General features: G+C 44.4%; 3 protein-coding genes and 1 non-coding gene across 4 annotated transcripts; 2 read left to right on the forward strand and 2 right to left on the reverse strand.

The window, feature by feature from the left end:
* The first annotated feature begins 364 nt into the window (after positions 1-364).
* On the forward strand, positions 365-139,588 carry LOC124612351 (UDP-glycosyltransferase UGT5-like). The gene is made up of 5 exons (XM_047140504.1): positions 365-400; positions 56,407-57,225; positions 106,426-106,648; positions 111,048-111,267; positions 138,193-139,588. Exons 2-5 carry the CDS (start codon positions 56,407-56,409, stop codon positions 138,494-138,496), a joined length of 1,566 nt encoding a protein of 521 aa, XP_046996460.1. The 5' UTR covers positions 365-400; the 3' UTR covers positions 138,497-139,588.
* Positions 139,589-152,371: 12,783 nt separating this feature from the next.
* LOC124613610 (transcriptional regulatory protein AlgP-like) lies at positions 152,372-166,353 on the reverse strand. Its single transcript, XM_047142325.1, has 3 exons — positions 166,334-166,353; positions 152,838-153,403; positions 152,372-152,388 (listed from the first exon to the last, which is right to left on the reverse strand). Exons 1-3 carry the CDS (start codon positions 166,351-166,353, stop codon positions 152,372-152,374), a joined length of 603 nt encoding a protein of 200 aa, XP_046998281.1.
* Positions 166,354-230,327: 63,974 nt separating this feature from the next.
* On the reverse strand, positions 230,328-230,401 carry Trnat-ugu. The gene has a single exon. It is a non-coding gene; the product is annotated as a tRNA-Thr (tRNA).
* A 7,934-nt stretch (positions 230,402-238,335) lies between these two features.
* LOC124612352 (UDP-glycosyltransferase UGT5-like) lies at positions 238,336-270,738 on the forward strand. Its single transcript, XM_047140505.1, has 4 exons — positions 238,336-239,145; positions 256,737-256,959; positions 263,516-263,735; positions 269,382-270,738. The coding sequence occupies exons 1-4, from the start codon at positions 238,354-238,356 to the stop codon at positions 269,683-269,685; spliced, it is 1,539 nt and encodes a 512-aa protein (XP_046996461.1). The 5' UTR covers positions 238,336-238,353; the 3' UTR covers positions 269,686-270,738.
* The last annotated feature ends 17,620 nt before the right edge of the window (positions 270,739-288,358 follow it).

A 288,358-nucleotide genomic window follows, 5' to 3' on the forward strand; every position in this document is an offset into this window, starting at 1 on the left:
CGTAGCAGTAACAATGGTTCACCACTGCTGTTCGTAGTGAATAAATGTATATACGTAGGAAATAAGTGTGATATTCTAGTTTCGATCTTAGCACAAAACGTGAAACAAACAGCGTTATGCTGAAGAACATAACGAATGCGGTTGGATGTTGATGACTGGTGCAGTGCATTACGCTCCTCCGACAGATATTTTTAATCTACAAAGTGAGATGCAGTTTTTAAACAATTGGTTTAGTCAACAGTCGAACCTGCCGCCGATCAGCGTTTAGTGTGGGGTGGGGCCGGGAATCACGCGTGACGTCATCAACGCCACATGGGTCGTGCGCTGCTGTACGCAAATCAGTACTTGTTTTGCAACGGCCACGGCCACGAGTCGCACTCCAGCGGCAGCAGTGGACAAGGTAAGTGCCGTACTGAGAGACGCGCTACACCCGGTATCTGTTGGCTGCCAGTGTAAGAGGAACTTGTATTGTTAATTATTAAGGAAAGAGTTAAGAGTTGTTACTGCTTTGTGACTAACAATTGTTACATTGTTAATCGAATTTTTGACATAAACAGTAAGAGACAGTTGCATGTGCCCCTTGAAAGAATGCATGTGCCCGTCTTACACCACATTATCCGGGTTCCAGTCAGATGATTTCAGGTAAATGATAGCGTTTAGAGGGTCCGAGTATTTCGGTTTTTTATTGCTGTTACTTTCAGCTATAAACACAGGCTTCGAACAAAGATCGAAAAATTCTAGTAAAGCTGACTGAGTAGCAGATCACGATAGATCGGTGAGGCTGCAGCAGAAATCTGTCTCTGGCCTACAGCAAAAATTGCCTGGTATGATGTCGCAAGTTTGTTGTGCCCTCCCCAGTCTTCAATCTTTTAAAGCAAAGGGAGCATTGTGCTTCACTGCTACCGTACTTCGTAAAATAATTCCAAACCACGGATGTTATTCTGAAATACGACTGATGTCAGAGGACGACAGCGAGAAGAAACTATCTTATAGTTCAGTTGGGGGCACGTCTTGAACACACTCGTCCATGCATACTCTCTATTAGGCTGCGCCACACGGCAACAGGTACATAATCATCTCTGCAACACACCACCGATTGTTATTTCGTGTTTGCTGCTGGTTTGTAACCGAAGGCGTTGTTATTGAAACGGTGCTGATCGTTTTTTCCCAACCTATAATACTCAAATATTTCAAGGCAATAGAAATATTATGAATAAACTTAGTTGTTTTATTTGAAAAAAGTTTTATTTAAAAACAATTTTAGCGCCGCTGCTGTGGTAAATTGGAATGCCGTATTTTACCCGGTTATTAGTTAAAAATGAAAATAACCTGTTATACACCTACACCAAAGAAATACCAAAAAGATATTCAGAACTGAAATACCGGTATCGGTATAACCTGTCAGTCCTTCCCATTCCTAGCTTGTACAAGCAAACCTCAGTTGTGGGGTAACCTTAGCGGCCTTATTTCGAGTAAAACGAGGCAAATCAATAGCAAATAGCTGGACAAGCTTATTAAAATAAACGAAAGAAAGCTTCGTTTCAACAACAGAGTCGAAAGCCTGTCAAAGGAAGGCAAAGTGGGATGTTGTACACATATTTTTTAACTGAATGGGAAGCAACTGACTGTCAAAGTTAGCATTATTGAAACAGTAAATTCTCGCAGTACCAATTACAGGAGGGGGGAAAATCGAAGGAAGAGATGAAGTGCCCAAGTAAACACTGGCGTATTGTAGTTGGATATAGGTGCATATTTGAACCTTCACAACCACTTTAGTGAGAAAAATCGCTATATTTTTCAATATTTGTTGTAGTATTAGTTTTTCTCATTATTACATCTTAATTTTTTATCCCAGTTGTTGCGAGTAATAGGAGGTCCAAATGTTGGAAATACGGAAGCGTCCGATCCCACCCGTCTTTGACCCATGACGTCACAAATATGGCGGAAACAAAAACACACACACTTTCCACAAGAAGCCTAATGACACTAACGGGACAAGCGCGGGAAATGGTGCGTTTTGGGTGGGGGGCAAACTAAATATAAACGAATTTAGACGCCTTGCGTAGCTACAACGTGTAAGTGAAGACAGCCATGCATGAATACCCACCCACCTCCCCAGGGGTCGTAACCCCTGCAACCCATAGAAGATAAAGATGCTTCAGTAGCTGATCAGTGTTTTTTCTTTTTTTTAAAAAAAAAATCTCACGGGATAGAACGAACAGATCAGAAAGATAAATATAATAAACTAAAACAGAAATTCGAGGAAACAGATAATTAAAATAAGTAATAAGTGTTTTTAAATTAAAAAAAAATCTCACGAGATAGAACGAACAGATCAGAAAAGTAAATAAAATAAGATAAAACAGAACTGGAGACAGCCACACTCAAACCAAACTCCGCGCCGTCATGACGTCACACACAACACCCTTACGTCACGGGTCAAAGCCGACGCGTTGGATCGGACGCTTCTGTCGACCCCAAATGTTTCTCTACTGATTCTGAAATAATTATACCAATAATGTGGCTATATCTCCAGCTCATAGCACCTTAATGGTAGTTTTTCGATTTATTAATCAGTCTTGATCCACCATATCATCTTCCCTTCTTGGCTTTTTCTTTCTTTTCCGCATCAAAATACGCAAAGCCGTCCAAACTAGCAAAATGGCTTCTCTCGAGCTCCACATAAACAAAAGAAACTGATATTTGTAAAATTCTTGGCCTGTGCGGAAGAGAGCGAATGTGTGCATGCTTACACAAAACGACTGATCATATGTTTGTCAAGCGTGCCATTATATTTGTGGCCATCTATAACCCCCGAACCGTCACAATGTACAAACTAACTTCTTGAAGCTGAAAGAGGCAGAGAACGCGCATCCCAATGGAGAGTAAAACACTGATTCTGTAAACAGCGATCAAGGAAATGTGAAAACTGTGCCCACTGTTGGGACTCAGGTAGTCCATGAGGGCGTTTGTTAGTCTTGCCAGTAACAGAAAACTTAGGCTTCCCTAAGGAAGGAGTGACAGTCAAGTTTCGGAAGATGTCGCATTAAACGTAGTGAGTTTTTAATTCGTGGAAGGTGGCACTTTAATTGACAAATATAAAGTGTGCTTGTTTTTGCGAGTAAGAAGTGACGCATTTGATTCTACATTTCATTTACGATGTAAATGGAATGTTTTGTGTTCTAACGATTGATACTGATGTTAAAACCGTATTTGTTGCAAATGTGATTGTACACTACAAACGCTGTGGCAAGACACATTTCTGGTAAATAAGCTGCTTGTTTGATGTGGTAGTTTTGTTCCCTGCGGAGTTGTGTGTGGAGTCTCCAAACCATCGGAAAACTTGATTTCGGTGGCCACCTCTAACTTCACTATCGGCATGGCTGATTTCGGTGTGCATTCCCATTCAGATACCGTAACTCTCGCGTTGGCTGTTACGTGATTACAGGTGGAACACAAACAACCGTAGTAATAATGTAAAATGTCCATGAAGTGATAGTGAAGGCGCATCTACCACTGATACCACAATCAACTCTTAAGTCGCAAATTTGATTAAAAAATATCAGAACACTGACTGAAAAACTTCAAAGTGAAAACAACTCTACTACTGCTGTGAAGCTAGACCTACTCACACGCTAGAAACAGGTAGATGGTTAGCAAACTAGTGGCTGGCGGTCCCGATTGCACAAACAGCCCGAATAAATTTGTTAAATCATACTATAAGCCGACATAAAACTAAAAGAAAGGACAAAGAGAGTATGGCATTAGAAAGTACATTAAAGGCTTTGTGAATCGCTCTGTCCATTTAACTGCAAAACTATTTAAATCAGTAAAAATTTCAAGCTATTAGCGTTTAAAATGACATTTAGGAACATAATGAAAACATAAAGATGTTAGTCTTTACTAAAATGAGAACCAAAATGTTCTGTGAAGCGGACATAAGATCCTACTGTTTTCACTTTCTGCAGGCTTTCCACGACAATCATATATTCCGAATATTTTAATATTACTTCAGATTTGATACAAATTATATGCTATTAATTAGTTAACTGTAGCCTATAGTCCCAGTAACAAGAGCGTAGATAGATTTACATTGAGTTTCTCTGAACCTGTACATTGACGAAGTTCAATGGAATATATTAATATGCATATCCCTGCATATTGTAGTTAAATTTGTAATTTAGTTTCTTTATTTTTAAACGTACTTAGTATACGTTGAAACAGCTAATGATACAATCGAGTGACTCGAGGTAAAAAATATACTATATTTTAAAGAAGAAAATTATTATTTCTCTACACTGCCTCAGGTGGGTTGAACCTACCGATTTCTGACGTCCGCTTTGATCCATGAAATATCTCGTTTAACTACATACTGACAGATCTGACCACTGATAAATTTTATAGTGGTTTTACATTTTCCATCGTTTCTTAATAGCTTCAAAATTTATGGAGATGTATTCCGCCTTTGCAGCTAAATGATAGAAAACTTTTTTGCATACTCGTTTCTCTTATTTGTGAAGCATCTTAAGTGGCCTGTAATGTTTTTGTATATAATAGATATGACTCTGTGTTACGTTTTCTCATGTTACTCCCTTTGTTTCTTGGTAGAAACAAACAACTATTGATAATTTGTGTGCCGTCCTCGAGCTGTATTTACTGGGTCTGCCTACTCAAGATGGCAGACTTTTGCCTTTTTTGCTCTCGTCTTCCTACTGTGTACTGATAATGGCTAGTGTGCAGTGTGCTTACATACACACACACACACACACACACACACACACACACACACACACACACAAACACAAAATGTAACCACGCCACGAACAAACGACGCGGAGGCCGAGCAAACGAACCTCCAGAACGACACACATGGATAACATTAGAAATCGTAACACCAAATTATAATTAAGCCTCACGAAACTTGTGCTCCAAAAGTAGTTTCTAACCCGAAAAACAAGAGAATAAAAACAAAACGTAATATAGTAACATATTTGTAACTGCTTTATAACATACTTATGTGTAAAACACCTGTATTACAAGCCGCTGAAGGTGCTCCAATCAAAAGCTGCGAAACACGTGTGGCAAAAACCAACTGCCTTTCATTTAGTTGGAAAGACAAAATACACTCCATGAGTTCATCGTGAGCTGTTTTTTTTTCTTATGTAGATCTTCAGCGTAGCTCGAGGTCTATGTTACGGTGAAATTTGAGTTTGGCTGAGACGGCGAGCCGCGAACGGGTATACGTAACCAAGTTTAAATAACATACTGGTGTGCAGTGTAGCCAGCGATCTACGTTGAAAGGTTATAGTACAGTTTATCTAAATGAAGGATTGGAACGTCATGAGAATAACCATTTCTCATCATGGTGCGTATTTTTGCACGTTTAAGATTTTGGTGTGTGTGTGTGTGTGTGTGTGTGTGTGTGTGTGTGTGTGTGTGTGTACGTACGAAATGGCACGTTTCATTACATTGTTTAAGCGGAACACAAGTATTACAAGACTTTATTTCCCACGTCCAAGAGTTAGTTTAAAGCCAATTTTTAATGTTCTTAGAGTTCATCATGCGCAACGTAACATTTGTAATGACGCAGGAAATTGTTATGCCTAAATACATGAAGACTTTACCGTTTACAATACATAAATGGAATAGCAAGGACACATTTTGTTTCCCACGCACCCACGACGGGTATGGGGTGGTTTTTACTACACACAAATTTCGGATTTTCGTGTCCTAGCATACCAACCATAAATTAACCAACACGGTAGTACTGTAAATATTAACACCTTCAACGTCTTTGGAAGATGTCCTCTTGTAATTACAATGTTTCGTCAAGAATCCAGTGTTAAGCAAACAATACAGGATTATTCGCAAATGTGATGCCAAACTCTCGAGATGTGAGACTAAATTCACGCACTGAAGTTATTTACTGGTTTAAATTTTCTGCTCGGTTGTCAGCGTCACGACAGTGCACACAGGACGAAGGGCATACCATGTGGCGTTCATAGTAAGTGTTGTAATAGTAGCGTACGTCGAAACAGGCTGTGTCAGTCTCCAGCAGTGTTTCGTGCTACAGTAGAATGTAGTGTTTTCAGCCATGCTGAAGGCATGCGCAGGTGCTCTTACCAAATACGTAAACCGTATTGTTGTACTGCAGTGCGTGAAATTTACGGCGTTTCACATAGCTAACACACACACATCCTGATTTTGTCGTTTTAGTAGGTACTGAGCAGTAACAAAAGCTGTCAAACTATTTTGTTTACACGGTTTTTAAAGCAGTAGTCGTATTGTACATTTCGTTATATTTAGCAATAATATAAAAACGACACGGGCACTTGTCACCTAGTAAAGATGTTTCTGACAACTTACATTTTGCGAAAGATGAACGTCCTTCAGATGGATGAATGAGCTATTAGCTAAAGTTTGGCAGAGATTTGTAAGAAATAAACTCAATTTCAAACCGTTAACGAAGATAAGGTAAGGTTCAAACTAGTGGCACCTCTAACTTGATCCTGCAAGTGTGGAGAGAGAGCGTAAAAATTAAACGCATCGATTTTGGCTAGGTTAGCTAAATGGAAGTGTGATACAGCGTGGATTAATGAAAGGTAACGGAAGCGTTCAAATGCCGACTTCAGACCAACTCCTAGTAATTGGAATTGGACACCTATACAGTTCCTGTTAGTCGATCATAAAATTGCTAATTTGATGGAATGTCACATGTTCTTCAGGAAATGACATATGAAGCTAGAGTATTTTATTCTAATTGACGTGGCTTGAAAATATTTTATTCGACATGGAGCTGTTGCAATGCGATCACTCGATGCAGAGATCAGTCTCTTGGCCTTTGTAACATATTACTTCGAAAATCTGCTACATTTAACAAGAAAAACCAATGCATAACTGAAAACCGCACGTGGCGTAGCTAAGGTCTGCAGTATTATACAGGCAGAGCTTGCAGCTGGAATGGTCTGGGCAAGAGCTTATCCAAGGAAATACTGACATTGGGACAGGATAAGGATGGTGTGCAAGCTATCAGTTGTTTAAGAAGTTTGAAGAATGTCAAGCCATCGTCATTAATGGGGCAAGAGGAATAATTGTTCTTTATCAGCGACGACGGTTAACTACGTAAGGGAAAATTTGTCGAAAATAGTTGGAAGAAAATCCGGGTAAAGGCGAGGACCACTCGCACTCGGAGGGTTCAATACAAACTTAAATATGTGTATAGCCAGTTAGTCCATCGCAGGAATCGTGATTCACTAAGATTTTTGCCTATTAACGATATGGAACCAGGCAAGATATGTCTACTCTCTCTCCTGAGGAAAAGGGGTCTTAAGGACAAACAGACCAGTCGGATATAAATGACATTTTTTTTCGTTTGATACACTCTAAAAAAGACGCACCACGAAGGAATGATCCAAACTGCACGAAATATGTGATGTACATGTACAAACAAAAAAAAATCAGAAGATTTGGATTATTTATTCAAGAGAGCTTCGCAAATTCAGTAAGGCATTGGTGTACATCTGGCCCTTACGCAAGCAGTTATGCGGCGTGGCACTGATTGATAGAGTAGTTAGGTGTCCTCCTGAGGAATATCGAGCGAAATTCTAATTGGTGCGTTAGATCGCTGTCTGGGACATCTCCAAGCACGACTCTGCTGGTCATCGGGGCTCAGTTCAAAGTGGGACTCATCACTGAAGATCACTCAACTGCAGTCAATGAGTCCAGGCCGAAGACGTGTCTGGAGAGGCCCTGGACAGCGGTTGGATATCAGTCTGTCACTCACCGTACGGCCCTGCAGCCTGAAATGATGGTCTAAGGCGCTATTTCTTTTCGTAGCAGGATCCCGTTGTTAGTATTCCGCAGCACCTTTACAGTACAGCGGTATGTCAACTATATTCTGTGCCCTGTTCAGTTGCACTCCATGGCAACTCACCATGGGCTTACATTTCAGCAAGATAATGCCAGTCCGCACACGGAGAGTTTCTACTGGTTGTCTTCGTGCTTGCCAAACCCTAACTTGGTCAGCAAGAATGCCAGATCTTTTTCCAGTTGAGAATGTTCGGAGCATTATGGGCAGGGGCAGGGCCCTACAACCAGCTCGAGATTTTGACGAGCTAACGCGCCATTTGGACAGAATTCGGCACGATATCCCTCAGGACGACATCCAACAACTGTAAAACTCAGTCAATGCTCTCATAAAGATCAGAGGTGGACAAACGTGTTATTGACTTCCTAAATTCGTGAGCTCTTTCCCTTGAAAAAGCATCCAAATTTTTTGAAATTATCGCTTGTATGCGTGTAAATGTACATAACATCTACGGATTTCCGTTCCATAAAAATTTTCTCCTCAGATTTTTCACTTAATATAATTAAAAATAAACGATTTTTGAATTTTTTCCTTTGATTGTACTGTAGACCTTTGATTCTAGCCAAATATCATGATTATACATCAGTGGGATGTATCATATAGGTTTTGATGAGTGAGTTTGAGTATAAAATGTGTATCTTTTGGTTAGACTGACGAAAAATGTCTTAACAACTTAAGGAAGGACAGTGTTTTCCCAGGGAGCTCCTCCAGCAGTGGTTGATTACGGATATGACGACCCCACGTTTTCTGAGTGGAGACTGGCCAGCGCTGCCGGACCAACTGCAAACTCTTGGTATACTTCAGGGACGGCGTGAAGGTGGAACGTCGTTTCGGAGAACAGGAGCGTTCTGGCTGCACAGCCTGGACTGTGAGGAAGGTACACACCTCTAAAAGACAGAGCCCAACCTCAATATGTGCTATATGCTGATGAGATGAATGGCTGTTGAGGTGTCTCCAGCGGGCAATCTCTTGTGCACCTGCCTGTCACAGTTCTAGAAGACTCAATCAGGAACACATGATGCTGTCTGGGTCGTCATTTGTTTTCCTAACGCCTCGTGCGATCCCTTTGGAGCTACCTACATTCACATCTACTCCTGAAGGGACTGGTATACCGTTAGGTAGCACGTACACCCACCTAGCGAAGAGCTCAGTACGTCAGTCTGCCTGAGGAGTACTGTCTTATTACAGTACCGCGACACAAATCGGTTATAGCATTTTAATTGTAATGAAGAGAGCAGAGGGAATCTTTGAGAAGGTTCCATTCACAAGGCATTGGTGGGTATTTCTAAATAGGTGTCGAACGACTTCGTAATCGAACTCGTCTAGCAGAAACTGCCACGTCAAACCAAGTATCTAACACTAAGGGATGCATGGTCCTAGGTGACTACCGTGTTAGAGCTGAGTTGCATAACGCCCTTAATTTCTGTAAATATGTGATTACCTGCTTAGGTATCATGGAGATGGACGCTGAAGGGTTACGTGAAGAGTGGAAAAATATATTTGTCATGGGAATGCAGAACTGAGAGTACATGAAGTCAGATGGAGAAAGCTGCCACCTTTATTCTAACTTTGAAGGCTCCAAATTACCTGAACATATTTTTGCAGGATTATCCGTCTTAAGATTCGATAGTTCGTTCGCAACACAATGCGATACTTCAAGCCACGTAGCTACATTCATACCACTATGGCATGTAATTGGAGAGCTATGTGTGAAAATTGTGGAGGCTCAGCTCACTTATCAGATCACTGTACATTTCCTTCGAAGTGTATAAACTAATCTGTGGATCACACAGTATATAGCAGGAAATGGATTTATAACGAGGAAAGAAAAATTTGAACTGAAAGCTAAGAGATAAGTAGCCTATAGTGAAGCTAAAAAACTTCAGACGCAACTTCATATGTCGCTACTTGTTTTTCATCAGCCCTTAAGAAACCAGTCTCGGTGTGGTACCCCCACATAAACCTAGATCACAGATTAAAGTAAGAGTACATGGATTTGTCAGTTTAATTTCGGAGAAAAATTGTTCTCGAGCCGAACATCATTTGGAAGCCGTCGACGACGGACGTGGAATCTCAACCACATACTGCTGCACAGCATCAGGAGCCTTCCTCTGTGCTCATACAAGCAGCCGGCCGTTGTGGTCTAGCGGTTCAGGCGCTCAGTCCGGCACCGCGCCACTGCTACGGTCGCAGGTTCGAATCCTGCCTCGGGCATGGATGTGTGTGATATCCTTAGGTTAGTTAGGTTTAAGTAGTTCTAAGTTCTAGGGGACTGATGACCACAGATGTTAAGTCCCATAGTGCTCAGAACCATTTTTTTTTTCATACAAGCATATGCTCCCTCAAGTGTGGAAAACGTAAACAGAAAGTCGTTCTAAAGCGGCAGCTAAACCTTCGGATCGGCGAGGACGTTAGAGAATTTTGATATACAAGCAGAGGAACTGGAGAGCCAGACACTGTCTAACGTTGCCCCTTAGGACTCGGGTAAATCACCAACGCAGAGGAGGACAAGGACAAGCACTGATAATGGCTCCCAAAGGGACTTTAGTGTTACAGTGGAACTATAGTGGATACCGATCACATTTGGAAGAATTAAATCTCTTGGCCCAGGAGACACCTTTATGCATCTGCTTGCAAGAAACTAATATTAATGTAATGGGCACAATTCCATTAAGGGGCTGCCGCCCATGCAGGAAGGATGACAGTGGAGACAGCGCTAAGGATAGAGTGGCTGTTCTCGTCGAGGACAGAAGCCACAACGCTCCTGTCCCCCCGTGCCCCCCCCCCCCCCCCCCTGCGGGTCCGGGGTAAGAATAGGCCCGAGGTATTCCTGCCTGTCGTAAGAGGCGACTAAAAGGAGTTTCAACCGTTTCGGCCTTCCATGTGATGGTCCCCCTTGGGGTTTGACCTCCATTTTTCAAAATTCTACAGAAGTACGAGCCTTTTGGGGAAGGACACCTTACATGGTGTACCACTGGTCCTAAGTGCACTAACACCTTGGCACTCAGCATTGTACCATACCCACAATTCCTCAAATTGGGCCTAAACGCCTGATGGGTTGTACCAGTTACGCCCATAGTGCGTCCCCATCTGCACCAGCGATCATGATGGACTTTCCATGGCACCAGAAATCCAGCACGCTAGCAAGCCCGTTGTGGTGGGGTCGTCATGTACCCTCTAGGTTGTAGCCCCCCTGACAACACAGGGATCGTACTGCCGATACCTGAGCTGCACCCTCCCCACGTCGGCCAAGGAGTAGATGCCCGTCTCCTTCGGGCATCAGGACTCCCGGCAACGGTCATCCTGCCAGGTGGCCCTTGCTGAGGCTGGGTGGCGCCCGTGGGGAGAGCCCCTGGTCGGAGTGGGTGGTATCGGGGCGGACGTTTCGCAGATGAAACGTCAACACGTATCAGGTCGCTCTGCGGCCGAGTCTTTCAAAAGAAAAGGTACCATTTCTAGTTCTGGTTCTCCTGCCCTTTCCCCCTTGGCCACTCCCTGGGAGGAGGGACAGGCCCGCCGGCTTGGGGCGAAGTACTTCCCCCGCTATTTGGTCTGTTCTCGAACCGATGGGGGGACGTTCGCCACCTCCAAGCCCATGTTCTTTGTTCAGCACATTGAGGACATCTTTGGGGAAATCGAGGCTCTCAGCAAGATGCGTTCAGGGTCCATTCTTATCAAGACCACTTCCGCCACACAGTCGGCTGCGCTCCAGGCGTGCGACCGCCTAGGGGACATCTCAGTGTCCATTGTCCTGCATCTGGCACTAAATAGGAAGCAGGGGGTTATTTTTCATCGTGACCTCCTGCTACAATCTGATGAGGAGCTCAGGGCCAACCTGGAGCGCCGAGGCGTGCATTTCGTCCGGCGAGTCCAGCACGGCCCCAAAGACCATCGCATCGACACCGGGGCCTTTATCGTCACCTTCGAGGGGGACATTCTCCCGGGGAAGGTAAAGGTGATGTGCTACCGGTGCGACGTGCGACCGTACGTCCTGCCTCCTATGCGCTGTTTTCGGTGTTTGGGCTTTGGCACATGTCGTCACGGTATGAGGCTGAGCCCCTTTGTGGCGATTGTGGACGTCCTCTTCGTGAGGAACATACATGCACCCCACCACCTCGGTGCATTAATTGTCCTGGCATCCACTCGCCTAGATCCTCAGACTGCCCCGCATATCTGAAGGAGAAGAAGATACAAGAACACAAAACTTTGGATCGGCTCTCTTATTCTGAGGCCGTGCCGTTGACCACTTCGTTTGCCTCAGTTGTGTCCACTCCTTCCGCGGTGTCCTCACCCCTATCCTGTCCCCCCTCCGCCTCCTCCTCCAATCAGGGGGCTCTGTCTCCGCCTCCCAAATCCCTCCCTTCCAAATCCTCCTCCCCCGTGGCCCCCACCCCCTCTGCCCCAGGGGCCACCCTTCCTCCTTCTCTCCCCCCGCCACCTGAGAAGCGATCCTCTTCTCAGGCGTCCATAGGGGAAACGTTTCGGACCCCAGCTTCCGAGGTCCGGTGTTCCAAAATGGACCCCGCGCGTGAGGACCTTGTTCGGGTCCAGCCCACCATCCCTGTGCCTCCTCAGCCTTCCAAGAAGGCCTCCAAGAAGGCCTCCAAGAAGTAGTCTCTATTCCCCTCTCCACCCCGGCGTGGTTTGTCTGACGCTCCATCCATGAGTCGCTGCTCCCGGCCGTCCTCAGTTTCGCCAGGACGCTCTGCTGCCAGGCGCTCAGCTGGCCTCCCGTCGGCAAATGATGCTGCCCCTCCTACACACCCAGGGACAGCGGCCGCAGCTGGCGACGACTCGATGGAACCGGATCCGCCTCCCGTCGGTTGTAGCGTTGTTCCCTCGCAACCTGGCCCTCCACGGCCGTCGAGGTGATCAGCTCTTCCCCCGTCTCGTTCCCCCAACTTTTTGACTAGCGATGGCCTTGTTACATTGGAACATAAGAGGTATTAGATCTAATCGGGAGGAAATAAAACTGCTCCTCCACCTGCACTGTCCGCTTGTCCTTGGTCTCCAGGAAACCAAGTTGCGCCCGACTGACCGTATTGCCTTGACCCACTATACCTCGGAGCGGTATGACCTCACCCCTGTGGATGGTATCCCAGCTCATGGCGGGGTCATGTTGCTCGTTTGGGACGATGTCTATTACCATCCCATCCCATTGAACACCCCACTCCAAGCAATAGCTGTCCGTATTACTCTTTCTGCTTTTACTTTTTCAGTTTGTACCATCTACACTCCATCGTCATCCGCAGTTAGTCGGGCTGATATGATGTACCTGATTGTTCAGCTTCCTCCGCCGTTTTTATTATTTGGTGACTTCAATGCAAATCATCCCCTTTGGGGCTCTCCTGCATCCTGTCAAAGAGGCTCACTCTTGGCGGATGTCTTCAACCATCTCAATCTTGTCTGCCTCAATACCGGCGCCCCGACTTTCCCCTCTGACTCTACTCATACCTACTCCCACTTGGGCCTCTCGATCTGTTCTACCACTCCAGCCCGTCGGTTCGAGTAGTATGTTCTTTCTGACACCTATTCGAGCGACCACTTCCCCTGTGTCGTTCGTCTCCTGCACCACACCCCATCCCCACGTCCACGTCCTTCGAGCTGGAACATACCGAAAGCTGACTGGGGACTTTACTCCTCCCTGGCGACCTTTCCGGACCACGATTATCTCAGTTGTGACAGTCAGGTCGACTACCTCACGGCTGTTATCATCAATGCTGCCGAACGTTCCATTCCTCGTACTACCTCTTCTTCACGTCGCGTTTCCATCCCCTGGTGGAACGAGGCTTGTAGGGACGCTATCCGTGCTCGCCGACGTGCTTTACGCACCTTTCGCCGCCATCCTACGTTGGCGAATTGTATTGAATACAAACGACTCCGAGCACAATGCCATCGAGTCATCAAAGACAGCAAAAAAGCTTGTTGGGCCTCTTTCACCAGCTCCTTTAACAGTTTTACTCCCTCTTCCGTCGTTTGGGGTGGCCTGCGCCGGCTGTCGGGCATTAAGGCCCACTCCTCGGTACCTGGCCTTACCTCAGGTAATGAGGTCCTTGTTGATCCTGTGGCCGTCTCCAACGCCTTTGGCCGCTTTTTCGCGGAGGTTTCAAGCTCCGCCCATTACCACCCTGCCTTCCTTCCCAGGAAAGAGGCAGAAGAGGCTCGGCGACCTTCCTTCCACTCGCTGAATCTGGAAACTTATAATGCCCCCTTTACTATGCGGGAACTCGAACGTGCGCTTGCACTGTCCCGGTCCTCTGCTCCGGGGCCAGATGCCATTCACGTTCAGATGCTGGCACACCTTTCTCCGGCGGGCAAAAGCTTCCTTCTTCGTACCTACAATCGCGTCTGGACCGAAGGTCAGGTCCCCATGTGTTGGCGTGACGCCGTCGTTGTTCCTATACCCAAACCCGGGAAGGATAGACACATTCCTTCTAGTTACCGCCCCATTTCTCTTACAAGCTGTGTCTGTAAGGTGATGGAGCGCATGGTTAATGCTCGGTTAGTCTGGATTCTTGAATCTCGACAGCTACTTACTAATGACCAATGCGGCTTTCGTCGCTGCCGCTCCGCTGTTAACCACCTTGTGACCTTGTCGACATTCATCATGAACAACTTTTTGCGAAGGCGCCAAACGGTAGCCGTGTTCTTCGACTTGGAGAAGGCTTATGATACCTGTTGGAGAGGAGGTACCCTCCGCACTATGCACAGGTGGGGACTACGCGGTCGCCTGCCCCTTTTTATTGATTCCTTTTTAACAGATCGAGAGTTTGGGGTACGTGTGGGTTCCATATTGTCCGACGTCTTCCTCCAGGAGAACGGAGTGCCTCAGGGCTCCGTCTTGAGCGTAGCCCTTTTTGCCATCGCGATCAATCCAATTATGGATTGCATTCCACCTAATGTCTCAGGCTCTCTCTTTGTCGATGACTTCGCAATCTACTGCAGTGCCCAGAGAACATGACTCCTGGAGCGCTGCCTTCAGCGTTGTCTAGACAGTCTCTACTCATGGAGTGTGGCAAATGGCTTCCGGTTTTCTGAAGAGAAGACGGTTTGTATCAACTTTTGGCGATACAAAGCGTTCCTTCCGCCATCCTTACATCTCGGTCCCGTTGTTCTCCCATTTGTGGAAACAACTAAGTTTCTAGGGCTCACGTTGGACAGGAAACTGTGTTGGTCTCCACATGTCTCTTATTTGGCGGCCCGTTGTACACGTTCCCTTAATGTCCTCGGAGTTCTTAGCGGTTCATCTTGGGGAGCGGATCGCACTGTCCTGCTTCGCTTGTATCGGTCTATTGTCCAATCGAAGCTGGATGATGGGAGCTTCTACTCGTCCACTCGGCCATCCCTCTTACGCCGGCTCAACTCCATCCACCATTGGGGGATACATCTTGCGACCGGATTCTTCTACACTAGTCCTGTGGAGAGTCTTTATGCTGAAGCTGCCGAATTACCACTGACCTACCAGCGCGACGTACTGCTGTGTCGGTATGCCTGCCGGCTGTTGTCTATGCCCGACCACCCCTCTTACCAGACCTTCTTCGCCGATTCTCTCGACTGTCAGTATGGGTTGTTTGTGTCTGCCCTGTTGCCCCCCGGAGTCCGCTTCCGTCGCCTGCTTCGACAAATGGATTTTGCCCTCCCTACCACCTTCAGAGGGGGTGAGAGCCCGACACCACCTTGGCTCCAGGCTCCGGTTCATATTTATCTCGACCTCAGCTCACTCCCGAAGGAGGGTACTCCGGCTGCAGTGTATTGCTCACGGTTTGTCGAACTGCGTGCTCGACTTGCCGGTCACACCTTTATTTACACCGATGGCTCCAAAACTGATGATGGTGTCGGCTGTGCCTTTGTCGTCGGGGCCACCACCTTTAAATACCGGCTCCTCGACCAATGTTCGAGCTTTACGGCCGAGCTTTTTGCTCTCCATCAGGCCGTTGAGTATGCCCGCCGCCACTGCCATTCATCGTATGTACTCTGCTCTGACTCACTCAGTGCTCTTCAGAGCCTTGGCGCTCCCTATCTGGTCCATCCCTTGATTCAACGGATACAGCAGTCCCTCCAGTCTTTCGCTGATAATGGTTCTCCTGTCAGCTTTCTGTGGGTTCCCGGACATGTAGGAGTGCCTGGGAATGAGGCTGCGGATGCGGCAGCCAAGGCTGCAGTCCTCCTGCTTTGGCCAGCCTCCCATTGTGTCCCGTAATCTGACGTTCGTGGGGATGTATGTAAGAGGCTTGTGTCGTTGTGGTGGGATGCTTGGTCATCCCTCCAAGGAAACAAGCTCCGGGCATTAAAACCGTTCCCAACTGCTTGGACAACCTCCTCCCGACCATCTCGGCGAGAGGAGGTACTTCTGACCAGGTTGCGAATTGGGCATTGCCGGTTTAGCCACCGCTACCTGCTCTCCGGTGACCCAGCCCTGCAGTGCCCTTGTGGTCAGGCGTTAACAGTGCATCATGTTTTATTGTCGTGTCCCCGTTTTAGTCAATTTCGTGTTGTCCTGTCCCTGCCATCTACTTTACCAGATGTTTTAGCTGATGACGCTCGAGCAGCTGCTCGTATTCTGCGTTTTATAACTTTGACTGGTTTGTCCAAAGACATCTAACCTTCTTACTTCTTTTATCTTCATCTTTGTCAGGTCCTTCTGGTGTCCCCCCATCCTTTTGAGTTTTACTAGGATTCCATGTGCTCTAACAACAGTGACTGGGCGCTAATGACCTCAGTAGTTGAGCGCCCTTAAACCCCACCAAAAAAAAAAAGCTCCTGTCCCCTTAGGATAGTCATACAACCAGCTGTAGTGGACGTTCTCACGTTAGTTAAAATCACAATGTATTCTTTATATCGGAAACCTCATGATCGGTTCGATGCAAATACTTTTCTGGATACTCCCTCACCCATTCTTTCTCGTGTGACTTCATTGCCCACAGTGTGCTGAGGGCTAGGCAACCACTTCCTTCTGGATCGATTTATAGAGCGCCACTACCTTTCAGAGAATATTTGCCTTTTTAACTCCAGTCAGGTGGTACATCTACAGCTACAGAGCGATTGACCTTTGCTTTTGCTGCGCAGCTATTGCAGAATTAGTTCAGTGGGACGTGGTCACATATATACATACCAGTGACCACTTTCCAGTTTAGATTCGTCTGACTCAGATGGTGGTCGACATGAGACCACTAAGATGGATGGTTCAAATGGCAGATTGGTTAAGACAAACGGATTAAGGTCAGGAGATGGACAAACCACCTGAGATCCAACAAGTTGCTGTAGATTAGATCCCTCGGTCCAACAACCCCCTCAGATACCCGTTACCATCAAGCCTCGTAAGAGCTTAAATATGGTGCAGGGTATTATATTCCACAGGTAACTTCTTTTGCAGTCCGATCACGAGCTGCACGCTAACTTACAGCGACGAGTAGTTCATTTCGTCTGGTGCGTCCTTCAGGGTCCAAGGGATGATCAGGTTGCACTGGTGCCTTCATCTTGGCTTTCATGGGTGACACATTTCCTGAGGTCAAGGTGATGGTCTACTGCTGTGATATCTAACCATATATCCCTCCAACGTGATTCCTTAAGTGCTGGAAGTTCGGCCATATGTTTTCCTGCTGTAATTCCAGAATCGCATGCCGAGATTGTGCACATCCAAACCATCTCAATACTCTGTGCCCCACCTCCTATCTGTGTCAACTACGGATAGCATCTTTCCCATTACTCTCCAGACTGCAGGATTTTACAGCGAGGAAGGAAAATCATGGAATAAAAGACCCTGGACTGACTGACCTACACTGAGGCTGAGGAAATTTTAGCACCTAAATCCTGTGGCTAAGACCACCTCTTACGCCACCGCTACGAGAACAGTTGTAGCCCCATCAGTTCCGCGAGTTCCAGTCGGCTTTGAGTTGAAAGACTACGCCTGCCCCCTTGGTGGTGGGGTGGAGGGAGAGGGCACTTCCTCCCAGTTACTCCTGCACCACCTACCTCAGGAACACTGTACCCCCAACCATCAGGAACACCAGTCCCCACTTCTGAGCCAGAGAAACGTAAGGCTTCTTCAGCTCCTCTCGCTGGGAAGGGGTCCCTCGAGTCACTCCCTTTCCAGGTTTCTGCTAGTGGGAAAGACGACACCTGTCAGTGGATGAAGAGCCCAAAAGCAGCTCATCATAGGGCTTCACGATCGTCTGTCCCAGAGACAGGATCAGTGATGCCCTCACAGCCAGAGAAACCCAAGGATCAGCGAGAGAAATCCAGAAAAAAGACACCCAAAACCAAGAGAATTGCGGTGGCACCCACACTACCGCTACCTACAAGCTCTGCGTCTGAGGATGAGGTGAAGATTCTGACCTCGCTGAGGACCTAGATCTCGTCAGACCGTAAGACACAATGTATATAGCCTGTTTAGGAAATATGTCGGTGGCAGCAGGTGACCCTGAGGTATAGACTGCCTCATGGTGTTTCATATCTTCCCAGTCTCACGATCGCGTCATCCTCCAGTGGAATTGTGGCGGTTTATCCACCACCTGGCTGAGCTATGGCAACTGTTAAGCTTTACACCTGATTTCTGCATTGCCCTCCAGGAAACATGGTTCCCAGCAATGCAGACCCGTGACCTTCGCGGCTACAGGGGATATTACAACAACCATACCGAATATAATAGTGTCAGGTGGAGTTTGCTTTATGTCCTGAACTCGGTATGCAGTGAACCTGTACCCCTCCAAACTCCTCTTGAACCTGTGGCTGTCAGGATACAGACAATGCAGGAAATAACTGTCTGTAATGTATATCTCCCTACAGATTGTGAGGTATCCCTGATCGATCAACTCCCTAAACCTTTCCTACTTTTGCAAGATTTTAACGCCCATAAATGAATAAAACATAGGAGTGCTGGTAAGCTACTACAAACAGCATAGAGAACGCACTATTGTTGCCAAGATAGACAAGAAGCCCATGCCTACTACAGTAGTACATGTTTGTATGCCAACTAGCTCTGCAGATGATGAAGAAATTGATGAAATGTATGATGAGCTAAAAGAAATTATTCAGGTAGTGTCGGGAGACGAAAATTTAATAGTCATGGGTGACAGGAATTCGAGAGTAGGAAAAGGGAGAGAAGGAAACATAGTAGGTGAATATGGATTGAGGCTAAGAAATTAGAGGAAGCCGCCTGGTAGAGTTTTGCACAGAGCACAACTTAATCATAGCTAACACTTGGTTCAAAAATCATGAAAGAAGGTTGCATACATGGAAGAATCCTGGAGGTACTAGAGGGTATCAGATAGATTATATAATGGTAAGACAGAGATTTAGGTACCAGGTTTTAAATTGTAAGACATTTCCAGGGGCAGATGTGGACTCTGACCACAATCTATTGGATATGACCTGTAGATTAAAACTGAAGAAACTGCAAAAAGGTGGGAATTTAAGGAGATGGGGCCTGGATAAACTGAAAGAACCAGAAGTTGTACAGAGTTTCAGGGAGAGCATAAGGAACAATTGACAGGAATTGGGAAAGAAGTACAGAAGAAGAAGAATGGGCAGCTCTGAGGGATGTAGTGAAGGCAGCAGAGGATCAAGTAGGTAAAAATACGAAGGGGCTAATAGAAATCCTTGGGTAACAGAAGAAATATTGAATTTAATTCATGAAAGGAGAAAATATAAAAATTCAGTAAGTGAAACGGGCAAAAAGAAATACAAACGTCTCAAAAATCAGATCGACAGGAAGTACAAAGTGGCTAAGCAGGGATAGCTAGAGGACAAATGTAAGGATGTAGAAGCTTATCTCACTAGGGCTAGGATAAATACTGCCTACAGGAAAATTAGAGATCTTTGGAGAAAAGAGAACCACATGTATGAATATCAAGAGCTCAGATGGAAACCCAGTTCTAAGCAAAGAAAGGAAAGCGGAAAGGTGTAAGGAGTATATAGAGGGTCTATACAAGGTCGTTGTACTTGAGGACAATATTATGGAAATGGAAGAGGACATAGATGAAATGGGAGATACGATATTGCGTGAAGAGTTTGACAGAGCACTGAAAGACCTGAGTCGAAACAAGGCCCCGGGAGTAGACAACATTCCATTAGAATTATTGACGGCCTTGGGAGAGCCAGTCCTGACGACCCTACCATCTGGTGAGTAAGATGTATGAGACAAGCGAAATACCCTCAGACTTCAGGAAGAATGTAATAATTCCAATCCCAAAGAAAGCAGGTGTTGACAGATGTAAACATTACCGAACTATCATTTTAATGACTCACAGCTGCAAAATACTAAAACTAATTCTTTACAGACGAGTGGAAAAAGTGGTAGAAGCCGACCTCGGGGAAGATCAGTTTGGATTCCGTAGAAATATTGGAACACGAGAGGCAATACTGACCTTAGGACTCATCTTAGAAGAAAGATTGTAGACTTAGAGAAAGCTTTTGACAATGTTGACTGGAATACTCTTTCAAATTCTAAAGGTGGCAGGGGTAAAATACAGGGAGCGGAAGGCTGTTTGCAATTTGTACAGGAAACAGATGGCAGTCAGAAGAGTCGAGGGACATGAAGGGGAAGCAGTGGTTGGGAAGGGAGTAAGACAGGGTGGTAGCCTCTCCCCGATGTTATTCAATCTGTATATTGAGCAAGCAGTAAAGGAAACAAAAGAAAAATTCGGAGTAGGTATTAAAATCCATGGAGAAGAAATAGAAACTTTGAGGTTCGCCGATGACATTGTAATTCTATCAGAGACAGCAAAGGACTTGAAAGGGCAGTTGAACGGAATGGGCAGAGTCTTGAAAGGAGGATATAAGATAAACATCAACAAAAGCAAAATGAGGATAATGGAATGTAGTCGAATTAAGTCGGGTGATGCTGAGGGAATTAGTTTAGGAAATGAGACACTTAATGTAGTAAAGGAGTTTTGCTATTTGGGGAGCAAAATAACTGATGATGGCCGAAGTAGAGAGGATATAAAATGTAGACTGGCAATGGCAAGGAAAGCGTTTCTGAAGAAGATAAATTTAACATCGAGTACAGATTTAAGTGTCAGGAAGTCGTTTCTGAAGTGTGTAGCCATGTGTGGAGTGAAACATGGACAATAAATAGTTTGGAATAGAGGAGAAAAGAAGCTTTTGAAATGTGGTGCTACAGAAGAATGCTGAAGATTAGATGGGTGCCGGCCAGGGTGGCCGAGAGGTTCTACGCGCTACAGTCTGGAACCGCGCGACCGCTACGGTCGCAGGTTCGAATCCTGCCCTCAGGCATGGATGTGTTTGATGTCCTTAGGTTAGTTAGGTTTAAGTAGTTCTAAGTTCTAGGGGACGGGTGACCTTAGAAGTTAAGTCCCATAGTGCTCAGATTCATTTGAACCATTTTTTTGATTAGATGGTTAGATCACATAACTAATGAAGTATTGAATAGAATTGGGGAGAAGAGGAGTTTGTGGTAAAACTTGACAAAAAGAAGGGACCGGTTAGAAGGACATGTTGTGAGGCATCAAGGGATCACAAATTTAGCATTGGAGGGCAACGTGGAGGGTAAAAATCGTAGTGGGAGACCAAGAGATGAATACACTAAACAGATTCAGGATGATGTAGGTTGCAGTAGGTACTGGGAGATGAAGAAGCTTTCACAGGATAGGGTAGCATGGAGAGCTGCATCAAACCAGTCTCAGGACTGAAGACGACAACAACAACAACACCTTTTGGGGTAGCACTATGTTTACTGCCGTGGCAGAGATGACGAAAATTCTGTCTCAACTCGAGCTATTCCTCTTAAATACTGGGGCCGCCAAACATTTCAGTGTGGTCCATGGTAGTTACTCAGCCATTGATTTATCAGTTTTCAGCCCAGGAATTGTCCCATCCATACTCGGGAGACGGAAGAGCACATGGCGGCCTGTGGGCTAGTGACCACTCCCCCGGCGTCATGCGCACGTATGCCTGCCCACATGGGCTTTAAACAATGCAGTGGATAGTCTGTCTGCTGTCACCGTTGACTCTCCCCCACACAGTGCCATCGATGTTGTGATTGAGCAGGTCACTAAAACGATCGTTTCTGCGGCGGAAAACGCGATCCCTCGTTCTTCATGGTGTCTCGGTGGTCGCCGGAAGTCGCTGAGGCAATTAAAGAGCCTTGGGGAGCTCTACAGCGACATAAAAGGCACCCTTCCCTAGAGCATGTAATAGCTTTTAAAACGACGGGAACAGGAGTGTTGGAACAGGTAAGTGTCGACCATTGGGTGCCATATGTTACCTTCCCAAGTCTGGACGAACATCAGTCATCTTTTTGGATACCAGACCCCAACAGGTGTCTCTGGCATTAACATCAATGGCGTGCTCTCTACCGACAAAGAGGCGTTTGCTGAGCCCTTTGCACCAGGGCGCTTTGCACCAGGGCCCTTTGCACCCTCAAACAGCGTATGGAAAGGAAAGTCCTCTCGGTCACTACATGCCACAGTGAAACGTGTAACGCCACCTTTACAGAGTGGGAGCTTCTCAGCGCCTTTGCACATTGCCAGACACAGTTTCTGAGCCGAATTGGAGCCCCAGTCAGAGTACTGAATATCTCTCATCAGACTACAAGCGATATCTCCTTGTCATATTCAACCAGATCTGGTACGATGGTGTCTTCCCACCACAATGGGGGGAGAGCACCATCATTCCCGTGCTAAAAACCGGTAAAAATTCGCGTGATGTGGATAGCTATTGGCCCATCAGCCTCACCATTGTTCTCTGTAAGCTGCTGGAATGTATGGTGTGTCGGCAGTTGGGTTTGGTCCTGTTGTCACATGGCCTACTGGCTCCATGTCAGGGCGGCTTCAGCCAGGTCGCTCTAACAGTTATATTGTGTCCCTCGAGTCTGCCATCTGAACAGGCTTTTCCAGACACAAACGTCTGGTTGGCGTCTTTTTTGACTTAGGTAAAGCATACGACACTACTTGGCGACATCATATCCTTGCTGCATTGTATGATTGCGGTCTCTAGGGCCTGCTCCCGATTTTTATCCAAAACTTCCTGTCGCTCCGTACTTTCAATGTCCAAGTTAGTGCCTCCCATAGTCCCCCCCCCCCCCCCCCCCCCCCCCCCCCCCCCGGCAGCGGAGGACCCGTGGTCTAGGGGTAGCGTCTTTGATTCATAATCAAAACGTCTTCAGTCCCAGCTTCGATCCCCGCCAACGCCTAAATTTTGATAATCAGCATTGGCGGCCGAAGACTTCCGGCATAAGAAGTCAGCCTCATTCTGCCAACGGCTTTGTCAAAGAGGGCGAAGGAGCGGATAGAGGTTCAGGGCACTCTCTTGTCCTAGGGGTGGGAAATTGCCACTAATTGCGGAAGAATCAGCAATGATCAACGACATGAGGATGCAGAAGGCAATGGAAACCACTGCATTAAAGACACGTAACGTGTATCCACAGGACATGTGCCCTGTAATTGAAGAAGTGTCATGATGATCTCTCCATTGGCAAAAGATTCCGGAATAGTCCCCCATTTGGATCTCCGGGAGGGGACTGCCAAGGGGGAGGTTACCATGAGAAAAAGATTGAATAATCAACGAAAGGATAACGTTCTACGAGTCGGGGGCGTGGAATGTCAGAGGCTTGATCGTGGTAGGGAAACTAGAAAATCTGAAAAGGGAAATGCAAAGGCTCAATCTACATATAGTAGGGGTCAGTGAAGTGAAGTGGAAGGAAGACAAGGATTTCTGGTCAGATGAGTATCGGGTAATATCAACAGCAGCAGAAAATGGTATAACAGGTGTAGGATACGTTATGAATAGGAAGGTAAGGCAGAGGGTGTGTTACTGTGAACGGTTCAGTGACTGGGTTGTTCTAATCAGAATCGACAGCAGACCAACACCAACAACGATAGTTCAGGTATACATGCCGACGTCGCAAGCTGAAGATGAACAGATAGAGAAAGTGTATGAGGATATTGAAAGTGTAATCCAGTATGTAAAGGGGGACGAAAATCTAATAGTCATGGACGACTGGAATGCAGTTGTAGGGGAAGGAGTAGAAGAAAAGGTTACAGGAGAATATGGGCTTGGGACAAGGAATGAAAGAGGAGAAAGACTGAGTTCTGTAACAAGTTTCAGCTAGTAATAGCGAATACCCTGTTCAAGAATCACAAGAGGAGGAGGTATACTTGGAAAAGGCCGGGAGATACGGGAATATTTCAATTAGATTACATCATGGTCACACAGAGATTCCGAAATCAGATACTGGATTGTAAGGCGTACCCAGGAGCAGATATAGACTCAGACCACAATATAGTAGTGATGAAGAGTAGGCTGAAGTTAAAGACATTAGTGAGGAAGAATCAATACGCAAAGAAGTGGGATACGGAAGTACTAAGGAATGACGAGATACGTTTGAAGTTATCTAACGCAATAGATACAGCAATAAGGAATAGCGCAGTAGGCAGTACAGTTGAAGAGGAATGGACATCTCTAAAAAGGGCCATCACATAAGTTGGGAAGGAAAACATAGGTACAAACATGGTAGCTGCGAAGAAACCATGGGTAACAGAAGAAATACTTCAGTTGATTGATGAAAGGAGGAAGTACAAACATGTTGCGGGAAAATCAGGAATACAGAAATAAGTCGCTGAGGAATGAAATAAATAGGAAGTGCAGGGAAGCTAAGACGAAATGGCTGCAGAAAAAATGTGAAGACATCGAAAGAGATATGATTGTCGGAAGGACAGACTCAGCATACAGGAAAGTCAAAACAACCTTTGGTGACATTAAAAGCAACGGTGGTAACATTAAGAGTGCAACGGGAATTCCACTGTTAAATGCAGAGGAGAGAGCAGATAGGTGGAAAGAATACATTGAAAGCCTCTGAGGGTGAAGATTTGTCTGATGTGATAGAAAAAGAAACAGGAGCCGATTTAGAAGAGATAGGGGATCCAGTATTAGAATCGGAATTTAAAAGAGCTTTGGAGGACTTACGGTCAAATAAGGCAGACGGGATATATAACATTCCATCGGAATTTCTAAAATCATTGGGGGAAGGGGCAACAAAAGGACTATTCACGTTGGTGTGTAGAATTTATGGGTCTGGCGATATACCATCTGACTTTCGGAAAAGCATCATCCACACAATTCCGAAGACGTTAAGAGCTGACAAGTGCGAGAATTATCGCACAATCAGCTTAACAGCTCATGCACCGAAGCTGCTTACAAGAATAATATACAGAAGAATGGAAAAGAAAATTGAGAATGCGCTAGGTGACGATCAGTTTGGTTTTAGGAAAAGTAAAGGGACGAGAGAGGCAATTCTGACGTTACGGCTAATAATGGAAGCAAGGCTAAAGAAAAATCAGGACACTTTCATAGGATTTGTCGACCTGGAAAAAGAGTCGGACAATATAAAATGGTGCAAGCTGTTCGAGATTCTGAAAAAAGTAGGGGTAAGTTATTGGGAGAGACGGGTCATATACAATATGTACAACAACCAAGAGGGAATAATAAGAGTAGACGATCAAAAACGAAGTGCTCGTATTGAGAAGGGTGTAAGACAAGTCTGTAGCCTTTCGCCCCCTACTCTTCAATCTGTACATCGAGGAAACAATGATGGAAATAAAAGAAAGGTTCAGGAGTGGAATTAAAATAAAAGGTGAAAGGATATCAATGATACGATTCGCTGATGACATTGCTATCCTGAGTGAAAGTGAAGAATTAAATGATCTGCTGAACGGAATGAACAGTCTAATGAGTACACAGTCTGGTTTGAGAGTAAATCGGAGAAAGACTAAGGTAATGAGAAGTAGTAGAAATGAGAACAGCGAGAAACTTAACACGAGAATTGATGGTCACGAAGTCAATGAAGTTACGGAATTCTGCTACCTAGGCAGTAAAATAACCAATAACGGACGGGGCAAGGAGGACATCAAAAGCAGACTCGCTATGGCAAAAAAAGCATTTCTGGCCAAGAGAAGTCTACTAATATCAAATACCGGCCTTAATTTGAGGAAGAAATTTCTGAGGATGTACGTCTGGAGTACAGCATTGTATGGTAGTGAAACACGGACTGTGGGAAAACCGGAACAGAAGAGAATCGAAGCATTTGAGATGTGGTGCTATAGACGAATGTTGAAAATTAGGTGGACTGATAAGGTAAGGAATGAGGAGATTCTACGCAGAATCGGAGAGGAAAGGAATATGTGGAAAACACTGATAAAGAGAAGGGACAGGATGATAGGACATCTGCTAAGACATGAGGGAATGGCTTCCATGGTACTAAAGGGAGCTGTAGAGGGCAAAAACTGTAGAGGAAGACAGAGATTGGAATACGTCAAGCAAATAATTGTGGACGTAGGTTGCAAGTGCTACTCTGAGATGAAGAGGTTAGCACAGGAAAGGAATTCGTGGCGGGCCGCATCAAACCAGTCAGTAGACTGATGACAAAAAAAAAGTTCCTCCCTGTATTCAGGAGAATGGCGTTCCACAGGGTTCTGTATTGAGTGTATATCTATTTTTATTGGCCATTAACGGCCTAGGAGCAGCTGCAGGATTGTCGATCTCCCCTTCTGTGTATGTGGATGATTTCTACATTTCGTGTAGCTCTTCCAATACGGGTGTTGCTGAGCAGCACCTGCAGGGAGCCATTTACAAGGTGCAGTAATGAGCTCCAGGCCACGGCTTCCAGTTTTCAACTGTGAAGTCGTACTGTTCATCCAGAACCTGAACTGTAGTATACCTCACCTTCGTCAGCTTAAGTGGGAGTGCTGGCAGCACTTTAATGCTCTCTGCTACATGAGCAACACCAACTGGGTTGCAGATAGCTAAACGCTGCTGCAGCTCTACAGAGCCCTTGTTCAATCCCGCTTTTGCTATGGGAGTATGGTTTATGGTTCGACAACGCCCTCAGAATTCCGTTTACTCGGCCCAGTGCGCCACTGTTACGTTCGCCTAGGGACGGGAGCTTTTAGAACGAGTCCAGTGACCATTGTCCTGGTGGAGCTGGAGTCCCTCCAGTGCAGATCCGACGAGCACAACTGCTCCCTAGTTATGTTGCAGACATTCGTAGTTCTTCTGAGCATCTGGATTCCCGTCTCCTTTTTCCACCCGCGGCAGTTCATCTCGCGCCTCAGCGGCCCAGGTCAGTGCTCAAGATTGCGGTTCCCAAGTGATCCCTTCTCTGTGGAGTCCTTCCCTTTACCACCTCTACTTGGGGTCCATTTACGTATACCTCCTTGGTGTACAACTCGGCCAAAGCCTCCTCTGGACCTTTTCCATGGCCGTAAGGACTCGGTTAACCCTACCGCTCTCACTTCCTCTCGATTCTTGACGTGTGCCAGGGCTCTGAAGTTGTTTACAGTGATGGCTCGATGGCTGTTGGTGATGTTGGCTTCGCTTATGTCCACAGAGGCCATATTGAACAATATTCCTTGCCATCTGGCTGCAGTGTAGTCACTGTAGAAATTGTGGCCATATCTTGTGCACTTCAGTACATCCGTTCCTGTTCTGGTGAGTCATTTCTTCTCTATTCGGACTCCTTGAGCAGCTTAAAAGCTGTCGACCAGTTCTACCTTCGCCAGCCTTTGACAGCGAACATCCAGTGCCCTGCAACGTTCCAGTCGTTCAGTGGTGTTTGTGTGGACCCCAGGACACGTCGGAATCCCAGGCAACGAACTTCCTGATCGGCTGGCCAAACAGGCTACGCGGAAACCGCTCGTGGCCATGGGCATATCTGAAAATGACCTGTGCTGTCTTAAGCCGCAAGGCTTCTCGGTTTTTGAAGACGGAGTGGCATAACAGTATGCACAACAAACTGTCATTAAGGAGACTGTGAATGTGTGGAAGTCTTCCTTGCGGGCTTCTCGCAGGAAATTAGTTGTCCTTTCTCGGCTCTGCATTGGCCATATGTGGCTCAAACATGGTTACCTCCTTCATCGCGAGGAACCACCTAAGTGTCGCTGTGGCTCCCAATTGACAGTCGTCCACTCTTGCTGGACTACCCACTTTTAGCTGCTCTGCGGTGAACTTTTAACTTTCCCAGCACTCTACTTTTGCTGTTGGGCGATAATGCCTCAACTGCAGCTTTAGTTTTAAGTTTTATTCGTGAGGTTGGGTTTCATCATTTTATCCAAGTTTCTGTTCATGTCCTTTGTCTCTGTGTCCTCCACCCTAGGGCTTTTAGGGTGGTTTCAATGTGTTGCAGAGTGGCTGGCGTCTCCTTTATTATTCTCATGGTCAGCCAGCCATGGTAATCTGTTTTCTTGTTTGTAGTCTCTTCTCCCTGCTGCTTGCATCTCTCTGGTTTTCTTGTCCTGTTCTGCCCATTGTCTGTCTTTCTTCCTTTCTCCTGTTATTGTGCTGTACGTCTTCTTTTTCTTTCCCTTGGGTAATTGTTCTACTGGGAACAAGGGACCGATAAAGTCGCAGTTTGGTCATTTGCTCTGCCCCCCTCCCCCCCAATCTTTTAAACCAACCAACCTCGGTGGAACGATAAATGTCGCTCAAGTCAGAATGAGGCTCGCAGCTTTGCGGAAATTGACTCATCCAACTGCAAAAAAATCTTTATGCGAGGTGATAAAAGAACAGAAGGGAACTCCAGGTAATAATTTCCGTTAATCAGTCCATTTGCGCTGCACAAGTGTGGGACTCAATAAGATGGATTTAAAGCAAGGGCACCACACCTCCCCATATGGCATTGTTGAGAAGTAGGGTCTTGGTGGATGTACCTAAGGGCGATGACTTAGGTTTTACCTGAACCCTTTTTCACTACCACTGCGTCATCCAGACTCCTAGTTCGAGGCGTACCATATAACTGACTTCTTCTTGTGTAATGAGGGCAAAATCTTCCAGCTATGTTCATGGCCAGAGGCATTGCTCCAGGACCTTATCAGATTCATTAGCCATGCTCTTGCATCTGTGCCCATAAGCCAAAGGCAAGTTTCTATCTTGTTTCAATCGTGGTTTTATGGACAGCACCTGCAGCTTGGAAGGAGGCGAAATTAATTTCATTATGGATGTCTGGCAAGGATCGTACCGACCCTAACAGTCATCAGAGTGCTGTCACTGCCATTGGTATGGGTAAGACTCTAGAGTGCATTGCTGATAGCTGCCTCGACTGGCTCCTCGAATCCCAAGGTCAGTTGCGCTGTTTCCAGTGCGGTTTCAGGCGCTGGAGACTGCGATGGATTCCTTCTTACCCCGTAACCATTTCGTAGGTGTAATTTTTGACCTCGAAAAAGCGTAAGATACCACTGAGAGGTACAACGTCCTCCTCCAACTTCCTGAATGGGGGACTGCCACTTCTTATCCAATCCTCTCTCGAGGACAGATGCTTTCGATATCCTGTTCTGTACGCCTTATTTGATACTATGTTCAGAAGGTCCCCCCCAATGTGCTCTCTATGGCATCTTCTCGGCTGTCAGGAGCCGTGTTAAACGCTCTTTGTTAGTGGACGACTTCGTAATCTTCTGATCTGCATCCAATGTCACAAGGATGAGGCGACTGCAGCTGACGATCAGGAGGCTGAAAGTTTCGGCCTATGAAACAGGTTTTAGATTCTGTTTTGTACTGCTTCGTACCCAACAGTAAGGAGAGGTGGGCTACAGAGTGATGCAGCAGCTATCGTCGTAGGAAAGCTGGTCCAAGTGTATGAAGACACTTTTTAAATGAACATGAGGCAAACTCCAGATAATGCAGTAGCAAAAAGAGCATCGTACAGTGAGGCTAATTTACCTGATGCATAAGTGATAGCGACAGGGCCGCGACTGAGCTGCGTCTCGGTGGCGACTCCATTGAGACCGGGCCGCACCTTGTTGCGAGTGGGAAATGTGGCTACCGCTGACCATCCTTCACTCACGGAAAGAATCGCAACACCAAAACAAAGTTAATGTAGAGTAATTATATGTCGAGACTAAATTTGTCTAGGTAACGTAGGTAAGTGATTAACATTGCAATATCATGGGTTAATGTAAAAGCGAGTTAAGCCATGGAAAATGTGAAATGACAGTACAAAACAACTGGTGTACTGCCAGAATGTTTGACTGCAAGAATGTTGTAAGAGGGCCAGATTTGTATGTGGAATAGAGTTCCATTCCTGTTGCACTTAGTCAGTCAATACAGGGACTGTTAAACCTGTCTGTGGTTGACGCTGGCGTTTTCGTCCGATGATGTCCCATATGTGCTCGATTATTGACACATCTGTTCATCGAGTAAGCAGTCTAAATGTCGACACTCCATATAGCATGATTGTTCAAAACAGCTGTTTGTGGGCGAGCGCATCCTGTGAGAAAACAGTTCCTGGAATGGTCCATGAAAGGCAGAACTGGGCGAATCATCATATTGACGTACAGTTTTTCAGTCAGGGTGCATGCGATAATGACAAGTGTTCTGTTGCTGTCGTACAAAGTTGCACTGCAGACCATAACTCCATGTGTAGGTTCGATAAATCTATCACAGACAGGTCTGCCCTCAAAATGTCTCCTTGTAACCAACCCATGACCGTCAATGATGGTACCGAGTCAGAACCAGCTTTCATCATAAAACACAAGAGACCTTCACCCTGCCCCCCCTCCCCCATGAGCTCTGCCTGATACCACTGAAGTTGCAAGTGGAGTTGGTTTGGGGTCAGTGGAATACGTGTTACTGGGTGCGAGGCTCAGAGCTGTCCTTCAAGTAACAGACTTGTAACAGTTGTCACTAAGGTGCAAACTGCTGCTGCGGATTCAGTACGATGCGCCAGAGCCAAACACTGGAGACAATGATCTTCCCTATCAGTAGCGCCATGTGGCCATATGGATTGCTATCTTCGTGTGACCACACATTGTCGTGACCACTGCTGACAGCATTTAAGTACAGCTATTACACTGCTGCCCAGACTTGCTGCAGTACTGCAGAAAGAATATCCAGCTTCTCATAGCCCTGTTACTCGATCCCATTCATTCAGTGAGGTGTTGACAATGACCTTTTTCACCTTAAAGGCATTCTTGACTAACATAAACTCTCCACATCCAGTCTCAAAGGTAACTAGCGCTCGCGACCGTTACAGCGTGTATTTGAAGGGAACCTGATTTGCATCCTCATAGTGGCGCTACTAGCGCCACTTTTGTGCAGCTGACATGAAATTTGGATTGACATTTCAGATGTGGCAAGAAGACTACGATCTTTCGTTTCCGGCGCACAACTCCTTAGTGCTCAGCTTTCTTGTCTGTCAATTGCGGCAGCAGTGAGTGCTCTTGGTACGGAGCCACTGCAGGTGTGGCTCAGTGGACACGCTCCATTAGGTCTACTCGATCTTACAAGACTGCTGTCAGCATTTGTTAGAAACTAGTTGCCATTGACAACTTTAAGACGCTGGTAGTGTTATACTGACATGTGATATCACAGTGTCTCATGGATAAGTCTTTGCGCATCAGTTTTAAATATGCGCATCAGTTTTACCCAACCTGAGCGGTCGATAGTGGACAATATTCTACATTTTAAGGTTCAGATGGCTCTGAGCACTATGGGACTTAACATCTGAGGTTCTGTCCCCTAGAACTTACAACTGCTTGAACCTAACTAACCTAAGGACATCGCACACATCCATGCCCGAGGCAGGATTCGAACCTGCGGTCGCGCGGTTCTAGATTGAAGTGCCTAGAACCGCTCGGCCACATCGACCGGCTTACATTTTAAGGACACTGTGCGCTTTTTGGGTCTACTGTTGGACTCGAATTGATCCTGGCTTCCACACCTGAAAAAACCATGAGTAAAGGACTTCAAATCATTGAATATTTTGAAATGGCTTAGCGGAAAGGTGTGGGGAGCTCGCAGGTCTCACCACCTGCAGTTTCATAGATCGTTTACCGGATCAGATTACAGCAATATTGTTTAATGATCAGCTCATATTCGTATCTCAAGATGCTGAGTGGAAATAAAACACAAAAGGCATCGAGGGATAGTGGATACCCTTTTATATCCAGGAGAAATGGTTAGGTTTCTGAAAAATTGCCTTCCTGGTGGCTGCTGTTAGTAATCAACAAAACTATTACTTGCATAGCCAGGAGTTGGGAACATTTGCAGATTTCTGATATACCGTAACACAGTGAAAGCCCAACACACTAGACAAGTGTCAGGTGCTATTTAAGTCCTGTTATAGACGTGCACAAAGCTTGCATTTTCAGAAGTACGCTGAACTAAACATCAGCGAAAATATGTACGGAGATACACGCAAGCAGTTTTAAATTGACATATGGTATACAAAAGTTGGATTTGTGTCTGTATTGCGAGAATCATTTTACGCAAATAGGTCGTGCTGGTTCTCCCGAGGAATTAGAAAACCTAAAACTGAAAGCTCAAGTCACCATACTAGGGCTGAAGCAGCCACAAAACGCTTGTCGCTAACGATGAGAAAATCGAAACGACAGCTAATATTGTGACTTCGTGTGTCCGTCGTAGGCTGTACTATTCTGCACACTATCCTGAATTTTATCAAGGCCAGTACACTTGTAACAACATGGCGATAGGTAACGCTGTTAGTAACAGGGCTTTACTGTGTTTCTGGCAAGAAAGCAGTGCCAGGGGAGGCTCAGTAGAAAGCTACGCCTGAAGCGCATTCTTAAACATTTCAATCCGCTCAGTGATAGTGAGTTTCGGAATCGGACAATGTGTCGAACACATCTGGCGGATAATTGTTTTCCAAAATCTGATAGTAAATGCTTCGCTCCTGTATACCAGAGATTTATCTTTATAGAGCGTCGTTTCCTACCATGTGAAAGGGATTCCGTCCTTGAGTAACACAGATGCTTACGTCTATGTCGCTCAGACGAATGAATTCTTGGCCGACTCAAAGGACAACGGACTTCCTGTTTGCAAGGTGGAACCAAAGGACTTCGGGGATCTTAGCGCAATAAACCAAGGTTTGCGTAGAGGCTCACTCAGAATTAGAGTAACACCCACGGGGTTCACGGTTCTTTCGTGAGTTCGTGTGTGGTGCACGCAGGACCTCGAGCTATTGTAGACAGTTCTTCCTTCACCCTGCCCTCTCCCTACCCTCGCTCCTTCCCCATTTCACCGTCCTTCGCCTTTCTCGGTGTTCTGATTTACATCGACCTGGCTATCCTTCTGGTTTCCTGTGTTGGTTGCAGTTTCGTTCCTTCTGTTATTTCATCCTTTTTGGATTTTAGGTCCCCATTTGAGTATTGACCTCCACTTCTAAATTTTCTGTTTTTAGTGTGAACCATTTGGAGGAAAACTCCCTCCATAGCATACATGGTGTGCATTCTTTTCTCCCTTCGTTACACGCTGTAGCCCCCTTCTTCCCTGCTAGGTCACCAGCACATGTAGCCAGTCTGTGGGTTGTTACATACCCATCTGGCTGAGCCCCTTCACAACACAGGGATCACACTACTGATATGTGGGCTGTTCTCTCCCCATGTATGACAAGAAGTTGTTACTTGTCCTCTTGGAGCATTGGAACACCCGGCAATGGCTGCTGTGTCAGGCAGCCCTTGCAGTGACTGGGTGTTGGCCATGGGGACAGCTCCTGATAGGAGTCACCTACTTCTACTATCGGGGAGGACGCTTGGCGCATTAAGTGTATCAAGCTGCAAAAATCTGGCTGTTATCAAACAGCTGTATCTTTGAATGGTGAAGGATCATTGAATGCTACTCCATATGACCCAGTAACTTTCCCTTTCCTAGCTACATCATGGGAGGAGGGCAAGGCTCGCCATCTTGGGATGAAACATTTCCCCATTTCCTTGTTTGTACTAGAACAGATGGGGACACGTTCACCACCCACAAAGCCATCGTTTTTTGTGAAGAATATTGAGGAGTTGAGGAGGATCTTGGTGGAGTTTCTTAGTAAGATGCAGTTCGTCTCCCTGTTGATGAAAGCCTCTTCTGTCGCCCAGTCTGCAGGTCTTCGTGCTTGTGATCGTCTTGGCAATATCCCAGTGTCTCCTTGCCAATCTCTGAATTTGGTCCTGTTAGTGATTTTTCATAGGGACCTCAACCTGCAAACCGATGAACTCTGGGCGAATCTAGAGTGACACGGTCTTCATTTTGTTAGATGTGTGTAGAAGGGTGGCAAAGATGACTGCACTGATAGTGGCGCCTTTACTCTGTATTTCGAGGGGGTACCCTCCCAGACAAGTTCAAGGTTATGTCTGCAGATGTGATGTGAAGCCATACATCGCACCACCAATTAGGTGCTTTCAGTCATTGCATGTTGGGCATATGTCTTCCTGCTGTATAGGAGACCCTCTGTGTAATGACTGGTTCCCCACTCTGAGGGAAACCCCCGAGTTCTGTCGCCTGTATGTATATTCTCATGACTGCCACTCCCCTCTCTCACTAGATTGCCTGGCTTACAAGAGACAAAAGAAGATTCAAGAATACAGGACCCTGGATCACCTGTCTTGTGCTGAGGTTCGCCAAAAGTGGATTTCTGCCTCATTACATCTTTCTCCCTCCAACCTCTTCCATACTGCAGACCCATCCCCCTCACCCCTTCCCCTCCCCTTCAGTTCCCATGATCTCTCATCTGGGAGCTACTGCTCCTCCCAAAACGAAGTAGTGTCCCCTTCTTCGACATCTGCCAGTGATCGGGCCTCCTCGTGACTGCTCTGTCTCTCAGGCCAGAAGCCCCCTACCAACACTTGGCTGCCAAACACACCATCTGTGTACCCCAAGGTAGCCCACTGTCCTTCGGTTCTGGATCTTGCAGACACCTTTAGTCGCTCTGTGCCCTGCCCTCCCCCATCTCCAAAGGACAGGAAGAAACTCACATCCCAAGACAAGGCCCCCCCCCTTTCCCGGTGCCTCCCCCCCCTCACAAACTGAATCTGACATCTTACTTACGGTTGTCACCCCATCATTGTTGTCGATGACCACTAAGTGACTCGACCTCTTGGCTACTCGGTATAACCTAGACCCTCGCCACATGATTATCCAGTGGAATTGCAACATATACTACCGACAACTAACGGAAATAAATCGTCCTGTCTCCTCCTATTCTGCATTCCATCTCGCTCTGCAAGAAATGTATTTCTGTGATGACCACTCTCCAACATTTCATGGATATCTGGCGTTCTGTCAGAACCATGCTGGCCCCAGATTGGCATCTGGTGGGGTGTGCACACTGGTTCGCTGTGATGTCATTAGTGACTAGATCCCACTGTGTACTAAACTGAAAGCAATAGTGCAAATGACTCCAGCTATTACCATTTGCAATGTCTACCTCCCTCCCAGGTACGCCACTGCCTCATGTTGAACTGTCTACCTTAATCTCCCACCCCCATTTCTTTTCCTTGGGGACTTCAATGCCTACCACCCACTGAGGGGAGTGCTACTTAAACAGGTAGGGGTCTCCTAATGGACCAATTTACTATGGATATCGGTTTGTGTCTCCTGAATGGTGGTGTCCCTACCCACTTCAGTGCCACTCATGGCACTTTCACAGCTATCGATTTCACGATCTCCTCCCCCGCTCCTGTGGCTTCGCTACATTGGTCATCCCATGATGATCTGAGTGACAGTGACCACTTTCCAATGATTCTATCGTTTCTTTGCTGCAGACAGGCGGAAAGGCCTCCACGTTGGGCATTCTGCAGGGCCAGGTGGCCTTTATATACGTATGCTGTGCACTTGGTCACCTCTCTCGCGAATTCCATTGATGAGGCCATCAAGGCGTCTCTGCCACTATTCTTCATGCTGCTGGTACTGTTGTTCCCGTACCCACAATTCTCCCTCGTCGTCCACCGGTACTGTGGTGGACCAAGGCTGTCACAGTCGCTGTCCAGAACCACCAACAGGCTCTGCAGAGATATGAAAGACAGCCTTCACGTATAAAACTCCTCATTGTTAAGCGTCTCCATGCAAAGGCTTGTTGCCTTGTCAAGTGGAGTAAAACGGAATGCTAGGAGTGCTAAGTTTCTTCCCCAGGGACGTATTCCCCATAGCAGGTTTGGTCCTAGCTCTGTAGCCTTCTGGGGCGCCAGCGAAAGTAAACTGTCCAGGGTCTTAACCTCGAAGGCGCTATGTGCACTGATCCATTGGTACTTGCAGAACACCTCGCGATGTACTTTGCTATTGCTATCCTGTTACCTTTCTCCCGCAGTAACGCCAAGTTGAACAGATCTCTCCTCCCCCCCCCCCCTGTTTCAGCCTGCACCATGCCAAACCCTATAATGAACTCTTTACTGAATGGGAATGCTTGCAGGCTCTTACCTCTTCACGAGACACAGCGCCAGGCTTAGATACCATCGGCAACCAAATGATCCAACACTTGGATGTTCCCCAGAGGCAACATCTTCTCTTGGTCTTCAACTGCATTTGGCCCACGGGTGCTTTCCCATCACAATGGCGACAGAATAATTATTCCCGTCCTTAAGCTGCGGAAGAACCCAACGTCTCTAGACAGCTACCACCTGATTAGCCTGACGAATGTACTATGTAAACTGCTAGAGTATGGTTAGCTTCAGATTATGTTGGGTACTCAAATCTCGGGGACTTGTGTCTCTGTATCAGTGTGCCTTTCGTGAATCACATCTCCAACTGACCATTTAGGCAGACTGAAATAGCCATCCGACAGGCTTTTACTCATCGCTGTTACCTTGTCGTGGTCTTCTTTGACCTACAAAAGACGTACGACACGGCTTTGCGTCATCACATTTTAGTTAGCATCCATGCTGCGGCTTTCATGGCCCTTTTCCGATTTTTACCCTCGAGTTTCTATCTCGCCAGATCTTCCACGTTCGAGTTGGCACCTCTCAGCGCCCTTCGGATTCAAAACGGTATCCCACAGGGTTCTTTGTCACACTCTTCCCCATAACCACCAGTAGGCTTGTCACCCCTGTTGGGCCTGTGGATACCCCAGAGTTGAACGTAGACAGATTTTGCATCTGGTGCAGCTCCCACTCGGTAGCATGTGCTGAGTGCCGGCTCCAAGGTGCCATTCGAAGGGTCTCTGCGTGAGCCCTCTCCCATGGTTTCCAGTTAAAAAGCTGACATGGCTGCCCCATATTCGCCTCTTAAAGATTACATGAATACTCTCTGCCTGGCACTTACATCTTGGAGTGCAGGCTGTACCACTCCTCTCAACAGTGCTCTGTTCTTGTCCAGACTAGATTATGGTAGTCAGGTTTATGGCTCTGTGGCTCCTCCCACGCTGCAACTACTTGACCCTGTTCACCATTGTGGGGTGTATCTGGGTACTGGTACCTTCATGCAAGTCCTGTTGACAGTCTCATCAGAGAAGTGGGGATTCCTCCTCCACAAATATGATAGAGCCAGCTCCTGGTGTCTTACACAATCGCCATTCGCCAATTCCCTGACCATCCTATGTACCCTGTCCTGTTTGTAAACCAGGGATGTCTCACTCCTGACAACTTCCCATGGGTCAGATTGCTTATTGGCATGTCTCACTTCCCCCATCAGAAATCCATATTCATTCACTGGAATCCACCCCATGTGTTCTCCGCCCCCTCCCCCTTGGATGATACCTAGACTACAGATTAGGACCGACCTATTCCAGGGTCCTAAGATCTCTGTCGCACCTATGGTTTTCTGTCATGTTATACATGCCATCCTTGCAGAGTTCCAGGGTGTTACCATCTTCTACGCTGATGGTTCTATGACAATCGTTAAGGTGGAATACTATTTCATGTCTGCTACTGGCTTAGAATAACATTCATTGCTGTGTCATGTAGTGTGCTCACAGCAGTGCTCCTAGCCCTCCATTTTGTTTTTGAGGCCTCCTTCCAGTGTTTTAATTTGTACTGACTCAATGAGCAGACTGCAGGCTATCGACCAATGCTACTCTTGTCACCCTTTGGTCTCTGTTATCCATGATCTCCCTGCCCTTGGCCATGCCACCTGCTCAGTAGTCTTTCTCTGAGTCCGAAGTTATGTGGGCTTCCCAGGGAATGAACTGGCTGACCGTTTGCCTTGCGAAGCAGATACTTACCTCACATTTCCTTTCATGATTCCAGCTGCGGATATACGGATTTGCGTCAAATCTTTGCCAAAAGTGGAATGCCTTATGGTGCGCTACTGCTACTGCTCATAGTAATATGCTCCACACAATCAAGGAGTGTACTGCAGTTTGTCGATCTTCCTTCCTCTCCCCTCGGAAGAAGCCACTGTTTTATCCCATCTACACGTTGGTCACACGAGGCTCACTCACTGTTTACTCCTGGGTAACGAACCACCTCAACAACATGGTTGTGGAGCAAGACATTTTGGTGCAATGTCTCCTTCTTTTGGCCCTTCATGCTTAAGTGCTGACTTCCAGATTGCTTAAATTTAATATTAGCAAATGATTCACTTATGGTCGAACTGGTCCTCAGTTTCCTCCATGAAAGTGGTTTTTGTTTCCAGGTATAAGGTTTTGCTTCACTCCTGGAGCAGGAGACAAGGGTGATTGTGGTTGAGACCTCTCTCCGTGTCTTCTAGGTCTGGGACCCCATGACCACTCCCCCATGGAAAGGCCACCCCTTTTTTCCAGTTTTTGGATTTGGCCTCATCTTTTGTGATTTTTACTTCATGTCTCTGACTTCACTACTTTATGTTTTGACTCCCCTGACTGGATCCATCCACTTCTAGCTGATTATCTTTCCTCTGTGAGTAATTTCGGAATCACGGGACTCATGACCTCACCGTTTGGTCCCAAAAACCCTCCCAATCAATTAATCAAAATGAGTGTACACTGCAGAAACAGAAAGCTTGCTTTTAAAAAATACAACAAAACAGTTACAAACAATGTTTATTGCAATAGAACTCCGCAAAAGTAGCAGCAGAAGGTATTGAAATTTAACATAATTTCTGTTGAAATTACACTCAAAATAGTCAGTATAACGTTTTCAGTCCTAATTGGGTAGAGCGCGGAAGACGTGCAAATCCACTATTCCCACTTGATGGGTGGTGATAGAAATCGTGTTTTTCACCTGGGATATACTGACATGCTAGGTACACGACCGTGGAGTATGGGTTCAGTTGTGAGACTGGGTTCGCGATTTACTGTTTGAAAGGTTCGTAGTAATGAGGGAAGTCATAGAGAAAAACAGGAGTGATTCCTGGGATTACTCAAGGAAGTGTTACACGCCACCAGCTGTTCCTAGTCTATATATAAATGATATAGTAGACAATATGAGCAGCCATGTTAGACTCTTTTGTAGGTGATGCTGTCATTTACCGTCTCGTAAAGTCATAAATTACCAAAGGCAACTACAAAATGATTCAGACAAAGTATCTCTAAGGTGCGAAAAGTGGGAACTGTCTGAAATAATGGAAAGTGCTGTCATCCACATGAGTACTAAGAGGAATCGCTGAACTTTGTTTCTCGAAAAACCACACAAATATAAAGTATATCCATTCAACTAATTACCTAGAGGTAACAATTACGAATAACTTAAATTGCAACTATGACGTAGACAATGTTGTGGGGAAGGCGAACACTTAGAAGATGAAACAAATCCACTAAAGAGCACCTTCACTAAGCTTGTTCTTCCTGCTAGATTATTGATGTGCGATATGGGATCATTACAAACAGGATTGACGGAGGACATCGAAGACGTTCAGAAAGGGGCAGCTAGTTCTGGATTATCGCGAAATCGGGGGAAGAGTGTCATGAATGTGATAAGCAAGAGGGGGCTGTAAGTCGCTAAAACAAAAGCTTTCTTCTCTCGGCGAAATCTTTCACAAAATTTCAATCACTAGCGTTCTCTTCAGATTGCGAAAATATTTTTTGACACCCATGTGCATAAGGAGAAATGGTTGCTGTAATGAAAGAAGAGAAATCAGAGCTCGCGCGGAATGACTTAGTGTTCGTTTCTTCCGCGTGCTGTTCTAGAGTGCAAGGAACCCTCTGCCGGGCACTTACGTGTGGCTTGCAGAGTAGTCATGTAGACATAGACGTACGTCTTCTTGGCGCTTTTCATCGACAAAAGTATAATATAATACAGGAAAAAATGTTACTGGTGACAGTCCTACTTTCCCTTTTTTTAGCTTCTTTGCAATGCTTTCACTAAACCATTTTCTCACATAAGTGCTGGTGGCTTGGCTGCCTTGCTATTCACTTTCTTCGTGGCAGCCTCCCACAACCGAGTGCTGGGGCACATCGAAGGGCAGTACTGCCGGACGTGCTTAACCTGCCCTGGTTGTCTGCGATAAACCTAATCAGGACAAACATTGTTTGCATGTTCTGGTATCAGCAGTAAGCGGAGAAAAACAGGTATTTTGTCAGTGCGTTGTAACATTGCAGTTAAGTTGTTCGCCCACGAAAATTAAAGCTACTTTTAAACAGATAGTCAGTTGGGTAGCAACTGTTACATAATATGCAGAACAGCGTTTTACATCATTTATACTGTCAGCATCGATGAAGCTTATGTATGTAAGCATTAAGTTTTTGCTCTGTAAAATAAGCATTTTGTAAGTTGCAACGTTGTTCGGGTGAACGTTGCAGTTTTAAAGATAATCCTGTGGAGGGTTGCTTCATAATTATCCTCCGGTGGGTCATCTATGCCATTATAAGGCCATTTTATTGCAAGTTTTTTGGAGCTGCGATAAACAGAGGGATGATAATAGGGTAGCAGTGAGAAGTTAGAGTGAAATTGCCATAGCGTTTATATTGGAGCATCGACCCGAACAGTGGTGCGTCTAAAACTACATGGATACTCTGAAAATCACGCTTAAATGCCTGGCAGAGGGTTCATCGAAGCACCTTCACAATAATTCTCTATTGTTCCACTGCCGAAAAAAAACAAACTAACATGTCTTTCCGTTCGAGCTCTGATTGCCCTTATTTTATTACGATGATAGTTCCTCCTTACATAGGTCGGCGTCTACAAAATATTTTTACATTTGGAGACAATGTTGGTGATTGAAATTTTGTGAGAAAATCCCGCCACAATGAGAAACACCTTTGTTTTAATGATGTCCACCGAAAATCGTATATTATTTCCACGACACGCTCTCCTTTATTACTAAATAACACGAAACTTCCTGCCCTTCTTCGAACTTTCTCGGTGTACTCTGTTAGTGCTACTATCTGGTAAGGATCCCACACCACGCAGCAGTACTCCAAAAGGGGAAGGACAAGCGTAGTGTAGGCAGTCTCTTCAGTAGATCTGTTGCATTTTCTAAATGTTCTGTAAATTAAAAGCAGTCTTTCGTTCGGCTTCCCTGCAACATTTTCTATGCGTTCTAATTTAAGTTGTTCGTAATTATAATTACTTGGTAATTAGTTGAATTTACATCCTTTATATTTACGTATTTATCGTGTGATCGAAGTTTGATTCCTTTTAGCGCTCATGTGGATGACCTCACAACTTTAATTATTTAGGGTCAGTTGTCAATCTTCGCACCATATAAGTATCTTTTCTAAATTTTTCTGCAATTCTTGATTTTCTGATGACTTTACTAGTCGATAAAAGGCAGCGTCATCTGCAAACAACCTGAAACTTCCCCTTTGAACAAATATACAAGACTGTCCTTAAACTGACACACAATATTTTGTTAGCGCAACGCAATCTGACTTTCAAAATTCCCTACAAAAGAGTGGCCCTGACTAACATTAAACTATACCTTTCACAAATCACTTACCTCACAAAAATATTCGCTGCTCAAGCTACTGCAATACAGCGAGCGCCACTACTGCCAACTAAATAAAAGATTCAAACTATGGAAGGCACTAACTACTGATAGGGATAGTTAGCAAATGAAAGATATTAATAGAGAACAAACAATGTATTTACCTTGATATCATCATATATAAATATAGCAGTTCATGACAAATTTCAAAACTCCGCCATCTCTCTCCCCACATCCACCACTGCTGGCGGCTCACCTCCAACTGCGCAACGCTACGCGCTGTTCACAGCCAGCTGCCTAACACTACAATGGCGAGTATTACAACAATGCAAAGCAGCCACAGACTGCCCACAGCACAGCCAGTGATTTTCATACAGAGGTGGCGTTACCAATAAAAAAACCTAAACAGCCTACTTACATAGCCCCCATGCTCCCCACAAAAAAATTTTACAAAATATTTTTGGGCAGTGGCCAATAATGATTTGAAAAAAATTTTCATAATTACAATAACAAATATATCAAATGCACACACTTATTTATACAATGCTGGTCAAAAGCTAAAATTTTTTTCACAGTCCATAAAGACAGTCCAGATTGTTCATCACTGTAAAATTTCAGTGTTTTTCTCAAAGTCTGAGCAGTAAAAGAAAATGCACACGGAAGTAGTGGATTTCCATGCAGTCTTGAAGTAGTAGTGTTGTCCTTCCAATGGAAAGACAGTGCTGACTCTCGACATGCAGACAGGTAATGGGCCACAACAGAGCAAACCCACAGCAGAGTCAGTCGAAATTTTGAAGAGTATTGGTAGGTAGGTCATCACAGAGCAGACCCACTGTAGTCCTGGTAGAGATTACGGTATTGGTGGGCCACCAGAGGTGCAGACCCACTGCAGTTCTTGTAGAAATAATGGCATGGTGGGTCATCATAGATGCAGACCCACTGTAGTCCTTGTAGAGATAATGGTACTGGTGGGTCATCAAAGATGCAGACCCACTGTAGTCCTTGGAGAGATAGCCAGCAGCCATCTGTTGTGACTGTGCAGGTGCACAATCACCGTTGAAGAGTCTTGCGGATAATATAGTAAGTCCATAACCACCACTTGTGCACTCACAAAGTGTTTGGAATTGTCCTTAGAACCAGCAATGCTGTTATCCAGTCCCTTGCTGAATTATTAACACACGTGCAAACACTATCAGTCCCTACTTCTCACATATTGTCCATGTACTATGACCAACAGAAACGTGTGCAGTGAAATGTTACTTAATTTGAAGAACTGGTAACAATTACAATTTGGTAACATAAAAATACAATAACAAAGGTACAAAATACATCATTAAAGAACCTAACAATACAGATAACATTTGTAGTACAGGCTTTACCAAAGAATAGAAATAAACATATACATCAGTGTTACAGGAATTATGAGATAAGTAGATACATAAAAGATCAGAATAACTTTTGGAACATCAATTTTACACATGAGCATTAAAACAAAACGGAATAAATGTCTAAACATCTTTACAAAGTAAATAACATATTATTAATGCCAGTTATATTCGAGGATAACAGTATTCCTCATCATAGTGAATGTAGCTTAATATTAAAAGAAGAAAAAATTCTATGAAACTACACAGAGACAGGAAGAAAACAAATACACAAGGGTACACAAACACATAGTGGGATAACACCAATAGGAAAGGACAGGGTTCGTTTTCAGTGTAACATTTGGTACTGCAGTCCAACCCAAAACTTCATATATCTTTCCTCTTATTTCATCCTTTGTTTCCACCAAAAAAATTCTATCTAAGCATGCTTTCCGTATTTATATGTTCACACATTTCTTACCTCAACATTTATTTCCAAGAAAATCCTACCTAAACCTGTTTTCTCAATGCATTTCTTCCAATTCATCGCAACTCATTCTCTTAGAGGCTACCCCCTCATAAGCTAACTTAAATCTACTGAGCTCAGATGCTAAACTAAGGGACGAGGCAATGCAGCAGCACAAAACAATTAACACAAGCAGCAATGACAAAAAATACAGATTGGCAAAGCTAGCAGCAGCAAATGTAATAACTTATATCAAAACATGACATAGCTCAAGCAGAAAAAAATATTACACTAAAAATGGCCATGTCTAATACCTATGTCACATCTTAACACTAGAGTGATGCATCACAATTTATTCTACAAAAGAAATTACCAAGTACTTGAAAAGAAAATTATGAATGCAGTTCCTGTGAAGGTAAATGTCGCTTTGTGCTCCCTCATTTTTTTGAAAAAAATTATTATATACTCGATCTGTAGACAGAAAACATTTATATTAGTACATCTATAAAATTTTATTTTAACCAATGCTGCAGTGCAGCTAGAAACTAGATATCAAATGAAATAAGCAACTATGTACAAAGCAAAGCGTAAGAACATCGTTCAATAGCCATGTGGCATTTCATAAGTTAGTAGAAAAATCTCTCAACTAGAGACAGTAGTCATAATCAGGTGTATAGACATAAAAATATTTCTCGTCATTTCATTAGGCATCCAGTGTAATCATATGTTTTCAAGTTCGACCGTATCGTTTTTGCGATGCTTTCTACAAAGGAATGTCAGAAGCGAGGTTAATGGCGTCTTTTTTATTTTTTATTTTTTTCTACCTGTGCCGCTGAAAAGGGCTCGCAATAATGGCTTTTCCTCCAGGCAACTGGCACACCTGGCCGCTCGCAACGCATTACGTCACGGTCACGTACCTTTCTTACCGACATATTTACGACAGCAGTTTCCGCTACAGTGACAGTCTCATATAAACATTTCACAGGTCGAAAATTTGCGTAACAAAGGTGTAGAAAAAAAATCCTGTAAATATAACAGTGTTCAAAAAATTTTCGCCAGCATTGTGATACATTCACGCATATACACACATTTCATAACTCTTAAAGTACGTTTCTTGGTTTCCAACATCCTTTTTCACAAGTCAAAGTCCCACTACTCATTACTCCTTACCTTATTACACATATATATATTCGTCGACACGTCAATCTTGCGACGATACTTCAATATTTCATCATAATTGCATCAGCTTATTGATCATAAACATACCTCAACAGCATAATACACATCGTCGTCGTAAAAATATCATAACACCTCAGTCAAATCTCAAAAACGTCGTAGCTTTCTGCAATAATGTCAAAACCTAAAGAAAATTCTCTGCTCATTTCAATAGTGTCATCTACCTCAAACGTACTTTAAAATCATGCTCCCTTACCAAATACATCATTCAAAGCTCTCATAGTATCACAATGATTCCGAAAAAATATGAACAGTTTACAAAGTACAGACAAAATACAGTTTCATAAGTGTGAAGTTACCCAACTGTGTATTGCGTAAACATGTGTCACTGATGTAGTAAAAAATGTTTATCTCTCAGTTAAATGATCAGATAGCTGTGTAATTTGTGTGTTAGAGAAATATGGTACAGATGTGTAAAGTTGTATAAGCAAATACCATATTAGCTAGGGCTCCTTGTGCTTGCCAAACACATTGTACACAAAGTTGGCGTGTACCCCCCTGAGGATTAATGTAATTATACCCTCAGGTGTTACAGATTACAGCAATGGAATGAAATGTATCACGGAAAACTTTAGTATAATTCAAAAATCTTAAAAAATAAATGTTTTAAGTACAAAATTAATCACTCAAATACGTGTACTGTAGCGCTAAATGTGCGTCTTGTTGCAACATAATCTGTGTGGAAGTGTCGTAGTTATCGTCCTCCGAAAGCTAAGTTCTGCAGAAGTCAATGTACTTACCTCATAATACACAAAAGTGAAATGGTTTGCGTATAAATGTCTTAGTTATTACGCTTATTGCCGTGATGAGGAAAGCACTGTGCTGTAACGTATTATCGTGCTATGGAAAAGGCAGTCTCATTGTAGCTATACCACAAAAGTTACTACTAAAACACGTTTTTCTTTGCAGAATAATTCAGAAAACTGTGCAGATATAAAACAGATACACCGCAAAAGCAACATTGTAAATTGTCACTCATTAGTAGCGTCGCGATAAAAATCGTGTAGCTGTCACATAAACTGACCTCTGTGTCATCTGGTATCTCTCAGAAAGCACTTTAAACCCAGAATGTATTTTCAAGTAAACCAAAAGTTGCATTAAAATCTCATTAGCAGTACCAGTATGTGTCCTAAGTACGTAAGCCTGATAGTCGTTACGTAATCGTGCAACTAACAAGCAAGAATGTACAATTAACAACACTGTGTCGTCTGTTCATTATAACAATGCATTCGTAATTTCTGTTTAAATAAGTTCTCTTAGTTCTTGACTGGATATTTCACTTCAAACATTGTTACATGTTAACAGATTCTAAATCTGACAAAGCATACCAGAAATGTGAAGTGAAAAGTTTTATACCAAAGACAAAGTTAAAAAGCATATTATCTTTCAATAAATGGTTTTACATGTGAAATGTGGTGTAAACCTTTACTCTTCCTAGTACGCAGAGTTTCAACTTTAACGCAATTATCATGTGGTATACGTCGGTAAAAGATACTGGAATTTTTCTCAAGGTTAGCGTCTGTTATTTTTCTCTGAGCCAGCCGGCGCACTCGGCTGCCTGCAGTGCGAGTCATTGTCTGTCTCTTTGTTGGCGCGCGCCGTTATTGGGATTTGGAGACCGAACTTCTACAAATTCACCATGACGAGAGGGCCCTGCTCTGTTTGAATCCCGCCAGTTCTGATGCAATTCAGGTCTGTCGTTACGATCATATCGTCTGTCGTCATGTCGGTAGTTCCTGTAGTTTCTTTCTTGTCGGTTAAGTGGTGGAGAATTTCTCCCTGAATCGTAACTGCACGCTGGACCGTTGCGTCTCAGGTTATTCTGTCTCCCGCAATAATAATTGCGGGAAAATAATTTGGGAAAACGGTGAGGACACAAAACCTGAATCTACAGTATTTGCAAAATTGTGTCCTGTCATTTCGGATTCCTGAGGCGAGCTATTGCCGACCGATCGATCGATAATGCTTCCCTCTTCACTAATTGTTTCACTGCCTACACCATTGTTTGCCGCCCGCTCCATTTCCCTATGCACAATTACCAAATTACTACTTTGAACATCAGTTAATTCATTACTCGGTGGCGCTAACACACTGCTTTCATTTTCACTGTCGTTTCTCAGTTTACTTTGGAGCCTAGTATTACGTTTTTCACACGCCGTTATTGTCACAGTATTTCACACAACACAGAAAAACACAATTTGAAGATCAAAAATAAGAGAACACATTAACATAGCACTGAAAATAATATCTCGTTAATTGCAAGCGTAGCTGCGAAATACTTGGTGCAAATCTGTATGCATGCCACAACTGTTTTACTGTACAACAATGAAAGGCTACAACTACAAAGGAGATTCTCTCTACAATTACGTGCTAGCAATAAACAAAAGCTACACTAAATACACAAACTACAAGAAAAAAATCAGAAGATTCCAGTGAGGTATCCTAGGCTAAGGGTCGACATATGAAACTTCCCCTTTGAACAAATACACAAGACTGTCCTTAAACTGACACACAATATTTTGTTAGCGCAACGCAATCTGACTTTCAAAATTCCCTACAAAAGAATGGCCCTGACTAACATTAAACTATACCTTTCACAAATCACTTACCTCACAAAAATATTCGCTGCTCAAGCTACTGCAATACAGCGAGCGCCACTACTGCCAGCTAAATAAAAGATTTAAACTATGGAAGGCACTAACTACTGATAGGGATAGTTAGCAAATGAAAGATATTAATAGAGTACAAACAATGTATTTACCTTGATATCATCATATATAAATATAGCAGTTCATGACAAATTTCAAAACACCGCCATCTCTCTCTCCACATCCACCACTGCTGGCGGCTCACCTCCAACTGCGCAACGCTACGCGCTGTTCACAGCCAGCTGCCTAACACTACAATGGCGAGTATTACAACAATGCAAAGCAGCCACAGACTGCCCACAGCACAGCCAGTGATTTTCATACAGAGGTGGCGTTACCAATAAAAAAACCTAAACAGCCTACTTACAAACCTAAGATGGCTGCTGAGATTTTTCTAAATAGTTTATACAGATAAGGATCAATATAGGCACTCTAACATCACAATGGGGAAGGCCAGAAGTCACTTCTGTTTTACCCCATGACTTTCCATCATTTACTACGAACTGTGACATCTGACAGCAGACAACGAATCCATTCGCATAACAGAGACGATATTCCATAGCACACGATTTTGATTACAAGCCGCTTGTGAGGTACAGTTTCAAAAGCCTTCTGGAAATTTAGAAATACGGAATCAATTTGAAATTCCTCGTCAGTAGCACTCAACACTTCCAGTGAGCAAGAAGCTATTGTGTTTAACAAGAATGTTTTCTAAACCAATGTGGACTGTGTGTCAATAGATCGCTCTCTTCGAGGTAATTCATAATGTTCGAATAAATTATACATTCAAAAATCCTGCTGTGTACCGACTGTGGTGATATGGGTCTGTAATTTACTGGCTTATTACTGTTGCCTTTTTGAATATTGGTGTGACCTGCGCGACTTGCCAGTCTTTGGATACCGATCTTTCGTTGAGCGAGCGGTTGTATTTATTTACTTATTTATTTACTTTTATCGTGACCAAATTAGGGCCTTAAGGTCCTCTTACATCCGACAAAGTAGTTCACAGCAATGTCGTTATAATATTAACAATGATAAAAATAACAGTAATGGATGAGGAAGGCGAAGGGTAAGTGGGCATAAGGATTATATAAATTGAGTACATTAGAGTCTACAATTAGAGTTGCCAGGAATGAAAAGATTATAGATGAACAAGATAGAAATGGATGACAGAAGAAGATATGAAACACTCGAATAAAAGCAGAGACAAGAGGGGGGGAAGAGGGTGGGGAGAGTAGTTGATGGGTAGAGGGAATTGGCGAGACTAAGGTTCGGATCTGAGTATGAGATAGATGGCCATTGTGAAAGGTGGGCCATTAGCTGTCTTTTGAAACTTTGAAGTAATTTGGTATGTCTGATACTTTGTGAAAATTGTTAGTCGGGTTTCTGATACGGAGAAAGATTTAGAGAATATGGCAGTGTTATGTGCTGGCACAGAGAGGATTTTACTGTGTTGATAGCGGGTGTTTCTACTATGCTCTTCAGATAGTAGTGTAAAAGTTGGAGATAAGTAAGACGTAGCACAGTGATACAGAAGACGATGGAGCAAGCATAAGGTGTAATAGTCTCTACGCTTATTGCCCCGTTGCCATGATGATTGTTTGTAGGCAGGGGTGATATGGTTGAAAAATCGAATGTGACAAATGTATTGTGCACAAGCATTCATTGCCTGTTCCAACCTGTGAGCTTTTGTATGAAAGTCCTTGAAGAATAGCACCACCATAGACGAGTATAGAGAGTAAGAGTGACTTTGCAAGTTTCTTTTTAAACACTAAAGGAAACTTTTTATATTTCTGTGGTGAGTGAAGTAACGCTGACACTGTCTTGAAGATTTAAATTGAGTTTTCAGTCCAGTCTAGGTGATGGTTCACAATTATTCCCAAGTTCTTTGCAGAAAAAGAAAAGGTTATTTCTGATCCATTTAGAATTAATGGTGGAAGAGACACTCTGTATCGAGGGGGTAATGAGTCTTTTTTATGAGCGAGTGATTGCCTATGTTGAGTTTCAAATCTAATTTATGCACCCAGTCTTAAAAGCAAGTAAATCAGAATTTATGTGCTGGATGGCTGTGAATGAGTTTGTTAGATGTGCACTTATAGTTGGAGATCGTCAGTGTAAAAGTGATATTTACAGTGGGAATGAACAGTTGAGACGTCATTGAAATAAGAGAATAGTAGTGGTCCCAATACTGACCCTTGAGGAACCCCTGACACTACATTCCTCAATTGTGACCTTTCTGTTGCTCATTACACATTGCTGGCGAGATGTGATGTACGAGTTGGACTGTTCTACAGCACTTAAAAAGTTAAGGCTTTAGAATTTAGCAAGTAAAATGTCAAAGTGCACAGTGTCGAATGCTTTGCTGAAATCTAAGAAGCACATAAGTCTCCTGCTGTTCGTTCATGGAATGTTCTAAATCGTCAGGCCCTTTTATAAGGGCAGTCGGTGTGCTGAGATTTTGCTGGAAACCAGACTAGTATTCAACTAAAAGGTTTTATGCTGTTAAATAATTAGTGAGCTTCCATGAACTACATATTCTAAAGCCTTGAATAGCGCTGCTAGAACGCAAATGCATCTGTATTCGGAGGTTTTTTTGGCAGATTCCTACTTTGGTAATGGTTTTGTGACTCACTGCTTCCAGTCTGACAGGTGCAACAGCTTAAAGAATTGTTAAAATGTCCGTTACTATGGGCAGCATGGATCGACTAGAAAATTAACCATTTGCACTATAATATTATCGTGTTCTGCAGCTGCAGAAAGAATTCTCGCAGTTGACTTTCTGATTGTGTTAGGGCTTATAGTCTGCAGATAACTTCTCGTAGCCACTAGCCACTGATGCCTTAAGGGAGTAGATAGCTTGTGCCCTTGTGGGTTGGTCAAGTATAGATGTCGGTGTTGCGAAATACTCACTTAGGTCGTCAATAGGAAGCAGACTCAGCAGCAGTTTTAACTTTGCTTATTCCTAGGCCTAGTAGATACTTACACAGTACGGCAGGTCTGTGAAAGTACCCAGTTAGTGGGTATACCTGAGTTTTGGATTCCTGGCGGATTGACTTCCTTGGTTGCGTAGCTGCTTGTATGTGATGTGATCATCAGGTGACGCGTGCCGCTTGTATTTCCTGTGTGCTGCGTATCTGACATTCATGAGGTTTTAGGTGATCTGTGAGCCATGGCGCAGATTTTCCCCTTACTCTTACTGTTTTTAGGGGAGCATATCTGTCATATTAGTTAGTCTCTCAATGAAATTAGAAACTTTATTTATGTTGACGTTATTTTCTGCAGTTGCCTGCCAAGAAATGAGAGTATGGAGCTATTGCATCTGCATACTCTGAAAGGAACTTTATTGACACACAGTCTGGACCAGAAGACTTTCTATCATTAAGTGATTAAAGTTGCTTCGCTACTCCGAGACTACCTACTTCTAATTCACTCGTGTTGGCAGTTGTTCTTCATTCTAATGCTGCTACTTCTTGAGTAAAAGCTTTTCGGAAGGATGCGTTTTGTAACTATGGTTTAGTGGCACTGATGCCGATACTATATGCGTTACTGTCGCGCAGAGGAGGAGTTATGTCTTGGCGCTAACATACTTAACATATGACCAGAATCTCTTTAGGTTTCGTGGCAAGTTTAGTTTCGTTGTGCAAACTATTATAAGCATCTCGCGTTGAAGTCCTCTAAGTTTAGAGCTTCTGTGAAAGATCACTAATCTCGGGATTTTACTTTAGTTCAAATTTGCCATGCTTTTTTTCTTTTTTCTGCAACAGTGTTCTGACCTTTTTTGTGCACCAAGGGGATCAGATAAGTCGTTTGTTAATTTACGTGCTAAAAATCTCTCAATTGCTGTAGATACGATGTCTCTGAATTCAAGCCACGTCTGGTCTACACTTAAAATATATATTTGGAAGGAGTCAAGCGAATTTTTTATATTTTTGAATAAGATATTTTTCGTTTATTTTTGGACGATTTGGGAGTTACGGTATGCACACGGAGTGCACATTGGCTTTGTTCCCCTGCTTCGCATCCACGGCCCCAATGGGGCGATGTTGTAGGATCACGTTCGTCTCGGCCCAGAATATGGCTGCAGTAGCAACAGTTGTGCATTTCCGTCTGCGTACATTCAGACATGCAGTATTGAGTTCGCTTAGCTGTGTAGTATTACCTTCTTCACTTTTATTCGTAACTAGTTTAGAACATCGTTGCTTAAAAGAAACACGTCGCACACAGTGTAGCCAACTAAAACGAATGATGATTGTCTGGTCCTCGGCAGCAAACGTCTGCTACGGACTGTGACAACTAGCACGTGCGGCAGCTCAGTTTTTACGCTGCTAAAGAGCGTACAATGAGGCGTGACGGTAAAAGTGCAGAAAAGTATTAGAAGTGACGGGCGCTTGACAACCGCATCAGACAGTGGACATGAAAGCTGTGAGCAGTTTGCATAATGTCGCCAAAACATTTACATATCAGAATGACTTCTCGGCAATAAATATACCATATACACTGGTTTGCAAAACTAAAGGACGAAAGTAGCTCTGGCATGACGTGTCACTGCCAAGAGACATAGAGCGACGGAACTTGGACCATACGTAGAAAGAAATCCTACTGTACTACCGAAGGTAATTGAAAGAAATAAGCAATGAGACGAACAGAAATGACACTTTCATTCTGAGACCAGGGCCGGTTAGAGAACTTTTTTCTACACAGGTGCCATATTATTTTGCGCCCTCCCCCTTCCTTTCCCGCTCTCCTTCATACATCAGCAGCCGTTCCTTTTGCCCTTGGTAAGGCATTTGCAAATAAGATAATGCAGTGCGTGTGTTAAGAAGAAACACGCAATGCTCTTTCGGACAAGAATCCATATCCCAAGGAGGAGGCACTGCGGCGACTACAGCAGTCGTGGCATACGGTCGCAGTTACGAATACGAACAACCATCAGCTACAAAAGGGAGTGACGACATGGAAAATTGGTGACAGACCAGGACTCGCATCCAGATTTCCCGCTTTACTCGAGCAATCGCCGTAACAGCTTGTAATGCCGGAAATGCAAATCCTCCTCTTTCCATCTATTCTACTATAGTTTTTTTCCTTATTTTGTTACCTGAAGATATGAGATTTCTGTGTCTTTATATATTGTAATTGTTTTAAAAAATATATATATATGTCGATGTATAATTGGTTTGTTTTGTAAATATTTGTATTTTTACGCTGGATCTGGCCTAGGGCAAACTATATCAAACGATTACATCGATAGCTCGTGTGGAGAACCAAAGTGTTTAGGACCTTTGGTAGTGTTAACTCTGCCGCATGGAGTGCGGGCAGGGAGTCTGGCTGGAGTAGGGCGGTGGAGCAGGTGTGTTGTGTGACACTCCCGCGAGTTGCCGCGCTTTCGGGGTTTGGCAGCATGTAATTGCGCTCGACTTGCTATGATAGTTTGACACGGTGTCGCGGACGGAAAGCATTAGCTGGAGCACACCAAGAGCCCGTTTCACCTGGTGACCATGTCGAGAAGAAGGCGCGCCAACATCCAGCTTCTGCAATAGCAATGGCCGACAATGAGTGACTGTCGCCACCTCCTCGATCGACGACTTCAAACCTTCAATCAACCAACAAGGAAGACTGGAAGCACGTAAAGTTTTAGAACTGTATGGCAGACCTCAGCTTTTGAAACTGTTTCAAAATTACAGCAATGTAGCATGAACCTTTGTTGCTCATTGTCCCAATTGCATTACCAAGCAGGGTCCCTTCATTTTCCAGAATGAACCCAAGTGTCGTTGAAATTCAAACGCCAGCATTAAAGTAATATCATTCCATTTCACTGCTTTAATTTCAAAGTTCAGTTAAGGTATTCATAGCTGGCTACAATATTTAGATTACACAAGCACAAATCAAGAGCGCGAGTTTTGTTACCATATTTTAGCTTACCTATGACTGCAGCTCAGCTTGGTACATACAAAATTTTACTATTGTTAATTGTTCAGAATCATTTAATTCAAGTTCAAAGTTAAATCTCTTATTTCTAAATTGCGTAGATTTAAGTAGCTTTTGAAATTATTGTTGAGGTAGCCCAAGCCTAACCTTATTTTATTGAATTTCGTAGTGCTTCAGAAACAAAGTTCACTATTAATGTCAGTCACTAAATTAACTTTCAATTTTCCGGTTTTATTAATTCTTTTGCTAAATTAAGTCAGTGTAACGAAATTTATTACTTCTGACAAACGTTCAGTTTTCACACATTACGTGTCAACTTTCAGTTGCCACGCTTTTAGTGCTAATTATATGCGCAATAACCTTTCTTTTTCAATTATTATAGTAGTTGTCCATAGGACTGGCGACTGTAATTTTCCCTGAATCTCAAAATCTAATTAACGCCAATTAATTGTTAATGTAACGACCGCACATTTATTTTCTTTATTAATTTTACCCTTTAATTTCCACCAATTTCATTTGTATTTTTCCTTTCATTTAGATGTAACCCTTTCCACCTTCTTTACCGACAAATTAACTTCGGTGACGATTGCTTTTCCCAAATTTCCATTAGGTGCATGCGGTTTAATTTTTCACTGTCAGTAAGGTCGATAAGTGAGGGGAGGTTACAAGCTGTGGCTATCAGTGCACGATTCGCGACCAGACAATAACTTGTATACGTCGTCGTTCCTTCATCAGTCTGTACTGGTAAATACATTCTGAAAACCCCTTTCAGGGGTCGCTGCCTCATAGCGGCGAATAAATAAGATATTGCAGTGTCTGTGTTACTGAGAAGAACGATGCACTGATCTGTCGGACATGCATGCAAAATAGATCTAACCAGTCTACTGACCGTGGAAACGGCCTTTAAAGTTGGGTGTCTGCTAATGTGTTCCATATAAAACTTGAAACGCCATATTTACGTGCAGTAATCGCTCTTTGGATATATGATGGATAAAATTCGGAATCGCGTCATACGAATATTGAAGTCATTCCTTTCCTGACGTCTTTCACCATTGCGACCCAGTAAGACTGAACGTAGAACTGCTGATTGTTTTAATTTCAGGTCTGCCGTCGAATAACAAACGACAAATCTTTTCGTGTGATGTTAGTTACAAATTAACAATTTTCGGATTTTTTCCTTACCTTGTACTGTGAAACGTCACTTACTGCCAAATTTCATCATTCTAAAATAACAGGAAGTAACATAAAGGTTTTCTGAGTGTGATTGCATCAAGACATGTGAAATAAGTGGCCATAGTTTGTGATTGCATTGACGTACAAGCTAACGTTTATTATGCCGTCAAGGGACCGAAGACTTTAGTACGTGACATTAATTTCAACTTAATACTTCTACCGTTTCTGAGAAAAGGGGTTTTCAAACCTCGGATCGGCAGACGGACAACAGAGCGATCGGAAGAGCTCCGTTTTTGCCAACTGAGCCGCGGAACCATAACAATGCAATCAGGACCGGAAGCACCGATGAAAATACGGACGTGGGGAAGGAGTACGTGCCAAAATAGCGTTGACCGGTTTGTGTACCATGTTTAAAGATCTGGAGGTTAGTACATCCATGCAACATTATGCGTCGCGTGACAGTAAATACTTGGACCACCAAAACGATCATGTTCGACAATGTTCCTGTGTGAATTACTTAACCCCTCCCCTCTCACCATATCAGGGTACGTCCAGCATTGTCGAGCGTGATCGTTTTAGTGGCCAAAGTGCTACTGTGTGGCGAGACATAATGTTGCATGGACGTACTGACCTTAATCACTGAACACTCACCATTCATAGTCATTGTGACTCTGTACTCCTATACCATGTGTGTGTCTTCCGGGGAGGTCCATTCGGTCCTGGGTTCATTTCTATGGATGGCAATGTTCGGGCACATAGAACAGCATATAAGTAGAGGCTCTTGGAACGAGAGGATATTCGGCAAGTAAACTGGCCTGCCCCTTCCTCAATCGGCATCGATCACGTGTGGGATGCGTTGCAGCACGTCCTCATGCACCAACGATGATCCAGCAGTTGTCAACAGCGCTGATGGAGGAATGGAACGCCCTACCACAAGATTTCCATAACAAACTTGTGGGCAGCATGGGAGCGTGTTGACGAGCATGCACTGCCGTCAGCGATCATATCCCTAACAACCATGTTCCGTCTTCTGTGGTGTCTATAGCACCATCGTGAATTGCGGTGACTTCAGAGTAATTTCTACCATTGAATGAAAGTGTCATTTCTGCACGGTTCATTCCGTATTTCTTTGTTACCTTCTGTACTATACTGCAGCACTTTCCATGTACGGTCCAAGTTTCATGGAGCTACCTATGTCATCTGGCAGGGACAAATCATACGAAAGTTTCTTAGGACGGTATGTTTTGCACACCAGGGTATATTTTCCATTTCTGTGTTGGGAGACCCAAGATACGGACATCGTAAACACCCTGGGAGCTAAGCAAAAGAGCTAGAAACTAGTTAATGATCTCGGTGACGAAAACAATATTAACTGATCGCTGCATGCCCTGATAACTGTAGCAGTAGCCGGCCGGTGTGGCCGTGCGGTTCTAAGCGCGTCAGTTTGGAACCGCGTGACCGCTACGGTCGCAGGTTCGAATCCTGCCTCGGGCATGGATGTGTGCGATGTCCTTAGGTTAGTTAGGTTTAAGTAGTTCTAAGTTCTAGGGGACTGATGACCTGAGATGTTAAGTCCCATAGTGCTCAGAGCCATTTTGAACTGTAGCAGTAGCAGTGGTTAGACACACGTCGCAAACAAGCAAGGCTGACAGTAATAATAAATAAGTGGTTAAAATATATACATAGCATTCACAATAAGTGAATGAAACCTTTCTGCTTACAGAACAGGTAATCACTGACACAGCCACACCATCTTCCTGACCTAGCGCTCGTTTCCTGCAACCAAGATACGAGTAGATAACAATTCGCTTCAGGTGAAGACTCTATCCTCAGACGACGTTATCTATTACCATTTCGTGAGGTACATGACCCAACGCCTTCCTGCAAAATATTGCAAAGACAGTGGTTAGTCTGGGTTGGGGATTCACTCTGCCCGAGGACTGGGTGTTTGTGTTGCCCTCACCAGTTCATCATCGTAATCGTCGTCATCCGTCAAAGTGACTAAAATTGGACTGTTTGAAGATTAGGACTTTCTATGGGCGCTGATGGCTGCGCAGTTGCGTGCCCCACAAACCATCACGATAGGGGTTAGTGACTTAAGCTAAAAGTATGTTGAGCAAATAATTTAAATTTAGGGACATCTTTTGACATGACTTACTTTTTACTGACGATATTTTAGCTGAACATGAATTCCTACTATAGCCATCCATATTTTTTTTGCAGATGCAGTACATTTTCCTGGTGATTACAGTGGCAGTGCTACATGGAGAATCGAATGCTGCCCGCATTCTGGGTCTGTTCAATTATCCAGGAAAGAGCCACTTCGTAATGTTCGAGGAGGTGATGAAGGCGCTCGCTGCCAAAGGCCACGAGGTGTTTGTCTACAGCCACTTCCCTCAAGCGAAGCCTGTACCAAACTACACTGACGTAAGCCTGGTCGGTTCTCTGCCTTCCGTCGTGAATGGAATTCCCATGGACGATACGTTTGGTAGAGGTGATCCTTTGGTAACATTGAAACTACTCGAAAGCCTCGCAGTGCATGCGTGTGATAAGCTGCTGCAGTTCCCCCCAATGCAACAGCTAATGAAGTCAAATGAAAAATACGATCTAATCTTCACTGAGCCATTCACGACCGACTGTATGCTGCCCTTCGTCTACAAATTTCAGGCACCCAATATTGGACTAATTTCTTCTGTCTTTATGCCGTGGAATCCGGATCGTTTTGGTTTACCTGAAAATCCGTCGTATTTGCCACACATGTTTCTACTGCTCAGTGACCACATGAACTTCTTTGAGCGTCTGAGAAACGCATGGTATGTGACCTATAGCAAGTTATTTTTTTACGAGTACATGGACAAACCTACAAATCAGATAGTCAGGAAGTACTTTGGCGACAGCCTCCCTCCTTTACAAGAAATAGCAATAAGTACTAGTATGCTTTTCGTCAATTCACACCCATCTTTGAATCCTCCGCGACCAATTGTTCCAGCTGTTGTGGAGGTCGGCGGTATACACATCAAACATGCGCAGGAACTCCCAAAGGTAAGTGATTCAGTTTACTATATTCACGTCATAGTAAGTTAAACCCTAATATAAAAAAAGGAAAAAATCCTGCTCAGGAAGCGCACCTATCCCGGGTGTAACCCCTGCAGGTCCAGGGATTAGAATAGGCCTGAGGTATTCCTGCCTGTCGTAAGAGGCGACTTAAAGGAGTCTCTCACGTTTCGGCTTTTGTGATGGTCCCCTGTAGGGTTTGACCTCAGTTCCTCGAACTTTCCCTGATGAACGAGCCAATTGGGGAAGGGCGCCTTACGTGGCACAGTGTCCATCCTGCGCTGAGACCTCTCGCATCCTTCATTCTCCAGCTGTTAGATGAGCTCACCCTCCTGGGTGCGTTTTCCTCCATCCTCAGTGCCATATCGCTTTCTGCGCTGACGAGACGATAATGGACTTCTTAGGTTGTTTGCGCCTGATATCCAGTTCGGTAGCCAGTCTGTAGTGGTGGGGTCTCCATGTATCCTGTTGGTTGTAGCCCCCTGAACACACACGAATCGCTCTGCTGATGCCTGCGCCGTTAACTCCCCACATGTGCAAAGGAGTAGATGCCCATCACCCTGGGGAATCGGGACTCAAGGCAATGGAAATTCTGCCAGGTGACCTTTGCTGTGGCTGAGTGGCGCCCGTGGGGAGGGCCTCTGGTCGGAGTGGAGCACTTAGAGACAAGTTTTTGGAGGTGGAGGGCTTGTCCAAAATAGGCTCATGGTCGGACCTGATAAAAACAGCATCCTCTGCCCAGTCATGGGCATTACTCGCTTGTGACGAGGTTGGGGATGTTTGTTTCCATCATGCCCCATAAGAGCTTAAATATGGTCCAGGGTATCAAATTTTGTAGGGACATTCTTTTGCAGTCTGCGATGAGCTGTGCACCAGTTTAGAGAGGGCGAGGTGTCCATTTCATCCAGCGTGCACACTGGGATTTGATAGATAATCAGGTTGCCACTTGGGCCTTCATCTTCGCCTTAGTGTGTGACACATTACCCAAGAAGGTCAAGGTAATTGTCTTCCCTCCCTGATACAGTGATTTAAGTGCTGGAAGTTTGGTCGTGTCTTCCTGCTGTACTTCCAGCGTCACCTGATGGGATGTCCTTCATATCCCAATACTCCCTGTGCCCTGCCTCCCATCTGTGTCAACTACAGAGAGCACCATTCGCCTTGCTCGCCAGACTGCAGGAGTCTCCAGAAAGAAAGGAAAATAATGGAATACAAGGCCCTGGACCGACTCACTTGCACTGAGGCTAAGAGAAAATGAGAGGCTGCATCCTGTGCATATGTCAGTCTATGCTGCCACTAAGGCAATGGTTCTAAAATCTTCTGTTCCACAGCGTAAAGTTGGCTCTGAGCTGTCAGACTCCACATGCCCACTTTATGGTGGGGGCACTTTCCTCCCTGTTGATCCTGCACAACCTACTGCCCCAGCCATCGTGGACGTCAGTTCCCAGTTCTCAGCTGGAATAGTATCTCCTTCGGCTCCTCTCTCCAGGAAGGGATCCCTTTGGACACTTTCATCTCAGGTTCCTACCAGTGGCCAAACTGACAATCGTCAGTGGCTGAAGCAACCAGAGGTAGCTGGTTATATGGCTTAAAGATCTTCCTTGGTCTGTGAGACTGAATCAGTCAAACCCTCCCAGTCAGGTAAATATACAGAGCAGCGTCACAAACCTAAAAATAAAGACCCCCAACAACCAAGGCACTGTGGTGGCATCCACACCACCACTCCCCCCCCCCCCTGCGGGTCTGGGGTAAGAATAGGCCTGAGGTATTCCTGCCTGTCGTAAGAGGCTACTAAAAGGAGTTCCAACCGTTTCGGCCTTCCATGTGATAGTCCCCCTTAGGGTTTGACCTCCATTTTTCAAAATTCTACAGAAGTACGAGCCTTTTGGGGAAGGACACCTTACATGGTGTACCACTGGTCCTCGGTGCACTAAGACCTTGGCACTCATCATTGTAATGGCGTTGTAACCATACCCACTATTACTCAAATTGGGCCTAAACGCCTGATGGGTTGTACAAGTTACGCCCATAGTGCATCCCCATCTGCACCTACGATCATGATGGACTTTCCATGGCACCAGAAATCCAGCACGGTAGCCAGTCCGTTGCGGTGGGGTCGTCATGTACCCTCTAGGTTGTAGCCCCCTGACAACACTGGGATCATACTGCCGATACCTGAGCTGCAACCTCCCCACGTCGGCCAAGGAGTAGATGCCCATCTCCTTGGGGCATCAGGACTCCCGGCAACTTATCTCCTGCCAGGTGGCACTTGCTGAGGCTGGGTGTCGCCCGTGGGGAGAGCCCCTGGTCGGAGTGGGTGGTATCAGGGCGGAGGTTTCGTAGATGAAACGACAATATGTATCAGGTCGCTCTGCGGCCGAGTCTTCCAAAAGGACAGGTACTGTCTCTGGTTCTGGTTCTCCTGCCCTTACCCCCTTGGCCACTCCCTGAGAGGAAGGACAGGCCCGCCGGCTTGGGGCGAAGTACTTCCCCCGCTATTTGGTCTGTTCTCGAACCGATGGGGAGACGTTCGCCACCTCCAAGCCCATGTTCTTTGTTCAGCACATTGAGGACATCTTTGGGGAAATCGAGGCTCTCAATAAAATGCGTTCGGGGTCCGTTCTTATAAAGACCACCTCCGCCACACAGTCGGCGGCGCTCCAGGCGTGTGACCGACAAGGGGACATCACAGTGTCCATTGTCCCGCATCTGGCACTAAATAGGACGCAGGGGGTTATTTTTCATCGGGACCTCCTGCTGCAATCTGATGAGGAGCTCAGGGCCAACCTGGAGCGCCGAGGCGTGCATTTTGTCCGGCGAGTCCAGCGTGGCCCCAAAGACCGTCGCATCGACACTGAGGCCTTTATCCTCACCTTCGAAGGGGACATTCTCCCGGAGAAGGTAAAGGTGATGTGCTACTGGTGCGACGTGCGACCTTACGTCCTGCCTCCTATGCGCTGTTTTTGGTGTTTGCGCTTTGGGCACATGTCGTCACGGTGTGAGGCTGAGCCCCTTTCTGGCGATTGTGGACGTCCTCTTTGTGAGGAACATACATGCACCCCACCATCTCGGTGCATTAATTGCCCTGGCCTCCACTTGCCTAGATCCTTAGACTGCCCCGCGTATCAGAAGGAGAAAAAGATTCAAGAACTCAAAACTTTGGATCGGCTCTCTTATTCTGAGGCCAGGAAGAAGTATGATCGCCTCCATCCCGTGACGTTGACCACTTCATTTGCCTCAGTCGTGTCCACTCCTTCCACGGTATCCTCACCCCTATCCTGTCCCCCCTCCACCTCCTCCCCCCATCCGGGGTGTGTGCCTCCGCCTCCCAACTCCCTTCCAAATCCTCCTCCCCCCGTGGCCTCCGCCCCCTCTGCCCCAGGGGCCACCCATCCTCCTCCTCCTCCCCAACCCCCCGCCGCCTGAGAAGCGATCCTCTTCTCCGGTGTCCATCGGGGAAACGTTCCGGACACCAGCTTCCGAGGTCTGGCGTTCCAAAACGGACCCCGCGCGTGAGGACCTTCTTTGGGTCCAGCCCACCATCCCTGTGCCTCCTCAGACTTCCAAGAAGGCCTCAAAGAAGTAGTCTCTATCCCCGTCTCCACCCCGGCGCGTTTCGTCTGACGCTCCATCCGTGAGTCGCTGCTCCCGGCCGTCCTCAGTTTCGCCGGGACGCTCTGCTGCCAGGCGCTCAGATGGCGTCTCATCGGCAAATGATGCTGCCCCTCCTACACAACCCGGGACAGCGGCCGCAGCTGGCGAGCACTTGATGGAACAGGATCCGCCTCCCGCCGGTTGTAGCGTTGTTCCCTCGAAACCTGGCCCTCCGCGGCCGTCGAGGTGACCAGCTCTTCCCCCGTCTCTTTCCCCCTCTTTTTTGACTAGCGATGGCCTTGTTACATTGGAACATAAGAGGTATTCGGTCTACTCGGGAGGAATTACAACTGCTCCTCCGCCTGCACTGTCCGCTCGTCCTTGGTCTCCAGGAAACCAAGTTGCGCATGACTGACGTATTGCCATTACCCACTATACCTCGGAGCGGTATGACCTCACCCCTGTGGACGGTATCCCAGCTCACGGTGGGGTCATCTTGCTCGTTCGGGACGATGTCTATTACCATCCCATCCCATTGACCACCCCACTCCAAGCAATAGCTGTCCGTATTACTCTTTCTGCTTTTACTTTTTCAGTTTGTACCATCCACACTCCGTCATCCGCAGTTAGTCGGGCTGACATGATGCACCTGATCGTTCTGCTTCCCCCGCCGTTTTTATTGTTTGGTGACTTCAATGCCCATCATCCCCTTTGGGGCTCTCCTGCATCCTGTCAAAGAGGCTCACTCTTGGCGGATGTCTTCAACCATCTCAATCTTGTCTTCCTCAATACCGGCGCTCCGACTTTCCTCTCCTCTACTCATACCTACTCCCACTTGGACCTCTCGATCTGTTCTACCACTCTTGCCCGTCGGTTCGAGTGGTATGTCCTTTCTGACACCTATTCGAGCGACCACTTCCCCTGTGTCGTTCGTCTCCTGCACAACACCCCATCCTCACGTCCTTCGCGCTGGAACATGCCGAAAGCTGACTGGGGACTTTACTCCTCCCTGGCGACCTTTTCGGACCACGATTTTCTCAGTTGTGACAGGTCGAATACCCCACGGCTGTTATCACCAATGCTGCCGAACGTTCCATTCCTCGTACTACCTCTTCTTCACGTCGTGTTTCCGTCCCCTGGTGGAACGAGGCTTGTAGGGACGCTATCCATGCTCGACGACGTGCTTTACGCACCTTTCGCCGCCATCCTACGTTGGCGAATTGTATTGAATACAAACGACTCCGAGCGCAATGCCGTAGAGTCATCAAAGACAGCAAAAAAGCTTGTTGGGCCTCTTTCACCAGCTCCTTTAACAGTTTTACTCCCTCTTCTGTCGTCTGGGGTGGCCTGCGCCGGCTGTCGGGCATTAAGGCCCACTCCTCGATACCTGGCCTGACCTCAGGTAATGAGGTCCTTGTTGATCCTGTGGCTGTCTCCAACGCCTTTGGCCGCTTTTTCGCGGAGGTTTCAAGCTCCGCTCATTACCACCCTGCCTTCCTTCCCAGGAAAGAGACAGAAGAGGCTCGGCGACCTTCCTTCCACTCGCTGAATCTGGAAACTTATAATGCCCCCTTTACTATGCGGTACCTTGAACGTACGCTTGCAGTGTCCCGGTCCTCTGCTCGGGGGCCAGATGCCATTCACGTTCAGATGCTGGCACACCTTTCTCCGGCGGGCAAAAGCTTCCTTCTTCGTACCTACAATCGCGTCTGGACCGAAGGTCAGGACCCCATGCGTTGGCGTGACGCTGTCGTTGTTCCTATACCCAAACCCGGGAAGGATAGACACCTTCCTTCTAGTTACCGCCCAATTTCTCTTACAAGCTGTGTCTGTAAGGTGATGGAGCACATGGTTAATGCTCGGTTAGTCTGGATTCTTGAATCTCGACGGTTACTTACTAATGTCCAATGCGGCTTTCGTCGCCGCCGCTCCGATGTTTACCACCTTGTGACCTTGTCGACATTCATCATGAACAACTTTTTGCGAAGGCGCCAAACGGTAGCCGTGTTCTTCGACTTGGAGAAGGCTTATGATACCTGTTGGAGAGGAGGTATCCTCCGCACTATGCACAGGCGAGGCCTACGCGGTCACCTGCCCCTTTTTATTGATTCCTTTTTAACGGATCGAAAGTTTAGGGTACGTGTGGGTTCCGCCTTGTCCGACGTCTTCCTACAGGAGAACGGAGTGCCTCAGGGCTCCGTCTTGAGCGTAGCCCTTTTTGCCATCGAGATAAATCCAATTATAGATTTCATTCCACCTAATGTCTCAGGCTCTCTCTTTGTCGATGACTTCGCGATCTACTGCAGTGCCCAGAGAACATGCCTCCTGGAGCGAGCCTTCAGCGTTGTCTAGACAGCCTCTACTCATGGAGCGTGGCAAATGGCTTCCGGTTCTCTGAAGAGGAGACGGTTTGTATCAACTTTTGGCGATATAGAGCGTTCCTTCCGCCATCCTTACATCTCGGTCCCTTTGTTCTCCCATTCGTGGAAACAACTAAGCTTCTAGGGCTCACATTGGACAGGAAACTTTGTTGGTCTCCCCACGTCTATTATTTGGCGGCCCGTTGTACAAGTTCCCTTAATGTCCTCAGAGTTCTTGGCGGTTCATCTTGGGGAGCGGATCGCACTGTCCTGCTTCGCTTGTATCGGTCCATAGTCCGATTGAAGCTGGATTATGGGAGCTTCGTGTACTCGGCCATCCCTCTTACGCCGTCCCAACTCCGTCCACCATCGGCGGTTACGTCTTGCGACCGGAGCCTTCTACACTAGTCCTGTCGAGAGTCTTCATGCTGAAGCTGCCGAATTACCATTGACCTACCGGCGCAACGTACTGCTGTGTAGATATGCCTGCCGGCTGTTGTCAATGCCCAACCACCCCTCTTATCTGCCCTCCTTCGCCGATTCTCTCGACCGTCAGTACGGGTTGTATGTGTCTGCCCTGCTGCCCCCCCCCCCCCCCCCCCCCGGAGTCCGCTTCTGTCGCCTGCTTCGACAATTGGATTTTGCCCTCCCTGCCACCTTCAGAGAGGGTGAGAGCCCGACACCACCTTGGCTCCAGGCTCCGGTTCATATTTATCTCGACCTCAGCTCACTCCTGAAGGGGGGTACTCCGGCTGCAGTGTTGCTCACGGTTTGTCGAACTTCGTGCTCGATTTGCCGGTCACACCTTTATTTACACCGATGGCTCCAAAACTGACGATGGTGTCGGCTGTGCCTTTGTCGTCGGGGCCGCCACCTTTAAATACCGGCTCCTCGACCAATGTTCCAGCTTTACGGCCGAGCTTTTTGCTCTTCATCAGGGCGTTCTGTATGCCCGCCGCCACCACCATTCATCGAATGTACTCTGCTCTTATTCCCTCAGTGCTCTTCAGAGCCTTGGAGCTCCCTATCCGGTCCATCCCTTGGTGCAACGGATCCAGCAGTCCCTCCATTCTTTCGCTGATAATCGTTCTCCTGTCAGTTTTCTGTGGGTTCCTGGACATGTAGGAGTGCCTGGGAATGAGGCTGCAGATGCTGCAACCAAGGCTGCAGTCCTCATGCCTTGGGCAGCCTCCCATTGTGTCCCGTCATCTGACGTTCGTGGGATTATTTGTAAGAGGGTTGTATCGTTGTGGTGGGATGCTTGGTCATCCCTCCAAGGAAATAAGCTCGGGGCAGTAAAACCGCTCCCAACTGCTTGGACAACCTCCTCCCGACCATCTCGGCGAGAAGAGGTCCTTCTGACCAGGTTGCGGATTGGGCATTGCCGGTTTAGCCACCGCTACCTGCTCTCCGGTGACCCAGCCCCGCAGTGCCCTTGTGGTCAAGCATTCACAGTGCGCCATGTTTTATTGTCGTGTCCCCGCTTTAGTCAATCTCATGTTGTCCTGTCCCTGCCATCTACTTTACCGGGTATTTTAGCTGATGACGCTCGAGCAGCTGCTCGTGTTCTGCGTTTTATAGCTTTGACTGGCTTGTCCAATGACACCTAACTTTTTACTTATTTTATCTGCATCTTTGTCAGGACTTACTGGTGCCCCCCCCCCCCCCTCCCCTTGAGTTTTGCTAGATTCCGTGTGCTCTAACATCTGTGACTGGGCGCTAATGACCTCAGTAGTTGAGCGCCCTTAAACCCCACCAAAAAAAAAACTCCCCTCCCAGGGGGTCCATAACTCTTTCGTAGATACATGCGTAGTGAGCAAGGGACCCTGAGCTAGTGTGGCCTTCGTTCCTTTCCGGGCTGCATACCTTCCCTTTCCGCATCCTTCCCCATCCCCCATCTTCGCCCCCCCCCCTCACCTCCGCCTCTTTCCTTCCTTTTCTCCCCCTCTGGGAGTATGTTTTGTGCCTATATCCAGATACGGACGCTCAAAACTATAACAAATTATTTGCTTTCTCCGCTTGCAAGTCTTTGCCCTTCCTTTGTCCTTCCTTTATCCTTCTCTTTTCCTTACCTCTTCTCTTTGCCCTTTTCTCCGTTGCAGCGTTTGAGACTTCCTTTCCCTTCGTTTTTTCCCTTTCCCTTTTTTCCTCCCTGTGCGTGTCTGAAGGCCGACCCACGAATTTCCACGCGTAGCCGGTAACGGGGTAACGCGTAATTACCCGCCCCGGGTAGGCAGGTAGGACACGTACGTACCCCCTGGTAACGGCCAGGCCCAGGGAGGGGTGATTACCCGAGCTGATACCTTCCGAAAGTTCCGATTGGTCCCTCTGTCCTTTTCTCGGAAGGTGTGACCCGAGGTGTGAACAATCACCTAAGGCGGGAGTGCCCTCAGAGAGGCCCCCCACACGGAAGAAGCGCGCCATCGGACACGCCGGTAATCATGGGGATACTTTCGCAATGGTTTCTTCATTTTCTACTATGTCTGCTCACAAGCGTAAGTTCAATGAGTCTCAGCCACAGACAGTCCTTCCATCGTTGCCACAGTTCCTTATTTCTTAGTCTGACGAAGGTCATGACTTCTCCACGGTCAACCCTTTCATTATTCAGAAAGGTGTCGACGCAATTGCAGGTCCTGTAAAGTCTTGTTCCAGAGTACGAAATGGCACCTTGTTATCAGAAACAGTCAGTGGCCTCCAGCAACAAAAATTGCTGCGTTCTTCACTGCTACACACCTTCCCTGTCCAGGTGGAACCGCACCACACTTTAAATTCATCACGTGTGGTCGTTTGTACACGCTCCCTCGACGGATTGTCTGACGAGGAAATTCGACACTACCTGTCTGACCAGGGCGTAACGGCTGTTCATAGTCTGAAAAGGGTTGACACGAACATCATTCCAGCCTGTACTGTCTTCTTGACATTTGACAAAGTTCAACTCCCATCGAAAAACAAAGCAGGCTATGAGATAATTTCCGTTCGCCCTTACATCCCAAACCCTACGCGTTGCTATCAGTGTCAGCGGTTCAATCACACAAGCCAGTCCTGTTCCAACCCGGCTAAATGTTGTGTGTGGCAAGGATGCCCATGAGGGTGCTTGTCCATCTCCATCCCCTCGTTGCCTCAACTGTATGGGTGACCACGCTGCTTCCTCTCGAGATTGCCCCATTTTTAAAGACGAAAAGCTCATTCAGGAAATCAGAGTGAAGGAAAAGGTGTCGACCTTTGCTGCTCGAAAATTATTCGCCAGTCGAGAACCCACCGTTCCTCAGACAGGAAAATACAGCTCTGCCCTTGCCTCTCCTTGGCCAAGAAAGGAGGTGGCCACGCAGACTTGTGATCCGACCTTCAGTGCCACGGTCGTCAGATCGGCCAGCGCAAGGATCGGCCTTTCAGCCTCCCCACTTTCGCCTGCTCATTCTATGGCTCACCCTTCGTCGGGTTCTGCTAAATCTCGAGCACACAAGTCAGACACCAAGACTTCGAAAAAAGAGCATACTCGTGAAGATTTTTTATGTACCCCAACTTCACAACCATCCGTTCCTCCTTCATCTAAACATCATGTTCCAAGAATGCTAATAAGAAACCCAGTTCCACTCCTTCTCCGCCAAGGCGTGTCTCATCTACAGCACCACCTGGCGGTACTCCCCCTCGGCCGTCTTCTGTGTCGCCGAGGCGCACTGCTGGCGGCCGATCAACCGGCCGATCGCTGGTGGCAGGAGCTGCTCCTGCACAACCTATCTTCTGCCTTTGGCTGAATGCCATTCCATGCTGTCGGTCGCAAGCTCTGAGCAGTCGTTGAGTTGACGGCAACCTTGGTCACATTCCTCCACTTTCTGTTCACCCTATGTCCATTATCCTCTGGAATATCCGCGGCATTCGAGCCAATCGGGATGAATTGTCGATCCTCTTACGATCCTACTCGCCGGGCATCTTCTGTCTTCAGGAAACAAAGCTATGGCCCCACGACTGCTTTGTTTTCCCCCATTTTAAGTCCGTCAGATTTGATCTCCCCTCTGTTGAAGGCACTCCAGCCAATGGAGGACTCATGATTCTTCTCCATGATACTCTCCATTATCACCCAATCCCCTTAAACACTTCCTTCCAAGCTGTCGGTGTCCGTCTTTCCCCTTCCGGATACACGTTCTCTCTTTGTACTGTATACATTCCATCATCCACACCAATGGCACGAGCTGATTTCCTTCATCTTCTTGGTCAGCTTCCACCCCCCCCCCCCACCCTCTTTTCCTGGTTGGGGACTTCAATTACCCACCACCCGCTTTGGGGATCTCCACATCCTTGTCCGCGTGGCTCAGTATTGCTAGACGTCTTCCACCAAGCGGATCTAGTTTGCCTCAACACTGGGGACCCTACATTTTTGTCTGCCTCCACGACAAATTTCTCACATTTGGACCTTTCGGTCGGTACTGTTCCGCCCGCTCGGCGCTTATAATGGTTCGCCCTTGATGATACACAATCGAGTGACCACTTTCCATGTGTCCTTAGACTGCAGCCTCAACTGCCATATATGCGCCCGCGACACTGGAAGCTTGCCCAAGCCGATTGGACACTTTTGTCGTCTCTACCGACATTCGATGACCGTCACTTTCCTAGTGTCGACGATGAGATCACACATATTACAGACGTTATTCTTACAGCTGCGGAACGTTCAATACCACGCACCTCCGAATTGCCCCGACGCCCCCCAGTTCCTTGGTGGAACGAGGCATGCCGTGATGCAATACCTGAGCGGCGACGTGCTCTTCGTGTTTTCCGCCACCATCCTACTTTGGCCAACTGTATCCGCTATAAGCAGTTCCGTGCCCGATGCCGTCGCGTCATCCGCGATAGCAAGAAGGCAAGCTGGAAAGTCTTTACTAGCTCATTTAACACCTTCACTCCCTCCTCGGAAGTTTGGAGTCGGATTCGACGGTTATCTGGCGCGCCTAGTTTCTGCCCGGTCTCTGGGCTCAATGTCGCGCGTGATACGCTAGTGGACCCCGTCGCATTTTCTAACTCATTGGGTCAACACTGTGCTGAGATTTCGAGCTCTTCAAATTACCCGCCAGCGTTTCTCCCGAAGAAACGTGCAGCGGAAGTGCAACCTCTCAAAATCGGGAAAGCTGTAATACTGTTTTCTCCATGCGGGAACTCCAACATGCACTCTCTTCTTCTCGCTCCTCGGCCCCAGGACCGGATGGCATCCACATCCAAATGTTGCTGCATTTATCAACCCATAGTCTGCGTTACCTCCTTCGCCTTTATAATCGAATTTGGACCGACAGTACTTTGCCCAGACGATGGCGGGAAGTTACCGTCGTTCCTGTTCCGAAACCTGGAAGGGACAAACATCTCCCCTCTAGCTATCACCCCATTTCTCTCACGAGTAGTGTATGTAAGGTTTTGGAGCGTATGGTGAATTGCTGTTTAGCTTGGTGGCTTGAGTCCCGCAGTCCAACACCTGCCCAATGCGGTTTCCGAAAGCATCGTTCTGCAGTTGACCATCTTGTTGCTCTCTCCACTTATATCATGAACAATTTTCTCCGGAAACGCCAAACAGTAGCAATATTTTTGATCTGGAGAGAGCATACGATACCTGTTGGAGGACAGTCACACTCCGCACACTGTTCTCTTGGGGCTTTCGAGGTCGGCTGCCACTTTTTCTTCGTAAATTAATGGCAGAGCGCCCATGTAGAGTGTGGGTGAACACTACTCTCTCCCATACTTCCTCCCAAGAAAACAGGGTACCCCAGGGCTCCGTGCTAAGTGTTGTACTGTTTGCCATTGCTATAAATCCCATTATGGATTCTCCCCTTCCTGATGTCTCGGGCTCCCTCTTTGTGGACGATTTTGTGATCTAGTACAGCTCTCAACTGACCATCCTTCTTGAACGACGTCTTCAAGGATGTCTCGATCGCCTCCACTCTTGGAGCATCGAAACCGGCTCCCGCTTTTCACCCAGTAAGACCGTTTGTGTTAATTTTTGGCGTCGTAAGGAGTTTCTTCCACCCGCCTTACATCTAGGACCTGACAACCTTCCGTTTTCGGACGTCGCTAAATTCTTGGGTCTTATTTTTGACAGAAAACTGTGCTTGTCTTCCCACGTTTCCTATCTTTCAGCTCGCTGTCTGCGATCCATCAACACCCTCCATGTTCTGAACGGTACCTCCTGGGGAGCGGGCCGAGTGGTCCTTCTCTGCCTCTATCGCGCCTTAGTGGGCTCGAAGTTGGACTATGGAAGGATAGTTTACTCCTGCTCTGCAGTCTATTCTTCTGCGTCTCGACTCTATCCACCACCGTGTATTACGTTTAGTGTCTGGAGGTTTTTGCACCAGCCCTGTGGAAAGCCTTTACGCTGAGACTGCTGAACCTGCGCTGTCCAATCGGCGAGCTGTCCTTGTGAATCGTTATGCTAGCCATCTGTCTTCCATGCCTGCTAATCCGGCCCATGGCATTTTTTTCGACGCCTCGTTGGATTTAGGGTATGCAGGCCGCCCTTCCTCCCTACTACCACCGGGAGTCCGCTTCTGTCAACTGCTCCATTCTCTTTCCTTCCGCTTTCCTAAAACCACCTTGACAACTTGGGGTGCAGCAGCGCCCTGGCTCCATCCCCGGGCTTGCCTGCTCCGTGACCTTTGTTAGTTTTCCAAGGATGGTACCTCTTCACTTCTTTATCGTTGGGCATTTTCTGCTCTATGTGCACAAATGAAGGAAGCCACATTTATTTACACTGATGGCTCGAAAACATCGTTAGGTGTAGGGAGTGCCTATATTGTTGGCGACACCCCAAATCGATTTCGGCTTCCCGACCAGTGTTCGGTTTATACTGCGGAGCTTTACGCTGTTCTCCAGGCTGTCCAATACATCCGTTGCCATCAGTGGATACAGTATGTTATCTGTTCAGATTCTCTCAGGTCTCTCCTCAGTCTCCAAGCTCTCTACCCTGTCCACCATCTAGTCCACCGGATTCAGGACTGCCTGCGCTTGCTCCACTTGGGGGCGTCTCGGTGGCGTTTCTCTGGATCCCAGGACACGTTGGTATCTGTGGAAATGAGGCAGCCGATATAGCGGCCAAGGCAGCAGTCTCTCTTCTTCGGCCAGCTATTCGATCGATTCCCTTCGCCGATCTACGGAATGTTTTATGTCGTCATGTTGTTCTTTTAAGGCACGCACATTGGTCGACACTTCCCCATAATAAATTGCGGGACGTGAAAGCTCTTCCCTGTGCTTGAACCTCTTCCTCCCGAACGCGTCGTCGGGAGGAGGTAATTTTAACTAGGCTCCGGATAGGGCATTGCCTTTTTAGCCATCGACATCTTTCAAGCTGTGATCCTCCCCCACTCTGTCCCCACTGCTCTCAGCTGTGGACGGTAAGACACCTTTTGAGTGCCCCTATTTTACTCCGTTACGTGCCCGTCTACAGCTGTCGCCTGATATATCGTCCATTTTAGCAGATGACACGCGCTGGGCCGATCGCGATCTCGAGTTTATTAGTGCCAATGAGATGACGTCAGTCATTTGAAGCTCTTTTTGAGGACAACCAACCCCTTTCTGTAGTGGATTTTTAAGCTTTCCTTCTGCTTTTAGTTTCTCCAACTTTTTGAGTTTCGTTCCCATTGCTGCTGGTTTCCATTTTCGTTTTTTACCGTTTTCAAAGTCACAGACCGGGCACTAATGACCATAGCAGTTTTGCGCCTCGAAACGAAAACAAACAACAACAACAAAAAAAACCACCTCTACCTCCGAGCTCTTTGAGGATGAGGTGGAGATTCTAGCGTCCGCTGAGGAACTACATCTCGCTCGGCCCTTGGACACATTGGATGTCGATTGCATAGGTACTCAATGGGTGCCAGCAGGTGCCCCTGAGGAGTAGACTGCCTCATTGAGTGTTTCATGCCTTCCCTCTGCCACGATCACGGAATCCTTCAGTGGAATTGTGGGGGTTTTTCCACCACCTGACTGAGCTACAGCAGCTGCTAAGCTTTACACCTGCTTTCTGCATTCCCCTCCAGGAAACCTGGTTCCTGGCAATGCAGACCCCTGCCATCCACAGCTATATGGAATATTACAGGAACCAAAGCGACTATAATAGAATGTCAGGTGGAGTTTTTGTCTATGTCCTGATCTCTGTAGTGAACCTTTGCCACTTCAAAACCGTCCTGAAGTTGTAGCTGTCAGGATGATGACGATGCATGAAATATGTCTGCAATGTATATCTTCCTCCTGATGCTGCAGTATCCCTGGACTTATGGGCTGCACTGATACATCAACTCCCTGAGCCTTTCCTACTTTTGGGAGATCTTAAAACTCATAACCCCTTGTGGGGTGGCGCCATGTTGACTGACCGAGGTACGGAGGTCGAAAATTTACTGTCACAATTAGACCTCCACCTCTTAAATACAGGTGGTGCCACACATTTCACTGTGGCACGTGGCACACATTCGGCCATTGATCTCTCGGTCTACAGCCGTGGCCTTCTCCCACCTATCAACTGGAGAGCACATGATTACCTGTGTGGCAGTGAGCAGTTCCCCATCTTATGGTCTTTCCCCCCACCATGCCCATGGATGCGTACACAGATGAGCTTTAAACAAGGCAGACTGGAAGCCACTACCTCTGCTATCACTGCTGGATCTTCCCCACATAGTGCCATCTGTTTTTTCATTGATCGTTTCTGCAGACAGAAAATACGATATGTCGTTTTCTAGGGTGAAAGACAGTCGCCGGAAGTCGCTGAGACAGCTGAAGAGCGTCGGAGAGCTCCACAGCAAAATCAGCGGCACCCTTCCCTAGAGCACCTAATAATCTTTAAGCTTATCTTCTGGTAAACCTTCCGGGATGTAAGGTCGTGGTCAATGAAACTCTTCAGCTCTTAACGTTTCGTCCAGAGCTGCGCTGGACATCTTCAGAGGGGTGTTTCTCCTCCGGTGAGTCTTGCATGTCGGCAAGACTCACCGTAGGAGAAACACCCCTCTGAAGATGTCCAGCGCAGCTCTGGACGAAACGTTAAGAGCTGAAGAGTTTCATTGACCACGACCTTATATCCCGGAAGGTTTACCAGAAGATATGTCATCCGGTCGTGAAAGCTTTCGTACTATAACCTTTAAGCTGCTCCATGCCTTAGTTCGCCTGCTTAAAAACGACAGAACTAAGAGTGTTGGGAGAGTTGTCTACCATTGGGTGCCATACGTCACCTTTGCATGTCTGGATGAACATAAGACGTATTTTTGGATAAGAGACCGTGACAGGTGTCTCTGGCATTAACATCAATTGCTGAGAACTATGCTCGAGCCTCTCCATCAGAGAATTACCCCCCCACCCTTTCGGACCCTCAAATGGCGGATGGAAAGTTCTCTCGTTCACTACACGCCACAGTGAACCCTATAACGCCCCATTTACAGTGTGGGAGCTCCTCACACATTGACCTTACACAGCTCCTGGACCGGATCCGATCCACAGTCAGATGATCAAACATCTCTTGTCTGACTACAAGCGATATCTCATCATCTTCAACTGGATCTGCTGCGATGACGTCTTTCGATCGCATGTAGGGAGAACATCATCATTCCAGTGCTAAAAACCGCTTGATGTGGATAACTACTGGCCCAGCAGCCTCAAAAACTTGGTGTTAGCTGCTGGAATGTATGGTGTCGGCAGTTGGGATGGGTCCTGGAGTCACGTTGCCTACTGGTTTCATTTCAGGGCAGCTTCTGCCAGGGTCACTCTACCACTGATCTTGTTACTAGAGTCCGCCATCTGAACAGCCTTTACCAGGCACAAACATCTGGTTGCCATCTTTTTTGACTTACATAAAGCATACGACACAACCTGGTGACATATCCTTGCCACACTGTATGAGTGGGGTCTCTGGGGGTTGCTCTCGATATTTATCCAAAACTTTCTATCGCTCTGTACTTTCCATGTCCAAGTTGGTGTCTCCCATAGTTCTCCCCCTCCCCACCCTCAGAATTGCATTTGCTTGACCCTTGACCCAGTGCACCACTGTGGCGTTAGACTGGCGACGGGAGCTTTCAGAATGAGTATGGTGACCAGTGTCCTGGTGAAGACTGGAGTCCCTCCATTAAAGGTTAGGTGAGCACAACTGCTGGCCAGCTATGTTGAGCATGGTCGTAGTGCTGTGCATATGAATTACCATCTCCTTTTCCCAACCATGGCAGTTCATATCCCACATCGGCAGCACAGTTCAGGGCTTAAGATAGCGGTTTGTGTCCTGTCCATTCTGTCTGAATTGGAGTCTTTCCCGTTGTCACCTCTCCTCGAGGTACATTTACATACATCTCGATGGTGAATACTTAGGCCACCCCCTGGGGGCTCGCCACTCTTTGACGGGTTTGTGCTTGGATACCACGGGGCCCCAGCCATTGCAGCACTTTCTCCCTTCCGTGCTGCATGTCTATGGTCTTGCTATTCTTTTCCCCCTCCCTTGGGGAACATGTCTGGGATATTATTGGGAATGTTATGCATTCTGTTGCTGTCCTGCAAACTGTCCCAACTTTGTTTGGATCTCTTTTCCTTTCTCTTTTTCCCTTCTCTCGTTCCTGCACTTCGGCGTTTGAGGATCCTGTTTTTCTTCTTCCTCCCTGTATGCTCCTGAAGGCCAGCCCATGCGTGTGACATATAACAGGTGACTGGGTAATGTGCAATTCCTTCCCCAGGTCGACAGGTAGGGTTCACATGTACCCCTGGTACAGGTCAGGCCCAGGGAGGGGTGATTGCCTGAGTTGTAAACTTCCCAGATTGCCCACTGGTTCCCCTATCAGTTGTTCGGGAGGTGTGACCTGAGGTGTGAACATTCAACTAAGGCAGGTGCACCACTTGTGAGGGAGGCCCCAAGTTGGAAGGAGAACGCCACCAGAGATTCTGGTAACCATGGAGATTTCCTTGCGATGAATCAATCATCCTCTCCATCAACGTCGACAGAACGTAAATATAATGAGGTTACTGATTCGAAGACACTTCCCACTACACTGCAGCTCCTTGTGGTATCTCATACTGAAGATGGTCAATCTTTTACCAGGGTCAATCCATTTATTTTTCAGAAAGGTACTGATGCCATTGCTGGCTCTGTGAAATCCTGCTCTCGTTTATGGAATGGCACGCTGCTTTTGGGGACAGCTTATGATTCTCATGCACAACTACTAATTGCTGCCTTGCTTCTCCACCCTGTTCATGTCGAGGCACATAGAACTCTGAATTCTTCCTATGATGTAATTTACACCAGGCTGCTTGATGGTCTAACTGAGGCTGAAATACAATTTTACGTCTCTGATCAGGGTATCATTGCCGTCCATTGTGTAATGAAAAATGTAGATTCCTCCTTGCAAGTGGGCACCAATCTTATCCTCACCTTTGATAGGGTAGTGCTGCCATCCAAGATTAAAATAGGCTATGAAATCATCACAGTTCGGCTATACATTCCGAATCTGGTGCGCTGCTTCCAGTGTTATCGTTTCAACCACACTCGAACATCTTGTCGACACCCAGTAAAATGGGTAACCTGTGGCAGGGATGCACATGAGAGCGAATGTCCGCCTCCTCCTCCCGGCTGTATCAACTGCAATGGCGACCACGCGGCCTCCTCCTGGGATTGTCCAGTGTATCTGTTAGAGATTTGGGTAAAGGGGAAGTATCTTACCCAGTAGCTCAAAAGTTACTGGCAAGTCGCAAACTCTGTGTCCTCCCATCTGGCAACTTTAGTTCTGTTCTTGTAACCCCTCGCTCCACAAAGAACATGGCCACGCAGGCATGAAACATCAAATTTGGATCTGAGGTTTCTCCCACCATCTCTACACCTTGTCCTGTTGCCCTTCCGTTCGTTGACACTACGAAATTCCTGGGGCTCATGCTCGATAGGAAACGTTCTTGGTCCTCCCATGTATCTAACCTGGCTGCCAGCTGTTCAGTTCCTCAATCTAGTAAGTGTCTTCAATGGTACTTCCTGGGGTGCTTATCGAACCATCTTCCTCCGTTTGTACCGAGACCTTGTCAGCTCGAAACTCGACTATAGGTGCTTTGTTTATGCGTCTGCACGCCCATACTTTCAAGCTGTCTCAACACTGTCCATCATGGCATCCGTTTGGCCATGGGTACCATTTACACCAGTCCAGTTGAATGTCTGTACACTGAAGCTGCTGAAGTACCACTGATCTACCGCCATGACTTTCTCTTGAGCAGGTATGCATGCCGTTTGTCTACCATGCATGGCCACCCCTCCTATGCCTCCTTCCTTCATGATTCGTCTGATCGTCAGTATGGGGCTCGTCCCTCTTCTGTGACCACCCGGCGTCTGCGTTCGCCACTTGCTATGGCAGCTTAACTTCATGGTACAACTTTCATGCCGCGCGGGATTAGCCGAGCGGTCTTAGGCGCTGCAGTCATGGACTGTGCCGCTGGTCCCGGCAGAGGTTAGAGTCCTCCCTCAGGCATGGGTGTGTTTGTCCTTAAGATAATTTAGGTTAAGTAGTGTGTAAGCTTAGGGTCTGATGACCTTAGCAGTTAAGTCCCATAAGATTTCGGACACAACATACAACTTTCCCAGTGGGTGTGAACCCTTCACCACGTTGGCTTCATGAAGTGGCCAATGTTAATCTTGGCCTTCATTTGCTTCCTAAGGACACTACTCCAGCCTCAGTATATCACTGTTTCACGACCTTCACATGGAACTTAGTGACTGACTGGCTCTCTGACTGATGTGGGGTCAGGTGTGCCTTTGACATTGGCACCTGTGTCTTTAAATATCGGCTTCCGGCACGCTTCTCAGTATTCACAACCGAGCTTTTCGCCTTGTATCAGGCCTCAGAGTACATCTGGCGACATAACTTTCCAAATTGTGTCCTCTGCTCAGACTCACTCAGCGTCGTCCAAAAGTCTCTGTGCGCTGTACACTGCTCATTCCTTAGTGCAGCAGGTCCAGGAAAACTGTCACTTGCTCACCCATGGTGGAGCCAGTGTGATGTTTTGTGGGTTCCTGGTCATGTCGATCTGCTAGGATACGAGGCTGCTGACGCTGCTGCCAATGCAGCAGTGCTTGTGCCGCATCCTGCGAGTTCCTACATTCCCTAATATGATCATTGTAGTCTGTCAGGAAGTGGTATCCCTTTGGCATCGCCAATGGTCCTCCCTTCACGGGAATAAGCTTTGGCTTATTAAGCCTCTCCCGGTGCCTTGGACTACCTCCTCTAGGCCCTCTCGACGGGAGGAGGTTATTTTAACTTGGCTGTGTATTGGGCACTATCTTCCTAGCCATCGTCATTTGCTCAGTGGCGCTGCCCCACCACTTTGTACATATTGCCCCCAAATTTTAACTGTCCGCCACTTCCTGCTGGAATGCCGATTTTTTACCAATTTACTCTCCAGCTTGGGTTTGCCATCCGATTTATCAGCCGTTTTAGCGAATGACGCACGGGCTGTCGACCGTGTTTCCCTTTTTATCCGCTGAAGTAATATAGCGAAGGCCATTTAATTATTAGTTTTTGACCCCTATTTTTATGGTGTTTTAGCACTTTTTCCACGTGCCTTTATTTTTAGCTAGGCCACAGATTCTTCTGGGACTTTCCCATGGCCCTGCAGCTCTCACTTCATTTCGATTCTCGACATGTACTGGGGCCATGAAGTGGTTTACACCGACGGCTGATGATCACGTAGGCTTTGTGTATGCTCATGGAGTACAGACTTTGAAGCACTCGTTGCCACATGGCTGTAATGTTTCCACTGCAGAGCTGGTGGTCGTATCTTGTGCTCTTGAGCACATTCACGCATGCCCTGGCGAGTAATTTCTCCTTTGTACAGACTCTTTGAGCAGTCTAAAAGCTATCGACCAATGCTACCCTCGCCATCCTTACGTAGCGTCCATTCAGGGGTCCATCTATGCCCTGGAACGGTCCCGTCGTTCAGTGGTGTTTGTGCGGACCCCCAGGACACGTCGGAATCCCAGACAACGAACTTGCTGACAGGCTGGCCAACCACTCTATGCGGTAACTGCTTCTTCAAATGGGCATCTCGGAATCTGACCTATGGCCTGTCTTACTCCGCATGGTTTTTCGGTTTTGGGAGACGGAATGCCATAACAGTATGCACAAGATACTGCGTGTCATTGAGGAATGGGTGGAAGTCTTCCATGCAGTCATCTCGCAGGGAATCAGTTGTCTTAAGTTGGTTACGCACTGGCCATACGTGGCTAACACATGGTTACCTTCTCCGTCGCGAGGACCCACCTCGGTGTCGGTGTGGCTCACAAATGACGGTCATCCACTTCTTGCTGGACTGCCCAGTTTTAGCCACTCTGCGACGGACTCTTAACTTTCCCAGCACCCTACCTTTGGTGTTAGGTGACAATGCCCCAACAGCAGCTTTAGTTTTACGCTTTATTTGTGAGGGTGGTTTTTATCATTTGATGAAAGTTTTAGCACATGTCCTTTGTCCCTCGGTGTCCTTCATCCTAGTGCTTTCCCCCTGCGGGTCCGGGGTAAGAATAGGCCCGAGGTATTCCTGCCTGTCGTAAGAGGCGACTAAAGAGTTTCAACCGTTTCGGCCTTCCATGTGATGGTCCCCCTTGGGGTTTGACCTCCATTTTTCAAAATTCTACAGAAGTACGAGCCTTTTGGGGAAGGACACCTTACGTGATGTACCACTGGTCCTAAGTGCACTAAGACCTTGGCACTCAGCATTGTACCGGCGTTGTAAACATGCCTGCTATTCCTCAAATTGGGCCTAAGCGCCTGATGGGTTGTACAAGTTACGCCCATAGTGCGTCCCCATCTGCACCAGCGATCATGATGGACTTTACATGGCACCAGAAATCCAGCACGGTAGCCAGCCCGTTGTGGTGGGGTCGTCATGTACCCTCTAGGTTGTAGCCCCCTGACAACACAGGGATCGTACTGCCAATACCTAAGCAGCACCCTCCCCACGTCGGCCAAGGAGTAGATGCCTGTCTCCTTGGGGCATCAGAACTCCCGGCAATGGTCATCCTGCCAGGTGGCCCTTGCTGCGGCTGGGTGGCGCCCGTGGGGAGAGCCCCTGGTCGGAGTGGGTGGAATCGGGGCGGACGTTTCGCAGATCAAACGTCAACACATATCAGGTCGCTCGGCGGCCGAGTCTTTCAAAAGAAAAGGTACCGTTTCTAGTTCTGGTTCTCCTGCAATTTCCCCCTTGGCCACTCCCTGGGAGGAGGGACAGGCCCGCCGGCTTGGGGGACGTTCGCCACCTCCAAGCCCATGTTCTTTGTTCAGCACATTGAGGACATCTTCGGGGAAATTGAGGCTCTCAGCAAGATGAGTTCAGGGTCCGTTCTTATCAAGACCACCTCCGCCACACAGTCGGCAGCGCTCCAGGCGTGCGACTGCCTAGGGGACATCCAGGTGTCCATTGTCCCGCATCTGGCACTAAATAGGACGCAGGGGGTTATTCTTCATTGTGACCTCCTGCTCCAATCTGATGAGAAGCTCAGGGCCAACCTGGAGCGCCGAGGCGTGCATTTCGTCCGGCGAGTCCAGCGCGGCCCCAAAGACGGTCGCATCGACACCGGGACCTTTATCCTCGCCTTCGAGGGGGACGTGCACCCGGAGAAGGTAAAGGTGATGCGCTACCGGTGCGACGTGCGACCTTACGTCCCGCCTCCTATGCGCTGTTTTCGGTGTTTGCGCTTTGGGCACATGTCGTCACGGTGTGAGGCTAAGCCCCTTTGTGGCGATTGCGGACGTCCTCTTCGTGAGGAACATACATGCACCCCACCACCTTAGTGCATTAATTGCCCTGGCCCCCACTCGCCTAGATCCTTAGACTGCCCCGCATATCAGAAGGAGAAGAAGATACAAGAACACACAACTTTGGATCGGCTCTCTTATTCTGAGGCCGTGCCGTTGACCACTTCGTTTGCCTCAGTTGTGTCCACTCCTACCGTGGTATCCTCACCCCTATCCTGTCCCCCCTCCGCCTCCTCCGCCCATCAGGGGGCTCTGCCTCCGCCTCCCAACTCCCTCCCTTCCAAATCCTCCTCCCCCGTGGCCCCCATCCCCTCTGCCCCAGGGGCCACCCTTCCTCCTCCTCTCCCCCCGCCACCTGAGAAGCGATCCTCTTCCCAGGCGTCCATCAGGGAAACGTTCCGGACCCCAGCTTCCGAGGTCCGGCTTTCCAAAACGGACCCTGCGCGCGAGGACCTTCTTCCGGTCCAGCCCACCGTCCCTGTGCCTCCTCGGCCTTCCAAGAAGGCCTCAAAGAAGAGGTCTCTATCCCCCTCTCCACCCGGCGCGTTTCGTCTGACGCTCCATCCGTGAGTCGCTGCTCCCAGCCGTCCTCAGTTTCGCCGGGACGCTCTGCTGCCAGGCGCTCAGCTGGCCTCTCGTCGGCAAATGATGCTGCCCCTCCCACACAACCAGGGACAGCGGCCGCAGCTGGCGACGAGTCGATGGAACCGGATCCGCCTCCCATCGGTTGTAGCGTTGTTCCCTCGCAACCTGGCCCTCTGCGGCCGTCGAGGTGACCAGCTCTTCCCCCGTCTCGTTCCCCCAACTTTTTGCCTAGCGATGGCGTTGTTTCATTGGAACATAAAAGGTATTCGATCTAATTGGGGGGAATTACAACTGCTCCTCCACCTGCACTGTCCGCTCGTCCTTGGTCTCCAGGAAACAAAGTTGCGCCCGACTGACCGTATTGCCTTTACCCACTATACCTCGGAGCGGTATGACCTCACCCCTGTGGACGGTATCCCAGCTCATGGTGGGGTCATGTTGCTCGTTCGGGACGATGTCTATTACCATCCCATCCCATTGACCACCCCACTCCAAGCAATAGCTGTCCGTATTACTCTTTCTGCTTTTACTTTTTCAGTTTGTACCATCTACACTCCACCATCATCTGCTGTTAGTCGGGCTGACATGATGCACCTGATCGTTCAGCTTCCCCCACCGTTTTTATTGTTTGGCGACTTCAATGCCCATCATCCCCTTTGGGGCTCTCCTGCATCCTGTCAAAGAGGCTCACTCTTGGCGGATGTCTTCAACCATCTCAATCCTGTCTGCCTCAATACCGGCGCCCCGACTTTCCTCTCTGACTCTACTCATACCTACTCCCACTTGGACCTCTCGATCTGTTCTCCCACTCTCGCCCGTCGGTTCGAGTGGTATGTCCTTTCTGACACCTATTCGAGCGACCACTTCCCCTGTGTCGCTCGTCTCCTGCACAACACCCCATCCCCACGTCCTTCGCGCTGGAACATCCCGAAAGCTGACTGGGGACTTTACTCCTCCCTGGCGACCTTTTCGGACCACGATTTTCTCAGTTGTGACAGTCAGGTCGACTACCTCACGGCTGTTATCATCAATGCTGCCGAACGTTCCATTCCTCGTACTACCTCTTCTTCACGTCGTGTTTCCATCCCCTGGTGGAACGAGGCTTGTAGGGACGCTATCCGTGCTCGACGACGTGCTTTACGCACCTTTCGCCGCCATCCTACGTTGGCGAATTGTATTGGATACAAACGACTCCGAGCGCAATGCTGTAGAGTCATCAAACACAGCAAAAAAGCTTGTTGGGCATCTTTCACCAGCTCCTTTAACAGTTTTACTCCCTCTTCCGTCGTTTGGGGTGGCCTGCGCCGGCTGTCGGGCATTAAGGCCCACTCCTCGATACCTGGCCTGACCTCAGGTAATGAGGTCCTTGTTGATCCTGTGGCTGTCTCCAACGCCTTTGGCCGCTTTTTCGCGGAGGTTTCAAGCTCCGCCCATTACCACCCTGCCTTCCTTCCCAGGAAAGAGGCAGAAGAGGCTCGGCGACCTTCCTTCCACTCGCTGAATCTGGAAACTTATAATGCCCCCTTTACTATGCGGTACCTCGAACATGGGCTTGCACTGTCCCGGTCCTCTGCTCCGGGGCCACATACCATTCACGTTCAGATGCTGGCACACCTTTCTCCGGCGGGCAAAAGCTTCCTTCTTCGTACCTACAATCGCGTCTGGACCGAAGGTCAGGTCCCCATGCGTTGGCGTGACGCCGTCGTTGTTCCTATACCCAAACCCGGGAAGGATAGACACCTTCCTTCTAGTTACCGCCCCATTTCTCTTACAAGCTGTGTCTGTAAGGTGATGGAGCGCATGGTTAATGCTCGGTTAGTCTGGATTCTTAAATCTCGACGGCTACTTACTAATGTCCAATGCGGCTTTCGTCGCCGCCGCTCCGGTGTTGACCACCTTGTGACCTTGTCGAAATTCATCATGAACAACTTTTTGCGAAGGCGCCAAACAGTAGCCGTGTTCTTCGACTTGGAGAAGGCTTACGATACCTGTTGGAGAGGAGATATCCTCCGCACTATGCACAGGTGGGGCCTACGCGGTCGCCTGCCCCTTTTTATTGATTCCTTTTTAACAGATCGAAAGTTTAGGGTACGTGTGTGTTCCGTATTGTCCGACGTCTTCCTCCAGGAGAACGGAGTGCCTCAGGGCTCCGTCTTGAGCGTAGGCCTTTTTTCCATCGCGATCAATCCTATTATGGATTGTATTCCATCTAATGTCTCAGGCTCTCTCTTTGTCGATGACTTCGCGATCTACTGCAGTGCCCAGAGAACATGCCTCCTGGAGCGCTGTCTTCAGCGTTGTCTAGACAGTCTCTACTCATGGAGCGTGGCAAATGGCTTCCGGTTTTCTGAAGAGAAGACGGTTTGTATCAACTTTTGGCGATATAAAGCGTTCCTTCCGCCATCCTTACATCTCGGTCCCTTTGTTCTCCCATTCGTGGAAACAACTAAGTTTCTAGGGCTCACGTTGGACAGGAAACTGTGTTGGTCTCCACATGTCTCTTATTTGGCGGCCCGTTGTACACGTTCCCTTAATGTCTTCAGAGTTCTTAGTGGTTCATCTTGGGGAGCGGATCGCACTGTCCTGCTTCGCTTGTATCGGTCCATAGTCCGATCGAAGCTGGATTATGGGAGCTTCGTCTACTCGTCCGCTCGGCCATCCCTCTTACGCCGGTTCAACTCCATCCACCGCCGGGGGATACGCCTTGCGACCGGAGCCTTCTACACTAGTCCTGTCGAGAGTCTTTATGCTGAAGCTGCCGAGTTACCATTGACCTACCGGCGCGACGTACTGCTGTGTCGGTATGCCTGCCGGCTGTTGTCTATGCCCTACCACCCCGCTTACCAGTCCTTCTTCGCCGATTCTCTCGACCGTTAGTACGGGTTGTATGTGTCTGCCCTGCTGCCCCCCGGAGTCCGCTTCCGTCGCCTGCTTCGACAATTGGATTTTGCCCTCCCTACCACCTTCAGAGAGGGTGAGAGCCCGACACCACCTTGGCTCCAGGCTCCGGTTCATATTTATCTCGACCTCAGCTCACTCCCGAAGGAGGGTACTCCGGCTGCAGTCTATTGCTCACAGTCTGTCGAACTTCGTGCTCGACTTGCCGGTCACACCTTTATTTACACCGATGGCTCCAAAACTGACGATGGTGTCGGCTGTGCCTTTGTCGTCGGGGCCGCCACCTTTAAATACCGGCTCCTCGACCAATGTTCCAGCTTTACGGCCGAGCTTTTTGCTCTCCATCAGGCCGTTCAGTATGCCCGCCGCCACCGCCATTCATCGTATGTACTCTGCTCTGACTCACTCAGTGCTCTTCAGAGCCTTGGAGCTCCCTATCCGGTCCATCCCTTGATTCAACGGATACAGCAGTCCCTCCATTCTTTCGCTGCTAATGGTTCTCCTGTCAGCTTTCTGTGGGTTCCCGGACATGTAGGAGTGCCTGGGAATGAGGCTGCGGATGCTGCAGCCAAGGCTGCAGTCCTCCTGCCTCGGCCAGCCTCCCATGGTGTCCCGTCATCTGACGTTCGTGGGGATGTATGTAAGAGGCTTGTGTCGTTGTGGTGGGATGGTTGGTCATCCCTCCAAGGAAATAAGCTCCGGGCAGTAAAACCGCTGCCAACTGCTTGGACAACCTCCTCCCGACCATCTCGGCGAGAGGAGGTCCTTCTGACCAGGTTGCGGATTGGGGATTACCGGTTTAGCCATCGCTACCTGCTCTCCGGTGACCCAGCCCCGCAGTGCCCTTGTGGTCAGGCATTAACAGTGCGCCATGTTTTATTATCGTGTCCCCGTTTTCGTCAATTTCGTGTTGTCCTGTCCCTGCCATCTACTTTATCAGATGTTTTAGCTGATGACGCTCGAGCAGCTGCTCGTATTCTGCGTTTTATAACTTTGACTGGCTTGTCCAAAGACCTCTAACCTTTGTACATATTTTATCTCCATCTTTGTCAGGTCCTTCTGGTGTTCCCCCCCCCCCCCCCCAATCCCCTTGAGTTTTACTAGATTCCATGTGTTCTAACAACAGTGACTGGGCGCTAATGACCTCAGCAGTGTAGCGCCCTTTAACCCCACCAAAAAAAAAAAAATCCTAGTGCTTTTCGGGTGGAGGTTTCAATGTGTTGCAGAGTGGCTAGCTTCTCCTTTTTATTCTCATGGTCAGCCAGTCATGGTAATCTGTTACCTTGTTTCCATCTCTTGTACATCTTACTTGCTTCTCTCTGTGGTTTTCTTGGCCGATATTGTCCTTTTTAGTGTTTGTTGCCCCTCTGTCATTCTTATGGTATTTCCTTTCTTCCAGCTGTGTTTTATATGTCTCCATCTTAATCGGAACGAGGGATCGATGACCTAGCAGTTTCGTCCCTTCCCCCCCCTCTTTTGAACCAACCAACCAACCAACACTGGGTGTAGTATGCCACATAAAATGGGCGCCACTTAAGTTAGTTCATTGTTATAGTGCAGTGGTTGGCAATCTTTCTGCTATTACCCCTGAACGAGATCGGATGTCATTCAGTTCCCTGAACAAATTTTCGGACCTAACTGGAAGCTATACTGCAAAAAAATCTCCTTTCTAAAGTCTCATTCAATAATATTTAATGTTGAACAAGTGGAACTCAAATGTATTCTGCCCTATTCTCTAAACTGAAAATAGTGTCAGTGGGGTGTTACACTTAGTTCTACCAATACCTCTTGATACACTGACAAGCAAAAACGAACCACCAACGAATTATCCGAATGGAACAGAAATCGATAGACGTAATCATTTGTCGATGTACATGACAATTTCAAAGAAAGTTCACTGTTTATTCAAGAGAAAGAGCTTCACAAATTGAGCAGGTCAATGTGTTGGTGCAGCTCTGGCCGTTACAAAAGCAGTTATTGACGGATACAGTTGTGTTAAATGTCCTCCTGCGAGTTATCGTGCCACATTCTGTCCAATTGGCGCTTTAGATCATAATCCGGAGCTGGTTGGAGGACTCTGCCCATACTGCTCCAAACGTTCTTTGTAGGGGAGAGATGCGGTAACCTTGCTGACGAGGGAGGGTATTCTGCAAGCCAGAAGAAAAGCAGCAAAAACTCTCGCCACGTGCAAGCGACCATTATGTTACTGAGCTGCAAGCCAAGGATGGCTTGCCATGAATGGTAACAAACTGACGCTTAGAATACCGTCGACGTACCGCTGTACTGAAGGGAGCTCCTATGACAAGAAACAGCACCGGAGATCACTCCTGGTTGTCGGGCTGTATGGCCGGTGATATATTTGTATCCCAAGGTTATTTGGAGCAGCCCCCCAGGGAGTCCACAACTATTTTGTGGATACGTGCGTACTGAGCACGGGACCCCGAGCTAATGGCCCTCCTTCATTTCTGGGCTACATACTTTCATTTTCCGCATCCTTCCCCATCCCCCATCTTCGCCCCCCCCCCTCACCACCCACTCTTTCCTTCCCTTTCTCCCCCTCTGAGAGTATGTTTTGTCCCTACGTCCGGAGACGGACACTCGAAAATGTAACACATTCTTCACTTTCTCTGCTTGTAAGCCTTCGTCCTTCCTTCATCCCTCTCTCTCCCTTATCTCTTCTCTTTACCCTTTCTCCACTGCGGCGTTTGAGACCTAACTTCTTTCCTCTCCCTTTCCTTGTTTTTCCCTTTCTCTTTTTTCCTCCCTGTGCGTGTCTGAAGGCCAACCCACGAATTTCCATGGATAGCCGGTGACAGGGTAACGCATAATTCCCCGCCACAGGTAGACAGGTAGGACACGTACGTACCCCCAGGTAACGGCCAGGCCCAGAGAGGGGTGATTACCCGAGCTGATACCTTCCGAAAGTGCCGATTGGTCCCTCCGTCCGTTTCTCAGGAGGTGTGACCTTAGGTGTGAACAATCACCTAAGGCGGGAGTGCCCTCAGAGCTTCTCCTCAACAACCTATGGATGAGGATCTTCTGCCTTCGGCTGACTGCTGTTGCATGCTGTCAGTCGCAAGCTCTGAGCTGTCGTTGAGTTGAGGGCAACCTTGGTCACATTCTCCCATTTTCTGTTCACCCTATGTGCATTATCCATTGGAATATATACGGCATTCGAGCCAATCGGGATGAATTGTCGATCCTCTTACGATCCTACTCGCCGGTCAACTTCTGTCTTCAGGAAACAAAGCTATGGCCCCACGACTGCTTTGTTTTCCCCCCTTTTCAGTCAGTCAGATTTGATCTCCCCTCTGTTGAAGGCACTCCAGCACATGGAGGACTCATGATTCTTCTCCATGATACTCTCCATTATCACCCAATTACCTTAAACACTTCCTTCCAAGCAGTAGCTTTCCGTCTTTCCCTTTCTGGATACACCTTCTCTCTTTGTACTGTATATGTTCCATCATCCACACCAATGGCACGAGCTGATCTCCTTCATCTTCTTGGTCAGCTTCCACCCCCGCCCCCCCCCCCCCCTATTTCCTGGTTGGGGACTTCAATTACCCACCACCTGCTTTGGGGATCTCCAAATCATTGTCCGCATGGCTCACTATTGCTAGACGTCTTCACCAAGCGGATCTAGTTTGCCTCAACACTGGGGACCCTACATTTTTGTCTGCCTCCACGACAAATTTCTCTCATTTGGACCTTTCGGTCGGTACCGTTCCGCTAGCTCGACGCTTCGAATGGTTCGCCCTTGCTGATACACACTCGAGTGACCACTTTCCATGTGTCCTTCGATTGCAGCCACACCTGCCATGTATGCGCCCGCGACACGGAAAGTTGGCCCAAGCCGATTGGACACTTTTTTCGTCTCTACCGACATTCGATGACCGTCACTTTCCTAGCGTCGACGATCAGGTCACTCATCTTACAGACGTTATTCTTACAGCTGCGGAACGTTCAATACCACGCACCTCCGAATTGCCCCGGCGCCCCACAGTTCCTTGGTGGAACGAGGTATGCCGTGACGCAATACGTGAGCGGCGACGTGCTCTTCGCGTTTCCGCCACCATCCTACATTGGTCAACTGTATCCGCTATAAGCAGTTCCGTGCGCGATGCCGTCGCGTCATCCGCGATAGCAAGAAGGCAAGCTGGGACTTCTTTACTACCTCATTTAACACCTTCACTCCCTCCTCGGAAGTTTGGCGTCGGATTCGACTGTTATCTGGCGCGCCTCGTTTTCCCCGGTCTCTGGGCTCACTGTCGCGCGTGATACATTAGTGGACCCCGTCCCAATTTCTAACTCATTTGGTCAACACTTTGCTGCGATTTCGAGCTCTTCAAACTACCCGCCCGCTTTTCTCCCGAAAAAACGTGCAGCGGATGTGCGATCTATTGCTTTCTCCTCTCACAATCACGAAAGCTAAAATACTGTTTTCTCCATGCGGGAACTCTCTTCCTCTCGCTCCTCCGCCCCAGGACCGGATGGTATCCACATCCAAATGTTGCTGCATTTATCAACCCATAGTCTGCGTTACCTCCTTCGACTTTATAATCGAATTTGGACCGACAGTACTTTTCCCAGCCGATGACGGGAAGTTACCGTCGTTCCTGTTCCGAAACCTGGAAGGGACAAACATCTCCCCTCTAGCTATCACCCCATTTCTCTCACGAGTAGTGTATGTAAGGTTTTGGAGCGTATGGTGAATTGCTGTTTAGCTTGGTGGCTTGAGTCCCGCAGTCCAACACCTGCCCAATGCGGTTTCCGAAAGCATCGTTCTGCAGTTGACCACCTTGTTGCTCTCTCCACTTATATCATGAACAATTTTCTCCGGAAACGCCAAACAGTAGCAATATTTTTTGATCTGGAGAGAGCATACGATACCTGTTGGAGGACAGGCATCCTCCGCACACTGTTCTCTTGGGGCTTTCGAGGTCGGCTGCACCTTTTTCTTCGCGAATTTATGGCAGAGCGCCCATTAAGAGTGCAGGTGAACAATACTCTCTCCAGTACTTTCTCCCAAGAAAATGTGGTACCCCAGGGCTCCGTGCAAAGTGTTGTACTGTTTGCCATTGCCATAAATCCAATTATGGATTGCCTCCTTCGTGATGTCTCGGGCTCCCTCTTTGTGGACGATTTTGCGATCTACTACAGCTCTCGACGAACCGGCCTTCTTGAACGACGTCTTCAAGGATGTCTCGATCGCCTCCACTCTTGGAGCATCGAAACCGGCTTCCGCTTTTCTCCCAGTAAGACCGTTTGTGTTTAGTTTTGTTGTCGTATGGAGTTTCTTCCACCTTCCCTATATTTAGGACCTGTCAACCTTCCGTTTTCGGACGTCGCTAAATTCTTGGGTCTTATGTTTGACAGAAAACTGCTTGTCCTCCCACGTTTCCTATCTTTCGGCTCGCTGTCTGCGATCCCTCAACACCCTCCGTGTCCTGAATGGTACCTCCTGGGGAGTGGACCGAGTGGTCCTTCTCCGCCTCTATCGCGCCTTAGTACGCTCGAAGTTGGCCTATGGAAGCGTAGTTCACTCCTCTGCTCGGCCTTCTATTCTTCAGCGTCTCGACTCTATCCACCACCGTGGATTACGTTTAGTGTCTGAAGATTTTTACACCACCCCTGTGAAAAGCCTTTGTGCTGAGACTGCTGAACCTCTGCTGTCCAATCGGCGAGCTGTCCTTCTGGGTCGTTATGCTAGCCATTTGTCTTCCATGCCTCCTAATCCAGCCCATGACATTTTTTTCGACGCCCCTTTGTATTTAGGGTATGCAGGCCGCCCTTCCTCCCTACTACCGCTTCTGTCAACTGCTCCATTCTCTTTCCTTCCGCTTTCCTAAAACTTTCTTGACAACTTGGGGTACAGCAGTGCCCTGGCTCCGTCCCCGGACTTGCCTGCTCCGTGACCTTTGTCAGTTTCCCAAGGATGGTACCTCTTCACTTGTTTATCGTTGGGCATTTTCTGCTCTATGTGCACAGCTGAAGGAAGCCACGTTTATTAACACTGATGTGATGGGTCATAAACATCGTTTGGTGTAGGGAGTGCCTATATTGTTGGCGACACCCCATATCGATTTCGGCTTCCCGACCAGTGTTCGGTTTATACTTCGGAGCTTTACGCTGTTCTCCAGGCGGTCCAATACATCCGTCGCCATCAGTGGATACAGTATGTTATCTATACAGATTCCCTCATGTGTCTCCGCAGTTTCCAAGCTCTCTACCCTGTCCACCCTCTGGTCCACCAGTATCAGGACTGCCTCCACTTGCTCCACTTGGGGGGTGTCTCTGTGGCGTTCCTCTGGATCCCAGGACACGTTGGTATCTGCGGAGATGAGGCAGCCGATATAGCGGCCAAGGCAGCAGTCTCTCTTCTTCGGCCAGCTATTCGCATGATTCCCTTCGTCGATCTACGGAGCGTTTTATGTCGTTGTGTTGCTTTTTTATGGCACGCCCATTGGTCGACACTTCCCCATAATAAATTGCGGGATGTGAAAGCTCTTCCCTGTGCTAGGACCTCTTCCTCCCGACCGCGTCGTTGGGAGGATGTAATTTTAACTAGACTCCGGATAGGGCACTGTCGTTTTAGCCATCGACATCTTTTAAGTGGTGATCCTCCCCCACTCTGTCCCCACTGCTCTCAGCTGTGGACGGTGAGACATCTTTTATTTGAGTGCCCCTATTTTACTCCGTTACGCGCCCGTCTACAGCTGTCGCCTGATATATCTTCCATTTTAGCAGATGACACGTGCTCAGCCGATAGCGTTCTCGAGTTTATTAGTGCCAGTGAGATGATGTCATTCATTTGAAGCTCTTTTTGGGGACAACCAACCCCCTTCTATTGTGGTTTTTTATGCTTTCCTTTTGTTTTTAGTTTATCGAATTTTTTGAGTTTTGTTCCCATTGCTCCTGGTTTCCAGATTGGTTTTTTTACCTTTTCCTAAGTCGCAGACCGGGCGCTAATGACCGTAGCAGTTCTGCGCCCTAAAACCATAACAAAAAACACGCCTTTGCTGGTCATTGGGGCTCAGTTGGGAGCGGGACTCGTCAGTGAAGATACTTAAACCCCCTGGCCGAAGACTTCTCTGGAGACACTGGACAGCAGTGAGATGCTAGCATGTCATCCGCCAACCTTACCATCGCAAGGGGTGATGGTTTGGCGTTCCATTTCTGTTTTTTTGTAGCAGGGCCTCTTTGATTGTCAAACTCGACACTATTAAAGGACAGCTGTACATCGAAGACTTTCTCGACCTCTTTTGTTTTCCTCAAAGGCAAGCCATCCTGGGCTTGCATTTCAGCAACATAATGCCCCCCTGCACATGGCGAGACTTCTACTGCTGGTCTTCGAGCTTGTAGAACCCTACCATGGCCAGCAAGGTCGCTGGATTTGCCCCCAATTAAGAAAGTATGCAACATTATGAGAATGACCTCCAAACCAGCTCGCGATTTTGACGATATAACGCGCTAAGTAATCGGAATCTGGCACGATATCCCTCAGGAGGACATCCAATAAATCTGACAATGCAAAACCAAACAGTGCTTTCGTAAGGGCCAGATAAAGGGTACGCTGAAGTTTGAGGCTTGTCAGGTATGGTCTAGATGAGCAGCATCATGTTGCTAACAAGACGACAATCTGCCAGACAGTGAAGAAATAAATGTTACTTAATTTTTGCTTATTTGTGACACATACATTCATCCTCATGCTATAAAATTCACAATTGTTAAAACTGTATAACAACTTTTTCTTGTTGGAATATAAATAGTTAAAAACAGAATAAATAAAAAATTACAAAAACTTTTTGCAATTTTTTAAAAATGTTGCACGATATTCTTATTAAGCATGAAATTTTCTGAAACAGTTTCTTTCTGAAGTAAAGCACAAAAACGCCGTACATTCAAAACATCTCACATTCGTTAGCTTTGAACAACCTGTTCATCTGCGTTTTTTTCTTCGGTGCCTATTTTTCGCATCTGCAAAGTACATTTGTATCTTTTGGCCATTGGTGATACTGGCTGAACTAATCTTCTCTTCTTTAAATTGTCCTCTCTTTCTTCACTTTCCTCTTAATCATCTTCATTTTCATATCTACCTAGGTTGTTTGTGATTCTTCCGGCGGTGCTGAATATACATGTTGGAGGAGAAACTTCTCTTAAAGTGCAGCATTCTTGTATTGATTTGATACAGCAATAGCAAAACCAAAGAAATGGTGCAGTACCCTTATTGTCCTATTCTTCGTTCTTCCTGTCATGGCATATTTTCTAATGACCCTGTCTGTAAGATCCATACTGACCAAGTGAGAGTTCCACATCTTTACAGCGAAAGGACGAGGAATATTTCTGTACTGACCTTGCTGCATGCTCCACTTTTGACAAGTTTCCACAGGATTTACCCCACAGTAAGTAGAAGCCAAAAGAATTGCACGATTATCGTGCCATTTTATGATCGCAATTGCATCAACTCCTCTCATCATTTGGTCGAAACTTCCTCTTCCCACACGTCTGAAAGTCCATCTTTCTTCAAGCCAGTGCTTTTTGATAACCTGGGGGTCATAATTGTTATACACCCTCGAATTGCTCTGCGATTGATTAGAGAATTCAGAAGAGGCAAAGAAGTAAAATATCGATCCATGAAAATAGTCATTCCTGCTGGCAATATCTCAGACAACTTCAATACCACTTTCCCTGCAACATATAATTTTTCAGGAATAGCTGTCATCCCTGAATTATTTCGTCTCTGTCCACGCTCACACATAAAAATCTAAGTGGAGTTCACTTGATGAAGCAATTACGAAGTTTCAGGCCCACAGGTTGAGGTTTCCCTGTAACGTAGTTTCATGCAGACTTGCCAATGGAATGGCACCATTTGTTCGTCAATAGAAACCATTTTTGGACGAGGAAGTTGTAGGAACGCTTTTCTAATCATTGACAACATTGGGCTTACTTTCCCGTAGCTGTCAGTTTTTTCATTATCAGCAACCTTGAAAGATACTCTAAGGCAGTAGAAACGATCTCTGCTGACGTTTCTGCAACCATTGGATATCTGGTACATTGTTCCCAACACACCCTAAGCTCAGGAAGACCAAGAAGTGAAATCAAAATACTTGAAGCCCAGTATTTGTTGATTTCACCTGGGGTGGTGTTGAGAGATTTTCCATGTGATGAAACATGCTTCATGTTTTTTTTATGCCCAGTTACTGAAGAAATCTTCATTTACTCATAAACTTATTCAAACGGTTTCCTAACTCCTGGACTGACAGATTCTACATCAGAACTTGATGTTAACTTCGTAGCAGTTGAGATACTGGGCGAAAATCTAAATTGAAAGAACAATGTTGCTTAGAAACGATTGTTTCGCAACAATGCCTGTTAAAACTACTAAAAACATTCTCTCTTCTCACCGAGCGAGGTGGCGCAGTGGCTAGCACACTGGACTCGCATTCGGGAGGACGACGGTTCAATCCCGCGTCCGGCCATCTTGATTTAGGTTTTCCGTGATTTCCCTAAATCACTTCAGGCAAATGCTGGGATGGTTCCTTTGAAAGGGCACGGCCGACTTCCTTCCCCGTTCTTTCCTAATTCGATGAGACCGATGACCTCGCCGTCTGGTCTCCTTCCCAAACAATCCAATCCAATCTACTCTCTTCTGTGATGCCAGCATTGTTGGATCTCTAGGTGATGGAGTTTCATGAGCTTGTGTTGGCACTACTGAACTTCCATTGTTTGAAACTTTTTCAGACGCTGTCAGTTGTGATACGAACTTCAGCATCATCACTGTCATTATCAGTTTCAACGTCAGAACAATTAGCGTCGAAGACCTCATCCAGAAGATGAGCTATTTCTAAATCAGATAGACGTGTCAATGTTTAGATTTTCATTTTTAAATCACATTTGCGAAGTTTTATTTGTATAGAAAACATCAGAAATGCCTATTCCATTATTAAAGCTGTGAAATTATCACTAAAAATAAACGTTGAAACAACGAATAGACAATATAAAATGCAGCCGACCGCCATTTGCTCACAGGAGCATGAAACGTAGACACCCAATGTATCAAATATACGAAAATACGATTTTTCGGAAGTAAAATCGTCTTTTACGTCACTTCCTTTGATAGAATTATGGTCGGGAACTGTTAACAATATTTTAGTATTGCTTTAGGAGCAAATAAACGACGACTAACAGTACTAACCTTTGTTCCTTGTCGCCACTCTTAATTTTCCTAAATAAATTTGTTACTGACTGCTCCTGACACCTAGTGGTCATTCTGAGAACTAAGAGTAGGTTGCCTGCTTGTTCTGAAGGGTGCATCGAATACCATACAGTTGATGCTTTTACAAAAAAGCAGCACACATTGTATAGGAACATCATTTTAATGGATGTATCATATAAGATAAAGGGGGTTGCTAGAGGATAAATTCTCTTACGTGGACTGTCAAATTTCATGTTTCTTCACTTTTCTTCCCAATGACTCCTCTAAAAGAACAGATTCCTCAAAGTATGTTGGCCACCATTTACGAAAATAAAAAATTCTGATGCCTATAGGATTAACAGTAAATCGGTTTTTTGTTCAAATCTATCAATTCTACGTATTCACGCAATGAATAAATTGTCTGATGCTCGAATCGTCCCCTTCAAAATCACGATTACATGGCCTGAAAGACTGCCGACGTACGGGATAATAATGGTGTACATTTTGTAAACTTTCAGTAGTAGCGAGGGTTTGAAGGAAACTAAGCGTTCTGACCTGGACACCTGTCAGAAAATGTGTAGGCACCTAATAGAAATTCGTAATTCACTGTTAATTTAGTCTAAAAGAGCAAACTTCATCTGGACTTCTGTTAGCCTCACCCTCATTATACATACAAAATTTTGGCTTTTTGTTCGTGATATGAATATTACATTATGGTGATTTGGCTGCAGTATAACGCTTCCTGTAGTGGTACCTCCGACAGCTGCAGATTCTGCACATAATCAAAGTGTTACAGCAACTTCATTGTCTCTTTCTACAGGGATTACTCAGTGATAACATTTTGCTTGTGAACTTTTTGCACCCATCCTATGGACTATATAATACTGCTGCTACACACTCATTCAAAGATGGAGTGTTAATCTCTATTGATAAATCCCCACATGTACAGAAAGTACCAGTTTGTGCCCTCATAAATGACAGACTGAACCGCTTTTTAAAAATACTGCAGTACAACGAATAGGAAACCCATTGTCAAGGATACTTAATGACCCAGTCATTAGTTTAATATTAAGCCTCTAACTCAAATATTATACATCTCTTTATGTATGTCTTTTTTGTTGTAAATGAACTTACATGCCCCTTGACTAATGTGCATGCTGGCCCTGGAGCTACCTTTGCTGAAGTATTTTCGTCCCCCGTTTCCTTTGGAGATTTTTGAGATTGTAAGAAAGATGTCAAATGCCGAAAGTCAGCTTTTGTCACACCACGATATTTCGATGCTTTAGCCCTTACCTGACGTGGTCCTGAACTTAAAACATATGTAGTGCTGCATGCACATATTTCCTTTGCTTCCTTTCCCTACGGATCTCCTCATAACTTGGACCACTTCAACCAGTGCTTGTAAATACGAATTTTGTTAGTCTCTCGTGTGTCTGCTATATACGTTCATGGATCTCTCTTCATGATTCCCCCACTGACATACCTCTACAACAATCCATTTTACACCTGTAAGAAATAATGGAACTGTTGACGCCATGGTGAAGCATTGTTGTCAACAATAAACTTTTTACAACGAAAACGGGCAGTAAAAATTCAAGATATTCATTTACAATATTATGTGCAGTTTTCTTCTTTATGGAAACCTTAATATATTTGATGTATTGTGAACCCTCTGCTCTTGCTATTGTCAAATGTTCTCGTTTGTGCTTGATACTTTGAACTTCCCTTCGACGTTTTTTTCACCTCAAACAAAAGTTTCCTTAGTGTCAGATGCCATGTTTCCGTCAACATTCAAAGGATGTTAGTGGCGGACCACGTGACCAACATTCACACATTTATAGCAGGAACAACAGATCTCCAGAAGAAGAGTTGTTTCTGGAATAAACTGAAATTTTACATCATTTAGGTCAGTGTTATATTGTAGACGTCTTCTTTCTACGAAAAACCGTATGTATTCCCTCTAGAATCAAGATAATATAACTGTGTCAAAAAGTGAGATGCTGTTTCTATGGTACATTATTCAAATGGGTTAGGGACCAGATTGGAATGAGGGATGGAACGACACCGTGGTCAGAAGTGGTGGGATAAGATATGCACATATCGTAGTAGGTGGGTGCCAGGAGGTGCCATATTAGAACTCGGTGAGAAGTTTCCAAATGATCAATTTGCTTCCACTACAGTGCTCCATTCACCTCGGTCTGCGTCACAGGGCCCCGCAATGCTGAGGAAGCACCCCATCGGCCTGTGAAATGAAATGCAGCGCTGTCTCGTGACTGCCCTGGCTGGCCCGCTGAGTTCCGGTGATGTCAGGATGGCTGCACGAGCAGCCGACTTAGTGGCCACCGTCCTCGTTGTTTCTGCCCTGCTCCGCTGGGAGCCGTAGGCCGGCCCCGTTGCTGCTTCTCCCTTGCTGGCGTAGCTGAGAATGCAGCGGCAGTGTCCGCCCGTGATCCGGCGTCCGAATCTACGGCCCACGCCTCGGGAAGTCTCCAGCGTGTGCCAAGAGCTGAGAGGACTGCTCGCGATAGCGAGCCGGAGAGTGGCGTGCCCTGTCTGGCTGTGGACCCCGTGTCGGCCTCAGAGGGTCAAACCAACGACGTGGTCTCGGACGCTGGTGCCCCATCTGTTGCTGAGTGTACCCCAGCCGTGTGACACGCCCTCTGTCCAGGAGAGATGCCACACTTGAATCAATCTCGTTAGAAAATGACTGTGCGCCTCTGTTTTGCCAAGCGCGCTGCTTTGCGCCACGTATGTATAACACTTGGGTTGGCCAGTGGCCCTCTTCTGCCTGTGACTTGCGCCATGGAAACTGCTGTGTGCGCGCTCTCCAGCGGTTCTACGCCCTTGTGGCCTCTATTTGCCTTCACAACAGCTGGTATGCATAACTTGCTGCAATCCGGCCCCTACCTGGCTGTAACTCGTGCTCCAAATATCACACAAAACTAACTTTCACTGTCCTAAACGGCGGTGCCGCTACATTATTCCCCTCTTCGGAAAGACCCCGCCTCTGGGTCATCCTTTAACTAACTCTTAAACTTGTTTGGATTGGCACTTACGACATACTTACTATTAGAAAACTTAGGCGTGGTCTAGTGCTCCTAAGCACATGACATGAAGGGAAAAGCATAAAAACATCCTTAATAGATGACCACTCCGCTGACGCTCGTTCAACCCCACACCTGCGCCCTCGGAATCCAATCTTATGAGACTTGGACGAGCCCCCGATTCCTCTGGGAACTGGCTCTCCGCCTGATCAGGAAGAAAACACAACAAAGCTAAGGCTGCGATGACACTTGGCACGGAGGTGCTCAAAATGATCGGTATTTGCCATTGCCTTTCCCTATACTGTGCTACATATTGAACAAGCTGTTCGGCTGATATGCGCCCCTCTTGCTCTAACATGAACTGGTTTACGGATCTCAACAGACTTGGCTCCAGAGTTGATTTAATAAGGTCAGAGTCTGCCTTGGCAGAAGCTCTAAAGTTGCTTCTGGCCAGTACAGCTGTGGCTGCGTAACATTCAATTGTGTGACTCCTGAAACTGACGCTGGCAGATGGAAGGTTGGTCCTATTACGTTACACTTAGTTCCATTGATTAAAATTCCGCTTCCTTAGAGCTCCACACGTTTGACTTTCGTAAACATTGCTTGCTCAAAACAACTTGTTATTACTACCAAATTCTCGTAGGTGGAGAAGATACGATGCATCCCGACCAGTTGCAAGCTCAATTTTGGCTCCACGATGTCCCTTGGACAGTCTATTCCTTTCCTTTCCCCCTGGCTAAAAATAACTGCACTGTGCACGTTTCCCAGATTTGTAGCTTCACAGATTTTCCTCCAACATTCACTATTTTTGATCCAAAGTCAACACCGATTGTGTGAATACTTTCATCTTTAAATTTACATCATATGAACTGGTGGAATAAATAAGACTGTCCTGACCCAGAGCCCGCATCTCGTGGTCGTGCGGTAGCGTTCTCGCTTCCCACGCCCGGGTTCCCGGGTTCGATTCCCGGCGGGGTCAGGGATTTTTCTCTGCCTCGTGATGGCTGGGTGTTGTGTGCTGTCCTTAGGTTAGTTAGGTTTAAGTAGTTCTAAGTTCTAGGGGACTGATGACCATAGATGTTAAGTCCCATAGTGCTCAGAGCCATTTGAACCATTTGAACCTGACCCAGAACTGTCGATAAATAAAAATTTAAACTGGAAATCGTACGACTCTGACATCATACAACACATTTATTACGGCTTTGCCGCAAAATTTACGCCGACGCATTTATTTCTCCAGAACTGGCTTCGATTTCTCCTCCAATAACACTCCACATACGTCAAACACTACACTTCCCTTTTCAGTGACCTCAGGACAGAGATCACCATCACCCTTCCTCCCTCTTTAAAAGGACTACTGCCCCTAGCAAGCTCATGATACTCGAAAACACATACAAAATACAATGCCTAATCAATCTATGCACAACCAATGATACGTAACAAGAAAACAAAAACTGTAAATACTCTACTGCTATCTGGGTCTCAAAGCATACGGTACTTCATGCTGCACTCTATCTTCCTGGTTTTCTCTGTGTTTAGCACGTCTCTTCACTCTTTCTTCCTCTTCCCTTTCTGTGACATGCCTGGAATCACATCCGGGCAACCCTTAAATGGCCCTAACATCCCAATGTGTATTATCGTTGTTCACGTTGGCAGCTGAAGCTTAACATTAATGGGGGATGTGGTTCCAACAACTTGGTATGGTCCTTGATACCTCGTGAGGAACTTCTTAGTTTCCCTTTTTGCGTGTAGGGGCTGGACAGCATTAACCATTGTCCCACATTATACTGCGGTAAACTTCTTTTCCGCTTTACTGCGTCTTCCTGCCTTTCCAAAGCTTTTGTATTCGCCTTATGTAACAGTTTCCAAACATCCCGAATTTTCCTTGTGAATTGATGTACTGATTCACCCGTCCTTCCTTTCTGTGGCTTCACTAAATCAAACGGGGATGGCATTTTTCGCCCGTATACTACCTCACATGGAGACAAACCGGTATTCGTAAGGACTTCAGCATTGTATCAGCATACAATATGCCTCAAACATTCGTCCCACTGATGATGAGGATCCACATAAAAACTCAGCATCTTCTCGATTGTTCTGTGTACCCGTTCTGTCCTTCCGTTCGCCTGTGGATGCAACTCGCTCGTCCTCAACTTCTGTACTTTCAACAATTAACACAGCCCCTTTGTTAAATCAGACATGTTGTTCCCTTGGTCAGTAACTATTGTCTCTGGTACAGCAAACTTCAAAATCCAGTTACACTAAAGCTTACGCGACCATTGCTGCCTGTTGATTTGGCATAGCCACCATCTCCACATACCTCGAAAAGTGGTCTATTATTGTGAGAACGAATCTGTTCCCCGATGGTGTTCGCCAAAAAGGTCCTAAGACATCAATCCCGAGCAAAGAGAATGGACATGGTACTTCCGGTAATCGTTGTAGCTGTATCTGTTTCCGACTCAGATCTGCTCTCTGCGCACATGGTATACAATTTTGACATACTGATCCACATATCCTTTCCTTCCTCTCCACCAACACATCTCCGCCACTCTCCTATTCGTCGCTCTACTCCCTCCATGGCCGGATAATACGTGATCATGTGCTTCCTTTAAAATATCATCCCTCAACTTCGTTTGCACTACTACCCTTGGCCCTAACTTCGTTTCTCTGTACAGAAGACCGTCGTACACATTAAACTGTGGCTGTGGCAGATACAATTTACAATCGTTGTCCGCGTCCTGTAATTTTTGCCATATTGCTAAGTCATAACCTATAACTTCTGCTTTTGCCACCTTCCTGCGTAGTGTATCCGCATTACCGTGCTTCTTCCCAGGCTAGTGCACCACCTCGTAGTCGAATTCACTAAGCCTCACAGCCCATCTAGCCAGTCTAGTGGACGGATCCTTAAACCCCAACAACCACTTCAATGCAGAACGATCTGTCACTACCCGAAATCTCCTCCCATATAAATAACATTTAAAATTTGTGATTCTAGAGATTACGCTAAGCATCTCCCTCTCTGTTGTTGAATAATTCTTCTCTGCTGCATTCAACTGCCTAGACGCGTTGGCTACAGCATGTTCTTTCCCATCAGTTTCCTGACTAAGAACGCACCCTAACGCTAGATTCGATGCATCGCATGCTAGTGTAAACTCCTTTTCAGAATCTGGAAACACAAGAAACGGACTCTATGTTAACGCTTCTTTCAGTTTGTCAAACGCTTTCTAACACTCTTCTGCCCACTCAAATTTCACACCGTTCCGTAACAATCGCGTCAACGGCTGTGCTAAATAAGCAAAACCCTTCACGAACTTTCGATAGAAATTGCGAAGTCCGATGAATGACTGCACTTCCTTAACCGTTTTCGGTTCCCGAAAATCCCTTACAGCCTGTACCAACCTCGGATCTGTTCGCACTCCGTCCTTACTGTTAATATGACCCAAATATTTTACTTCTTCTAATGCAAAATGACACTTCTCCACGCTTAACGTCAAACGGGCTGTTATTAACCTCCTAAAGACTTCCCTTAACAGCTGCCTATGTTGCTCGTACTACCTGAAAACACTATGTCATCCAAATAGACCAGACACTGCGTGGTTTCAAACCCCTCAAGGCACTGTCTAGCAACCTCTGAAAGGTTGCCGGAGCGTTTTTTAAACCGAATGGCATTCTAATGTACTGGTAATGGCCTCCAGGTGTAGAGAAGGCAGTTTTTGGACAATCCTCTGGAGCCACCGCTAACTACTGATAACCACTTGTCAAATCCATCGTAGAAAAGTACTGGCACTGTCCTAAGTGATCTAAAGTCCCCGATATGTTTGGAGTCGGGTATGCGTCCGTTACTGTCTTATTATTGAGGTACCGAGTAGTCACAACAGAACCTGTATTTCTTAGTTGCATCCGTGGATTTTTTAGGCAGAACAACAATGCCCGCTTCCCAGCAACTATTATTATGCTCTATAATACCGTCCGCAAGCTGCTGATCAATGAAATCCTCCACAATCGCCTGCAAATGCCTCGGTATCTTGTATGGTTTAATGTTATCAGGTCCTTCATTCCCTGTTGGTATCCTATGTTGAACTATTGGAGTTGCTGGTAACGGCCCTTGTGGAAAAACAAAACCGTAAGTTCCCACAATAATTCTTCCATATGCTCTCTTTCTCCTCCTTTCAAATGCTTCATTTTTGTCACGCAATGCAGTTCTATCGGCAGTTAGTGGTTGATCGCTTCGCCTACCTCTCGAGCAGCAGTCTTCATCTGGCACATCCAAATTTGACACTAAAACTCCTTTCCTCCGCGTCTACAGCGCTAAAATTATCCACGTTCACGCTAACTACTCGCCCGTCCTCCCCCTCCTGTACTCGTGCAACACAAAGTATCACAAAGCAACCCAATGGACCTAAAACTTCATTATCCTCCAATGGTTCAATAACACATACAGCACCCATAGGTAAGTTCGACTCCACACTTACCCAAAACGACTTCCCGGTGTCTCTAGACACACACTCATGCGAATTAAGCCTTAATGCTAATGTACGCGGTTCAATTGGTTTAATACGTTGAACTCCCCCTCGCGACAGCTCTGCATTGACAAGTTTACCCTAGCAGAAATAAAATTCCTGTAAGTTCCACAGTTGGTTGTCCAAGATCAATTTTGGCATGATGTTGATGCACGAAATCTACTCCTAGGATCATGTTGTAGCCCTTGCTTACCCATGGTACTACCTCCATGCATGCATTAAATCTGACTTTCCCTATGCGAAAGTCAACTGTCACCGACACCAAAGGCGTGACCACCTTATACTCCAATCCACACAACCTGTAACGTGGTGGTTCTAACTTCCTTCGTCCCATTATATTCTTAGTAGCCACTGACACTTGCGCTCCTGTGTCCAACAAAATCTTAAACTTTTTATGTCCTATGGACCCAACCACTGAACATTCCACCTTTGCATACGTATTCGTAGCATTGAAATTAAACGGGAGCTCCCTTAGGTAGGTCTTGGGCCCACTCTACCGTTTAACGATTGTCCACCTCTTGTATCTCCACTTCTCCATCCTCCACGCTGCTGATTTCCATCCCTTTCTCTGTTCCTCGGTAACTGGGTACATTGCCTCTGAATGTGTCCCGTACGACCACACTTACATTTTATACCCGCTGCAAGTACTGTTTGCCTCCCGCGTACCCCAGTTGCCACATCTATTTCCTCACATTGAATTGCCAGCTGAATTGCCGAATACAAATCTTTAGGAGTCCCTTCACGCACCTTCCGTGACATATGCGCCAGTAACCCGCTCAAAAATACATAAAGTACCATTTGCTCGGCCTCCTGCAACAGAACACTATTCGCTTCATCGCTCTGACCCACCTCCTAAGTACACTCATTAATTTCACTTATCCTGTCCGCAAATTTCTCGACCGTCTTCCCCTGTCTCTTTGTCATTGTACTTAACCTCTCTCTAAAGTATCGAGAGCTATTTTGTTTTTTTTATCTTTGGAAAAGTCCTTCAAGTGCTTAAACTGTCATGTCTTCCTTAAGGCCTCAGAACACGTTAGTTATGTTTTCGCTTCACCCGTTAATTTAATCTTGGCTATATGTAACAACTGCTCATCAGACCAACCATCACCGCTGAAATCTCAGTCCTCCACAAACGAACGCACATCCTCAGGTGCCTTACCAGAAAACGGAATAATCAAACTTGCGACGGCTGGATCAATCTCCTGCACCCTAGGCAACGACGACTGATCAGCTGCGGTTTCCCGCTCACTTCTAGATGTTAATTCATTTCTCAACTGCGTATTGCCTGCTATCAATTGTGCTGCTTTTTCCAACAAAATCCGTACCGCTTCTGGTTCCGACACACCCTGCGTCCTTGACTCTGCCACTGTGTTGCTATCGTTTCCAGTTACTCGTTTTGATTCGGGATTAAGTACAAGAGCAATCTGACTTCCTACACCTCCGTATCGTCCTACTCAGTATCATAAACCAATACGAAAGTAATCAAATGCCACGAAAAATCTTACTGCCTCAAATACACTAACACTTACTCTAACAAAAAATAGTATGCTTTCCTTTAAATTACGTCTATGGTCACAATTTTTTATTAACAGACCATCAGATCTGTTTCATAAAGACAAAGTCCTAATGTACTGCAGCCATAGTATTACTGACAACATGACTCGTGCATGTGATGTGATTTATATGTATTTGACGAGCTGGTGCTGATTCCCCATTTAACAGTTGACGATGCCACTATGGCTGCAGTACATTAGGACTTTGTCTTTATGAAACAGATCTGATGATGGTCATTAAAGACCGAAACCGGTAATCTATTAAACAAAAACAAAAAAAGATCGTTACCGTAGACGTAAATTAAAGGAAACCCTTACATATACGGGTCACTGTGTTTTTTCCCGACGATGTCGCAGCTTGTGAAAAATAGCATGTCCATGCAAAAAATCTACAGTGTGGCTTTCGACACTTCATACTCAAAACACAAACAAAAAGAAAGAAAACGTCCAACACTCACAAGAACAATTTTGACAGCACTCACCACATCTTGTGACTGTACTGCAGGCGGGGGGCTCGAACGTCGTACTGGACAGAAGGCGTCCCTCTTCCGACACCAAATGTAGTGGGTGGGTGCCAGAAGGTGCGGTATTAAAACTCGGCAGGGTATATAGGTGCAATGCAGTGGCGGAGCTGTCATTTGTACTCAGGTCATTCATTTAAACAAATTACTGACGCTGATGTGGCAGCACGACGGGAATTAGCAGACTTTGGACATGGTTATGGTACTTGGAGGTAGTCGCCTGGGACATTCCACTTCGTACATCTTCGGGGAATTCGGTATTTGGAGATCCACAGTGCAACAGTGAGCCGGTAATACTAATTTTCAGGCAGCACCTCTCACCTTAAACAGTGCAGTGGTTCACGGCCCTCTCTTGCCGACCGAGAGAAGAGCCGTTTGCGCAGTCAGTGCCAACAGACAAGCATCACTGGGTGAAACAATCGCAGAAATGTGTGGGAAGTGCGACGAAGGTATCCATTAGGACAGTGCGGCGGAATTCAGAGTAAACGGGCTATGGCTGCAGACGACCGACTCGAGTGCCGTTCCTAATGGCACGTCGTCCCCTGCAGCGTCTCTCTTTGTCTCGTGACCTCATCGATTTGACCCTAGACGACGGGAAAACCAGGAACTGGTCAGATGAGTCCAGGTTTCAGTTGGTAATAGCTGATGGCAGGGTTAGTGTGGCGCAGACTACAAGAAGCCATGGACCAAAGTTCTCAATGAGGCTCTGTGGAAGTTGATGGTGACTCCATTATGGCGTGGACTTCGTTTACACAGTATGGATTGCGTCCTTCGGTCTAACTAAACCGATCATTGACTGGAAGTGGTTATTTTCGGCTACTTGCAGACCATCCATAGCCTATTCAAGGACTTCATATTCCCAGACAAAGAATTTTTATGTATTACTGTGCGCCATGTCTCCCAGCCACAGCTGTTCGCCACTAGTTTGAAGAACATTCGGAACAATTCGATCGAATCATTCACCCAAATCAATCCCATCGAACATTCGTAGGATAAAATCGAGAGGCCAGTTCGTGTTCAAAATACTGCACTGGCAACACTTTAGCAATTATGGACAGCTATAGAGGCAGCATTACTCAATATTTCTGCAGGAGACTTCCAACGACTTGCGTCCACGGCACGTCGAGCTGCTGCACTAAGCCGGACAAAAGGTTTCTCATGACATTTGTCACCTCACTGTATCACAGAGGCGAAAAAAGTAGCGGACTGGATAGTACTGAGATGGGTGTTTGGTGACCAAAGGAATTTGTTCTGTGGATTTCAAGAAAAATAAGACTGGGAAGATTAACTAATACAGGCGGATGGCATAAGATATGCAGGAGCGACACTGATTCGTGTCGCCGAAGATAACATTTCATGGAAGTATATAGAGGAGGGTTTCATTCAGTAGTGGATATCAAACTGATTTGTGATAGTGGTCACTAAATCTTGATCGAACTCGTTTTGTTTTTACCCCTCAGAAATTTTAAGTTGCTCCTCAGGAGGTAATTACTTCCAGATTGAAACCCACTATTCTAGCATGATTTACGTGCTAAAGCATCGAAAGTCTTATATTTTTCCGCCAATCACAGTATTAAATGTTTAACTTACGAAGTTCTTGTTTCAGATCTCACTGGACAGTCGATTTCTTTGTCGTGCTCGTGTAGTATTCTCTTTCGTATGTGCTATGAAACTGAAGCTGGTTGTGTTGTAAAACGTACGAGCGGAAAACTGTTCAAAAGTAGGCAGAAACATTGTGCTTAATGTCGTGGTGACCTGGTTAAGAAAAAAGTGCGTCTATAGCGATACAGTAACTACCAAACAAGTGAGTTTGTCGGAATTTGTGTCAAGTGTATTAGCTGTGAAGAAAAACAGAAAACGGGACGCTTTTTTGAAAAGTCCTGTGAGGCTGCAGCACAAACTTAACACAATAATCGTGCGCGAGTGTACACTAGTGGACGTGATTGTCCTGGGCGAAGGAACATTTAGCGCTGAGTCTACCTCCGTGTGAAACTTTCTATTAACATTAGAGAATAATTCATTGAATGTTTTGACTGTTTCTTCTAATTAGTCCAATTGATGGAAATTGTAGTACTCTATACCTTCAAATATGAGTACTAACTCAATGACGTTAATGTGCGAGACCCTCCAGTCAGGGAAGCACATGTCCGTCCGTTCTTCTTCGTCTTCGAAGAAAACCTTAAATCTTTGCAAGTGTCCCGACAGCGAGCTATAGAAATAGCACATAAGGAGTTGCCTTAACCAGAGACTACGTCTAGATCTCAGCAACCTCCCTGATACAGCTTGTCATTTGTTCGCAATGCCGCTCAATAATGCAGATTGCCCTATGCGGTAGCACTAACATGTACTCAATCACTGCTGGCGAGGTTGAAGCTGGCATAACCCATGTACACGTCAGTTCGCCACTCATCGCGCAAACAATGGCGAATACTAGTATGTTATAGTAGGGACGTTCATGATTTGGGAACAGTGGACATATATACAATCACTTGCATGTCGGCAGTCCGGCCTCCAGCGGATGGAATCGGACCGAGACACGGGAACAATTCCCTTAAGTGCTGTAGCGACGTGTCGACACTGGAGACGACGTACAGCCATCCGGTAAATGCAGTGTACTCATGCCGTGGCCACATGCAGTTTAAGCTCACAGCATCGTTCGACTGTCATCCGTCCATTGCTTTCCCAAAGTTGTCACTGTTTTGACAGCTTGCTCTGCGAGGATCAAAATTTCACGTCATCTGAAAATCAGTCGTGTGCTATGAACATATTAATAAAACAATATATTGAGCGTTATTCCAGTTTATTTGCATTGTAAGTAACATACAAATGGAAAATATTTTCCACCTAGGTCTCCATCTCACGACCCTCGAATTACCTTTTTTTTTTTATTTTACTGTTTGCGCTCCACCACTCGCAACGTGGGAACGAGACTAACAAAATGGCTCAAATCTCGCCTGAGCCGCGCCATACACGCTACATTTTCTTATATGCTATGGTAGCTGGTGTTCCCAATTCTGTCACTTTCATTTCTGGAAAAGGCCTGCATTTACACTACAAAACAGGTGATGATGAGTAGACACGGTCCATTTGTTAAACGTGCACTTCATCTATTACATTCCAGCAACCACGCCTGTGTCGCTAAATTTAGGGAACGGTGGAGTGCATTGACGGCTGCTCTGCAGTGTTGCTCAGCCTTAAAGTGCTACTCACACCTCATAGACTCATTTTTCAGCTTCATAATGACCTGTCTATCATTGCTTTAATGGTCATAGCTATGATATTTCGGCATTAAGTGCGCTACTATGCGAAATTAGAATAGTTAGCAGTGAAAATTAGGAGTCACTGAGTTTTCGGTAGGTTCATGTTACGTCATACATTGTTGGGAACTAAATGCAGCTAACGTAGAATTTTTCTTTAAACATGAAATTCTAGAAAAGAGCAGTATATTTTAATTTTGGAAAAAAATGGATTATATGTAAAGCACCCACTTAAGCTCATGCTCACAATGAAAGTGAAATATTCATAACTTCACTATTTCAAAAGTGGCAGAACATAGAAACGAGTTTTTAGTAAAAAAAACACACAAAGTGGACAGTATTTTGCCATAAAGTTAACATGCGGTACTTACATGCTGCGGTGTGGTTATCTACAGATGTTTTCAATGAAATAATGTAATTAGTTGTAATCAGGTGGTGAAAGACTTAGTGTGCGTTTAGAATAAAATGAGTGAATAAGGTGATTTATTTTTATACAGAGCAAGAGTTTTTCATAAGCAGTTGGCCTGATTTATTCTACATTGTTTGTTTAATATTATTATTTCGAAATTGTTAGTTAAAACCGCATTAGCATGTTGGTGAGATGTTTTGGATAAAGTAGCTAATTCTAACATTCCATCAGGGTTATTGAGGAACACTTCATAGCCGTGCATTACATTGTATGAAAACTTGAAATTGTTGTGGACAAGTTGTCACTCCACAAATGACCAACAAATTGCTCTGGGTATAAAGTGGATGAGCAGTGTGTGGATTAGACACGTATGTGGGGTAATGAAAGCTGTTAAATATTGTTCAGTCCTCAGTACAGTGGTATCTGAAACAGAATATTTGCGACTGAGAATAGCAATAACAATCTGGAATTGTATTTTTTCAGAAGCTTTCGCCAGTAAAATCTCTCACAGAATGTTTCTTTGTTCGCAGGACGTCCAGGAATTCATGAACGGAGCAGAACATGGAGTAATTCTATTTACATTCGGTTCGACAATATTAGCAAAGGATTTGCCAGTAGAGAAACGGAAGGCCATAGTGGAAGCGTTTGCAGAACTACCTCAACGAGTACTGTGGAAGTGGGAGGATGATGAGTTGCCAGGAAAACCACCCAATATGATGGTGCGCAAGTGGCTGCCTCAGTATGACATACTAAGTACGCAAATATTGCACTCACGTTTCTTACATTGGGGAGATGTTTTTAAATTCGTGAACGCAACAATAGTCCATACGACTTACCACAATTCACAGTACATGAAATGGATAAGACATAGTCCTTAAAGTTCGCCATCTAGCGCAAAGGTTTTTCCCTCGCTCGAAGCTGCACTCGCTGATAGCTTTGTATTCCTAGACAGAATTCGTTGATAGAGCCCGTGACTAATCAGAAACTGCCTTATTATGCTCCTAGCACAAGGCATTAAACAACTGCGGCGCTACTGGACGCGGTATTATTTGAACCTTATGTTGGAATGGATGGACAAAATGCTAGGGACAAAAAATCTGTTGACTTAGAGGGATTCAGAATAGGGGTTTGTAACATGGGTGGTGCCGCTTTCGCCCTGAAGTTGACTGTAGCTAATAGTAGTAGTACACTCATCCACCCCCCCCCCCCCCCTTCACCTTCACCACCACCACCACCACCACCAATCTTCCATCTTTCCACTTTTTCAACAGTTATTCAGAAAGATAAGTCAGACTAGGACACCGATTATTACTTCAGCGATGAAACAATGTCTTAATCATGTCAGACAATATCAGGAAAATTGGGCTCACTGGCACCGAAACACAGTTTCAAAATTGCTTCTCCTGCCAGAATGTTGTATTTGTCCGCACACAGTCTCTAGGTCAGTGCTGTAAGTGGCAACAGACTACGAAGAATTAAATCTATTACTGCCACGTCCGATATTTTCAAAATTAGCAACGTTTTCTTGGAAGAAAAAGTCTGGAAGAACAGTGACATGGACTTCGTGGAATGTAGAAGGTAAACATTTGGTACTGCATAGGGAAGTTGCCGGTATCGGATTTCTAGAAGGAACTATTTTGTCACTCTCCTGAATTGTTTAAGAGGAACTAGAATCCAACTCGAGAAGGCAGAGTGTGAAGTTGAGCTTCACACCTAAGTCCAGCGTCTCAGACGTTACGTTATCTCCCTCGGTCGTCTTACTAGTGGTCATATAGCTATCAACATGCGACATACCACAGTGGGTGAGGGGTAAATAGCATACAGGAAATTCCTTAAACACGCATGGTACCTTGTAAATAACCCGTAAGAATAAGACTGTAAGTCAGTCACTGAATGCCTGAGCGTGCGCCACCAGTGCATCCACTAAAATTATGCGCCGTTAGGAGTCTTCGCTACGCTAAAGGCTTCAGATTCTTCGGGCGGAGGATGGCTTGGGATGGGGAAAGGGTTAGAGAGGAAATAGTTGCCTTGCGGTTGCCCCCCACCCCTCCTCCCTCCCCACCTTATTTACGACTGTAGATTAAAATGTTCAGAATACTCAGATATTCACTGTACGTTAAGGTATAACAAACAGTGCTCTTATATTTTGCGTTTGATCACTGACAGGGTAAGGATGCCTAATTTCATGACATCCACAATACCGCGATACTAACTTCATGTGAAGGTGATGGGGCACCGTGAGTTAAACTTTCTGAAGCACTCAGCAGATAGCGTAAGTCTTCTACTTTCCAGTTATACAGGGTGTTAAAAGCTTTTGGGTCCACAACCCATTATATTGAGATAGGGTACAGATGCATGTTTGTGTTATGGATATACAAAGCGACAACTGCATAACATAGCTCATAGTGATTGTCCAAGCGATGAGCACTAGTCTGAATGCATGTATTGCAACGGTGCATTCAGTTCTTCCACACACTCGCATAGAGTTCGGGTATCTATTGTACACTGGAACGGGTAGTGGGTGATAAATAGCCCACATCCCTGACCACCAGACAGACGTACTGTACACAGCTTAGCGCATAACACGTATTTCATGTGATGACGCAATGCATCGCATCGGCGCATTAACCTGTGCCGCACGCACACCACTACCCCTGTGTCGGTTGTCCATTGCATCAGACAGCTTGTGACGTGTACATGGTGATGTGTGTTACTGTTTACAGTGAATGACGCTTAATCAAAGATGGAACGTGACTCGTCACGAAAGATGGCAAACAGGATGTAGTGCCTGAAAAGCAGCAGAGAAAGCTTTCCAAGCAGGTGTCATCCTAACTGGAAGTAGTTCATCTTTATGGATACCAACTTACAGGAGATGGAGTCTTCCGTGCAGCAGAGCTGACGAACCTACACACTTACCTCCATTACAAAATTAACGATTCTTGGTTCCAACCAAGCTCTTTCCTCTAAATTAAATACAGTACCTCTTCAGTTATAATACCCATCCACCTGATCTTCAGCTCTTCTGTGCAGCCACATTTGAGGATTCTCGTGCTTATCTTCTGGAAACCCTGGAAATCAAACATCTGACACACAGTTCAAATAACTTAAGAGAATGCAGCTGGGTGACGACGTCGACAACCCCAATATTTAAACGGGAACACAACTTGCAGCAACGCGTACGCCGGTTAGAGGGAATTAGTTTGAATGACTGATATCCTAGAAAGTTTTGATGTGGCCTCTCGCGTGTGTCTGATTACTTACGGTTGACCGAGGTTAGGTGCTGATCTAAAGAACCCATTTAGACATTTGACTACCACGTTTTATTCAGTGACATTGCGAGCAGACAGATGGAGTTGGGATGGGAAGCGGGTTCTCACATACTCTTGCCGCTTTGTTCATGGAAGATTTCGAAGATCATGCCTTGCTGTCGACGCCTTTGAAACCTGCGTGATTTTTTTCAGATAGTTAGACGATTTTTTTCGTTGTTTAACCTTATGGCAGTGTGAATTTGAATGACTTCTAAGAACACGTGAATTCAACCCACCCGAATATTCCTTTCACGATGAATGTGGAAAAGGATGACTGTCTTCCCTACCTTGACGTGTTGGTCAGGAGGAGCGCGGACGGTACGTTGGGACATCCTATTATGGGAAGCCTGCTCATACTGATTAGCATCTGCAGGCTGACAGCAGTCATCATCCAGCACAACAACAAAAAAAGTTCAATAATGTGTGTGAAATCTTATGGGACTTAACTGCTAAGGTCATCAGTCCCTAAGCTTACACACTACTTACCCTAAATTATCCTAAGGACAAACACACACACCCATGCCCGAGGGAGGACTCGAACCTCCGCCTGGACCAGCAGTACAGTCCATAACTGCAGCGCCTCAGATCGCTCGGCTAATCCCACGCTGCTCCAGCTCAACATGAAGGGGTACTTTCAGTACCTTGGTTCACAGGGTCCATGATATCTCGTACCCTAAGAGTTTGTCAGCTGAGTTACTCCATATCGAAGTCATCTTTGGCGATCAGGGTCCTTTTAGTTTTCGTGTGTGTGTGTGTGTGTGTGTGTGTGTGTGTGTGTGTGTGTGTCATGTATTGGTATATAAGGATTGTGGAGAACCGGTGTGCTGAGCATAGGCAGCACACAAGCTTAAAACAGCCGACTAAATCCACCATTCAGAACATTGTCTTGACCCAAGTCGTCCTGTGGAAACACGGAGATTCTGGCATGCACTTCTAGCTATTGGGACAGTATTGTTAAGGAAGCTGTCAAAATGAAATTAGCAAGTAACTCAATAAATAGATGATGATTTTTGAGTTCTGAATGGACTCCTGCTCTCTCGCTTGTCAGAGAAAGTGTTTATGCTACCTCGCCTGTTGATTATTAATTTCACTATCGATTATTTTTTACCTCGGTCGTCTACAGTTTGTGATGGCGCTAGAGTTTGCAGTGGATTATCTTTCAGGAGTTTCTGGGAAAACGGAGGTTTTCAATTCGATTGCACAGCGCTTACTTGCTGCAGTTTTGCGTTGAAAATGAAAATGACAGGGTGTGCTGCTGTCGAAATATCGGCGGTTGTCGATGGCTTCACCCGGCTGCATTCCCCTAAGTTATCTGAGCATTGTATACGCACTGAGAAATTAATGTCTCACATCTGGTACACAGCTCTAATTTAATATAATTAAATGTTAAATGACCAAACACTGCTAAGTACTTCCTCTTCTAAACCTCCTTAAAGCCTCAAATTTCAACTTTTCCCACACAAAAGTTATATGTTCAGTAGTAAGTTTTTCAGCACAGTCCCAAAAGCTAAATGAGATTTTACTTCGTATAAATTTTGCATTAAAAACTTGTAAACGAACTGATAACTGTCATAAATGAGAAAGTTACACATATTCTACATTTAAAGAATTGCCTTGGCTATAATGCATGAATCACCTAACCAAAGGTAGCTCATTGCTTCCAGCTGTACCATTTCCTTTAATGGTTACCCTACTCAAACGCACAAATTTTAAGAATGTTCTGCATTAATCTCGCATTGTGAACTGGTGTATAGTCACGACACTGTTCCTTCCATAGTTACGTAATGAGACAAAACATGGGAAGTTTCACCCTTTAAAGTAAATGCCGTATTTTTTTTTCACAGGTCATCCCAAAATGCGACTGTACATTTCTCACGGAGGTCTGATGGGAACAATAGAAGCCATTTACAACGGTCTACCTATGATAGGCATTCCGCTGTGGGGCGATCAGCCTTCTAACGTGATGATGTGTGTGAGGAGGGGCGTCGGCCGTCTGCTCCGCTTTCACGAGATATCTAAACAGTCGCTGTTGCAGAACATACGTGAGGTGATTAACGACCCAGGGTGAGTAAAAGTTAATATTTTTGTGTTTTTCTTTGTGTAGCAGTATTTTGCTTAATACTGAAATGAAAAGTAAGGAAAATAATTTGATACATCTTTCACGATATTGTGTAGGTTTACTTTTAGTGAGACGTTTCGAATTGACTTTCGACGTTGTAGATTGATAGCAAAGTCACAGACATGCCATAGAAGTAACTTGTGATGTTGACAGCTACTTTTAATGACAGGGTTAATTAACTGAATCAGAAAAAACAGGAAACACTTGTTTTTATTTATATTATTTTTATAGTAATGCAGAATTAATACTCAGATTGATTCCCTGTGACACTGATAGTTCCTGGTGATTTACATTGTAAAAAACGTGTTTAGTCATGTCATGTATCATTTATTTTTGGGCTAAACTACAGTTTGACTTACTAATAATTCGTTAACTAACGTCCTTAGATAAACCATACTTTTTGTCTGAATTAAGACTTTCGGAAAATAGTTTTTAATCCCTTTCAACTTGAACGTTTTCACTGCCCTTTTTTAGACTTTTCATCAATGTTATAAGTAGAGACCGGATTATATGCATCATAAAAGCCTTAAAATATGCATGCGAATGCATGAAAAGTGAAAAGTGTCGAAATGTGCAAGATCAAAAATAAAAAGCTTCTTAGTTACTGCGTGCATTATTTCGAAGTCGAACCTGTGCATATCAATTACGAGGAAGATCGCCGGCCATATGAAAAATCGGTACATTTAGAAGGCTGATATCATTTTTCGAATACTTTCTGGTAGAGGTTTGGAAGGGGGCCTTTCTGGGATTATTTTTTAAAACTTTGCAAAATGGGGATGCATATCGTGTTTCAAGAATCGTTCCTCCTCTGCTATTGTTGTTGGTAAAAAGCGGATGCGATGCGACAGTGTATCAGCGAAACAATCCATATGTGCAGGGAACAACTTTGCGATGTATCGCACGCAGAGGGGCACGCTCAAAAACTCCGTAATATTTTATTTAAACAACATACAATCATGAATTTTTTAACATAATTAACTTTTAATACTACTGAACCAAAACACTATATACAATTTTTTACATTTTTCTACTGTCGTGAACATAAACGTCGAAGTTCCTTTCCAAATGTTCGGTAGTGAGACTGTCTTCGATCACTCAAGAACGCTTTTATAAGCAGAAAAGGACCATTCTACATCAACTGAGGTAACTGGGCAGTATTTGAATTTGGGTGCTATGTTGGCACTTACTATTTCTGGTAAAAGTTCACCCATCCCATTAACAAAACTGTTTGGCACAAGGGTTCAAAGCCCAGGTTATTGTTAAAATCAAATTTTTCTTTAAGTTTTCTTGGCAATACCTCCGACAATGAGGAGTTCACTAGGACAATTTTATTCGTTAACTGAATAGTTTCATTCAACACCAAACCTTGAGCTTCAAGCTTTTCACTACGTGCAGGTATATGGGAAAAATGAGTGCTAATCACAGCAATGTCTTTAACACCGGAATCATTAAAAGCTTGCTTGCACTGCAAACTGCCAAAGCCTATGCACTATCGAAGTCGTTTACTACGCCTCTAATGACCTCGAAATGTTCATTGTAAAACAACACACCTTCGGCCCACATACTCAGAGTTGACACTGGTTCGGGAGGTAAAGGCACATTAGGTAGCTTTTCTTTGTGGGTCTTAATGCGAGCAGGAGCCTTCAGAAGCACTTTTTGTGGATGAAATCAGTTCATTCACAGACTTGGAACGTACTATTTCATCGAGGCGATGTACTCCATGAGCAAAGCACGTCACATGAACCTAATTGAGATAAAATGCTCAGAGATTTTCCTACTTTCACCATATTGCGAGTAGCATCTCAAATAAGCACCTTTTCATCTGCAGAAGATTCTGGAAATATTTTTCTTCTACCCTCAGTCACAAATCTGGCAATCGTAGAATGATTACGTTCTTTGCAGGCCGCAAAATAGGAAGGAGGCTCTTCTTTTAAAGCACCAACAATTAAATTTGCAATGTAACTACTACAGTGTCTGTAGTCTCGTCATCTGAAATCCAGATAATGCTGCCCTTGAGTTCATTGCGTGTTTCTTCTAGAGCATTCACGTAAATTGCCGGTGTGTAATTTTCACGCAATGTTGAGTCAACTGGTATACTTTGATTTAAGCAATATTTGCGCAGGAAGCCTTTGAGGATAGTGTACGTAAGTTTGTGAAGAGGAATATTGCTTGCAATGAATGTTAAACATAGATCCATGTTAAACCAAATTTTTTGGTTAAATTAGAACAAGAGTTTTGGGCATATGTCTTCCCACAGTATGGCGGACCCCTCGTATGGTGACCGTGACTCCATGAAGGAAGCCCCTGTGTTCCAGCACCTGTGTGTGTCAATTGTGCTGACCGCCACTTCCCTTGCTCCCCATATTGCCCGGCTTACAAGAGAGAAAAGATGATTTAGGAATAAGTCCCTGGATCGCCTGTCTTAACCTGAGGCCCGCCAAAAGTGAGAGAGACTCCATCCAGTGTCACTATCTCCAACTTTTGCCTCTGTTGGTTCATTTCCTCCTCTGCCCTCGTCCTTATCCCAGCCCCATCCCCATCTCCCTCACCTGCAGTTCCCACAACCTCTCGTTAGGGAGCTCCCCCCCTCCCCAGCCGAATAGTGCCCCTTCATCTGCTGGTGATTGGGCTCCCTCCAGGGACCCCTCTCCCTGGTGTCTTCTGGCCAGAAGACTCTTACCACCACTCGCCCACGAGGCACACCATCTGTGTGCCCCAAGATCGCTGACCCTCTTTAGGTTCCAGATATTGCTGAAGCCTGTAGAGCCCCTGTGCCCTGCCCTCCTCCACCTCATGAAGAAGTAGTACAAGAAAACTCAACACAAGGCGCCCCCAGTGGCCCTGGAGGTGCCTTCTGATATCTTATTTATGGATGTCCCTTCATCCTTGTCAGTGACAACTAGTGACCAAGTAACCTGACCTCCTCTTTGGCTTCATGTCTACCGTCTACCTTGGACTTTAGCCACACGATCATCCAGTGGAATTGCAACGAATACTATAGTCACCTACCAGAAATGCAACGTCTTGTCTCCTCCTATTCCACATTCTGTCTTGTTCTTCAAGAAACGCATTTCCATGATGGCCACTCTCCAGCCTTTCATGGTAATCGGTCATTCAGTAGGAACCGTGCTGGTTCCAGGTTAGCATCTGGTGGGGTCTGCACTTAGATTTACTCAGATGTCATTAGTGACTGGAGACCCCTATGTACCAACTTCGAAGTGACATTAATTAGAGTGCACACGACTCTGGCAATCACAATTTGCAAAGCCTACCTCCCTCCAAGTAGGCCACTTCCTTACGTTGCACTGTCTACCTTAATCCAGCATCTTCTGCCCCATTTCTCCTCCTTGGGGACTTCAGTGCCCACAATCCACTGTGGGAGAGTATTACTTCAATGGGTAGTCGTATCATACTTCACGAACTTATCATGGACCTCGATTTTTCTCCCCTCAATGGTGGTTTCCCTACCCACTTCAGTGCTACTTCTGGCACCTTCTCTGCTATCGATCTCACGATCTCCTCCCCTGCCCTTGTGACTTCTCTGGTCATCCAATGGTGTGACAGTGACCACTTCCCAGTGATTCTATCATTCCCCTCCTGCCACCAGGCAGACAGGCCCCCACGTTGGGCATTCCACAATGCCAATTGGCCTTTATATACGTCTGCTGTGAACGTTGACACCTCCCTCTCGAATTCCATTGATATAGTTGTGCAAGGCACCTCTGCCACTACTCTTCATGCTGCTGGTACTGCTGTCCCCCTCTCCACAGGTCCCCTTCGTCGTCGACTGGTCCTGTGGTGGAACAAGGATGGCACAGTCACTGGCCAGGACCGCCAATGGGCGTTGCAGCGATTTAAGCGACACACTTCACAGACCAACATCTTCACTTGTGTCTCCTGCTAAGGATCTTTACCTTAAGTGGAGTAAAAAGGAATGCTGGGAGCGCTATGATTCCTCCCTGAGGACGTATGCCTCTCAATCGCAGGTTTGGTCCATGCTCCATTGGCTTCTGGGCCGCCAGCGACAGTAAACTGCCCAGGGTCTGAACCTCCAAGGTCCTCTGTGCACTGAACACCTCGCGACATACTTTGCCACGTCATCATCATCCTCTTCGTACCCTAGTACCTTACTCTGGCAGAAATGCAGGGTTGAACAAACCTCTCAATGTTTAATCCCACACAATGTTGAGCCCTGTGATGCATCCCTCACTGAATGAGAATTTGTGCAGGCTCTTAGCTCTTCATGAGACACGGTCCCAGGCCCACATTCCATCTACAACAAGATGATAACACTTGGACGTTCCCCAGAGGCAACAGCTCCTCACAGTTTTCAACCACATTTGCCTCACACGTGCTTTTGTCAAATTGGCAAGACAGTATAGTTATGCCCATCCTTAAGCCCAGGTAAAACCAAACGTCTCTAGACAGCTACCACCCAATTAGCCTGACTAATCTACTTTGTAAACTGCTCGAAAGGATGATCAGCTTCAGATTACGTTTGGTGCTCTAATCTCAGGGCCTTTTGTCCCCATATCACTGTGGCTTCCGGGCAAGGCTATCTCCAGCTGACCATTCATGAAAGTGAAGAGATTGGACTGAGCAAAGTTTGGGAATTTGTACGGGCGCTGATAACCGCGCAATTGAGCGCCCCCACAAACCAAGCATCATCATCCAAATGACAGTTTACTCTGATAGGAATCAGCCATCTGAATGGCTTTTACTCATTGCTGGCACCTTCTCACAGTCTTCTTCAATCTACATAAGGTGCATGACATGGCTTGGCCCCATCACATTTTAGTTACCCTCCATGACTGGGGCTTCCATGGTCCCAGTCTGATTTTTATCTGGCTCTTCCAGGTTCAAGTTGGCACTTCACTCGGCGCCCCCTCAGATTCAGGAGAATGGTATCTCACAGGGCTCTGTGCTAAGTGTCATACCCTTCCTCATTGCCATCAGTGGGCTTGTGACCTCTGTTGGGCCTGTGGTTATCCTGGCATTGTACGTTGACAATTTTCGCATCTGGTGCAGCTCCCAGTTGGTATCATCTGCTGAGTGCCAGCTCCAAGGCGCCATCCTATGGGCCTCCGCGTGGGCCACCGTCCATGGCTTCCAGTTTCCCCCCTCCAAAACGCGGGTTATGAATTTTTGTCGTTGACCAACAGTACACCATGATACAGAACTTTATTTAGGCAACCAGCTTCTCAATGTTGTAGCACAGTCCCGTTTCTTTTCGCCAGTGAGGGACTTCTCCCTCCTAACACTCGGCCACAGGTGGGTTTGCCAGTTGTCATACATCTCACTTCCCTCTGTCAGCATCTCCATCTCCCCTCACTGGACTGCACCTCCTTGTCTTTCCTCCCAAACCCCCCCTTGGATGGTGCTGAGACCATGGATTAGGACTGATCTATTCCAGGGTCCTAAGGTCTGTCATTCCTATGGTTTCCCAGCATCTTGTATGTGCCGTCCTTGCAGAGTTCTTGGGTGGCACCATCTTTTACACTGGTGTTTCTAAGACAATCGCTAAGGTGGGATACGCTTTCACGTTTCTTACTGGCTTCGAACACCATTTATTGCCAAGATCATGTAGTGTATTCACAGCAGAGCTTTTAGGCATTCACAGGACCCTCCATTTTCTCAGGCCTCGCTCCACAGTGTTTTAATGTCTTCAGTCTCCAAGAGCAGGCTGCAGGCTATCGACCGATGCTGCTCTCGTCACGCTTCGGTCCTGCTATCCACGACCACCTCTCTACTCTTCTGCTTGCTACTGTTCAGTCCTCTTTCTCTGCGTCCCAAGACATACGTGCATCCCAGGGAATGAACTGACTGACCGTTTGGCTAGAGAAGCAGATACTTACCTCCATTTCCTGTCGTGATTCCAGCTGCGGGTATGCGGATCTACGTCAGATCTCTCTGCCCAAAAGTAGAGTGGCATCTGGTGCGCTACTGCTCACAGTAATAATCTACACACAATCAAGGAACTAGAAGATACCTCGCACATTGTTGGAATGTCCCCTTCTTTCGGTCCTTCGTGTTAAGTCTAGTCCTCCCGATTCCTTAAATTTAATACTAGAAAGCGATCCACGGATGGTTGAACTGGTCCTCAGTTACCTCCGTGAAAGTGGTTTTTATTTCCAGATACAAGGTTCTACTTTAGTCTCGGAGCAGGGGCAGGTTGGTTGTGGTTGGGACTTTTTAGTCTTCTTGGTCTGTGACCTCATGACCGCCTACATTTTTCCCCTTTTTGGATTTGGGCTCACATTTTATGCCTTTACTGTGTGTGTTTAATGATGATTATTTTTATAATTTGACTCCCCTGGCTAGATCTCTCCACTTCTAGCGGGCCCTCTTTCTTTTGTGACTAACTTTGGAATCGCGGGACTGATGACCTCGCCGTTTGGTCCTGTAACCCCTCTGCCAATCACAGTCAAAAAACATTGGGTAAGAGAACAAAACTATACACACTGCTGTGTAGAACATATGAGACCGGTGATATACCATCAGACTTTCGGAAGATCATACAAGCAAGTCGGAAGATAGCAAGAGCCGAAATGTGCGAGAATTATCGCACAATCAGCTTTACAGCTCATGCATCCAAGCTGCTGACAAGAATAATTCACAGAAGAATGGAAAAGAAAATTGAGGATGTGTTAGGTAACAATCAGTTTGGCTTTAGGAAAGTTAAAGGCACCAGAGAGGCAATTATGACGTTGAGCTTGATAGTGTAAGCAAGACTGAAGAACAAGACACGTACATAGCATTTGTCGACTTGGAATTAGCGTTTGACAACGTAAAATGGTGCAAGATAATCGAAATCATGAGGAAATAATGGGTAAGCTATAGGGAAAGACAGGTAATACACAATATGTACCGAACAAAGAGGAAATCTACATCTATATCTACATGGATACTCTGCAAATCACATTTAAGTGCCTGGCAGAAGGTTCATCGAACCACCTTTATAATTGTGTATTATTCCAATGTCTTATAGCGTGTGGAAAGATTGAACACACATCTTCCCGTAGGAGCTCTGATTTCCCTTATTTTATGGTGGTGATCGTTCCTCCTTATGTATGTGGTTGTCAACAAAATATTTTCGCATTCCGAGGAGAAAGCTGGTGATTTGAATTTCGTGAAAAGATTCCATCGCAACGAAAAACGCCTTTCTTTTAATAGTTTCCATCCCAAATCCTGTATCATTTCTGCGACACTCTCTCCCATATTTCGCGATAATACAAAACGTGCTGCCTTTCTATGAACTTTTTCGATGTACTCAGTCAGTCCTATCTGGTAAGGATCCCACACCTCGCAGCAGTATGCTAAAAGGACGGACAAGCGTATTGTAGGCAGTCTAAGGTCTGTTAAATTTTCTAAGTGTCCTGCCAATAAAACAGTCTTTGGTTAGCCTTCCCCACAACATTTTCTATGTTTTCTTCCAATTTAAGTTGTTGGTAATTGTAATACCTAGGTATTTAGTTGAATTTACGGCTTTTAGATTAACTGATTTATCGTGTACCAGAATTTAACAAATTCTTTTTAGCACTCACGTGGATGACCTCACACTTTTCATTATTTTGGGTCAACTGCCACTTTTCGCACCATTCAGGTATCTTTTCTAAATCGTTTTGCTGTGTATTTTGATCTTCTGATGACTTTATTGGTTGATAAACGACAGCGTCATCTGCTAACAACCGAAGACGGCTGCTCAGATTGTTTCCCAAATCGTTTATACAGTTAAGGAACAGCAAAGGGCCTATAACACTAGCTTGGGGAACGCCAGAAATTACTTCTGTTTTACTAGATTACTTTCCGTCAATTACTACGAACTGTGACCTCTCTGACAGGAAATCACAAGTCCAGTCACATAACTGAAACGATATTCCATAAGCACGCAATTTTACTACGAGCCGTTTGTGTCAAAAGCCTTCTGTAAATCCAAAAATACGGAAACGATCCGAAATCCCTTGTCAATAGTACTCAAAATTTCACGTGAATAAAGAGCTAGTTGTTTCGCAGGAACGATGTTTCTAAACCCATGTTGACTGTGTGTCAATAGACCGTTCTCTTGGAGGTAATTCATAATGTTCTAACACAATATATGTTCCAAAATCCTGCTGCATATTGACGTTAACGATATGGGCCTGTAATTCAGTGGATTACTCCTATCACCTTTCTTGAATATTAGTGTGACCTGTGCAACTTTCCAGTCTTTGGGTACGGATCTTTCATCGAACGAACTGTTGTCTATGATAAGTATGGAGCTAATGCATCAGCATACTCTGAAAGGAACCTAATTGGTATACAGTCTGGACCAGAAGACGCTTTTATTAAGTGACTTACGTTGCTTTACCACTCGGAGGATACTTACTTCTACCTTACTCATGTTGGCAGCTGTTCTCGATTCGAACTCTGGAATATTTACTTAGTCTTCTTTTGGGAAGGCATTTCGAAAGGCTGTGTTTAGTAACTTTGCTTTGGCAGCACTGTCTTCGATAGTATCTCCATTGCTATCGCACAGAGAAGGCATTGTTTGTTTCTTGCCGCTAACATATTTCACATACGATCAGAATCTCTCAGGATTTTCTGTCAGGTTTCGAGACAGTTCCTCTGTGGAAACTGTTACAAGCATCTAGCATTGAACTCCGCGCTAAATTTCGAGCTTCTGTAAAATCTTGGGGATTTTGCGTCTTTGTTTCGTTGTTTCTGCAACAGTGTGTCATAATCCGTTTTGTGTGCCAAGTAATAGTATAATAGTGTTATACGTGGCTTTTCCTGTGAAAAGACTATTTATGTTGGGGTGTATATACAGTGTTACACACCCGCTAACTGCTCCACGCCGCAGCCGGGCCCCGTACGACGTCTCCACCGTATCAGTCAGCGCGCTATGTCAACGCTCCACTTTGCAAGCAGCTCGCCTGTCAGCCTCTCCGACCGTTACCTGGCCGCTACAGCGCCAAACATTATGTGAAGAAGAAAATTGTCTTGACGAACTATACTAGCCGGATGCAATTACTAGACACTTACGTTCCTTCTCATTCCTGTCCACGGCATCTTCCGACTAGTTACATTATGGAATAACTGTATACATTAGTAAAGAAGCAACGAAGTAGTATTGGGTTATCACACAGACCTGCCTCTGCTGCTGTGCACATCCCCCATCCTCGATAGAACCCAGACCACACAATCGAACAAATATTTATCGTATTATTCATCGATAACTTGCACTTCGATATTCTGCCACCTATACTCACCAAACCTCGCAAACAAAATGATTACCACATCTTCGGACCACTCGGAGGCGATTGGAGGAAAGAAATTTATTTCCGGTGATGAGGTGTAGCAGGCGATGACAAGTATCTGCACACACGACCCACGACCAAGCGCTGGAGAAACAGTGTTTAACGACAGGGAGACTGTAGCAAAACATTATACTTGTCACACTTTTGTTCAATAAGAAATATTTAAGAAATAACTATATTATTGTTGTGAAAGATACGTTGTGGAGAAAACGAGAAGCTGCCGTGTCTGGTGGAACCAGAGACGCTTGCACAAGCATTCTGTGAAAGGCAAAGACACAACGAGGGCAGCTTGAGCGGGCCGCTATTACACATCGCAGCGGCTGAATCCAGTAATTAAGTGGTCTAACACCGTTCATTTATTTTTGTTAATGGTTCCAGTATAGTTTTATGACAGCCAGAGTAGTACAGTTCTGCACAGACGAGTACAGATTCCTGTGAATATGTCGCTCTGAACCATGACTGGTAGTAATGGTATTGTTCAGGGAAGCTCACCTAGGCGTTAACTTACTGGTAATATTCAGGGTTCAGTCACCACAACTCTGGAATTTGGTGAAGTTTTTCCGTTATTCCGTAGGATAACTTGTGTGAGGAAGGAGGAAGTTCATGAGATATATATATATGTATATATGTATATATGTATATATATATATATATATATATGTATATATGTATATATATATATATATATAATGTATATATGTATATATGTATATATGTGTATATATATATATAATATCTTGTGCAGCTTCGGAAAGCTGTCAGGGCATAGTTATTCGATCTGAATCTAAAATATTTAGAATATGAGTGATATTATCAAAAATCGCTTGTAGTGGTGTTGAAAGTTTGAGTGATAGGTATTTAGTGTCTGTCTGGATTTCCGATTCTGTTCCAGTTCTTAAGTTAATATCCTGTTGTGAATACTCGTGTACGAAGACTGTTCCAATTTTTTGGTGAGTGTTGTATATGGTAGCTGTGAGGTTGAAAGCCAATCGTTGTGCTGAAGTTGTAATGATTTATAGTAGCCGTGAGCTCGACAGAAGACTCATTGTGCTGAAGTCAGTAGGCAGGCACTAGATAAGTTATCCTGGAACTTGTTGACTTTGTGATACCGCAATATTAGCCCACTAGCAAACAAGATGCAGACACGTAAGTTGAGTAATACTGTATCTAACAGAACCATCAAACGCGTGACTGTTACTGTTAGTATCCACTCACAGAAAAGATGCGGTGGGTGTCCACATCAACGATTTTAGGCCAACTGAATAACAGGTTTGGGAAAACACGGGCACGTGAAAGCAGAGATCGCACCGTGTGTCCGTGGTTAGTCTCTGAAGTAAACCACATTTGATGTGGACTTTCTAAAAAAAGAAAAAAACTAGACTTGTAATTTCTTTCTCTCCAAGTAGAGATTTCAACAGCCCCATTTCCAAAAATCTAAAACAAATGGGAAAGAAAGAAAAAGAATATATTTGCCAAATACTTCAGTACTCACGGTTTAGCTCACTTTCAACCGTAATCTTAAGACAAATAGCAAAAAGTTAGAAATCCAAGATAATCACATATCGAAAAAGATAATCTTCTATGAACAAATAATCAGATTATCAGTTATCGTTGGCATAATCCCAACGAGTTCATTTTATAAATTTAAAAGCAGACATACCAAGAGAGAGAGAGAGAACACAAAGGGGTATTTCATTTTTCTTATGAGTATGGAGTTAGAATTAATGAGTTGATACTACGTTGCTGACTAATCGATAACTGAATATTGTTTACTACAGATACTATGCTTCAAACAAGAGGATAAACGCACGTAATTTTCCAAAAACTTACAAAAACGTAGCGATATGGAATCTGACGCTTCATGGAAATTTGCTTGCTTTTAAATATAGAATACACTGAACATTTTTCGCCCATATTAGTCAGAGGTTACTGGTATTCGTGTAGTATTTGTTTAGGAAGTGCTACAGTTTCCGATATCGTAATTTTTGTATGCCTTTTGAGGAATGTTTTCAAATACCATAAATATTAGACGTTATAGAATATGGTCATTGCGTAAATAATTATTTGCAATGGAGAATGGACACTCTAGTTAAACTAGCAACGTTGTAACCTCCCCACCGAAATTTTATAAATGACAATATTATTTAAGAATGCTAATGGACATTGCGCTAAGTGTAACCTCTCCACTGAAATTTTAAAGACAGAAATAATAAATGAATGGGAGCCAAACGTAACCTCCCTAGCAATTAAATTTAATGACAATAAAAGTGAGAATCGCAATCTGACTCAAATATAAGTTCTTCACAAAAAAAATTAAAGTCCATTCAGTGATAAGAAAATCTGTGATAATGATAATTCAATTAAACCGAAATATCGTTCTTTGGCCCTGTGCAAAAATCAGAATTAAATTCTTACCTCATTGTAACTGCTAGTCAAATCTCTGCTCTTATTCTTGCGCACGGCTTGGAGGAACTGCATTGCAAATAATAATATTCTTTTTTTTGTAATTTAACTGAAACTTTTCTTTAAGGGAAGTGGAACGAAATCGTTAGTTCAATTAAATAAATTTTTTTTTGTAAAATTGCTTTTGAAATCAAAATTATTATTGGGGCACTTGTTGGAAATTAATTACAATAAATAAACTTTACATTATCTGATGATTACCTTAATTAACAATATACCTCATTCAGCATCTTGACCAGTGTTGCCGACAGACTACATCACACAACCGCACTGGGCTACTACTACTGACCGACTGCTCTGCATGACGACTACCAGCGTACTGCTGGACGCAACTGAACTGAGCTACTGCTACTCGCGTACTGCTCTACATGACGACAACTAGCGTACTGTACTGCACGACTACTACTAGCGAACTGAACTACATGACGACTACTAGCGAACTGCATGACGACAACTGAACTGCTCGCAACACTCGCGCGGTAAAGCGCAGACTAACCACGATAATAGGCTCTCTGGTCAAAGATTTTAACGTGCCTCACCATCGCTGCTACGTTACATACGTGTTTCACAACCCACCACTGGGGGGGCAAAAATTTGGCAGCGATGGTGAGTCATTTGGACTTGCCAAGTGCGGCAAAATTTTTCTTTAATTAATAAACTTCTACAATTTACAGAATATTTAGATGTAGTACATAAATTAAATGTTGTGCACACGCACTAAGTACAAAATATATCAAAGACAAAATGTAAGTAAAAAACATAGTAACAAATCAGAAAACTGTATATACAAATTATTTGACAGATAACAAAGTGCACACGCACTGAAAAAATTCTTAACAAATGACATAAGTGCATACGTACAGTATTGAACATACAGAATGAGTACAAATCATATTGAAAAATGAGAAAAGTGCACAGGCACTGAAGTTCAGTAGAAAACATATTAACACCTAACATAAGTGCACATGCACTGTAGTTCAGAACATATCATTAAAATAAAAAATGTATATACAATATAAAAGACAAGAGTGTACATATACTGTACCTCAGAACAAATCGAAAAAATGTCTTTAGCATTTTCGCAATAAATAAACATAATGGCAAAAAAAAATCATATTGACAAGTGACATAAGTGTACTCTTACTGGAGTCCAGCAAATCGAAAAAAAATGTATAACCCATGAACATAAATGATGTTACCAAAAAATGATTTTCACTATGTGACAAGAATTAGGATAGGAAAGGGAAGGATTGCATCATGGTTGTAGCACTTTAGATTGCACACAGCTGTTCTGAAAGTCCATATCTTTCCACAGAAGTACAACACCAAGTGACACAATTTGAAGTTCTTTTCCCATCAGAATTTATCAGTGTAGCCAAGACACTGAACTGTCGTAGTAATATTCCATGTTTTCATTTTGGCAGTACACTAGGTACACCAAACAGTGGGACCATAATAACGTCTTCATCGCTCACGGTGGTGGACAGCATGTCGTGTCAACACCACGCTCTTACAAGGCACACCAACGTAGAATTAGTGCAAAACCAAAGATAGTGCTCCATGATTACTAGGATAAACAGGACAAATGGACATTGCAGTGATTCAGGGTAGTTAGCTCATGAGGTGAAGGACATTATGTCACATACCATTGACAATTACAGTCTTCATTAGTAGTTTGCGGCATTCATAACCCAGTTATTGAACATTTCTGTACCATGTATGTAGTATTACAGAAAAATGTTCATTAATTGTTTTACATAGAATCAGTAGCCTTCTTTTCCTAGTTACAAAGCATTATTAAATAATCGCATTCTTTTCCAGTTACAAAGCATAATTAAGAATCATTAGCCTTCTCCTAATTACAAAGCATTATTAAACAGTCGCATTCTTTTCCAGTTACAAAGCATAATTAAGAATCATTAGCCTTCTCCTGATTACAAAGCATTATTAAACAGTCATGAAATAATCGCATTCTTTTCCAGTTACAAAGTATCAACATTGAAAACAAGAGCTAATTAATGGCATAATTAATAACATAATTCATTGATTGACATTAATTATTGGCACTCAGTGGCCAGCAAGTATTGAATAGAATAAAACATTGTTCATCATTCAGTATTATTCAGATCATTACGAAGTCATTATTAAAAATCAGCTAATTACAGTCATAGCATTAATAATCATGGGCATTATAAGTAGTCTCATTACAATAAACAGTGGCAGTTATTAGCCAGTTACAAATCATTATTTTATATATATATTTTTTTGTATCATTAAGAAGTCATTACTGAAGTGACATACTATTCAGAGTTGATCAGTATTATTTAGAATTATCATAAACTAGTGACATTATGTGGGACTGGTAATGCCTCTTTTAGCAATGCATTGCGTTGGGATCGATAATTAATTGCTGAGGCATAACACTATTTGCTTTTGACCTATTGCTGCAAATGAGGATAGGGAACGTCATTCTTCATGAGTCAGCTGTAGCAAGGTTATGTAACAAGGCAGTATATGTGATCACATTTATAAATGATAGACACAAATGGGTAAAAAATAAAAATGCAAGTACTAGAACAGGTATAATAAGTAACAGGTTTAGTAAGTATCATGAAAAGCTTCTCCTGGAAAAAATACAAAATGGATTATTGACCTGAAAGAAGAAACGCACACTATGCTGAAAAGTAGTGAATTTCGAATTAACAGGTAGTGAAATGTGTATAAAAATGTGTTCCATAGCTGTCCTTTCCAAAACTTTCCGTCATCCTACTATGCAATATAACATCTGCTGTCAAAACAAACTGCAACAAATACTTAAATAACTACATAGCATAAATACATAACTTCAGCATTATCCTCATCTGTAAAGAAATAAACTTCATTATCAATCACTTCATTATCCATATTATCATAACTTCATTATTATCATCACCTGTAAACAAAAACTTCATTATTCATAATAGCATATTCTTCATCATTATTCATCAGCATTCATTATCATCTGCAAAAAAATCACTTCATTACTCATTACACAACTATTCCTTATCTCTAACATATTTCATCACTAAAACTAAGATGTGTAGTTCTGTCTGACAGCCTGCATCAATCACCTTGTATTCTGAAAGAAAAAATTAGTTAAGACTGCTATTCTACGATGAGTGTAGTATATTCTTGTTAATGCTTGTTAATCCTGATCCATTTACTCTTCCTCATAAAGTTATTGCATCTTCTTTCGTTTATTCCGTAGGTGAAATTCCCATTTCTGTTGGATTTATTTCTTACACGCATCATTTCTTTCTGAAATTGATGAACAAAGATTAATGTCTTGCATTTAAATCATATACCCACTAGATAATGACTGGTTTATGGTGACATAATTAACCATACAGCATAACATGACAGAAAACGTAATATGTCAAAGACATTGACAGTGTTCAAAGCCAAAATGTACAGAGAATATCACAATGCAGCAGCAAAAAATGTAAAACAGTCACGATCTTGAGATATCATAGGGCAAAAAAAATGTCAAAGTCAACTGGTGTGTGTTATATCCTAACTATTTCACAATACATACAAACAAAACTGGAGTACAATCATATACACCAAAAAAAAATGGAAAATGTGCACGGTCTGATGTGTAACGACAAGAAAAGCGACCTGCTAACCTTACCTTGCCGGGCACTTGCCAAGAAAAAATACGATAATCATCAGTAATTAGTCATGTGAATATAATTGCATTAGTAAATGGCATCATAGTGTGTTGAATCATACAGTGTCTTCATTCAATTAACGGTTTAATGTTTGAGACATGGTGATTGCCTTTCGATTTTCTGGTTCTCAAAGTTTCGACGTGTACAACATTGGGGTGAGGGATGCTGCGAATCCGATATGGACCTGCGTATAGAAGTTCAAATTTACTGCACTTACCTTTTAATTTGCTGGATAAATAGTGTGTACGTACTAATATCTTCTGTCCAACGTGAAAGTCGCGGCGTGTACAAACCTGTTTTTGCTGTCTTCTCCGGCGCTCTGCGGCACGTTTGATGTTGTTCAGCGCAATGTCAATTATTTCGTGGTGTCTTAGTCGACGACAGGTAGGGAAGTTTACTAATTCTTTAATTTTGTTTGGTGGTTCAACGTTTTTCAATATAACAGACGGAGATAGCATAGTGGATTCATTTGGAATGGAATTAATTACATCTTGGAATGAGAGTATGTGTGTATCCCAATCAATATGTCTTTTGTGGCAGTATATTCGGCACAGCTTACCAATTTCTTTCATTATCCGTTCACAGGGGTTCGAAGAAGCATGGTACTTGGATATAAAAATCGGAGAAATGTTTCTAGCTCGTAACATACGTGTCCATACGCCACATCGAAATTGTGATCCATTGTCAGAAATTACTCTCATCACATGCCCTACATGAAATAGAAAATGTTTTACAAATGCTTTCGAAACAGTTTTAGCAGTAGCTTTGCGTAACGGAGTGAAAGTAACAAATTTTGAAGTGAGCTCAACAGCGACAAAGATGTAGCAAAAACCTCTGTTAGTTCTCGGAATTGGACCAAAAATATCTACAGCGGCCATGTGTCTTAATTCAACAGGTACAATGGGACATAATGGAGGAATATGTGAAGTGGTGTCTGATTTAGCTTTCTGGCAAATTTTACAAGACGCTAAAACTCGTCGTATACGTTTCTCCATGTTGGTAAAATAACAGTTCTGTCTCAGTATAAGAAAACATTTTCGTGCTCCGTAATGTGCGTAACTTAAATGAGTGTACCAGATTAATTTGTTGACCAGTTCGTCAGGAACGCATAATAACCAATTGTTGCTGTCAGGATGAGAGCGGCGAAACAGAATGTCATTGCGTACAGTGTAGTGGTTCCTACTCGTAACATTATTCTTATCTTGCCAAAGGTGTTTAATTTCTTTCCACACGTTGTCTTTGTTTTGTTCTTGTGCTATGTCCTGTAATGACGATGAAATAAAGTTTTCAAATGCAACTTGCTGAATGTACATGACACTGAAATTTGTTTTGCAGAAGTTGTTTGCTACGTCTTGCTGATTGTTGCTCAGAGAACGCGATAGTGCGTCTGCTATAACATTTTGTGTGCCGGGAATGTGAACTATTGTAAAATTAAATTCCTGTAAATATAGTTTCCATCTGCTTAATCTGCCGTGAGTGAACACAGCCGAAAGCAAAAATTGTATCGCTCTGTGGTCTGTGTAAACGGTGGTATGTCTGCCATAAAGAAAGTGCCTAAATCTCGTGAAAGCCCATACAACACATAGTGTTTCCAGTTCTATAACGGAATAATTTCGTTCAGCAGGTGATAGAATGCGGCTTGCAAATGCGATGTTTTTAATTACTGTAGAACCATCTTCTTCAATTTCCTGGAAAATGTGTAAGCCCAAAGCGGTGTTAGAACTGTCGGTGGCAATGGAAAAATTTCTGGTAAGATCTGGGTGTGATAAAAGTGGAGCATTCAACAAAGCATGTTTCAGGTTCATGAATTCAGAATGTGCTTGCTTATCCCATGACCAAATAGTGTTTTTACCTGTTAATTGGCATAATCTAGGCGTGTCTAAAGCGGAGTGATGAATAAATTTACGAAAAAAGTTAATTAAGCCCAAAAAACTGCGTAATTGCTTTTTTGTCGTAGGAACAGTAATGTCACGTAGAGCTTGAAGTTTTTCCGGATCTGGTGCAATGCCTTCTGCTGAAATTACGTGTCCAAGAAATTTTATAGAAGTTTTGCCAAAGTGCGATTTACTAAGATTAACTGTAAGTCCTTGTGCATGAAAAGTTTGTAACAGTTGTTCAAGAATCAGATTGTGTTCAGACCAGTTAGCTTCTGCGATAAGAATGTCGTCTACATACGTCGTGATTCTGTCCTTAAGTTCTGTCGGAAGTATTGAATTCAAACCGCGAATAAAAGCTGCAGAAGAAATAGTTAAGCCGAACGGTAATTTGCGAAATTGATAGCAGTCGCCAAAACAGAGAAGAGCTGTATATTTTCTACAATTCGGATGAAGTTGAATTTGCCAAAATCCCGATTTCAAATCTAATGTGGAATAAATAGCAGTACCGTGAAATTTCTGTAAAAGTTCCTCTAATGTCTGTGGTCGATCAGTTTCATTAATAATAATGTCATTAATGTGACGTGAATCAAGTACAAGGCGAAGTGAGCCATCTTTTTTCTTAACAATATGTAGCGGGTTTATGTACGGACTAACTGCTGGTTCTATAATTCCTTGATCAAGCATATCCTGCAACTCCTTTTTTACCTGTTCTCTGTGGATATATGGAATGGGATAATGCTTTGCTTTAAATGTGTCGTGCTGTTTCACTTGAAATTCATACATAAAGCCGGACATAGTACCAGGAATGTTGTCAAAAACTGGAGCTTGCTGTAAAAGAATTTTGTGTAATTGCGTTCGTTCGTCGTCTGTAGTTGCACTGCTCTCTTTAACCTTATCAGAAATCAATTGCATTACGTCGTAGTCAGCTTCGTCTGGAGTATTATAGTTGTGTACGTACGTATCCGTGAACAATGTGGGATTACAGTCTATGTTATGCGACGCGGAAATGACCTCTGTGCGATTAATTGTTTGCTCTTCCGCAGACAGTGAGTGCTGAAATTCTATAGCAAATTGTATATTTTCATCCTTTAACATTAAATAAGAATTCTGAAAATCAATGACTGCGTCGTGTTGTACCAGAAAATTCGTACCTAAAATTATGTCTGTCTCTGTCAATAAAGGAACAATCCAAAAATTAGAGTGGAAAGTATGACCTCCAATACAAAATGATAAATGCGTTTGTAATTTAACGTCTACACCTTTACTCGATACTGCTCCTTTCACTTTTGTTTTGCCTAAAGGTAATGTCGGATAGGTATTCTCTTTGTTACACTCGTTAAGTCTCCTCATTTATTACTGATATAGGTGAGCCGGAATCGATTACTGCTGAGAATTTCGATGAACCAATTTTAATTTCGATAACAGGATGTGAAATGGTTTTCTGAATAACTGGTCTTTCCTGCAAGAGAGTGTCTCTGATATCGTCAAAAGTAATTACATTTTCGTGAACAACATTTTGCGTGTCAAAGGTAGTGCTTGTGTTATTAGAAGATGCGTCCTGTACAGTATCTAGTCAGATTCTATCTGACGTGTTATTATTATAAGGAGGATTCTGTGGCATTTCTACTATTTGAACTGTTCTATTACTTCTTCCAGACGTGTTACGCTCTGGATGGTACCTACTGTCGGGTTCATTCATGAGAATAGGTTTTCGTGCATAATTTTGCTGTTGGTATGACCGACTGTTGTTAGATGTACGCTGAAAATTGTCCTCATTATTTTTACGTCTGTCGTAATAGTCATTCCTATACGGTGCATTACGATAGGAATTGAAATACTGCCTTCTTTGTACGTAGTTGTTTCCTTGCTGCCGTACGTTACTATTTCTTGCATCAGGGACTATACGTGCACGCGGCGGAACATTAAAGCCTGGTTGACCTTGTGCATTTCATTGTTGGTTAGGTATGCTAACCGGCTGGTTTTGATGTTGTTGTTGTGAAATATCTCTATTGTTACTAAAGTGTGGTTCCTGTTGCTGAAAATTTTGACGATATTGATAATTAAAATTTTGGCTGTTATTAGAATTTTGGTAGTTGTCGTTCCTAAAGCGTCTGTTATCTTTCCTATTGAAATTACGTGTCTGATCATAATTGCTGTACTTTTGTTGACCTTGGTTGTTACACGAAAAGTTTTTGTTTACAAAAGAATAATCAGATTGCTGTACTTCCAAGAGCTGTAAAAGATCTCTGAACGCTGAAATATTTTCTTTTTGCTGACCTGTTAGAAGTGACACTCGTAATGACCGTGGTAATTTGGAAATGCATAATTGTATAAGTGCGGATTCACTGTACGGTTCACTCAGGTATTGGTTTTGTTGTACCATGTGCTCAAAAAATTGCGTCACACTGGGAAAATTTGAGTTCTCGTAATTCGGCAAACTAATTAACTGATCTTTAATTCCGCGCTGTGTTGTCTTCGACCAGTACGCTGATAGAAAAGCATTCTGAAACTCTTCTACCGAATAGCACTGTCTCGCGATCGGTCTCATACGAGTTGCCGGTTCGCCTTCCAAAAAACTGCAAATAAATTCAAGTTTATGCGTTACAGGCCAAGTCGGTGGAAAAGCAAAGCTAAACTGTTGTATCCAATCCAGTGGGTGAATCTGCGTTCTATCGTTTTTAAAAACTTTAAATTTTCTCACTGACAGAAAATGTTTGTAATCAAAATTATCGTCTCTGTGTGATGGAACAGGTTCAGGATTGTAAGAGAATCTGTTGAACTGTGATTGTTCGGAATCTAAGTCCCGTACTCTCTGTAGATTACCCAAATTATACGCGCTGCGTGAGTCTGACAAATGTTCATAAAGTGGCGTCTGTTGTGGTATGTTATTAACTGAAATACTTTTCATCTCTGTTACGTCTTGTTGTAAACTCGATAACTTTCTACGCAACGTGTTATTAGACGAATCGATCTCATTAATTGTCTGCTGTAAATTTTGAAATTCAGGTGTTTGGTTAAATGAAACCGGTGCAGTATCGTCTGATTTATTATCATTATTACTTTCAATAGCATCAATACGACTGGCTAATTCATCATATTTTTCAGTCAGTATTTTTGCCTGATCATCGGTTTTAGAATCGGATGCATTAATCTGTTTTTGCAACTTACGTGTAGTTTCGCTCAGTTTTTTAACATCAGCTTTGATGACATCGCAATCCTGTGTTAGTTCTAATTGTTCGAATCTGTCTGTCACTGTTTGAATATTTACTGTGTGTGTATCTGTTTTTGATTTAAGATCAGAAATTTCATCCCGTAATTCCGCGTTCAACTGTTCTATGGCATTAATTTTGTCGGACACTGTAGTAATATTATTGTCTACATACGTCTTCGCTTTCGCGAACATTTTACGTTTGTCTTCTTGTCTTTGTGCTGTGATTGTTTCCATGACTTGTCGTTTTACTTTGTTTTGATCCTGAATAAATTTGCGGAAACGCGTATCACTGTTTTGTATGTGAAGATTAAAGCGTTCGTCAATTTGAGAGTTCTGTTGTTCGAATTTCGCGTCTATCTTTGCGTCCATTGCTTTAAACTCATCCCGTAATTGTGTAGCTTTTTCAGAGCATTGTTTAGCGACTCCGCTAATTTCGTCTCTGAGTGTTTCTGTTGCGGCTGTCTGCATTTCCCTTAATTCTTGCGCAACAGACTTAATTTCTTCGCTATTTTTTTTTTGTGAACAAGCCTCAATTTCCACGCGCAACTGTTCCTTAGTGTCATGGCACTGCGCGGCAACGGCTCTAATTTGTTCACTAAGCTGTCTGGAATTGTCGTCTAATTTTTCATTCTGTTGTCTGACCTGTTCACTAAGTTGTTTGAGATTTTCGTCATTATTGTCAAGTTTCTCATTTAAGTGTTTGTTGTCTTCCCTAAGTTGTTTGACCTGTTCATTAAGTTGTTGTTTGAGATTTTCGTTATCTTGTTTGTTATCTTCCCTAAGTTGTTTGACCTGTTCATTAAGTTGTTGTTTGAGATCTTTACTACTGTTGTCTTGTTTTTCAAGAATTTGTAGCAACAATGCCTTAAGTGGATCCGACACAAAATTAGCATTTCTATTCTCCGTGCTGTTTAATGGTGGATCTGGAATTGTTTCGCTTTCTGTAACCATTTGGTTATTTTGAGATTCGCAAAAAGGTTTGTCAGTCGAATGTCCACTGTCGGTCATTATTTCGGAATTAAATAGATCCGTCGTACTTTGAGTATCCTGTTCATTTTCATTAGACAAATTTGTCTGTACGTTACTTGAGTTTTCCGAATCGGGTGTGTTAAGCTGGGCAGCGCTCATTACAATAGAGCGTTCTGCGTCATCAATTGTCGTCAAATTAACAGACGAGACAATTGAGTTTGTTTGTTCATTATCAGGGTAAAAGTCGTCACTAGTGGTTGGAATGCACTGATTGTTAGTGAACGCAGGATTGTCATCATTACACTGCGTGTCATATGTCCTATCGGTAAAGTTGTTCGCGTCGGTAATTTCATTCATAATACCTCGCGATACACTATTCAGTCTTTCGCGGCATTTTTACTACAGTCAAAATTTTTCACAAAATAAATAAGCACAACGCAAAAACAACACACAAATACAACAGAGCAAACGAATTGTCGTTGATCTGTGGAAAGAAAGTCACAAATTTAGTAAAAGCGTAGCGCCAAATCCTAATTATATCTAAGCAAATAAGAGCAGATATCTGACTGTTGTTCAAAAGATTCTCAACGAAATTCGATCCTGGACTGGGTGTCGCCAAATGTAACCTCCCCACCGAAATTTTATAAATGACAATATTATTTAAGAATGCTAATGGACATTGCGCTAAGTGTAACCTCTCCACTGAAATTTTAAAGACAGAAATAATAAATGAATGGGAGCCAAACGTAACCTCCCTAGCAATTAAATTTAATGACAATAAAAGTGAGAATCGCAATCTGACTCAAATATAAGTTCTTCACAAAAAAAATTAAAGTCCATTCAGTGATAAGAAAATCTGTGATAATGATAATTCAATTAAACCGAAATATCGGTCTTTGGCCCTGTGCAAAAATCAGAATTAAATTCTTACCTCATTGTAACTGCTAGTCAAATCTCTGCTCTTATTCTTGCGCACGGCTTGGAGGAACTCCATTGCAAATAATAATATTCTTTTTTTTGTAATTTAACTGAAACTTTTCTTTAAGGGAAGTGGAACGAAATCGTTAGTTCAATTAAATAAATTTTTTTTGTAAAATTGCTTTTGAAATCAAAATTATTATTGGGGCACTTGTTGGAAATTAATTACAATAAATAAACTTTACATTATCTGATGATTACCTTAATTAACAATATACCTCATTCAGCATCTTGACCAGTGTTGCCGACAGACTACATCACACAACCGCACTGGGCTGCTACTACTGACCGACTGCTCTGCATGACGACTACTAGCGTACTGCTGGACGCAACTGAACTGAGCTACTGCTACTCGCGTACTGCTCTACATGACGACAACTAGCGTACTGTACTGCACGACTACTACTAGCGAACTGAACTACATGACGACTACTAGCGAACTGCATGACGACAACAACTGAACTGCTCGCAACACTCGCGCGGTAAAGCGCAGACTAACCACGATAATAGGCTCTCTGGTCAAAGATTTTAACGTGCCTCACCATCGCTGCTACGTTACATACGTGTTTCAACGTACACGCTTAAAGTGTCAGAGATATGAATAGTGCTGGTATAGTGCTAAAGCCTATAGCAAAACTGAGATTTTTCTCCTACATTTTGTCACTGTTACTCCGTTAGCTTGTTGTTACGGAAAATTAATGTACTGTCTTAGCTAAAAGGAATGGTAGTAGTGTTTGCCACAAGGTCAAGATTGGCAAAGTTCTTTAAATTTTATTGGAATACTACATGAAGTACAGACCGCTGATCTTAGTGGATGGTCATAATTCAGTTTTTTATCTGTCTGCGTCTAAGAGCTGGTTTATAAACCGTTACACTTCGGCACATTGCAGACCCCCCCAGATCCTGATTAAATTCATAATCATACGATGAAAAAGCTGAATGTGGCTACTTATATTCTGCGTGACTTTGGAATGACGAGATGGTATCATCACACCCAGTCATGGAGCAAGGCAAAAGCCCAACATCTATCGACATCTGCCAACCAATTAGCCTTACCACCATGGTTTGAAAACTACTTGAAAGAATCTGTGCCCACAGACCATTCAGGGTTCTCGAGTGGCGAGAACTTTTTTCCCGCTATCAGAGTGGCTTCCAGAAGGAATGATTGACAAGCGACCATCTGGTCAGATTGGAAACAAGAATTGGACAGCCTTTTTCAAATTGCCAGAACTTGATTGCAGAATTTTTCCTGCACACGGAACAGGACATAGTTTGGCACAATTACAATTTACCTCCCTACAGTGACTGGAGCTTTCGAGGCTCCACATCAATTTCTATTCGCCAGTCTTTATCCCACCGGTTGTTCTGGCCCAAAAGAAGTGTCTGACACGGCTCCATGCTGAATGTCTCGCTCTTCACCATCGCCATCAACGGGCTATTGGTCTCCGTCGGGCCACTAAGTCACCCATGGGCTGGATGTCGACTTTTGTAATTGGTGCAGCTCCCACTCAACAGCCTCAGCTGAACGCCGGCTCCAAGGTTCAAACCGACAGGCCTTTGTGCGGACCTACTACCATGAATTCTCTCCTGCACAAACGCAGATCGTGCATGTCTGTAGTTGCACCACGTTCTATCCCGACCCAAAACTCTACTTGGGTACCCAGTGCTTGGAAGTGGTTGCACTGTCCCGTTTCTTGGACTTCCGTCTTGTTAAAAAAGCTGACATCGCTCCTCATATTCGTCAGAGCAGTTGCATGCGGTAGCTTAATGCACCCTTGATCCTAGCTCACAACTAAATGGAGTGCATATTGTGCTACTCTTTCCTTATTTACTGCGCTCTGGTCACATCAAAACTAGACTATGATCGCCAAGTTTATGGCTCTGTAGCACCTTCGGCTTCAAAGTTGTTAGGCCCAAAATATCGTTGTCTGGTCACTGACGCCTTATGGATAAGTCTCATACACAGTCTCCTTACTGAAGAGGAGACGTCTCTTCCTCGATTCAGACAGTACCAACTCTTGCAATCGCGATCCGCCAGTTCTCTGGTCATGCAACGTATCCCACTCTTTTTGCTTGCTGATACCCGCCTTTGGGTGAGATTACCAGTTGTACTGCAACATCTCGCAGTGTTCTGCCAGGACCATCGTCTCTCTTCGCTGCAGTGCACTTCCCTACTTCCCCTGTTTTCTTGTACACTCTGCCACCTTCCCTTGATTGAAGCTCAAGCCACGAATTAGGACCGAAATCACAAGGACTTGAACTCTATCGTCCCTCCCCTCTCCACTGACCTTTCGGTGTCTGTTAGGTTTAGTTCTTCAGGAATTTAAGGGTGCTACCATCTTCTACACTGACGGCTCTTATACAGTCGATAAGACGGGATACGCTTCTGTCCCCCCTGCTGGTCTGGAACACCATTCGTTACCAGGAAGATAAAGGGATTTTACAGCGGATAAAATGAGACTTCCTCTTATCAAATGGGCTTCCCATGACTGCGTTTGAATATGTAGTGACTCAATGAGCAGTCTCCAGGCCGTTGTCAGATGTTACTCGTGTGGCCTTCTCACTGAACTCATTCATACAGACTGCTCGGTTGTCTTTCTCTAGGTCCCAAGTATGGTGGTATTGCAGGGAACGAAATGGACGGCAGTTTGGCTAGAAGAGCGATGACTACCCGCTCCCCCCCCCTACCCTCCCCCTCGTCCATTATGTGTACTCGTACCAGTTGCACATCTGCGCACACAAAGAAGAACTCGTGTGCTGTCCCATCTAATAAACTTTGCACTGTTAAAGACAACTGCTGCATGGTGAAATTCCTTATATTCCTGATCTATCATCCTAAGTTGCCTCAACAGTGGTTGTAACACGGTAGCCCATAGTTCCATTTTGCGTAACGAGGCATCCCCAAGTTGTAGTTCTGGAGCCTTGCAGACAATTGCTCATGTCCTTCTGAAGTGTCCCTTCTAGCACTCCATTCTAAGAATGACCTTCCTGATTTTTTGCCTATAATATTAGCAGACCATTCATGGACAGTTGAACTGGTCCTCCATTTTCTGTGTGAAAGTAGGTTTTATTTTCGTATGTAATGTTTTAAGCTATGTTTGGGGCAGGGATGGTGTGGTTGGCGTTCAAGCCTCTCCAGCTGCAGCAGGTTCTGGGGGGCCCCTGGCCCTATCTCCCTGAACATCTCGCTCTTTCAGCCTTCTCTTACTATTTTTAATTGATTTTATATCAGGTTTGTCACCTGTTCTGTCGCACTATATTCTCTGTGTTAGAGGCAACACTCTGATAAGTCAGTGCTTTATAACACCATGAATGCACTGAGGCAGGAGTGGTATGGCTGCGGATGGGCAACTCATTACTTTTAGAGCCCCAGGGATGCCCACTTGCTGTCTCACCTATTTCTCTACTTTAGTTTCTATTATCGACAGTCCAGCTGATATTGATACATTTTTAGCCTTCTCTCTTTCACTGTTATGAGTCTGCCGACTAGACAGTATTCTTTACTCAGTAACTGTCTTCACCCTTCCTTTGGCTGGTGGGATTCGATTTCAGGGTGGTGCTTTCCTCGCCATTGGGTAAGATCTCGGAGAATCCCTTGTCTCCTGACCTACGTACTGCTCTGAAACTTCCTCAGATCTGGCACCAGTACTGCCTTCAGTGCCTCAGTCTAACTGCTTCTACGTACTTTAATCAGAACAGATACTTCAGACTTCACTAATCCTAACCCTGAATTTAGGAGTCATGATCTCGGTGTTTAGTTCCTTAACTCCCAACCAACCTAACACTAATTTTATGCAAGCATACCGTTTCATATGACTGACTTGTAGTAACCCTAAATAATTGTGATGTGATGTGCTAAAGATGTTCACCATTAATCTCTTAATCGTATACTATGAGTTTCTTTCTCTTCGTAATAGGTATTCCTGTATTTATCCACATTTACAGACTTGCAATGATTACTAAATTGACATTCTGTCAGTCTTTCTTTCTGGTAAGACGATACTTTTCAGTAGATATTTTCAGTGAACTATGTTATAATTCTGCTTATACTATTGGATACATCGTTTACTGTTGAGAACGTGAGATCCTGTTAAGTTTCCTTTAACCACACCTGATGTTGCTCTTGTTTCTGTGGGACATTAGCTGTTAATACAATGCACTGTGTTCTGAGAGTCACATTCATGGAGCCAATAAAATGTGTGCGAATGTACTGCACTCGATTGTATCTTAGCAGTACAGAATGGTAACAGCGTAGCACCTCTTTAATGAATCCATCAGTTAATCTATATTAGAGATCATCCAGTCGTTATATCTACATGTATGCAACGAAGCTTAACTAACACTCTGAAAATGTTCCTTTTAATAGGTACAAGCAGAGGGCTGTGGAGCTGTCAGAGGTGTACAAGGACAGGCCCATGAGTCCCCGGGAAGCTGTCGTGTACTGGTCAGAGTACGTCATCCGGCACAACGGAGCCAGGCACCTGCGCACAGCTGCCCTCGATCTGCAGTGGTACCAACTGCTGCTCCTGGATGTTCTGGCCGTCGTCTTCGTCGGTCTCACTGCGGTTGTAGGTGTGGGTGTTGGTCTTCTGAGGCTAGTCTTACGAAAATCTGGATTTCTAAGAAGGGCGTCATCGAAAGATACGTTACTGCAAAAGAAACAGCAGTAGTACCTATCTTACTTGCGAATACACAAGGTGCATCTTATAATATATCGACTTGTAAACTGAAAGTAAATTGTTGACAAAATCATCAGCTGGGTCATTAAAAGCTCCTGCGATTAGTGTTTCGAGAAGTTCAGTAGATAACATTTGCCTAAAATTTTTGAAAAGCCAGGATTAGTGAAACGACTGAGGCACATGACTGGATATTACTCTTAGAATGAAAAGCTGTAACTTCATTCAATGGGTCTAGCCCATTTGGGAAAATTGGCATCTTCCCAAATAACATTAAATATTGACGTGTACAGATTCCATGGATGCGCCCAGTATTACTGTATAGGATGACTTAGTTACATTAAAAAGAAGTTGACATCTCACATTAAAACTTATATATGAATGAAATTGTCGTTTGGGTCTGATGCACCACTAGTTCGTCGTATAGTCACGCATGTCTTAAACTTGACAGTGCAACTGTTACCACTATTGCCACTATACACATTATATATGCTTCTTTCAGTGAGGTGAAGAGAACAATAAAACGCCTTTCCTCAAGCAAATAGCAATGGTGAAGGCAAAACGAATCTGAAAGCTAAATGGAAACGTTAAGAATGCAGCAGAGGTGGAAAGTAGCTACTTCGTCAATCACTGTGGGATTTCCTATGGGTTGGCTTAGAACATCGCGAATAACTGCATTATAAGGGACTTACTGGAACACAGGTGCTCTCAGCCTTCTAATATTTCTCAACTGTGGCTGTTAGAAAGGTGAGATCTTTTCATGTGGTTATTTTACACTCCTGTGATCATGTACAGAGTGTATGTTTCAAGAGGAAGCGTTTTATCCAGCTCTCTCCTGGTATTCAAAGACTGTATGCTTCGTGTTTCCTGTTCTGGAAACCACACTCTCTCTCTGGTGTCATCAACTGCACTCCCATTGTAAAAACATTGTAACTAGTTGTCAAAGTGGAGTAACAAGTTTTGTGCGTACTAAAGATGTAGTTATATGTAGCCTATGGTCAGAGCTCACTACTCAACTCTGTTCTTTACATTTCTGTTAATTAAAATGTAATTTATAAGTGACATGCGTTACAGAAAAATATTACAAACTTTCATAAATATGTAAAGTTTATTATAAACTTAGAAATGTTAATATGTTTTAATTTTTGTGTGTGTTCAGATAACATAAAATTAAAATATTTAAATATCATGTAATAAACCATTTTCCTGTTGTTAACTGCTGTCCTCAGCCTGAATGTTGATAAAGTGGCTAGAAATGTTATCATACACTGAGTAAAGCTACAAAATAACTCACTCCCACATCAGTCGTGTTGACCCACACAATTATTCAATCTCTTAAGAGAACGGAGAAAGGGTGACTGGTGCTGTACCTGGGATTGCAACGAAAATAGAACGACAGAGATGCTAAAATAAGGGAACAGTGAAGTGTGACTGGCTGACCACTTACAAAAGAACATGAGCCCGTCACTCTGGTAATCCATTAAGAACGTGTCTCGAAAATTTTAGGAAAAATGCTGGACATGTTAAAAGACTCGAAGAATCTCACCACACTCGTCTGAACGTCACTTACAATAGAGGGCCGATCTGTCAGTAAAACTGCCACTACTCTCTGGTCTGAAAGTAAAACGCGATCTAACACAGTGTCGTCTAGTGATTTGTGAGCCACAAGCGCTATACATTGGTCGGTCCTCTCGGTGGAGCAAGAAGCCATGTCTCACAGGGCTGCGCGTATGAGAAGGCGAGTATTTAGAACCTCATCCCGTCTGCACGGCTGGAAGGAGGCGCGCCAAGGCAGCATTTAGCCGCAGCTTGTCACCTCCAGTCACTCTTCGTACCATCGACGCACGATTCTGCATCGCAGTATCGAGGCGGTAGCGTGCGGGGGGACGGCACACTGAACGAAACCCCCCCTGCGGGTCGCGGGTAAGAATAGGCCCGAGGCATTCATGCCTGTCGTAAGAGGCAACTAAAAGGGGTCTCAACCATTTCGGCCTTCAATGTGATGGTCCCCATTGGGGTTTGACTTCCATTTTTCAAAATTCTACAGAAGTAAGAGCCTTTGGGGAAGGACACTGTACGTGGTGTATCATTGGTCCTCAGTGCACTAAAACTTCGCCACTCATCATCGTAACAGCGTCGTAACTGCACCCACTGTTCATCACTTTGGGCCAAAACTCCTGATGGGTTGCACAAGTTACGCACATAGTGCCTCCCCATCTGCACCTACGATCATGATGGACTTTCCATGGCACCCGAAATCCAGCACGGTAGCCAGCCCTTTGTGGTGGGGTCATCATGTACCCTCTAGTCTAGGTTGTAGCCCCCTGACAACACAGGGATCGTACTGCTGATACCTGACCTGCACCCTCCACACGTCAGCCAAGGAATAGATGCGCGTCCACCTGGGGCATCAGGACTCCCGGCAACGGTCATCCTGCCAGGTGACCCTTGCTGAGGCTGGGTGGCGCCCATGGGGAGAGCCCCTGGTCGGAGTGGGTGGTATCAGGGCGGACGTTTCGCAGATGAAACGTAAACATGCATCAGGTCGCTCTGCAGCCGCGTCTTCTAAGAGGAAAGGTTCTGGTTCTCTCTCTCTCTCTCTCTCTCTCTCTCTCTCTCTCTCTCTCTCTCTCTCTCTCTCTCTCTGGTACTTCTGCCTTTCCCCCCTTGGCCACTCCCTGGGAGGAAGGACAGGCCCGCCGGCTTGGGGGAAATACTTCCCCCGCTATTTAGCCTGTTCTCGGACCGATGGGGGCATGTTCTTTGTACAGCATATCGAGGATATCTTCAGAGAAATCGAGGCTCTTAGTAAAATGCGTTCAGGGTCCATTCTCACAAAGACCGCCCCTGCTACAAAGTCGGCGGCGCTTTAGGCATGCGACTGACTAGGGGACATTCCAGTGTCCATTTTCCCACATCTGGCGCTCAATAGGGCGCAGGGGATTATTTTCCATCGGGACCTCCTGCTGCAATCTGATGACCTCAGGGCCAACCTGGAGCGCTATGCCGTGCATTTCGTCTGGTGAGTTCAGCACGGCCCCAAAGATCGTCGCGTCGACACTGAGGCCTTTATCCTTGCCTTCGAGGGAGATGTTTTCCTGGAGAATGTACATGTGATGTGCTACCGGTGCGATGTGCGACCTTAAGTCCCGCCTCCTATGTGATGCTTTAGATGTTTGTGCTTAGGGCACATGTCATCACGGTGTGAAGCTGAGCCACTTTGTGGCGATTGTGGACGTACTCTTCGTGAGGGACATACATGCACCCCACCACCTCGGTGTGTCAATTGTCCTGGCCTCCACTCGCCTAGATCATTCGACTGCCCCGCATGTCAGGAGGAGAAGAAGATGCAAGAATTGAAAACCTTGGACCGTCTGGCTTCTTCTGAGACCAGGAAGAAATATGACTGCCTCCATCCCATGATGTTGACAACGTCGTTTGCTTTGGTCGTGTCCACTCCTTCTGCAGTATCCTCACCCCTATCCTGTCCCCCTCCACCTCCTTACCCCATCTGGGGTCTATGCCTCCACTTCCCAAATCCCTCCCTTCCAAACCCTCCTCCCTCACAGCCCCTGCCCCCTCTGCCCCAGGGGCCACCCCTCCTCCTCCGCCGCCGCCGCCGCCGCCGCCGCCGCCTGAGAAGCGATCCTCTTCTCAGGCGTCCATCGGGGAAACGTTACGGACCCCGGCTTCCGAGGTCCGGCGTTCAAAAAAAAGGACCCTGAGCGTGAGGATTTTCTTCAGGTCCAGCCCACCATCCCTGTGACTCATCGGCCTTCCAAGAAGGCCTCAAAGAAGTCTTTATCCCCCCTCTCCACCCCGGCGCATTTCATCTGATGCTCCATCCGACAGGCGCTACTCCTGGCCGTCCTCAGTTTCACCGGGATGCTCTGCTGCCAGGCACTCAGCTGGCCAGTCAGCGGACGATGCTGCCCCTCCTGCGCAACCCAGAAATGTGGCTGCAGCTGGCGACGACTCGATGGAACAGCATCCGTCTCCCAATGGTTGTCGCAACGTTCCCTCGAAACCTGACCCTCCACAGCTGTCGAGGTGACCAGCTCTTCACCTGTCTCGTTCCCCCTTTCTCTGATTCGCGATGTCTCCGTTACATTGGAACATAAGAGGTATTCGATCTAATCGGGAGGAAATACAACTGCTGCTCTGCCTTCACTGTCCGCTCGTCATTGGTGTCCAGGAAACGAAGTTACGCCCAATTGACCGTATTGCTTTTACCCACTATACCTCCGAGCAACCAGACCTAACCCCTGTGGACGGTATTCCAGCTCATGGTGGAGTCATGTTGCTCATATGGGACGATGTCTATTACCATCCCATCCCATTGACCACCCCACTCCAAGCAATAGCTGTCAGTATTATTCTTCCTACCTTTACTTTTTCTGTTTGTACTGTCTACACTCCATCGTCATCCACAGTTAGTCGGGCTGACATGATGCACCTGATTGCTTAGTTTTCTCCGTCGTTTTTATTGTTTGGCGACTTCAATGCCCATCATCCCCTTTGGAGTTCTCCTGCATCCTGTCAGAGAGGCTCCCTCTTGGTAGATGTTTTCAACCATCTCAATCTTGTCTGCCTCAATACTGGCGCCCCGACTTCCCTCTCAGACTCTACTCATATCTACTCATACCTACTCCCACTTGGACCTCTTGATCTGTTCTACCACTCTTGCCCGTTGGTTCGAGTGGTATGTCCTTTCTGACACCTATTCGAGCGGCCACTTCCCCTGTGTCGTTCGCCTCCTGCACCACACCCCATCCCCACGTCCCTCGAGCTGGAACATACTGAAAGCTGACTGGGGACTTAACTACTCCCTGGCGACCTTTCCGGACCAAGATTTTCTCAGCTGTGACAGTCAGGTCGAATATCTCACGGCTGTTATCATCAATGCTGCCGAACGCTACATTCCTCGTGCTACCTCTTCTTCACGTCACGTTTCAGTCCCCTGGTGGAATGAGGATTGCAGAGACACTATCCGTGCTCGACGACGTGCTTTACTCACCTTTTGCCGCCATTCTACGCTGGCGAATTGTATTGATTACAAACGACTCCGAGCGCAATGTCGTCGAGTCATCAAAGACAGCAAAAACGCTTGTTGGGCCTCTTTCACCAGCTCCTTTAACAGTTTTACTCCCTCTTCTGTCGTCTGGGGTGGCCTGCGCCGGCTGTCGGGCATTAAGGCCCACTCCTCGATACCTGGCCTGACTTCAGGCAATGAGATACTTGTGGAACCTGCGGATGTCTCTAACGCCTTCGGCCGCTTTTTTGCGGAGATTTCAAGCTCCGCCCATTACCACCCTGCCTTCCTTCCAATAAAACAGGCAGAAGAGACTCGGCGACCTTCTTTCCACTCGCTGAATCTGGAAGATAATGCCCCCTTTACCATGCAGGAACTCGAACGTGCACGTGCACTTGCACTTTCCTGGTCCTCTGCTCCGGTACCAAATGCCATTCACGTTCAGATGCTGACACACCTTTCTCCAGCAGGCAAATGCTTTCTTCTTTGTACCTATAATCGCGTCTGGACCGAAGGTCAAGTCCCCATGTGTTGGCGTGAGGCCGTCGTTGTTCCCATACCCAAACCCGGGAAGGATAGACACCTTCCTTCTAGTTACCGCCCCATTTCTCTTACAAGCTGTGCATGTAAGGTGATGGAGTGCATGGTTAACACTCAGTTGATTTGGATTCGTGCATCTCGACAGCTACTTACCAATGTTCAATGCGGCTTTCGTCGACGCTGTTGACCATCTTGTGACCTTGTCGACGTTCATCATGAACAACTTTTTGCGAAAGCGCCAAATGGTAGCTGTGTCCTTCGATTTGGAGAAGGCTTACGATACCTGTTGGAGAGGAGGTATCCTCCGCACTCTGCACAGGTGAGGCCTACGTGGTCGCCTGCCCCCCTTTTATTGATTCATTTTTAACAGATCGAAGGTTTAGGGTACCTGTGGGTTCCGTATTGTCCGATGTCTTCCTCCAGGAGAACGGAGTGCCTCAGGGCTCTGTTTTGAGCGTAGCCCTTTTTGGCATAGCGATCAATCCAATTGTGGATTGCATTCCACCTAACGTCTCAGGCTCTCTTTTCGTCGATGACTTCGATCTATTGCAGTGCCCAGAGAACATGCATGCTGGAGTGCTGCCTTCAGCGTTGTCTTGACAGCCTATACTCATGGAGTGTGGCTAATGGCTTCCGGTTTTCTGAAGAGAAGACGGTTTGCATCAACTTTTGGCGATATAAAGCATTCCTTCCACCATCCTTACATCTTGGTCCCGTTGTTCTCCCAATTGTGGCGACAACGAAGCTATTAGTGCTCACACTGGACAGGAAATTTTGTTGGTCTCCGCATGTCTCTTATTTGGCCGCCTGTTGTACACATTCATCTTGACCTCAGCTTGCTCCCGAAGGAGGGTACTCCGTATGCAGTGTATTGCTCACGGTTTGTCGAACTTCGAACTTCGTGCGCGACTCGCCAGTAACACTTTTATTTACACTGATGGCTCCAAAACTGACGATGATGACGGCTGTGCCTTTGTCGTCGGGCCGTCACCTTTAAATACAGGCTCCTCGACCAGTGTTCCAGCTTTACAGCCGAGTTTCTTGCTCTCTCAGGCCGTTCAGTGTGTCCGCCGCCCCGCAATTCTCCGTATGTACTCTGCTCTGGTTCACTCAGTGCTCTTCAGGGCCTTGGAGCTCCATATCCAGTCCATCCCTTGGTGCAACGGATCCAGCAATCCCTCCATTCTTCTGCTGATGGCTCTCCTGGTAGCTTTATTTGGGTTCCACGCCATGTAGGAGTGCCTGGGAATGAGGCTGCTGATGCTGCGGCCAAGGCTGCAGTCCTCCTTCCTCGGCCAGCCTCCCTTTGTGTCCCATCGTCTGACAATAGTGGGGTTGTTTGTAAGAGGCTTGTCATTACGGTGGGGTACTTGGTCGTCGCTTCAAGAATATAAGCTCCGGGCCATAAAACCGTTCCAAACAACTTGGACAACCTCCTCCCGACCATCTCGGTGAGAGGAGGTCCTTTTGGCCAGGTTGCGGATTGGGCATTGTCGGTTTAGCCACCACTACCTGCTATCCGGTGACCCCGCCCCGCAGTGCCCTTGTGGTCATGCATTGACAGTGCGCCATGTTTGATTGTCGTGTCCACGTTTTAAGCAATCTCGTGTTGTCCTGTCTCTGCCATCTACCTTACAGGAAATTTTAGCTGATGACGCTCTAGCAGCTGCTCATGTTCCTCGTTTTATTACTTTGACGGACTTGTCCAAAGATACCTAACTCTTTTAATTATTTTATCTGCATCTTTGTAAGAACTTTCTGGTGTCCCCCCTCCCTCGAGTTTTACCAGATTATATGTGCACTTACATTTGTGACTGGGCGCTAATGACATTAGTAGTTGAGAACCCTAAAATCCCACCAAAAAAAAAAAAAAAACCACTGAACGAAATGAGGTCTCCGCACCCCTCCTTGGCTGCATAATCTGCTCTTTCATTCCCTGCTTCCCTGCAATGCCCTTATGCCCTTACATCCTGGCACCCAGCTGAGAGACACTGCCTTCCCCAGACTTTGTAGTTGAAGGGGCATCCTGCGTGTTCTGGACTTCATCTGCAGATTACAAGCGTCGTAAAGAGTGAAGAGCACTCACGGAATCGGAACAGACAAATAATTTAGCACCCATAACACCTCATCTGTTGCAGTGCTCACAAGATCGCGTAAAATTCCGCGTGGAGTACAGTAAACTCGTAAGACAAACGCAACTTCAGGACACGACAGGGAAAGCAGCAGCCAACGGGGTCTCACTGTTTGGACCCATCCGTAAAAACAGCTGCACGGTTCTGACGCTGTTACAATGTCATAAAGCAATAGATGAAAACGTATGCAGGAGAACGAGGGGGAATTGAGAGTAGGGAGGAACTTAAATGCCTGACGCGGCATGAGGAGTCGTGGTTCCCCATCCTAAGCACAGAGACTGGATATGAGGCTGTTCCTGAAAGCGCCCTGATCCTCCCATGATGGATAGCGCCAATAACGTTCAGATAAACTATCGCTGAGCGCTACACTCTGCACCTATAGTCTAACCGCGATTGCGCGGAAACCCTATAAATCTGGAACATATGCGCTCTGCCCACTCACCAGGACCTGTGTGTAGGACACACGATGTTCAGTGCCTTAGGCTTAAGAAAAGATTCCGCAAAACAGTAATTACCAAATGGTTGTAGTTCTTTAACTGTTACTTAATTTATTCAATGTACTTGTGGTGTGGCGTGACATAGCATCAGTGATTATAAATTCTTAACATGTAAAGATCGCATTTCATAACTAGAACAGCAGAATTCATTTACAAAGTGCAAGTGAAAGTTCTTGCGAATACGTTTGCGGGCTTTCCTTTAAGAAATGAGAAATTATGTTGGTGTGGTGGCCATCACCTGCGTACGCTCCGACTCAGAGTTGTAATATTAAAAGTTTTGGCTGGTTTTGTTATCTATGGGGTGGGATGCGTAGTTGCCGCATTACAGGCCAAATACTGCTGAGTCTCCGAAATTTTTCTATCCTCCGCGACCACACGCAAACTGCTCCACTGTCCGTCATGCTTCACCATCCCAGACTCTCCCCGTGTCCTGTGCAGTACTCTTGACCCACTTCCATCCAGTCTCCCCATTCACGAGAGTTGTGATTGGCTAGAGCGCTCCCGTGATGTCTACAAGCCAACACACATTCACAATCGTTATGAAAAGCATTCGAAACACTGGATTTACATCTAAATAACTTGAAATTAACTAAATATTCCTACGGCTGGACCATAAACACGCTCTAACACACACTAGTAAATACATAAACAAATTAAATAAAGATATCAACGTAACAGAACAGAAGGCAGCCAGTAGCCTAATGTCTCTGTGCTTTCTAAAACACAGTAAATATTTAACCAATTTCTTGATGAATAGTATGTATCGAATATAAACAAAGACATAGACGAATAAATATATTTATAAGCATGCTGCTAACGTTTTTTCGTGTAACTGCGGAGTACTTATGGCCTGACGCGATCGATAGTAATCAGCCACTTTGACCTCCAATAACTCGAGTACTATTAAAGTTACATGCCTGTATTTCATACAAATTTAGGTTAACACTAATAGCTTTCTAAAGACACATCGATTGATGGAATCTTTTTAGATTTTGGAAATTCGTTGGTGGGCGTTACTTTTGTAATTTACCATCAACTACTAAACTATAAACTAACAAAGATATTGAAAATCTGATTACACCAACAGCATCGTCGTGCAAATAACGGTAATGTACATGTTTCTTTGTGAGGTATCATGATTCATGTAGCTACTATTAACTTCTATATGAACTGTGAAATGTCTGCCATTGTTTCGCGAAGTCCACCACGTTTGTCACTCCGGTATGTCTCCTTCATCGACACAGCGTCATCATGGAATTCCCAGCCACACGGCTGGACCACACGCTGGGGCTGCCTCTCCTGCTAAGCTAACGTTTGGCGCCACATGGTTGCTGCTGGACCGCGACCCACCGAGAGGCCCCAGCGTGACCATGCTAACTCCGAACTTAGAATATTTTCAGGGCACCACAACTCGCCCTTTACCCAACACACCTCCAGTTGTTAACATTCTGGCTTGCCAGAATGTTCAGAAGTAGCACCCTATAGTTCATATAAGTACATATGAAACAAATTTCAAAGAACAGAATAAAGTGATTAAAACGACAGGCTAATAGTGTTTACGAGATTTTTGTAGTGGTGTGGGAGCAGCATGAATTTCGAAATAACTTAAACTAACACAAATTATGAATCATACGGCATCTTAAATAAATGCCTACATTTCTGTTATGCATAAATAATTTTTTGGACAAGAAATAAAACTTTTTAAATGCACTTTTACTTAGGTACGATTCTGTAAGCACTTCTTGTGCCACTCACTCAGTGGTAAGGCGCCTTCTTGCACTGATTTTTCCGTCGCACTACACTCAATCACACGGATTTTAGCACATTGTTGATCAACTCGCATCAGTCTTCTGACCAAGTGCCTCGCAGAAATCATGTCTGCCTCTGAATTCCGAGCTCCACCAGTTATCGTGAAAAATTTGTCTACAACGAAAACCAAAAGTAGAAACCCATCAACAAACCATTTCCCAAAACCAACCAGGATCCTCGCTAAAGATTCCTTCCAGTGGAAAACGATACTGTAGGAACAAAGTAACAAGACAAACGACTGAATCATAGTAAGCTCAAATTCCCACAAGTTCTATTTACTTGACTTTAATCAATCCTTCCTACATCTACGCGCCAAAAAAATGCGTGCACGTACAATTTTAGTACCCTTCAAATTGACCATTAAATTCTTTGCCACACTCTTATACGAAGAATAAATCAAATATTTTACTTACATTCACGAGGTCACTATCTCCATGCATCCTCAGTGCCTAAAATTCCCCCTTTTGCAGCGTACAGTGCCACAATAACCGCCTTTTCTCATTCTGAAATTCAAATTCTAGGCATTTCCCTACACAATTAAGCGAAATATTGTATTTGCACAGGAAGTCAGTTCCTAAAATTACCTCCTTTACTAGACCACTCACTACAAAACATTCTATCTCGAATTTATTTTCTCCACATTTAAATGCTAAAAGTATTTGTCTTATTGGGTTACTCATACCACCAACTGCCGTTTTAATCTGAACGCCAATGACTGGGAAGATTACTAGTTTCCTATTTTTGATCATGTTCATAAAGCTTTCCAACACCTCTGACACATTACTACCTGAATCGAAGTGCGTCTACCATTTCTTTGCCAACTTTAATTTTCATAATTGGCTGTACATTTACCATTTCCTTTCGTTCTAAATATTTATCCCTTAAGAAATCATTTTCTACATTTCGTCCCTTCTCTTCCAATTCTAGCCTACACACATCCTGTTCTATCCATCCCTCTATCTCAGGTCCATCCCTAAATAATTCATAAAACATTTCCTTCACCCCAAATGCATTCCCTCACTTTACGAAACCTCCAGCAATTTCAAACTACTCTCGTTTCCATATATGACGCAGTAACGACCGTAACGTTCTACCATACCAACGCCAATCAGTCACACTAAAATCGCACTACTCCTTCATAAAACAATCCGTACGAACTTCATTACACAAACAATCGCCATCCACACTATTTACTTTGGCCCCCTCTCAATTTTCTGTTAGTCCTTCCACACGTTTTGCCGATTCACTACCCACTGCATGCACAACTTTACTGTTTTTCCCCTCAAAAATATCGACAGTTGCAGCTTCAACAAAATTACACATCAGTTCACTGTTAAACACTTTCTTCCCGAAATAATACATCGATGCCTAAGCCATCATCACCATAAATGTTCGCCGGCCGAAGTGGCCGTGCGGTTAAAGGCGCTGCAGTCTGGAACCGCAAGACCGCTACGGTCGCAGGTTCGAATCCTGCCTCGGGCATGGATGTTTGTGATGTCCTTAGGTTAGTTAGGTTTAACTAGTTCTAAGTTCTAGGGGACTAATGACCTCAGCAGTTGAGTCCCATAGTGCTCAGAGCCATTTGAACCAACCATAAATGTCCATCTCAGCAACCTTATCTGCTGATACACCATTCAAATCACTACATAAATTCACTTCAGAAACCTTACTTTCCCCCCGTCGACAAATTAACTTTACATAAATCGTACATAATTTTATCCTCCGCCGCTACATTACACAAATTGCTGCTACCTTGCCATACAATTTTGGAACTTCCATACTTGCTACATTCCGCTGTGATCGGTCAAAAATCAGCACACACTGCACATTTCTACACTTTTCATCCAGATTAACCCCCGATTCTACTTTACATACATTCTCACATTCACACTCTGACAAACGTTTTAAATCCACACATTCTTTAATAAGTTTCGTTTCGCCTTCATTTGTGACTAGAAAAGCGTAAATTCCTTCCTGCGAAGTATCAATACCAGTAGCTTTTACATCATTACATAAATTACCATTACTCTGTTCCTTTACACAGAAATGATCTACCTCCGGTACATTTTTAACTTCAACTGCTGGCGGCACCAACGCTAAGCTTCCCTTCGTAACATCGACGCTTTCCGCCGAAACACAATCATCCTCATTTGCAGTTGGAGAGACAAAAGCTACGCCGCCTTCACTAACATCGACACTTTCCGCCGACTCACAAATACTTTCTACTACATCATTTTCCTTACGGCAGTCGCCGGCCAGGGTGGCCGAGCGGTTCTAGGCGCCACAGTCTGGAACCGCGCGACAGCTCCAGTCGCAGGTTCGCATCCTGCCTCGGGCATGGATGTGTGCGATGTCTCTAGGTTAGTTAGGTTTAATTAGTTCTAAGTTCTAGGGGACTGACGACCTTAGAAGCTAAGTCCCGTAGTACTCAGAGCCATTTGAACCATTTACTGCAGTTGCTACTGTTTGCTAATACCTCTTCAGAACTCTCCACACAATATGCTTTCACAAAAATCATCTCATTTTTGTCTTTTTGAACCACTGATTCCTTCCATTCATCACCATTCACACTCTCATTACTTACATCATTACCCGCAAATTCATTCCCATTACTTCAATCTCTCAAAAATCTGTGCTTTCGCCGTTCGCGCCTGCTTTTATTGAAAGAGCCACCCACATAGCCTTTCTGTTTAACATACTCCATATTACGTATTTGTTGCCTTTCTCCAAGCCTATCATTTCTATCATTACCGTCAACTCCAGTCCTTTTCATTCCCTGCTCAGATTGCCATCCCCGGGCCTGAAATGTGGCGAACGTCAGTTTCCCGACCGTTTGTTACGGGATTGCACTTCGCGCGATTTACCCGTCAGATTTGCGTTCTTTACTTTGATCTCGTTGACGGAAATTTTCACTCCTGTTTGTTCTCCGACCATTCTACTCATTCCAGCTACTATTTCACTGAGGATTCCTTTGATTTCTCTCATGATTATTATTTTGGTAGTAATTATTTGGATTCCCATTTTGATAACTACCACCCGGTTTGCTCTGAGGTCTGAACTTCAAAGAATTCTCTAATTTTTCTACAGATTCTAGAAATTCGTCCACGGAATCACATGCACTATGGACAAGATCCCACTGCAAATTTTCGGTTAATCGCCTTTTTAATGTGTTTATTTCCGTTAAAACCCCCAACGGATTTTTCACATGCATAAGCTTGCCAAGTTCGCTCTTGCAAAAATCTCTCATCGTCCTATTACCGTACCTGTAACTTGGCCCGTTTAAGAATTCATTTTGGATCTGCGTCTGTTTTGCCTTGCTCCAAAATTTATTCAAAAACCACTTTACACTCATCTCACCCGTTCAGAGCAGGGAGGATCACTGAGGTAAACATTATATACTGTAGTGCTTGGGTGCAGAATTTTTGATGAATGTCAATCACATTTAAAGAAGTAGAATTTGTCAGTATGGCTAACCGAAGCAACGAAGGGGTCTTCCATCCAAAACAACGTGTCAGCCAACCTGACAGGGTGGGTCGTTACATACCATTTAGATTGATCCCCCTGACAGCATCAGGGATCACACTGCTGATGCCTGAGAGGCTAGCTCCCTACACATGCCAAGCAGTAGATGACCATCCTCGGTATCAGGGCACCCGCCAACAGCTCTCATCACTGATTACCTTTCCGGCAGCTGGGTGGCGCCCTTGGGGAGAGTCCTTGATTGCAGTAGATTACCACATGGCGGACGTTTTGGACGTAAAACGTACTGAAGTATATCACACCAACAACTGTACTGATCCACCTCTCTCATCAGATAGGTATACAAATTTCAGTACAGATAGTTACAACCATGCCTTCTTTAAGTTGGCTGCCCCACTAGAAGAGAAATTAGACAAATGTCTACAACTGAAACAATCTATCCAGTACTTCGTATGCATCGTAAATAAACGGAATATATTTACTGCAACAAAGCCATACATGTAAAGAAGATACATCTGGAGTAGTAGAGTCACTGGTACTTCACACATGTCTGGGTGACATACCAGTCATTGTTGTCCCACAGGAGACTAAATTTAGTGCAAGGAATCAACTTCCACAGAGGTCCTCGTGCTCCAAGCAGACGTTCAGCTACGGGCTGATCTTGAAAGGCGAGCCATTCATTTTGTCCGACAGGTCCAAAGGAGTCCCAAGGATAATAAAATCATACAGGTGCCCTTCACCCTAGCATTTTGTTTTTTAGGAAAGGTCCTTGCAGAAGAAGATAAATTTATCCTGTATACATTGGACATGAAATCTTACATTCCATTTCCCATGAAGTTTTTTGCTGGGCTTTTTGCTGGGCTTTTTGCTGGGCTTTTTGCTGGGCTTTTTGCTGGGCTTTTTGCTGGGCTTTTTGCTGGGCTTTTTGCTGGGCTTTTTGCTGGGCTTTTTGCTGGGCTTTTTGCTGGGCTTTTTGCTGGGCTTTTTGCTGGGCTTTTTGCTGGGCTTTTTGCTGGGCTTTTTGCTGGGCTTTTTGCTGGGCTTTTTGCTGGGCTTTTTGCTGGGCTTTTTGCTGGGCTTTTTGCTGGGCTTTTTGCTGGGCTTTTTGCTGGGCTTTTTGCTGGGCTTTTTGCTGGGCTTTTTGCTGGGCTTTTTGCTGGGCTTTTTGCTGGGCTTTTTGCTGGGCTTTTTGCTGGGCTTTTTGCTGGGCTTTTTGCTGGGCTTTTTGCTGGGCTTTTTGCTGGGCTTTTTGCTGGGCTTTTTGCTGGGCTTTTTGCTGGGCTTTTTGCTGGGCTTTTTGCTGGGCTTTTTGCTGGGCTTTTTGCTGGGCTTTTTGCTGGGCTTTTTGCTGGGCTTTTTGCTGGGCTTGACAAATGTCAATCTGCTGCATGGTGGACCCAAAGTGTGGAAACTGCTGACAACAACTCCAGACAAAGTAAACGGCTTGTCTGGCACCAAAGTACCATATGGAACTTCAGCTAGTAGACCTGTACTCTTGCCTTCCAAGCCAAGATGTTTGCATCAGGGAAAGCTTCAAGGCCACCATAATCAAAAAGATTGCGCCATACTACAGCCAAGGTCAGCCATGTACTGCCTCCAAAAACAGCTTCAACATCACATGTAAACTGCATCTGTAGTCCATGAAAGACATTTGGACCAGCCATAATCTGCTGCTTATTGAATTGACAAGCCAAGTCAATCTCTGTTGCTCTCGATGAGCTGTACACAGGAACAATGAGCTGGAAATGGCGACGATATCCACATCACACAGGCATTGCAGAGGTACGTTAAACAACACCTTGGTGTGACTGTTCTGTTGAATACCATCACATTTACTGTTGTGCCCAGTCTATAAAATATTGACAGCCACCAAGCTGCTACCGGCCCTTGAAATACTATCATGCCTAATGCTGTGTACTTGCCAACAGCCACAGCTGCCTCCTGCCATGCTCGACCTGGCAGTGAAACACCCATCACCATACGTATGTGGCAGTCAACATCTTAAGAAAGAAAAGATACAAGAACATAAACCTATCTACTACCTGTCGCAATGTCACGCGAAAAAATACGAATCTCACATCCTGTTCCTATGACCAACTACGAGAAACTCACATCCATCATTCCTCCCCCACCTCCTTTCTCTAAATCAGATTTGCCACTGCCCTTCTCTCTAGGGGCTAGTGTGGCACTGTCTTCAGGAATCATCACATCTGGCTAAATAAGCAGCTGCCCCCTCTGGCTTCTACTGGTATCAGAGGCCCCTCTCAGGACCCCTGATCCTAGAAACCCAAAGAGCAGAGACTCGACACCAGCTAATGATTGAAGGAACCACAGCCTATAAATTGCAGTTTCTACTTATTCATCAACACATCCACCATGATAGTCATTCACAAGCATTGGAACTACTGGATGAGGAGGGGGGGGGGGGGGGTAGGGCTAGGCTACTGCGCTGACCCTCGAGGCATTACGTTCCCCACCCCACCCCCACATAGATGGAATCTGAACCACTGTTCATTGATGTAGTTCCATTCTTGACAGTGACAGGCAGTGATCCTGGCATTAGACCAGAACTCCTTGCCCCCCCCCTTCAAGGCCTAACCTAACGTCATCAGTCAAAGGAACTGCAGTAGCTATTACCCTGACCTCCAAAAACTACATCACCTTATTTCATCCTGTTCTACAGTATGAATTGCTGTAAAAGAAACAAATGCTGCTTATTTTGTATCTCTCTTGTATGCAGAATATATGGCACTGGTGCTGACTACATAGTTCTCATAGCAGTTCTTCTTTGGCTGGTGTTACACCTTTTACATTAATAAATATAATCGTAAACTATGGCGATCAGGTGTATGTGTTTTAGGTGTGAAAGGGTCAGCCGTCAGATTATTTTAAATCATATTCTGGCACTGCCCAGGGTACGCCCGATTGTTTTTTATCATCCTGATCACAGATCATCACAATCTTCTCGGAGGAAGAATCTGCTACAGAAACTGGCCAGTTCACAGTATGGTAGTCAACCTGAAACAATCCGAACATCTGCAGTGCCACTATGCTATTCTGCAGCAGAGTATGCCTGTCCTGTTCGGAATAATTCAACTATTGCCAGACATCGGATGTAGCTGTCAATGAAACCTGCTTGAAATTAACTCCAGTCAAATAGCTTTACCACCTAGTAGGAATAGCACCACCACCTGTTTGAAGAGAAATAGCTGTGAACAAGGAAACAATGGGCATGAACAGTATCTGCAATGACTGAAGTCAAGGAAGAGTTTTCTTAGGACATCAAAGGAACTTAGAACCACTGCTGAAAAAGCTAGTTTACAACTATGGAGGGCTCTGACCTAACTTCCACCTGGTTGGAAGAGAGTTGTTGAAGCTTCACCTGCAGGCCATGATGGGCAATGGACAACTTGGAAGTCCCTGAATGGACTGAGATCCGACGTTGGAAGCTCAAAAGTTAACTTGGCAAGATGAGGATACACTGATCCAAATGACATTCGGTGTGACTGTGGAGAAGGATAGACAATTTGGCACATGCTACGGTGTCGATTGTGCCTAGTCTCCTATACAGAAGATTATCTTTAACAAGCAACAAAAATGCACTGGAAGTGACAGAGTTTTGGTCAAAAGTAATTTAATAATAACTGTGTAAAATGTATGTAAATGCACGTTTCTGACAATAATAATAATAATTATTATTATTGTAATTCCTGTGGAGGCCCGGGAAAAGAATAGGCCTCCGATATGTTCTGCCAGTCGTAAAAGGCGACGAAAACAACAAACCACTAATAGGGCTAACCCCCCCCCCCCTTTTAGTGTGATTAGTTGGTTCAGGACAGAACTAAAGAAGCCTCGGACAAGCGCCGTCATGGTCGGGGGACGACGTTTGAACCCTATGCCCGCCCACAATGGTAACGAAACTGCTAGCCAACTGGAAAATGATTTAAATCCAAAAAGAGGTGTTTTGCAGGATATGCTTCCTGCAACCACCCTAGAAGGAAAACAAAGACCGAGGATGAGATGGTCAGATGAAGTTAATCAACACCTCATGTTCTGTTATTACCAAGCAACAAACCTAGGAACCAACACAACTGGATACAGATCACAAGAATACACAACATTTATTATCAGACATCCGGAATTGAAATTTTTAACAGAACGACAACTAGCTGATCAGATCCGTGTAATAATAAAAAATAACAGGATACCCCAGTCAGAAGTAGAAAGCATCAAACAACAAGTACAACAAATACTGGAACAAAATAATGTGCAATCAGAAGAAGAAGAAAATACAGTAATGGACTCAAACATCCCAGAGCAAACAAACAAAGAACAACACGCATAAATTAAACAATCAGAGGAAAATGAAATCTTAAGACAGCCACCAGAACACAAGCAAAAATAGAACTCGAAGTAACACACATGTTAGATATAGAAGAAAAATTTCAGCTGACATATATACGAGGGCCGTTCAGAAAGTAACCTCCGGTTGATTTTAAAAAATATACCAAGTTAAATAAAAATATTTTAATATATACATCTTACAACTACATCTTTGCACTATTTTTCTACATAGTCTCCATAGCGATTGAGGCACTTATCTTCTCTCTTCACAAGCTTTGAAATTCCTTCTGCATAAAAATCACCCACTTGTGCCTGGAGCCAGCCTGTGACCGCATCTTTGAGCTCTTCGTCGTCATCAAACCGCTGTGACCCGAGCCATTTCTTCAAATGCATGAAGAGGTGATAATCACTTGGCGCCAGGTCTGGGCTGTAAGGTGGATGGTTGATAACGTCCCACTTGAAGGACTCAAGAAGGGCCGTTGTTCTGCGAGCAGAGTGAGGACGGGCGTTATCGTGCAAAAAAAACTATACCGGAATTCAGGATACCACGGCGTTTGTTCTGTATAGCCCGTCGTAACTTTTTTATTGTTTCACAGTACACGTCTTAATTAATGGTCGTACCACGTTCCATGAATTCAACCAACAACACCCCTTTGGCATCCCAAAACACCGTTGCCATCAGTTTTCTGGCAGAAAAATCTTGCGAGGCTTTTCTTGGTTTGGTAGGCGAATTTGAATGTGCCCACATCTTTGATTGTTCTTTTGGCTCAGGGTTCACGTACTTAATCCAGGTTTCGTCACCGGTCACGATTCTGTTTAACAATGGTTCTCCTTCGTCCTCATAACGTGACAGAAAGTCTAATGCAGAGGCCAATCTTTGAGTTTTGTGGTGGTCGGTAAGAATTTTGGGCACCCATCGTGCACAGAACTTACGGTAACCCAATCTTGCTGTCACTATCTCGTACAAGAGTCTTAGAAATCTGTGGAAAACCAGTAGACAACTCCGACATTGAGAAACGTCGATTTTCACGAACTTTTGCATCAACTGTCTGAACGAGTTCGTCAGTCACCAATGATGGTCTACCACTCCTCTTCATCATGAACGTTTTCTCGTCCACTTTTAAATAAACGTACCCATTCACGGACAACTCCTTCACTCATAACTCTTGGTCCGTACACGGCACAAAGCTCACGATGAATAGCTGCTGCAGAATATCCTTTGGCTGTAAAAAACCTTATGACAGCACGCACGTCACATTTGGCGGGGTTTTCTATTGCAGCACACATTTCAAACTGCCACAAAAACTAAACTAGCACAGGTACGACGTTCAATCGACCACGGCTTGATGCCGACTGACCTGTTGAGTGCGTGAACGCACAGATGGCGTCGCTGCTCCCCCCACATCCCGCACTGTGACCAATCGGAGGTTACTTTCTGAACCGCCCTCGTAGAATACAGAGACACAAATACAGAATTAGACCATTCTTGCACAGACAGCCAAATAATCCACAAGTCGAAACAACAATAAAAACTATCAACACAATCATACACAACAAAATAAATGAAAACACAACTATGGAAGAGTTACAACTACTGGTTTATATAGGAGCACTCACTACACTATATGTACACACTAGGCAGAGAGATCAGAACCAACCAACCAACACACAGAAGCAGCCCACAAAACCAGCATGGCAACACAGGCTACAGATCAAAATAGAAAAACTGAGAAAAGACATCGGACAGCTAACACAATTTATAAGAAATGAAAGGTCAGAAAAAAAACGAAAAAGGTTAGGTAAAATCTCACAAGAAGCGATGGAGCAATTAGATGAAAAGAAGCAGAAACTACAAGCATTGGCCAAACGACTTAGAAGATACAAAAAAAGTGAAAATAGAAGGAAACAAAACCAAACATTCAACACAAACAAAAGAAATTTTACCAGCCAATATATAACACACACACATTAAAATAGACAATCCACCAAGCATAACAGACATGGAACACTTATGGACCAACATATGGTCAAACCCGGTACAACATAACAGGCATGCACGGTGGATACAAGCAGAAGCAGAAACAGATACATACAAGATGATACCACAAATGCATGAAGTAATAATTTTGCGACATGAAGTCACGCGAGCAATTAATCCTACACACAATTGGAAAGCCACTGGAAAAGATAAAATAGCAAATTTCTGGCTAAAGTAGTTCACCTCAACACATTCACATCTAACTAAATTATTTAAGTTACACTGCAGACCCATACACAGTCCCTGATACACTTACACATGGAATAACATATCTGAAACCTAAAGATCAAGCAGACACAGCAAACCCAGCTAAATATCGCCCCATAACATGCCTACCAACAATATACAAAATATTAACTTCAGTTATTACACACAAATTAATGACACACACAACACAGAACAAAATTATAAATGAAGAACAAAAAGGCTGTTGCAAAGGAGCACGAGGATGTAAAGAGCAACTGATAATATATGCAGAGGTGACATATCAAGCTAAAACTAAACAAAGGTCGCTACACTACGCATACATTGATTACCAAAAAGCTTTTGATAGTGTACCCCACTCATTGGTTACTACAAATATTGGAAATATACAAAGTAGATCTTAAATTGATATAGTTTCTAAACATAGTAATGAAAAACTTGGAAAACCACACTTAATATCCAAACAAATTCAAATACCACATCACAGCCAATACAGATTAACCGTGGAATATACCAAGGAGACTCACTAAGTCCTTTCTGGTTCTGCCTTGCTCTGAATCCACTATCCAACATGCTAAATAATACAAATTATGGACACAATATTACTGGAACATACGCACACAAAATCACACATTTGCTATACATGGATGATCTAAAACTACTTGCAGCAACAAATCAACAACTCAAGCTATTACTAAAGATAATAGAAGTATTCAGCAATGATATAAATATGGCTTTTGGAACAGATAAATGTAAGAAAAATAGCATAGTCAAGGGAAAGCACACTAAATAGGAAGATTACATATTGGATAACCACAGCGACTGCATAGAAGCGATGGAAAAAAAGATGCCTATAAATACCTAGGATACAGACAAAAAACAGGAATAGATAATACAAATATTAAAGAAGAACTAAAAGAAAATATAGACAAAGACTAACAAAAAACACTAAAAACAGAATTGAAAGCAAGAAACAAGACAAAAGCTATAAATACTTATGCCATACCTATATTGACCTACTCATTTGGAGTAGTGAAATGGAGTGACACAGACCTAGAAGCACTCAATACACTTACACGATCACAATGCCACGAATATAGAATAAATCACATATATTCAGCAACATAAAGATTCATATTAAGCAAAAAGGAAGGAGGAACGGGATTTATTGACATCAGAAAACTACATTATGGACAGGTAGACAACTTAGAAAATTCTTTATAGAACGAGCAGAAACTAGCAAAATACACAAGGCAATCACTCATATAAATACACTCCTGGAAATTGAAATAAGAACACCGTGAATTCATTGTCCCAGGAAGGGGAAACTTTATTGACACATTCCTGGGGTCAGATACATCACATGATCACACTGACAGAACCACAGGCACATAGACACAGGCAACAGAGCATGCACAATGTCGGCACTAGTACAGTGTATATCCACCTTTCGCGGCAATGCAGGCTGCTATTCTCCCATGGAGACGATCGTAGAGATGCTGGATGTAGTCCTGTGGAACGGCTTGCCATGCCATTTCCACCTGGCGCCTCAGATGGACCAGCGTTCGTGCTGGACGTGCAGACCGCGTGAGACGACGCTTCATCCAGTCCCAAACATGCTCAATGGGGGACAGATCCGGAGATCTTGCTGGCCAGGGTAGTTGACTTACACCTTCTAGAGCACGTTGGGTGGCACGGGATACATGCGGATGTGCATTGTCCTGTTGGAACAGCAAGTTCCCTTGCCGGTCTAGGAATGGTAGAACGATGGGTTCGATGACGGTTTGGATGTACCGTGCACTATTCAGTGTCCCCTCGACGATCACCAGTGGTGTACGGCCAGTGTAGGAGATCGCTCCCCACACCATGATGCCGGGTGTTGGCCCTGTGTGCCTCGGTCGTATGCAGTCCTGATTGTGGCGCTCACCTGCACGGCGCCAAACACGCATACGACCATCAATGGCACCAAGGCAGAAGCGACTCTCAGCGCTGAAGACGACACGTCTCCATTCGTCCCTCCATTCACGCCTGTCGCGACACCACTGGAGGCGGGCTGCACGATGTTGGGGCGTGAGCGGAAGACGGCCTAACGGTGTGCGGGACCGTAGCCCAGCTTCATGGAGACGGTTGCGAATGGTCCTCGCCGATACCCCAGGAGCAACAGTGTCCCTAATTTGCTGGGAAGTGGCGGTGCGGTCCCCTACGGCACTGCGTAGGATCCTACGGTCTTGGCGTGCATCCATGCGTCGCTGCGGTCCGGTCCCAGGTCGACGGGCACGTGCACCTTCCGCCGACCACTGGCGACAACATCGATGTACTGTGGAGACCTCACGCCCCACGTGTTGAGCAATTCGGCGGTACGTCCACCCGGCCTCCCGCATGCCCACTATACGCCCTCGCTCAAAGTCCGTCAACTGCACATACGGTTCACGTCCACGCTGTCGCGGCATGCTACCAGTGTTAAAGACTGCGATGGAGCTCCGTATGCCACGGCAAACTGGCTGACACTGACGGCGGCGGTGCACAAATGCTGCGCAGCTAGCGCCATTCGACGGCCAACACCGCGGTTCCTGGTGTGTCCGCTGTGCCGTGCGTGTGATCATTGCTTGTACAGCCCTCTCGCTGTGTCCGGAGCAAGTGTGGTGGGTCTGACACACCGGTGTCAATGTGTTCTTTTTTCCATTTCCAGGAGTGTACATCGGCTACACCACTGCAATTTCATAACCACTTCTACAACCCTTTAGATCACATAACATCAACAGATACGAAGAAAGTAAATTGGAAAAAGAAAACACTTCATGGCAAGCACCCGTATCATCTAACACAGCCACACATCAATCCAGACGCATCCAACACATGGCTAAGGAAAGGCAATATACACAGTGAGACAGAAGGATTCATGATTGCAATACAGGATCAAACAATAAACACCAGGTATTACAGCAAGCATATTATTAAAGATCCCAATACCACAACGGATAAATGCAGACTTTGTAAACAACAAATAGAAACAGTAGATCACATCACACGCGGATGTACAATACTAGCAAATACAGAATACCCCAGAAGACATGACAATGTCGCAAAAACAATATATCAATAGCTTGCCTTACAACATAAACGTTTAAAACAACACGTTCCTACATACAAGTATACACCACAAAATGTACTGGAGAATGATGAATACAAATTATACTGGAACAGAAGCATTATAACATAAAACAACGCCACATAATAAACCTGACATACTCACCAATAAAAAGAAGAAATTAGCACAACAAATCGAAATACCCATACCCAATACAACAAATATACAGAAGAAAACCGGATAAAAAATTGAAAAATACATCCAACTGGCTGAGGAAGTCAAGGACATGTGGCATCAGGATAAAGTTGACATTATACCAATTATACTATCAACTACAGGAGTCATACCACACAATATCCACCAGTACATCAATACAATACAGCTACATCCAAACTTATATATACAATTACAGAAATCCGTAATTATTGATACATGTTCAATTACCCGAAAGTTCCTAAATGCAATATAACATATACCGTACAGTTAAAAGGAAGTGACGCTTGATCAAGGTCCGCGTCACTTCCCATTTTTAACCAGACTTAACGTCTGAGAAAGTAAAGAAATAATAATAATGCTTAGTTATGCTCTACTCGATTGGAACCATGCTATCCCCCAGGAGGATATCTGGAGGGGTCTGTACATTGATTCAGACAGATTTCAGTGAATCTATTTCCCTTCATACCACACTGTAAGCAATGGTGGTGCATGTGCAGACGACCCTTGCAGCCTCACAGTATACCATTTGTCTACCACTAGGCAGGCCAGTGAGTTGACCACCTTAATCCCCCTTTCAGCTATTTGGGGCTTTCAATCCGCATCACTTGCTATGGGGGAGTACGACTTTGTCTGGTAGGGCTGTTGGGATTGAAAAGCTTCTTAACAGCCATGACCTTTCTCTCCTCAGTGGGGGTACTCCTATACATGATACCTCTTCAGCTACCAGCCTTACAGTCTCTTACCCAGTCTGGAGGCTTCATTGCATTGAGCACCACATGACGATCTTTGTGACAGTGACCAATTTCTGGTGATTTTGCCACTTCCTAACCACAGCCAACTGGCAGTTATATGCCTGTGCTGTTACCTTCGCCCCCACCCCCCCCTCTCTTTCAGAATGCATCGACAAGGTAGTGCAAACCCACATCACTGGAACTGCTGTTCCCTTCTACAGGCTTCTTCCAGCGCTGGGTGTGCTATGGTGGTCCAAAGATATTGCCATAGCAGCTCAAAATCTCCGAAGAGCTCTGCAACCTTTAAATCGACGTCCTTCACAAACTTTCCCACTTTTAAGTTATTTCATGCTAAGGGTAGCAATCTAAGACAATGGTGATAGGAGGAAGGCTGGGACTGCACAGTATGTTACCTGTAAATGTTATCCTCTTCATCCCAGTTTTGGGCCAAGTTCTGTAGTCTTCTGTGTCACTGAAGATACAGAAGTGTACCGGATTTCTTCCTGCAGAATTGTCTTGGTACAGATGCATTGGCTCCTGCTGTACACCTTCTGGCCCACTTTGCGACTGTGTCGGTATCTTCTTTTTATGTGGCTGCTTTCTGAATATGTAGGTGACAATTTGAACACATCATTTTCTTCTTCAGCTCTCTTCATGGAAAATTACTAAATCCAGCTGTTACTGGCAGCAACTGCTTCAGGCTCTTTACTTGTTTCATGATACAGCCCCAAAACCTGTTTCTGTTCACAATCATATGCTCTAGCATCTGAATGTTACACAATGACTCCATCTCCTCATGGTTTCCAGCAATATTTGGCTCAAGTGCAAGTCCCCTTTGCAATGGCGAGATTTTCGTCATTCCCATCCTTCAACTGGGGAAGAGATCCAACATCCCTTCACAGTTAATGGGTGACTACACTCACCAACATGCTTTATAAACTGCTTGAAGTATAACTGTACACACATACTCTGGTGGCTCTAGATATTTTGTCCCCCTATCAGCGTGGTTTTCAGGAGCGACTATCCACACAGATGTGAAAATGCCTATCTGACAGGCTTTATTCTAAATGCCAACACTTCATTGAAGTACTATTTGACCTACACTAGGCACCATAACATTTTACTTACCCTCTGTGACTGGGGCCTTTGAGGCTCCCTACAAATTTGTATTCCTCAGTTTCCATCCCAGCAGCTATTCTGGATTACAGATGGTGCTGCTCTCAGATCTCCACCGGTCCAAGAGAAGGGCACCCTACAGAGCTTGATGCTGATTGATATTATCTTCCTCGTTGCCATCAATGGTTCACTGGTTAGCCCTGATCTGTGTGTCGATTGTTGCATTTGGTACTTCATCCTGTGTAGTGTAGATCTGTCGGCATGCAAACTGTAAGACACCATCTGTCAGAAGTCTGCTTTTATGGTTTCCCATGGTTCCCATTTCTACTCTCCAAAAATGTAATGCATTTCTGTCGTTGTACTATGGTCCATACTGATTCAGAACACTTAAGTACCCAGTACCTGGATTTTGTTGCAGAGGACTTCTCATCGACAAAAGACTGACTTGATTCTCCCACGTTCGTCATCTAAAGTCTAGCTGCATGCAAAATCTTAACTCTCTGCTTCCTTGGCCACACCTTGGGTTGTGGATCATGCTACTCTTCTCCACATTACCAAGCACTGGTCTAATCCCACTTACACTATGGTTGCCAGGTTTATGGCTTGGCAGCGCCTTCATCTTTGAAACTGTTATATCGAGCCCTACATTCTGGAGCTACACTGGCTAGTGGTGCCTTCGGGACTAGTCCTGAAGACAGTCTCCTCGTTGAAGTGGGTATCTTCCCTCCTCAGTTCAGATAGGCCATTCGACAATTCCTGATCATCAAACATGTCCTGTTCTTTTTGCATATCAGGGGTAGCAACCCAACGACAGTCCCCATTGGGTGGCATTACCAATTGGAACATACATTGCAGCCTCTGTCAGGACATCTGCCTCTCCTCCTTAGAATGTACTCCTCGTGTTTTCCTGTGCTCCCTCCTTGGTTAGTGCCCATACCACAAATTAGGACTGATCTATTTCAAGAAGCCAACATCTGTAACCTTCTGGCGCCTGTTAATTTCAGTTCCTTGGGAGCTTCAGGGTGCTACCATCTTTTGTACTCACAGCCCTTAAATCGTGGAAAATATGGGATAGTACACTCCTAAAACTGATGGTCAGGAACGTCGTTGCTCTATACAATCAGTGTTTTCATGACAGAACTAACAGCTGTTAAGAGCCTGGGCTTCCCTTGACAGTGTTTCACATGTTGTGACGCACTGAGCAGTCTCCAGGCCAATGACCTGTGTTCTTTTGTCACCATCTGGTCTCTTATTCATGGCCTTCTCGGTGAACGTAGCGATACTGCCTCCTCGGTCACGTTTCTCTGGGTCTAAAGTCTGGGTATCCCAGGGAATGATGCGGCAAACCATTTGGCTACGGAGGCGATTACACTTCTCCTATTTGCTCTGACGATCCACTTACTCCTGTATTCCTCGCTCTCCATTGTGAGCTTGATCTTTCGATTTCTTTGCCTCATGTTGTTGGACAACTACCAGACAATTGATTTAGTTCTCCATTCTCTTTGTAACAGTTTTTATTCTCAAATATAAGATTCAAATCTTCCTTCAGTGTGAGGGTGGGGCTGCTGGGCCTGGGGGGCGTCTCCTACCACATGCTGGGCATGGGAGATCCTCGACTCTTTGTCCCTTACCATTTGCCTCTGTCATTCCTCTTTCTTCTGTTTCAACAGGTATTACATGTGGTTTGCTTCTCTTTCTACTGAATACTGTCTTTTGTTTTACGAGCAGAAATCTAATAGTGGGTGCTTTGCCTGTCTTTAAACACTTTGATGGATAAGAGGTTGGACAGCTGTGATTGGGCCTGTTTCCTCCACATGAAGAGTCCTAGGGACACCCACTTCCTACATTCTCTCTCATGTTTTATTATTGACAGGTGATATGACGTCCGTTACACTTTCAGATTTCTATTTTCACTTTTCTTGATCTCTGGAGTAGAAGCTGTCTTTGTGTTTACTCAGTCTGGCGGGGGCAGGAGGAGGGCGAGGTTTCTCTCACCGTGGCTGAGCCCCAGGTACACCACCACTATTACCTACATGTCAATCCGATCCAAATACTTTCTTCTCTTTGGACCGTTGACTAGCTGTGGTATCAGTATGGCTTTAAGGGCTTTTCTTTTACCAGTCCTACGTCCTTTCCTCATCCAACCATATTCCTGGTGGACCTCACTACCTCCAGATGAACGAACCCTTGATTGAACGACTTGCGATACAGCGGTTCGACCTATTAATACACTTATGCTCTGAGTACGACTCACAGCCAGACGCAAATTTCCATATGTCGCCAATCATTATGTATACTCCCCTATAGGGGAGACATTTTAATTGAAAGTCGCTTGTCCGGTTTAGGCAGATAAAAACGATACCGCAGTGCCTGTGCTCATAAATACGATGAAACGGTCCTTTGGATTTGCATGCTCGTCCGAGGGAACACACACTGCGGCGAGTAGAACCGTTACGAAAAGTATGCATGTCCAAAGGAACATGGCATCGTATTCCCGAACAACACTGATATTGCAATATCGTATTTTGGAGAAAAGTATTGTAAATCTTTGTGTCACATGTTCGAACGTTAGTGAGTCAGTTGCACGGACTCACGTATACTTACCTGTGTAAAATTTTGTGCATGCCTGCACGTTCAGAGACCGTGAATAGTTACAATTAAAAGAAAACAGCCCTCGGTCACTAATTTTTAATGAATTAAGCGGGTTTCGACACTGCTAGGAGTGTCTTCCTCAGAATTTGAACCAAAGAATGGTCTATAACATGGTCACAGAATTATGACTAAAAACGTATGGTACAAATTATAAGTACGGAATTATCGTGAAAGACTGGCAGTGCTTATGTCATTTATAAAATAATAAATATGCCAAAAGGGGCATTAGTCACAAAGAAATTTAAGATAAAGAACTGTGATGGCGAGCCACTAAGGGCTGCTCGTTACGTGCGTGGTGCAGGTTGTAAACGGACTGAGGTGCTCGCGGTATCAAATGCGGCCAGGTGAAAATGGCACTGCAACAAGCGCGCCATCTAGTAGCCGCAGATACAATTAGGCGACTTCACATTGAAATATAGGCAGAAATGATTATAAATAAACAGTATTTGGTACATAATGGAAAGCAATGTTTGTTTGATAGTTGCATACAACATAACATTTTGTCTACATCAAAGCTTATAACGGTAAGGTAAAACATGAAAGTATCATTATGAAAATGTAGATAGGAGTGAATAACAACTTTTAGAAAGCAACATTGACGTGAAATACAGCCAAGAAACGTTTGATAATTAGAAAACATAGGACTACCTTAGAAGGAAAAGAACATTTCGGCAACCTGCACAAAGAGACCCTGAGTCATATATCGAGTAATGGCTTCCTATCGCTGAAGAAACTTTTGTTACGTAGCTGTAGCTGTTCATTAAGGATCAGGCTATCCTTTCGAGCTAGATGCTTGAAAATCTCTAATTCTTCTAGAATGTCTAGTCTATGACCTTTCTCCACTGCGTCCAGCACAAACATCCACCATTTTGAATTTTTTCTCATGAAAACACATGTCCGCATCCATTGTGCTCACCCAGCACACTGGACACTTCGCCTGCCCTCGCTGTGGACACTTCTCCTGCCCTCGCTGGACAAGATCAGACGGGTCGGCGCATTTTTTCTACCCATCACAGGCTAAGATAATCCGTTACTTCTGGTTACCGACTCCTCATGAACACCGCTGCAGCCAGCAGCAGTGCATTGCTAAACAAGCAGCTGCGCCTTGGACATATACAGCAGTAATAACCAATTCAGTCCCGACATGCATCCACCAGTTTAAAAAAATCCACTTTACCCATTCCAAAGCAGCGATTTTGTTGACGATACACATCGAATTTCTGATGTGAAATGTAGATTTATCCCTTTTATACTACTTACTTTCGAAGACAGAGGATATGGAGGCAAACACACATTCTCTCATCGATGAAGTATCGTTACTTGCGAAAATTCTGCAGCAGGTTGGAGTATAGCGACTGTACAAGCAGTACGGTCATACTAAAAAAATGTTTGGGACGTATGGAAAGTAGCTTCACTCTGCCAACAGTTTGCTGGTCTGCTTATCCACATTTTAATGTTTCCTGTACATACCATAATGTTGTCATGTTACCTTCATAGGAAAATGTTTGTGTTTCAGACTTAGTGACTATTACTGGTATGTGTTAAACACAGCCGCTTAATAGCCTAAAAAGGTTGATTTTGCTAAATGCGATGAAACTGCAGGAAACTATCCTCAAGACTAAGGTGAATGAAAGATCATATGGACATATGGACAGAAATGCGTTCTGTTTTGGCTCCACAATCAATAAAGCAGTAATGCTGACCATGACAGCAGCATGCTCAGACATCACTACTATGGCGCATTCACTTCACTGCTGATGCGGTCACTGTTTCTTGGAATGCATTTTCGGCTGTCGACTATCATTTTCTAGGGCTGTTGATAACGTATCGTAATTCCTGAACCGCAGTCGGGCCTAAACTTCGTATACAGCAGGTGTCATCCACCTCTGGATACCTATTTAGTGTTTGCTTTACAAAGAATCGATGTTTTCTTTTGTGTGCAAGTTAGTAGTCTGATCACTTTACAGTTAGTCATCACAGGTCATCGTAGAGAACTTGCAGGGAGAAGAAGACTTCTTAAGTAATAGTATCCAGTACGTTATCCTCGATGGATGATTGTTCATCGGAGGGTATCATCTGGAGTGCCCCAGGGAAGTGTGGTAGGTCTGCTGTTGTTTTCTATCTACACAAATGATCTTTTGGATAGGGTGGGCAGCAATGTGCAGGTGTTTGCTGATTATGCTGTGGCGTACGGGAAGGTGTCGTTGTTGAGTGACTGTAGGATGATACAAGATGACTTGCACAGGATTTGTGATTGGTGTAAAGAATGTCAGTGTTGTGTACATAGTTCCGCGTAGTCAGCGAGTACACAACTTTCCCACTAGAGCGCGCCCCGCTAAGCACAACACTGCAGGCGCAGTGCTCGTCCATCTCTGCACTAAGAGATGGCGCTGCCATAGAGACGAACCAAATTCTGCTTCCGCCGATCCGCGTATTAATATGTAATGCAGCCAATGAGATAGCTGCTAACGTAGAACCTTTTCTCCTCGCTGATCACACTTGTGCAGTGATACAGGAATGCGCGAGGTTTTATAACGAGTGTACAGACCTCCGATTAGTCAGTCTGCATTTGTCTAAACCAGTCTGTACCAGTCTGTACCAGTCTGTAGTCAAGTTTCAGTCTGCACCTAATAAGATTACCATATTCCTGTACATAGCCATGAAGATGAATGTATAGACACTTTTGTCAAGTGTCAGAGATATATGTGAGAATAAAATTAACGTACCAATACCAAAGGAACTTCAGATTGTCAATTGTAAATAGCATCCAGAACCATGTTAAGTAATTTTTATGCTTGTTATTATTTTAATAAATGTGTGCGAAAATTGATAAAGTTCTGTTTAAAGTTGGTCACTGTCAATCTGCTACTCTAAGCGCGCAAGTGGCATTTCTATCGTCTGACCTGACGACAGAAGGTAAACACGCCATGATAAGACCACGAGACATATTGCTGACACTCGCCTACTTCGTTAGAGCGACAAGTCAAATAACCTGATGGTGTGTGTACTGAAGGTCTTACAGTATGCACACCACAGGGAGCTAACTCGAAATATAGATAAATGTAAATTAATGCAGATGAATAGGAAAAAGAATCCTGTAATGTTTGAATTCTGCATTAGTAGTGTAGCGCTTGACACAGTCACGTCGATTAAATATTTGGGCGTAACATTGCAGAGCGATGTGAAGTGGGACAAGCATGTAATGGCAGTTGTGGGGAAGGCGGATAGTCGTCTTGGGTTCATTGGTAGAATTTTGGGAAGATGCGGTTCATCTGTAAAGGAGACCACTTATAAAACACTAATACGACCTATTCTTGAGTACTGCTCGAGTGTTTGGGATCCCTATCAGGTCGGATTGAGGGAGGACTTAGAAGCAATTCAGAGGCGGACTGCTGGATTTGTTACTGGGAGGTTTGATCATCACGCGAGTGTTACGGAAATGCTTCAGGAACTCGGGTGGGAGTCTCTGGAGGAAAGGAGGCGTTCTTTTCGTGAATCGCTATTGAGTAAATTTAGAGAACCAGCATTTAAGGCTGACTGCAGTACAATTTTACTGCCGCCAACTTACATTTCGGGAAAAGACCACAAAGATATGATAAGAGAGATTAGAGCTCGTACAGAGGCATATAGGCAGTCATTTTTCCCCTCGTTCTGTTTGGGAGTGGAACAGGGAGAGAAGATGCTAGTTGTGGTACGAGGTGCCCTCCGCCATGCACCGTATGCTGGATTGCGAAGTATGTACAGGGCTATTACAAATGATTGAAGCGATTTCATAAATTCACTGTAGCTCCATTCATTGACATATGGTCACGACACACTACAGATACGTAGAAAAACTCATAAAGTTTTGTGCGGCTGAAGCCGCACTTCAGGTTTCTGCCGCCAGAGCGCTCGAGAGCGCAGTGAGACAAAATGGCGACAGGAGACGAGAAAGCGTATGTCGTGCTTGAAATGCACTCACATCAGTCAGTCATAACAGTGCAACGACACTTCAGGACGAAGTTCAACAAAGGTCCACCAACTGCTAACTCCATTCGGCAATGGTATGCGCAGTTTAAAGCTTCTGGATGCCTCTTAAGGGGAAATCAACGGGTCGGCCTGCAGTGAGCGAAGAAACGGTTGAACGCGTGCGGGCAAGTTTCACGCGTAGCCCGCGGAAGTCGACGAATAAAGCAAGCAGGGAGCTAAACGTAGCACAGCCGACGGTTTGGAAAATCTTACGGAAAAGGCTAAAGCAGAAGCCTTACCGTTTACAGTTGCTACAAGCCCTGACACCCGATGACAAAGTCAAACGCTTTGAATTTTCGGCGCGGTTGCAACAGCTCATGGAAGAGGATGCGTTAAGTGCGAAACTTGTTTTCAGTGATGAAGCAACATTTTTTCTTAATGGTGAAGTGAACAGACACAATGTGCGAATCTGGGCGGTAGAGAATCCTCACGCATTCGTGCAGCAAATTCGTAATTCACCAAAAGTTAACGTGTTTTGTGCAATCTCACGGTTTAAAGTTTACGGCCCTTTTTTCTTCTGCGAAAAAAGTTACAGGACACGTGTATCTGGACATGCTGGAAAATTGGCTCATGCCACAACTGGAGACGGACAGCGCCGACTTTATCTTTGAACAGGATGGTGCTTCACCGCACTTCCATCATGATGTTCGGCATTTCTTAAACAGGAGATTGGAAAACCGATGGATCGGTCGTGGTGGAGATCATGATCAGCAATTCATGTCATGGCCTCCACGCTCTCATGACTTAACCCCATGCGATTTCTTTCTGTGGGGTTATGTGAAAGATTCAGTGTTTAAACCTCCTCTACCAAGAAACGTGCCAGAACTGCGAGTTCGCATCAACGATGCTTTCGAACTCATTGATGGGGACATGCTGCGGTGAGTGTGGGAGGAACTTGATTATCGGCTTGATGTCTGCCGAATCACTAAAGGGGCACATATCGAATATTTGTGAATGCCTAATTTTGTATGTGCGTGCAAAGCATTGTGAAAATATCTCAAATAATAGTTATTGTAGAGCTGTGAAATCGCTTCAATCATTTGTAATAACCCTGTATGTAGATGTAGGTATATCATGCGCTGCGAATGTATTTCTTACATTTGAATATTAACAGCGTTGCATTCCACACGACTAATAGGACGAACGCCGCAACGGTCAAATATTCAAGCCTGTTTTAAGTGCAGAAAAGCTTAGGTCTAAGGGTGCATGTGCTTATGTTCTCTCTAACCAATAACTTCTTGGTACTGACCCCAACAGTAGAATAATACTTCAGAATTGATTACGCAGTTAATTTACGTAAAATGCTTCAAATATGTGCGTCTGGTGCTCCATCACGCATAGACCACACGTTTGTTCTTCATAACCGTCTGTTACATCATCACAACACTCTAATATCTACTATACATCGATAAGGGGTGCCAACCTCCTCGACATGCCCGCATCTGGAGAGATCTTGTGCCCTTGGATGGGCTGAATAAGATTGATTTGGAGCAGAGGTTGAAAATACAGCTTCAGTTGTATATTACTTTATTTTCACACTACCGGTTTTGGACTGTTACAAGCCCATCCTCAGGTGTCGTAGCTGTGCTGTGGTCCCTGAGCGCCGCGTGTACAAGGGGAGGTGTGCTGCCTATGAGCGCAGAACAGTCTTTGCTGAAAAACCGTTATGGATTCGGCTCGCTCTGTTCCTTCACGAGGCGTCTATTATAGCCTCCTACTTCTGGTCAGCTGCAAACTAAATCGGTGAGTGTGTTGCAGGAAACATTGTTCAAAGACAATGCAGGGAGATCCTACCATCTACACCTTCATCTTAAGAATGCGAGAAGGCTTTGTGACTCCCAATGGTATAGGGCAAGACGGACAATCGTAATCGCACATTACGCACTATGATTGAAATGCTAGAAATATGTAGATCGGTATAGGACGCTCTCTGATGTATTTTGGTATATATATAATGTCCGAGAATTAACAATGAATGGCTGCACCGAAACAATGCTCGTGTATACGACTACAATATGAGGGATCAATCGAAACAGGATATCCAGACATCAGCTACCATGTCACAGTGAAAGATAACTTTAAATGTAAAAGTCATCACTTGCCCTCAGACAGCTGTTTGGAGATGACCCAAACACCGCAAAACTCTTAGTTTCCGTATGTCGCGATGACTTCTACATTTTTTGTCAATAAGAAACTACGCGTCTGTCTTTTCTTTCAATCATCCTGTGTACTGAGGAAGCACCAGCAGTATAATTTACATTGCATGATGTCCAGTTTTCTGTGAGAGCCAACGGATCGTAACGTTAATGTTGGTTTAGCACCTGACACAGACCTCGAAGTCGTGGTGAAAAAACAGAATGATGATAGGTGTAATATACACTGCTTGACAGTGATACATCAGAAAAAACACTGAATCAAACAACAACACATAGACCACTCTCTGGCGACTGATAGTCTGTGGGACATCGTTCTCCTACAGTACAGGTGACAGAGCTTCACACTGGTCTGTGGAAGCGACTTCAATCACTGGACAGGTGCTCCAATAAACCAATACCTGAACATTTAATAGGGTCGCCACATATGTTCGATTCCAGCACGCAGACGGTATTTATTTTCGATAGATCAGAAGAGGAACACGGAGTAATGTCTTTTAAAGTTCTCTATCGGATGAAGTTAGCAAAATGGCTGATTCAAATGGCTCTGAGCACTATGGGACTTAACATCTGAGGTCATCAGTCGCCTAGAACTTAGAACTACTTAAACCTAACTAACCTAAGGACATCACACACATCCATGCCCGAGGCAGGATTCGAACTTGCGACCGTAGCGGTCGCGCGGTTCCAGACTGAAGCGCCCAGAACCGCTCGGCCACACTGGCCGGCATGAAGTTAGTAGAGTTTTTATATTTCATGGTGTATCTCTGTTGGATTATAGAAAATAAACATGATAGAGAGAACGTTTGGGTGACTGCCATGAATGCACTCTGAGAGATGCAGATCCTCTTCGGGATTCAGTACCTGTGTGTAGTTTGGAGACGTATCGCACTGCAGTTGCAAAATCCTTGTCCCCATTCCAGTTGTTGTATTATGTGGAGTCTTCCTAATTTCCGTGATAAGAGTGCACCATCGAAATCTGGTTTCGCAGGAGAGAGCGGATCAGGTAATGGTTGTGGAGGGAGCCATAATCAGTTATTGTCAGTTGCACAAAACACACAAACCTCTATTTTCCTAAGAACCTCTTAATCACACATTGACTTAAAAGGATCAAATTAAAACAATATGGCTGAAGGCCTAGTTTAGAAAAGTTGATACCCCCCTGGGGTGAAGGCCCAAAACCACGCCAAAACAGGAATGGCTGAAGGCCTGAACACCAGTTATAAAATTTGCTTTAAAGAATACATGCGACTGAAGCAATTACTTAAAAAAAACTTCACATAAATACTTGGCTGAAGGCCACACACAAGACATTGAACAACTCAGGGCTTAGGGCCTGAATAGTAAGAATTTCAGATAGAGCAAATTTTTTAAAAAAAATTAGTTTTTAAACAAATGAATCTTCACATTTTAATTTAAGTAGATCGAAGGCCATATTTTAAAATAGAAAGAAACTAAATTAATAGACGGCTGAAGGCCTGCCACAGCACTTCAAACTAAAATGAAAATCTAAATCTAAAACCAACAGAACAGTGGTGCTCAGAACTGTTCCAAGGGTCGGCCTGAGGAGGTAGCTCTAACGTAAGGTAAGTAAGGTGAGGTGAGACAGACAGCCGAAAGTAAGGTTAAATAATCGGATGGTAACCAGACCCAGAAATGGCTGAAGGACCGGCCAACAACCTAATCAATTCCCTTCCGCCCGACCAACGGCATGACAACCGATAATATCAGCTGAGGATGCAGATACCGGCAGCACTAAATCTTCAAAATTGGCGTCTAAAACAGCCAAGGCACAATAACCACTCTAAGAACAAAATACGGCAAGCAACTAAAAGGCTGTCTAATTACATGCCATGCCGGACAGCATCAACACGACGAGGAAAAAACCCTCTGCCGGAAAACTCCGCTAACGGCCAGGGCAGGTAACTGGGGCGTTAGCGGCTACAAGGCAGACAATACTGCTGGTGCACTTCACTGATAAATAACAACCAATTTAATAGTTAAAGACCATATGGGAAGATGGCTGTAAAATTCTCCGACTCAACACACGTTGCTGCTAGCCGGAACGGCCCAGGAAGTAACAACCGGCAATGAACGAAGAGATGTCACAGCAGTTGAGGTTTCGCAACAGGATAACTGATCACTGAACATCAGTGTCCATGTTCTGTGGGCAACGAACTTTGTGGCTCCCACAGCTAGCACCTCACAATCCAACCGCGCGTGCACGCCACCAGCAGTCCCGGCCTGACCTTGCTCTGCGGAGACTTCCTCGCTGTGCTGTCCCAACCGAACGACTGCCTGCAGCGCGCAGACAGCATTAAAACAGCTGTTCAGTCAAAACCACACAAGCTGCACACGGTTCTACGAAACACTTCCACAAACAACTCGAACAATACTAAAACCAGTGACTGTGGAACAAGAACGAATCACAAGTCGACACATATCGTCCGAACGACCAACCGAGGTCATCCCGACTCAAATCATGTGTCGGCAACGGCCGGGCGAGTCCTGGATGTCCGGACCTCACTGCTTCCCCGTCCCGACACACGACGATTTGGAAATACCAGTGGTCGCTCCAAAGATAGTACAACAGTGCTTTTATTGGTAAGCGCTGCTGCTGCTGCTGCTGCTGCTGCTGTTGTTGCCGCCACTCATGGACAGGCAAGCCAGCAACTTAGTGACGGCAGTACCGCAAAGACAAGCTACCAAGCAATAAACGGCACAAACATGAGCCGCACACGGCTCAACCATTACTGTTTGTACTGTCTTTTCTACTACCTAATGTTGGAGGAGAAAGCTTCGTCTGGCGCTGGCCTGACACACTGTACGAGGTTGGCTGAGATAACATGATATTCCCATTTCTCCACCAGGCAGTCAAAACACGGTCGTGTCGTGCTACTGCAGCTCGCCCTGTTTCTCCACAGTATGCAGTTGGTGGTAAACATAGCGCTCTCCGACTTCTGCTTAGTTCCGACTTAAACTGGACAAATCACATGGATAAAAGTGCAATGAGGGCGGAGCTGAGACTGAGGAACAGTTAATAGATGCAGAGGGACAGTCTAAGAAAAGCGCTGGCGTTTTGTAGCATGAGGTCCTTAGCAGATAGGTTAGAAAAAGGTGACTCGTTTCGAGGTATGAGCATGTCATGAATATGATTAACCAGTGGCTGTAATGATTAGAGGACATCTCCATAGTATCTAACGCAAGTATGTAGTTGAATGGAGAGACTCGATTCCAGATCGTCGACTGCATTTCCACCGGAAAGCGTAGCACTGTCAGTGACTTGTGTGTGCCTGTGGAAACAAGGCCGCTCTTTATGCAGGGTGACAGTAACGTAGTCGATGTGATCGTGCTCTTAATAGAGCCGTCCTTACGCGAATTGTATTTTGCAGGCGGTAGGATCCTTCCGTGGTTAATTTCAAATGTAGGTACTCAATAGCGTTTCTCGAAAAGAACATTGTCTTCCCTCCAGGGATTCCCATTTGAGCTATCTGGTGAGCGTAATCAGATTTCTGGAAAAAATTACTGGCCATGCAAAGTGATTCTTGTGATCAATTTAAGTAATTAGCCCATCAATTTGATATTAGTGTCATGTCGTCTGGTGGGTGGAAGCGATGGCTGTGGTAAGGCAGATATGATTCTTCACTTGGAACGATAAACAGGCTTTTTTGTGGCAGTGATATCTTTTAACGATGTTTCATACACTCACCTATACAGGTAGAGATGACCATCGTAATTAAATCAGGTGTATTGCCGAATTTATAGATACGTAGTATAAACCTTACATTTACAACTTCTCTGTGTTGGAACCTTACGAGACTTCGTATACTGCGAGATATTAGGTTACCTTAATAGAGAGTTCAAAAATGAGGTGGCGTTCTGTGACAGTGGTAGATCTTAGCACACCGTCATGAGCCAAAAATGAGTTGAATATTCTAGTCCTGTGATGCATGACTTAACAGATAAGGAAAGATTTTTTCCTACCTGGCCGGCCGCGGTGGTCTAGCGGTTCTAGGCGCTCAGTCCGGAACCGCGCGACTGCTACAGTCGCAGGTTCGAATCCTGCCTCGGGCATGGATGTGTGTGGTGTCCTTCGGTTAGTTAGGTTTAAGTGGTTCTAAGTTCTAGGGGACTGATGACCACAGATGTTAAGTCCCATAGTGCTCAGAGCCATTTGAACCATTTTTTTCCTACCTGATGAGAAAATACTTAGAGGAAATGTAGCCCATGCCAAACTCAACAGGATTTTCGCAAGTAACGATACTTGAGCGATGTGAGAACGCGTGTATGCTTCGATTTCTTCTGTCTCCGAAAATAAGTAGTATAAAAGGGAGAAATCTACGTTTCACGTGAGAAGTTCGATTGGAATAGTCTACAACATCGCTGCTTCGGAATGGGTAAAATGGATTTTGTAAACTGGTGGATCTATGTCGGGGTGGAATTGGTTAGAACTACAGTGTACATCCAAGGCGCAGCTGCTTGTTTCGCACTGCAATGCGATTGGTTACAGCAGAGGTTATGAGGAGTCGGCAACCAGAAGTAATGGATTAGCTCAGCCTGTGATGGTTAGTATCAATGTGCCCATCAGTCTGATCTCGCCCATGGTGGGGGCTGAGGGAGTAGCCAGTCAGCTGGGTGAGGGCGACATAAGCGGACGTGTGCCTGGCGGGAGAGAACATTCGAAATGTCGGATGTTTACACTAGACGTATTGATAACATACGAATTCCTACCACTGTAATCATCCCCGGATACCCTCCATGGCCGGGGGTGGTTCACTCCCGCATACACGCATGTCCACGACTGTGGCTGCGATCGTTGCGGTAGTTTTCACGAAGTTCTGAGCGTTGGCGCCGGCGCGACATATGGGGGGTTGGTGCGCTGCGTGTGGACTTCAGGACATGAACGTGCATGATGTACGAGTGTTTCAGCGATATCCGACATCCAGCCATGGTACCTACTGTAACGGACTGGTTCCTGGTTTAAGTGTGTCATATTTAGTGCTGCTCAATATATTACAGTGGACTCTTGTCTTGCATTGATATTTTCTGTTGTCTCTATCCTATCATCTAGCAGGCGTTCCTCCTTCCGAATGTAGCGACGAGAACCCATTTAGGAATTCCATAGTGCCTGAAAAAGCCAATCGTGACGCAAATTCCTGACTGATAGCGATCTCCAATGTCTAGCCATGACTACTACTACTACTACTACTACTACTACTACTACTATTACTAAGCATTGGATCACAGTTTAAGTGTATCATGTTTCTTACTTCTCAATGCGTCGCAGAGGTATTATTGGTTGTTGTTGTGGTTGTTGTTGATGATGATGATGATGATGATGATGATGATGTTGTTGTCACTATCATATCGCGCTATAGATCGTTTCCTCCCTCCTTCTTCGTCCTGGTGTAACTGAAAAACCCAGTCAACTTCAAATGCCCGTTTGATCAATTTTTTGTTTCCGCTAGGTGTATTGCTAGCTCACCTGCCCTGCGTTTGGTACAGGCAGGCATGGCCTGCGCGAGTGTGGGTCTCTCTCCTGGCCGGTGCGGATGGGGACTGCCCTGTAGTTGGCGGACGGGTGCTAGTTTGTGTGACCGGTTGCATTTTTTTCACCAGATATTGACTTCTGTAAATCGTTAAACAATTAAATTGACAGGGTAGTGGAAATGGCTTATTTCACTATATTTTCAGTTCAACATTGCGTGAGCTCTCCCTTTGTCTCCAGCATTAGGCAATAGGAACACTGTTTTTTGAGGACAGATGAAAACTCACAGACAAATAGGGAGTGGCCTCTTGAGAAAGACAGAGACAGGAAGCGAGTCCAGAATTTCCCGATCAACAGAATGCTACCATTCGATGATTTGTTTAGGGGGCGCGATATCAAAGGAGGCCGATGTGCAGTCCCTGGTCGGTGGTATTTTGTAACGTGATCTGTATTCAGGACAATGGGAGGTTTTGGCCTTCGTGGTGGAGCCCTAACGATAGTCACGCGCATGGGAGACTTCTAGCTGTGGCTACCATACCGCACTTCATTCTATTCAGGGTCTGTAGACGCCTTTTGCAGGGTTTTCCTGTCACTACAATATGTATGTATATTTCTCAATCTGTACAAAATTGTTTACCACTGAAATTCTCGTAATTTCTCCGTCTGCAGAAAGTGGCGTTGTCTCTAAATACGTCATGAACTTTTAGATATGTATTTGTTCTGATTTTCCCTCCTGTTCTTAGACGCTAGTGTGCTTCGAAAAGTGAGGAAAATAGAAAATAAGAGCGTTAACATCCCTGACACCAGCGGCAAACGTAAACTAAGCCAACTCAGTTTCCCCAAGGGCAATCAGAATAAAAAAGCGCTGCAATTGTTCAAATTCCATACTGCCATGTCACCTACAACTTGTTTAAACAGACAGTATTTCATATACTGCAGTCAGTTTCCCAACAAGTTCTTTAAAGAAATAGGTAAACTATATTCCATACACCGCCTTGTATCCCATAAATAAATAAGTAAAATTCCACACATTGTCTAAATTATTTAAACAGAATTCCATACACTGGAGTCGATTTCCTACCAAATGACCAATCAACTTTTTCCCGCCAATTCCCAGTTGACGGAGAGGCTGGGGAGGGCTGGAGCTTCCCCAGAAGGGAGCGTTTAATTAATTGATCGACTAATTAATTAGTCAATCGAATTGATATTAAGTGTGCTTGTATCCATGAGAGAAATTCCCAGAAGAATTAGGGAGGAGGAAGGGGATGGGGAGGAGCAGAGTGAGATGGAGGGGAGAGGATTTCCTGGAAACTACTTCACCATAGTAAATGATCTGTAAATCAATTGGATAGGTTATCCCCAGAGGATCATAATCATCTCAGCAGAACAATAGGACTTCTCAATAAAAGAGAACAACAGGTTTGTCCCTGAATGTTTGGCTTGCCCCTGAATGTAGGCAATCCGCATTAACTAATTGCACTGCTGTCAATTTCGTCCCCCTACTGTCGAGTACCTTCTAAAGGTCGGTATTCACAGTGGCATGTAGAGTTTCAACTCTTCAGTGGGTCAAACAACACGGAAACTGGACAGTAGCTGACTGAAAGCGCGTCGTGTGGTTTGAAGACTCCCGATTTTTATCTCTTTTTCAAACCATGCAAGCCATTTAGCACGCACAGTATTGATGGTATATTTCAGAATGGGCTGTTTCTGTGGTGTTGAGGTAATACAGCTTATGTGCAACCATTTGAACATGATCCAGAATGTTTATTTGAACATTTTCAGTGTCCAAATGTTGCACTTTCTTCAGCATCTTCATGGTGAGTACGCTGTGGACATTCCCATCTTCCAAAACGATAATATGTGTATTCACAGGGCTGCACGCGTATATTCCTGATTTGAAGAAAACTCGGGCACTTTATAGCTTCTTGACTGGCCTACTATGCTACCTGATGTTAAACCCACAGAAAGTGTCTGGGACAAGAACAAGCGAAACGTGGCAGCCGACATTCCCACCTTGTGTTAGCTCAACCGGATGTAATCGCCAATAAGCAGCTTCTTCTGGATGACGCATACCTGAAGAAACTCGCTGAGCCCCTTTCTTGACGAACTAATACCATTATGTAGGCTAGCATGAGTCTCCTGGGAACCACTACTTCTTTGTCTCGTGTTTTTATCGTTCTGGAAGCTTTAACGACAAGTTAGAAAAACTGATTTATTTACACACTCTTTTTTTCTGAGAACTTTGTTTTTCAACATAATCTCCATTCAATGTTACGGCATTTCGCCGCCGTATTGAGAGGACCAGTATGCCTGCACGGTACCACACCAATGGTCAACATCTGCGTCGAAGTCTTGCTGCATCAATAACCTCCCCACCATCCACATACTGCTTCTCATTGATTGCTTCCTTCATTGGGCCAAACAGATGGCAGATGGCAATAGGAAGGTGTGAAATCCAGGCTGTTGGGTGTATGGGGAATAACAGCCCAGTGCATTTCTTGAGCTTCTCTTGGCTACCACTCTTGTGTGAGGCTTTGCGTTGTCATGGAAAAGGAGAAGTTGGTTTGCATTTTTGTTTCGACGAACACGCTGAAGTCACAGCTGTGTGCGGCCAGCCAGCCAGCCCGCGGGAGATCGGACAGGTTTCTGCGACCGTCTTGCAATGACTACAGACGTCTCACCCAATTATTTTGTTCACTCCCAAGTCACCGCAGACATTCTGCAAGTGTCTATGAATATCTGTGATACTCTGATTTTCCACCGAAAGAAACTCAGTAACAGCTCTCTACTTGCCATGCACCTCCATTGCACGACATCATTTTTACGGCTAGTTATAGTGCCGCCACCTGTCGTAACTTCATAAAACTACAGAGGCTGAAGCGAGAATATTCCACGTTGTCCCACAGCAACTTCTGTATTGTTTCAACCGAAACTGGCGAAGAAAAAAATGTGTTGCTTTATTTGTTGAACGCACCTCTAATAATTTTGATGTCCAGTATTAGGAATCAAGCATGAAACGAGTCATATAGGCACTTGGCATCAACCATGGCAGAAAGCGTCCAAGGTCGCAGTCCATCATTGCATCTATTGTGAGCTGACACATGTGACATATACGCAGAAATTTATTTTCACATTGATTACAACATGAAACAAATAATACTGCCTTTGAAGAATTCGTCGTTTCATGGAGATTGACATAGGTAGAAAGTGTCTGCAAATACATTAGATTTGAGTGTGCTGGGATCCAGTTTACCTCACTAACTACCTGTAAACGTGAAACACTGTGGAAGCTACGCCCTGCGGCTGCCTTTTGCCGTAGCGACGGAAGACTAGTGTTGAGTAAGTTATGAGACTCTGCAGTGTATGTAGGACAGAAGAGTTCCCCTCACAATCCGAAGTATTCAGCACAGTTTGACTAAGCGAAATGACCTAATACGAGCTTACTGTGAGTTCGTCCCTATAAAATCTTGGCTTTACCTTGTCATATAATTCCAGCCTGACTGTGATCTGAACCAGGTTCAAAAATGGTTCAAATGGCTTTGAGCACTATGGGACTTAACTGCTTAGGTCATCAGTCCCCCAGAACTTAGAATTACTTAAACCTAATTAACCTAAGGACATCACACACATCCATGTCCGAGGCAGGTTTCGAACCTGCGACCGTAGCCGTCACGCGGTTCCAGACTGTAGCGCCTAGAACCGCTCGGCCACTCCGGCTGGCCTGAACCAGGTAAATTCTGTTTTGTGGACCATGGTCCAAAGCACATTTTTGTGAGTAACGTTTCGTCTCTTAAGGTTGGAGACATCATCAGAGGCCACAAACAAGCAGATAACAGTTTCAAACTTAAGGAAGTTCAGCATGCCGCACTGTTTATATGTATCCATGCAACAGTCAGGTGCTGACATCACGAGACCGCTGTCTATGTAAGATCGTGGATTCGCCTCGACATGTGATGGAGCGTGTAGCGGGAAAGAGCTGTCGCTGTTTACTTTATTTAGCTCTAAGGCCCACAACTTGTGTAATTTCAACCTTTTTTCTTTTCTGTTAACGTTGTTTTCATGCTCTTGAATTTTTATGGCACCACTGTTCTATCCAGCATACTAATAATTCGATTTTGATAAAACGATAGTATTGCAGAAAAATATTTCATGGTGCCCTGGTTCCAGTTCGGCTTGTCGAGGTTCTCTCTTATCTATTGAGCGGAAACCACCTTCTCAAAGTACTGTCCATACAGGTGGAAAGGCTTGTGTGTTCATGTGAAGCTGAGGGCTATGCCTGCTGTAGCACAGCTACTGGCAGGATCTCCCATGCTGGGCAGACCATGGCAAATGTACCAGATGGAAAGCGTCCACAACGCCCCTTCTCTCCCGTATCCACTCACATACATACCCCAGTTTCCCAAAAATCCAGCCCAAGGTGTAATGCGATCCGTGCTGAAGGGTGCTTAGAGCATGGAAAGGTGTGCCAATAACAAAGCCTCAGGGATACTGGGCGACCCTCCCTGAGTTATTAGCCATGCACCATGTGTGGTTCTGTGCTGTCGACCCAATAAATCGCCAAGTCACATGAGACTAAAATGGACAACGCAGATCAAAACAAAACAAAAACTGAGGGACTTGATCAGACAAACACCTAAGCATTGGTGTTAGAACCAATGGAAGGTGTTTCTCCAACTAAGTAAGGCAATAGTGGAAGTGGAAACTGTCACTGAGAAGCTGGACCAGGTCAAGATATCCTTGTCTGCGCCTCAGAGGAGGAAACTTGTTAAGGAACAAAAAGAAAAGGAAGGTAAAGAATGGCTTCCTAGACATAAATGGAGGGTAATAAAAGATCTGGAGTCTAAGACATTCAAAAAAACTGTTTTGGGATAAAGAGGGTAATTAGACCCCTTCTACCTCTAACAGTAAACATGAGAACAATGGAGAAGCCTAACACTCAACTTCTTAGGATAAAAAGATTCAGAAAAAACCAAGCCAAGAAATAGGGATTAGACCTATAGTATTGCAGACGCAGTTTTTAGGATGGCGATTATCCAACAGGGATATCCATTGACCAACATAACCTCACAGCAGGTGGTGGTTGTTTGAACGGCTCTTTTTCAGAAGACTCAGGAGAATGCAAGACCAGGTCTCAAATTCAGGAGGGCCTGCCTGGACAAGGATGCTCTTGTTTTTGTTTGCAAAGGTGTGGGAACAGTGGACTGGCTTAAGGAGGTGGCACCCAAGACATCTCTGTCAGAGAAGGCAAAGCTGCTTGTCCAGACAGTGGCTGAAATCTTCAAAACCGCGAATATATCAATTTGGCTACAAAAACTTCTTAAGGATATTCCTCCTAAGACTTTATTCAAGAAAGTATGGGTGCAGAAGCAGAAGGCCTTGACAAAGGACTAGAGGGTAATCAACTAGAAGGCTGTATTGGATGGCCAAACCTTTGTGTCGGAAGTTGTTGGAAAGTCTGTGATGTGAATACAAGAACAGGACCTGAAATTGTACTTAGGGTTCTCACAGGCTACTGTCAGGATACTCAAAGACATTGGAAGTGACCATGGTGGCGAGTTGAAGGCAGCAACTGTTGCTGACAAATCTGCAGCTCAGTAAGGGATAGTTGCCGCTCTGAGTCTTCTTCTGGAAGACAGAAGGTGGACATGGCACTGATTCAGGAGCCCTGTCTGTATAAAGGGGCCGTTTCAGGCTTCACAGGAACTGCAGTTAAGGTGATTTAAGTTAGAAATCTAAACAACACCAGAACATAAAATTGTGTTAAGAATAAAATTTCATTCATGCTGATGTCGAACTTCTGTTCCAGATACTTAGCGACCATCGGGATGAAACAGCGTGAGGAAAGGAGCATGACTGAAACTGTGTTGGCCTCAACTTACCTTCCTTATGGGGACAGTGCTGCTCCATCCCAGGAAGTGAGTAGACCGCTGCTCGCAGCGGAATGAATCATGTTGGTTGGTTGTGGTAACAATACCCACATCCTTGTGTGAGGAAGCAGCGACACCATCAGCATAGTGAGCACCTACTGGAATATCTACTCGAGAGTAATTTGGAAATATTGAACAGAGATAGGGAACCTACCTTCAGGAATAGAAGAAGGGAAGAATTAACTGACATAACTTTTGGAGCCATCTTCATATGACCATATGTAAATGAGGTTGAAATGTCTGTGCAAGAGACTATAGCCTATAGAAATCCTAGGAAATCAGACTGGAACTCATATAGAAAAGACTTAAACTCACACTTATTTGAAGTCAGAATGTCAATAAGTAACACAATAGATTTTGAGGAAATGGCAGGTGTAGTTACATCTGCCACTAAGAGCTCATACTTAGAAAGTTGCCCACCCACCAAGAACAGAAACAGAAATGCATCTTGGGGGAACAACAATCTGGAATTTCAAAGGAAGTAAGTAAGAAGAATGTTCAGTCTTGCAAGAAAAAAAAATGAGTAAAATGTTGGGAGACCCTTGTGAAATGCAACTTTGTGATCAAGCAAGCGAAGCGATCTCCCTGGAGGAGATTCTTTGAGGAGGTGGAAGAGACGGATGCATGCGCCAAATTTCATAAAATCCTCACTAGAGTACCAACCAATCCAGGAGGAACTCTAGGGATGACGGATGGTGAGTATGCAAGGACGGCACATGAGACGATGGCTGTGCCCCTCAAGACTCAGTTCCCTGAATGCACTCTAACAGATAACACAGGTCAGGTATCAGTCCCTGATGGAAACTGGTTTACTGGTAATCAAAGGCCCAACTGGGAATCCGGCAGATAACGTGTTGATTTAAAAATGACAGTGAACAGTAGGAACATTTCAAACATTCAAGTCACCAGGCACAGACGGAATCTTTCCAGGTCTACTGTAACAAGCAGGCTAAGTTTAATCAGATTTTTATGTAATTGGAGGCTAGTGAGAGTTTTTTCATTCTGAACCCAGGGAGAATTGATCTTACAAAGGATAAGCATGTGGGACCGATCATTCTGTTCTCATTTTTTCTAAAGGATTAGAAAAACTGGTTAATGTACATGTTAGAGAAGAGGGATGAAGTGAGGATTATCTACATGTAAACCAACACGCATATCAACTAAACAAATTATGTAAAATAGCATTTTACCACCTTGTTAGGGGATTTGGGAAAAGCGATACACTTTCAATAAATTTCTCTCTGCAGCTTTTAGTAACACGTTCTTCAAAGCCTTGGTTAGAGTTGCAGAAGAGCATGTCATTGAGATCGCATTATGCAGGTGGATTAAATCATGTTAAGTAGAAGAAAGGTAGAAACCGCCATGATGAATGAGAAAATGGTGATCAACACCACCAGCTGATGTCCACAAGGAGGTGTTTTGCCCCCATTACTTAGGAACCTAGTGATAAATGAACTCATTGGAGAGGTATACACTAGAGGCCACTTTTGCCTAGAATATGCAGACGATTTACTCTTAGTAATAATTGGTAAATTTGATAGTATTATAGAAACAATGGCACAATATGCACTGAACATTGTGTAAGAGCTGCTGCAGAAAACTGGATCTATTCGTGTGGTTTCCAACATCCTTTTCAGAGTCCCTAACCACTACTCATTATTCATATATACATATAAACACATAATCACATTCCTCATATAGCATCATCTTATTGATCATAAACATATCTCAACAGCATAGCACACATTGTGGTCACAATAACATCATCATAACAGATCAATCACATCTCAAACTCGTCGCAGCTTCTTTCAATAATTTCAAAACCTAAAAAAATGCTCTGCTCGTTTCAGTAAAGTCATCTACCTCAAATATACTTCAAAAATCATGATCCCATACCAAATACATCATTCAATCATTCAAAGCTCTCATAGTATCACAATGGTATCTGTATGAAAATCACTGACTGCGCTGTGTGCAATCTGTGGCTGGTTGGACTTATTGTTGAAATATTCACTAGTGTAGTGTTGGGCAGTTGGATGTGAACAGCGCGTAGCGTTGCGCAGTTGGAGGTGAGCCGCCAGCAGTGGTGGATGTGGAGAGAGAGATGCCAGTGTTTTGAGAGGTTACCATAAGCGGACGATCTGGACGTATGTCTGCCAGAAAAGGAAATTTGTAAAGATGGATGTCATGAACTGATATATATATATGATGACTTTTGAACATTATTAAGGTTAATACATTGTTTGTTCTCTATCAAAATCTTTCATTTGCTAACTATGCCTATCAGTAGTTAGTGCCTTTAGTAGTTAGAATCTTTTATTTAACTGGCAGTATTGGCGCTCACTGTATTGGAGTAGTTCGAGCAACGAAGATTTTTGTGAGGTAAGTGATTTGTGAAACGTATAGGTTAATGTTAGTCAGGACCATTCTTTTGTAGGGATTTTTGAAAGACTGCGTTGCGCTAAAAATATTGTGTGTCATTTTAGTGATGATCAGAATACGTAAAGAGAAACCTGTCTGAGTACGTTCAGTTTTACTCAGCTGTCTTTGTATCAAATAACATAGAAGTTTACTAGCACAGTCATTCATAATCTTTCTAAGGGGACGTTTCACTACATTCACGTTACACTTCATTGTATATAGTAAAAATAATTTCTACACATTTTTTGAAACAGATGTGCCGCTCAATACTGTCACAGCATAAACGTTAAATTGGAACAAAGTACATTCCTGGCTATTAAACGTTCATTACAAGGCAGCATAGCAACGAAATTTTATTTATTATACATATTATACATATATGGTGTAGGAGGAGATTATATTATTAAATTTGTGGGTAACATGGGATATACGCAGTGCTGAATCTTTGTCCATAATGCTTCCTCCTCTGGCTCTAAACCGGCTGGGTCTCGAATCGAACTGAGCTTGGATGACATACTACGAGGGGAATTCAATAAGTAACGACACACTTCTTTTTTAAAGCAAGTTGGTTTTATTCAAGATTACAGTACACCACATTATTCCCCATTTTTTGGGTACGAGGCCCTATTTCTCAAGATATCTCTGTAAAATACGCCGATCTGATGGCATCTTACTTGATGTCAGAGCCAAAGCCTTCCTGCATCAGTAACCACGCCAGGTAGCCGCACGGTCATGGGCACCCTGCCATGGCTCGCACGGCTCTCCCCGTCGGAGGTTCGAGTCCTCCCTCGGGCTTTAGTGTGTGTGTTGCCCTTAGCGTAAGTTAGTTTAAGTTAGAGTGAGTAATGCGTAAGCCTAGGGACCGGTAATCTCAGCAGTTTGGTCCCGTAGGAAACTACCACAAATTTCCAATTTTCTTGCATCAGTAACCTCCCCATCATCCACTTACTCCTGCCCGCAGAGTGCATCCTTCACTGGGCCAAACAGATGGCAGTTGGAAGGTATGAGATCCAGCCTGTAGGCTGGATAAGCCTGAATAGTCCAATGCAGTTTTTTGAGCTTTTCTCGGGTGCGCAGGCTTGGTGAGGCCTTGGTTTGTCAGGGGGAAGGATAAGTTCGTTTGCATTTTTGTGCCGACGAAAATGCTGAACTAGTTTTTTCAGTTTCCTGTGGACATCACAATACGCATCAGAGTTGATCGTTGCTCCATGATGGAGGACATCAAACAGAAAAATCCCTTCAGAGTACTTGAAGGCAGTTGCCACGACTTTACCCGCTGAGAGTGCGGCTTTGAACCTTTTCTTTGGAATAGAGGTGGATTGCTGTTTTATTTCCGGTTCGAAGATATAAATCCAAGTTTTCCTCGCCTGTGATGATGTTCGACAAGAAACAGTCACGATCAACATCGTAATGCGCAAGCAATTCCACACGGATGGTTCTTCGTTGCCCTTTATAGATTCTGTTAGGTGGCGAGGAACCCAGTGGGCAATCACCTTTGAGTACCCCGACTGTTGTGCGGGTGTGTCAGCGCTACCAACAGTGACGTGCAGTTGAGCAGCGACGTGTTTGATCGTGATCTGCCGATCACCTCGAACGAGAATGTCCGCATGCTCCAATATTGCAGGAGTCACAACAGTGTGAGTGTGGCTGGCACACGGAAGATCAGAGAGGTTTCCGCGACTTTGTAGCAATGGTGACAGACACGTCGCTCAACGACTCTCCGTGCTTTTGTTCACTGCCAGAGCTCCGTAGACATTCTGCAGACCTGCAAGGATCTGGGTTTCCGCAAAAAAATCTCAATGACAGCTCTCTGCTTGGAATACATCTCCGTTACAAACGCCATTTTGGAGGCTATAAATATAGCACCGCCACTTGTCGGAACTTCATTAAACTACAGGTGCTGAAGCGGGAATATCCAATAAGGTCCCGCAACAAATTCTGCAATTTTTCAACCGAAACTGTCTGAGAAAATGATATGTTGCGTTACTTAGGGAACGCCCCAATAAATGTGTCATTCCACGCCTCCTCAACACTATTTTCAGTGGGTCAGATGTCTGCAGAACGTGTTGGCTAAGGTAACAGTCGAACATCCTCTGTATCGAGGTATGTCAGGACAGCACGGGAAACATGCAGTCTAACGACTGCTGCCCATATTACCTGTCAGGCAAACCAGAAACTATAGTATTGTGTATACAGTACCATCTCATAAAACGACTCAAGGTGCTGGGCCAGCATGGCAGTGAGAAAGGCGTGGTCCTGTTCTCAGAACCAAGATTTGTATGGAAAGGTGACGGGATGCCGCACAGGTGCCCACTGTTGGGCACACCACTATCAGCGTGCCTTTTCTCATTTCGCCTCAAAAAGAATCACAACAATAGTCGCTGCAGTGACTCGACTGCAAATGTCCTTTGTCATGCAGTCCCAGTCGCATTGTTACATTGAATGCCGGTTCAAATGAACCTGCATCCACTGACATCAGCAGCTTGTGCTGAGTTTGAAACTGTCTGTGACTGACAAGGTTTGACATTCACCCCTGTCGCTTAGGATCTTTTTACTATCACTGTCCATACACTCTGTTATATGTCTGTGAGTGGCACGCCATTCCATGTTAGCACGTTGCACAGTCCACGATGACACACTAAGAAACTGGGTAACCACACTTATAGTCTAGTCATCGAGACGTCCGAATACCACCGCCCCATTCTGTCAAATCTATACGTCGACCAATTTTATTGCCCAGATTCCATATAACCGATCGTCACTGTCACGTCTCACGTCGGCGATAGAGGGCCACATGACCATCTTAGTTCTACGCCATCTACAAGTGCACCACACCAGCCAATGTGCTCTTTTAGGAGGGTAACTAATATTTTATCCAGAGACGTTAGCAGTTAGTATTTGGCAGTGTTCAGTGCGATTGAAAGTTGTGAAAAGGGAGAACGATTGGGTAATGGTCACTGTTTGGGTAACAGACCTTCGTAACTACACTGGAGTAGGACACTAAGCGCTTGACTGCAGACTGCTAAAAACCTTATTGCGCGATTTACGTGTACTCTGTCACAGTGGAGTGTGCGTGTTGAAGTTTCCTCATAATAAATTTGGTGGGAGCAACTGGTGGTAAGTAGACCGCCTCTGGTGGGAGGTTTATGTTACATATCGGTACGTCAGTGGTTAATAAATACACACATTAAAAAAAAAGTTTTGCATCACCCCAGTTCCCAGAACTCCTGAAGACAGATGTTGACTGTTGATATTGTATCACAGACACAGTCCCTTTGACTGTTCAGAGATGTCACTAAACCCACCCAAAGATACAAACAACCATGCATGAGCAGCGCCTATTAGACGGAAGGGGTCCGACAGCCGATCAGTTCCATTCATTCCACCAGGAAGAATGTACACGGCTCGTGTTGTCTGTAGTTCAACCATGCCTAGACGGTCGATACCGCGTTTCGATCGCTCCGCATTGTTCCTTTCTGCCAGGGAGGGCTCTCAACAAGGGAAATGCCCAGGCATCTAGTAGTGAACCAAAGGGATGTTGTTCGGACTTGGAGGAGATACAGAGAGACAGGAACTGTCGATGACATGCCTCACTCAGACCACTCAAGGGCTACTACTGCAGTGGATGACCGCTACCTACGAATTATGGCTCGGAGGAATCCTGACAGCAACGCTACCATATTGAATTATGCTTTTCGCGCAACCACAGGACGTCGTGTTACGACTCAAACTGTGCGCAGTAGGCTGCATGATGCACAACTTCACTCCCGATGTCCATGGCGAGGTCCATCTCTGCATGCAGCGTGGTACATATGGGCCCAACAACAAGCCGAATGGACCGTTCAGGATTGGCATCACGTTCTCTTCACCGATGAGTGTCGTATATGCCTTCAACCAGACAATTGTCGGAGACGTGTTTGGAGGCAACCCGGTCAGGCTGAACGCCTTAGATACACTGTCCAGCAAGTGCAGCAAGGTGGAGGTTCCCTGCTGTTTTGGTGTGGCTTTATGTGGGGCCGACATACGCCGCTGGTGGTCATGGGAGGTGCCTTAACAGCTGTACGATACGTGAATGCCATCCTCCGACCGATAGTGCAACCATATCGGCAGCACACTGGCGAGGCATTTGTCGTCATGGACGACAATTCGTGCCCCCATCGTGCACATTTTGTGAATGGCTTCCTTCAGGGTAACGACATCGCTCGACATGAGCGGCCATCATGTTCTCCACACACAAACCCTACCGACCATACCTGGGATAGATTCAAAAGGGTTTTTTATTGACGACGTGACCTACCAACCACTCTGAGGGATCTACGCCGACTCGCCGTTGAGGAGTGGGACAACTGGACCAACAGTGCCTTGATGAACTTGTGAACAGTATGCCACGACGAATACAGGCGCATGCATCAATGCAAGAGAACTTGCTACTGGGTATTAGAGGTACCGGTGTGTACAGGAATCTAGACCACCACCTCTGAAGGTCTCGCTGTATCGTGGTACAACATGCAATGTGCTGTTTTCATGAGCAATAAAAAGGGCAGAAATGATGTTTATGTTGATTTCTATCCCAATTTTCTGTACAGGTTATGGAACTCGGAACCGAGGTGATGGAAAACTTTTTTTTTATATTTGTATGTGAGTGCTTCTAGTTTAGAGGCAGTCGCAATATATATTAAGGGCCCTGCACGCACCAACCGATGGACCAACCGACCGACCAATTTCGTGTGCAGCCTATAAACGTCCCGACAGACTTCACTCCAATCGCTATTTCGTGTATTTTGTTTTTGCCGAACAGAGACGACTGTCGAACGTCAGTCGGAAAATTGGCACAACAGCGCTACGCACGGCACAATCTGTTGGGTGAAGTGGTGAGAGTCGACTGTCGGATGGTTATACCCGACCGACCATCGGACGAGAAAAGTTGGTTGATCGGTTTGCCAAAGTGCTACACACTTCCAATTTGTCCGTCGGTAGATGCTTGTGTAGGATGATTCATGCGCACGTGTGGGGACGCGCCAGTATCACTCGTGACGTCATCAACGCCACTTGAGTTGTGCAATGCCCTATACAAATCAGTTTCCGCAGCGCCTGGTATGTAACACGATCCCGAGAGGCGCACCAGCAAAGTAAGTACCCCACAGAGACGTGCATCGCACGTGATATCTGTTGGCTGCCAGTCTAAGTGGAACTTTCATTGTGTTAGATTGTTACACTGCTTTGCGATAAGTAACTCTAAATTTTGTGTGTTTATATTTATCAAATAGTTTCAGATAAAATACGTCAGATAACGGATATTTTTTTTCCATACGTTGGAGTATTTTGATGAATCGTTGGAACAAATTTAAATTGAACAAGATTGCTTTCAATAATTGTAGCGTGTAAGCGTGATAAATCAGCGTTTACTGCGACAAAGAGTTTGCATTGAAGGCGGCCACAAATCTAACTGCTATATTGATAAGGATGTGTGATCATGCCCTAGTTGCAACTATTCTTGACCGTCTGTAGTCTAAAATTGTGAAAGAATTAAGACTACTAAAGCAGCTTGAGACTTAATCGATTTTCATTCGTACACGCTTGTGCAAGTATACTAATGTACACAATTTGACATAAAACTCGACCGGCGGCCAGCCGCTTCAGAAGCTAAGTCCGCGCCGATCGCGACATAGGACAAAAAAACTGGCCAACTCGCTAATTCTTTAAGTCCGGTTATCTGCACAATCTGGCAACACTGTAGACTGCAGCACTTCCTGGAGGAAAACTTGTCCCATGATAAAGAAACCCTAGGCTGATTACGCCTGTGGTCTAGCGGTTGCATGCGTTGTTTCTGTTCATAATGTCAGTGGATCGAGAGCAGCTAGCATAAAATATTTTTATAGTCTCTTCTGTCTGAATGCTGAAGACGTGAATGTAATGGTAGCGCAGATTCAATCTATTTCGCTTTCTGACACACCGATATCAAAATTTTATCCAGTAACGATTTTGCGGCAGATTTTGCTGGCAACCGGCAGCGGCCGTGGCGACAGCAGCGGCGCTGCACTCCCCCGTTCTTTATCGAAAGCGCCTGCTCCCGCTCATCGCTTTTGATGATTTAAAACGCTTTATTCTTAAATGTTGCTCCACAGAAAATTTCTACGATTTCCATTCACGCCCAAAAGCAACGGAGACAAACGCCCTGATTAGTAGGCGGGTATTATATTACATTAATCGGCAAGAGCTGAGTATGGCCCGAAATTAATTTTATAGACTGGGACGAAATTAAACCACCTCGCTACATTCGATGAATTTATAAATGCTTCATACCTCGTTTCTTTTCCTTTCAAACTCAATTATTTGTGCAACTTTTGGTCAATGTTCGGATGTTTTCGTCAAGCCGGGGTGGGCGTCTGTGGTGTAAAGTGTATTACAGTTCTTGTTTCATTCCTTATGGTAACTCTATGCGATAAACTGTGTGAATACCTTGCAATGCATGCTCTGTAGCAGTGCAGGAACACTGCACATTTGGAGTTCCATGTATGGGTTCATGAAGTATTTAATGTTGATCGGAAGTTATAGTTAAGGTCATCAGATTTAAACCAGAAAAATTTGTCGTTTCGGAGGTTTCAGAGAACGGAAAGGAATTGCTAACGCCGGTGTTAGAAAACGTCTACAGTTAAATGCTATTGCAAAAATTTAGAAGAGGGTAACTATATTAATCAACATGTGCACTTCATAAACAACCTTCTGACATGTAATTTTATATCGTTGACAGTCGGTTTGAATCTTTTCAGGATCTATTTTACAGTGAAGCACCTTGGCATTTGCAAAGCAGACATCCATGATAATAACTTAATTTACTAAGTCGAAATCGGACGAAGGCATTCTTCAGATTTCGTATAAGGAATTTTTACTAGCAGTTCGCAACTCCATTAATTAAAATGGAAAATAAAAGGTTGTAGTCAGCGGCTTCTACCGTGATTGGAACTGCTATGTCATATAGTGCGAGCACTGCAACGCACAAGGGAACCTCTGAGCTAACGACACACTGGCGGCAAGAGGTGGATTATAGTCACTGCGATGTTGCCTGAGCCTCAAAACGCAACCTTAAACACACAAACGGAGGACGAGGAGATTACCGTTTTAACGTCCCGTCGACAACGATGTCATTAGAGACGGAGCACAAGCTCGTATTAGGGAAGGATGGGGAAGGAAATCGGCTGTGCCCTTTCTAAGGAACCATCCCGGCATTTGTCTGAAGCGATGTAGGGAAATCACTGAAAACCTAAATCAGGATGGCCGGGCGCGGGATTGCACCATCGTCCTCCCGAATGCACACAGAAACAGGTGTTACATATGTGAAGAACGCCGTTCTTGGAGTCCAGAAATTAAATATATTTTCTAATTGTGTCATCTTACAGTGGATTATATCGTACAAGTCTTCGATGTGGAAAACGAATGTCAAGTGAATTTAGCGAGGTAATGCCGGCCTACGCCTGGAAGTAAATGCACTATCAGTGTTGACAAATACATGCTACGACGCTGCCATTTCTCGGCTCTCTTACGAGGCAGCTCTTCAGCGAAATGCTTGCCGTGATTCTCCGATACGGAGACACGCGCGCACGCTTGGTTTTTATGCGGCGTTCTCCCCTGATGGTTTCTGACGTCGCCTTGTGGGCTATGTATACATTTGAGACATTCAAATATCATTAATCCAGAATGATACAAGTTTCAGCTTCCGGCGTGGAAGAAGGCTGTTGACGCCGACGTTATGTCATTTCAACGTAGGGAAAGCAAAACGGATCATTCAGTGTTTCTCATTCAATATAAAGCATGTGAGATAATTTTCCGTAACGTTCATAATCATCTAAAAATACAAACGAAGCAAAAATACACCGGAAGCTTATTCGAATTGAATATAATGTAAGATACCAAACGCTTTGCACCTCGATGTCGAATTTGTCCACGTGCAATCTTTTGCAGCATACATATAGAATGTCATGATTACCACGAGAATGAAGAAACATGTTGGTAAGGATGGAAGCAGGAAGAGGCGCAGTCGACAAATATTCGATTCCTCATGGCATTCATTTCGATAGAGACGTAAGAAGAGGTAAAGAGGGATATTACTTTCGTTAACGCGAACGATATGCCGCACATATTGATAACGAGGAAGTCTGCGTCTTCATACGTTTCCTCCTTGAAATCTGTATGCTCTATTATATACTAAGTAGCCTGATCATTGTTTCAGTAATGTTACCCTCTAGTTTGACCCCGTAACGATCAACAGATTCCAAATGCATGTCTCTGCATGAAAGTAGCTGTTTGAACCCTTCCTGGGTTGTTTTTTGTTTTATTGCTTGGAATTCCTGAAGCAGACCACTGTGCCTTCCCCCTCGTGGGTTAGGTCTCAAAACTAAACCGCTTTTTATCCAATGGCATAATTTATTCAGACAGCATCAGCACAAGACTATCAAACAACGCCTTCCATTTACAGTTGCAACACTCGAAGCAGCAGCTGACCGAAGTGTAATCCACGGTCATGGTCCGAAATTAGCAGCTGTCTGCTACTGTGGCAAAGTCCGTACTACACTTTCGATTCCGCAGCACCATTTTATCTGGTAACACTGTGTAGTTGCAGAGTTATGCCAGCATGTCTGTCCTCACACTGTCAACTTTATGTATCTCACTTCTCCTGTAGCGTTGATCACGAGGAGTCGAAGTAAATGAGTGTATTCTGCATGACGTAACGTTCGGTATTCCCTTCTTTCATAGCCACACTTCATGTGCATCGATACCAAATAGGAATGTGAAAACTCTTGCGAGTGAGACAATTACAATAACAATCGTAACAAGATCATGAAAATAATGAATGATGTTTATTCCAATGCAGAACGAGAATGGCTTTAAATATAAAAATCTATATGTGTATCCATATCTATTGATCTTTGAGTTGGCATTCAGGGGACATATTTACTTATCAGATGAGGGATCAACTACTAAAATCATGATATAGGGAACTGTTTATACTTACTATTTTGCGCCTACTACAAATGTAAAGTCAGTAACAGCATAAACTAATAAATTTATGGAGAAAATTTAGTGTCTCCTGAACAGGGGCGTCGCTACTGGAAGAAAATGTTTTTTCATTCGAGAAGATTACTGCAGTCCAATCAAAGTCGATATCTTCTGCTGCAAAAGCCATGCGATCAATCCTCTGATAGTCGGTCAATGGCTGCTTCATAGCAGCTCTCCGACAATATAATCCGGCGTCTTTGTCTCCTCGCAACAGTCTTTCCGCTGCCGGGAAACTGAGATCTCTTTCAGGCCACGGCGACTGAGGAATGGATTAGCACGTATATTCTCCAAAACACGTTGATCATCTGCTGCAGTAGACACACGGGGCCGGCCACTTCCTCTTTTCCGCCCTATATAGCCCCTTTGCTGGTATTCTTTCCGCCAGCGTCTAGCTGTTCTTGCCGGTATTCCACACTTTTCTCCAGCTTCTGATGCCGAGTAGTTGCCATGCTCAATCAGTGCAACCACACGCACCCTACTCTGGATTCCACTGCGACTGCATTGCGACTGTCGCCCTTGTGTCGTTACCACGCGTTTTATAAAGAGAACCATTCACAGCGCAGTGGAGAAACAAAAACTGAAAAAATAAAATAAATTCTTTTTTCAGTTATTGACGCGCAAAAATATAAACTTCGTTAAAATGCTTTATCAAGAATCACTGTTAAGAAAGAAATGATAATCATAAGGGAAGATATTAACCGATGCTGTTGTTCATTTAGGTCAGACCACAAATAAGCAATGAAAGGTAAACTAAGGTTTCTGTCCCATTCATGTAATCCATTTGACTTCTTACTTGAGTAACGTGTTGAAAAAACACTGCGCCCTCTTGACACTGCCACTCGCAGCACGTGACGTGATCAGCAGTGTGCCCGGACACGTGGTGTTGGTGTTGACGAAACAGGAACGCTGCGGCAGCCACTGTGATGTAGAAACAGCACTCGGTCTTGACCATCATCACATCACTCGACTACCCAAAAACTGATTCCCATTCTCAAATCCAACGGAACTACTGAAATCTGCGTTACCCGACCTTTTATCATCATAAAACACCCTTCCCATACACTACCAGACTCGAAAGCATTCATGAAATGAGTTTTTCGAAAAGTATATAAATCACTTCAGCATCTTGTGACGTAATACATGGGTATTGTTACTGCCCACAGTGTTGTATTCCAGGACCTGCCGACAGCAGGCCCTTGTTCAGAAGTGGTCTTCTGTATTTTCGAATCGCTGCTCAAATGATTTGATGCTCTAAAGCAAGTCAGAGCTTTATGGGTGTCTAACTTACGGTGTGACTAACACTCGATATATCGCTTTAAGAAATCTCTGAGGCCGTAAACAATGAGAAAAGTTCGAAAACATTTCAGTGAGACGATGGTAGTCTTAGGCGTGGTTTCCAATGTGGGCAGCAACTTAACTGCTGCGGCAGAAGTAAGAAGGATATGAAATGTTGTCTGGAAATAGAAACAATAGCTTTATTGAAAAAGAAAACCTGCTACATCCAAAAACGAATTCAAATATCAAGGCGTATACTCCGAAAGTATTTCTCTCCGTTTCTTCTGTTATTTGATGATGTAGGTAAGCACGAACAGTGATAATACATGGGCTTAACCATGATACGAGTCACAGAAGTGGGAATATTACTCAAAGGGTTAAAAATTAGGTTTTCTGCTCTTTTAATACATGTAGGCATACCGCCATATCTGTCATTCGGACTGCATTGTATCCGCATCCGTTCGTGAAGAATTTCTGCTAAGGAAACGGAATCTTCTTGCTACTAACGTAGTCAAGGACTCACAACGTCGTACGCCTTTCTTGGCAACTGTGTTGGTATGAGAATGATTTGCGGTTGTGGGACTACATTGTATCTGCTACATTCATTTAATATTTTCTTGTCATCTCGATCAAATATTGTCAATAATTATCACAGAAGGAGTGGTTTTGAGTTATGAAACGTATTTCAGTTCAAAATGGTCGCTTCATGCAAAGGTGGTCGTAATATTCATGTTTCACGTTGGGAGCTGCATACGTCAGCTACGATTATGGCAAGGGTAGTATTTACTACTGTGCGAACAAGGCACTGCTGCAGTAAAGTGCTCAATTTATATAACTATAGCTGTTTTTTTTTCATTAGTTCCAGATTTTCTGCGGAAGCTTGATCTTATCAATTCCTGCCGCTAGTGCTCTTTAAGTTCTAATGCCTAAGGGACCAAACTGCTAGGGTCATCAGTCTCTAGACGTAGAAACTACTTACACTAACTTAAACTAACTTATTCGAAGGACAACACACACATCCATGCCCGAGGGAGGACTCGAACCTCCGGCAGAAGCAGCCGTGAAATCTGTGACACATCGCACTAGACCAAGCGGCCACACCGGGCGGCAACTACTATTCTAAAGATCAAAACTGAGAGACTATTCTTAACCCTCCGTATCATGTGTGTTTCGAAAACCTCTCAGGATTTGCGAGAGTAGTATTCCTCGCGAATACCAATTTACAACAACAACAAAACAAGGCTAAGTCCCTGAAGAGACTAGAATTATCTGTCAGGGAACCGAATTTGTGTTGTTTACATCATCTTGCTGTCAAATAAGACGGTAACAGTCACTGAAGCAATAAACGAGGTTATTATTAATGTATTAACTATGGCAGCTATATCCTAGTCATATATAACAAATTTCACTGAAGCTGATGAGTGTAAGTACACAATTTCAGCGGTGTAATGTGCTATCGGGTTGGCGTCTGGCAGCGCAGCTTCACTAGGGCTGACAGAAACAAGCTGTGGATAGCTGTGAGGCCTTTCTGTCCTATGACTTACTCATATTGCTGCTGTTTTTGGTACTTGGCAGACGTTTTGAAAGGGTTTGGCACACCTGTGGTCATTCACTCTCTTTCAGGACTGGTGCCGAAGGACAATGCTCAGTTCCCAAAATATTGTCTTTTTATATTGACGAGTAACCTGGATGGTCGTATCACGTTCATGTGCCATCTACATCGCAAATATAATATTGCGATCCTAGGACCTAACCTGCAAAACGTTTTGTATTTCATAGTCGGAACTATCTGCATTAACCGTCATCAGAGCAATGTCAGGGAACAGAATGCAGAAGTGCCTTGGTAGCTTCTTGGAGACCTGCCTGAGTCGCGTACTAAGGAAAGGGTAGTTGCTGGTTCACATTGTATTACACTAGCGAGAAGTACCGACTTTCCCTTTTTCTCTGCAAACATCCAGAACTAAATTCAGTAACTAAATGCTAAGAATATATTTCCATTGCACCAACTCAAATAACCTATTTTCATAGATTTTTATATTCACAGCCATTCTCATTCTGCATTGCAATAAATTTCATTCATTAATTGCTTGTTCTTTTTGCGATTATTATTGTCATTCTCTCACTTTCAAGAGTTTTCACATCCTTATTTAGTATCGATACACATGAAGAGTGGCTATGAAAGAAGGGAATACTGAATGTTACGTCATGCAGATTACACTCATTTACTTCGGCTCCTCGTGATCAACGCTACAGGAGAAGTGAGATACATAAAGTTGACAGTGTGAGAACAGACATGCTGGCACAACTCTGCAACTACACAGTGTTACCAGATAAAATGGTGCTGCGGAATCGAAAGTGTAGTACGGACTTTGCCACAGTAGCAGACAGCTGCTAATTTCGGACCATGACCGTGGTTTACACTTCGGTCAGAGTTGGTTAGAGTGCTGCAACTGTAAATGGAAGGCGTTGTTTGATAGTCTTGTGCTGATGCTGTCTCAATAAATTATGCCATTAGATAAAAAACGGTTTAGTTTTGAGACCTAACCCACGAGGGGGGAAGGCACAGTGGTCTGCTTCAGGAATTCCAAGCAATAAAACACAAAAAACAACCCAGGAAGGGTTCGAATAGCTACTTTCATGCAGACATGCATTTGCAATCTGTTCATCGTTACGGGGTCAAAAAGAGGGTAACATTACTGAAACAATGATCAGGCTACTTAGTATATAATAGAGCATACAAATTTCAAGGAGGATACGTATGAAGACGCAGACTTCCTCGTTATCAATATGTGCGGCATATCTTTCGTGTTAACGAAAGTAATATCCCGCTTTACCTCTTCTTACCTCTCTAATGAAATGAATGACATGAGGAATCGAAAATTTGTTGACTGCGCCTCTTCTTGCTTCCATCCTTACCAACATATTTCTTCATTCTCGTGGTAATCATGGCATTCTATATGTATGCTGCAAAAGATTGCACGTGGACAAATTCGACATCGAGGTGCAAAGCGTTTGGTATCTTACATTATATGCAATTCGAATAAGCTTCCGATGTATTTTTGCTTCGTTTGTATTTTTAGATGGTTATGAACGTTACGGAAAATTATCTCACATGCTTTATGTTGAATGATCCGTTTTGCTTTCCCTACGTTGAAATGATATAATGTCGGCGTCAACAGCCTTCTTCCACGCTGGAAGCTGAAACTTATATCATTCTGGATTAATGATATTTGAATGTCTCAAATGTATACATAGCCCACAAGGCGACGTCAGAAACCATCAGGGGAGAACGCCGCATAAAAACCAAACGTGCGCGCGTGTCTCCGTATCGGAGAATCACGGCAAGCATTTCGCTGAAGAACTGCCTCGTAAGAGAGCCGAGAAATGGCAGCGTCGTAGCATGTATTTGTCAACACTGTGATAGTGCATTTACTTCCAGGCGTAGGCCGGCATTACCTCGCTAAATTCACTTGACATTTGTTTTCCACATCGAAGACTCGTACGATATAATCCACTGTAAGATGACACAATTAGAAAGTATATTTAATTTCTGGACTCCAAGAACAGCGTTCTTCACATATGTAACACCTGTTTCTGTGTGCATTCGGGAGGACGACGGTGCAATCCCGCGCCCGGCCATCCTGATTCAGGTTTTCAGTGATTTCCCTAAATCGCTTCAGGCAAATGCCGGGATGGTTCCTTAGAAAGAGCATGGCCGATTTCCTTCCCTATCCTTCCCTAATTCTAGCTTGTTCTCCGACTCTAATGACATCGTTGTCGACGGGAAGTTAAAACAGTAATGTCCTCCTCCTCGGTTTGTGTGTTTAAGGTTGCGTTTTGAGGCTCAGGCAACATCGCGGTGACTATAGTCCGCCTGTTGCCGCCAGTGTGTCGTTTGCTCAGAGGTTCGCTTGTGCGTTGCAGTGCTCGCACTATATGACATAGCAGTTCCAATCTCGGTAGAAGCCGCTGACTACAACCTTTTATTTTCCGTTTTAATTAATGGAGTTGCAAACTGCTAGTAAAAATTCCTTATACGAAATCTGAAGAATGCCCTTCAATATCAATCTTCGTCGATTTCGACTTAGTAAATTAATATCATGGATGTCTGCTTTGCAAATGCCAAGGTGCTTCACTGTAAAATAGATCCTGAAAAGATTCAAACCGACTGTCAACGATATAAATTTGAGCTTTGTTCGTCATATAGGTCTAACATGTCAGAAGGTTGTTTATGAGGTGCACATGTTGATTAATATAGTTCCCTCTTCTAAATTTTTGCAATAGCATTTAACTGTAGACGTTTTCTAACACCGGCGTTAGCAATTCCTTTCCGTTCTCTGAAACCTCCGAAACGACAAATTTTTCTGGTTTAAATCTGATGACCTTAACTATCACTTCCGATCAACATTAAATACTTCATGAACCCATACATGGAACTCCAAATGTGCAGTGTTCCTGCACTGCTACAGAGCATGCATTGCAAGGTATTCACACAGTTTATCGCATAGACTTACCATAAGGAATGAAACAAGAACTGTAATACACTTTACACCACAGACGCTCACTCTGGCTTGACGAAAACATCCGAACATTGTCCAAACGTTGCACAAATAATTGAGTTTGAAAGGAAAAGAAACGAGGTATGAAGCATTTATAAATTCATCGAATGTAGCGAGGTGGTTTCTCGTCTGTCTCCGTTGCTTTTGAGCGTGAAAGGAGAAATTTTCTTTGGAGCAACATTTAATAATAAAGCGTTTTAAATCATCAAAAGCGATGAACGGGAGCAGGCGCTTTCGATAAAGAACGGGGGAGTGCAGCGCCGCTGCTATCGCCACGGCCGCTGTCGGTAGCCAGCAAATGGATCCCGGAGCTTTGCCGCATACGGCGTCCAGAGGAGGACAGTCTGCAGGAAATCTGCCGCAAAATCGTTACTGGATAAAATTTTGATATCGGTGTGTCAGAAAGCGAAATAGATTGAATCTGCGCTAACATTACATTCACGTCTTCAGCATTCAGACAGAAGAGGCTATAAAAATATTTTATGCCAGCTGCTCTCGATCCACTGACATTATGAACAGAAACAACGCACGCTACCGCTAGACCACAGGCGTAATCAGCCTAGGGTTTCTTTATCACGGGACAAGTTTTCCTCCAGGAAGTGCCGCAGTCTACAGTGTTGCCAGATTGTGCAGATAACCGGACTTAGAGAATTAGCGAATTGGCCAGTTTTTTTGTCCCATGTCGCGATTGGCGCGGATTTAGCCTTTGAAGCGGCCGGCCGACGGTCGAGTTTTATGTGAAAGAGTGTACATATGCTCGACGGTATGTGCCGATAATTTGCAGGCTTGTACAACCAAAGTCAGATGTTTATGAGGCAATCTTTGTATCGGCCATATGTCGAGTAACAGCAAGTAAATTATCAAATTGCTTTACTCTCTTTTCTTAGAGTATACCAAACAAAGCCTTATTTAAACGACATTAAGTCGAAAGCTTATCATGGTAAGGTAAAGACTGAGGTTGTACGTATTTTTAACAAAAAGCAGAGGAGTTATCATAAATGTCACTATCAGTATGGTAAATTCTGTCGGAATCAGTTAAGAGAGGAAAACTCGAAGGGAGGCAGGAAGTATCTATGTTAGCACTCGTGTGTTATAGATATTGTCGAATCATGATTATAATTTTTGTGATGTCAGTTTCTCTCATGATTGCACCCAGCATTTTAATCGAAAATGTTGCGAGCAACAGGCGGTTCAGATGTTTATCATAAAATAACTACACAAATCAGCTTCAGATGTTTAGCATAAAATAACCACACAAATCAGGTGGTATGTCTTCAGTTGACAGTAACATGTCAAAGGTTTTTGGATTCAGTAACGGTACTTATCCAACATACGGCGTTTTCTGTTTCTTTTACTCCTCACAGAGCAAAACAACCAATCCACCTTTGCTTGAGATCCACATATTCTAAGTACGAACTGATATTTGTTAAAAGCTATCTTGGATTATGTGATGAAGGGTATTGGTAAATACTTGCACAAACGCCTGATCAAGTCTTCATGTCAAACTTTCAGTAACGCGTTCGGCCAACTTCAGCTTACCCATCCCCACCCCTTCCCCCGACCGACACCCACTGTCATGAGACAGATGACCCACCGTTAGATTGGCTGGCCTCTCAGGACTGTCACGAGGACATAGCCGGCGTTTGTCACCATCTTCCCATTAACGAAGTTAGACTACACACACTGCCTTCAGCAAACAGTGACAGTAATAGAAAATATCTAATTCATATTTCAGGCGCAGGTCACTCAAATTGAATAATCGGCTTGGAGTTTTCTCCAAGTCATCGGCGTATGGCCTGTTTAATAAGAAAGAAAAATGGGGATGCTAAAATGCCACGAAATTAAATTACAAATCAATTTTCCATACGCAGCTACTCTCGCTTGAATACTTTACCAAATAACTCAACTAGAGGCCCAGAATGGTGCTTACAGTGTAATCATTTCTGCCCTCTGATGGTTGCTACTGAAGGCTATAGGCTGGTTAACAATGTAATGGTATTATATTGGTAACTGGTAAATCGCAAAAATGGTTTAATAAAATACTGGTAGAGAAAGGCTTCACAAAGTGGGAACTACGAAGCTACTGTACTATTGCCGTGGATAATCTAGACCTACACCATTAGGATGGAAGACGCATGCCTGCAGACGCAGTCTACGAGTAGCAAACTAGTAGTTCGCAGACACAAGCGTAGCTAAGCTAAACGGACTGAATAAAAAGCTGTCTAATCAGGCTATTTGGAAAGGGTGAGATGGCAGGCAACTATAGGAAAAACCAAAGGGAAGATCAGAAAATATTTCGAATAAAGCTTTACGTGAATCGCATGGTTCATTTGCGTGCTGTATTTAAATCTTCTCTTAAAGTGTAGCCAAATGAGATGCTTTAGGGGCATGACAAATACAAAGATTTTTATCTGGATGTCTTACTTTATCCGTTTTTTAAATGAAAACCGAAAGGTTTTATTCAGACTAAAATGTCTGAAGCGGACATCAAATGATCTACTCGTTTTGGCCGATGTAAAATTTCGGACAGGCGTCACATTTCTTTACACACCTGGCTCTATTCCGAATTACATACGTTTTGATGCCGTATTTTATGTATAACCATATTAGGGAAGACTATTCGTTTTTCAGGCACGCTGTTTCTCTAATTTCATACGAAAGGTAGTCTCGAATATTTCATTTCCATTGCTAGTCCATTTGTTTGCTAGTTACAGATCGCATTTGCAGGTGGAAATCCTTTACCGTGCCTCTAGCGTGTGTCTAACTTACATAAATCACTAGTTAATTTTTTACTAGTTTTCACTACCTGAAGGCTTTGCCTCACTCCTACATCCTGAATATTTTTATTGTTTCACATTTATTACCAAGAGCGCGGATAACTTTGCACTGAACCTCAATACAGTGGATGAATTACTGGGTAATGCATTACAGTGTTAAAACAGTTTAAAGTTCAATTCCCTAGTATTTTACCGTCCCCCTTTCACTTAATTTTTACACGTCTATGGCTTGGGCATCAACTTGAAATGGTTAATATCATTTGAGTGCTACGGAGCTGAGACATAAAATTTCAAAAACAGGGGAGTTGGCTAAAATTTCTGTATTTTGCTTCGGATGAACTGTAAAATAGCAACTTTGGGTTGCGATGACATACGTGGTCGAACAGATATCTGAAGATTGAAAATATTTATCGCCAAGTTCTGTATTTTTAAATGTATGTGGCGCGGGTCTTCAATGTAGCCTGAGGTCTAGGAAGAGTTGAAAGCAGTCTGGTTACGAGTCGATAAGCCAGATAATGTGAATACAAAATCTTGCGATGTTCTACTTAACGTGTAATGTGGTCGGAGGTCTACGCAGACAGATAACATGGTTAAGTCGTCGAAAAGACTTTGTCAGGAGAACAACTATTTTCATTATGGTGCGTATTTTTTTCAAATATCATTTTCGGGAATGGTTTGTCCACTTGAATGAAATTGAGTCAGAGCAGACAGGGGGCACTTGTTCAGTCTAAGACTCACCTTAAACTAGGAATGAGAAGATACCAGGATTGTTTTGTTCTGATTGTATCGCATTGTCTCGTATTCATTTTAGCTCAATCAACTTCCCTTCCATGCTTTGCACAGTATCGTAGGAGAGAACATCGGAATACTGTAGGCGTCCTGGATCCAGAAAAAGTCAAGACATGTCGTCTTAGGCTTAATCTGTTCAGTATTTTACTTTTTTAGCAGAATTGATACCGGTTTCTGCGGCTGAGATCCGTAAATAACTGTAAAGCTGTATTATTGAATAAAGTTAGCTGTCAGGAATATGGTCACCCAGAAGATGAGAAGTTTCACAATTAACCCTTTCAGGCGTGAATTTCTTCTGGAGGAAAGAAAATATATCTTTGGTAATGCTCTTAGGTGATCTTTTAATGATTTTAGATGCAAGATTTGTACAAAAATATTTACCAGTTTTCTAAGTATACTTCGTGAACTTAATTTTATGGATTAAACTAACTACATACGAAATATTCTCAATTGCAATAAGTAGTAAAATAATCAGTCAATAATTGCCAAGAAAAAATAACTTTATTCAAATGTACAGTGGAATATAGCGGATCAACCACATTCGTGTATCCCCCCAGGGGGTCCACAACTCTATTGTGGATACATGCGTAGCGAGCATGGGACCCCGAGCTAATGTGGCCCTCCTTCCTTTCCGGGCTGCATACCTTCCTTTTCCGCATCCTTCCCCATCCCCCATCTTCGCCCCCCCCCCCTCACCACTGCCTCTTTCCTTCTCTTTCTCCCTCTCTGGGAGTATGTTTTGTGCCTACGTCTGGAGATGGACACTCGAAAATGTAACACATTCTTCGCTTTCTCTGTTTGCAAGTCTTTGTCCTTGCGTTTTTCCTTACCTCTTCTCTTTACCCTTTCTCCGCTTCGGCGTTTGAGACCTCTCTTCTTTCCTTTCCCTTTCTTTGTTTTTCCCCTTTCTTTGTTTTTCCCCTTTCTTTGTCTTTCCCCTTTCTTTGTCTTTCCCCTTTCTTTGTCTTTCCCCTTTCTTTGTCTTTCCCCTTTCTTTGTCTTTCCCCTTTCTTTGTCTTTCCCCCCTCTTTGTCTTTCCCCCCTCTTTGTCTTTCCCCCCTCTTTGTCTTTCCCCCCTCTTTGTCTTTCCCCCCTCTTTGTCTTTCACCCCCCTCTTTGTCTTTCCCCCCTCTTTGTCTTTCCCCCCTCTTTGTCTTTCCCCCCTCTTTGTCTTTCCCCCCTCTTTGTCTTTCCCCCCTCTTTGTCTTTCCCCCCTCTTTGTCTTTCCCCCCTCTTTGTCTTTCCCCCCTCTTTGTCTTTCCCCCCTCTTTGTCTTTCCCCCCTCTTTGTCTTTCCCCCCTCTTTGTCTTTCCCCCCTCTTTGTCTTTCCCCCTCTTTGTCTTTCCCCCCTCTTTGTCTTTCCCCCCTCTTTGTCTTTCCCCCCTCTTTGTCTTTCCCCCCTCTTTGTCTTTCCCCCCTCTTTGTCTTTCCCCCCTCTTTGTCTTTCCCCCCTCTTTGTCTTTCCCCCCTCTTTGTCTTTCCCCCCTCTTTGTCTTTCCCCCCTCTTTGTCTTTCCCCCCTCTTTGTCTTTCCCCCCTCTTTGTCTTTCCCCCCTCTTTGTCTTTCCCCCCTCTTTGTCTTTCCCCCCTCTTTGTCTTTCCCCCCTCTTTGTCTTTCCCCCCTCTTTGTCTTTCCCCCCTCTTTGTCTTTCCCCCCTCTTTGTCTTTCCCCCCTCTTTGTCTTTCCCCCCTCTTTGTCTTTCCCCCCTCTTTGTCTTTCCCCCCTCTTTGTCTTTCCCCCCTCTTTGTCTTTCCCCCCTCTTTGTCTTTCCCCCCTCTTTGTCTTTCCCCCCTCTTTGTCTTTCCCCCTCTTTGTCTTTCCCCCCTCTTTGTCTTTCCCCCCTCTTTGTCTTTCCCCCCTCTTTGTCTTTCCCCCCTCTTTGTCTTTCCCCCCTCTTTGTCTTTCCCCCCTCTTTGTCTTTCCCCCCTCTTTGTCTTTCCCCCCTCTTTGTCTTTCCCCCCTCTTTGTCTTTCCCCCCTCTTTGTCTTTCCCCCCTCTTTGTCTTTCCCCCCTCTTTGTCTTTCCCCCCTCTTTGTCTTTCCCCCCTCTTTGTCTTTCCCCCCTCTTTGTCTTTCCCCCCTCTTTGTCTTTCCCCCCTCTTTGTCTTTCCCCCCTCTTTGTCTTTCCCCCCTCTTTGTCTTTCCCCCCTCTTTGTCTTTCCCCCCTCTTTGTCTTTCCCCCCTCTTTGTCTTTCCCCCCTCTTTGTCTTTCCCCCCTCTTTGTCTTTCCCCCCTCTTTGTCTTTCCCCCCTCTTGTCTTTCCCCCCTCTTTGTCTTTCCCCCCTCTTTGTCTTTCCCCCCTCTTTGTCTTTCCCCCCTCTTTGTCTTTCACCCCTCTTTGTCTTTCACCCCTCTTTGTCTTTCACCCCTCTTTGTCTTTCACCCCTCTTTGTCTTTCACCCCTCTTTGTCTTTCACCCCTCTTTGTCTTTCACCCCTCTTTGTCTTTCACCCCTCTTTGTCTTTCACCCCTCTTTGTCTTTCACCCCTCTTTGTCTTTCACCCCTCTTTGTCTTTCACCCCTCTTTGTCTTTCACCCCTCTTTGTCTTTCACCCCTCTTTGTCTTTCACCCCTCTTTGTCTTTCACCCCTCTTTGTCTTTCACCCCTCTTTGTCTTTCACCCCTCTATGTCTTTCACCCTCTATGTCTTTCACCCCTCTATGTCTTTCACCCCTCTATGTCTTTCACCCCTCTATGTCTTTCACCCCTCTATGTCTTTCACCCCTCTATGTCTTTCACCCCTCTATGTCTTTCACCCCTCTATGTCTTTCACCCCTCTATGTCTTTCACCCCTCTATGTCTTTCACCCCTCTATGTCTTTCACCCCTCTATGTCTTTCACCCCTCTATGTCTTTCACCCCTCTATGTCTTTCACCCCTCTATGTCTTTCACCCCTCTATGTCTTTCACCCCTCTATGTCTTTCACCCCTCTATGTCTTTCACCCCTCTATGTCTTTCACCCCTCTATGTCTTTCACCCCTCTATGTCTTTCACCCCTCTATGTCTTTCACCCCTCTATGTCTTTCACCCCTCTATGTCTTTCACCCCTCTATGTCTTTCACCCCTCTATGTCTTTCACCCCTCTATGTCTTTCACCCCTCTATGTCTTTCACCCCTCTATGTCTTTCACCCCTCTTTGTCTTTCACCCCTCTTTGTCTTTCACCCCTCTTTGTCTTTCACCCCTCTTTGTCTTTCACCCCTCTTTGTCTTTCACCCCTCTTTGTCTTTCACCCCTCTTTGTCTTTCACCCCTCTTTGTCTTTCACCCCTCTTTGTCTTTCACCCCTCTTTGTCTTTCACCCCTCTTTGTCTTTCACCCCTCTTTGTCTTTCACCCCTCTTTGTCTTTCACCCCTCTTTGTCTTTCACCCCTCTTTGTCTTTCACCCCTCTTTGTCTTTCACCCCTCTTTGTCTTTCACCCCTCTTTGTCTTTCACCCCTCTTTGTCTTTCACCCCTCTTTGTCTTTCACCCCTCTTTGTCTTTCACCCCTCTTTGTCTTTCACCCCTCTTTGTCTTTCACCCCTCTTTGTCTTTCACCCCTCTTTGTCTTTCACCCCTCTTTGTCTTTCACCCCTCTTTGTCTTTCACCCCTCTTTGTCTTTCACCCCTCTTTGTCTTTCACCCCTCTTTGTCTTTCACCCCTCTTTGTCTTTCACCCCTCTTTGTCTTTCACCCCTCTTTGTCTTTCACCCCTCTTTGTCTTTCACCCCTCTTTGTCTTTCACCCCTCTTTGTCTTTCACCCCTCTTTGTCTTTCACCCCTCTTTGTCTTTCACCCCTCTTTGTCTTTCACCCCTCTTTGTCTTTCACCCCTCTTTGTCTTTCACCCCTCTTTGTCTTTCACCCCTCTTTGTCTTTCACCCCTCTTTGTCTTTCACCCCTCTTTGTCTTTCACCCCTCTTTGTCTTTCACCCCTCTTTGTCTTTCACCCCTCTTTGTCTTTCACCCCTCTTTGTCTTTCACCCCTCTTTGTCTTTCACCCCTCTTTGTCTTTCACCCCTCTTTGTCTTTCACCCCTCTTTGTCTTTCACCCCTCTTTGTCTTTCACCCCTCTTTGTCTTTCACCCCTCTTTGTCTTTCACCCCTCTTTGTCTTTCACCCCTCTTTGTCTTTCACCCCTCTTTGTCTTTCACCCCTCTTTGTCTTTCACCCCTCTTTGTCTTTCACCCCTCTTTGTCTTTCACCCCTCTTTGTCTTTCACCCCTCTGTGTCTTTCACCCCTCTGTGTCTTTCACCCCTCTGTGTCTTTCACCCCTCTGTGTCTTTCACCCCTCTGTGTCTTTCACCCCTCTGTGTCTTTCACCCCTCTGTGTCTTTCACCCCTCTGTGTCTTTCACCCTCTGTGTCTTTCACCCCTCTGTGTCTTTCACCCCTCTGTGTCTTTCACCCCTCTGTGTCTTTCACCCCTCTGTGTCTTTCACCCCTCTGTGTCTTTCACCCCTCTGTGTCTTTCACCCCTCTGTGTCTTTCACCCCTCTGTGTCTTTCACCCCTCTGTGTCTTTCACCCCTCTGTGTCTTTCACCCCTCTGTGTCTTTCACCCCTCTGTGTCTTTCACCCCTCTGTGTCTTTCACCCCTCTGTGTCTTTCACCCCTCTGTGTCTTTCACCCCTCTGTGTCTTTCACCCCTCTGTGTCTTTCACCCCTCTGTGTCTTTCACCCCTCTGTGTCTTTCACCCCTCTGTGTCTTTCACCCCTCTGTGTCTTTCACCCCTCTGTGTCTTTCACCCCTCTGTGTCTTTCACCCCTCTGTGTCTTTCACCCCTCTGTGTCTTTCACCCCTCTGTGTCTTTCACCCCTCTGTGTCTTTCACCCCTCTGTGTCTTTCACCCCTCTGTGTCTTTCACCCCTCTGTGTCTTTCACCCCTCTGTGTCTTTTCACCCCTCTGTGTCTTTCACCCCTCTGTGTCTTTCACCCCTCTGTGTCTTTCACCCCTCTGTGTCTTTCACCCCTCTGTGTCTTTCACCCCTCTGTGTCTTTCACCCCTCTGTGTCTTTCACCCCTCTGTGTCTTTCACCCCTCTGTGTCTTTCACCCCTCTGTGTCTTTCACCCCTCTGTGTCTTTCACCCCTCTGTGTCTTTCACCCCTCTGTGTCTTTCACCCCTCTGTGTCTTTCACCCCTCTGTGTCTTTCACCCCTCTGTGTCTTTCACCCCTCTGTGTCTTTCACCCCTCTGTGTCTTTCACCCCTCTGTGTCTTTCACCCCTCTGTGTCTTTCACCCCTCTGTGTCTTTCACCCCTCTGTGTCTTTCACCCCTCTGTGTCTTTCACCCCTCTGTGTCTTTCACCCCTCTGTGTCTTTCACCCCTCTGTGTCTTTCACCCCTCTGTGTCTTTCACCCCTCTGTGTCTTTCACCCCTCTGTGTCTTTCACCCCTCTGTGTCTTTCACCCCTCTGTGTCTTTCACCCCTCTGTGTCTTTCACCCCTCTGTGTCTTTCACCCCTCTGTGTCTTTCACCCCTCTGTGTCTTTCACCCCTCTGTGTCTTTCACCCCTCTGTGTCTTTCACCCCTCTGTGTCTTTCACCCCTCTGTGTCTTTCACCCCTCTGTGTCTTTCACCCCTCTGTGTCTTTCACCCCTCTGTGTCTTTCACCCCTCTGTGTCTTTCACCCCTCTGTGTCTTTCACCCCTCTGTGTCTTTCACCCCTCTGTGTCTTTCACCCCTCTGTGTCTTTCACCCCTCTGTGTCTTTCACCCCTCTGTGTCTTTCACCCCTCTGTGTCTTTCACCCCTCTGTGTCTTTCACCCCTCTGTGTCTTTCACCCCTCTGTGTCTTTCACCCCTCTGTGTCTTTCACCCCTCTGTGTCTTTCACCCCTCTGTGTCTTTCACCCCTCTGTGTCTTTCACCCCTCTGTGTCTTTCACCCCTCTGTGTCTTTCACCCCTCTGTGTCTTTCACCCCTCTGTGTCTTTCACCCCTCTGTGTCTTTCACCCCTCTGTGTCTTTCACCCCTCTGTGTCTTTCACCCCTCTGTGTCTTTCACCCCTCTGTGTCTTTCACCCCTCTGTGTCTTTCACCCCTCTGTGTCTTTCACCCCTCTGTGTCTTTCACCCCTCTGTGTCTTTCACCCCTCTGTGTCTTTCACCCCTCTGTGTCTTTCACCCCTCTGTGTCTTTCACCCCTCTGTGTCTTTCACCCCTCTGTGTCTTTCACCCCTCTGTGTCTTTCACCCCTCTGTGTCTTTCACCCCTCTGTGTCTTTCACCCCTCTGTGTCTTTCACCCCTCTGTGTCTTTCACCCCTCTGTGTCTTTCACCCCTCTGTGTCTTTCACCCCTCTGTGTCTTTCACCCCTCTGTGTCTTTCACCCCTCTGTGTCTTTCACCCCTCTGTGTCTTTCACCCCTCTGTGTCTTTCACCCCTCTGTGTCTTTCACCCCTCTGTGTCTTTCACCCCTCTGTGTCTTTCACCCCTCTGTGTCTTTCACCCCTCTGTGTCTTTCACCCCTCTGTGTCTTTCACCCCTCTGTGTCTTTCACCCCTCTGTGTCTTTCACCCCTCTGTGTCTTTCACCCCTCTGTGTCTTTCACCCCTCTGTGTCTTTCACCCCTCTGTGTCTTTCACCCCTCTGTGTCTTTCACCCCTCTGTGTCTTTCACCCCTCTGTGTCTTTCACCCCTCTGTGTCTTTCACCCCTCTGTGTCTTTCACCCCTCTGTGTCTTTCACCCCTCTGTGTCTTTCACCCCTCTGTGTCTTTCACCCCTCTGTGTCTTTCACCCCTCTGTGTCTTTCACCCCTCTGTGTCTTTCACCCCTCTGTGTCTTTCACCCCTCTGTGTCTTTCACCCCTCTGTGTCTTTCACCCCTCTGTGTCTTTCACCCCTCTGTGTCTTTCACCCCTCTGTGTCTTTCACCCCTCTGTGTCTTTCACCCCTCTGTGTCTTTCACCCCTCTGTGTCTTTCACCCCTCTGTGTCTTTCACCCCTCTGTGTCTTTCACCCCTCTGTGTCTTTCACCCCTCTGTGTCTTTCACCCCTCTGTGTCTTTCACCCCTCTGTGTCTTTCACCCCTCTGTGTCTTTCACCCCTCTGTGTCTTTCACCCCTCTGTGTCTTTCACCCCTCTGTGTCTTTCACCCCTCTGTGTCTTTCACCCCTCTGTGTCTTTCACCCCTCTGTGTCTTTCACCCCTCTGTGTCTTTCACCCCTCTGTGTCTTTCACCCCTCTGTGTCTTTCACCCCTCTGTGTCTTTCACCCCTCTGTGTCTTTCACCCCTCTGTGTCTTTCACCCCTCTGTGTCTTTCACCCCTCTGTGTCTTTCACCCCTCTGTGTCTTTCACCCCTCTGTGTCTTTCACCCCTCTGTGTCTTTCACCCCTCTGTGTCTTTCACCCCTCTGTGTCTTTCACCCCTCTGTGTCTTTCACCCCTCTGTGTCTTTCACCCCTCTGTGTCTTTCACCCCTCTGTGTCTTTCACCCCTCTGTGTCTTTCACCCCTCTGTGTCTTTCACCCCTCTGTGTCTTTCACCCCTCTGTGTCTTTCACCCCTCTGTGTCTTTCACCCCTCTGTGTCTTTCACCCCTCTGTGTCTTTCACCCCTCTGTGTCTTTCACCCCTCTGTGTCTTTCACCCCTCTGTGTCTTTCACCCCTCTGTGTCTTTCACCCCTCTGTGTCTTTCACCCCTCTGTGTCTTTCACCCCTCTGTGTCTTTCACCCCTCTGTGTCTTTCACCCCTCTGTGTCTTTCACCCCTCTGTGTCTTTCACCCCTCTGTGTCTTTCACCCCTCTGTGTCTTTCACCCCTCTGTGTCTTTCACCCCTCTGTGTCTTTCACCCCTCTGTGTCTTTCACCCCTCTGTGTCTTTCACCCCTCTGTGTCTTTCACCCCTCTGTGTCTTTCACCCCTCTGTGTCTTTCACCCCTCTGTGTCTTTCACCCCTCTGTGTCTTTCACCCCTCTGTGTCTTTCACCCCTCTGTGTCTTTCACCCCTCTGTGTCTTTCACCCCTCTGTGTCTTTCACCCCTCTGTGTCTTTCACCCCTCTGTGTCTTTCACCCCTCTGTGTCTTTCACCCCTCTGTGTCTTTCACCCCTCTGTGTCTTTCACCCCTCTGTGTCTTTCACCCCTCTGTGTCTTTCACCCCTCTGTGTCTTTCACCCCTCTGTGTCTTTCACCCCTCTGTGTCTTTCACCCCTCTGTGTCTTTCACCCCTCTGTGTCTTTCACCCCTCTGTGTCTTTCCCCCCTCTGTGTCTTTCACCCCTCTGTGTCTTTCCCCCCTCTGTGTCTTTCCCCCCTCTGTGTCTTTCCCCCCTCTGTGTCTTTCCCCCCTCTGTGTCTTTCCCCCCTCTGTGTCTTTCCCCCCTCTGTGTCTTTCCCCCCTCTGTGTCTTTCCCCCCTCTGTGTCTTTCCCCCCTCTGTGTCTTTCCCCCCTCTGTGTCTTTCCCCCCTCTGTGTCTTTCCCCCCTCTGTGTCTTTCCCCCCCTCTGTGTCTTTCCCCCCTCTGTGTCTTTCCCCCCTCTGTGTCTTTCCCCCCTCTGTGTCTTTCCCCCCTCTGTGTCTTTCCCCCCTCTGTGTCCTTCCCCCCTCTTTGTCCTTCACCTGTGCGTGTCTGAAGGCCGACCCACGCATTTCCATGCGTAGCCAGTGACGGGGTAATGCATAATACCCTGCCCCGGGTAGACAGGTAGGACACGTATGTACCCTCTGGTAATGGCCAGACAAAGGGAGGGGTGATTACCCGAGCTGATAACTTCCCAAAGTGCCGATTGGTCCCTCCGTCTGTTTCTCGGGAGGTGTGACCTGAGGTGTGAACAATAACCTAATACGGGGAGCCCTCAGAGAGGGCCCCCACAAGGGAGGAGCGCGCCATCGGAGACGTCGGTAACCATGGGGGATACTTCCACAATGGTTTCCTCATCTTCCACTATGTCTGCTCCCAAGCGTAAGTTCACTGAGTCTCAGCCACAGACAGTTCTTCCATCGTTGACATCGTTCCTAGTTGTTTCTCGGTCTGACGAAGGTCACTACTTCTCCACGGTCAACCCTTTCATTATTCAGAAAGGTGTCGAGCCAATTGCCGGACCTGTAACGTCTTGTTCCAGATCACGAAATGGAACCTTGTTGTTAGAAACAGTGCCCTCCAGGCCCAAAAATTGCTGTGTACTTCACTGCTACATAACTTCCCTGTCCAGATGGAAGTGCACCGCATTTTAAATTCCTCATGTGGGGTTGTTTTACACGCTCCCTCGACGGATTGTCCGACGAGGAAATTCACCACTACCTGTCTGACCAGGGGTTAACGGCTGTTCATAGTCATGAAAAGGGTTGACACGACCATCGTTCCAACCCGTACTGTCTTCTTGACATTTGACAAAGTTCAACTCCCATCGAAGATCAAAGCAGGCTATGAGATAATTTCTGTTCGCCCTTACATCCCAAACCCCACGCGTTGCTATCGGTGTCAGCAGTTCAATCATACCAGCCAGTCCTGTTCCAATCCGGCCAAATGTGTTACGTGTGGCAAGGATGCCTATGAGGGTGATTGTCCACATCCATCCCCTCGTTGCATCAACTGTATGGATGACCACGCTGCTTCCTCTCGAGATTGCCCCATTTTTCAAGACGAAAAGCTCATTCAGGAAATCAGAGTGAAGGAAAAGGTGTCGACCTTTGCTGCTCGAAAATTATTCGCCAGTCGAAAGCCCACTGTGCCTCTGACAGTTAAATACAGCACTGTCCTTGCCTCTCCTTGGACAACAAAGGAGGTGGCCACACAGACTTGTGATCTCACCTTTAGTGACATGGTCGTCAGATTGGCCAGCGCAAAGCAACCTCCCCACTTTGGCCTGCTGACTCTATGGCTCACCCTTCAACGGATTCTGCTAAATCTCGAGCCCAAAATTGACATCTGGATTTCAAAAAAAGAGCCTACATGTGAAGATTTTTTACCCACCCCAAATCCACAACCATCAGTTCCTCCTTTATCTAAACATCCTGTTTCCAAGAAGGCTAATAAGAAACCCAGTTCCTCTCCTTCTCTGCCACAGTGTGTCTCATCTACAGCACCACCTCGCGGTAGCCGCCCTTGGCCGTCTTCTGTGTCGCCAAGGCGCACTGTTGGCGGCCGATCAACTGGCCGAACGATGGTGGCAGGAGCTGCTCCTGAACAACCTATGGACCAGGATCTTCTGCCTTCGGCTGACTGCCATTCCACGCTGTCAGTCGCAAGCTCTGAGCTATCGTTGAATTGAGGGCAACCTTGGCCACATTCTTCCATTTTCTGTCCACCCTATGTCCGTTATCCACTGGAATATACGCGGCATTCGAGCCAATCGGGATGAACTGTCGATCCTCTTACGATCATACTCGCCAGTCATCTTCTGTCTTCAGGAAACAAAGCTGCGTCCCCACCACCGCTTTGTCTTCCCCCATTTTCAGTCAGTCCGATTTGACCTCCCCTCTGTTGAAGGCACTCCAGCACATGGAGGACTCATGATTCTTCTCCATGATACTCTCCATTATCACCCAATCCCCTTAAACACTTCCAAGCAGTCGCTGTCCGTCTTTCCCTTTCTGGATACACCTTCTCTCTTTGTACTGTATACGTTCCATCGTCCCCACCAGTGGCACAAGCTGATCTCCTTCATCTTCTTGGTCAGCTTCCACCCCCATATTTGCTGGTTGGGGACTTCAATGCCCACCACCCACTTTGGGGATCTCCACATCCTTGTCCGCATGGCTCACTATTGATAGACGTCTTCCACCAAGGGGATCTTGTTTGCCTCAACACTGGGGACCCTACATTTTTGTCTGCCTCCACGACAAATTTCTCATCTGGACCTTTCGGTCGGTACTGTTCCGCTAGATCGGCGCTTCGAGTGGTTCGCCCTTGATGATACACACTCGAGTGACCACTGTCCATGTATCCTTCGATTGCAGCCACACCTGCCATATATGCGCCCGCAACACTGGAAGTTTGCCCAAGCCGATTGGACACTTTTTTCGTCTCTAGCGACATTCGATGACCGTCACTTTCCTAGCGTCGACGATGACAGTCACTTTCCTAGCGTCGACGATGAGGTCACTCATATTACAGACGTTACTCTTTCAGATGCGGAACGTTGAATACCTCGCACCTCCGAATTGCTCCGGCGCCCCCCAGTTCCTTGGTGGAACGAGGCACGCCGTGACGCAATACGTGAGCGGCGGCGTGCTCTTTGCGTTTTCAGACACCATCCTACTTCGGCCATCTGTATCTGCTATAAGCAGTTCCGTGCGCGATGCCGTCGCGTCATCCGCGATACCAAGAAGGAAAGCTGGAAATTCTTCACTAGATCATTTAACACCTTCACTCCCTCTTCGGAAGTTTGGAGTCGGATTCGACGGTTATCAGGCGCGCCTTGTTTCTCCCTGGTCTCTGGGCTCACTGTCGCGCATGATACACTAGTGGACCCTGTCGCAATTTCTAACTCATTGGGTCAACACTTTGTTGAGATTTCGAGCTCTTCAAATTACGCACCAGCGTTTCTCGCGAAGAAACGCGCCGTGGAAATGCAACCTCTTGCCTTCTCCTCTTAAAATCGCGAAAGCTACAACTCTGTTTTCTCCATGCGGGAACTCCAACATGCACTCTCTTCTTCTCGCTCCTACGCCCCACGACTGGATGGTATCCACATCCAAATGTTGCTGCATTTACCATACCATAGTCTGCGTTACCTCCTTCGTCCTTAGAATCGAATTTGGACCGACAGTACTTTTCCCAGACGGTGGCGGGAAGCTATCGTCGTTCCTGTTCCGAAACCTGGAAACGACAAACATCTCCACTCTAGCTATCGCCCCATTTCTCTCACGAGTAGTGTATGTAAGGTTATGGAGTATATAGTGAATTGCCGTTTAGCTTGGTGGCTGGTGTCCCACAGTCTTTTAACACCTGCCCAATGCGGTTTCCGAAAGCATCGTTCTGCAGTTGACCATCTTGTTGCCCTCTCCACTTATATCACGAACAATTTTCTCCGGAAACGCCAAACAGTAGTAATATTTTTTGCTCTGGAGAGAGCATACGATACCTGTTGGAGGACAGGCATTCTCCGCACACTGTTCTCTTGGGGCTTTCGAGGTCGGCTGCCCCTTTTTCCTCGAGAATTTATGGTAGAGCGCACATTTAGAGTGTGGGTGAACACTACTCTCTCCCGTACTTTCTCCCAAGAAAACGGGGTACCCCAGGGCTCCGTGCTAAGTGTTGTACTGTTTGCCATTGCTATAAATCCCATTATGGATTGTCTCCTTCCTGATGTCTCGGGCTCCATCTTTGTGGACGATTTTGCGATCTACTACAGCTCTCAACGGACCAGCCTTCTTGAACGACGTCTTCAAGCATGTCTCGATCGCCAGCCGCGGTGGTCTAACGGTTCTGGCGCTGCAGTCCGGAACCGCGGGACTGCTACGGTCGCAGGTTCGAATCCTGCCTCGGGCATGGGTGTGTGTGATGTTCTTAGGTTAGTTAGGTTTAAGTAGTTCTAAGTTCTAGGGGACTTATGACCTAAGATGTTGAGTCCCATAGTGCTCAGAGCCATTTGAACCATTTTTTTGTTAATTTTTGGCGACGTAAGGACTTTCTTCCGCCCTCCTTACATCTAGGTCCTGTCAACCTTCCATTTTCAGACGTCGCTAAATTCTTGGGTCTTATGTTTGACAGAAAACTGTGCTGGTCCTCCCACATTTCCTACCTTTCGGCTCGCTGTTTGCGATCCCTCAACACCCTCCGTGTCCTGAATGGTACCTCCTGGGGAGCGGACCGAGTGGTCCTTCTCCGCCTCTATCGCGCCTTAGTGCGCTCGAAATTGGACTATGGAAGCATAGTCTGCTCGGTCGTCTGTTCTTCGTCGTCTCGACTTTATCCACCACCGTGGATTACGTTTAGTGTCTGGAGCTTTCTACACCAGCCCTGTGGAAAGCCTTTATGCTGGGACTGCTGAACCTCCGCTGTCCAATCGGCGAGCAGTCTTTCTGAGTCGTTACGCTAGCTAATCCAGCCCATGACATTTGTTTCGACGCCTCCTTTGATGTAGGGTATTCAGGCCACCCCTCCTCCCTACTACCACCGGGAGTCCGCTTCCGTCAACTGCTCCATTCTCTTTCCTTCCGCTTTCCTAAAACCTTCTTGACAACTTGGGGTACAGCACCGCCTTGGCTCCGTCCCCAGATCTGCCTGCTCCGTGACTTTTGTCGATTTCCCAAGGATGGTACCCCTTCACTTGTTTATCGTCGGGCGTTTTCTGCTCTATGTACACAAATGACGGACGCCACATTTATTTACACTGACGGCTCGAAAACATCGTTAGGTGTAGGGAGTGCCTATATTGTTGGCGACACCCCAAATCACTTTCGGCTTCCCGACCATTGTTCAGATTATACTGTGGAGCTTTACGCTGTTCTCCAGGCTGTCCACTACATCCGCCGCCATCAGCGGATACAATACGTTATCTGCTCAGATTCTCTCAGCTCTCTCCTCAGTCTCCAAGCTCTTTATCCTGTGCGCCCTCTGGTCCACTGGATTCAGGACTGTCTGCGCTTGCTCCACCTTGGGGGGCGTCTCGGTGGCGTTCCTCTGGCTCCCGGGACACGTTGGTATCTGTGGAAATGAGGCGGCCGATATTGCAGCCAAGGCTGCAGTCTCTTTTCTTCGGCCAGCTATTCAATCGATTACCTTCGCCGATCTACGGAGCGTTTTATGTCGTCGTGTTGTTCATTTATGGCACGCGCATTGGTCGACACTTCCCAGTAATAAATTGCGGGATGTGAAAGCTCTTCCCTGTGCTTGGACGTCTTCCTCTCGAACGCGTCATCAGGAGGAGGTAGTTTTAACTAGACTCCGGATAGGGCCCGGTCTTTTTAGCCATCGACATCTTTTAAGTGGCGATCCTCCCCCACTCTGTCCCCACTGCTCTCAGCTTTGGACGGTAAGACACCTTTTACTTGAGTGCCCCTATTTTACTCAGTTACGCGCCCGTCTACAGCTGTCGCCTGACATAGCTTCCATTTTAGCAGATGACACGCGCTCAGCCGATCGCGTTTTCGAGTTTATTAGTGCCAGTGAGATGACGTCAGTCATTTAACCCCCTTCTATAGTGGTTTTTTTTAAAGCTTTCCTTCTGTTTTTAGTTTCTCCAATTTTTTGAGTTTTGTTGCCATTGCTGCTGGTTTCCAGTTTCGTTTTTTACCTTTTCCTACGTCACAGACCGGGCGCTAATGACCGTAGCAGTTTTGTGCCCTAAAACCATAACAAAAAAAAACATTCGTGTATTTGGTGGTCACGAGCTGCTGTGTACTAATATACTGACGTTCTGATATTTTCATAGTGATACCCAACATTTGGCAGTATTTATGCATGATGGAAATGTTGAACGTTCACAAATGTGTACCTCAAGTTTCCTCTGGGAAAAAAATACTTAGGTTGCAGCTAAGATACAGCAAAAGGGTCTGAAAGGCTTAATGTACTGTGTTATATCGAAGAATTATGACCTTGTACCTGAGATCTTTTAAGAGGTTGTGAAGGGGGTTAGAGCAAGCCAAGCTTTTGGGTTCGTACCTTGTTTAGTGTTTGTTTAAAGAATGTTAAGCCTGGTGTATAATGAAACAATTCTATGACGACCCACGAAATTAGCATTTTGAATACACGGTTTTACCTTACACAATAAACAATTTGAGCAGTAATAATACACATTACTTTATCCTTATAGCACGGCTTGGTTTCTTATGGCATTACATGGGCAGTGGAATGTTACTTACTACACAAGAGTATGCCAAAAGACATAACAAAAGAAATAGGCACCAAACTCGGGTGTGTGAAACAGGAAATTAACACAAGAGTTTTATAGTTTAATAACTGTTACAACTAGAATCCACTGTGAAGTAAACCAAAACGCGTATTATTTGCACATGGTTCCCTGCTCTGGAGGTCACATTCAAGCACTTTCTTTACTGGTTCACATTTTCTGCTCGTTTGATAACCTCACGACACGACGATAAGACTGGGCGAAAGTCAAAACAAGCGCCTTTCAGAGTAAATATTGTCATAGCTGCGTGCACGGAAAGAGGTCGGGTCATTCTCCATGAAAGTTTCGTTCAAATGTAGACTGTATTTCATAATCAACACTGCATTGCTTAGGCTTCGGTATAACGCCTGCTGATATTGGTACCAAATAGGCTAGCCGTCTTTCTATATGGCAGTGAGTGAATTTTATGGCACCTTTAGCTAAATTGTTAGTTGATCCTAGAGTTACGAGGCTATATTAGCGAGACTCAAGTCGGATATTGGTTCCAAAATAAGATCATATTTAACAAGGAGAACTATTTATTTAAGCATTTGTGACGAGACTAAGGTTGGAAGAAATATAGAGGTACAAATAGTTACAGAGCTGGTCTGTTAAAGACATTATTCAAGGAAATGCTGACAGGATGGTGGAATAAAGATGGCTTGACATTATTCAAGGAAATACTCACAGGATGATGGAATAAAGATGGTTTGCGCGTTATCAGCTTGAAGACTGTACAACCGTTGTCGTGAATGAATGTGGGCAATGGGAACGTAGTTGCATCAGTGATTAGCCTACCTTCGTAAGGTAGAATACTTCGCTGAGCGGTACAATGCCTAAAAATATTACTCATATTTTAAAGACAACTATAAAAAAGTTGGTAATAGTAAGAAAGCAAGTTTAAAGATCTGTGAGTCCGTTGTTGCAACAGTCTTGCAGAGCTTTACAAATCGCCTTGTCGTAAACAAGGATTTAGGACAGACAGTTATTAAAAACTTATTATAATTTATTACTGTTCTTTTGATATGAGATCGTTCAGGACAGGAAGTACGAAGAGAAGCTGATGTTAATATGCACCCGAAGGTAAAATTTACTACCGAGCTCGAGAGAAATAATTTTTTTTTTTTTTTTTTTTTTTTTTTTTTTTTTACTTTTACTTTAAGATAACTAGCAACTTTAGCATCAAATTGTAATTTACACGTGGTAAGGAATATATGGTGCAACATTTGGGGGTAATCTTCCGTAACGTTGCTTATTGTTTTTAAAAATCGAGTCTCACTCATACTTAACTGATGTTTTTAGTGATGCGACTACCAAAGTAGAAATAATTTATATACAACGCTATATGCAACGTGTCCATTAACTGCACATCAGCCTTGACTAATTTTCTTGATCTTGCATAGATTTTACGCAATGGTTCACACTATATCACCGGCTGAGAAGTGTCATATTTAAATCGGATGTAGTGCATGCAAGATAGGTTATCAGAATATTGAAACACTTCAGACTGGGTGAACCGGCGTGTGACGGAAACTACGAAGACATGTTGAGAGAGAGGGACGTACTAATGAAAGTACTAAAGTGCTGCATAATAGGAGTAAGAGACATGGGATGAACATATTTAGAGAAATTTTTCTAAAATAGAAACTAAGGTCAGTGATTTTTCATTGAATGAACTGAGTATAGTCCTAGTAGTTGCTTGAAGATAATAAGAAATTTTCTTGTGTGATGTATGCTGATGTCTTAATTGCCTTTCTATCCTCTTTTTTTTTTCCCGTAGCCTGCGGCTGTTAACGCGAGGTGTGGCACTTCGACCATTGCAGGACGTGTTCCACGTTCTCTGCTCGTTTGCGACACGCATATCACCTGACATTTTGTCTGTACCAGTCTTTTGGGTATTATGGAAAGATATTACACTTTGTACTCTACCTCCAACGTGTGGTGCATTCATAATGCAAGCATCTAACGACAATAGTTAAAAAAATATTTGAATCGTTCGCACCATCAACGTAATCAATATTTATGTCGAAAGTGATTCGGTTAGAATTGCGCAGTACCTAAAATACGGCATCTGGTGGTCAAATTTTCACCTCACGTTACTTTTGGTACAGTTCTCGAACCACGCTACTGTTTGTTGCGGCGAACAGCGTCGGAAGTGAAGGAATCGTGGGTGATGCATTGACGTTTCGTCACGAGACGAGCGCGAAGGCGTTTCAAATAAAAATTTGTGAGGACAACAAATACAAGGCACTGAGGGATAGTGGATCTCAGTTTACGTCTAGGAGAAAAGGTCTGTCCCTGGAAAGAGCTAAGAGGTAAGGTAAGTGGAATAATGTTGTAGCTGCTGCTCGTAATGAAAGTGCTTTTCGTAATCCACGTAGCCAGTTACGTGTATTTGCTTGGTTCTAATACAGTAGGCCTAGTTTAACAGTTAGCCTAAACTTGAATGCCTTCAACATAATTTTGGTTTTTCATACGATTTTCATTCTAACGTACCGCAATTAAAATAACAAAGTGGATGGCAGCTATTGGTTTAAAAAACAGCTGTTATGGCAACAACCAGTCAGATACCGATTCTGTTGAGGTGTCGTATCGTTCTGCCACCTCAAGCACAATCGTGATACATTTCCGTTGTTTTGTTTCCATGTGTGGCATTATTATTATTTTACCAGATAGAAAAATTTTTCCAGTGTCAGTTTTCGTGCGGAGATTTATCGGCAAATTAGGTGCAGCTCTTCGAGTTTTTATTAACCTGATTGATAGACGTAAGTTTGGGCTTACAGTGCAATCAGACTGCTTCTGAAGAGACTAAAGTCACACCACCATTATTCACTATCGTATCATTCGCCTTAGACACCGGTAAGCCACACTTACATCAGGACACTATGTTAAAAATCATCTAAAGCAGTCGTCGTTAAACTTTCTTACTCAATAGCCAATATTCACACCGCATGGCGGCACTTTGGCCCCATACGTACCGGTCTCGTTAACTGGTAGACTACATAAATTACTATGCTGTGAGCCCCCCCTCTCCCTCCCCCCCCCCCCCCCCCCCCAGCTAATAACAGCATAACAGCTATCGTACTTAAATTTAAATGGATTATGCCATATGAAACACAATCACAAATATCATTTACTAAATATCTGTGATATCTTTCTTCTACTCATTGCTTATATTTCAACACATCTAAATTAATTTCATGTTCTTTGCTACCAATACGCTAGAATAAAAGATAAGTAAAAGACGCACCACGAAGGAGTTGCGCAAATTGGTCACATATTGATTTCCATACAGATAAAAACTGAAAATGCAAAATTGTAAACTCTAAGGGCCGACGGATGACTATGTGACACTCCAGCGCTATTTCACCTGCAGCTGGTAAGGATAGTAAACAGGGGACATATCGACACCAGAGCATAAAGTCTTTGTAATCTCATTCTGTATACTCATTTGGACAGTATGTCGCGCAGATGGACGCGTGAACATTATGCGCATATGTTAGCATTTGAGAGGAAGTATAGAAGACCTCAAAGAAGCCGACTAGAGTAATAGAGGGATCACTCGACAATTGAATAGGAGCGGTGCTAAAATTCGGTAGATGTTGGCAGGGATGAGCAAACATGACCGCAAACGTAAGCGTAGGCTTCCGCGGCCGTTGTCTTCTTCAATAAAATTCTTCAATGACACGCCGCAGCCGGCTTCTGGACAGCATGGAAACAGTGTGACGTCACAGCCATCACCTGTTCGCTATTCGTCTGTGTCCTCCAATGGGGTGGATTAATATAAAGGCCAATAGAAAACAGCTATTTCAGCCAATGACAGACAATAAAGGAAACACCAATAAAGCATACCTTTCACCCCTCCTCCTTTTACAGCCAATCAAGTAACGACACGGTTTTCTCGTGCAGCTATTTAAGGAACCAAGTGTGTTCATTTAGCAGTTAACGTAAGGCCCTGATGAAGGCTGGCTGCAACGCTGGCCGAAACGTTGGCGCATTTTAAATTATGACGATGCGGTCTGATACCCTGAAGAATTTTATTGAAGATTCCAGAATGAGATTTTCACTCTGCAGCGGAGTGTGCGCTGATATGAAACTTCCTGGCAGATTAAAACTGTGTGCCCGACCGAGACTCGAACTCGGGACCTTTGCCTTTCGCGGGCAAGTGCTCTACCAACTGAGCTACCGAAGCACGACTCACGCCCGGTACTCACAGCGTTACTTCTGCCAGTACCTCGTCTCCTACCTTCCAAACTTTTTTATTGAAGATGACCGCAAACAATGTTCAAAAAGAGCCAACAGACAGGCGACAGAACGTGAGGACCAAACATTGGTCATAGAGGCATTGAGTCCTGGATTCATCATAGCCATCGATCCGACATGCAACTGGCGCTTCAGTGACAAGGACAAATAATAGGTGGCACATACAAAGGCGCTGGGCACACGCAGCCCCTTGTGCCGATTATCATTGACATACGTCCACCAAACACCTGGTTTGTAGTTGTTTGGGGTACATTTAGCCCGGAATCTCATTGACAGGAGTAGAATATTCTTCAGTGATGACTTCCGCTTCCAGGCGACTTGCGACTTTTTTGTATGTGGTGCACATAGGGCCCCGAGCTATTGCTACTCATTCTTGCTTCCCTGGCTGCATTTCCTTCACCCTGCCCCCTACCACACTATCCACACTCCTTCCCTATTGCTCCCTCTTTCCACTCTCTTGATGTTCCAATTTATATCCACCTGGTTCACTGTATTGATTGCAGTTTAGTTCCTTCTGTTTGTACTCTTTCATCCTTCTTGGCTTTTAGGTGCCCACTTGAGGTTTGACCTCAACTTCTAAATTTACTGCTTTTAGTGTGAGACATTGAGGTAAGAACTCCCTCCCCAGTGTCAACAGCAAGAATACGCCCACGCCCTTTGTCTCCCGCCGCCCCGCCCTTTGTCTCCCGCCGCCCCGCCCTTTGTCTCCCGCCGCCCGCCCTTTGTCTCCCGCCGCGCCGCCCTTGTAGTGGGGCTGTTAGACACCCAACAAGGAGATCACACTACTGATACCTGAGCTGTTCCCTCCCCATGTACGCCAAGGAATGTTAGCTTTTCTTCCTGGAGTACGAGAATTCCCAGCAACGCCTGCTGTGCCAGGTGGCCCTTGCTGTGGCTGCGTGGCACCCATGGGGCGAGTCCCTGAATGGTGTGGCTGGTATCATGTCAGGTGCTTCGCATATGAATTGTATCAAGCGCAAAAATTTGGCTGATCTCAAATGGCTGTTTCTCCAAATGACGGACCATTGAATGCTGTTTTGTATTACCCTTCAGCCTTTCCTTCCCTGGCTACAACATGGCAGGAGGGACAGGCTCTCCATCTTGGGGTGCAACACTTGTTTGTGGAGAATATCGAGACCAAGTTTGGTGAAGTGACATCTCTCAGAAAGATGTCAGGCTCCCTGCTGATCTAAGGTTCTTATGTCGCCCAATATGCAGCTCTTACTGCTTATCGTCTTGGCCATGTTACAGTGTTGATTACCCCTCACCAATCTCTGAATATGATCCAGGGTGGATTTTTCATAGTGAACTCATCCTACAAACTGATGAACTCCAGACTAATCTGGAGCACTGCAGCATTCATTTAGTTCGGCATGTGCTGAAGGGACACAAAGACAACTGCACCAGCACTGGCACCTTCATTCTGGCTTTTGAGGGGCATACCCTCCCAGAGAAGGTGAAAGGTATGTGCTGCACATGTGATGTGAATTCCTATGTCTCGCCACACATAAGGTGCTTTCAGTACTTGCATTTTGGGCATATGTCTTTGTGCTGTACAATGGACCTTCTGTGTGGTGGCTGTGGACACACACTCCATGAGGGAAAATCCTGTATCCGCAACCTGCGTCAATTGTCATGACCTCCACTCCCCTAACTCGCCATATTGCCCAGCTTAAAAGAGATAAAAGATGATCCAAAAGTCCCTGGATCACCTATCTTATGCTGTGGCTCGTGAAAAATGACTCCAGCCAGTGTAAGTTTCTCCAAGTTTTGCCACAGTTATATTAGTTTCTCATTTTTTTTGTCATCAGTGTACTGACGGGTTTGATGCGGCCCGCCACGAATTCCTTTCCTGTGCTAACCTCTTCATCTCAGAGTAGCACTTGCAACCTACGTCCACAATCATTTGCTTGACGTATTCCAATCTCTGTCTTCCTCTACAGTTTTTGCCCTCTACAGCTCCCTCTAGTACCATGGAAGTCATTCCGTCATGTCTTAGCAGATGTCCTATCATTCTGTCCCTTCTCCTTATCAGTGTTTTGCACATATTCCTTTCCTCTCCAATTCTGCGTAGAACCTCCTCATTCCTTACCTTATCAGTCCACCTAATTTTCAACATTCGTCTATAGCACCACATCTTAAATGCTTCGATTCTCTTCTGTTCCAGTTTTCCCACAGTCCGTTTCACTACCATACAATGCTGTACTCCAGACGTACATCCTCAGAAATTTCTCGCTCAAATTAAGGCCGGTATTTGATATTAGTAGACTTCTCTTGGCCAGAAATGCCTTTTTTGCCATAGCGAGTCTGCTTTTGATGTCCTCCTTGCTCCGTCTGTCATTGGTTATTTTACTGCCTAGGTTGCAGAATTCCTTAACTTCATTGACTTCGTGACCATCAAGCCTGATGTTAAGTTTCTCGCTGTTCTCATTTCTACTACTTCTCATTACCTTCGTCTTTCTCCGATTTACTCTCAAACCATACTGTGTACTCATTAGACTGTTCATTCCGTTCAGCAGATCATTTAATAATTCTTCACTTTCACTCAGGATAGCAATGTCATCAGCGAATCGTATCATTGATATCCTTTCACCTTGTATTTTAATTCCACTCCTGAACCTTTCTTTTATTTCCATCATTGCTTCCTCGATGTACAGATCGAAGAGTAGGGGCGAAAGGCTACAGCCTTGTCTTACACCCTTCTTAATACGAGCACTTCGCTCTTGATCGTCCACTCTTATTATTCCCTCTTGGTTGTTGTACATATTGTATATGACCCGTCTCTCCCTATAGCTTACCCCCTACTTTTTTCAGAATCTCGAACAGCTTGCACCATTTTATATTGTCGAACGCTTTTTCCAGGTCGACAAATCCTAAGAAAGTGTCTTGATTTTTCTTTAGACTTGCTTCCATTATTAGCCGTAATGTCAGAATTGCCTCTCTCGTCCCTTTACTTTTCCTAAAGCCAAACTGATCGTCACCTAGCGCATTCTCAGTTTTCTTTTCCATTCTTCTGTATATTATTCTTGTAAGCAGCTTCGATGCATGAGCTGTTAAGCTGATTGTGCGATAATTCTCGCACTTGTCAGCTCTTGCCGTCTTCGGAATTGTTGGGGATGATGCTTTTCCGAAAGTCAGATGGTATATCGCCAGACTCATATATTCTACACACCAACGTGAACAGTCGTTTTGTTGCCACTTCCCCCAATGATTTTAGAAATTCTGATGGAATGTTATCTATCCCTTCTGCCTTATTTGACCGTAAGTCCTCCAAAGTTCTTTTAAATTCCGATTGTAATACTGGATCCCCTATCTCTTCTAAATCGACTCCTGTTTCTTCTTCTATCACATCAGACAAATCTTCACCCTCATAGAGGCTTTCAATGTATTCTTTCCACCTATCTGTTCTCTCCTCTGCATTTAACAGTGGAATTCCCGTTGCACTCTTAATGTTACTACCGTTGCTTTTAATGTCACCAAAGGTTGTTTTGACTTTCCTGTATGCTGAGTCTGTCCTTCCGACAATCATATCTTTTTCGATGTCTTCACATTTTTCCTGCAGCCATTTCGTCTTAGCTTCCCTGCAATTCCTATTTATTTTCTGTATTCCTGATTTTCCCGGAACATGTTTGTACTTCCTCCTTTCATCAATCAACTGAAGTATTTCTTCTGTTACCCATGGTTTCTTCGCAGCTACCTTCTTTGTACCTATGTTTTCCTTCCCAACTTCTGTGATGGCCCTTTTTAGAGACGTTCATTCCTCTTCAACTGTACTGCCTACTGCGCTATTCCTTATTGCTGTATCTATAGCGTTAGAGAACTTCAAACGTATCTCGTCATTCCTTAGTACTTCCGTATCCCACTTCTTTGCGTATTGATTCTTCCTCACTAATGTCTTGAACTTCAGCCTTCTCTTCATCACTACTATATTGTGGTCTGAGTCTATATCTGCTCCTGGGTACGCCTTACAATCCATTATCTGATTTCGGAATCTCTGTCTGACCATGATGTAATCTAATTGAAATATTCCCGTATCTCCCGGCCTTTTCCAAGTATACCTCCTCCTCTTGTGATTCTTGAACAGGATATTCTCTATTACTAGCTGAAACTTGTTACAGAATTCAATTAGTCTTTCTCCTCTTTCATTCCTTGTCACAAGCCCATATTCTCCTGTAACCTTTTCTTCTACTCCTTCCCCTACAACTGCATTCCAGTCGCCCATGACTATTAGATTTTCGTCCCCCTTTACATACTGCATTACCCTTTCAATATCCTCATACACTTTCTCTATCTGTTCATCTTCAGCTTGCGACGTCGGCATGTATACCTGAACTATCGTTGTCGGTGTTGGTCTGCTGTCGATTCTGATTAGAACAACCCGGTCACTGAACCGTTCACAGTAACACACTCTCTGCCCTACCTTCCTATTCATAACGAATCCTACACCTGTTATACCATTTTCTGCTGATGTTGATATTACCCGATACTCACCAGACCAGAAATCCTTGTCTTCCTTCCACTTCACTTCACTGACCCCTACTATATCTAGATTGAGCCTTTGCATTTCCCTTTTCAGATTTTCTAGTTTCCCTACCACGTTCAAGCTTCTGACATTCCACGCCCCGACTCGTAGAACGTTATCCTTTCGGAGATTATTCAATCTTTTTCTCATGGTAACCTCCCCCTTGGCAGTCCCCTCCCGGAGATCCGAATGGGGGACTATTCCGGAATCTTTTGCCAATGGAGAGATCATCATCACACTTCTTCAATTACAGGCCACATGTCTTGTGGATACACGTTACGTGTCTTTAATGCAGTGGTTTCCATTGCCTTCTGCATCCTCATGTCGTTGATCATTGCTGATTCTTCCGCCTTTAGGGGCAATTTCCCACCCCTAGGACAAGAGTGCCCTGAACCTCTATCCGCTCCTCCACCCTCTTTGACAAGGCCGTTGGCAGAATGAGGCTGACTTCTTATGCCTGAAGTCTTCGGCCGCCAATGCTGATTATTTATCACACTTCAGTGATGATAAATCTCCAATGTTCCGTGTTTACCACACGTCCTGTCTGAACTGTGCTGACCCTGTGGTGGCATCTGGTGAGGTCTGAACTTAGGTTCGTTCAGGTTTGATTACTAACTGGATCCCCCTTCATACGAAGCTGGAAGCAATAGTGGTTAGAATACATACGACTCTGGTAATCGCCATGTGCAATGTGTACATCCCTCCAGACAGGTATCTTCCTTACATTGCACTTTATACGTTAATATAACAACTCCCACCCTAGTATCTCCTCTTTGGGGACTTCAATGCCTACTACCTGCTGTGGGGAGTGCCACTTCAATGGGTAGGGGTCTCCTAATTGACCAACTTACTACACTTTGTCTCCTCAATGATGGTTTCCCTACACACTTCAGTGCCGCTCATGGCACCTTTACTTACATCAATCTCACGATCTCCTTCCCTGCATCATCCCATGATGATCTTTTAACAGTGGCCACTGTCCGGTGCTTCTATCATTCCCCAAATTTGACATCCTGCAGGGGCCAAGTGGCCTTTATGTATTTCAGCTGTGCACTTAAACCTACCTCTCTCTCCCTCTCTCTCTCTCTCTCTCTCTCTCTCTCTCTCTCTCTCTCTCTCTCTCTCTCTCTCTCTCTCTCTCGAATTCCATTGATGCGGTCGTGCAAAACGTCTCTGCCACTATTACTCATGCTGCTGGCACTCCTGCCCCCTATCCACTAGTCCCCCTCGTCATAGACTGGTACCGTGGAGGACCAAGGATATAGCAGTCGCCGTCTAAGACTGCTGACAGGAACTGCAGGGATGTAAACGACGCCCATCACAGACCAACTTCACGGCTCCATGCTTAGGCTCATAGAAACTAATGCTAGGAGCGCTATGTCTCCTCCCTGACGACGAATGCCTCTTCATCGCAGGTTTTGTCCGAGCTCTGTAGCCTTCTAGGCCACCAGCGACTGTAGACTGTCGAGGGTCTTAACTTCCTAATGCTCTGTGCACTGATCGACCAGCTTGCAGCACACCTTGTAGCACATTTAGCGATGGCATTGGCGTCCTCTTCATATCCCATTACCATTCTCTGGCACACACGGAGTTGCACATACCCACTCTTTCAGCTATCATCACGTTGAATCCTATAATTAAGCCTTCTGTGAATGGGAATTCTTGCAGGCTCTTACCTCTTCATGGGACACAGCCCCAGGCCTGGACTCCGTCCACAACCAGATGATCAAACACTGGACATTACTGAGAGGCAACATCTCTTCAGGGTCTTCAACCACGATTTGCCCCCCAGGGGGTCCACAACTCTTTTGTGGGTACATGCGTAGCGAGCACGGGACCCCGAGCTAACAGTTACTGTTGATGACCGTGCAGCTTTTCCCTGGAATAAATGACTAATTGACAACCTCAGCTGCCGACAGGTGTTGTTGATATACCTCGATGTGGACAGCTGAAAATGTGTGCCCCGACCGGGACTCGAACCCGGGATCTCCTGCTTACATGGCAGACGCTCTATCCATCTGAGCCACCGAGGACACGATGAATAGCGCGACTGCAGGGACTTATCCCTCGCACGCTTCCAAACTCTTAGTGCAGTAGCTGATATAAGCCAAATGGTTGTTGATGGGTCTCACAAGTTCTGGAAGGGACAGCTGGAGTTGACAATGACACAACTGAAGATGTGATCCTTTCAAGTAATATCGATGACACTGGCTTCTAGGAAGAGGGCAATGAAATTGCTGACGGTGAAACGTTATTCCATAGTCACGAACTTCAGCTTTCATTTTGTGGTGAGCCAATCAGAAGATTGGCCCAAGAAAAAGGCAGAGAACATAAGGTTGTAGTGAAAAACAGGGAGTTGTTGGAAAAAGGCCTAGCTTTATACGTAAAAATGCGTTTAATACGAGAGCAATATAATCAAAAATATTTTTAGTTGAGACAGAGAAATAATGAAAGAAGAGAATTACCTCAAAATGGAAGTTACAAGTTCAGGAACGAAATGGAGCAAATTCCAGTACTTCAGGCAAAGCGCACGAGAAATTTAGGTTTTTGTTAATGAGAGTATGTTTTATACAGGTAAAACATTTTATTTGCTTGATTCTTTTTCGAATGGTGGAATGTTCCTTCTTGTCATTCGACCTTATATTTATTATTTCAGCAACAATACATGAAATTTTTCTAATTACCAAGGTCTAATATTAATTTGTAAGAACAGTATTATAAAAGTAGATACCTTGTTTTTCTTGAAAAATAAACAAAACATCTTTATTGTACAACTTTGTGTACTGAAGTAAAAAATAAAATGAAAATGTGAATCCCTAATGGAAAAAGAAAGGATAACGAAAACAGAACGTAACTATAGAATTGTACATAAATAAAATGGTCACATTTCACCGCAGTAGTCAAGATCCAGTCAATCATTTATTCATTCGAGAAGGAAAGGTCTTTATACTAGTTTGTCATTTTACTAGCGACTTAGATTATTTTCATTAAAAGTATAATAGACCTAACAGCTTGGCCTGCAGCATATTCTTCTGGCTGAAATGCATAATGGTCGATGTCATTCACCTCCACAATATCAGGGTGAAACATATCTCTAACTTTTATTACAAAGTTGTGCAGAACTGCACGAGCCGCAATAACATTCCCACAATGGTTTTGTTTATCTCGCATTGTTTTAGTGAGAATCTGGAAACGTTTCTTGCGGAAACCGAATTTACTCTTTTACGCATCTGGTAGTAATAAGGGCTTATTGCAACGTCTTACGTGGGATCGAAACATAGGAATCGGAAGATGTTCAGAGGGATCGTATCCACTATTTCTAACAGGAACACAAATTACCCATTCAAATTTTGCAACAACTCTACTATAGTCCCAAATGAGTGCATCATGGGTCGAATTCGGCCAACGGGAAACAACGTTCAAACTGTTTGTATTGGCGTCACAGATGATTTTTCCATTGATATGAAATTTTTCCGGTTTCTGTAGAACTCTGGTTGTGCTCGAAAAGGACACAGTCCACATCTATGGCCTCTGAAATTCGGGATTCCACCAGTTAGATAGTATTCTCTTTTGTTCTGTGACATACGAGTAATACATCGATTCTATAGCATGGACACATACAGTGGCTTCAACGCATCTAAACTGTTTAATACACTATTAAAAGCTCGTCCAGCAGTAGTGCGGTGGATGTTATCTTCTGTGCTATGACTTGATTTATACCGGTGCGAAATATTCGCAGTCCACAAGGAAGTTGAAGCCTGGAACACAAAGCACGGTGCCTGTCAGAACTACTGCAGTAACAGGTAAAGCACACGAAGCAGTGACTACTTTTTTTAGTCATTAGTCTTGTTCCGGCGTAACATCAGCGCCGGCATGTCGGCCCAAAACGTAATAGCAGAGAACGCTGTGAGAAGACGACAGCCGATAGTACGCTGACTAGGACCGCACCACGATGGGAGTGGCCTCTTTGCGAAGAGATTATAAGCGCCGCTCCAGCGAGCGTCGATTGTACTAGAAGATGGAACGAGTCGTCATCCTAACTGTTTAGCTGACACTCGTGCCTTGTATCACTTACTTGAATGGAAATTGTATATCGAAGGACATTATTTGCAGGTCGCCAATTGCTTGCGACTTTTCATTATGAAAAGGACAAGTCAGTGCAATTACTGTAATAAACTCCATTAATATAATGTGCTTGTATGTTGTACAGCTATGCGAGAAAACCGCTTCTTAGACGCTCTATATTAAACGAATGGGCAGGATGCCACAAGTTTTCTGACTGATTTGATGCGGCCTGCCACGAATTCCTCTCCTGTGCCAACCTCTTCATCTCAGAGCAGCACTCCGCCTGCAAGTCCAGGGGTTAGAATAGGCCCGAGGTATTAGTGCCTGTCGTAAGAGGCTACTAAAAGGAGTCTCACACGTTTGTCTATATACGATGGTCCCCTGTAGGGTTTGGCATCCATTATTAAAAATTTTCCCGAAGAGCGAACCAATTGGGGAAGGGCGCCTCACATGGTACATAGTGTCCATCATGCACTGACACCACACGCATCCTTCGTCGATGTGGATCTACACTTCTGCTCATTCTCCAACTGTTGGGTGAGGACACCCTCCTGGGTTTTTTATTCCTCCACCCTCTGTGCAGTACTGCTTTCTGCACTGTCGATGATAATTGACTTCTTAGCTCGTTTGCGCCTGATATTCAGCATGGTAGCCAGTCCGTTGTGGTGGGACCGCTATGTACCCTGTTGGTTGTAGCCCCCTGACCACACAGGAATCCATGTGCTGATGCCTGCGCCGTTAACTCCCCATGTATGACAAGGAGTAGATGCCAGTCACCCAGGGGCATTGCGACTCCTGGCAATGGCAATCCTGCTAGGGGGCCTTTGCTGTGGCTTGGTGGCGATGTGGGCAGGGCCCCTGGTCGGAGTGGGTGGCATCAAGGTGGATGACACGAATGAAGCGTAGTCAATCATCTCTTGCTGGTTTACGAGCTCAATTCGTCACACAGGAATACAATCCCAAATCGTTCCCCTCCCTGGCCACACCATGGGAGGAACGTTAGGCTAAGGATGGCAGCGGATCTTATTCGCCCCAGTACCTTGTATGTTAGAGAGCTGATGGGAATTTTCATGACCATGAAGGTCAGTTATTTGTTGAACATTTAGAGGACAAGTTTGGAAGGTGGAGGGAATGTCCAAAATGAGATCAGGGTCAGTCTTGATCAAAACAGCGTACTCTGTCCATTCACGGACGTTACTCGCTTCTGGCAAGCTGGGGATGTTTCTGAAACCATCATACCAATAAAAGCTTAAATATGGTCCAGGGTATCGTATTTCACAGGGACTTTCTTTTGCAGTCTGACGATAAGCTGCGCGCCAATTTAGAGCGGCGAGGTATACATTTCGTCCGGCGTGTCCACTGGGGTCCAAGGGATAATCAGGTTGCCACTGGTGCCATCATCTTGGCATTCGAGGATGATAAATTGCCAACAAGGTCAAGGTGATGGTCTACCACTATGATGTAAAGCCCTATATCTCCCGTCCGATGTGATGCATTAAGTGCTGGAAGTTCGACCGTATGTCTTCCTGCTCTACTTCCAGTGTCACATGTCGAGATTGCAAATAGTCATCACATCCCAACACATGTGCCCCAGCTTTGTTATCTGCGGAAAGCACCATTCGCCTTGCTCGCCAGACGGCAGGATTCTCCAGAAAGAAAGGAAAATCATTGAGTACAAGACCCTGGACCGACTGACCTACACTGGGGCTAAGAGAAAATTTGAGCGCCTGAATGCTTTACATAGGACATTGTCTTACACGCCGCTAAAACAATTCTGGCACCATCAGCTCCGCCAACCCAGGTCACCTCTCAGAGCTGGAAGACTACACCTGCCCTCTTGATGGTGGGGGGCATTTCCCTCACTGTTGCTACCACACCATCTACTTCTGGAGCAACACCCCCCCTCTCCCCCAACCATCGAGGACGCCTGTCCCCACTTCTAAGCCGGAGAAGCGTAAGTCTTCTTCGGCTTCTCTCGCTAGGAGGGGGTCCCTTGGGTCACACCCTTCCCAGGTTTCTGCTAATGGGAAAGAAGACACCTACCAGTGGCTAAAGAGCTCAAAAGCAGTTGGTCATAGGGCTTCATGCTCATCCTCAGTCCCAGAGACTGAGCCAGTGAAGTCCTCCCAACCAGGGAAACTCAAGGAGCAGCAAGAGAAATCAAAAACGAAGACCGCTAAGACCAAGGAAATTGCAGTGGCATCCACACCACCACTACCTGCAAGCTCTGCGTCTGATGATGGGGTGGAGATTCTGGTGCCCGTTGAGGACCTAGCTCTGAAAGACAGGAGTGAGCACAATCCCTATGAAGTGCAGGAGCTGCCGTTACGCCCAGCTGAGGCCAGGTGGAATGTTGGTTCAAATTTTAGTTCAGGGTTCTCCAGTTGGATCATCGTAATTTTTTGGTAGTGGGAGTTCCTGCATGTGTGTACATGGAAGTCTACTGCATTTTCTGAAACCTGAAACCAGTTACATACTGGAGGTTTTCTGCCTCTGTCTCCATGCCAAAGGAGAAATATACTTCATTGGTGAACCATGAAAATTTCTTTAAGAGTAGGAAATCAAGCTTTTTCCATTAAATTATTATTGGTTGGAACTCAAGAGTTGTACTGCAGTTGGCCAATGAGATTCTAACACTGACAGCATCAGCCAAATTTTGGTAGAGGAGAGTTAGACCATTTCTCCAGTGCATTCGTCGCTGTATGGTCGTCACACAGCTGGAGGGACATCACTTTAGAAGATACTCGCTCTTGGTCATTGTAGAGAGCATTATGACAATATCGTCTCCTACTTGCTGTAGAAAGGAGGCCGTCCTGAACTTTGGATTAACAGCCACCACTAGAGCCCTCTTCCACCCTCACACACCTTCGGACTGGTAAGCATGGGACGTCTTTGCATCGACGAAGGTGAGGCATTCGTGAAGCCAGTTAATTTGCATCATGGTTTTGTTTTGCTGAACTGATTTGCGCAGCCAGGTAGTTGCATCTTCCATGCACTTATGCGAGAGTATTTGTGGTTGTTCATGCTTCTCTGGGACCTGTCTTGGACTGGTTAACCTTTCTTGCGATCATTGGTCTAATTCGTGACACAACTTTATATAATTTTCATGTATCCACCCACCTGTGGCATTGCTCTTTGCAATACCTTATCTCGATATTAATTGCTTGTATTCTTGATTCAGTGGATAAAACGAATTTGATGTCCCTTGGCAAAAAACAGGCTGACTCTGATATCGGTTTTAGTCCAACTGAGTCTAGTTGTTGACAAATGCAAATGTGGAAATAACATTTTTTGCTTCAGTACGAAGTTCCAACTATTTTCTTAACAAGCATTTTAAGCTGTAAGTTAGATTAGCGGTAATGTCGATGTGCCTTTCTTAATGTTATAGAACAGATCTTCGCCATGTTAGTTTCTTTAGCATGTAGTATAGAGATCAAGCAAAGGTCATCGCCAAACCTGAAAGTGTTGTCAGTGGTGCAAATAAGTGAGCCATGTGTATTTTGATAAATAATAAGATTAAGATGTGGAAAGACTTCGTTTGATGTTCCACTGTGCCTTGCAAAGTGTGGTACAGATTGAGCTTTAGTGAAGGTCTGCTTTAACTTAAAAGTTTTATCAATAGCGCTGTTATGAAAGACATGTGCATTTTTTAAAAACCTTGTAAAGCACATAAAACGGCAGTGCCACGTGTGTTCTGTACTTGAAATCATTACCTGTTTTGAGAAATGATTTGTTTAATGCAGAGATCATACTCTCGAGATACCAAAATTTCATCTGTGTAGAAACTTTTCCATTTTCTTAGACTGCGTTGTATGTTCACATTTCAGTTGGGAGATACACTAGGTAGCTAATTATGGAAAGGTAGGAGAGTAGTCTCTAAATTTCTTAGAAAGCCTTGGCACCATCGTTCTGATTGCTAAAGGTAGCAGTCTTCCTTCAAAGTTTGCTTCTGCACGTAGCCTCATTTAGGCCTAAGAATAAAGTATCAACTGTCTGCTCAGGGTATTTTTAGCCGCATGTTGTGTACTGTTACAGAAAGTAATCAGTACACAGAGATAAATATTTGTTGACGAGGCCATATTGTATTTGACATAATTTTGAGGTATAAAACAGATGAAATTTACAGGTAACGCTGAAGTTTAGGTGCTTACGTAGGTTTCACGTTGGAAGCACTGTTATACTCAGTACATATTACATATTCTTTTGAAGCTATATTCCCACATGTGATGTGACAGGCATATTTTTGTGTTTTTTAGGTATAATACAGGTTGCTCAGATACTTTGACGTGGAATCCTCTTGGGTTGTGACATCAGAAGGGGAAGGGAGGGGATGGGGCTGTTACAAAGTACATCGGGGCTAATTCACTCATCTCGGAATTTTATAAAGTCCTACCACTAACATCTCGGATTTTTTAATTTCCCATTAGCGCTATGTTGAATTTTTCAGCGAATGCAGCACCTAGTGTATTAAGATTTCAGCAAAGCCATACGACATTAATCTTGTAATATTTGAGACCAATTTAGAGCTACTAGCATTCTTGTTTACCAAGCCATTCAAAAATACTTCATAATTATTTACCTTAATAAAACTATTGACTAGATTTTCGCTAGTTCGTCTCCATTAGGTCTAGATCATAAGCCCCCCTACATGGAAGTCAAAATATGTGTGGTATATTTTGACAGTATTACGCTTTTGAATTACTGCATGTGCGTCCACTAAGTGCTGCAGTGGTCTAAATTTTGCACTCTCTTTTTAGCAATTTTCTACAGGTACAAAGTATGCATAAAGCGATGGAAGTCTAGAAACACTAGAAAACGGCAGATGCTAGACCACTGTAGCAACCAGTGGACATCTGTGCAGTAAGTAATGAATATAACATAGCTAAAAAATTTATGTAACAGCATTTCATTTCCTTTCATATAGGGAGAAACTTTCTCAAGATAATGAACATCATGGCAACTCAACAAAATAGCTCTAATCTGGTTAATGGTCTTGGTATTTGACTATGTAACTTATTCCAGAATGAGATTTTCACTCTGCAGCGGAGTGTGCGCTGATATGAAACTTCCTAGCAGATTAAAACTGTATGCCGGACCGAGACTCGAACTCGGGACCTTTGCCTTTCGCGGCCAAAGCCATGTCTCCGCAATATCCTTTCTTCCAGGAGTGCTACTTCTGCAATGTTCGCAGCCGAGCTTCTGTGAAGTTTGGAAGGTGGGAGACATGATACTGGCAGAAATAAAGCTGTGAGGACGGGGCGTGAGTGGTGCTTGGGTAGCTCAGATGGTAGAGCACTTGCCAGCGAAAGGCAAAGGATCCGAGTTCGAGTCTCGGTCCTGCACATAGTTTTAATTTGCTAGGAAGTTTTATGTAACTGTTGATAAGCAGAAGAGGCCAGAGATGATTCTCAGATCTATGACTAAAGTAACGAGCGATATTGTCGAATACCATTTCTGGAGTTGTGTGGGCCAACACCTTCCTTAAAGTTAACGAGCGGTGTGGCAGCTGTTAGCACGTAGCACTCACATTCGGAGGACACTGGTTCGAATCTGTGTCTGGCCGTCAAAGTTTATGTTTCCTGTGATTTCCCAAAATCACTACAGACAAATGCCAGAATGGTTCCTTTGAAAGAGCATGTTCGATTTTGTTTCCTGTCCTTGAAACAGTCTGAGTTTGTATTCCATCTCTAATGACTTAAATGTCGACATGAAGTAAAACTCCAACGTTCCTTTCTTCTTTCCTTCCAGTTCTTGGAAAGATATGAATTAGTGGATAGCGGAATAATTATTTTGAGCAAATTGCAATTAGGAATATCCTTCAGCACTAGTTAAATTTTTACCGATGATTTTTTTGTCAAACATGTTCTTAATATAGCCATCGATTTTTATCTTGCAGATGCACACTTTCCAGGTGGTTCTAATGGTAGTACTGGCTGGAGAATCGAATGCAGCTCGTATTCTGGGTCTGTTCGATTATCCGGGAAAAAGTCACTTCGTGATGTTCGAGGAGGTGATGAAGGCGCTCGCTGCCAGGGGCCACGAGGTGTTTGTCTACAGCCACTTCCCTCAAGCTAAGCCCGTACCAAACTACACAGACATCAGCCTGGTCGGTTCTCTGCCTTCCGTGGTGAACGGAATTCCAGTGGACGATAGGTTTGGTAGAGATGATCCTTCGGTAACATTTAAATTACTCAAGAGCCTCACAGTGAGCGCATGTGATACGCTGCTGCAGTTCCCCGCAATGCAACAACTAATGAAGTCAAATGAAAAATACGACCTCATCTTCACCGAGCCATTCACGACTGACTGTATGCTGCCCTTCGTGTACAAATTTCAGGCACCCAACATTGCACTCATTTCTTCTGTCATTATGCCATGGAATCTAGATCGCTTTGGTTTACCTGAAAATCCGTCTTATTTGCCTCACATGTTTCTACAGAGCAGTGACCACATGAGCTTCTTTGAGCGTCTGAGGAACACGTGGTATGTAACCTACAGCAAGTTATTCTTTTACGAGTATATAAACAAACCTACAAATACGGTCGTCAGGAAGTACTTCGGCGACTCTCTCCCTTCTTTAGAGGAAATCGCTGAAAATACTAGTATGCTATTCGTAAATTCAAATCCAACTCTGAATCCTCCGTGGCCATTTGTACCAGCTGTTGTGGAGGTCGGCGGAATACACATCAAGCCTGCGCAGAAGCTCCCAAAGGTAAGTGCTTCAGCTTATTGTAAGTAGTCGTAAGTTAAGCCTGGTGTAAGAAAGCGCCCACTAAGCAGCCCCAGCGATTGGTCATCGGGAACAGTACACATGTACCAGGCGTTCTAACGCCACGTTCAAAGTTTCCTTTCATAAATTATTTTCATTGGATTTGTACTCGGTTTGGTTGGTTGTAACTTTGCTGTTGTTCAGCTTGGGGTGACTTTGTGCATTTCCAACTGCGAGAGAAACCAAATCTGTCCGAGAAAATAAAACAAGAATTTGGTCCTGTTGTATAACATCTCTAGTAACATGTACAAACTGATTAAATCCTGAACTTAAAATTAATCGCTTCCATTCAAAAATGAGGTCCCTCAGCGTTAATTATCTGCCTAATAATTCTTTTGACGAAATGGTCCCAATGCATTGATAATTTTAGTAGCAAACAGATCCAGAAATGAAAATACATTACCTCGAATTGCAGTGCTGAGAAACGAGGTGCTTGCTACTATGTGCGCCAGCTGCGAATTTCTTGCTGAGAGTTTAGTACAATGCTCCAGATAACAAACTATTTTATACCCATCATTGAGACACGCTTCAAATAAAATTGACTTGGATCGAGGATGTGGACATTGCTCTTAGGTGAAATATTCCTTTAACAAACTGTTTTTTAAACTGTCTCGTGTATTATTAATTGTATGAAATTCAGGTTACAACACTCATTAACATTGACAAAGGGCAACATTGATATCAAACTCTTGCTATCACAAATGTTTGACAAATCATTGATAAACATGAAAAATATCTTAGTGAAAATTACTGTCTTTAATTAAGAATCTGAACGTCCCTGATACGGATGTGTGTCAACAATGATTCTAACTACTCGCGACTGCAGTGCCAATAAAAGACATGTTAGCTACATTTCCATTCATACTCTTTCCATTTTAAATCACTAATCAAATCCTTCCCCTCTGTTTCACTTAGCTGTACGTCTACATTGCCACGAGTCCTCTGCTCGGCGTTTCTCACTACTACACTTACGATAGAACTCCTGCTCTCCACGCTGCTAAGCAGCGACAAGAAAACACAATCTTCCAGCGACACAGCTACTTTGATCAAAGACTACGAGCGAATATACGCGATTCAAAGTTGTCGCTTAGCGTTTGAGACATCCAAAGTATGTAAAACTTCCAGAAATGCAAATAACAAACTCCCAATAGACCTGTTTCAACAGGAAGTAGGCCCTACTTAAGGATGTTATTTCGTTGTTACTATAGCGTGAATTACGCAGATACAAGCTCAAGTAACTACTCTTCCCTGTTTTCGCCAATCACCGCGTAAAATGTTACACCGATAGAAATCTTGTTTCAAATGTCACTAGACGGTAGATTCTTGCTTTATTAGTCGTGCTGTTACAGTCGTTCGTATGCTGGAATCTGCTCTGAATGTATTAGGTGTGCGGAAAGAGAAACAGACTAACTGCAACTTCTCTACATTTCGTAAGACAAGAGAAGTCGTGTTTTAAGAAAATGATTTCTTGGAAAGTGCTAGGTGGCTGGAGGAGACCCCTACCGTAATAACCGAAGGCGACTACTCAGCAGGGTGTGATTTGCGTTCCGCGGGGAGGAATCCAAAGCGCAATGTTAGCTCCCATGTTAGACTTAAGATGGAAAGTGAATTATTAACTGAATATGCCCTGAATGTTTACTTCTAGTTAGATGAAACTGACAAGTGTCTATAGCTTCAAATATTTGAATTCCGCAGCGCTAATGTCTGAGATGCACCATTGGATATTCAGTAAGGGAAGCCATGATCCCAACGTTCTTCTAAGAATAGTTGTCTCGCAAGTAGCCTGACAGTGGCCTGTGGAAATGAGATTTTGAGGTGCCTGGCCAAGGGGCAGTGCCTGCGCTCAACAATCTCCTTGAAGTAGCTTGATATTTCTCCGCTATGGTGCTCAATAATCCAGATCTCCCTGCTCCTGTCACCATTGTTATACTACTCATCCATCACTGTGGGCCAGATTGAGGCTGTTGTAACCTGTAAATACACTGGTCACCCGAGAAGACGCGAACACTTGTCCCTAGTAGTAAAAAAGCAGTGGACGTCGATGCAAGCACTTGCATGCCGCCGGTCCAGTCTCCAGCAGTGCTCTAGTGTCGGGTCGGCAGTGTGGAGAAGTTGTACAGTCACTAACAGTCGTTTGGACAACGCATTGTACTCACGCCGTCATCACATTGCGTGAGCAGGCTACACTCATCGCTATGTATGACCTGTCAGCCGACTAATGATCCTCAAAAGTAACCGCATCCTGCTCTGTACGGGCCCAGGTTTCACTTTTTGACACATTTTCCAAAAATCTATCATTTGTTGTCCGAACTAGCTCATCATTTGACATTTTGCTCCCTGTCAACCATGCTTAGTGACTTAGTTTCACGTTTATATTTCTTTATCAACGCCCTTCGCTTTCTGAACATTAGTAATCCTTACAACTGCACATGAAGGCTGTGATGGGCCTTATTGTACGTCATAAATATTAATCATCTATTTCTGATACATTGCTGTACGTTTATCCAAATCTGAACTCACTTGGGCATTTTTTTCTGGGTGTATATTTTCAGAAACATTGACTTCGATGACTACAGTAACAAAGTCATGTGGAATATTTATCTTGAAATTGTACCTCATACCAGTGAGATTGAAAACTTATTGCTCACCTTCAGATTTCTCAAGATCCCAAAATATGCATTCCTACTTCCTGAGAAGCTCTTTATTCCAACAGGATTGTATATATTGTACGCTGGTCGGCCGCCAGGTGCTATGTAAACATCACATTTCAGACTACGCGATCTCCTGTGATAATTGCCTCACTGAAATTCTGCGCGCTCTGAAACATTATCAGCACTGTACAGTTCTTCAGAGAACTATATCATCTGTTTTTCAAAAAATGGTTCAAATGGCTCTGAGCACTATGGGACTCAACTGCTGTGGTCATAAGTCCCCTAGAACTTAGAACTACTTAAACCTAACTAACCTAAGGACAGCACACAACACCCAGCCATCACGAGGCAGAGAAAATCCCTGACCCCGCCGGGAATCGAACCCGGGAACCCGGGCGTGGGAAGCGAGAACGCTACCGCACGACCACGAGATGCGGGCATCTGTTTTTTCAAGTTACGAGGCAAGCGTTAAGTTCATGGCTTTTCAACCAAATGTACAGTGTTCAGACATGATTTCCGTAATAGTCACTGTAAAATTATTTACGAATGTGAGCATTTGTTTGCAGAAGCGTCTAACACTAGCTGACGTTTGGGATATTTACATCGCGACCCTGTAATGCACCAGGCGAGAACTGTCACATAAGTCTTTTTATTCAGGTCGCAGCAATTTTTCGGTCTCCCAGATTTGGTTTTGGTTACGGTATTGTCAGATTCAATAATACGACAATTACAAGCACCAAGCAAAAATTACTGCCGATAGAAATGAGCGTTCCACGTAAACATCTCGCGGAAAGGGTCCAGCTAAGCTGGTCCGCGCCACACACTCCCTGCCCCCTTGGCAACAGGCCAAGCTGCAACTACCATTGCTTTCATTCGTTAGGGACCCTCTTACCTTCCTCACTTACAGCCGTAGCGGATGAAATAGACCAGTCAGAAAGCAAAACTTGTCACATTCATACCACACTGCTGCTCGTGCTGCTGCTGCTGCTGCTGCTGCTGCTACTACTACTACCACTACTACACATCAATCTGAGCGCCCAACACAACGCTTTAGCCAAGATCGTAGAAGGCGACTCAGTTTCATAAAATCACCGAAGCACAACAAAGGCTTGAATAAAACGATCAGTGCTAATTTTGCTGAGATATTAATGCAGGAAAGTAATAATTATCTGCATTCCAACAGGAATTTGTGTCAGTGAATTAAGCAAAAATTAAAATGTTAGTACGTTGTTTGACATTATTCTATACACATTCATGTAGTCAGAAAACTCACTTAACTGTATTTTACACGAAGTACCAAGTTCGTAAACATGCCACACAGCTGTCTACCTCTTCTGATATCATTTCCCACTGAATTCTTTGGAAGAAAGTTCGCAGCGAGAGCAGTAAGTAAATTAGTGACCTACGATCTCATCAGTCCAAATATCTTCTATCAATGGTGTATTATCCACACACACAACAGCTGATGTAAGTGAAATACTCAAAAATTACTGCAGTGGTGAGACCACTTACATGCGCCCTCTACCCCCTCTTTTCATTAACAAATGCATAATCCCCTTTGTTGGGTTTCACCTGAGACCACTTTTCCAAATTTTTCAGAAATGCGCATCATGCAGGGAAGGTCAACCAATGCGGTGTGTGTGTGTGTGTGTGTGTGTGTGTGTGTGTGTGTGTGTGTGTGTGTGTGTGTGTGTGTGTGGTGTGTGTGAGTGAGAGAAAAGGGGGGGGGGACCTGTGTGGAACTAGCCCCGTGCCCTGTGACTAAGCAGAGATCACACCGTTTGTGCCTGAACTGTCACTTGTATACGAAGGAGTGTGTGTCAGTTGTGACTGGGGCACAGGGACTTCAGAGCAGTGGATTATTGGCCAGGCAGCCATTGTGAAGGGGTGGCACCCAGGGGCAGAGCCCCCATTTGGAGTGGATGACACTACAGCAGATGACTCGTATATGAAGTGGATGAAGCTTTCTCCCACTGGTGGTCACGTGACCCCACCAGTCTCTTCCAAAGGATTGAAATCTTTCAATGCAGAGGCTCAGCCCCAAAATGTTTCCATCCCTGGCCAGCCTGAGGGCAGAATGTCAAAGTGACAAATGGGGAACTACTGCCCCAAATCCCTAGTCTGTGCAAGGACAGATAGGGGTTCTTTTTTGGCCACAAAGCCTTTACTCTTTGGAAAGACTCCAACAAGCTTTGGGAATTTGGAACCATCTCCAAAATGAAGAGTGAGTCTGTTTTCATTAAAACAGCATCCCCTGCCAAGTCATAGGCATTACTTTCTTGTCAAGCTGGGTAACATTCCAGTGACTGTCACTCTGCATGATAGCCTAAACATGGTTTTCCATCAAGACCACCTCTCGCAGTCTGATGATGAGCTACATGCCACCTTGGAATGATGGGCTATACACTTTGTCATCTCCATAGCAAACCAAAGGACAATAGGGTTGCTACTGAGGCCTTCATCTTGGCCTTTGAGGGCGATTTGCTGCCTGAAAAGGTCAAGGTGATGGTATACCGATGTGATGTGAAACAATATGTCTCCTCCCCCCCCCCCCCTGTCTGGTCAATTGTATGACATTTGGGCACGTATTAACATTGCAATGCCAGCCCTGTCTCTAAGGATTGCAGACGACTGTTGCAGGCGGACATTCCTTGTACTCCTCCCAGTCTGTGTCAACTGTAGAGAACAAACATTCTCCCTCCTCACACAGTACAGTTTTCAGATTTTGTATATATGAGAACGTGTTCTGACTGACATGCCAAGAGGCCAAGAAAGAGGAGTGCCTACGATGCTGCTTCTCTACTGACAGTATTCTCCTCCATTATGCATTATACAGTGAGATCTCAGGGCCACTCAACTGTGCCTGCACCCCTGATGATTGTGGGGCTCTCCTGTGATTTTTTTCTCCCAACCACCATGGCAGTAATTCCCCCCAGTCAGTAGGGACGCCAGTTCACATCACCCAGCCACACACATTACCCTTGTCCTGCTTCTCATGCCAGGAAGGGGTCCCTTACGACACTCCCCTCAAAGGTTTCTGCCAGTCTGCAACCGGGTACTAGCCAGCGGCTGAAGGAGTCGCAGGCTGCTGCCTTCGAGGTGTTTGATCTCGAACTAATTCAGGGAAGTACTCCCAAACATCCAATCACCCCAAAGAAAATAAAGACAAAAGTAGTCTTCAAAGACAAAGGAAATTTCCATGGCCCCCATCCCCCTGGCTCACAAGTTCTATTTCTGTGGATGTGGCAGAAACCCTGGTGTCTACAAAGGTTCCCTATCACAACTCAATCTCTCAGAACCTCTGTGTCTTGATACCATGTCCTCTCAAACAGTGGCAGAGAGTGACTTTCGGACATAACCTGCCTCCTTGGTATCTTCATTCCCTCACAGAATAACGACAGCACTGTTCTCCAGTGGAATTGTTGTTTTTCCACCACCTGTGTGAGCTATGATATCTCTGAAGCTCCCCCTGCTTTCTGCACTGGTTTCCAGCAATGTGGATCCCTTCACTTTGTGGCTTTTAGGGATATTTTAAGTATCGTGCTGATTATGACAGGATGTCAGGTGGTGTTTGCCCATATGATCTAAATTCCTTATATAACAAATTTCTGCCTTTTGTTACAACTTTGGAGGCTGTGGCAATTCAGTTAAGGGCATCTCAGGATTTTAACATCCGTAATCTTCATCTCCCTGCTGATGGTGAAGTGCCTTAGAACTTATTGTCTGCATTAGTTTTTCAGCTCCTGCTCATAGTAAAGATATCGAGGTCGACCTCTCTCTCTTCAGTGTTAGTTCCTTCACACACTTCAGTGTAGCACATGAAACTTACTCAGCCATTGGTCTTTCTATTTGCAACCCTGGTCTTCTCCCAACCATCCACTGGAGTATCCATGACAACCTGTGTGGTAGCGACATTTCCCAACTTTCCTGTCCCTCCCTCAGTCTCACTCACCTTTGTACCCACCTAGATGGGCTATCCACATTCCTGACTGGGATAATGTCATCTTCACTGTCGTTCTCAGCTCCCCATTAAATGGAGGCACTGACGAGGCTGTCCAGAAAGCAACAGTAAGCATTCTATCGGCACTTGAATTCTTTGGGACATCGGAAATTACTGAGACAATTAGAGTTCATAGGCAGGCTCTCCAAAGCTGTAAGCAGTATCCATCGATTGAGCACCTCATAGACTTTAAGTGGCTCCATACCAGGGTCCATTACTTAACAAAGCGACAGAACCAAGAATGCTAAGAACGGTATTTTCAACCATTGGAACTTGTATGCTTCCTTTGAAGGTTTGGACGAAGATCAGACACCTCTATGGTACCAGCGCTCTGCAGGTGTATTTGATATTTCCTTGAAAGGTGCTATTTTCAATGACCCAGATGCCAAAGCCAAGTATTTCGCTATGCATTATGCTTGAGCCTCTGCATCTGAGAAGTTTCAAAATGCCTTTCATGTCCTTGAACAGCAAATTACACAATTGCACTCACCTTTCCCTTCTAGCCACCTGAAGCCCTATAATGCTCCATTCAGTGAGTGGGAATTCTTCATTGCTATAGCCCTTTGTCCTGATACAGTCCTAGGGCCAGACCACATCCACAACCAAATGCTCAATCACCTATCAGTGGACTGTCAGCATCATCTCCTTACCATCCTTAACCAAATCTGAGACTAAGGTGACCTACCATCTCAATGGGAGAGCTTAGTCGTCCTGCTGCTGACTCTGGGTAAGCATTCGATAGATTCAAAAAAAATGGCTCCGAGCACTATGGGACTTAACATCTATGGTCATCAGTCCATTCGATAGAGATGGACTACTATTGCACAGTTAGTCTCAACAATGTTCTCAGTAAGTTGCTGAAATGCACAATGAGCCACGAATGCTTTCTAGCTCCATCCCATGGCACTTTTCGCCAACGCCGTCCTTGTTTGTCTGGAGCCTGCCATCTTGACGCCTTCTGGCCAAAGGCCATCTTTTTGTCTCCTTCGACCTACAAAAGGCTTAGGACATCACATGGTGACACCACATTCTTGCTAGCTTACATGTTTGGCGTCTCCAGGACCAACTCTAGATTTTCGTCCAGAACGTCTTGTCACAACATATTTTCCAGATTGGAGTTGGTGCTTCCCATAGTAGCCTCAGATATCAAAGAGAATTGGGTCTCTCAGGGCTCTGTATTAAGGACTGCTTTTTAGTGGCCATCAACACACTACCAGCAACTGTGGGGTATGTCTCCTTGTTTGCTTACTATTACTCCTGTATTACGGGTGCCGCTAAACGCCGACTGCAGGGCGCCATTCAAATGATGTAATCATGAGCTCTCACTCACAAGTTTTTTTTCTGCCCCCAAGACTAGCGCCATGCTCTTCTGTCACCTTCGTACTGTTAATTCACAATCAGAATCTAACCTCAGACCAATTAGTCGATTTGGTGGAGACTTAACGCTTTTTGGGACTTGTCTCCAACGACTGGCTGATGTGGCTTCCCCATCTTCGCCAACTTGTGGAAAGATGCTGGCTACGTCTTAATACACTTCGCTGCCTCAGTAACACCAGCTGGGATGCAGACTACACTACCCATCTACAGCTTTACATAGCCCTGATCGTGTCCTATCTTGATTGTGAGACTCTGGAATAAGGTTTGGCGTTGCCCCAGCATTGAGGTCGCTCGAACCGATACACCTCTGTAGGTTCAGAATCGCCACAGGAGCCTTTCGAACGTTCCCTGTGAACAGCGTTCTAGCAGTTAATCTACTATGCCGCAAATGTTCACAGCTGTCCTAAGCATCCAAACCACCATATCCTTTCTCCTAATTGGGACATCCGCCTCCCCCAACAGACCCAGCACTGGGATCACAATTGCAGTTCGCCTGTCGTGTTCCTGCTCTGAGTTCAAACTTCCCCATTGTCGCCTCTTGTGAGGGAGCAATCGCATATGCTCCCATGGCATGTATCCTGACCTCAGATCTGTCTCAATTTATTCTTTTTACTGAAAGAGTGTTATTCCATGGTGTTTCGCCACCTGTTTCTGGCTATCCTAATTTCCAGTTTCGGAAATAGTATACACTGATAGCGCAACAGCCGATGGATGAACCGTTTTGTGTACACCCATGCAAGGTACACTGAATTACACTCATTGCTGAATGGATGCAGCGTCTTCACTGCTGAATTGGTGGCCATCAAGCGAGCCCTTAGCTATGCTCGTTCTTGCACCGGAAAAATCCTTCTAATCTGCAGTGACTCGCTGAGCAACCTTCAGTTTATAGACCAGTGCTGTCCTCGTCACCCTTCAGTCGCAGCTGTCCAGAATCTTCTTCCTGACCTTCAACTTGGACGGCCAGTGATCTTTGTTTGGACCCCTGTTCATGTAGGGAACTGAGGGAATGAACACGTAAACCACTTGGCAAACCTGGCTATCAGGATGTCGATTTTGGAATCGGCAGCCCCGGAACTGGACCTTGGATGAGTCTACGCCATCAATTGTTGGATTCTGGAATCAGAATGATTCGCCCTGGACTCCCCAGATTGAGGGCAATAAAGGAAACAACCACATGGGAGTCTTCCCTTCGATTTTCTCACAGAGAATCCACTGTCTTTTGTCAGCTATACATTCGCCACACTTGACTTACACGGGCTACATTCTCTGACATGAGGACCAATCTTCTGCGGATGTGGTTCCCACCTGATGGTGGCCCACATCCTACTAGACTGCCCAAATTGGGCTGCTTTGCGGCAATACCACAAGCTTGATAACGCACTATCTCTGGTGCTAGTGGATGATTCCAAAGTATTGCCACGATTTTATTTTTCACACATGAAGTCAGTTTCTACTCCTCTGTGAGGTCAGCACTCATTGACTGCCTGAGGGGATGAAGGGTCACTCCTCGCCTGCTCTGGTCCACGAAGCTTACGGCGGCCTTGCTTGGCGGTCTGGCCTGGCATGGCCCAGCCCCTGGCCTTCCCTCCTTTTTTTATTCTTATTGTTGTTTTACATTTGCGGTTTTTAATGTTTTATCTCCAGAAATGTTGTCTTTCCTGCTTTGCTCAAGTACTTGGGATAACAGACGGTGAGGTGGACCTACTGACATGCTGAGGGTGCCTCTCTCATCACATATCATGCTCTGGGGGCATCCAACTGCAGTCTGTCAGAGTGGGTGGCCCACCTTACTACCTCTGACTCTATCCTCCTACTTCCCCTTGATTTTTTTCTGTCTTATTGTATCTTGCTTACAATTGGCTATCACGGGATTTGCTTCTTGTACCCTTGTTCTGAAAGTTATTGATTAGATATGTATAGAATCAAGGGAGAGATCACCTTGCAATTTGGTCCCATTAACTCCTTCAACCAACCGAAAACTTCCTTCCAGCACGTCTTCGAACATATGGAGGCGTTTCAAAATACAATGACAGTTCCTTCTGATGTGACGCAATATATGTCAGCAACGTTCACTTCAGTGACCATTTGCCATCTAATTTTTAGGTCCTAGATATTACTGAATTAGCACATAATTCTGGTTAGGTTCTCCATGTCGACAGCCAGATGCGTCGTCTGCGACAGCCGTCTCAGCAGGGAGCGGACTTAAGCCACACTGTCAGTGACCTGCTGGCTGCTACCAGCGGCATTTCTCTCCCAAACACAATGCCATTTTAAACAAATGTAATCGTGCCCTGTAACATCCTAGAAACTTCACAATATTCCTAAAATATTGAGAGTTGGCTGTTTGGCCTTCAGAGAAAAAAGCGTCCGGCAACTTTTTGACTTACAAAACTCTACCACCACCATCAGGAGACATTCTCCTCTACCCTGCTTTTCAATATCTGCGTAGCAGAGCAGTGCAAAAATTTAGAATTTATTCTATTCATTAAAAATAAATCATTAGTGTTGTTCAGTAATGAATCTATTAGAACAAGAGTTTACATAATATAGAAGTAGCGTTCTAATGTGCCTCTCGGGTGTTCCACCAGTGACATACTTCGGGTTTGTGGTGACACTCGCCCGGCTAATCCTTTGTGCACTGCATAAAAAAATCTCTAAAGCATCCATCTTTGTACCCTTCAACAGTATTGAGCTGTGCCTCATAACTTTTAAAAGCATTGTGAAGTATGGCACTACCGCTCAGCTGAATGCCGACTAAAAGCTTGCAGAAAATTTTGAGAGTGACAGGGAGGTTCAGACTTGCAGAGGAACCTAAAAATCACGTGGAGTCTGCAGGAGTCTTGCATTAAATTCTTTGTCCACAGAAGTTACTTTTCACTATCTTTTGCGCCCTCTGTACGTATACTGGCAGATTTTATTTTTTCTGCAGTGGTAAAACCTGAATAGTCTCCCCGCACCTGAAGAGTAAAAGCGTTTCTTGTGGAGTTGGCAAAATTCGTTTACGAGAATGAAAAATGTATAGTGGACACTTCATAAGAATTTAACATTTTTCACTTTTACAAAACTTATGTAGTGACACTCGCATTGATGATTAATATGTATGGCATGTTGTAATCTGAACTTCAAAGCGGTAAGATTTTCCGTCAGCATAAAATTCGGTAAGACAGTACGTGTGCCCCCTTAACAGAGTCCAAAATTAGTTTTGAAGATTTCTGCTGCACTAACGTCTTCCGAAACACAGCTTTCAAAAACCTTGAAACTTGCTTAAGAATATCCTAACGAACGACTAAGGAAAACTTGATGCGACGTCTCTCTGTAACAGGATTATTGAGGAACATTTCATAGCAGCCGTGGTTTGTCATATGAAGACATAAAAGTTAAATCAAAGACAGTTTTCACTCCTCGAATGGCAAAGAAATCCCAATGGGTATTAAGTGGATGAGAGATATGAGGATTGAGGACTTTTAATGAAACGTACATGATTTCATCGCCACATGAGGATGTGCATTTCCACATTGCAGTAATGCTTCACGCAGACACCTTTATGTATCGCATCATCCGAATTATTAGCTCAATGCGTGCTGTACCACCTCCCTGATCAGTTACTCCATAAAGTGAGGTGTCCATCCGCATAGTTTGTATTATTATTTCTTTCCTTTCTCAGACGTTATGTCTGGTTAAAAATGGAAAGTGACGCGGACCATGATCAAGCGTGTCTTCCTTTTAACTGTACAGTATATGTTACATTGTATTTAGGAACTTTCGGGTAATTGAACATGTATCAATAATTACAGATTTCTGTAGTTGTATATATACGTTTGGATGTAGCTGTATTGCATTGATGTACTGGTGGATATTGTGTGGTATGACGCCTGTAGTTACTAGTATAATTGGTATGATGTCAACTTTATCCTGATGCCACATGTCCTTGACTTCCTCAGCCAGTTGGATGTAGTTTTCAATTTTTTCTCCGGTTTTCTTCTGTATATTTGTTGTATTGGGTATGGATATTTCGATTTGTTGTGCTAATTTCTTCTTTTTATTGGTGAGTATGTCAGGTTTGTTATGTGGTGGTGTTTTATCTGTTACACTGGTTCTGTTCCAGTATAATTTGTATTCATCGTTCTCCAGTACGTTTTGTGGTGCATACATGTATGTGGGAACGTATTGTTTTATTAGTTTATGTTGTATGGCAAGTTGTTGTTGTATTATTTTTGCTACATTGTCATGTCTTCTGGGGTATTCTGTATTTGCTAGTATTGTACATCCGCTTGTGATGTGATGTGATCTACTGTTTCTATTTGTTGTTTGCAAAGTCTGCATTTATCTATTGTGCTATTGGGATCTTTAATAATATGCTTGCTGTAATATCTGGTGTTAATTGTTTGATCCTGTATTGTAATCATGAATCCATCCGTCTCACTGTATATATTGCATTTTCTTAGCCATGTGTTGGATGTGTCTTGATCGATGTATGGTTGTGTTAGATGATATGGGTGCTTGCCATGTAGTGTTTCCTTTTCCAATTTACTTTCTTCGCATCTGTTGATGTTATGTGATCTAATGGGTTGTTGAAGTGGTTATGAAATTACAATGGTGTAGCGGATGTATTTATATGAGTGACTGCTTTGTGTATTTTGTTAGTTTCTGCTCATTCTATAAAGAATTTTCTTAAATTGTCTACCTGTCCATAATGAAGGTATTTTATGTCGATAAATCCCCTTCCTCCTTCCTTTCTGCTTAATGTGAATCTTTCTGTTGCTGAATGTATATGATGTATTCTATATTTGTGGCATTGTGATCGTGTAAGTGTATTGAGTGCTTCTAGGTCTGTGTTACTCCATTTCACTACTCCAAATCAGCACGTCAATATTGGTATAGTGTAAGTATTTATAGCTTTTGTCTTGATTCTTATTGTCAATTCTATTTTCAGTATTTTTGTTGGTCTTTGTCTATATTTTCTTTTAGTTCTTCTTTAATATTTGTATTATCTATTCCTATTTTTTGTCTGTATCCTAGATATTTATAGGCATCGGTTTTTTTCATCGCTTCTATGCAGTCGCTGTGATTATCCAATATGTAATCTTCTTGTTTAGTGTGTTTTCCCTTGACTATGCTATTTTTCTTACATTTGTCTGTTCCAAAAGCCATACTTATATCATTGCTGAATCCTTCTGTTATCTTCAGTAATTGGTTGAGTTGTTGATTTGTTGCTGCCAGTAGTTTTAGGTCATCCATGTATAGCAAATGTGTGATTTTGTGTGGGTATGTTCCAGTAATATTGTAACCATAATTTATGGTTAAAGAAGTTCACCTCAACACATTCACATCTAACTAAATTATTTAACAGTTACATTGCAGACCCATACACATTCCCTGATACACTTACACACGGAATAACATATCTGAAACCTAAAGATCAAGCAGACACAGCGAACCCAGCTAAATATCGCCCCATAACATGCCTACCAACAATATACAAAATATTAACTTCAGTCATTAAACAGAAATTAATGACACATACCACACAGAACAAAATTATAAATGAAGAACAAAAAGGCTGTTGCAAAGGAGCACGAGGATGTAAAGACCAACTGATAATAGATGCAGAGGTGACATATCAAGCTAAAACTAAACAAAGGTCGCTACACTACGCATACATCGATTACCAAAAAGCTTTTGATAGTGTACCCCACTCATGGTTACTACAAATATTGGAAATATATGAAGTAGATCCTAAATTGATACAGTTCCTAAACATAGTAATGAAAAACTGGAAAACCACACTTAATATCCAAACAAATTCAAATAATATCACATCACAGCCAATACAGATTAAGCGTGGAATATACCAAGGAGATTCATTAAGTCCTTTCTGGTTCTGCCTAGCTCTGAACCCACTATCCAACATGCTAAATAATACAAATTATGGTTACAATATTACTGGAACATACCCACACAAAATCACACATTTGCTATACATGGATGACCTAAAACTACTGGCAGCAACAAATCAACAACTCAACCAATTACTAAAGATAACAGAAGTATTTAGCAATGATATAAATATGGCTTTTGGAACAGACAAATGTAAGAAAAATAGCATAGTCAAGGGAAAACACACTAAACAAGAAGATTACATATTGGATAACCACAGCGACTGCATAGAAGCGATGGAAAAAACAGATGCCTATAAATATCTAGGATACAGACAAAAAATAGGAATAGATGATAGAAATATTAAGGAAGAGCTAAAAGAAAAATATAGACAAAGAGTAACAAAAATACTGAAAACAGAATTGACAGCAAGAAACAAGACAAAAGCTATAAATACCTATGCTATACCAATATTGACCTACTCATTTGGAGTAGTGAAATGGAGTAACACAGACCTAGAAGCACTGAATACACTTACACGATCACAATGCCACAAATATAGAATACATCACATACATCACATACATTCAGCAACAGAAAGATTCACATTAAGCAGAAAGGAAGGAGGAAGGGGATTTATCGACATAAAAAACCTACATTATGGACAGGTAGACAATTTAAGAAAATTCTTTCTAGAACGAGCAGAAACTAGCAAAATACACAAAGCAATCACCCACATAAATACATTGGCTACACCACTGCAATTTCATAACCACTTCTACAACCCTTTAGGTCACATAACATCAACAGATACAAAGAAAGTAAATTGGAAAAAGAAAACACTACATGACAAGCACCCGTATCACCTAACACAGCCACACATCGATCAAGACGCATCCAACACATGGCTAAGAAGAGGCAATATATACAGTGAGACAGAAGGATTCATGATTGCAATACAGGATCAAACAATAAACACCAGATATTACAGCAAGCATATTATTAAAGATCCCAATACCACAACAGATAAATGCAGACTTTGCAAACAACAAATAGAAACAGTAGATCACATCACAAGCGGATGTACAATACTAGCAAATACAGAATACCCCAGAAGACATGACAACGTCGCAAAAATAATACATCAACAGCTTGCCTTACAACATAAACTTTTAAAACAAGACGTTCCTACATACAAGTATACACCACAAAATGTACTGGAGAATGATGAATACAAATTATACTGGAACAGAACGATTATAACAGATAAAACAACGCCACATAACAAACCTGACATCATACTCACCAATAAAAAGAAGAAATTAACACAACTAATTGAAATATCCATACCCAATACAGCAAATATACAGAAGAAAACAGGAGAAAAAACTGAAAAATACATTCAACTGGCTGAGGAAGTCAAGGACATGTGGCATCAGGATAAAGTTGACGTTATACCAATTATACTTTCAACTACAGGAGTCATACCATGCAATATCCACCAGTACATCAATGCAATACAGCTACATCCAAACTTATATATACAACTTCAGAAATCCGTAATTACTGATACATGTTCAATTACCCGAAAGTTCCTAAACGCAATGTAACATATACTGTACAGTTAAAAGGAAGTGACGCTTGATCTGTTCTGTGTGGTATGTGTCATTAATTTCTGTTTAATGACTGAAGTTAATATTTTGTATATTGTTGGTAGGCATGTTATGGGGCGATATTTAGCTGGGTTCGCTGTGTCTGCTTGATCTTTAGGTTTCAGATATGTTATTCCGTGTGTAAGTGTATCAGGGAATGTGTATGGGTCTGCAATGTAACTGTTAAATAATTTAGTTAGATGTGAATGTGTTGAGGTGAACTTCTTTAACCATAAATTTGCTATTTTATCATTTCCAGGGGCTTTCCAATTGTGAGTAGAATTAATTGCTTGGGTGACTTCATGTTGCAAAATTGTCACTTCAGGCATTTGTGGTATCATCTTGTATGTGTCTGTTTCTGCTTGTATCCACCGTGCATGCCTGTTATGTTGTACCAGGTTTGACCATATGTTGCTCCAGAAGTGTTCCATGTCTGTTATGTTTGGTGGATTGTTTATTTCAATGTGTGTGTTATCTATTGTCTGGTAAAATTTCTTTTGGTTTGTGTTGAATGTTTGGTTTTGTTTCCTTCTATTTTCACTTTTTTGTATCTTCTGAGTCGTTTGGCGAATGCTTGTAATTTCTGCTTCTTTTCGTCTAATTGCTCTGTCGCTTCTTGTTGTGAGATTTTACCTAATCTTTTTCGTTTTTTTTCTGAGATTTCATTTCTTGTAAATTGTGTTAGCTGTCCGATGTCTTTTCTCAGTTTTTCTATTTTGATCTGTAGCCTGTGTTGCCATGCTGGTTTTGTGGGTTTCTTCTGTGTGTTGGTTGGTTCTGATCTCTGCCTAGTGTGTATATTTAGTGTAGTGAGTGCTCCTATATATACCAATAGTTGTAAGTCTTCCATAGTTGTGTTTTCATTTATTTTGTTGTGTATGATTGTGTTGATAGTTTTTATTGTTGATTCGACTTGTGGGTTATTTGGTGGTCTATGCAAGAATGGTCTAATGTCTGTATTTGTGTCTTCGTATTCTATATATGTTAGCTGAAATTTTTCTTCTATATCTAATATCTGTGTCACTTTGTGTTCTATTTGTGCTTGTTCTGGTGGCTGCCTTAAGATTTCGTTTTCCTCTGATTGTTTAATTGGTGTGTGTTGTTCTTTGTTTGTTTGCTCTGGGATGTTTGAGTCCATTACTGTATTTTCTTCTTCTGATTGCACATTATTTTGTTCCAGTATTTGTTGTACTTGTTGTTTGATGTTATCTAATTCTGACTGGGGTATCCTGTTATTTTTTATTATTCCACGGACCTGATCAGCTAGTCGTTGTTCTGTTAAAAATTTTAATTCTGGGTATCTGGTAATAAATGTTGTGTATACTTGTGATCTGTATCCAGTTGTGTTGGTTCCTAGGTTTGTTGCTTGGTAATAACAGAACATGAGGTGTCGATTAACTTCATCTGACCATCTCATCCTCTGTCTTTGTTTTACTTCTAGGGTGGTTGCAGGAAGCATATCCTGCAAAACACCTCTATTTGGATTTAAATCATTTTCCAGTTGGCTAGCAGTGTCGTTACCATTGTGGGCGGGCATAGGGTTCAAGCGTCGTCCCCGACCATGACGGCGCTTGTCCGAGGCTTCATTAGTTCTGTCCTGAACCAACTAATCACACTAAAAGGGGGGTTAGCCCTATTAGTGGTTTCTTCTTTTCGTCGCCTTTTACGACTGGCAGAACATACCGGAGGCCTATTCTTTTCCCGGGCCTCCACGGGATTTATTATTATTATTATTATTATTATTATTTCCTTAACTTTCTCAGACGTTAAGTCCGGTTATTATTATTATTATTATTATTATTATTATTAATCAGTGAGGGATGGTGGTTGAGGCTGCTTTATATGGTTCACAATCTTCAGCAAAATGGTATTTCTAGTCAAATATTTGTCTAGAAGTAGCAATGAGGCAATAACGAACCATATATAAACAGTAGCTTTCGCCAGCACACTGTTTCTCATGGAAATGTTTATTCGCAGGACATCCAGGAGTTCATGGACGGAGCAGATCATGGAGTAATTTTCTTCACATTTGGTTCGACAGTCACTGCCAAGGATTTGAGTGAAGAGAAACGGAAGGCCATAGTGGAATCCTTCGCAGAACTACCTCAACGTGTGCTGTGGAAGTGGGAGGATGATGAATTGCCGGGAAAACCACCCAACGTGATGGGGCGCAAGTGGCTGCCTCAGTATGACATACTAAGTAAATAAGGCTTCGTTTTGCAGATTCGTGAACTCGAAAATAATACTTCCGAAACTACTTACAACCTTCAGTATATAAAATGGACAATATATAGTCTCCAGAGTTTTTCACCACTGTTAAAGGTTCATGCTGAATAGGCAAGCAAAGATCCATGTAGCACAAAGGCTTCTCCTTAACCTGAAGCTGACCTGGCTGATAATAGTTTCATTCTGCTAGGTAGGGTTTGCTGGTAGATCCCGACACTAATCAGAAACTGCCCCATTATTCTTATAGTACAATGCATCAACGCATAAAACCAACGCAGCTCTACTGGACACGGTGTTATTTCAATCGAAGCTTGAAATAGACTGACAAAACACTGGGGACAAGATGTTTAACTTAAAAAGATTCAGGACTTGCGTTTCTAACCTGTATAGTGTCAACTTCGTTCTGATGCATCTGAATTTAACAGTTTGTCTACCTCAGCCTCCGAATAGACCCCTTTTTGTGACTGACTAGAATATACTAGTTAATCTGTCGCTACTGAATAGGTCTCACCTTTACTTTCATGAATTTTTGCTTTGCTAGAGGGACACAGTTGTAATGACTGGACTACTAGTAAATGTGCTCCCGACAGGGGAGGTGCGTGTCATTGAGAAAGATAATCGTCTAATTAGGGTCTTGAAAGCCGAAAACCATTGATGAAATAAAGTATTATAGTACATAATTTATACTTGAGTCCATTATGCATTAATTAACTACTATTTCAGAATATCTTTCCTTTCCATTCCAAGTTTGCATTTTATCCTCTCTACTTTAGCCGAAGTCGGTAATGTTGCTGCCTGAAAGTCAAAACATTAACTTCGTTTTATTTCACAAACTAATTACCTCAGCTTCTGATTTCATCTAACGCTTCATTACCCTAGTTTTCTTAGACGTGCCGGTATTTCTCTCGGCCCTACGTAGCGAATCCGTGTTATGCCCTTACTGTGAGAGTAATTCAGAGTGTTGCCAATACCTAAGCTGATGTATGAATGTTAGCATTCCCCAGTGCTGATTTTTGCCTGTCACCCATACTGCTTGTTGAATGAGACGGGCCCACAGCTGTTTCACGTGCTGAGGAATACTAGACTGGTAAGTCAACACATAGGCAATGTGTCGTTTTAGAAGTCACATTGCAACAGTTGAGGGGAAGCAATGCCTTTCCGCTGGTGGTATGACCTTAGTCTTTGTATTGTGTATGTCGCATGTAAACAGTGAATTATTACAGTCTTCAGGTGTAGAGATATCCATGTCTGCACCTTCCCCCTGCGGGTCTGAGGGTTAGAATAGGCCTGAGGTATTCCTACCTATCGTAAGAGGCGGCTTAAAGGAGTCTCACACTTTTAGGCATTAGGAGTTCAGGTTCCATTCTATAGTTTGACCTGCCACTTCCAAAATTCTACAGAAGTGTGGGCCATATGGGGAAGGACGCCTTATGTGGCGCACGAGTGCCCTTAGATTCGAGCTCCTGCATCTCTTGTCAGGGCTTTGCATCAGCACCTGAGATTTAACTATTATGGTGAGGTCACTTTCTGGGTCACTTTCTGTTGTCTCCTGTCCTCTTTCGCTCCCATGAAAACATTCGATTTCTCTGCACCCAATATCCAGCACAGTAGCCAGTCCGTTGTGGTGGGGCCGTCATGTATCCATTTGGTGGTAGCCGCCCCCGACAACACAGGGATTGCACTGCTGATGCTTGAGCTGTAAACTTCCCACGTATGCCAAGGAGTAGATGCCTGTCTTCCTGGAGCATCAGGACTCCCAGCAACAGCCATCATGCCAGTTGGCACGTTCCTCCCATGGTGTAGCAAGGGAGGGAAACGATTTAGGGTCATAGCTGTCGGCATTGTATTCTATCTTGCTCTTCTTAGAGACTGCTGGTGCCGTACCGTCACCAGCAAGAGACGACTTAGTCCGCTTCATTGCAGGTCATCTGCCCTGATGCCACCCACTCTAATCAGGGGCTCTCCCCATGAGCACCAACTGTTAAGCTTTACACCTACTATCTGCATTGCCCTCCAAGAAACCTGGCTCCCGGCAATGCAGACCCCTGCCCTTCATGCTTCCCCTCAACTGTTGCAATGTGACTTCTAACTATAATACTGCCAGGTTGAGTTTGTGTCTATGTTCTGAACTCAGTATGCAGTGAACCTGTGCCCCTTCAAACCCCTCGGAAATAACTGTCTGCAATGTATATCTTCCTCCACATTGTGCGGTACCCCTAAACGCATTGGCTGCACTGATTGACCAACTCTCTGAACTTTTCCTACTTTTGGGAGATTTTAACGACCATAACACCTTGTGGCGTGGCAAAGTTCTTACTGTCTCTTAAATACTGGGGCCGCCACACATTTCAGTGTGGCACATGACACATATTCAGACATTGATCTCTCGGATTGCAGTCCCGGCGTTCTCCCATCTATCCACTGGAGAGCACATGACGACCTGTATGGTAGTGACCACTTCCTCATCTTCCTGCCACTCCCCCCGCGTCATGTCCACGGACACCTGCCCAGATGGGCTTTAAAAAAGGCAGACTCAGAAACATTCATCTGTCTCCGTTGAATCTCCCCCACACGGTAGCATCGATGTGGTGGTTGAGGAGGAAAACGCGATCCCTCGTTCTTTAGGTTGCCCCCAGCGAAAGACAGTCCCTTAGTGGTCGCCAGAAGTCGCTACTGCAATTAAGGAGCGTCAGCGAGCTGTATAGCGGCGTAAGTGGAACCCTTCCCTGGAGCACCTCATAGCCTTTAAACAGTTCCGTGCCCGCGCTCGCCAGCTTATCAAACGGCGGAAACAGGAGTGTTGGGAGAGGTACATATCGACCACTGGGTGCCATACGTCACCTTCCTAAGTCTGGGCAAAGATCAAACGAGTTTTTTTGTTAACAGACCCCCAACTGGTGTTCCTGGCGTTAACATAAATGGCGTGTTATCTACTGATGCAAACGCGATTGCCAAGCACTTTGCTGAGCACTATGCTCGCGCCTCTGCGTCAGAGAATTACCCCAGCCTTTCGCACTCTCAAATGGCGGATGGAAGAGAAGTCCTCTCGTTCACTGCACGCCACAGCGAACCTTATAACTTCCCATTTACAGAGTGGGAGCTCCTCATTGCCCTTGCACATTGTCCTGACACAGCTCCCGGCTCAGATCGGATCCACAGTCAGATGATTAAACATCTCTCATCTGATTACAAGCAACATTGCCTCGTAATCTTCAACCGGATTTGGTGCGATGGCGCCTTTCCATTGCAATGGCGGCAGAGCACCATCATACCAGTGCTCAAACTTGGCAAAAACCGGCTTCATGTGGATAGCTATCAGCCCATCAGCCTCACCAACGTTTCTGGTAAGCTGCTGGAACGTATGGTGTGTCGGCAGTTCGGTTGGGTCCTAGAGTCACATGGCCCACTGGCTCCATGTCAGGGTGGCTTCCACCAGGGTCGCTCTACCACTGATAATCTTGTGTCCCTCAAGTCTGCCATCCGAACAGCCTTTTCCAGACGCCATTAGTTGGTTGCCGTCTTTTTTGATTTACGAAAAGCATATGACACCACCTGGTGAAATTATATTCTTGCCACATTATACGAGTGGGGTCTCAAAGGCCCACTCCCTATTTTTATCCAAAATTTCCTGTCGCTTCGTACTTTCCGTGTCCACATTGGTGCCTCCCGTAATTCCCCCAATATTCGGGAGAATTGGGTCCCGCAGGGCTCTGTATTGAGTGTATCTCTATTTTTAGTGGCCATTAACGGTCTAGCAGCAGCTGTAGGGCCGTCCATCGCGCCCTCTGTATGCAGACGACTTCTGCATTTTGTACTGCTCCACCAGTAGTGGTGTTGCTGAGGGGCGCCTACAGGGGGCCATCCACAAGGCGCAGTCATGGGCTCTAGGCCATGGATTTCAGTTTTCGGCCACAAAGTCGTGTATCATGCCCTTCTGTCGGTGTCGTCCCACACATCCAGAACCGGAACTTTACCTTACTGACGATCCCCTCACTGTAGTGTAGACGTATCCATTTTTAGGACTGGTTTTCGATTCTAGATTGACTTGGGTTCCTCACCTTCATCAGCTTAAGCAGAAGTGCTGGCAGCACCTCAGTGTCCCCTGCTGCCTGAGAAACACCAATGGGGGTGAAAATAGCACTGTGCTGTTGCAACTATACAGAGCCCTTGTTCAATCCTGGCTTGACCATGGGAGTCTGGTTTGTGGTTCGGCGGCGCCCTCAGCATTGCGGTTACTCAGCCCAGTGCACCACTGCGGCGTTCGACTAGCGACGGGACTTTTAGGATGAGTCCAGTGACAAGAATTCATGCGGAGGCTGGAGTTCCTCCATTGCAGGTCAGGCACGCACAACTGCTTGCACACGTTCATAGTTCTCCTGCGCATCCGGATTACCGTCTTATTTTCCCACCCACGGCAGTTCATCTCCTGCGTCGGCGACCCAGGTCAGGGCTTACAATTGCAGTTCGCGTCCGATAACTTCTATCTGAACTGGAGTCCTTGCCTTTACCACCTATACTCGAGGTCCACTCGCATGGCCCAAAGGACTCAGTTTACCCTGCGGCTCTCTGCTGTCACTTCATCTCGGCTCTTGAAATGTACCGATGCCATGACGTGATTTACACTGACGGCTCGATGGCTGATGGTCACATCAGCTTTGCGTGAGTCCGTGGAGGACATACTGAACAGCATTCCTTGCCTGATGGCTGCAGTGTTTTCACTCCAGCGTTGGTGGCTATATCTCGTGCTCTTAAGCACATCCGTTCATCCCCTGGGGAGCCGTTTCTTCTGTGTACCGACTCCTTGAGCAGCCTACAAGCTATCGATCAGTGCTACCGTCGTCATCCATTGGTAGCGATCATCCAGGAGTCCATCTATACCATTCCAATAACTGACCTGCATTTGTTTCTACGTCAGCAGGTTTTTCGGCTTTGGGAGACGGGATGGCGTAGCCTCAGTAAGCACAACAAACTGCGTGTCATTAAAGGAGACAAGTGTGTGGCAGTCCTCCATGCGCTCTCACAGGGACTCTGTGGTTCTCTGCCTGCTCCACATTGGCCACGCTTGGGTGACACACGGTTACCTCCTGCGCCTTGAAGACCTGCCTCAGTGTCGATGCGGTGCCTGGTTGACAGTGGCCCATATTCTGGTGCACTGTCCCACTTTGACTGCCCTGTGACGAAATCTTTGGTTACCAGACTTGTAGCCGCTAATTTTATCTTACAACGCCTCATAAGCTGATTTACGAGTAATTTTACGTTTTATTCGTGAGGGTGGGTTTTATCATTTGATCTAAATTTTAGCAAATGTCCTTTGTCCCACTGTGCCCTCCACCCTAGTGCTTTTAGGATGGAGGTTTTAATGTGTTGCAGAGTGGCTGGTTTATCCTTTTTATTCTCATGGTCAGCCAGCCATGGTAATTGTATTGTATTTTCTGTGGTTTTCTTCTCCCCTATTTTCCATTTGTTTGTTGCCCTTCCGTTCTTGTGGTTTTCCTGTCTCTCCATTTTGTGTTGCCAGTCTTGCTTATTTTATTCTCACCCTTGTGGGATTGTTTTATTCAGAACAAAGGAGCAACGACCTAGCAGTTTGGTTCCTTCCCCCCTCTTTTAAACCAACTAACCAACCAAGTCTGCACCTGGGATGAAGAATTTGGAAACTGAGACAAGGCTGCTGTTCCAGGAGAAAAACTGATTAGGCTGGATTAAAAACAAAGAAAATCAGATATTTGTTTTCGTTTGTCTTGGTTGCTGTTGGCGTACTAGTGTCTCATTCTGATGGCGTCAACGCCCACCCACAATGACTGTATCACATTCTTCTCTAATGATGTTGGGTTTACAGACTGTGGGCTACAGTGAACACCGATGAACTCGTGACTGTACCATTCCGGGTTTCAAGCTCTTACGTAATGCCGTCGTACGTGTTGGGTCTGCATGCATCTGAAGCACTGACAAAAAAAAATCGTATCTCGATCACTAAACCCCAACAAGAAATAACCTCACCATCCCACTAGTTCTGTCAGTTAATCTCCACTGGAGTTGACACTTGTCCAATTACAACTGGGACTTTAATAATTCAAAAAACAAAACTAATAAAATATGTCAAGGACAAGTCAAATGTGCAGTGGTATGTGTTGCAGCAGCAGCATCATCCTCAAAGCTGAATGAGATCTTAGTTCATACAAATTTGCATTAAAAATTGTCACCAAACTGATGCCTACCATAAATATAATGTGCAAACATTCCACATAGAAAGAATTGTATTGGCTATGATGCACGAATTACCTAACCTATAGGCATCTCAATGCTTCCAACCATACATTTTCTTTAATGATGAGGATAGTCATACAAACAAGCTTTTAAGGATATTTCTAAGTAAATTCACATTGTGGATTGGTGTTTGTAGTAAAGATACTATTGTCCATAGTCTCTCCCATAAAAACAATAAAATCTTATGGAAACTTGTGAAGTGAGACAAAGCATCGAATGTTTTACACTTCATAATACAAGCTGTTATTTTTTTTTTTACACAGGTCATCCCAAAATGCGACTGTATATTTCTCACGGAGGTCTGATGGGAACAATAGAAGCCATTTACAACGGGGTACCTATGATAGGCATTCCGCTGTTCGGGGACCAGCCTTCTAACGTAATGATGTGTGTGAGAAGGGGCGTCGGACGTCTGCTCCGCTTTCACGAAATATCGAAACAGTCGCTATTGCAGAACATAAGAGAGGTGATTAACGACCCTAGGTAAGTTAATATTTTGCGTTTTTAAGGATGTGTGGCAGTTATTCTGCTTATTAGTAAGAGAGGAAACATAGGTGAACGAGAATACGCTTACAACATTAATATTTAGCTTAAGGCGCCAATTCAAGCGTAATATAATGGCTGGAAGGCTTTTTAGTCAGCTTCTTCGAAAGATGCGTTTTACGTTGTTAAACTGTTAGTAAATTCATAAATACTTGTTTTTTTAAGTCTCGTAGAAAAGACCTATAACAAATATCGGTGCCGGCCGCTGTGGCCGAGTGGTTCTAGGCGCTTCAGTCCGGAACCATGCTGCTGCTACAGTCGCAGGTTCAAATCCTGCCTCGGGCGTGGATGTGTGATGTCCTTAGGTTAGTTAGGTTTAAGTGACCTCAGATGTTAAGTCCCATAGTGCTTAGAGCCATTTGAGCCATTTGAACCAAATATCGGCAACAATCCTTAATAACAGGTTGATTAATTCAGTGAGATAAACTAACAAAGGATGTTATTACTATATGGCTGCCTATTAAGGCAGAATTCAGTTTTCCGTGATGTCCTGTTGTGATGACCTCAACCCACAGGAAAAATAATTATCAAAATCTGAACTGTGAAGTCATCCAAAATTCTAGTTGGAAAACCACACTCTTTGTTATACTTCTCAGTTGGTCACGATCCCACTTTATGAACTGAAAACTCTAATATTCACGAAAAACTACCCTGAAATTAACCTGGACCGAAAAATTGTGTATATATTCTCTGAAACTTCAAAGACATCTAAGACAATATCTGAAAGGAATTAGAAAAAGTGACAAAATTTCGTGAATCACACACAATACTGTTAATAATCGCATTAACACTGGGGGGTTTCACCATACATCTACCCACTTTCGAGTATACCCAGTGTCTCTTAATACTACGACTCGTAGCAATACAATATCAAAAACTTTTATTGCTGGGTAAACAGTCCCTACGTGATTCGTCAGCTAACATTTAAAATTCCCGCTCACGTCAGGAAATGCACCAATACGGGAATAGCAGCTTTTACGTTATTGGTCAGAACGCAAGCAATTATGGCGGTAGCCGTAATTTTCGCCTGACGCCATATTTCGCGACAAAATACTCTTATTAGTCACTGTCATATATCTAGTCTCATAACAATACATAAAACTACTTAAAATAACGACAATAATTTTGACATGCAAGGAGAATTAGTTCTAATGTGAGGAAGTAGTTCATATTTACTGGTGTTTCAACAATGACTACCAGGCAACTTTTAATTCACTGATTGTAATTTTATTTTCGTTAGCAGAAAGCAAACATCAACTAAATAATTTATTTGAATAGAATCTGTAATTCTTATACTTTTAATAGAGAAAGTAAGTTTCTAGGTCAGGGGATAGCGTTCCGCGAAATCTCTTAACTTTTTGTTGCATACGAAGAGTTGCGTTGGGCAGCACGATGTCAGCGGGTTACGATGATGAGAGCAGTTCCGCTGGTTGATCTTCTCCGTCGAAAAGCAAATAAAGTTCCGGCACAGCTGTATCATTAACCCCGTGGTAATTAACAAACGCCGGCCGCGGTGGTCTAGTGGTTCTAGGCGCGCAGTCCGGAACCGCGGGACTGCTACGGTCGCAGGTTCGAATCCTGCCTCGGGCATGGATGTGTGTGATGTCTTTAGGTTAGTTAGGTTTAAGTAGTTCTAAGTTCTAGGGGACTGATGACCACAGAAGTTAAGTCCCATAGTGCTCAGAGCCTTTTAATTAACAAACCACAAGACGCCAGTATACGACCGTTGTTGACATGTCCTCTTTTCCAAAGTACATTACGTAGACATTGCTCGTTTTTACACTTTATGCACTGTCCGTGACGCTATCGTCCATAATTGCACAGTTAGTCACATTCATATAGTCTTAGCCACAAATACACAGTTCATAGAATTGTTCTTGTGTGTGAAACACACCGTAAACAATGTCCATTGTGTTCACGCATTTCAAACTTCGACGTCACTGAAAGACATTTATATTGCACAACTAATTAACGTCTTCACTTTCACGGCTTGATAGAATGTGATAGAAAACAGTTCCACCGCCCGAAACCAATACCAGCAAAGTTCATTCGCATAAAAGCACTGTTCGTGTCGGCCACAACAAAGTATTGTTAGCGGCACTTTCACAGTCCGGTTTATTTGCTCTTAAAGTTCGCTGGCGATGGCAATACATACCGCAGTGGTAAAGAGAATTAACAATCTGATAGTTCCATACAATTACGTATTCTTTTCATAAAACACAGTACTATTTTCCCGCGCACGCTTCAGACACACCATCCACCATTCCCTCTACTACACAACCACCTTTCGACTATCGATATCACTATCGCTGTCCTCTGTCTATAGATGTTATATCGTTATCGTAAATTAGATAAATCTTTACAAATGTTATTAACTGCATTTTTCACAGTTAATAATATTCCAAAAGAGAACTTTACCACAGGTACAAAGCAAGAAACATATTTATCCATTACCGGCCGAAGTGGCCGTGCGGTTAAAGGCGCTGCAGTCTGGAACCGCAAGACCGCTACGGTCGCAGGTTCGAATCCTGCCTCGGGCATGGATGTTTGTGATGTTCTCAGGTTAGTTAGGTTTAACTAGTTCTAAGTTCTAGGGGACTAATGACCTCAGCAGTTGAGTCCCATAGTTCTGAGCCATTTGAACCATTTTTTATTTATCCATTGGCAAACGAAATAATCACAATTACATCTTTACATTTAAAAACCACAGTAGAATGTCACATAATCACAATTAGAAATGCCCATATGAACAAAAGAAAAAGAATAGAAATCTAAAGAAAATCACAAACGCAAAATTTTATATGCGTAATTAGCAATGCCTTCACACTGTGAAACTGTTTGTTCTTTGCGATTTCCTGTGACAACGTTTGCTCCTGCCAAACACCATATTTAGTTCTCTGCTCAACTACATTTTGACACAGAAATAATTTATTACCCAATATACATTGAAAAATTGTGCTTTTGATTTAAACCTTCTTGAAACATAGTTTCTAATACATTGTTCATCCTGAATGTGTTTAAGTCTCTGTTCAGTAACGTTAGCGATCCTTAGTTTTTTATTGTTCGTTGTTGTAGAGATTGAATATTTGTCTCTTATCTACGATAATATTCGAAGCAGAAGAAATGAATTAATATTCGTGCTGCGGTCAGATGTTTATTCCTGTCTGCTAACAGAACCAGCATAATCACAATTAGTACAAGTGAATCATTGTTGCGCTTGGCATTTCAAGTTTAGTGTGTTGATTATGCGTAATTAACGTCCCACATCATTTCCCTGTCAAAGAGGGAGGAGTGGTGGAATTGTTACTGTGCAGAGACAATTGTTTTACTGGTTAAAATTGGAATCGGAGAGCAAAAATAAAAGTAAAATAAGAGATCATTCAAAAATAGTCTGGTATATTAAATTTGAACTACAGTTAAAGGTTTATAAATACTAGTACAAAACACATGAATATATCAGAACATTTTCAGATGTAGATAGCATGCAGGGCGACCGTTTCTCACATCAACTGGATAAGTTTGAACAGTGGAACATCTTCTGCGATGCGATTTCAGCAACGACAAACATATCTCTAATAAACACATGTTAAAAACTTGTTTTTGAAGCTAAATGTATGTACCACCGTGCAGTAATTTAGCGGATGACATTAGCTTTTGTAACACTCATATCTGGACTTACTCTAAACCTCATGCTATGGTGGTTACAGTCGATAACTACTATTTCAGTTTCAGTATATATATTGGGGATAATTGTGATTACTGCACAGGCAAAGTGTACTTGTTCCTTGGAAAACACAACCTCGCCTGCTTCAAAAAATTTAACGTTACGAAACGGTTGTGTGTAAACTATATTAGTGCTGCAGCCCACAATTACTTCCTTGCATGCTAGATAGGATAATGTGGCCCAGTTATTTGGTCTGCTCTCTGAACCTTTCTTTAAAACTTCTTAAATTCCTTCGTTTTTGGTCTAACATTAATTAATCTTGAAACATCCTTACAAATTTTGCTACACCAGGACTCTAACCTCGCAGGCAAGTTCTCCACCAACTGAGTTGTCCAAGCATGGCTCACCACCCAACCTCAGGGCTTTGTCAGCACCTCATCTCCTATCTTCTAAACTTCACATCCTATCTTCTGAAATACACAGTTCTCCTGCACTATTTGTTGGACCATCACTCCTGGAAGAAAGCATGTTGTGGTGTGTCATGGCTTAGCTACAGCCTGGACGATGGATTCCCACACTTGACAGTGAAAGGTAAAGGTCTCAGGTTAGAGGCCTGGTCCAGCACCCAGTTTTACCCTGTCACGAAGTTTCACGTCAGCACCTACTACGCTCAGAGGGAAAATTATGGTTTAATAATCTTCTTTATTCCTTATATTGCAATGTACCCTCCCAATGTAACCATTCAAAATATTTGTGTGGTGCTGATGATTAGCTTTCATATATGTGTCCATAAATGATCTTCAGTAAGCAGTCTTTGTATTAATGAAATCCTCAATACCAACATAAGATTTAGCTCAAAAAGTACGTCTGATCGAAAGTTTTCTCCCCAAATGCATCTCGGAATAATTCGATGACTAGACAAATTTATCATGATTCTCAAACATTTTAATGTACACGACGCAAGCCATTGTGTATGGCGAAAGGTCTTTTGTAGCATGCTTGTGAACTTCCTATTCGATTTCATTCGCGTGTTGCGTTTAAGGGTGTGTGTGTGTGGGGGGGGGGGGGGCGGTGAAAATGCCTTTCCTTTCCCCTAGGGGGTACTGTCTTTCATGAAACCCTACGCGGTATATGATAGTGGCAGCGGAATGACAGCACAGTCCTCAGATATAGGTTCCCTACCCAACAGACTTTCACAAGAACCACTAACACCTCTTCCCGAATTACCCATTTAAATTCCCCAAGATTTTCTGTTGCTTTATGGGCTATTTCGACTCTTTACGATCTTACAAGGCCGTCTCAGAATTCAATTTGTGCCTGTCATGCACACATAATGACTCCAAAAGCCAGAGCAATGCTCTATAATAATTAGTCACAATAGTGGCTAGTGTAAAACTATGCAGATGCACTACATTTTCCCAGATTTTTTTTTTTCAAAGTGTCTTTAATTCGCTTCCTAATACTGATTTTACATGCTCACCGCCCTCCACACTGCGGGATGTTCCCCATCAATCTTTTAGTCGCATTATCTTTGTAATAAGCATTCTCACATTTACAGAGCTGCCAACATGACACAAAGTGGAAATTTTGTTAGAATGTCTGCTTTTCCTTAAAACTGCACTAAAACAATACCTCCCTGAGTCCTGTTAAGTTTACTTGTGGCACATCCAATGTTACTTTAGTTTCTGTGGCACATTCGCTATCTAGTATCACACACTAATTGCAGTTAGCCATATATTCATCAAACCAATCTTATACTTAGGAATGTGCTCGATATATGCGTATCGTAGTAATACAATGTAGTATAGTGTTTGACTTCTCTAAAAGAAATATCAGTTAAACTACAGTAGAGATCATCCAATTGCCATACATGTACACAGAGAACCTTAATTATCAATCTGAAATTGTTTTATGTCTCACAGGTATAAGCAAAGGGCTGTAAAGCTGTCACAGGTGTACAAGGACAGGCCCATGAGTCCTCGGGAAGCTGTTGTCTACTGGTCAGAGTACGTCATCCGACACAAGGGAGCCAGGCACCTGCGCTCCGCTGCCCTCGATCTGCAGTGGTACCAACTGCTGCTACTGGATGTTCTGGCCGTCGTCTTCGTCGTTGTAGTGACAGTCGTAGTCGTGGGTGTTAGTCTTCTGCAGCTAGTCTTGCGAAAATTTGGGCTACTGAGAAAGGAGTCGTTGGCAGATCCTTCACTGCAGAAGAAAGAGCAGTAGTTTCGGCTGCCCTACTTGACGATACAGTAGCTTCATCGTCTTCTAAACTGAAAGGAACTTGTTAACAGAATGACGGACTGGGATATTACGTTCTACTAGGATTAGCGTTTAAATATATTTTAGTAGATAACGTGGCTCAAATTTGTGAACAGCTTGGATTAGTGGAATGAGTGAGACAAAACACTGGGGTATACTCTAGCTATGAAAAACCACTTGACTCAACAGGTCTAGCATTTTGGGAAAAGTGGTAGCTTTCCAAAGACAATCAAATATCGCCGTTTCCTGTTTCATAAACGTACCTAGCATTACCATGTAGAATGTAAGGTATATGATATCGAAAGGCAAAGATAAATCCAAAATTTCAAGTAGTTATCTTCAAGAAACCGTTTATAAGTTACATGTGGATGACAGTCATTTGGGGGCATTGTATACTCTCATGTCTTCCACCTGCTAATGTGACAGTTACCGTTCTTGCTGCCATGTGCATTACAGGTGTTTGTCGCAGTAGAGTGATGGGAGAAACAAAACTTTTTTCTAAGAGCAGATAGTAATGGTGTAGACAGAACGAAGCTGACAGCTAAGTGAAAACGTTAAGTAACATTTCTCGCACAACTTTCAGCATGGTAACAACCGTCATGTGACGATTTTACACTCCCTTGATATTTTAGAAGAGACTCTAAATTTCAAGAGGAGAAGGTTTATGCAGGTCTCCTGGTGTTCAAAGACTTCCAGTTATGACCATACTGTCACTGTCATACAGCAAACTGCACTGTCATCGCTTTTTCGGAGGGTACTGAAGTAGTGTAATCAGTTGGCAAAGCATAGTACACTAACGCTGTACTTGCAAGATGCAGTTGTTGCACGTTATCAATAGTCACAACTCACTACTCGAGTCTAGTCTTTCCATTTAGTTCAGCTAAACTAATAATTTACGATATTTATACTCGAAAAATGTTTCGAACCCACAGTCTGAAAATGTGTTGTAAATTTTCATAAATATGTAAGGTTTTCATAATTGTTTCAACGGTAATAAATTTTCGAATTTTTTGTTCATTCAGTTGCCCTTCTAATTAAAATCCTTGAATATCTTGTGACAAACTATATTCTTGTCAACTTAAACACATCCGCACTTTCTGGCTTCAAAATTTCACAAAATAGTAATTACCAAGAAATGGCACAGCGTTGCGCACGTCGATAGAGAATAAAAACGATCCTAAACTGCAATGTGTTAAATTATATTTCCGCTGATGCTGCGTCATTAGCACCCAGCACGCAGGTTGGCCAGCTTCACCACACTTCATTCAACGTCATCCCATCACAGCAGTCGTCTCAATCCAGGCCCTTATAGTGCTCCTTCCGTATCGCGAACACTTAAACAGCGCTGGGTGTCAGTGCCGTAGTCCAACTCATCAAACTTTAGAAGCACCTCGTATCTCGCCACTAGTTAGACGATCGAGCCGCATAGGAAGTCAACTGAACTGTGCACGATATCGTCTCGATGGAGCCAAATGTGTTGGTCACACATGCTGTCAACAAATCGAACTTCCTATCACAGCACCTTTTCCCATTCGACGGTCTTCACTCGGTTGCCCTCTTGAGATCCCCTGAAGCGAATCAAATATTTCGAATTCCAGTCTGTTAATTTTTATCTGATCGTCGGGCCGACCGTGCGCCTTTTAACATAAGGACAGAGGCGATGCCACCGGTGGACACAACAGAGTTTCCCACTATGTTTAGTACAGCGTATCTTTGGATGGTGTGCTAAGCTGCAAAAATCAAAGTTCTCAAAGTTGAACAAGATATTGTACCCCATTATCTGTAAACCGGCATCATCTCGATCCAGAGACACAAATGAATACACAGTACGGCGATATACACTGTAATAAACATAGTTAAGTGTGTGGCCTCGAGGCAATTATTAACTGTAAAGTGGCTGGTGTACATCCTGCACATCAGCATGGAATACATGCTATTGTATCTTGTCTTCGTGGGTTTTGGGCGCTCGACAAGGTTATCAGTGCCCAAACGCAATTAGTAACAAATGTGTTTAAAATGGAGAAAAAACGAAAATTGCCAACCATCTCTCTCCGCAAGGAAGAAGGCAACGAGGAACAGGGGCGAGTAACTGCTCCCTTATACTTCCCCTCTTGAAACAGATCATGAACATTAGTTTGCAAACTTGTCTCCTACCTCGTCACAAAGACTAATAAATTCAGTATCAATCTGAGGTCAACCTAGGCTGTAATTGGATAGTTTACTAGAAAAGGTATCCCAAGACATTTATCGTGCACTCGCAGAACTGCCTTTTGCGGCCATTCGCTTTCCAACTGAAAATACCGAACAACTTTGGAGTGTAAAAGTACTCATGTTGTGCTTTCAATTCGCCGCTGTTTCTTCTCGTGTGACCAATCACGAAACTGCAGATTCGAAGCCCCGCGCCAGGCGGAACTCAGTTCTAGCGCTTTCGTAAAAATAAGTCATTTACATTGTCGTAAGTTAATCAATAAATATGTGTATTAGTGAGTTCACTTCTCTTTGTCTATTAGTCCATAAAATTCTAAAAAGAATGTGAGGTCGGGTTCCATTGGTGTGTTCGTTTACGTTTTGGGGCAGTTAACTTCCCGCTACGGTCGCAGGTTCGAATCCTGACTCGGGCATGGATGTGTGTGATGTTCTTAGTTTAGTTAGGTTTAAGTAGTTCAAAGTTCTAGAGGACTGATGACCTCAGATGATAAGTCCCATAGTGCTCAGAGCCATTTGAACCATCTTGAACAGTTAACTTCGAGAATCCCGTTTGATTCTGCTGTTTTGCTTTCGAACAATTTAAATAGGGATTGTCAATTCATTATCAAGTTCATATTTCCAGAAAGTTGCGTAAATCTATAGTAGTTTGACTAAGAAACTTCGGCACTAGTATTTTGTTTACAATTTGCTTACATTATAGTTAAATTCTATTGCAAGTTAAGAGTTACTGCAGCTGAGTAAGTGCAGAGTTCTTGCTGTAAGCGGGAATATATAATTTTTTTACGTTATATCAGACACCTGAAGCGCTAACCTATAGGCATAATTTTTGTGGCTCGTAAATAACTAACATTCGTGTAGTGCAAAGTGTGTTAAGTGATTGAATTCCATGTTTAAGTGTGTAAGCCGTGTTGCAGTGGGTGACAAGTGCGGATGTTACCGTAGGATAGGTCAAAGAGGGAGTGATATGTGTAGACTGCGGGTTAGAATTTCACTGGAATGACTAGTGGAGAACTGAATGGGGAACTCAACAAGGTTCCTCCCAGGGCACTGTTGGCTCTGGAAAAAGACAAGAAAATTCCCGTGCAGGAGGCAAAGATTTGTGCCCTTTACTCTCAGTCGGAAATATGAACTAGATGCGTTGAAGGGGGAAAAGATCCGGTACAAAAAATTTGACTTGAAAGGCTGATGCCGTGTTCCTTGACTTCAGTAAGGCATTTGAAACCATCCCGCATTGCCGTTTAATGAAAAAAAAAAGAGCTTACGGAGTATCGGAGCAGACCTGCGATTGGATTCAAGAATTTCTTGCAGATAGAACTCAAAACGTGGGTCTTAACGGAACTAAATCGACAGAGGTAAATGTAATAGCCGGAGTACCACCGGGAAGTGTATGTAAATGATATAGTAAAAAGTGTCGGATGCTCTTTAAGGCTATTCGCAGATAATGCAATTGTTTATATCAAAGTAGCAAAGCCAGATGATGGTAAGAATTTGCAGAACAATCTGCAGAGAATTGATGAATGGTGCAGACTCTGGCACTTGACCCTGAACGTAAATAAATGTAACATATTGCGCATACATAGGAAAAGAAATCCACTGCTGTACAGCTACACTATTGATGTCAAACAGCTGGAGAGAGCGTCTGCAGTAAAATATCTATGCGTAACTGTCCAGAGCGACCTTAAGTGGAATGACCATATAAAACAGAGTGGGAAAAGCACACACAAGACTAAGATTCATGGGAAGAATCTTAAGGAAATGTAGCTCATCCACGAAAGAAGTGGCTTGTAAGGCGCTTGTTCGCCCGATTCTTGAGTATTGTTCATCTATCTGAGATCCCTATCAGGTAGGACTGATAGGGAAGCTAGAGAATATCCAACGAAGAGCGGCACGTTTCGTCACTGGATCGTTTAGCTGGCGAGAGAGCGTTACGGAGATGCTAAACAACTAAGACTTCTCAGCTGTAGATTGAACCTAATACACTGATCAGCCAAAACATTGCGACCACTGTCCAACGCGATGTTGGAAGCTGCCTGGTGGCGTTGCGGGCACATGACGCGGTAACAAAGAGTGTGTAAGCGGAGCAGATACGGACATGGGTTCACCCTAGCCAAGATATAGGCTGCAAATGGCGAAATCCATTGAGATACGCGACTTTGACAAAGGTAGACTGTTATTACGCAGAGCCTGTGAATGAGTGCCTCGAAAACGGCGAAGGTGGTCGAATGTTCACGTGCTACCGTCGTGAGTTTTTACGGGAAGAGGTAGGACAGTGAAGCTACCATTAGGCACTAAGTGGTTGGACGACCACGACTCTTCACAGAATGTGGGGTTCGGAGGCTTGTTTGCTAGATGAAAAGTAGGATCAGATAGTGATCTGTGGCATCTGCCGAAAGAGCACAACGCTGGTGCAGTCGGAGCACAACATTCATCGCACATTTTTAAACACGGAGCTGGTAACGTGGGTGTGGAGCACAGCATTGTATGGTAGTGAAACGTGAACTGTAGGAAAACTGGAACACAAGATCTGTGGTGCTGCAGAAGAATGTTGAAAATTAGGTGGAGTAATAAAGTAAGGAATCAGGAGGTCGTCCAGAGAATCGGCGAGGAAAGGAATGTGTGGAAAACGCAAGAAGAAAGGACAGGACGGTAGGACATCACAGAATAACTTCCATGATACTAGAGGGGGCTGTAGAGAGTAAAATCTGTAGAGGAAGAAAGATTGGAATACGTCCTGCAAATAACTGAGGAAGTAGGTTGCAAATGCTAATATGAAATTAAGATGTTGGCACAGGAGAGGAATTTGTGGTGGGCCGCATCAAATCAGTTAGAAGGCCTAGGACCCCTGCCCCCCCCCCCAAAATAAAAATTGTGCCCAAGACCCTGCGACTATTTTGGTCCATCCCGTGGTACAACGTTAATTCCCCAATGATGCTGCCATGTTGCAACATGACAGCGTCCTTTTCACACAGCTCGCATCGTCCACGACTGGTTTTGTGAGCGCAGAGACGAATTATCACCTGGCCGCCAGAATCACTGCATTTCAGTAATACTGAGCGTTTGTGGTCCACTTTGCAGAGAAGGGTGCGTAATCTACATCCACCTCCATCATCATTACCTGAATTTGCCACTATTTTGCAGGAACCATACAGGATAGTACCCGTATTTACCCATTCCGAGACGACTGGAAGGCAGGTGAAGTAAATATATCTAACACAGTTTATATGCGAAACACACCGGGCTTCGGAAACTCGGGTCGTGCGCTCCAGGATTAATACCATGGGAACTGGTGCACAAGAGATTCCTCCAACTGATATTCGGATAATCTGACGGGAGACATTGTTTGGTATCTAGACCGTATTAGGCATGATAATGTGCTGTGTTTTTTATGTTTCCATATTGTTATCCACTTTCGATGTTTAGCGCTGTGAAAGCAAAAGAACTGGTAGTAATGTATTACCTGGAACCCAACTGAATTTATGGCTTTCCCTGCAGGGTAACTGACAACATTCGAGGGTACATAATGTAGCATATTTTCGGAACTCTACTAACAATGTATACTGCTTGTATGCACTGCCACTGCCAATCTATATTTCTGTATACAATGCGGCTCTAGCAGTCTAGTGTTATGGATACTACCTCCATTATAACTTGTTCATCGCCGAGCGGTCTAAGGCGCTGCAGTCATGGTCTGTGCGGCTGGTCCCGGCGGAGGTTCGAGTCCTCCCTCGGGCATGGATGTGTGTGTTTGTCCTTAGGATGATTTAGGTTAAGTACTGTGTAAGCTTAGGGACTGACGACCTTAGCTGTCAAGTCCCATACGATTTCACACACATTTGAACATAACTTGTTCATCGCGACATTTGGAAAGCAATTCTTCATTAATGACCATGTTTTCAGAATATCTGCATAGTCACCTGGTGTGTGAAAGGGCACAGTCCCATAGCGATATTAATTTTAAGGTTAATTTTTGGCTGATCGGAAGTGTGTGCTTCTCATGTTCGCGCGATCGATTCTTCTCTCCCGATGTCGGACTCTTAATGATTAGTTTCACTGCTTTCGGAAATGGTGAATAGAAGACTGGTGTCCATTCTAGGCGATTCTATGATCTTTCGTAATAAGCTCTTGGTGAATTTGGTCTGTTTCATGTAGATACCAAACAATGTCTCCCGTCAGATTATCCGAATATCAGTTGGAGGAATCTCTTGTGCACCAGTTACCATGGTATTAATCCTGGAGCGCACGACCCGAGTTTCCGAAGCCCGGTGTGTTTCGCATATAAACTGTGTAAGAAATATTTAATTCACCTTCTTGATCATTGAAGTATTCTCCTCGTAATTATTGTCGAATACAACACAGTAAATTTTTACTGATCATTAACAACAATCCCAGATTGCTCAAATATATTTAGACGACGCGATTCTTGCAAGCTTCGTGTTACATTAGCAGGACACATTAATTTTAGATGGTGGCAAAGATCATTGCTATTAACACACTTTTGTAAGACTCTAATATTGGGTGAGACTAATATTGGTTATGTATAAAAAGTATCAACAATAACATTTTCTTTCAGTTACTAACAGTAATGCGTGACACGGCGAGATGGTTACAGCTTCTGAGACAAAGGTATAAACACCACCTTTCTCACATAGTAAACCCACTAAATCCACAGTTTGTGCTCTTCACTATGCATCTACGACAACTAAAGTGAAATAAATACAAAAGTAACAAATGCTAACCATCTCTTGAAAATGTGTTCTCCAAAGTGCAGACAGTTCCTGCAGTAAACCACAAATTGCTTAATTACTGCCTGCGAAACAGGTAAATGGACTGAGTGATAGCATGACACAATAGTAACTGCATAAGGGCACTATAGTCATACACACAGTATTTTTGGCGGCTGCGGCGAGACACAAACCATTGTTAACCTGAAGTTTTTCCATTCTGCAAGTTCGGAAAGGAGTCCAACAATCAAGACTTCTATTAGCATTAAGTATAGTAAACCCATTTGAACTTGGTTGAGTTTAAATGGCTGGGCAGGGGAAACGTGTTTTGTAACAAATGTTTACCCTCACTATCACTATACATCTCCCTCCCCCCCCCCCTCCCCGGTAGCCGAATGGTCAGCGTGACGGATTGTCAATCCTCTGGGCCCAGGTCCGATTCCCAGCTTTGTAGTGGAATTTTATCCGCTCAGGGACTGGGTGTTATGCTGTCGTCGTCGTCGTCGTCGTCGTCGTCGTCTCATCATCATCATCATCATCATCCTATCATCGTCATCATCATCCTATCATCGTCATCGACTGCAGGTCGCCGATGGCGTCACATTGAAAGACCGACACCCGCCGAACGGTCTGCCCGAAGGGGGGGCCCTAGCCATAAGATTAAATAAATAAATCGCTATGGATAGGTAGCCTTCTCTTCTGAGGAGTAATTGTAAGTAGCACTCATGATGCACCAGAAATTGCTTCATCACTCCGTCAGAACACACACCATAGAAAAATGGCATTTCAGATATGTAGATGGAAAGTAGATTTTTGACTAAAAGAGCAGTGAAAATAAAAACAAGATCTGGACTTGGAGCATGATTATGATGTGCGCTGACTGAGAAGAAAAATATAAAAAAAACATGTGTTACAAACAAGCTGCACCTATTGCCTGATTGAGTCAATAGTTCTTGATTAAATGTCATTCACTATTTCAAAAGTAGGTATTCAAAGAAAACTGTTTTTCATTCTAATGCTTAGTTAGGTTCTAATACTGGCTATGGTGGAGAAGGGGCTGTAAATGAGGGGAGTACTAGCTAATATCTAGTTGCTCTCAGGCGTAATAGGTGCTTAGTATGGTACCAAATGCTAGTATTTGAGTATCCCACTTGCAAAAGCACCTATGTGCGTAATAAGCAGCTACTGAAAAATCACGAAGGACGAATATAACGAAATGGGATGTCTTTCTTTATGTAAGAAATAGGTCTACATTATTGTAATGTGTGTCCCAAAGGTCTGAAACATCTGATAAGTAGAAAACAAATTATTTGTATATTTTACTTGTATTTAACAGATTCTGCAACTGTGTTGCTTACATAGCAGGTTTTGCAACTCCCGTGGCAGCAAAAATGAATGTGTCTTACTTTGAAAAACTAGCTACAGTTGTAGCGGTAGAGATGAAATAATCACAGTCTTGATGGATAGAATTAAGTATGTCACAATGTACTATACATGCACATGTAATGGAAGATCATACTGAGCAGAGTGTAGTATATAACAACATGAAACTTTGTGTTCTGTGTGTGTTAAAATACTATCGAAGAACAACAAAATAACGGGTTTGCACTATGTTTCATGAGCTTTCATTATCATCATGATCATCCGCTTCTTCATCCAGAATACAAGTATCAGGCTCCCGTTCTGCAAATACATTGACATAGAATAGCAAATCTGGAAAATTTACCGTGTTGCCCCACATTGAACGCTAAGAAGCCTTTTAACATCCTTGACTTTAGCAGTTTCACAGCAACACTCCTTGGGATATCAGGAATGTGAGCAATCTGAAAATTCTTAACCTTCAAGCACAAACTTTTTGCTTCACCAGAGCCGTAATTGTAGACTAATCTCCTCGAACTGGAAGAGGTTTATGGTTTTTGATTCTTAGGAGTACTAATCTCTCTGCTATCTGAAATTGGAAATGCCATTGTCCATGATTTATAAGAATTCCATCTGAATATGGTTTCCAGTCCTTAACAGGTGCAACGTGCAACTATTTTGTTCCTACTGATAACGTTCAGATACTCTTGCGGGTTTATAATGAAACAGTGTTAAATTCTCTCTTGATGTCCAAGTACTCGATCAGGCGAGATGAATGAATGTCCTACTATATGGAACGTAAGTTAAATTTTTCAATGTAATGAGGCGCTTCAACAAGAAACCACTGTAATAATATCCCTATCGGTGTTTTATTCTTATTTTGGTCACCACAGCTATCAGAGATTCATCTGACTGTAGTGACAGTTTTCAAGCCTGTATTCGCCAATCGGTGCTAAAAATCAGATACTATCTGATTAGAGCCTTTTGGGAATTCATTTTCAGATCATATGTAAGAAAAGATGTTGACTATTCTTTGAGTATATTTGGAGTGATTTCTGCAAATCGTCAAGTTGCAAAGATAGCGTTGCCTTGCATAATATGCAGCCTGGTCAGATATTTTTGATTACAGAAAGTTGTTTTGATAGTCGTAATTGACAGTCAGTTAATTCTCGTTCTCTTGACGTAATTTTTCATAGAAAACATCAGCTCGTTTCTTGTGAGAGTTGAGCTGCGGTTTCCATTACTTTCGCCTAGGCTTACTCTTCTCAGCTATATCCTGTTCTCAAGAAGACAAGACGTCGAACATTTGTCAACACAAAGGGCGCCGGACCCGATATCGGAATATTCATTGAAGGTGGAGATATATATATATATATATATATATATATATATATATATATATATATATATATATATATATAAACCCCCCCCCCCCGCACCCATGAACCAAGGACGTTGCCGATGGTGGAGAGGCTTGCGTGCCTCAGCGATACGGATAGCCGTACCGTAGGTGCAATCATAACGGAGGGGTATCTGTTGAGAGGCCAGACAAACGTGTGGTTCCTGAAGAGGGCAGCAGCCTTTTCAGTAGTTGAAGGGGCACGCCTACCACAGTAGTAAAAGTTTATATGCCAACTAGCTCCGCAGATGACGAAGACATTGATGAAATGTATCATGAGATAAAAGAAATTATACAGATAGTGAAGGGAGATGAAAATTTAATAGCCATGGGTGACTGGAATTTGATAGTGGGAAAAGGAAGAGAAGGAAACGTAGTAGGTGAATATGAAATGGGGGTAAGGAATGAAAGAGGAAGCCGCCTGGTAGAATTTTGCACAGAGCATAACTTAATCATAGCTAACACTTGGTTCAAGAATCATAAAAGAAGGTTGTATACATGGAAGAAGCCTGGAGGTACTGAAAGGTTTCAGATAGATTATATAATGGTAAGACTGAGATTCAGGAACCAGGTTTTAAATTGCAAGACATTTCCAGGGGCTGATGTGGACTGACCATAATCTATTGGTTATGAACTGTAGGTTAAAACTGAACAAACTGTAAAAAGGTGGGAATTTAAGGAGATGGGACCTGAATAAACTGACTAAACCACAGGTTGTACAGAGTTTCAGGGAGACCGTTAGGGAACGATTGACAAGAATGTGGGAAAGAAATACAGTAAAAGAAAAATGGATAGCTTTGAGAGATGAAATAGTGAAGGCAGCAGAGAATGAAATGGATAAAAAGACGAGGGGTAATAGAAATCATTGAGTAACAGCAGAGATATTGCATTTGATTGATGAAATGAGAAAATACAAAAATGAAGTAAAGGAAGCACGCAAAAAGAAATACAAACGTCTCAAAAAGAAGATCGACAGGAAGTGCAAAATGGCTAAGCAGGGATGGCTAGAGGACAAATTTAATGATGTAGAGGCGCATATCACCAGGGGTAAGATAGATACTGCCTACAGGAAAATTAGAGAGACCATTGGAGAAAACAGAACCACTTGCATGAATATCAAGAGCTCAGATGGAAACCCAGTTCTAAGCAAAGAAGGGAAAGCGGAAGGGTGGAATGAGTATGTATAGGGTCTACACAAGTGCTATGTTCTTGAGGACAATATTATGGAAATGGAAGAGGATGTAGATGAAGATGAAATGGGAAATATAATACTGCATGAAGAATTTGACAGAGCACTGAAAGACCTAAGTCGAAGAAAGGCCTCGGAGTAGACAACATTCTATTGGAACTACTGATAGCCTTGGGAGAGCCAGCACTGACAAAACTCTACCAGCTGGTGAGCAAGATGTACGAGACAGGCGAAATACCCTCAGACTTCAAGAAGAATATTATAATTCCAATCCCAAAGAAATCAGGTGTTGACAGATGTGAAAATTACCGAACTATCAGTTTAACACGAATACTAACACGAATTCTTTACTGACGAATGGAAAAACTGGTAGAAGCCGACCTCGGGGAAGACCAGTTTGGATTCCGTAGAAGTAATGGAACATGTGAGGTAATAGTGACCGTATGACGTATCTTAGAAAATAGATTAAGAAAAGGAAATCCTACGTTTCTAGCATTTGTAGACTTAGAGAAAGCTTTTGACAATGTTGCCGGAATACTCTCTTTAAAATTCTGAAGGTGGCAGGGGTAAAATACAGGGAGGGAGCCGGCCGAGGTGGCTGAGCGGTTCTAGGCGCTACAGTCTGGAAACGCGCGACCGCCACGTCGCAGGTTCTAATCCTTCCTCGGGCATGGATGGTTGTGGTGTCCTTAGGTTAGTTAGGATTAAGTAGTTCTAAGTTGTAGGGGTCTGATGACCTCAGCAGTTAAGTCCCATAGTGCTCAGAGCCATTTGAACCATTTGAACAGGGAGCGAAAGGCTATTTACAATTTGTACAGAAACCAGATGGCAGTTATAAGAGTCGAGGGGCATGAAAGGGAGGCAGTGGTTGGGAAGGGAGAGAGACGGGGTTGTAGCCTCTCCCCGATGTTATTCAATCTGTATATTGAGCAAGCAGTAAAGGAAACAAAAGAAAAATTCGGAGTAGAGATTAAAATTTATGGAGAAAAAATTCAAACTTTGGGGTTCGCCGATGACATTGTAATTCTGTCAGAGAGCAAAGGACCTGAAAAAGCAGTTGAACGGAATGGACAGTGTCTTGAAAGGAGGATATAAGTCGAACATCAACAAAAGCAAAACGAGGATAATGGAATGTAGTCGAATTAAGTTGGGTGATGCTGAGGGAATTAGATTAGGAAATGAGACGCTTAAAGTAGTAAAGGAGTTTTGCTATTTGGGGAGCAAAATAACTGATAATGGCTGAAGTAGAGAGGATATAAAATGTAGACTGGCAATGGCAAGGAAAGCGTTTCTGAAGAAGAGAAATTTGTAAACATTGAGTATAGATTTAAGTGTCAGGAAGTAGTTTCTGAAAGTATTTGTATGAAGGGTAGCCATGTATGGAAGCGAAACATGGACGTTAAATATTTTGGACAAGAAGAGAATATAATCTTTCGAAATGTGGTGCTACAGGAGAATGCTGAAGATTAGATGGGTAGATCACATAACTAATGAAGTGTTGAATAGCATTGGGGAGAAGAGAAGTTTGTGGTACAACTTGACTAGAAGAAGGGATCGGTTGGTAGGACATATTCTGAGGCACCAAGAGGTCACCGATTTAGTATTGGAGGGCAGCGTGGAGGTTAAAAATCGTAGAGGGAGACCAAGAGATGAATACACTAAACAGTTCAGAAGGATGTAGGTTGCAGTAGGTACTGGGAGATGAAGCTTGCACAGGATAGAGTAGCCTGGAGAGCTGTATCAAACCAGTCCCTGGACTGAAGAGCACAACAACAATAGTCATATTGTACACAAAGGTCTTCACCACGTTATTGCTCATTGTACATAGCCCACAATTTTTTTGGATACTGAGGTCACTACGCAGTCATTGTCGATGTATATCTTTGCCACGATAATTTGCAGAGGTCTGAACGATTGTATGTGATTTTTCACAGCTTTTCGCTTCTATTCGTATTTCTGTGATCTGTCATCGTCTCGAGTCTCAGGTGGCGTTGTACGTTGGACAGGGATCGTTTGGCATAATCTTTACCGCCGATCCATACCTGTTTTTAGGATGTCAAGAACTGCTGCCGTACAAACTCGTACATTACTCACTGAAACAGAAACTTGTTCAAGGGTGAAATTGTTCTGCCATTCTTTTTCTGGATGCTGATAGAATATATGGTGAAACCTTTCATCATCTTGAAAAGACAATTCTTTGCACTGACATCTACCCGACTAATGTCCACAAGTTGGCATGCTTGGAAACCCTTTGGGTCGATGTCTGAAATAATGGGAAATGGCAAACAAGAGAATCGTGCCAATAATCGACATTTAACTCTACTATGAATGTTGCACATAGAGGAAAATAAACCTGCTATTTCCTTGAACTAATGTTTATTTCAAAATTCCGTTAGATATATTCATGCCCCTTTCTGTGAGGAAATGAAAGTCTGTACGATACCCACTCATTCGCCTGTTCTTAAAACTGAACAAAACCTTTTTTTCATACGAAAACCTTAAAAGCCGACAGCTGGTATCGAAGAAAGTTAAACACAGACTATAATTCTTATAGGCGCGTATAGCATTATTGGTTAGGCGGCAGAACAGTGCCGGAATGTAAATTCCAGTAAAATGCTACAAACATACCATGAAACTTAAGATACGTTGTTTTTCGATGCCTAAGGACTTCTCTTCCTCGATCTTCGTGATTCCTTCTGTATCGCTGTCACTACCGGTAACAAATTTTCTTCCTTTATTTTAAACAAATGTCATTGAAAACTTTTGTATCTCGCCTGGGAGGCGGCGCGTGGGTAAGGAACAGGAAAAGGTACTAATCTCTCGGTACTGCAGATATAGTTAAGGCATCTTTACTAGCGGATAACATATGCAAACACATTACATAACTTGCAAGGTGGTGCGAAGTTGAAGCGAAGTGTCCTGGCTCTCTGCACCTGATGAAATGGGGTGAAGCAGTCACGTCGCTCGCAGACCTCGACAGCACCAGCTAGAGGGCGCTGTCGTCGGTGTCTCTCGTAGTACCAACCTAGCAGAGCGGAACTACGTTGTGGCATCCTTGCTACAGATACCACAAAAACCTCTTTAGGAGTGAGACTGCAGCTTGTAGGCTGCATTAACATGAATAAACTCAGAGAAATTTGCACGTAAGTGAAGCAATTGCAAGAGAATTTCCCAGCTGAATCCCCGCACTATGCAGTTCAGCCAACCTATCAACGTCAGAAATGTTTTATGATTATTTGGTTTGACAAAGAGGAGTGCAGTATTGTTCCTGTGGAAAGGTTAATAGCTGGTTTTCCAACGCCACCCTTTGAGTTCGTATGACATGCATGTACCAGATTTGCCGTTTTTGAGTTCAAATTTAAAGCTACACCTTGTTTCAGAATCTGAAACACAGATAAATTATTAGTTAGTGTCATAAAGCAACATGGTATCCCATTATATCATTTTCTTAATTTTATGTTCATAGCTGGTTTTGCAAATGGGCTACTCAATCCTTCCCGTTTAATTTAAGTGTGGAGTGTGGAAAGAATGACAGCTCTATGCGTAATGCTGTAATTAGTCTAAACTGTCTTCACAATTCTTACAGGAATGACGTATACGAGTCTGAAGAATATCTTGAGATTCTTAACTTGATACTGGTTCTTCAGACTTTGCAAGTAGCCTTCCGTGGAATTATTACCATCTGGAAGTCTATCAATTGAGGATTTTCAACATTTCCGTGTCGCCCTCCCATGAGTCATCAGACCTGTGACCATTAGTGTCGCCCTTATTTGTGGAAGTTCCATATCCCCTGTCAGTCTCATCTGGTATGACTGACAGGCACTTGAAGAATTTTTTATATGAAAGCAATGTTCTAAGACAAGATGAGCATGTGATTTGTAAGCAGTCTTCATTTCAGACTGACTAGATTTTTCCAGTATCCTGCCAATGAACCGAAGATTGACCACCTGCTTCACCTACCACTGAGTCCATGAGATCATCCCATATCACATCCCTACAAAGTGTTACACCGCCGGGTATCTGTGTGAGAATTCGTGTAAAGTACTGGCTGAAAAAATTTAATATATTCTAACAGTCCTCTACCTGTCTTGTACCTTATATTGCCTTAGGAACAATATATAAATGCAAAATTGCCATTTCATATACTCTAAACAAACAGAAACGAACTTTTGTTTTACTCATTTCGAAATTGCTACCTTATCAAGATAGACTAAGTGAAGAAATACTGCAATTTCCGCGTATAGCTTCATGGAGAAAGACACAATGATGATCATTTCACTAATTATCAAAATGTTAAACCGAGCAACATAACTGCTTCAAGTGATTTTTTTTCGACAGGCTGAAGACCAGGTGCCATTGCCAGAAGTCAACATTCAGTTCGAAAAGCAGGTCATTAGCAACCGGCGATGAATCAGACAGTAGCAATATCTGGGACACAGTGCCAAACTCAGCCTCAAAATCGTCAAGAGTACCAGCATGGAATTCGATAACGTTTGTGTCTGTATTAGCTAGTGGGATAAAAACAGACAGTAAACAGTTCTCTTTTCTTTTTAAGGAGAAAGAACGTCCGAAATTGTACATTGTACAAACAAAGAAGGGAAAACGTTTGAGCTCGTGAAGAAAAAAAAATTGAACGATGTGAGCACAGTAGAACCGAAAGCTTTACTTGAGATACCGTGTATAGCTTCATGGAGAAAGTCACAATGACCATCATTTCACTAATTATCAAAATGTTAAGCCAAGCAACATAACTGCTTCAAGTGATTTTTTTTCGACAGGCTGATGTAGGAAGGAATTTGTAAGCTACACAGGAGCTTATTTGTCAGCTAAAATTAATTCTTAATATCGCATTTTCCCTCAGACAAAAGATTTGAATAAATACTTCGTATTACGATGTATGATCATAAAAGAACCAAATAACATGTCTTCAACGGAAGAATTAACACTTTTCCGCTGTATTTGGAGACAGACATCCAACAAAACCTCAGAATACACTAAAACTACTAATGGGACATACATGGGGATTACATCTTTCCACTATCCTGTATATCTACATCCTGCCCTTATCTCTGCCAACGTAGCCTGGATCTGTGCTCCTCCAAAATTTCACCAGTCCTTAAAAGTCCTAGAAATCCATGCCCTCTCGCGCCCCACAGAGGAGCGATTGAAACAAGTCTTTATTTAGGTCTCTACAACAATTTGGACGCACGTCCTGAAGTTTCTGTTCATTGTGTCTTGCCTACGTAAAATGAAAGTCGTGGACGTTGAATATAGACGAAATCTCTCTTCTTAATTCCTTATCGGTTGTTTCGTAGATAAACACGCCTCAACAACGAAATCAGTTAATGGCTTCCTTTGCAGTTATCACTAACTCGACACACATTTTTAGATTAGATTGTCTGTGGCCCTTGAGTTAGGTTCACGAACTACCATTATCCGTACCGACATGTCGTCCTGTCTGCATTGCTGTATTGTCAGCCAGGACCTCAGTTACTCATGCTGGTGCGGTGTGAGTAACTGGCCTGTTTAACTGGTCGAGTTGCAATGGAAAACGTCCACAACGATCGTCCAATAAATAATTACCCAATTTTTTACAGCCATATATTAACTTCCTGTTAGGTAATGAATTAACAGGTCCGTCTTTTGTTTTAATTCCTAAACATGTTCTCCAAAGTTTTGGCATCAAATTTGATGTTTCTTCTGCACGTGTGCGAAGTTTCGAACAATTCCGACAGACGGCAGAGCCATAGTAACACTCTTCATAAATAAAGTGCTGCAACTGAGTTCTTCGTTGCGAGAAAAGAAACCGCAGTGAACATCCATAAACATTTGTGTGCTGTCTATGGTAATGATGCAGTAGTTGGGCGTACTGTTGAACGATGTGTAAAGGGAGTTTAAAACGGCAGGAAGTGCAGAAACTGAGCTAATGATACGCCACGTGCGGTATATCCTGTCACAACCTGTGCTCCCGACTAGGTGAATCGTGCTAACGCCATATTTGTGCAGACCTGCTCATCACAGCCCGACAATTGGCTCTGCAGTAACTGGTGAGCATCAGAAGTGCGTGTGCAGTGACTGAGACACTCGGATATTCAAAAGTGTGCTCAAGAAGTGTCCTACGAATGCTCACAGCAGACCACAAGATTCAAAGAAAACCATTTCCTCTAAACTGTTCGAGCAGTCTGAGGCCAATAGAAAGACCATTCACTAACGGGTCGTTACAGGTAACGAAACATGCAGGCATCACTTTGATCCAGAAATAGAGGGGCAGTCAATGAAGTGGCATCGCCTGCATCACAAAAAGAAAGACATTGAAGGCAACTCCCTCTGCTGTCAAAGTCATGATGAAGGTTTTTGGGGTGGTGATGGTGTCATTCTCGTGGAAGTGTTGTCGAAAGGGCCAATCATTAAATTGAGAGGTAAATATGAAGACTCTGAACCAAATCAAGAACCATTTCTGACGTGTTCGGTCTGACAATAATCCAACAGAAATCTTAATCCAACACGACAATGCAGGCTCACACACAAGTGTCAGATCATAGGAACACATCGCCAAATTGGGTTGGACATCATTGCCTCATACGCGCTATTGCCTCATCATTGTTTCATTCCCCCTACAGCTTGTATGTTTGCGCCACTTCAGTCTCCTTTTCAAAGGACACATTTGGAAAATGAGGAGAGCGTAATTCAGACAATGAAAACATGGCTACGAGCACAGGTTCTTTTGCCAACACGGAATACGTTCTGGCGTAACAACATAGAACATAATGGAGACTGTAGGAAAAAGCACATGTGAAAGACATCTTGATAGTTATTGTCACCAAATTCTAAATCATAAGAACTAATATGTTCTGAGAAAAAATTGTAGGACGTTATTTATTGAACGACCCCAGTATATAGAGTGTTTCGCAGCTCATGTTAAATAATTCTAGAGGCTGTAGAGGGGACTTAGTAGATCAAAGAATCCATGCCCGGAAACGTCATCCAAACACGCTACAGAGCGTCAAATTCATAGATGCCTGCGCTTGTAAATGCATGTATACAGTATACAAGGTGATTCCATGATGATGTTACAAACTTTCTAGGATGATGGAGAGGGATAAATGTAAGGGTAAAGGTCCCTGAACCGGAAACGATCGAGTCGAAATTTATAAGCGAAAACCGTTCTGATAGCTCTGGCACTGGAATATATCTGCTGGCACTGTTCTAAGATTGTAGGTTAGGAACTTCCCGATGTCGTTGTTTGGATCAAAACAAGACAAAATTTCTAGCAAACATGAAATCCAAAATGCATAGTTTAACACATACAAGCACTTGTTCAATAGAGGAGATGTGTTTCACAGTAACCCCTGTGTACTAGACATTCTGTACTTGTTTTGATCCATACTACCACCTCTGAAAGTTGCCTACTCTACCACAACAGTGCCAGTACTTGTATTCCACTGCCAGAGGTATCTAACGGGTTTTCGCTTACAACTTTCGACTCGTTAGTTACCTATACAGGGACTCTTACCTCAAATGGATCCATTTACTCTTGTCCATCATCCTGCAAAGTTCGTATCACCATCACGGAATCACTCTGCACATATGTACATTTACAGGCGAAATGCCTATCACTTTGACGCTATGTAGCGTCGTTGGATGACATTTCAGGACATGGGTTCCTATGTAAAAATTTATCTACTAAGTCCCCTGTGCAACATCTAGAAGTGTGTAACATGAATTGTGAAACACCGTGCTTGTAGGGTCTTCCTGACAGCT

The sequence above is a fragment of the Schistocerca americana genome, chromosome 4 (genome assembly GCF_021461395.2).
Source record: "Schistocerca americana isolate TAMUIC-IGC-003095 chromosome 4, iqSchAmer2.1, whole genome shotgun sequence".
NCBI classification, from domain to species: Eukaryota; Metazoa; Arthropoda; class Insecta; order Orthoptera; family Acrididae; genus Schistocerca; species Schistocerca americana.

Coding starts and splice junctions, on each gene's coding strand:
- LOC124613610 (XM_047142325.1), bottom strand. CDS start 166,353: ATGCACAAAATTTTACACAG. Junction 153,404..166,333: donor ATGCACAAAATTTTACACAG/GTAAGTATACGT, acceptor TGTTGTCAGCAG/TTTCCACACTTTGGGTCCAC.
- LOC124612351 (XM_047140504.1), top strand. CDS start 56,407: ATGCAGTACATTTTCCTGGTGATTACAGTGGCAGTGCTACATGGAGAA. Junction 106,649..111,047: donor GCCTCAGTATGACATACTAA/GTACGCAAATAT, acceptor TTTTTTTCACAG/GTCATCCCAAAATGCGACTG. Junction 111,268..138,192: donor GAGGTGATTAACGACCCAGG/GTGAGTAAAAGT, acceptor TCCTTTTAATAG/GTACAAGCAGAGGGCTGTGG.
- LOC124612352 (XM_047140505.1), top strand. CDS start 238,354: ATGGTAGTACTGGCTGGAGAATCGAATGCAGCTCGTATTCTGGGTCTG. Junction 256,960..263,515: donor GCCTCAGTATGACATACTAA/GTAAATAAGGCT, acceptor TTTTTTACACAG/GTCATCCCAAAATGCGACTG. Junction 263,736..269,381: donor GAGGTGATTAACGACCCTAG/GTAAGTTAATAT, acceptor TATGTCTCACAG/GTATAAGCAAAGGGCTGTAA.